Genomic DNA, 264,501 nt, shown 5'->3' with positions numbered 1-264,501 from the left:
TTTCACTCGACAGCCCATACGATCGTACTCTCGACAAGACCCGTAGGTGTGATAAAGTGTCGGTTGCTTTTCAGCAATCAAGAACCACTACATTTACTGGTTGCCTTGATCCAAAGCTTTCAGTATGTCGTGAGAGAAGTGCGAGTTGAGTTTCACATGATTGATGCATTGGAATTCCATGCTGGTTGTCATTGAGCAGGTCATTCTGTTCAAGATATGTAATTATGTTTGAGCTCAGAATATGTTCCAAGATTCTACAACAAATTGATGACAAGGATATTGGGCAGTAGTTTTGCGAATCGCTCCCACTACCCTTCTTGTAGACAGGTATGACCTGTGCTTTTTCCAGGAATTGGGCACTGTTTTTTGTTTGTGGGATCTGTGATAGATTATAGTTAGAAGAGGAGCTAACTCAGCCACTAATTCATTACAGACTATGACAGGAATTCCATCGGGGCCTGGAGCTTTGTTCAGTTTTAATGATTTCAGCTTTTTCTCAATGTCACTGACCTTTATATTTATTTCATTCATCTTTTCAGTGGTACAAGTACTAAATTGGGGCAATTCTCCAGGGTTTTCCCTTGTAAAAGAACATTTGACAACAGAGTTAAGCATTTCAGCTTTTTCTTTGGCACCCTCAGTTTCAGTTGCTGTGTCATTTGCTAGGGACTGGACACTAACTTTGATGCCACTGACTGCCTTTATATATGACTAGAATTCCTTTGGGTTCTGCAGATCACTTGACAATATTCTGCTACGGTAGTCATTGAAGGAATCACGCATTGCTCTCTTGACAGCCAAACACATTTCATTCAGCATCTCTCTCTATCTATAGTCCTACACTTTGTTTTACATCTATTTTGCAGCAAACTCTGTTTCTTTAGAAGTTTCTTTACAGTGACTGTATACCATGAGGGTCCCTCCCATTATGAACTGTTCTGGGTACTTATTTATTTAGTGGGCGGTCACCTATTCTTTTAAACTTAAGCCAGAGTTCCTGTACATGCTCCTGACCTGGAATGTTGCCACAACCATGTCATGGGCACTGATGCCAGTTTTGATGTGGACGTCCTCAATTGTCAGTTTTGTTTGTTGCCATTAGATCCAATATATTTACTTAATGAGTGGGGTTCCTAACTATCTGTTCTAGGTAGTTTTCAGAGAAGACATTTAGTGAAGTTTCATGGGATGTCTTATGATGCCCACCACTAACAAAACTGTAATTTTCCCAGTTAATTGTAGGATGATTAAAGTTTCTATTGACGATTACAGTATGATTGGGGAACTTACATAAGAGAGTGGTTTGACAAGTTCTTGGAATGGAATAGAAAAAAAGTACTTCATCATTGACACTTTTTTTTGTTTTTCAATGTAGTCTCCTTGTAGATTAATGCACTTGGTCCAACAATCAATTTCTAGTGCCTTGATCCCATCTCAAAAATGAGTTTCCACCAGGCCTGCAAAATAGTTCAGGGCGTATAGGATCCGGGAAAAACCGGGAATTTTTTAGAATTCCGGGAATTTTTCATTGTTTTAGGTTTCTGTTAAATTTTTGTAATTTTGACTGGTAAGAACTCATACTGTAACAAAGATGTTACTGTATCCCACTACTGCAGAATAATACTTCAACAATAAAACATAAACGAGAGGAAAAAAAACTAAAATAACTTAAACTGTAAAGGAATATACAAAAACGGCACACAGTGCTCATGCAAGCGCCTTGCAACAGCAAACTGTGTCAAAGGTTTTAGGAAGACTATGCAATGCTTCATATCAACAAATTGCCTCCGATGAGCGTGAAGTCACATTAGATTGGTTTTAGCACTTACGAATGGGCTCAAGCGCATGCTCAGTTGAGTCGTGTTTGAGTAGCAGGGGAGAGTGGGGCACTCTGAACCATGGGGCACAGTGAATCAGGTTGCATAATTTCAGTATAAGGTGGTAAATTATTTTTTCCTCTGTACATATGTTGTCAGTCCTGCTCTACGGACTGCCATTTGTTTTCTGCAGGAACTAGTTCCTGCCATTAGTGTCGTGCTGGTGATATGTTAGTTTCGCGACAGTGAAGCAATTTTTGGAGACGTAGATAGATTGAATTTTGTTCAGTCCTTTGTCACCAAATTTTAGAGAAAGTAAGTCATTGTAACAATATCAATACTGTATTTTAATGATATAGATCTTCAAATATTAACAATGTTCATACATAACCTCACATGAGCTTTGTTTGAAATATGTACTGTTGGGACACATTGAACCAAGTTCTCCCAGGGCACAATGAGCCATGGTTCATTGTGCCCCAGGGTGGTCCATTGAGCCCCAGGAATCTTTTAATTGTTCAATACAAGCACTCTGTACTTTGTTTCCTTAGCATGGGTAAAAACATATGTGTAGGTATTTAAGGCTTTTAAGTTACAGTCGTTCAGCAGTCCTGTTTTATATTATCAGGTTTGAAGATCGTTCATTCATACCACAGGAAGACGGACAGAGGTGAAACTGACCATGATGTTATGCAAGAATCTGTACAGAATGTTCTTAATAAGGGCATGGCAGTTCGCCAAGCAGCTAAATCTCGTTCAGTACCTTACCCTACTCTTTGGCAATATGCTGAAAACATTAAATGTGGTTCCAGTGAAAGATTAACACCAAACTATGACAGTCGTAAGGTATTTTCTGTGGAGCAGGAGAAAGAATTGTGAAGTATTTGTTGCATTCTTCTAAGATATGCTTTGGTGTCAACACTAAAACATTCAGGAACTTAGCAAGTGAGATGGCTTTGAAAAATGTTCTGAGAACTGGACGGAGGGAATGGCTATTGTAGACTGGTTCTATGGGTTCATGAAACTAAATCCCAGTTTAAGTACCCAAACCCCAGAGGGCTGCAGCTTATCCAGAGCAACATCCTTTAATCAGCATACTGTTTCGAATTTCTTCAAAAACTTGAAAGACCTTTACCGGAGATATCCTACTTTTGCTGATGGTACAAGGGTTTTCAATCTGGATGAAAGCAGTACCTCAACCGTACCAGATAGGCTTCCAAAGGTAGTGGCACAAAAGGGAAGTGAACAGATTTCTCAAGCTACTAGTGGAGAATGTGGTGTCTTAGTGACCCCCTGTTGCATAATCAGTGCAAGTGGTACTTTCCTGCTCCCAGCAATGATATTTTCTTCAGTACATTTTGAACAACATATGATAAGAAGTGCACCAGCAGGCACCCTGGGGTTATCAACAAAGACTGGCTGGATGAATAGCAAACTTTTTGTGGATGTCATGAAACTTTTCATCCACAAATCCAGTAATAGCAAAGACAATCCTGCGCTTCTAATTTTAGACAATCATGAAAGCCATCTGTCAATTGAGGTAATAGATGTAACTAACTATACCCCTACATACCTCAAACAAATTGCAGCCTCTAGAGATAGGAGTGTTCTCTTCATTCAGGGGAACTTATTACTCAGCATTAAATTCAAAACTCCTACTCAGGAAAGGCACTCCTCTCAGTATGTATGGTGTAGCTGCATGTGTCAAAATTGCTCATGACAGATCAATGACACCCACTAACATATGTTTGGCTTTCAAGAAATTTTGAACATTTCCTTTTGTTGAAGAAATCTTCACTGACAAAGACTTTATAGTCAGCAAAGTAACAGACAGGGTCATGGAGGCGAACGGAACAACTTCAGATGTTAATTCTCCATCGTATCAAGGATGCACAACCTGCAGGACAAGCCTCAGTACATGACGGCTAGTCACAAGATCTGCAGCAAGCAGGCCCATCTGTAGTGCTTAACACCCAAACAGCTTTTCCTAATGGAGTTCCTCCTGAAATAATTCGAGGATATCCAAAATCAGAGAACAGAAAGAAGAGCAATAAATGTAAGAGAGGACGAAAGCCACAATACATCCCAATAAAAAGCTCAACTGGAAGCTTTATGAGCAGGAATCAGATGACGACATTAGTGAGGTGCATTATGAAGAGAGCGATGCCAACGTGGATGTGTCTTGTGAATCTGAGAACAACTTTTAAGACTTGAGCAAATTACCAGAAACAGATGATTTCGTTTTGACCAAATTTGAACTGAAAAACAAAACACCAATTTACTATGTGGGGAAGATTTTGAAACCAAAGGATGACGCAGGAGACTATCAGGTATTATTTTCGAGAAAAAGTGAAAAAATGGGAGGGAAGTTTTATTTTCCCCAGGTAAAGGATGAAGCTTTTGTTGCAGCTAGCAACATACTTTACGTGCTCTCACGACATGCTACTGATGGTGTAACAAAGAGACAAAAACTATATTTCAAAATTTGTCATCAGCTTAGAGTCCATTGATGTTCGGTAATTCCAAAATAAGTTACATGATTGTGTGCCTACAGATTTAATTATATGATTCACACGTGGAATATATGTAAACATTATGTTTAAAGTACATTTACACTTACTGTGTATGCTAAATAGGTTCTTTCAATGAACCTGTTTAAAGTGGTTATTTGTGCCCCACATGTGGGGCACAATAAACCACTTATCAAATTTTCTTCAAAGGCGTGCAGCTAAAAAACAATTATTGACAATGTAATCATATAAGGCCATTTGAACCTGAATGATTAAACTGTAACGTAAATCCCAACTATGTAATAAAATTATTGGATGAGTAACACGGAAATATATTATTTATGGTTCAATGTGTCCCACCCTCCCCTAGATTCTCCCACTTCTGGCTACCGGAATGTGGCTGGTTGGCTGTGCAAGCAGTCACAGCAAGCAGCTAGATGCTACCGGAAAAGGGGGCGCCAAATTCATATTTTTGAGGGAAAAAAACTTGTTTCACATAGTGCCTAGCATCCAGCGCACGATTATTCATATGATTTTGAAACGCAGCCTGTTGGTTTTTGAACACATTTTAAGTTGATTTCTGAATGAGTCATAAGTTAATTTCTGAATGCGTGCATAGTGTATGTGATGTCTCTGTCGGGAGAATCCTTGTCGCAAAAGGGGACGGGGCGATACAAGCTGAGCGGATTAAAGGCGAACGGATGAACGTCAATCGCTGTCTGATTATGTGGTTGACTGGGTTTGCAAATGTTTAGCATTGTTATAATTACTAGCGAAATCCATAGATTCAGACTACAAGAGTGGAAATAAATGACTAACAGGGATTACAGATGAGAAAGATTACATATTATCTTCTCGGTGTATCCAAGAAAATGAAATTTTTACAGAAAATTTTTGACCAGATAGCTACACTAGTAAGGACCAGTTGTACAGTCCCCGGCTAGCAGCCGCTTAAGTTCTAGTCTGGAAGTAACGCGGGAAACGTGTTGTACAACCATGTAACAACGCCTAACTGGAGAATAAACTCGGGACAACTAAACCTGTGATTCTGGCGGGGTTAGTGAAGTTAATCGGCGAACAAATTTTGACAACCGCAGGAGTAGCTGCATAATTGGTGATGACAAGATCGTTTGTTAGAACGAGGAAGGAGGAGAAACGGGGACATCACACAAATTATGGAAGAATAAGACGATTCCAAATTTATATAAAAATTTCGTAATACTACTTTTCGATCTCACACTTGAGAAACTGGTGCGTATGAATGAAATGTGAAACTATTTCCTAGCATAAAGCTTTTTGCTTGTAGTAGGCCTAATAGGTATTTGATATTGGTACTTCGTGAATTATATTATATCCTGTTATAAAAATGACCATATGTGCCAAAACTGTCTCGTTTATTTGGTGTGTGTTACAAAATTGCTGCATCATTAGAAAGGCCTATTTTGTTTTACCAAGCAGACTGTGACAAAATAGACGCAATCAGATCGAGAAACTACACCAGTCGTGGGTATTATTTGTATTAACAGCTTTTTCAGTATTAGATAACGACATTTCGATTTTTCATGTAGCAAAACATTTGAATAACTTTGATGAGGTAATAGATTCTTTCGCCAAAAGAAAAGCACGCCATGTAAAGCTGTAGCAAGATTACAGAGAAAAAAAAAGCTAGGAGCTAAGGATTGAAAAAATGTGTACTTTCTTGCTTGTCTCTTGTCCTTATTGGTTTTATGTATCCTATATTTAATTTTATGTCACACAAAACAACAAGTTATTAGCTAATAGGCAATGAAGGGTGCAAATTTCGTGACGAGCTCTTGTTCTCCCGATTACAAATAATTCCATCCGCTATTAATTGCGAGATTATTTTATCTTTTTCTTTTTTTTAAAAAAAAGAAAGAAAGAAAAAGAGGGGCAGGCTATCAAACCGGCCGACTGGGAGCAGGAGAGGCACCACAGGACTTTTCAATTTCCGTTGTCCTGGATATAGTTTGATGGCATCCGTTACACAATATACACGCTCCAATTCCACAGAGCGAAGTACAGTGACGTGCGATAGAAGAATACTGTATGAAGAGGCGTGGCACTGCACTTTAGCACTCTCAAGACCAAATAACATGTCTTAAATTTCCTCGAACACATATGTTTTATGTTTCCGACTTTTCAGAAAGATGTCCGCGACAAGATGAACATATTTTTGAAAATTCGATTTTTTTTTTATTTTTGACCTTGGTAGCAAATGTAGATTCGGTGCTGATGTGCAGAGCAGTCTGTGAGTTAAAGTGGGTAGTCTCCACGTGGCCCGTCTTTACATTTAGTGAGTTTGCTGTTTCCCCTTCGTTTACTCTCACGTCAAATGAAAACAAAACGGATATCTGTGGCCGGGAGCTATCAAGTGAATTAAAGTACATTCACATAATTACAGAAGGCTCAAATATGTTATTAGTTGGTGGTGTTGAGTGAGAATAATCCTGGCATGCTTTACTAATTTGCTTTGCAGGGCAGCCTATGTGTCAGGACAAGGAACATTTTCCAACCCCCAATTTATAGCTGCCCTTGAGGTATGTTGTGAGAGTAGTATCGATGGCTTTATCAACCTGTTTGGACAAAGCACGGAGAAGGTCAAGGTGGGTAAAGAAGGGAATCAATAGGAAAAGAGGAGTTAGTGGCAGCAGGGGATCAGTAGGGAGAGTGGGGTGCGGGGGGGGGGGGGGGCAGATAGAAAGGGAGGAGCTGATGGAAAGAGGGAGGGGGAGGAGGTGATGGACAGAGGGATGGGGAGGAGGATATGGATAGAGAGAGGAAGAAGAGATGGACACAGAGAGAGAGCAAAGGAGAAAAGAGAAGAGAAGGGGGGGGGAGGAGGAGATGGACAAAAAGATAGAAAGGGAGAAAGAGATGAACAGAGAGGGGGAGGGCAGGAGTTGCTGGCACAGAGAGGGGGAGCACAAGCAGACAGACATAAAGAGAGGGGAAAAGGAGGTGCGCATAGAAGGGGGGAAGATGGGGTTAGCAGAGAGAGGGATGATGACGACATTGGCAGAGTGTGGGCTGAGGAGGAAATGGGCACAGAGGGGAATGAGGAAGAGGTGGGTAGAGAGGGGAAGGAGATGGATACAGAGTGGGGGCAAGGAGGAGACAGACAGAGAGTAGGTGAGGGATGGTCAGAGAGAGAAAGGAGAGGAGGAGGAGGAGGAGATGCATACACACAGAGAGGGGGCAGGAAGAAATAGACAGAAAGAGGGGAGGAGGAGATAGGCAGAGAGAGGGGGATGGGGAGACGAACAGAGATAAATGACAGGAGGGAGAGGTGTAGGAGACATGGAAGATGGAGAGGGGTAGTCATCAGGACAATAGGAAGAGGGTATGAGAATTCAGATGGAAGACAGAGAAGTTGTGAGGGGAGGCATGTGGAAGAGGTAATAAATAAACACCGGGGCAAAGTGGTAATGTTCCAACTAGTTTTAGAATATTTCTTGGACTCTTTTGTGAACAGTTTCAGCTCCAAAATTAACAAGCATTACATCACTGTATTTCCAAGGTTTTTGGTTGCCATTAAAGAAAATATATCATTCTATTTAAAAAAAAAAATTGGAGAGCAGAGAGCAGCATGTATGTACATATGCCTGGAATCTCCTCCCAAAGTCCTGGATTAATTCTGACCAAGTTTGGCACACAAACAGCAAACTTCATGAGGATCAGCACTGCTTCAATACCAAAGAGAAGTATGTGCCCCTTGAAGTACTATCATTTGCTGAAAACCTCATTTCAGTATCTGGAACTGTTTACAAAATGAAAGATGTGTTGCATCTTATGTGGCTCTCCTTGTATTTTTGTAAAACTATACAACTAATTTTAAAATAAAACCAATAAAATATTTTAAACCAAGATTTACATATTCATAACTCTAGAAGAGATGGAGGTTATCTCTAGACAATACGAGACATGAAAGCTAAAGACAACTCCTATCAGAATGGGATCAAACTGTTGAAACAGACTTCCAAAGTATTTAAAAAGTTTAAGGAAGATATCTTTGAAGAGTCATCTTACTAATAACTGTATTAACAAATACCCCATGCCAAAGGAGATTGTCATTCATCATTCACAGAATGTGTTCCAGAAATCCCATCATGAAACAAGTAAAATTATATGTTAGCAGACAGAAGCAATCACTGCTGGCTACTTCTATTGTGAATATTAAAAATAAATTGTGCTTATCAACTCATAATTAGTTGTAGACGACTTTGTATATTAGGAGAAAAATAGCTACTTTGAGAAAAACCATTGCTCCTCTCCTTACCACCCAACTGTGATTTTTATGCGAGAGCATTTGAGAGTCTTTACACAGACCCCTATATATATATATACTACCGCAACCCTGCCACTTCCTGGCACCAGGCTGTGGTGTGAGAATGCTGAGGTTGCATTGTGATCCGGAGGTTGAGTGTAGAGTGAGGGTGATTGGTTCAGTGCATGCCTGGAGGGGCCAGTGATACAGCAATATCTGTAGTAATATTTTTTCGTTGAGTGCAGTTTGCAAAAATATAATTGTCTTTAGAGGTGCAGCTGATGGTTGGGCATAAATGCATCTGGCATGAAGGAATGCTGACACCTCCTTAGTGACTTCTGATGTCACTGTAACAGATCAGTGCCATGGTCATGTGCTACACTGATGCTGGTGGTGGGGTGAGGATTGTGCTGTCTGTACAGGTGTTTTGTAGTGACCCATTAACGCTACCACCTATAGCATTGCCTCCAGTAGAAAAAAAATTACAGATGCTTAAGAATGGAGAGGTGTTATCTGCACTATCAGAATTACAAATATTATTATCTGTGTTCTTTTGTAGGGGAAGAATGAGTGTTTTTTGTTTCATTGTCTCATCGATTCTGAATTAAATGTTGCCCTGACCATTTTTGTGTAGGCTCATTATTGCGATGCCATTAATGACAAAAATTATGTAAGTTCTTCCAACAGTCATATAATGTCATTCTCAATGGAGAGAAGTCTTCCGAAGTAAGAGTGATTTCAGGTATGCCACAGGGGAGTGTCGTAGGACCATTCCTATTCACGATATACATAAATGACCTTGTGGATAACATCAGAAGTTCACTGAGGCTTTTTGCGAAAGATGCTGTAGCATATCGAGAGGTTGTAACAATGGAAAATTGTACTGAAATGCAGGAGGATCTGCAACAAATTGACACATGGTGCAGGGAATGGCAATTGAATCTCAATGTAGACAAGTGTAATGTGCTGCAAATACATAGAAAGAAAGATCCTTTATCATTTAGCTACAATATAGCAGGTCAGCAACTGGAAGCAGTTAATTTTGTGAATTATCTGGGAGTAGGTATTAAGAGCGATTTAAAATGGAATGATCATATAAAGTTGATCGTCGGTAAAGCGAATGCCAGACTGAGATTCATTGGAAGAATCCTAAGGAAATGCAATCCAAAAACAAAGGAAGTAGGTTACAGTACACTTGTTCGCCCACTGCTTGAATATTGCTCACCAGTGTGGGATCCGTACCAGATAGGGTTGATAGAAGAGATAGAGAAGATCCAATGGGGAGCAGCGTGCTTCATTACAGGATCATTTAGTAATCGCAAAAGCACTACGGAGATGATAGATAAACTCCAGTGGAAGGCTCTGCAGGAGAGATGCTCAGTAGCTCGGTACGGGCTTTTGTTGAAGTTTCAAGAACATACCTTCACCGAGGAGTAAAGCAGTATATTGCTCCCTCCTACGTATATCTCGCGAAGAGACCATGAGGATAAACTCAGAGAGATTAGAGCCTACACAGAGGCATACCGACAATCCTTCTTTCCACGAACAATACGAGACTGGAATTGAAGAGAGAACCAATAGAGGTACTCAAAGTACCCTCCACCACACACCGTCAGGTGGCTTGCGGAGTATGGATGTAGATGTAGATCTTAGAAAATAGATTAAGGAAAGGCAAACCTACGTTTCTAGCATTTGTAGACTTAGAGAAAGCTTATGGAAATGTTGACTGGAACACTCTCTTTCAAATTCTGAAGGTGATAGGGATAAAATACAGGGAGCGAAAGGCTATTTACAATTTGTACAGAAACCAGATAGCAGTTATAAGAATCGAGGGACATGAAACGGAAGCAGTGGTTGGGAAGGGAGTGAGACAGGGTTGTAGCCTATCCCCGATGTTATTCAATCTGTATATTGTGCAAGCAGTAAAGGAAACAAAAGAAAAATTCGGAGTAGGAGTTAAAATCCACGGAGAAGATATTAAAACTTTGAGGTTTGCCGATGAAATTGTAATTCTGTCAGAGACAGCAAAGGACCTAGAAGAGCAGCTGAACGGAACGGACATTGTCTTGAAAGGAGGATATAAGATGAACATAAACAAAAGCAAAACGAGGATGATGGAATGTAGTTGAATTAAATCTGGTGATGCTGCAGGAATTAGACTAGGAAATGAGACACTTAAAGTAGTAAAGGTGTTTTGTTATTTGGGCAGCAAAATAACTGATGATGGTTGAAGTAGAGAGGCTATAAAATGTAGACTTGCGATGGCAAGGAAAGAGAAATTTGTTAACATAGTTTAGGTGAGAAGAGAATAGAAGCTTTCGTAATGTGGTGCTGCAGAAGAATGCTGAAGATTAGATGGGTAGATCACATAACTAATGAGAAGGTATTGAATAGAATTGGGGAGGAGTTTGTGGCACAACTTGACAAGAAGAAGGGACCTATTGGTAGGGCATGTTCTGAGGCATCAAGGGACCACAAATTTAGCATTGGAGGGCAGCGTGGAGGGTAAAAATCGTAGAGGGGGACCAAGAGATGAATACACTAAGCAGATTCAGATGGATGTAGGGAGAAACTGATGGCAGTAGGAACTCTTAATAGGAATAAGAGGGAGCTACCTCCAGAGTTTGCTTGCATGAGAGGTTGTGATTTAGAAAGCAGCCTTTTTGGGTTCAGAAAGGATAGTACCATAGTTTCCTATGTGCTAAAGAAAGGAAAAAACATCATCCTCCTTTCATCTTTGAAACATGACAATGTCATTGACACTGATATTGCCAGTGAGAAGAAACCAAAGCTTATAACAATGTACAATAAGACAAAAACAGGAGTAAACACCATAGGTGAAATATGTGCTACTTATTCAACATCAAGAAAAACTAGAGGCTGGCCACCTGCCCTGTTTTTCTGAATGAGTGACATTGCTGGCATTAAAGACTTCATCGTACATGCAGGTAACAACAAAGAGAGGATTTCCCAAAGAATGTTGTTACGTGGAGTGGGAAGTAGACTTGTATGACCAAATTGGGACATGGAACCCTGAAAGAGTGTTTCAGTGAGGGGTGAAGTGGACTGCAGCAGTCGTCGTGGGGTTGAGGACCTCTGTGGCCGTGGTGGGGATGGGGCCTCTCCATCGTTTCTAGGCCTCTGGTTAACACACAATACATACAATAAAAGTAAGTATGTAAGTAACATTAGTTAGTTTTAATTTTTTAATATCACTAGAATAATGCATGTTTCTTTTTATATTCCTTATGTATTCCATTACATTTCATACATTCACCATTAAGAAGTAGTTGGTGGTTTATAATGTTATAGTCTTATCCATATCAAAACTAAGTGGTAGTCTCAGGTAGTATTAAAGGGAATCCTCTACACCTTTTCTGATCTGTCTATTAGTAGCGCTTCATAACGACATTATACTATAGATAATATATTTCAAAGTTACACATTAGGTTCTGTTTTGATTTCATGTTCATTGGAATACTATGTAGTGCAAGGGTAACCATACTTCACTCTGATGTTACTGTGCTCAAATATTACTTTGTTAAAACATTACTTTCTTCAATTGCTACTTTGTTCAGACATGACTTGTTCTTTTATTAACATTGTCAGGGTTTTGGACATGTACTAGTGTCAATATGTTAACGTTGACCAAGATACCTTGTTGGATTTGTGAGAAATGGAAGCGAGTGCTAGCATCTGTGTGCTGGTTGAGGAACATGCAGGGACAGAGGAGAAGCCACCTCTCAAGCAGATTATGGAGGGAAGAGATAGTGGAGGTAGTTACCTGGGCAACTGATAGGTATGCTTGGCCTGAAGGGGCCAGGTTGAACTATGCCGGGTTCATCACAACTCTTGCTTTCAAGACCCACCAGTTCACATACACTTGGTGGGTCATACTAGCTGGCACTGTGCCTTGCCAAGCCAGGTGGGGCACACAAGTGCAACCACATTCATGGCCTTTTCTAGGGGAAGTGGATGAAAGGGGTTGTTGCACCACACCCTTGCAGAAGCAGCCTGCAGCAAGCCACAAGCCTCACCCTTAACATATGGGATTACATATGCCAACAAATGAACTACGTGTGGTTTGACATGAAACTGGTACACAAATTTTTTATGCAGTCAAGCTTCAGCATAAACACATCAGCGTTTGCCATCAGAACATTATGTAGTTCCTCTCTTTGTTTTGCCTCTATTCTCTGAGCAGATTCTACTTTCTCTCTGATTATGTTTCCTATCTGTTCATTGTGGGTCTTTTCTTCAACACAAATATCCTTAAGACCACTAGCTGGCCAGTTATTTCTGTCTCCACTATTCTGTTTATAACAGAGATTTAGACTGCTGGCAGTTGTTGCTGTGATCGCCTGCTCATTGAACCTAATGATGATCTCGCTCCCCTTGATTAGCATGAACAGGCCTCTTTCTAGTTCGAGTATTGTGTGGTGATCTTTCAAGAACTTCATGCTGATGACGATTGGTATTGAAGATTTGGCAACAATAGAAAATTTGATACCAGGTGGTTCCCTTGGCACATGAATTCCAGCATAGTTTGCAGACTGACTTTGATGCTAGTCACTATGATCAGACCTTTTATCTTTGTCTTGTGCGTGGCAAGAGTCAGCCGACTTCTATCTGCCGCACATCTTCAGAACACCTGTTCTGAGATGGCTGTATGTGGCTGCTGCTGTCCGTAATGGCAAGTATCTCTACCTTTCCCACCTTAACTGAATTTACAGGATGGAGGTCCTCTCTGCTTATCTCCTCCTTTTCTTTCAAGAGTAATTCTTGTCTGTAATCATATCCTATTAGCTGTATCCAGCTATTTCCAAATCTATCAGCTGAGTCATTACAAACTGGCTTGACTCATCTCAGACATCAGTTATTATTTGTACCATGATTTTGTGGACCATTAGATAGGTTTAGTCCCCTGACTTGCACTACCTCGCCATTGTTTTGAATGTACCATTGGCCATACCATCCATTGCCCACCTGCTGGCCATGTACTTGTTCATGCCAGTTGCTATTGAACCTACAGGTACTGTCCTCTCCATAATGTTGGTGTTCAGGACTTACCCATTCATGCTGTCCCATTCTTTCCTGTGGCACATGTCTGTTATTTCCCTGAGTCTGGTAGTTATTCCTTTTTTTGTTACATGTGTTTTGCTATTCAAGAACTAATTCAAGTTTTCTCATAACTCCTATGTCCTCACCACGTTTTCCAACTAAAGGTTGTTGATAGCTGGATTGTTGTTTGGTATAGCAAAAGCAGATGATTTCTGCAGTCCTGTAAGGTGCATCTAAAAATTGATTTTTTTGGAATCAATGCATCAAACATTTTTATTGGGCTCTTATAGCATGATGCCTTGAGATCAGGCCACAACATCATACACTTAATCCTATTCCATGTCTCCCTTGACCAGTAAGGCATGAGGAAAGCATCTTGGAACTGGTCACATGTACTACAACATACTGCAACATTGCACATTTTTTCTGCCTCAGCGGCCTTTAGGTGTGTACAAGTCCAGCTTTGCACTGACTGGCCATGAAGGTACAACCGATGTTGTAAACTGCACAATCCAAGCCTCATGGTGTAGTGAACACCTCCCCCTCCACCCTCCCCCTCCCCCCCCCCCCCCCTACCTTAAAGGTTTGGAATTTTAAAATACTTAGGAAATGTTTGTAGTTGAATGCAGGTTCTTTTTTCGTGCTTGATATGTGAGAACTCTGTGACGTGTATGTTCTCAACTTGATGGGCCACATTCTGTCTCCTATTACTACCACAATGTACTGAAGTCTTGCTAAATCTTTCCAGCATTGCTTTACGGTCTGGCCACAGTGTGGCAGTGAGGGTGCACTTGTTGTAGATCTACCACAAATTTGTACTCCGTAGACATTGGTATTGATTGCTCCATTAGGGTATGGTACTTCGAACACAGTTCTGGCTGACTCTTCTGGCCATACCTGTTCTAAATGCTTGTTCAAGATCAGATACCAGATCATCTATATTTGAAATCTTACTCAAAGCCTGCTGGACCATTTCCTGACCCTGTTTCCATCCAGTACCGTGTGCCTTTGTAATTTTGTTCACCATCAGGATTGCGCTTTTCACTCAGTTGTTCGTGATAAGGGCAACCTTCTCTGCTCCTGTTGTCTCCACCCTAGTCAAACATGAATCCCTTTTTGCATCTAGGGCAGTCTGTTGTGCCTCCACACGCTTTTTGACAAATTGTACCATTTTGTCCCTGATTTCACTTATCTGATTGAAAATGCATTTCTGGTGCTTTTTTGAATTCATGCCTTGCTCTTTCTCTATTGTTTCCCTTCTTTCTTTGGGTTTCTCTTATTTTCTGTCCATTTCTTTGAGGAGAATGATTATGGAGTCTTGTGACGGTTTGCAGTCGCTATACTTTATCGGGGATGTTACTCTGAGCTGTGGTGCTCTATTATATTGACACCTATTGACTGATGTATTCTCCATTGTGTAACACCCCAAATATGGAACCACTAATGAAAGCCCTTTGGTAGCAAAAGAAATAAAAAAATTAGTTATCCTGACAGTGACAGGAGCTACTGACAACGAAATTAACACTATTGCTAGTTTGACTAACAGGAATACTATGTAACTAATAACATTTATTATAAAGAAAGGACTAAATTAAAGACTATCAGATGGTAAGAAGCCTGAACCTTTAAATAAATAATTCAAAATATATTCTTTATGAAGGTTAAAGCCCAGACCATAAATAGATCAGAGATAACATTTATCCAAGAAGAGAGTTTTTGCCGCATTGAGCTGTAAGTTCGCTGCGACTACAATGTAACACAGCAGTGGAGATGTTAATTCAGTCTCTCTTGTAGATGTTGCGATAGTAGTAAGACTATTGAATGCTACTAGATTGTTTCAAACCTTTCTGAAGTTTTAAAAGTTTTCCATTATCGACTTGACATACTAGTCAAAATTTCGAACTGAAGTAAAATAACATTTACAGTTGAGCCAGACAACAGAGCAATTATATGTGAAAGAAAAGTAAATCATGTGATACCTGATTAATTCTGGGACTTAGCCTTCATGATCTGTGATTGTCACAAACAACAAAAGGACACAGCAATATACCAACCGCCGACATAAACTCTATTATTAGCCTTGAGTAGGAAACAGCTCTGGTGTGCTGCTCCATTGACACACTGATATCAGTCTAAGGGAGATAGTGTTTGAAACTAATCAGCCAAGTGAGAAGTTTGTTTTTAACAGTTAACGATCGGAGTCATCGTGATCAACGCACGCTGTTCCATGTCAACCAGACTGGGACAACCATCAACATCAAGCCGACACAAATAAAATGCCACAATTGATAACAGGTTTTGAATCATTATGATCATCTCTACAAATTCTCTATGTCCTGTTCTTCAATATGCCCATCACTGCACTTTGACTGTGCTCCGCGTCACTTGATGAACATTTCAGAATAGAAATCAACAGCATGTGGTCCTGACTGTTCCTTATTTGTGAATTCCATATCATTCCCCAAAAAAGTCCTCACTCTGGCAGCCAAATTTCTCCACTGTATAACTAAATCCTTCTCAGTTCTCCCTTTTAAAAAGTGTGCATTGCTCCTCATTAGCATTCAGGAATTGCTAACTTCACCTGAACTTTGGCTATGTAAGGTAATTGCTAGATGGTAAAGAAGACATAATGATTATTAAATTCATGCCTGCAAGGCTATAGCTGACATGGGATTAAAAAGAAAACAAAGTTTTCCATTGATTGCTGGGGGAAAGAAAAACTTTATGTATAATTCAAAGATTTTGATGGGTCCTTTCCTAAGGCGAAGGGTCACCAATTATGGAAACTAGCCAAAGGTTTGTCTCAAGGAGGACCTATAAGGAATGCAAATGATGGAAGCATGATGCTCCAATGCAAGTTCCACCCAGAAGATTCCACATTAATTAGCACAAGGCAATCTTGAACCTTAATTTGATCCTGATGTGAGACCTGCATGGGGGGCTAGCTTCAAATAATAATCTAACAGACTGAAAAAAAAATCCCCTCTAAAAATAGTGATTGGTAGGAATTAAGGTAGCACTATGTGATGAAATGATAAATGAAATCCTCCCATCACATTATTACATTTATTGTCTTTAAACATATAGTGGTTCAGAATAATATTTTATCAGAATAATGATTATCATGACAAAAGTACATAATCTGCAAACAGAGAATAAGTGAATGACCAGTCAGCAAATCACTCTGCCTATTAATACTGCACAAAAGCCACAAAGACTCCTCTGGTGCAAACAAGGGAGGCAAAAAGACGCTAATTAAATGTGAACTGAGTTAAGAAAGTGTAAATTGGATACAGGGTACCCCACTACTACATATCTAGGTGAAGTGGTATGTTGAATGCAACATGTAAAAACCCTAAGCTCCTATTTTCGGAGCTCTAACAACAGATCAGAACATCACGAGCCAGAGCTGTGTATGTTACTGACCAAGTATTTTGCATGAGGATGCCTCAATAATAACAGCTACTCGATGAAGTCGCCTGAATTCCACACAGGTAGCCTCTGGACTGGAGACCAATAGATGTGCATCCATTAACATTATTAGTATTGCCTGGATAGCCAAACAAGCAAACTTCTATCAGAAATTCTCTGCAGTGGAAGCAGCAGGGTGCCACAACTGTCTGGCACAACAGTAAAAAACAAGTCCCAAAGAACTCCTCTTCCAAGGTGAGTTTCTGCTTCACTGTGTGAGAAGCTGACCAATGGTGACCATTCAACAATTAAAGCACCAATCCTAGCACTTTGACAGGTGCTCTAAGCTTCCCAATACCATTCTCCATTAATTTTCCTGCCAATGAGTGACCTTCCCTCCAATTCTTCTGGAGGCAGGAATCTGTAGCTGACATCACTGTCGTCTATCCAATCCCAGCTACTGTGAGAAGCTTACGTTTGAAGCTTCTTAATGTTTATGGTGCTAACAGAACCTGTTAGGAGTGTTGTGTGTGTGCAGCACTACATTGCTGGTTCACCTGGAGTTTCATGGCTGTTTCTGTGAATTGTTATTGAAAAGGCCCACGGCTTGTGGTATTAAGCCATGGCCTTTTGTTCACAACACAAGTCTCTCGCCCAAAAGCACCTTTCTGCCATCAGACAACTGTGAGAGTTCATTGGCCCATTCTCTGAATCTCAAGATTAAGGAGAGTGCCACTGGCAGCAGGTGAGCACAAAGACTCCCTGGTCAGTGGTCAGTTTTGTCAGTCCATAAGCCCCCATCCTATTGGACACATGCTGACTTCTATTGTGTGCAGCAGGTGAACTCTGCATCCATGACATGGCCACCTGGAGGGATCTTCTGCAAACACAGGAAAGCTTAAAACTTACTCCATTCCTTCCCATACAATATTACTTCTCTTGGTACTTTGCACCTGATTACAGATTATATATGTTAGCTTGATGATGTTCCCCGATTGTTCATATCAAGAAATGTATCACATAACTGCAAATATCAAAAATGAAAGATATGCAGAGTTCGGCCCTGCACCTATGTGGAAGGGCGAAATGGCCTACTATCTTGCAGTTTCAAAATGTCAGCAGTATTATCTATACAAAACATTACAGGCCCCTAAGCATACTCTAAACTGTGGAAAACCTCTCTTTGATATCTGACAACGTTCATGAAATAAAAGGAGTGTTACATCTTATGTGACTCATCCTGTCTACTGACAGGATTTTAAGTAAGTTCTTGCTCCTCGCCATTCCTGTATATGGCTCATTACAACTGAGATTACATTGAATCCTAAATGCCTCTTTCAAAATAAATAAATAGATGACAGTATAACTAACTATATGCTTGAGTGCAGCACACCCACTTCTTAATTTTGGATACACTGATGCATGATACACCTTACCTATTTTCTCATAATTCTGAACCTGTCACATTGTTCTCACTGCATAAACTGATTTCTTTATTTTTGGCATGAAGGGGCAAGGAGCAATGTAATGACCTCAAGGCAGATGTCTGTGTAAAGCTACTGCAAGGAAGGCACCCAATTCTATTTTTGTTTTGTTGTCACCCATAAGGATGCAGCCAGTGAGGAGCAAGGGAGGACATTTAAGTTCACCCTAAACACTGCTGGACTAACTTGTGTAAACCTTAAATGAACTGTCATTTCTTGTTACTGATAGCATAGGGTTGGATTGCACACTCATTCGTACCTCCCCTTACCAGTAGATAAATTTATTTTGCAAATTAATTAATTGGTTTATGGGATCTGTTTACAAATAACAGCCTAAAACATTTAAGTGCAGCTGGAACAGTGTGAATAGCTTGACTGAATAATGTAATTTATTCATTAATTGTTCAGTGGCAAACAGTGTTACTGATGTCACTTGTTTGCATGTCCTAAAGTAGTAGTTCGGTTACACAGTGTCTAGTTCCAATTACAGAATCATTTGATCCAGAGTTTAGGGTGTAATACTATACAAGTTCATGTGCAGTATACCGACACATAATAAGCCATGTTAATACCAACCGCAAAGTAATCTTGACACTACAAAGTAGTCTTGACACTGACCTCTATCTCTAATGTTGACAGTTGTAGAATTTTGGAACACGTATTATTTCTGAGTATAATGACTTTTCTGGAGACTAGAAATCTACTCTGTAGGAATCAGCATAGATTTAGAAAAAGACGATCGTGTGAGACCCAGCTCGCGCTATTTGTCCACGAGACGGTTCCCAGGTAGATTCCGTGTTTCTTGACTTCCGCAAGGTGTTCGATACAGTTACCACCAGTCGTTTAATGAAAAAAGTAAGAGCATATGGACTATCAGATTAATTGTGTGATTGGATTGAAGAGTTCCTAGATAACAGAACGTAGCATGTCATTCTCAATGGAGAGAAGTCTTCTGAAGTAAGAGTGATTTCAGGTGAGCCACAGGGGAGTGTTGTAGGACCATTGCTATTCACAATATATATAAATGACCTTGTGGATAACATCAGAAGTTCACTGAGGCTTTTTGCGGATGATGCTGTAGTATATCGAGAGGTTGTAACAATGAAAAATTGTACTGAAATGCAGGAGGATCTGCAACGAATTGATGCATGGTGCAGGGAATGGCAATTGAATCTCAATGTAGACAAGTGTAATGTGCTGCGAATACATAGAAAGAAAGATCCTCTATCATTTAGCTGCAATTAGTAGGTCAGCAACTGGAAGCAGCTAATTCCATAAATTATCTGGGAGTAGGCATTAGGAGTGATCTAAAATGGAATGATCATATACAGTTGATCATCGGTAAAGCAGGTGCCAGACTGAGATTCATTGGAAGAATCCTAAGGAAATTCAATCCGAAAACAAAGGAAGTAGGTTACAGTACACTTGTTCGCCCACTGCTTGAATATTGCTCACCAGTGTGGGATCCGTATCAGGTGGGGTTGATAGAGGAGATAGAGAAGATCCAACGGAGAGCAGCACGCTTCATTATAGGATCATTCAGTAATCGTGAAAGCGTTATGGAGATGATAGATAAACTCCAGTGGAAGACTCTGCAGGAGAGACGCTCAGTAGCTCGGTACAGGCTTTTGTTGAAGTTTCGAGAACAGACCTTCACCGAGGAGTCAAGCAGTATATTACTCCCTCCTACATACATCTCGCGAAGAGACCATGAGGATAAAATCAGAGAGATTAGAGCCTACACAGAGGCGTACCGACAATCTTTCTTTCCACGAACAATCGAGACTGGAATAGAAGGGAGAACCGATAGAGGTACTCAAAGTACCCTCCGCCACACACCGTCAGGTGGCTTGTGGAGTATGGATGTGGATGTAGATGTAGAAGATGTTGAAGTATTGCAAGAAACTTAAGTTTCATTCAACATCTCTTTCTGAAAATATGGCCAAGTCCAAACCTCTCCTTCAGAGAAGACAATCCTGTACAGTGGTGGAGACTATGAAGCCCACCTCATGAAAATTTCAGAGTCCTGGATTCACATTTGGTCCTCTGAGTTTTACTACAACACAGAAATTTTCTAATTTAAACTCCACTATAGTCCACTCAGAAATAGTTCTACTGCTTGTCTTAGACTGCAGTTTTACCAGTTCCAAAGGCTGAATGCCTAGGGCCACAGACACTGCATGTACTGCACCAAGTGCAACAACATTTAGCCCTGAGCTGTGGAATGCAGTGCATTAAATGTTGTCTGTTCCTCCCCAATACTAATTTGTTCCAACCAACAAGAATAAAATTTAGAGAAAGACCATTTATTTAAATTCAGACAATTAGTACATTAAGTGTGCAACAACAGTTTCTTTATACTTCAACAAAAGTCATTTGTGACCTTATATCTGTCAATTTTCTTTGAATCACAAATTATATATATATGAAGTGGCTTTTTATGTGCTTTCCTTTGGTGCTATTAAACTTCCTATTTTTTGCTCCTCTTTTGGGTACTAATTTTACCGTAAAATCAATCTTGAACCTACAAAATTTATGCATAGGAAGGTAGGTAATGTGTATGTTAATGTTGTGCTGTCATCTTATTATGAATATGTCTGAATTAGTGTTCTAGTTGAATTTGCATTTTATTAATTCCTTCCCCATGAACCATGGACCTTGCTGTTGGTGGGGAGGCTTGCGTGCCTCAGCGATACAGATGGCCGTACCGTAGGTGCAACCGCGACGGAGGGGTATCAGTTGAGAGGCGAGACAAACGTGTGGTTCCTGAAAAGGGGCAGCAGCCTTTTCAGTAGTTGCAGGGGCAACAGTCTCGATGATTGACTGACCTGGCCTTGCAACATTAACCAAAACAGCCTTGCTGTGCTGGTACTGCGAACGGCTGAAAGCAAGGGGAAACTACAGCCATAATTTTTCCCGATGGCATGCAGCTTTACTGTATGGATAAATGATGATGGCGTCCCCTTGGGTAAAATATTCCGGAGGTAAAATAGTCCCCCCATTCGGATCTCCGGGCGGGGACTACTCAAGAGGACGTCGTTATCAGGAGAAAGAAAACTGGCGTTCTACAGATCGGAGCGTGGATGTCAGATCCCTTAATCGGGCAGGTAGGTTAGAAAATTTAAAAAGGGAAATGGATAGGTTGAAGTTAGATATAGTGGGAATTAGTGAAGTTCGGTGGCAGGAGGAACAAGACTTTTGGTCAGGTGATTGCAGGGTTATAAATACAAAATCAAATTGGGGTAATGCAGGAGTAGGTTTAATAATGAATAAAAAATATAGGAGTGCGGGTAAGCTACTAAAACAGCATAGTGAATGCATTATTGTGGCCAAGATAGATACGAAGCCCACGCCTACCACAGTAGTACAAGTTTATATGCCGACTAGCTCTGAAGATGACGAAGAAATTGAAGAAACGTATGATGAAATTAAAGAAATTATTCAGATAGTGAAGGGAGACGGAAATTTAAAAGTCATGGCTGACTGGAATTCGTCAGTAGGAAAAGGGAGAGAAGGAAACATAGTAGGTGATTATGGATTGGGGGGAAGAAATGAAAGAGGAAGCCGCCTTGTAGAATTTTGCACAGAGCATAACTTAATCATAGCTAACACTTCGTTCAAGAATCATAAAAGAAGGTTGTATACCTGGAAGAATCCTGGAGATACTAAAAGGTATCAGATAGATTATATAATGGTAAGACAGAGATTTAGGAACCAGGTTTTAAATTGTAAGACATTTCCAGGGCAGATGTGGATTCTGACCACAATCTATTGGTTATGAACTGCAGATTGAAACTGAAGAAACTGCAAAAAGGTGGGAATTTAAGGAGATGGGACCTGGAAAAACTGAAAGAACCAGAGGTTGTACAGAGTTTCAGGGAGACCATAAGGGAACAATTGACAGGAATGGGGGAAAGAAATACAGTAGAAGAAGAATGGGTAGCTCTGAGGAATGAAGTAGTGAAGGCAGCAGAGGATCAAGTAGGTAAAAAGACGAGGGCTAGTAGAACTCCTTGGGTAACAGAAGAAATATTGAACTTAATTGACGAAAGGAGAAAATATAAGAATGCAGTAAATGAAGCAGGCAAAAAGGAATACAGACGTCTCAAAAATGAGATCGACAGGAACTGCAAAATGGCTAAGCAGGGATGGCTAGAGGACAAATGTAAGGATGTAGAGGCTTATCTCACTAGGGGTAAGATAGATACTGCCTACAGGAAAATTAAAGAGACCTTTGGAGAGAAGAGAACCACTTGTATGAATATCAAGAGCTCAGATGGCAACCCAGTTCTAAGCAAAGAAGGGAAGGCAGAAAGGTGGAAGGAGTATATAGAGGGTTTATACAAGGGCGATGTACTTGAGGACAATATTATGGAAATGGAAGAGGATGTAGATGAAGACGAAATGGGAGATAAGATACTGCGTGAAGAATTTGACAGAGCACTGAAAGACCTGAGTCGAAACAAGGCCCCGGGAATAGACAACATTCCATTAGAACTACTGATGGCCTTGGGAGAGCCAGTCATGACAAAACTCTACCATCTGGTGAGCAAGATATATGAGACAGGCGAAATACCCTCAGACTGCAAGAAGAATATAATAATTCCAATCCCAAAGAAAGCAGGTGTTGACAGATGTGAAAATTACCGAACTATCAGTTTAATAAGTCACAGCTGCAAAATACTAACGCGAATTCTTTACAGACGAATGGAAAAACTGGTAGAAGCGGACCTCGGGGAAGATCAGTTTGGATTCCGTAGAACTGTTGGAACACGTGAGGCAATACTAACCTTACGACTTATCTTAGAAGAAAGATTAAGAAAAGGCAAACCTACGTTTCTAGCATTTGTAGACTTAGAGAAAGCTTTTGACAATGTTAACTGGAATACTCTCTTTCAAATTCTGAAGGTGGCAGGGGTAAAATACAGGGAGCGAAAGGCTATTTACAATTTGTACAGAAACCAGATGGCAGTTATAAGAGTCGAGGGGCATGAAAGGGAAGCAGTGGTTGGGAAAGGAGTGAGACAGGGTTGTAGCCTGTCCCCGATGTTATTCAACCTGTATATTGAGCAAGCAGTAAAGGAAACAAAAGAAAAATTCGGAGTAGGTATTAAAATTCATGGAGAAGAAGTAAAAATTTTGAGGTTCACCGATGACATTGTAATTCTGTCAGAGACAGCAAAGGACTTGGAAGAGCAGTTGAATGGAATGAACAGTGTCTTGAAAGGAGGATATAAGATGAACATCAACAAAAGCAAAACAAGGATAATGGAATGTAGTCAAATTAAATCGGGTGATGTTGAGGGAATTAGATTAGGAAATGAGACACTTAAAGTAGTAAAGGAATTTTGCTATTTGGGGAGTAAAATAACTGATGACGGTAGAAGTAGAGAGGATATAAAATGTAGACTGGCAATGGCAAAGAAATCGTTTCTGAAGAAGAGAAATTTGTTAACATCGAGTATAGATTTAAGTGTCAGGAAGTCATTTCTGAAAGTATTTGTATGGAGTGTAGCCATGTATGGAAGTGAAACATGGACGATAAATAGTTTGGACAAGAAGAGAATAGAAGCTTTCGAAATGTGGTGCTACAGAAGAATGCTGAAAATAAGGTGGGTAGATCACGTAACTAATGAGGAGGTATTGAATAGGATTGGGGAGAAGAGAAGTTTGTGGCACAACTTGACTAGAAGAAGGGATCGGTTGGTAGGACATGTTTTGAGGCATCAAGGGATCACAAATTTAGCATTGGAGGGCAGCGTGGAGGGTAAAAATCGTAGAGGGAGACCAAGAGATGAATACACTAAGCAGATTCAGAAGGATGTAGGTTGCAGTAGGTACTGGGAGATGAAGAAGCTTGCACAGGATAGAGTAGCATGGAGAGCTGCATCACACCAGTCTCAGGACAGAAGACCACAACAACAACAACAACAACAATAGTGCGAATTAGTGAAGTTTGGTGGCAGGAGGAACAAGACTTTTGGTCAGGTGAATACAGGGTTATAAATACAAAATCAAATTGGGGTAATGCAGGAGTAGGTTTAATAATGAATAAAAAATATAGGAGTGCGGGTAAGCTACTACAAACAGCATAGTGAACGCATTATTGTGGCCAAGATAGACACAAAGCCCATGCCTACTACAGTAGTACAAGTTTATATGCTAACTAGCTCTGCAGATGATGAAGAAATTGATGAAATGTATGACGAGATAAAAGAAATTATTCAGGTAGTGAAGGGAGACGAAAATTTAATAGTCATGGGTGACTGGAATTCGAGAGTAGGAAAAGGGAGAGAAAGAAACATAGTAGGTGAATATGGATTGGGGCTAAGAAATGAAAGAGGAAGCCGCCTGGTACAGTTTTGCACAGAGCATAACTTAATCATAGCTAACACTTGGTTCAAGAATTATCAAAGAAGGTTGTATACATGGAAGAATCCTGGAGATACTAGAAGGTATTAGATAGATTATATAATGGTAGACAGAGATTTAGGAACCAGGTTTTAAATTGTAAGACATTTCCAGGGGCAGATTTGGACTCTGACCACAATCTATTGGTTATAAACTATAGATTAAAACTGAAGAAACTGCAAAAAGGTGGGAATTTAAGGAGATGGGACCTGGGTAAACTGAAAGAACCAGAGGTTGTACAAAGTTTCAGGGAGAGCATAAGGGAACAATTAACAGGAATGGGGGAAAGAAGTACAGTAGAAGAAGAATGGGTAGCTCTGAAGGATGAAGTAGTGAAGGCAGCAGAGGATCAAGTAGATAAAAAGACGAGGGCTAGTAGAACTCCTTGGGTAACAGAAGAAATATTGAACTTAATTGACGAAAGGAGAAAATATAAGAATGCAGTAAATGAAGCAGGCAAAAAGGAATACAGACGTCTCAAAAATGAGATCGACAGGAACTGCAAAATGGCTAAGCAGGGATGGCTAGAGGACAAATGTAAGGATGTAGAGGCTTATCTCACTAGGGGTAAGATAGATACTGCCTACAGGAAAATTAAATAGACCTTTGGAGAAAAGAGAACCACTTGTATGAATATCAAGAGCTCAGATGGAAACCCAGTTCTAGGCAAAGAAGGGAAAGCAGAAAGGTGGAAGGAGTATATAGAGGGTCTATACAAGGGCGATGTACTTGAGGACAGTATTATAGAAATGGAAGAGGATGTAGATGAAGATGAAATGGGAGATACGATACTGCGGAAGAGTTTGACAGAGCACTGAAAGAGCTGAGTCGAAACAAGGCCCCAGGAGTAGACAACATTCCATTAGAACTACCGATGGCCTTGGGAGAGCCAGTCCCGACAAAACTCTACCATCTGGTGAGCAAGATGTATGAGACAGGCTTCAAGAAGAATATAATAATTCCAATCCCAAAGAAAGCAGGTGTTGACAGATGCGAAAATTACCAAACTATCAGTTTAATAAGTCACAGCTGCAAAATACTAACGCGAATTCTTTACAGACGAATGGAAAAACTAGTAGAAGCCGACCTCGGGGAAGATCAGTTTGGATTCCATAGAAATATTGGAACACCTGAGGCAATACTGACTTTACGACTTATCTTAGAAGAAAGATTAAGGAAAGGCAAACATACGTTTCTAGCATTTGTAGACTTAGAGAAAGCTTTTGATAATGCTGACTGGAATACTCTCTTTCAAATTCTAAAGGTGGCAGGGGTAAAATACAGGGAGTGAAAGGCTATTTACAATTTATACAGAAACCAGATGGCAGTTATAAGAGTCGAGGGGCATGAAAGGGAAGCAGTGGTTGGGAATGGAGTGAGACAGGGCTGTAGCCTGTCCCCGATGTTATTCAATCTGTATGTTATGTTATTCAATCTGTATGTTGAGCAAGCAGTAAAGGAAACAAAAGAAAAATTTGGAGTAGGCATTAAAATCCATGGTGAAGAAATAAAACCTTTGAGGTTCACCGATGACATTGTAATTGTATCAGAGACTGCAAAGGACTTGGAAGAGCAGTTGAACGGAATGGACAGTGTCTTGAAAGGGGGATATAAGATGAACATCAACAAAAGCAAAATGAGGATAATGGAATGTAGTCGAATTTAGTTGGGTGATGCTGAGGGAATTAGATTGGGAAATGAGGCACTTAAAGGAGTAAAGGAGTTTTGCTATTTGGGGAGCAAAATAACTGATGATGGTCAAAGTAGAGAAGATATAAAATGTAGACTGGCAATGGCAAGGGAAGCGTTTCTGAAGAAGAGAAATTTGTTATCATTGAGTATAGATTTAAGTGCCAGGAAGTCGTTTCTGAAAGTATATGTATGGAGTATAGCCATGTATGGAAGTGAAACATGGACAATAAATAGTTTGGACAAGAAGAGAATAGAAGCTTTTGAAATGTGGTGCTACAGAAGAATGCTGAAGATTAGATGGGTAGATCACATAACTAATGATGAAGTATTGAATATAATTGGGGAGAAGAGGAATATGTGGCACAACTGGACTAGAAGAAGGGACCGGTTAGTAGGACATGTTCGGAGGCATCAAGGGATCACAGATTTAGCATTTAGGGCAGCATGGAGGGTAAAAATTGTAGAGGGAGAACAAGAGATGAATACATTAAGCAGATTCAGAAGGATGTGGGTTGCAGTAAGTACTGGGAGATGATGAAGCTTGCACTGGATAGGGTAGCATGGAGAGCTGCATCAAACCAGTCTCAGGACTGAAGACCACAACAACAACAACAACAATTGCATTTTAATAGAACATTATAGTTGTTTCTCACATGGCAACAAACAGACCTGACCTCTTTGAGGAAGTCCACGTCGAAACTGGTCTCAGTGATTTTGATGTGGTGGTGGCAACAACAATTACCAAAGTACAAAGTACAACTAAAACAAGCAGAAAGATGTATATGTTCAGTAAAATAGATTTTAAAAAAACCAGTAGTGTCATATCTCAGTGAGGAGCTCGATACTTTCAGCAGAGGGCAGGAGCATGCAGAGGAACTATGGTTCAAGTTTAAATGAATAGTTGACAAATCACTGGATAGATATGTAACTAGTAGAACAGTTCATAATGGGACGGATTCTCCATAGTATATAGTCACTGTAAAGAAACTTCTAAAGAAACAGGGACAACTGGATAATAGGTGCAAAGCAAAGAATAGGACTATAGATAGAAAGATGCTGAATGAAACACATTTTGATGTCAAGAGAGCAATGCAGGAAGCCTTCAGTTACTACCATAGCACAGTATTGTCAAACAATCTTTCACAAAACCCAAAAAAATTCTGGTCATATGTCCCTAGTGAATGAGACACAAACTGAAACTGAGTGTATCAATGCAAAAACTGAGATGCCTAACTTTTGTTTCAAAATGTTCCTTTATAAACAAAAACCCAGGAGAATTGTCCCAATTTAACCCTCATACCAACTGAAATGATGGCTAAAATCAGTATTAGTGTCAGTGGTGTTGAGGAACAACTAAAATCATTGAAACTGGACAAAATTCCAGGGTCCCATGAAATCCCTGTCAGATTCTATACTGAATTTGTGGCTGAGTTAGGCCATTTTCTAACTATAATCTATTGTAGATCCTTCAAACAAAAAACCATGCCCAGTAGCTGGAAGAAAGCACTGGTCACACTTGTTTACAAGAAGGGTAGTAGAAGTGATCCGTAAAACTACCATACAATATGTTGAGGAACAGCTGAAATCATTAAAATTGAACAAAACTCCAGGGCCCAATGAAATCCCTGGCAGATTCTACACCGAATTTGCAGCTGTTAGCCCCTTTTCTAACTATAACCTATCATAGATCCCTCGAACAAAAAACTGTGCCCAGCAGTTGGAAGAAAGCACTGGTCACACTCATCTACAAAAGGGCTAGTAGAAGTGATCCAATATCCTTGACATCAATTTGTTGTAGAATCTTAGAACATATTCTAAGCTCAAACATAATGAAGTACCTTAAACAAAATAACCCTGATTGCCAACCAGCTCAGATTCCAAAATCTTCGAACATTTGGAAGCCAGCTTGCACTTTTCTCACATGAGATTCTGTAAGTTTTGGATCAAGGCAGTAAGGTAGAGGCAGTATTCTCTGATTTCGAAAAAGTATTTGATTCAGTACCCCACCTTCAATTATTATCAAAATTTTGATGATATGAGGTATCAAGTAAATTTGTGACTGGACTGAGGACTTTGTGATAGTGATGACACAGCATCTTATCTTGGATGGAGACTGATTGTCAGATGTAGACGTAATAATTTCAGGTGTGCCCCAGGGAAGCACATTGGGACCCTTGCTGTCCATGCTGTTTATTAATGACCTTGTGGACAATATTAATAGTAACCTCATACTGAAGTACTGTATAAAGACACAAACTTAAGGAGATAGGCTCTCCAGAAGCTGAAGGAACCAGAGGTTGTTGAGAGTTTCAAATGGAGCATTTGGTTATGATTGACTGAAACAGGGAAAGGAATACAATAGAAGACATCAATATTCAGTCAGATCTCGATAAGATTTCAACATGGCGAAAAGGTTGGCAACTTGTTCTAAATGTTCAGAAAAGTGAAACTGTCACTTCACAAAATTAAAAAAAAAAACATGGAATCCTATGACTATAGTATCAACAAGTTACAGTTGGAATCAGCCAGTTCATACAAATACCTCTGTGTAACACTGTGTAATGATATGAAATGGAATGATCACATAAGCTTAGTTGTTGGCAAAGCAGATGGTAGGTACTGTATTAGTGTCTACTTTCCTTGCAAACTGAATGAACACTGGGACAGGTGAGAGGAACTAATCTCTGAAATTTTGGATCAGGCTTCTATCTGACAACTTGCAGCCCATGAAACTTCAGATGACCGAACTATATTTAATACTACTGTAAGCTTGGGATTTTCACACTGTAGAGCTCACTCTAAAACTTCTCTATCAAGGGCAAAAAGTATGATATCATGAACCATTTGATTTGCATAGGATTTATACTAACACTTTAACTATTGTATTTTATAAGTATGGGTGGATATGATTATGGAATTATGAATATTTATGCTTCAGCTAGCATAAATTGTAATGGATGTAAAATAAGCTTAAGTATATTCATATATTTGAAATAATCCAGTAATTGAATAAATATTTCAAACTAATTATGTCTCTAAATAGCAGATTGACGAAATCTCAAGTTCTTATCATAATTCGGACATATTAGCATTTTGTGATTATGAAGCAGAATTTCTTCAACTTAATGTATCCCAATTATTCTTGATTTTTTTTTTTTTTTTTTTAATATGAGCGTGAGGTTGGTTATTTTTATCACTTAAATTCACACACAACTATTAGTATGTGGATTAATTAGAGGTATCACTTCTTATAATTACCTAAAGTAAATGAATTAAGTATTTCACACATGTTACTCTTCAGTTTTTAGAACAAAAATTATTTTATCAGAAGCATTTAATTTGTGTTTTTGTAAACTCAAGGAAATTTCTAACTAGCTTCTCACCTCGTGAGAGATTCAGAATGATTTAATTTAATCTTGTGAGTATTGCGTTGACATCGTAAGAAAAAAATGTAGTAAACAAATCGATAACATCTATAAATTGGGAATTTGTGATTGCTACTATGAAATGAAAATAGAAATGTTAAATTAAACAATTATTATTGAACAAAATAAGTTTTTTGTACTGAAATCTAACATTTTGTGAATAAGTCTCACAGTTTTGAACATAACAAAGAATAGTGCCATATTTCGGCAAAATACTTGAAAATTACAATAATCTTAGCTCAACTCTGGAGTGAAAGGATAAAGTATTCATGATAAGATCCTATCAGTAGTCACAGTTGGCAATAATAAAGGAATGATTAAATAAATTTCTAACAGGAATACAAGTTTAGTTCATTTGAACAAAATGGAAGAAAATAGGAGCCTGAAAGTGTAAGATGCTGTTGGAAAGGCGCGCAATTAAAGAAGAAGAACAGAAAGAAATGACAGGTGCACATTCTTACATAGAACAAAAAACAATTAATAATGATACGCCGCTTACATTATTCTGAGCATACACATTCACTGACTTCCAGCGCATTGCATTGACTTAGTGCTTAAATTATATCATTAAATCTTAATTCTTTGATAGAAAAAGAAAATAGTATGTTATTATATCACTGGCAGGGCACAATATTATAGATTCCTTATAAACAATAGTCAAAAAACTACAATGCTGGGTAAGTCAATGTAGTACTGCTGCCCATGCCCTCTATGCCTATTTTGGCTGCTTTCAACACTGGTAAACTCCACACAAGCTGGGATAACATGAGTAAATTTACGGTGACAGGTAGAAAGCAACTCACACATCTGATTGAAAGAAAAACTTGAAGATTTTTGTAAGAGGGCGGACTAACACAACAACTGATAGATGCAAGGTGAGCTCCATGACAAAAAAAGGGACCTTGCACAAGTTTATGTCTGTTACCTTAAATACCTGGAAATGTTGCAGCAGGCATTTTTTGTAAACATCTCAGTTTTCTGCTGCATCATAATATGCAGGGAACAGTGGTGGATATGTTGTTGGCGGGGCACAGGTTGTGCCAGTGTATTCGTTAAATTGGAAACAGCAACTGTCAGCACCTGCTTCTGTTTGAGAAGAGATTTAAGCACTGCGTCCATGGAAATTAAACTCAAAGAACCAATGACTGAAGTGGAACACTTGGAGTCAAAAACCTTACTCGTCATCAAAAAGTGTTCTAACCCAAGAACAAGGTAATTTATTGTTGAACAATATACACACACACATGGAAGACAAGGTTTAATACCATTAGCAATATTCAAGTGGGTAGTGGAGCCTTGTGCTCTGCCCTATATAGTAAACAGTTCTAACAGGGAACACAACTGGCAGTCTGCACAAGCAACTGCTGTTATACAAGTATCAGCAGCCTTTGTGGCCTCTAGTGGCCAAATGAAAGTATAAACCTCAAGCATGAACTATGAAGTAGTACACACACAACACTGGTAGTTACAGCAGTAGGCTTCAGTTTATTGGTGCATTCTGGGGAAGAGCAATCAGTCTACAAAGGAGATTGCTTACATATTACTCATGTGACCCAACTAGAATATTGCTCAAGTGTGTGGGACCTGTACCAAATGGGACTAACAGGAGATGTTGAATATAGACAGAGAAAGGCAGCACAAATGGTCACAGCTTTGTTTGAGCCATGGAAGAGTGTTACAGTGATGCTGAAGCAACTGAACTGGCAGACTCTTGAAGATAGATGTAAACTATCCCAAGAAAGTCTACTAACAAAGTTTCAATAACTTGCTTTAAATGATAACCAGGAATATACTACAACCCCCTATAGAGATCATGAGGACGAGATTAGAATAATTACAGCATGCACAGAGGCATTCAAAGAATCTTTCATCCCACACTCCATACATGAATGGAATAGGCAAAAACCTAATAACTGGTACAATGGGATGTACCATCCACCACACACTTCATGGTGTGCAGATGTGGATGTAAATATAGATCCTAGCTTCCAAAGTCTCATATCTGTCCAATCTCCTAATTGCAAATTCCTTTCTGAAGTAGTTCTTCTGCCTCTCCCTATGTTGTTTTCAGGTGTCCTCTTCTTTTGCTCTTTGGAATCCATTCCATCATTTACTTAGGCCATCTGTCCTCTCCCTAACAGGATACATGTGCATACCATCTCTATCATTTTGCTTCAGTTGTATCCGTTACAGGGCTGCCCAGATTCATTCTCTTACATATGTCTTAATTTTTAATTTTATTCCATAGAGTCAGCCTATTGCAATACCTCCAATATCCCATCTCCATTGACAGTATGTTCCTCTTAATTCTTTCATATATTTCTCATGTTTCTGCTCCATACATTGCTATGCTTTCTGCAGTAGTTTTGAATATGCTTATCTTTGTTTCTGATTTAATACGTATGCTCCATAAAACTCCATTTCATTGTTTTGTTTCTTGTCTACCTCGGTCAATGCAGTTCTAATTTCGCTTGTACTTGTTAATAATGACTCCCAGACATTTATATGAGCCCATAAACCTGACTCAAAATCTAATGTCAGGTGTTGACTCACTCCTCCAGTAAATAAATATTCTGTTTTCTCCAAGTGATGGCTAAATTCCCACATCTCATGTTCTCTGTACAGCTTCCTAACCACGTAATTTGTTTCATTCTCATCCTCAGCAAAACTGTCTTTGTCATCACTGTCGTAGTGGCCCCTTATCAATTAGAGGGCCCGCACAACAGACAAGCAAGGTGGGCTGCCAACCTCCCTTCAAGAGCTTGCCAGTGGATGTAATCATCAACAGACTTTCCATATAAACATAGCACTACTTCACAAAAGCCATGTGACTGAGATCCACCAATTGGAACTAATGTGACTACATATAGCACTCTGCCGAATCGGTGTTATAAACATGCCAGCAGAGTCAGACCAGCAGCGTGTACCTAAAATTAGAATAGCTCCGGCCAATACCAACACCGGCTCTAGCATAGTAGACACTCACTGTAGCCTTCAGTAGAAAGTTGTATCTTGTTAGGTGTAATGCCGCTTCGTAATTGTGTAGCATAGTACTTTGGTTATTATTTCTTTTCATTGTCTTATACTCTTATCTGGCTTTTGCTACCACAAGAATTGTTGGGTTTCTTGTTGGTCTTGCATTTGGAAATTAGTGCACACCAAGAAGGCATTTTAGTTAAATAAAGTGTGTTCAAACATGATCATTAGTTCTTTCCTGCTAACCACAGGACACAACAGTTATTGATGATGAGGATAAAACTTTTATTTTCAAATGATATGGCCTCCTTAGAGGAATTTCTTCAGTCCTTGATGGAAACTCTACAGCAGATTCAGGCAGCGTTCACAAGATCAGAACATCGCCCTCACTCCCCAGTGTTGCAAGAGGTAGCTCATAGTGTTGATTCCATTGGGTAAATTGAACACTTTGCATGTGGCTCCACTGACGTTTCTGGCTTTCGACATGTCTGTCGAACACGGACAAATTATGTCAAACAGTTGGAACAACATTTACTGGCACCTGAGATCTACAACGAAAATTGAAGTCAGGCTTTTTTTAAAGCAACAGTCAGTCCACAGGTGTATCATTTAATTCAACAATTGAACCCTGAGCAGTCCCCTTGAGTACTCTGATTTACCCATACTAAGAGCTGCCTTTTTGAGTACTGTGATGCACAAATACATGACACCTCCACCCATCAGACTTTCTTTTCTTGTTGAAAGTCCCTAAGTCAGACTTATCAGGAACAGATTACGATGCTCTAGGGCCTCTCCCACAATTGCAAGTTCCGGTGCGCCGACATTGCCTGCAAGCAGTCTTATGCCTCTTCATTGATTCGCGATATGGTGATGTTTCACACACCAGATGAGGATCTTCAGGTTGATATTTTGAAGTTACAGAACCTGTCTCTCAACACCTGGCTGCTGATCATTCATGTGCTTGAACAGTCTCATCAGCTACAACTACTGTATCTTGATCCAGCTGTTTTCCCAGCTCGCTAGTTGCCTAGTTCCAAGCAGGAGTCTCATCGGTCCAATGGGAACATCCAATGATAGAAAGTCTTTTGCCCATTTTCCATCATGTCCAAATTGTTTCTGGACTCACCAATGGTCAGAGTGCCCCCATCATCAAGCAAAGTGCATGGCTTGCAGCCGAATGGGCCATATCACCATTGTGTGTCAGGCTTTGCAGAGACATCACATAGATGCCACACTTCCTTTGGATGCACAGGCTCATCACAAATCATCACTGCAGCACCTGGAAGCCTCGCATTCCATTCATGGTGTCCGCAGCTCGTGGTCTCACGGTCACATCCTCACTTCCCGAGCACAGGGTCCCGGGTTCGATTTTCGGCGGGGTCAGGGATTTTCACCTACCTCGAGATGACTGGGTGTTTGTGCTGTCCTCATCATTTCATCACCATTTATGAAAGAGGCCAGATTGGACTGAGTAAAGGTTGGGAAATTGTACGAGCACTGATAACCTCGCAGTTGAGTGTCCCACAAACCAAACATCATCATCATCCATTCATGGACAAGTATTCTCCATCATTCCCCAGTCGACAGCTCATTTCCTTCTTACCTTGGAGATCATGCATATTCCTGTGGTCTTCCAAATTGACAAGACATCTTCCATTTCTATTGTGGATGGTGCCACATACCAATGCTTGGGCTCACCAGCTTTGTCTCCATACACTCGCGCCTTTTGTAGTTTCAGCAGTTACCATGTATCAGTCGATGGTGTTTTTTCAACACAAATCACCTACAATGGTCATTTCTTCACCACGCAGTTATTGGTGGTTGATCCACCTGGCATTCTGGGTTGTCTGGATCTGTCAGTGCAGGACAAGGTACAGGCAGTTTTGATATGCTCCTCAGATACCCTCCTTGCCCCATTGTTCAGCAAATACGAATTGTTGTTTTCATCCTCCACACCAGGAGTGAAGGGTTTCACAGCACATGTTCAGTTTCCTCCCTCTGTTGTTCCTCATTTTTTTAAGATGGCCGCCCAGTCCCCTTTGCTCTCTGAGACAGGCTCCAGGTGGAACTTCGCCGCTTACAAGATGAAGGCATCCTTTCTCCCATCACTCACAGTTGCTGGGTGACGCCTATCATGTTAGTCAAGAAGCAGAACAGTGCTTTACGCCTCTGTGACGATTTTAAGGTCACGTTCAATTCTCAGTCTGTCAACAATGCATATCCTGTCCCATGGGTGGATAACGTACTCACACGTCTTGAGGGCTCAACCGTTTTCGCCAAAATTGATTTGCACGATGCTAATTTGCAGCTGCCGTTGGATGAGGAATCACAGCAGATCCTAATCATCACTACCCCATGTGGCCTTTTCCAGTACAACCACCTCCCGTTTGGCATTGCCAGCACCCCCGCCATTTTCCAGTGTTATTTGGAGCATCTCACAAGTCAGGTGCCCGGTGCGGTAAATTATCTGGACAACGTCATCATTGGTGGCTCGCCCATGGCAGACCTTGCAGACAAGCTGGATAGGCTATTTCAGGTTTTTTCCAAGGCTAACCTGCATTGCTGGAAAGAAAAGTGTAATTTTTTGCACGCAAGGTCAGTTATCTCATTTTCATGATTGATGCCCACGGATGTGATTCAAAACCTCTCTCCTCCCACCAATATGAAGCAACTGCAAACTGTCCTTGGTGAAATTAACTATTATTGGCATTTTATACACCGTTCTGCAGAGATTTTGGCGCTCCTGACCAGGTTGTTGCTCAAGGGTGTGCAATGGATTTGGGACGTGGCGTGTGAGCAGTCTTTCACAAGTCTCAAGTTGGCTCTTTCCTGCCCTCCTTGTCTGGCCACTTACGACCCTTCCCTGCCCCCCATCCTCACCATCGATGCATTAAACTATGGCCTGCAGTCCTCTCGCATGTGGTCTATGGGTTTGAGAGGCCAGTGGCTTTCACATTCTAAAAAATTGACCAACGCGCTCAAATCAAATATAGTCAAATTGAAAAGGAAGCTTTGGTGCTGGTTTTTGCCCTGGTGAAATTCTACGATTTCGTGTATGGCCATCATTTCACTCTGCAGACTGACCACAAATCTTTGGTTTCTTTGTTTCATCCAGGTGCCACAGTGTCTACCCAGACAGAATGCTGTCTCCAGCATTGGCCACTCTTCCTGGCGATGTTTGACTTTGATATTATGTATCGCACCTCTGAACGGCATGCAAACGCTGATTTCCTTTGACGGCTGCCTGTCAGAGTGGTCCACGAGTTTGATGCCCCCCTCTTGGTTTGTTTCCATGTGGAACCAAACGTGGATTCAGCTCTGGATGTGCTTCCATTGGGTGCTGATGTGGTCTGGCAGGCCAGCACCCAGGATAAGCTCTCCATTGCCAAATCGCTGCAGGTTGGCTGACGATCCATCATAGCATCCACGATGCAGAAGTCCAGCATTTTTGGATCATCGGCACAGTCTCTTTTTCCACAGTGGATTCATCCTTTTGCATAGTGATTTGGACATTCCGTAGGTGGTCATACTGCATGCATTGTGCTGCTGTGTCCTCAACCTCCTCCATGCTGGCCTGGACCGCTGACATCTTTATTGGTGTGGATTGGATAAAGACATTGCCTCCCTTGAGTCAGCCTGCACCACGTGCCAGACACGTCAGGCAGCACCCCAACACCACCATTGTTCGTGGCCAGATGCAGCTGCTCTGTAAGAACGTCTCCACTTCGATTTTGCAGGGCCGTTTCATGGTTCCCAGTGGCTCATCCTGATTGACACCAGGTTGGAATACCTTTACATATCTTGCATGATGAACACCACTTCTGCTGAGAGTATCAAAATTCTCTGGCACCTCTTTGCTGTTGAGGGACTCCCCAAAACGATCATTAAGGATAACAGTCCACAGTTTACTTTGACCAAGTTTAAGCAATTCTGTGCTGCCAATGGGATTTCCCTTGTCCACACTGCCCCATTTCACCCTGCATCAAATGGCCAGGCACAGAACATTTTGTGTGGACGTTCAAGATCCAGCTTGATAAGCTGCTGAGCCATCACCTGCTGGAGGAAGTCGTGCTTCTTTTTTTGGCTACATGCTGCACCCCCCCCCCCCCCCATGCCAGTAAAATTCCAGTGGAAATACTTCACGGCCAACCATTCTGCTCTCCCTTATCTGTCCTTGTTCCCAAGACTTCTCACCCTCTCTCCTGCACTCTGGCACACTCCTTCCACATCGGGCAGGAGGTCTGAGCATGGATCTTGTTTTACCCACAGGCGAGCTGCGCACCTGCTGTCATCACCAAGCTCTGCGGCCGGGCAATGGTGTCTCGCCAGTGCCACCTGCCAGCACATCAACTAGCTCCACACATGTCTGATGGACCACAACGCCCTGAGGGAACTGCCAGTGCCTGTCACCGGCTGCACTGTGACGGAATCTCTGCACCCAACTCCACCTCAGCCACTGCCAGCTGTCCCTACTGCGTCACCACCTCAAACCCCTGCTGGCCATGAACCTATGGACATCTATCAAAATGCCCCTATTCCTATGGATGTTTGTGTACTATGCACTCTTTTTTTCCAGGGGGAGAAATGTTGTAGTGGCCCCTTATCAGTTAGAGGGCCTGCACAACAGACAAGCAAGGTGGGCTGTCGAATTTCCTTCAAGAGCTCACCAGTGGATGTAAACATCAAAAGACTTTCCACATAAATACAGCACTACTTCACAAAAAGCCATGTGACAGAGATCCACAAGTTGCAACTAATGTGACTACGTGTAGCACTCTGCCAAATCAGTGTTATAAGCATGCCACCAGAATCAGACCGGCAGTGTGTACCTACAGTTAGGACAGCTCTGGCCAATACCTATGCTGGCTCTAGCCTAGTAGACACTCATCGTAGCCCTCAGTAGAAAGTTGTAGCTTGTTGCGTGTAATGTCACTTTGTAATTGTGTAGTGTAGTATTTTGGTTATTATTTCTTTTCAGTGTCTTGTACTCTTGTCTGGCTTTTGCCACCACAAGAATTGTTGAGTTTCTTGTTTTTCTTGCATTTGGAAATTAGCGCATGCCAAGAAGGCATTTTAGTTAAATAACGTGTGTTCAGACCTGATCCATAACCTTAAGACAAAAATGAAGAATATATTAAATAATGTCAGTGCTATCGTATATCTTTGCCATAATCATTTGATCACTGGAATCTCTCCAAATATTTTTGTGCCTACTTTATTTCTACAAGTTTCGCCATTCTGTAAAGCTCTAATAGCTTGAATATATAAATTACTCACGCTTTCTCTAACACTGCAGTTTACAGTTTACGGATGGAAATGCCATCACAGACTTTCTTAAAAGCCTTCTTTCCACGAGCTGTTTTAGGCCAAAGATATTGTCTGTGCATGATCTTCTGGCATGGAATACATTATGTTCTTCTTTTAACTCAATCTATAATTCAGTTCTTGCCTTTATAATTTCCCAAATAATCTAGAAACTGAATTTGTCACATTTACTATCCTATAGTTTGAGTATTTTTGCTGTCACCCCTTTTATATATAATGGATGTGTATGATGTACTCGATTTCTCTGGTACTTGTTCCCCTTAGGGAACTTCTGAATCTCCAAAATATTGTGGTCAGATGTAACTGTTAACAGTGTCTATTGCTTGACTTAGTGTATGTCTCTGTAGCTATGTGGATGTAACAGTAATTAAAATTCTGTTGATTATTGTAATGGTGTATTTTTTCCATATGCCGTATCTTTGTCAGTTTTCCTTGTACATTGTCTATAGGCCTCAGAAACAAGGAGGAAACATCAATGACAATGAAAACTGATACATACCTGGAAGTGGGCTCAGCTAGCTTAATGGTTAAAGCAATTGCTTGAGAAAAATAAGAAATCTGTGTTCAACTTTTGGTCTGACACTAGTTTATCAGAAAATTTTCGTTTCTGGAAATGTTTTTCTCTATGAAATATAGTAATCTTATCATGTATTAGAATGGAAGGGGCATTATGTTAGCTTGGACATCACCTTACTGGAAGGGCATGTATGCCCACATTGTACCATGCTATTGGTCGACATCAGAGCCAACACCTTTCTACATCTGTAACCTTCCCATCATCCATGTACTGCTTCCTGTGGAGTGCATCCATCATTGGGGCAAACAGATGGAAGTCTGAAGGTGTGAGGCTGTAAGAGCAGTTCAATGAAGTTTTGGGAACACTACCATAAGAGATATCCAGCTGAATAGTGAGGTGTTTGATTGTGATCTACTGATCACCTCAAATGAGAGTGTCTGCGTGTCTCAACACTGCAGGAGTCACAGCTGTGTGCATCCATCTGCCAGGCTGGAGATTGTACAGGTCTGCATAACTGTGTTGTGATGATGACATGCCTTGCCCAATGACTCACTATGCATTTGTTCACTGCCAAGTCTATGTAGACATTCTGCAAGTGCCTAGAAATATTTGTGATGTTCTGGTTTTCAGCCAACAGAAACTCAACAGCTCTCTGCTTGGAATAGACCTCCATTACAGGTGCCATTTTAAAGGTTGCTAATAGCACTGCCACCTATTGGAACCTCATGAAACTATAGAGGCTGAAGGAGGAATATTCCATAACATTCCACAATTTTTCAAACAAAACTGGCCAAGAAAATATGTGTCGCATTACTTACTGAATGTTCCTAGTCCTCATATCAGATGAGTCCTTCTCATCTTAAGGTCGGAATTACCTGCCTCTCCTTTCTAACTTTTTACTACTTATCCTCCTTTTCTCCCTGAGAAAGGAACTAATAGTTCCAAAAACTAAGGTACTTTTTGTGCTTTCATATGTTTTACTCAACAGTACTTAGAATTTCACCTCCTGAAGGTAAGTCATGGCCAGCCATTTTGTCTCCTTGCAAATTTTCAACTGGTCCAGTCATAAAACATATTACTTAGTTTAGTGCCAGTTAAGTCTATGTGGATTTCCCTAGTACAGTAGGTGGCCAAGTGCTCATATTTATGTGACTTATACCTTAAAACAATAGTTTCAACAAACAAAGTGGTTTTCAATGGATTGTTTTACTTTGATATTGCTACTGGTATCATTATTATTGTTTTTGAGAAGCTGCAACACTGGCAAGATGCATCATTTGTCAATTATGTGGTGTTTCTTCTCAACTGATTATTGTTCATTAAAGTTGTGGTTCACTGTATTGTTGGTTTAATATAGTCTATTTGCTTTCCTAGTTTTTGTACACAAAGTAATCAAAACGTAAGTACTGATACTTATTACAATACTTTTTCTATGTTTTACCTATGGTTTTATATTTTTGATAGCCACAAATTTGATCCTTTTAGAATGGGCAATGCTTTGGACACTTTCCCAAGAAATTGTAGAGAAACAGAAACATCCTTCCTGCATTCCACAAATTCTCAGAGAGCTATAGCAACTATTGGAGGGGTTTCAAAGTCTATCATAACTGAATTAAAATTAAAATTTAAAATAAAAGACCTCTCAAAAAAGATTGTTCAGGAAAATGTGGCAGGAAAAGGATCACCACTCCTCATACCGGTCAGGAAATCAGGATATCTGCCTCAAAAATCGTAAAATGAGTGTTGCCCATTTGACCACAAAGATGAATGATGAGGGTATCAAAGTTTTAGAAAGGACAGTCTGGAGATCATTGGTTGAAGAGAATTTGATGGGTTGTCAGTCTACCAAACAACCCTGCCTCACTGACACTATGAAGAAGAAGCAACTGCAATGGGCTAGACAACAACGAACTATGACTGTTGTAGAATGGAGTCAAGTAAGTATAACTTTTTGAATAGAGCAGTTTATCATTAACGATTTCCTACTGCTAATTCTAATATTTTACAGACAAGTTTCTCTGAAGAATGAACATCCCAAATTTTGGTTGACAAAAGTTCTTTTGTCAGACAATGCTCTCGAGATCTATTCCATCCAGATTGCCAAGTGAAGAGGGTTAAACACCTGGTTAGTGCCATGGTGTGGTCTGTCATCTCAGCCAGAGGCACCGTAGAATGGACAATGAAATGAGATCAGTACAAGCGAGTACTAGAAACCTGGTTACTTCCACAGCTCAATGAATGGTTTCCTGATGACGACACCTACATTTTTATGCATGACTTGGCACCATGTCACAAAGCCAGAAATGTTACTGCTCATTTGCCTTGGCTAGGGAATTTGCCTGACAGGAACCTCATAGAAAATGTGGGAGCTAACTAAACAGTCAATTGTGAAGGAACTGAACACCACCAGGAACCAGTTGCTTGAAACCCTCATCAGAGAATGGCATCACAACTTTGAATGACAGAAAATTGCAAAGGCATGTACAGAAAGCATTCCCCAACGCAAAGATGTTCTTATAGTAGCAAAGGGTGGCATCACTAAACATTGAAATTATTTTATTAGATCTTGGTCAATGCTAATATTACTTCTACAAAAGATAAAAAATAATTTTGTCTACATGTTTTGTTGTTTTTGTGATCCCAATAGGATACAGATACAAATAAAAAATACATAAGAGACCTACAACCAATCATTTGTTAGACAAATCCAGTTAAACTAGAAAATAAAAAAACCTGAGACTGTCCCTAACAATATGGTCATCTACTCTATGTGTGTGTGTGTGTGTGTGTGTGTGTGTGTGTGTGTGTGTGTGTGTATGTGCGATGGAAATTCCCAAGAATTCCATTAACAAATTCAACATCAGAATCAGAAACTATATCATCAGCCTGTGATATTATTTGGATCAAATAAATTTTATTCTGGGCAATGTGCCTTATGCTAAGGATCAGTCTTTTTCATTCAGACCATTAATTTCATTTGGCTATACCACCATTTACCATGGCCTGAAGAAGTTCTACTGTATCAGACATAAAAGTTGTGGTATTGTCATCAAAGAGAAATGTTTTGCCTGTGAGTAAATTCAAAGGAAGATCATTTATATATAGCAAAACCAACAGTAATCTCATTTATTTCAATAAAATGGTTTCAGTTTGTGATATTGTTTTGCTCAGGCCCCAGCTCTCTGCTGATACACATCTACAGAGTGACAAGTTAAGTGTTTAATCTTTTCCTGTGTTTCCCTTTTAGTATATTTCTTAAATTTTGTGCATGTTTTTCTGTTTGAGAGGTTTAATCTCACGTTTTTTAATTGTAAATTCATTCAGTTGCTAGTGCAGTAGTTGCTCATGTGTTTTGTTTTGAAGATAAATGTCTATTCATTTAGTAAGCCAGTCAGTTGGGTCCAGCTCTCAGTTGACATACATCTTCAGAGCAGAAAGTTCAGTGTTTGTCTTTTCCTGTGTTTTCCTCATAGTATATTTCTTAAAGTTCATGCATGTTTTTCTGTTTAGCAAGTTTAATCTCACATTTTGTAAGTGGAAATTCATTCAGTCTGTAGCACAGTTTTCATTTCTTCTGAACTGCCAGCTACATAGCTCATCTGCATCCATTGGTGACACATCAGGAGGGTAGGGTAGCAAGGTGTATATCTATGATTCTGTCTTCTTTTACAATTTACTTCTTCAGTTAGACTTGCTATAATGGGTAGAAAGTGTGCATGCTGTGTGTGAATGCAGAAGGAGCTGGCTACAGTTCATGAACAGCTGAATGCACTTTTGACTACGGTCAGTCACCTTCAGACTGCTGCCTCAGGGTGTAGCAGTGACAGGGACTCTAAAACTGGCGCATTGCATGGGACACTTCAGGAGTTACTTGTTTTGCCTAAGGGCTCTGCTGCCTCCTTGTGTACCCAATGTGGTGGATCTGCCCTCACAGCAATGTGAGTGGCGAGTGGTAATGTGTTTGCATTGCTCAAGGCCCAGAGCCGAGGTGGAGACTGGCCATCTGGTCTTGCCCATTCATCTTGTGAGTGGACATGTGGCCGCTGATTCAGCAGGGTCCGAGCAGACACATTGGGGAAGGGGTTTACTAGTCATTGGGAGCTCCAATGTTATGTATGTTGATTCGCTTAGACAGATAGCATTCAAGGCTGGAAAGAAAGCCAATGTGTACTCAGTACACAGGGGACAGGGACATCATCGGAGCTGTGGAGACGGACCTGCCTGCAGTTATCAAGCATGCTGGGTGCAATCACCTGCAAACCTGCAAGTTGTGGCTCATGTCAGTACCAACATCTGTCGCACGGACTCTGAGGTCATCCTCAGTTCATACAGGTGACTAGTGGAGATGGCAAAGGCTCCTGGCCTTGTGTGTGAGGTGCAAGCAGAGCTCACAATTTGCAGAATTGTTCCCAGAGTTGATCAGGGTCATTTGGTTTGGAGCCAAGTGGAGGCTCTCAACCAAAGGCTTCATTGACTCTGTGATGGACTTGGATGCAGATTTTTGGGCCAGGTGGGGATATGTAGGACTCCTCTTGACAGGTAAGGGGTGAACTACACAAAGGAAGCAGCTACTTGAGAAGCAGAGTACTTGTGGAGTGCACATGAGGTTTTTTAGGCTATGTGGCAGTTTTAGGTACTCTGATATACACTTGCCAGTTGTTACACAGCAGGGGATGTCAGACCATGTTCAGAGTAAAGACCCTTTGACCATCAAAATTTTATCTTTAAATTTCAAAGTACTTGTAATGAAGATCTTGAACTTACTGCACTGTAGGAAAGTTCTCAAGCTCAAATTATTCTTGGGACCAAGAGCTGGCTGAACCCAAAGTGAAAAGCTCTGAGATATTTAGTAAGGCATGGAATATATATTGGAAAGACAGATCAGAGGCTATAGGAGCATAGGAGAGGGAGTGTTCATTGCAGTTGACAAAAATATTGTCTCTATTGAGATCAGTTAGTCTGACAGACAAGTTACATGGTTGCGTATGTTAGGTGTAGGTGAAACCAGGTTAATTGTTGGATGTTTTTACCACCCACCCAAATCCACTGTGACAGTTCTAGTCATTCAAAGAAAATCTATGGTCAGTAGCGCATGCATACCCAGATCATGCAATACTAGTTGAATGCGATCATAAACTACTGAGTATAAACTGGGTATGACTGGTCCTATGTAAAATCGTTAAGTGGATGTAAGGCTTCCATCCAGTCACTTGTTGTCCACTTTGGTGTGGCAGTGAAGATAGCAAAATAGAAGCCAAAGTTCTACATTTCATGTTCAAGAAATCATTCATGTAGGAGAATAATACAAACATAACATTGTTTGACCATCAAACAGGCTCCCATATGGACAACAATGTAAATAAAAGATAGATTGCTACTTACTGTACAGATGACATGATAAGTTGCAGACAAGAATGACTAAAAAACACTTACAACCTTCCAGCCACAGCCTTCAGCAGAAAAGGAAACAGGAAAGGAACCACACATCCATTCACACAGGCAAGCACACCTCATGTACACATTACCACCCCCTCTGGCAGCTCGGACCAGAATGCAACTGTCTGTAGAATGGAAGCAGCAATCTGGAGGAAGTGAGGAAGGGGATGGGATAGCAGTGTATGGGTGGGGAGAGAGTAGAGCACTGTCTGACGAAGTTTCAGGGACTAGATTGTCAACAGGCACAGTGTTGGGGGACTGTGGGAAAGGGGAAAACAGGGAGAGAAAAAGGAGTGGAGTGGGGAAAGTTGGGTAGGTGTGTTGGCAGAAGGCAGCACACGAAGAGGTTTGGAGATGAGAGTAGGGAGGTGGTTGAATGGAGGGTGTGGGGACAGTAGGATTACTATAGGTTCAGACCAGGATAATTTCAGCAGTGGAGAATGTGTTGTAAGGACCGTTACTATCTGCACTGTTCAGAAAAGCTAATAGTGGAGGAGACGATCCAGACGACTCGGGCAGTGAGGCAGTGCACTGAAATCAAGCATGTTACGTTCAGCTGCATGGTGTGCCACAGGGAGATCTACTTTGCTCTTGGCCACAGTCTGGAGGTTCCCATTCATCCTGGTGGACTGCTGTTGGTGGTCATACCAATACAAAACGCTGTGCAACGACTGCAGGAGAGCTGGTATATGACATGGCTGCTTTCACAGGTGACCCAGTCTGAAGGGGTAGGATAAACCTGTGACAGGACTGGAATAGAAGTGCTGGGTGGCTGAATTTGGCAGGTCTTGCACCTGGGTCTTCCACAGGAATATGATCCTTGTGGCAAGGGGTTGGGATTGGGAGTGGCATAGAGATGGTCTAGGATGTTGTGGAGATTGAGTGGGTGATTGAACATCACTTTACAAAGGGAGGGAAGGACCTTGGGTAGGATGTTCTTCATTTCAGGGCATGGTGATAGATAATCAAAGCTCTGAGGAAGGATCAGGTTCAGTTGTTCCAGTCCAGGGTGGCATTGGGTGATGAAGGGACACTCCTCTGTAGCTGGTTCTTGTGGATGGTGGGAGGATTGGGGGTGTGTGGGGAAATGGTATGAGTGATCTATTTGCGGACTAGGTCTGGGGGATAGAGCCTGTCTGCTAAGGCTTAGGTGAGACCCTCAGCATACTGGGCAAGGGAGTTGTTGATGACAGCTGTTGAAGTGCAGTTAGTGTTGGCGGTTGGTGGGTTTAATGTGGACAGAGATGTGGATGGATCCATCTGAGAGGAGGAAGTCAATGTCTAGGAAGGTGGCACACAGAGTTGAGGAAGACCAGGTGAAGTGGATGGGAGAGAATCTGTTGAGGTTGTGAAAGAATGAAGATAGCATGTCTTGACCACAAGTCCAGATCATGAAGATACCATCAATGAAACTGAACCGGACTAGGGGTTTGGCTTTTTTGGAGGCTAGGGAGGTCACCTCTAGATGGCTTGTACACAGGTAGGTGTAGAAGGGTGCCATACAGATGACCATGACTGTGCTGCAGATTTGTACCTTCCCTTCCAAGGAGAAGTACTTGTGAGTTAGAATCAAGTTGGTAAGGTGTATAAAGAATGAGGTTGTGAATTTGGAGTCTGAAGAATGTTGGGTCAGGTAGTGTTCAGTAGCAGTAAGACCATGGGCATGAGGTATGTTGGTGTATGGGGAGGTGGCATAAACAGTGACAAGTACAGATCCAAGAGGTAAAGGGGTGGGGATGTGGAGAGTCGGTGAAGGAAGTGGTTGGTGTCTTTGATGTGGGGGCAGGGGGGAGGGGGCTAGATTACAGGCAGTTGGTTAGAGGTGTTGGTCATTGAGGGCCAAAATTCCTTCAGTGGGGGGGTACAATAATGAAGCATCCAGGATTGTTGGGTTTATAGATTTTGGGGAGCACAAAGAAGGTGAGTGTCGGGGTGTCATAGAGGTTAGGAGAGAAATGGATTCAGGGGAGAAATTCTGGGAAGGGCCTAAGGCTTTAAGCAAGGACTGGAGTTTATCTCATACTTCTAGAATTTGTAGGTGGAGGAGTCAGATAATTGGCAGAGGCCTTCCGCCAGGCAGTCACTGCAATTCATAACAACAGTGGTGGAACCTTTGTCTGCAGGTAAGATGATTATGTCTGGATTCATTTTAAGGTTGTGTATGGTATTTTTGCTGACATGATGGCACCTGTGGTGATCTGTTTGTAGATTCTCCTGGTGACACATGTTACTTTAGTTTGTAAAGGAAAATGATAGTTGGAAATTCCAGTAGCAGAAAATGTTAAAGAAAGCTTCATATTTGCAATCCATAGTAGGAAACTTGTATGCATTCTGCATACGGTGTAGAAAGCAGTGTGGGGCTAATTGCTTTCATATAAGTTTCTACTTTGTATTTTATTTTTTCCTTTAATATTGCCTCCTCATTAAACTAATATACACTCCTGGAAATTGAAATAAGAACACCGTGAATTCATTGTCCCAGGAAGGGGAAACTTTATTGACACATTCCTGGGGTCAGATACATCACATGATCACACTGACAGAACCACAGGCACATAGACACAGGCAACAGAGCATGCACAATGTCGGCACTAGTACAGTGTATATCCACCTTTCGCAGCAATGCAGGCTGCTATTCTCCCATGGAGACGATCGTAGAGATGCTGGATGTAGTCCTGTGGAACGGCTTGCCATGCCATTTCCACCTGGCGCCTCAGTTGGACCAGCGTTCGTGCTGGACGTGCAGACCGCGTGAGACGACGCTTCATCCAGTCCCAAACATGCTCAATGGGGGACAGATCCGGAGATCTTGCTGGCCAGGGTAGTTGACTTACACCTTCTAGAGCACGTTGGGTGGCACGGGATACATGCGGACGTGCATTGTCCTGTTGGAACAGCAAGTTCCCTTGCCGGTCTAGGAATGGTAGAACGATGGGTTCGATGACGGTTTGGATGTACCGTGCACTATTCAGTGTCCCCTCGACGATCACCAGTGGTGTACGGCCAGTGTAGGAGATCGCTCCCCACACCATGATGCCGGGTGTTGGCCCTGTGTGCCTCGGTCGTATGCAGTCCTGATTGTGGCGCTCACCTGCACGGCGCCAAACACGCATACGACCATCATTGGCACCAAGGCAGAAGCGACTCTCATCGCTGAAGACGACACGTCTCCATTCGTCCCTCCATTCACACCTGTCGCGACACCACTGGAGGCGGGCTGCACGATGTTGGGGCGTGAGCGGAAGACGGCCTAACGGTGTGCGGGACCGTAGCCCAGCTTCATGGAGACGGTTGCGAATGGTCCTTGCCGATACCCCAGGAGCAACAGTGTCCCTAATTTGCTGGGAAGTGGCGGTGCGGTCCCCTACGGCACTGCGTAAGATCCTACGGTCTTGGCGTGCATCCGTGCGTCGCTGCGGTCCGGTCCCAGGTCGACGGGCACGTGCACCTTCCGCCGACCACTGGCGACAACATCGATGTACTGTGGAGACCTCACGCCCCACGTGTTGAGCAATTCGGCGGTACGTCCACCCGGCCTCCCGCATGCCCACTATACGCCCTCGCTCAAAGTCCGTCAACTGCACATACGGTTCACGTCCACACTGTCGCGGCATGCTACCAGTGTTAAAGACTGCGATGGAGCTCCGTATGCCACGGCAAACTGGCTGACACTGACGGCGGCGGTGCACAAATGCTGCGCAGCTAGCGCCATTCGACGGCCAACACCGCGGTTCCTGGTGTGTCCGCTGTGCCGTGCGTGTGATCATTGCTTGTACAGCCCTCTCGCAGTGTCCGGAGCAAGTATGGTGGGTCTGACACACCGGTGTCAATGTGTTCTTTTTTCCATTTCCAGGAGTGTATATAATTAATGCATTATTGTCGAAGAATGTTAAATTCACTGAACATATGGTGCAACCCATATTAGAAGTTACTCAATCAAGACAGTTGAATGTAGTTTGTTAGCTCATTTGGGGATTTAATCATCAAATCAAAGTTGTAACAATTTGTAACATTTTAAAGTGTAAATATCACTGTGTTCTGAGAGTAAATTTATGTTGCAGTCCTCAGAGACAAAAATTATAGATTTTATTTGTTGCCGGTATTTGTACTATTAAAGCCAAATTCATTTAAAGGGAGTTAATGTTATCAGACAAAGGTCTGTTAACTGGCATTACAAAATTCTTGCTGTCTGTGGCTTAGAAATTGAACAGCTCTAGGCTGTATCTTTTCCAGTGCTATGTCAGCTGTGTGTCCCTAGGGCTACAATTATAATATTATCTTTTGTAATTATGCAGATTCCTTCACACTTGATACTTTTTCTTGAAAAGTGATGTACCAAGTTGAAATGCATCAGACACAGTAGATGCACAGAGATATATAACATTTGTTCATCTGCTTGTTCACCATCACTGTTTGTCAAAGCTTCTGTTTCATTTGGCTCAATCTTAACCCCCATATGCTGTGAAAATAAATGTCTGTATAGGAATAATTTCTTATACAAATTAATGAACACTGATGAGAACTTTCTGACACTGTCTCATCTGCTAAATCTTAGTGGTGAAGTTTGTCAGGAGTATTCCACCAAGATACTACATTTTCCTTTTTTTTACAAGGGAGTAGTGAAAATATTTATTTTTGTTGTAATCAGTTTTGATTTAAAATTTATTCTTTCAGCTGCAGGTGGTTTAGTTGATGCTGTTACATCCTCTACCTATGACGATACTTTTTTGTGGTTCTGTTAAAGAGCAAAGAAGAGATGACAGCAGACCAGATATTTTGGAAGATCACTGATAACTTACGAGTAGCCACTGAAAAAGTCCAGTTCTGCCCTGTTAAATACCTACATAATACTGACTTCTCAATCATTTTCTTGAAAGAAAAACACCTGAATGCACTTTTTTTTTTTCCTTTCCCTGAGAGCGAGGAGGGGGGAGGGGGGGGGGGGTGCAGCCTCCTCCTTGCCCCGGGTATGGGTACCCTTGCAAAGCTCTAGGTTTTCAATATTTTTGAGCTTCATGCACAATTTCAAGAATAATAAACTGCAGCATTTCTTTTTCTATTTATAGTGGCAAACCATATCAGTGTGGAATATTTATTATCAGGGCATTTCAAATTCCCTGACACTCTTTGAATTTCCATTCTGAATACATAATTTGACCCTGCAAACAACACAGCAAAGCCATTGTGAAATGACATACTGATCTGGATGAGTGGATAAGTTTTCTCATTTTAGATAAATGCATGCCAGGCTTAATGCTGTTGCTTTTCAAGCTATTGTCCTATTAATATGAGAAATAATCCCACCTTCATGATAGCTAAACAGTACAAAAAAAATTCCCATTTTTGGCATTTTGGAATCTCTGGTTTGTGTGCTAATATAATGGTTTAAATCAAAATCATTTCTCTTTAAGAAATGGAGCATCTTTTCACAAGCTCCTTCTTATTTTGCTGACACTCAACATGTTTCACAGTAGCAGAGGTCATGTCCTGTTTGCTTTTTTCCCATTGCTGGTCACCAGATCTTGTTATCTTATATGAACCACTTCCAGAATTGGAGCTGATACACTGTTATGATGCCATTATTACACTTATCTTTCTATCACAGCGTGTTACACTTTCCTTTGCAAACTATGTGTATGTTGGACTATCACGGCTTTTCATATTTATCTCTACACCTGGATATATTCAAAGACAGTAATAATTTACCTTTGCTATCATTATTGAATTTATTTTTGCCCACAGACACATTTCTTTTGAATCTGTCTCAGAACAGCCAATGTGATACACTGTTTCATATTTCACACTCATGATTCCTTTGACAGTTCATTTTTTCTGGGGTACAAACAAGAGATTTAGAAATCATTGCTTGTATGAAACTGTGCTTAGTCCCTAAGCAATTTCAACACATTTTATGACAAAATCTACAAATTTTGTAGGTATATAAGAACATAATAGAGGCTTTACACTGAGTTAAAAGAAAAAAAAACACTTAAAACTGAACAAAGAAATTAACATACCAGAATCTGTCGTCATAGTTATGTGTCAAAAGAACTAGAATGAGACTTTGTTGCAAAGGAAGTAAAACATTATTAATAGAAAATTGACTCTAAATAAATCATAGTCTTAGGTTTGCTTTCCCCACAACATTATCTGTGTGATCAGTTAAATTTAAGTTATTCATAACTGTAATCCTTACATATTTGGTTGAGTTTACAGTCTTTAGATTTGTATGGTTTATTGTCTAACTGAAATTTAGCAGATTCCTTTCAGTGCTCATGTGGATGACTTCGCATTTTTTCATGATTTAGAGTCAATTGCCACTTTTTGTACCCTGCAGGCACCTTGTCTAAATTGTTTTGCTATTCGTCTTGATCATCTGATGACATTACATGATGGTAAATGACAGAATCACCTGCAAACAATCTATGAGGACTGCTCAGATTGTTTCCTAAATCAATTATGTAGATAAGGAACAACAGAAGGCCTCTAACACTTCCTTGGGGAATGACAGATATTACTTTTGTACTCTATGACTTTCTGTCAGTTATTATGAACTGTGACCCTTGTGATAGGAAATCACAAATCCATTCACACAGCTGAGACAATACTCCATAGGCACGCAATTTAATTGGAAGTCACTTATGAGGAACTGCTGTAACCTGCTACTAGTGTGTTGGAGTGTGAGTGCACCAAGTGTAGTGTCACTGTGTGCGTATTTGAATCGGCCGCTAACTGCATCAGCTTGGGCCAGTTGCTAGAGGTGCCTGTGGGAGGCTTCGGGGCAGCATGGTCTCCACTATGCTGTCTGCCAGTGACTTGCACTGACTGACCTCTCCATGTTATTCTAGTTTGTATCCCACACATCAGTTGTTCTGTGTCTTGTTGAGTCCCAAGAGGCTTTACCACTATTGGTCAGAGGTTATGAATAAAGCCCTACTTGTGTGACTTGGATTGGTTTTGTGTATTACTTGGTTACTACATAATTGGCAACAAGTTTGGAATGGTTTCTACATGCACAATCTTTAAATGTGACTTCATGAAGTTTATTCAGTATGGACGCCATGCTACTGGCCCTGAGTGAACAGCTTTCTTTGGCTGTGATCACTTTGTCGGCTTCCATTAACAGGTGGGATATCATTCCATGGGTCCATCTACCCACTTTTCCTCCATCTAATGATTCAGCTGAGGATTGGGAAGTTCACAAAGAAAAAAATTAAAAAAAACCCTCAGCATTCTTTGGCTTCCGGTGTGACAGACTAGAATTTGTGCAAAGCCATGTTCTTCTTGTGGATTCCACCTAAAGTGTGCCAATTACTGTGTCAGTTTGCCTCTTCACAAGAACTGGCAGCTCTTACTTTTCATAATATGCAGTTTATTGTCCAACTACTATCACAAATGAATACATGTCATAGCAGTGCAAGTTGAATTCTGCCAATGCTACAAGAAACCAAACCAGTCATACAGAGCCTCGGCAACTGAACTTCAAGCCTTAGACGGAAGTGTCAGTTCATTACTGATGCCCATAACGACTCTTTTGCAGACTCTATGGTGCATGATGCAATTACCTGTTTAGCTCTGGACAATGAAGTGTGCCAGCAGGCTTTACTCTGTAAACCCCCACCCCGTTGGCAGAAGTTTTGTTGCAAATAGCACAATCTTTTGAAGTTCCTCGGCCAGCAGATGACCAAATTGAAGCATGGGGCAATGGGGTGCTGTGGTAATAGTGTCACATGATGTGCCCACTAAGCTGCCAGACAGCTTAGATGAGGAAAGGGCAACGGTAAACATGCAGGCTCAACACTGAGCAGACCAAGGCCAGGACAAACAGCCGTGAGCGCCATTGTCTGCATTCTCTGTTTTGTCTGGTCCTTTCTGTTTTGTCCAGCACACACATTCGGCATGCCCTAAGTGTTGGGCTACTTGTACAGCTTCCTATGAGAATGGCTGCATTGCCTCCGTGTGTTATTTGTTGAAGGTTTCTCAGGATATGAACATGGATGTAAGCTGTGTGACTCCAATGCTTTCGACTTCTCCCAAGTTATTTATTGAGTTAACTGTTTTTCACCAAGTGCTCTGGCTACAGATTGACACAGGCGCTGTAGTGACATTATTGAATTCTCAAACCTATGTGAGTTTACGCTCGCCACCGTTGATATTGGTCTCGTGGAACCTGGTCGCATATAACAAACGGAAAATTGCGTTGTTGGGACAATTAACAGCATCTACCTCTTACAATTCAGCAGTTAATTCCATAATGTATTTGGTGGTTGCTCATGCCAGTGTTGAGAACTTGCTTGGAATGGGCACTTTTCAGGCATTTGGATTTTCTATCACCCATACAGTTCACCTTTTGTCTGATCAAATACCGTATTCTCAATTGAAAACACTGTGTGAGTAGTTTTCGGACTTGTTTTCAGGAGGTATAGGATGTGATACGAATTTTTCTGCTCATATTTCTTTGTAATCTGCCATTCAGCCTCATTTTTGTTATGAATGTCCCTTTTCTGTCACCCTGATAGATAAAGTGAAAGCAGAACTGGACAGATTTCAATCTCTAGGTGTGGTGCAACCTGTTATGGCTAGTGAATGGTCATCTCCACTGTTGTAGTTCACAACCTGTCAAGCATTCTTAGCCTCTGTGGCAACTTCAGTACTACTGTCAATGCAGAGTCAATTGTGGATACATATCCTCTCCCACGCTAGGATTAATTTTTGGTGAAAATATTGGGTGGCCAGTAGTCTTCTAAAATTGATTTGTCTGAAGCGTACCTGCAGGTTCCTGTGGATGAAGAATCTCAATGAGTTTGATGCCATTGTCAGGTGCTGCAGGCCCACCACCCTTTGGTGTGCCCGTGTCGCCATGTGTTCTGGCCCTATGGGCCCGCCAGGCACAGCACCCTACCCCTACATCGGTACCAGCTAACACTGCTCTGGAGCTGATGGATGTGTCTCTTGTCAGGCAGCTGGCGTCTTCTCTATCACCTGGACACCCACTTTGCATGCAGGTGTGGTGTACTGTATCATGCTACTAGTGCATGTGAGTTTGAGTGTGCCGGGTGTGGTGTCACCATGCACATTTGTTTGAATCAGCCACCAACTCTATCAGCACAGGCCAGCTAGCAGATGCCACCTGTGTGAGGTACACATCCAGAGCTGTCTCCGTCGTGCCATCTGCCAGTGACTTGCACATATATATATATATATGCTCGGAGCAGTGATGACTGACTTCTTTATGTTATTCTAGTTTGTACTGCACACATCAGTTGATCTGAGTCTTGTGGAGTCACAAGAGGCTTTTCCATTATCATTCAAAGGTTATGAATAAAGCCCTATTTGTGCAACTTGGATTGGTTTTGTGTATTACTTGGTTACTACAGGAGAGGTGTCAAAAGCCTTCTGGAAATCTAAAAATGTGGAATCAATTTCACATCACCTGTCAAAAGCATGTATTACTTCATGAGAATAAAGATCTTTTTGTGTTTCACAATAATGATATTTTCTGAATCCGTGTTAGTTATTTGTCAGTAAATTGTTTTCTTCAAGGTGATTCATAATGTTCGAGCACAGTGTATGTTCCAAAATCCTACTGCAAATCGATGTTAGTGATATGGGTCTGTAATTCAGCAGATTACTCCCATTTCCTTTCTTGGGTATTTGTGCGCACTTGTGCAATTTAACAGTCTCTGGGTACAGATCTTTCTATGAGCAGGGAGCTTTAAATGATTGTTGAGTATAGAGCTGTTGTATCAGCATACTCTGAAAGGAACGCGACTGGTATACAGTCTGGACTGGAAACCTTGCCTTTCTTAAGTGTTTTAAGCTGTTTTGCTACACCAAGGATATCTACTTTGGAGTTACTCATGTTGGCAGTTGTTCTTGATTTGAATTTTGGTGTATGTTCTTTGTTTTCTTTTGTTAAGGAATATCAGAAGGTAGGTCTTAGTAACTCTATTTTAGTGGCACTGTCCTCAATAACGTCACCATTGTTAATGCAATGAATTCCAATCAAGAACAACTGCCAAGATGAGAAACAAGAAGTAGATATCCTCGGTGTAACAAAGCAGCTTAAATCACTTAATAAAGGCAAGGCCTCCGGTCCAGATTGTATACCAGTCAGGTTCCTCTCAGAGTATGCTGATAAAATAGCTCCATATTTAGCAATTATATACAACCACTCGCTCACAGAAAGATCTGTACCTAAAGACTGTGAAATTGCTCAAGTCACACCAATACCCAAAATGAGAAGTAGGAGTAATCTGCTGATTTACAGGCGTACCTGCTGCGTAGTATAGGATTCTTTTGATTGCCTGACGAGCTCTAAGGATCCAAAATTCGGTTCGCAGTTCGGATAGTACAGAACGAACACCAAAGTGATGAAGGCGGATGTGTGTCTCTCGAATAACCAATTGTGTGAAGTGGTGGGAACCGTCAAGGAGTACAGGATGTTTTTGTTCCCTATTTAGGCTATCACTAACATCGATTTGCAGTAGGGTTTTAGAACATATACTGTATTCGAACATTATGAAGTACCTTGAAGGAAACGATTTATTGACATATAGTCAGCATGGATTCAGAAAATATTGTTCTCATGAAACACAACTAGCTCTTTATCCTCATGAAGTCATAAGTGCTATCGACAGGGGATGTCAAATTGATTCCATATTTTTAGATTTCCAGAAGGCTTTCGACACTGTTCCTCACAAGCGTCTTGTAACCAAACTGCGTGCCTAAGGAGTATTGCCTCAGTTGTGTGATTGGATTTATGATTTCCTATCAGAAAGGTCACAGTTCGTAGTAATAGATGGAAAGTCATCGAGTAAAACAGAAGTAATATCCGGTGTTCCCCAAGGAAGTGTTTTAGGCCCTCTATTGTTCCTGATCTATATTAATGACAAAGGAGACAATCTGAGTAGCCGTCTTAGATTGTTTGCAGATGATGCTGTCATTTACCATCTTGTAAAGTCATCAGATGATCAAAACGACTTGCAAAATGATTTAGATAAGATATCTGTATGGTGTGAAAAGTGGCAATAGACCCTGAATAAATAAAAGTGTAAAGTTATTCACATGAGTACTAAAAGAAATCAGCTAAGTTTCGATTACGCGATAAGTCACACAAATCTGAGGGCTGTAAATTTAACTAAATACTTAGGGATTACAATTACAAATAACCTAAATTGGAATGATCACATAGATAATACTGTGGGTAGAGCAAACCAAAGACTGTGATTCACTGGCAGAACACTTAGAAGGTGCAACAGGTCTACCAAAGAGACTGCTTACACTACACTTGTCCACCCTATTCTCGAGTACTGCTGTGCGGTGTGGGATCTGCATCAGGTGGGACTGATGCATGACATTGAAAAAGTACAAAGAAGGGCAGCTCATTTTGTATTCAGGGTGTATATGCGGACAAGGAAAAAAAATTCCCGGTATTTTCCCGAATCTCCCGGTTAACAATACATTTTCTTCCGGATGAAAATACACTTTTTCCGTGTTAAGTGACAGTATACTTTCCGTCTGAACTGTAAAACTTATCAATCCTTTGAATGGGTGTAGTTTTATACAGCGGCATAGAATTTCTCGACACTTTAGAAAACGAAACTCAGGGGGAAAAAACATGTTTTGGGAAGATCTTTGATATGCAGCAACATGTGCGCTGCATATTTCCGTATTACAAAAGTATAAATTCTAGTTCCACCAACAGGAAAAGTTAATGGTTTAAGTTACTATATATAGTGTTACTACAAGAAAAGAAAAGCTTTCGTATATAATATTTGTCTTAAAGATTAATAAGTTACAAGAGAAGCAGCTCTCACATAGAATGTTGATCTATTTAGCGGATGTTACACTTTAAGATACGTCACACAAACATGCCAGTAAAATTTTTAATACCAACATAAATCTCTGATCTTCTGGGCTCGAAATTCTTCTAAATGGCTCATCATCAAAGAGTTGATTTTTAAATGCGAGCAAACGCTCTGTGATTTAAGAAATTTGTTGTACATTCTTGAACATAGTTCATCTTGCGTAAAAGGAAATTTACTTTGAAAATAACTCTTTTCGAACCACAATTCGCAATATTTTCCCGCGACCTGTTAGAAAGAGATTCATTTCAGCAGTTGCCAGAGGGTGCCAGATAAGAGGCATCACCGCGCTTGCGCAGCTACGGTGCCTTAGGAAGCCCATATGTTCGTAAGTGTGAAACATTAAAAGATCTTACTTACATTATGTCATAAAAGAAACAAGACATCAGAGGATACTCCAAGAGCGTCGGAATTTCGTGAACCATACTAAACTGCATAGTTCGGCTTAAAGCGCACATTCGTATGTTCAGATTCCCAATGACATATGCCTCGACCTGATATTAAGCTTTTCGGTATGGTTTTCGGGACATAAATTTTCTTGGAGTACCAGTATCGTACTGTATTATCTCATGTTTCGTTCTTTATTATGGCATATTGCCATATGTGCTAGAAGATGAAAACATGTGCTTGAAATGCAGTAAACAGTTGAAACTAGCCAATAGTGTGGAATTAAACACTTTGTTTCAAATAAATTTACTGATTCAGCAGGAAAGCTTAATAAAAGCCAAATTTCTTTAGCAAACCGACAAAAATATCTTTATTGTTCAGCCAGGTGATTAATGCCACTGCTCTGATCACCAGAATGTCAAAAATTAAAAAAAAAAGACATTTCAAAAATAAGTTCATTTTGTAGCGCACATCTTTCTGAAGAGTCTGATACGTAAAACATATATCCTCAAGGAAATGTAAGACATGTTATTTTGTCTTTAGTGTGCCGAAGTGCAGTGCCACGCCTCTTCAACAACATTCTTACACCGCTCGTCACTGTATTTTGCTCTGTGGAACTCAAACGTGTATATTTTGTAATGGATGCCATCAAGCTATTTCAGAACAGTGGAAATTAAAATGTCATGTAGTGCCTCTCCTGCTCCCAGTCGGCCGGTTTGACATCCTGCCCTTCTAAAAAATAAAAATCGCAATTAATACTTGATGGGATTATTTGTAACTGGGAGAACAAGAACTCTTCACAAAATCTGGACTCTTTATTGCCTATTAGCTAATAACTTGCTCTTCTGTGTGACAAAATTAAATATAGGATACATAAAATCAGTACAGAAAGAGACAGGCAAGACAGTACACATTTCTTCAATCCTTAGGGCCTAGTGATTTTTCTCTCTAATCTTGCTGCAGTTTTACATGGCATGCTTTGCTTTCTGCGAAAGAATCTATTACCTCATCAAAGTTCGTCAAACTTTTTGCTACATGAAAAATCAAAATGTTGTCATTTAATACTGAAAAAGCTGTTAATACAAATAGCATCCAAGACTGGTGTGGTTTCTCGATCTGTTTACATCTATTTTATCACTGTATGCTGGATAAAACAAAAAAATGGTTCAAATGGCTCTGAGCACTATGGGACTTAACTGGTGAAGTCATCAGTCCCCTAAAACTTAGAACTACTTAAACCTAACTAACCTAAGGACATTACACACATCCATGCCGAGGCAGGATTCGAACCTGCGACCGTAACAGTCACGTGGTTCCAGACTGTAACACCTAGAACCACGCGGCCGGCCAATAAAACAACGTAGGCCTTTCCAATATTGCAGCAATTGTAACACACACCAAATAAGCGAGACTGTTTTGGCAATAATGATCATTTTTATAGTACGACAATATAATTCACAAAGTACCAATACGAAATACTTATTTGGCCTACTACAATCGAAAAGATTTGTTAGGAAATAGTTTCACATTTTGTTCATATGCTTCAGTTTCTCATGCAAGAGACGGGAAAGTAGTAGAAAGAAATTTCTGTATAAATTTGGAATCGTCATATTCTTCCATAATTTGTGTGATGTCCCCTTTTCTTCTCCTTCCTCGTTCTAACAATCAATCTTGTCGTCTCTAATTCTGTAACTATTCCTACCATTGTCAGAACTAATTCTCTGGTTAACTTTACTAGCCCTGCCACAATCACCGGTTTAGTTATCCAGCAATTATTCTCCAGTTAGGCGTTGTTACATGTTCGTACAATGCGTTTTCCATGCACTCCTGGAATGGAACTTAAGCGGCTGCTAGCCGGGGACTACAACTGGCCCTGTCTAGTGTAGCGATCTGGCCAAAAATTTTCTGTCAGAATTTCACTTTAACACCGAGAAGATAATACATAATTTTTCTTAACTGTTGTTCCTGTTAGTCGTTTATTTCCACTCTGGTAGTCTGAAGCTATGGATGTCGCTAGTAATTATAATAGCGTTGTACATTTGCAAACTGAATCAACCACATAAACAAGCAGCAGTTGCCATTCACCAATTTGGCTTTATTCCGCTCAGCTCATATAAAATGTTCAAATGTGTGCGAAATCTAATGGGACTTAAATGCTAAGGTCATCAGTCCCTAAGCTTACACACTACTTAACCTAAATTATCCTAAGGGCAACTGAAAACTAAAACAAAGAAAAATTCCCAGAATACTAAAAAATTCCTGGGTTTTTCCGTTTTCTCCCGGATGAAAAAATTCCCGGGTTTTTCCCGGATCTCCCGGGGCATATACACCCTGGTATTATTGCAAAATAGGGGAGATAGTGTAACAGATATGATATGTGAATTGGAGTGGCAATCATTAAAACAAAGGCATTTTTCGTTGCGACAGGATCTTCTCATGAAATTTCAGTCACCAGTTTTCTCCTCCGGTTGCGAAAACATTCTGTTGGCACCCACCTACATAGGGAGAAATGACCATCACTATAAAATAAGAGAAATTAGGGTTCACACAGAAAAATTTAAGTGCTCGTTTTTCCCGCGTGCCGTTCGAGTGTCGAACAGTAGAGAGACAGCATGAAGGTGGTTCATTGAACCCCCCCGCCAGCCACTTTATTGTGAATAGCAGCGTGATCATGTAGATGTAAATGTCCTGCCACTGATGTACTTAACATATGGTGAGAATCTCTTTGGCTTTTCTGCCAAATTTTGATACAGAGTTTTGTTGTGGAATCTATTAAAAGTACCTTGCACTGAAGTTTGTGCTAAATTTCTAGCTTCTGTAAAACCTCAATCTTGGGGATTTCATGTTCTTTTAAATTTAGCATGCTTTTTTCGTTGCTTCTTCAATACTATTCTGACCTGTTTTGAGCACCATGGGGGATCAGTACCATCTTTTATTAATGTATTTGGTACATATCTCTCAGTTCCCATTGATACTATTTCTTTGAACGTAAATGTCAGGTCTACGTGTACATAGTCAAGAGTGGAAGAATGGGAGACTATCTGAGGAAGGTGCCAAGCAAATTTTTATTTGATTTTTTAACTAGATGGATTTGGATGTTATAGTATTCAGTCTAGCTACAACCACATTGTGGTCACTAATCCCTGTACCTGTCATGATGCTCCTTATTTGGTCAGAATTATTTGTTGCTAAGATGTCAAGTATATGTTTTCGCAACCATTTATGCTGCGAGTGGGTACTGAATTAGTTTCTGAAAAGGCATTCAGTATCATTTTGCAAGATGTTTACGCCTACCATCAACCTTAAACATGTATTTTCACTGACATCTCAAGGGTAAGTTGAAGTCACCACCAACTGTAATTGTATGAGTGGGGTATCTATCTAAAATGACACTCAAGTTTTCTTTGAACTGTTCTCTAACTCACAGGAATTATCTACTTCAGTTTCACTACAAGGCTACCTACTTCTGATAGCAATAAACACTCCACCACCAACTGTATTTAATCTATCCTTTCTGAATATGGTTAGATCCTTCATAAAGATTTCGGCTGAATTTTTTTCCAGATTTCTGTACCTATTGCAATTAGAGATTCAGTGCTTTCTGTTAGTACTTGGAGCTCTGGCTCTTTTCCAACACAGCTACAACAGTTTACAACTACAGTAATGATTGTTCCTGTGTCCACCCTCTTCCTGTGTTCATCCTGCACTCTTTGAAATGCATGCCCTTTCTGCTTGTTCCCAAAACCCCCTAACCTAAAAATCACCCAGTCCCCTCAAAACAGCCCTCGCTACCTCTGCAGCCACTTCCTGCATATTAATGATATGACAGACAATATTAAAAGCAACCTCAGACTTTTAATGGATGTGTGCAGTTGACTATAATAAAGTACTGTCTGAAAGAAGCTGCACAAATAATCATTCAGACCTTGATAAGATTTCAAAGTGGTGCAAAGATACTGGCTACTTGCTTTATATGTTCAGAAATGTAAAACTGTGCATTTTACAAAACAAGAAAATGCAGTGTTCTATGACTAAAATATCAATGAATCAAAGTTGGAATTGGTAGACTCATACAAATACTTGGCACTAACCCTTTGTAGGAGTATGAAATGGAATGCTCACATCAGTTAACTTATAGGTAAAGCAGGTGTCAGACTCCAGTTTATTGGTGGAATACTCAGAAAGTGCAATCAGTCTACAAAGGAGATTACTAAATCGCACGTGACCCATTCTAGAATATTGCTCAAGTGTGTGGAATCCATACCAAATAAGACTAATAGGGGATACTGAATGGATGCAAAGAAGGACAGCACGAATGTTCAGAGGCTTGTTTAACATGCAGAGAAGTGTCACAGAGATGCAGAAGAAACTGAATTGGGAGACAAATGAAGATGGGTACAAACTTTCCTAAGAAAGCCTACTTACAGAGTTTCAAAAACCAGCTTAAATGACAATTCTGTGAATATAGAGCAATCACATAGTATCAGTCCGGTAAGTATTGAGGACAAGATTAGATTTGTTACAACACCCACAGAGGCATTTAAACAGTCATTCTTCCTGCACTCTGTACATGAATGGAATGGGAAGAAGTCCTAATAGCTGGTGCAATGGGACATACCCTTTGCCACACACTCAACAGTGGTTTTCAGAATATAGAAATAGATGTAAAAAACAGCACAGGATTATACAAGAGAGATGCTGAATGAAACACATTTGGCTGTCAAGAGCAATGAGTGAAGCTTTCAATGACTACCACAGCAGAATATGTCTCTGTATCTCCATCTTCTCAGAGATAGTTTTAGGATCACAGCTGTTCAGTACAGAATGTCAAATCAAACACATTTCAGCTGTCTAAATTTCCAAATTATTTCATTGGGCTACCAGTTTCGGCGATATGTTATACTGTCTTGTGGCCCTCTGATCAACACGTATGTGATGTTCGTTGACGTATGTTCCATCTCTGCAACTAATTGAAGGTAGTTTGTTCATTTCCATATACGTTTCACTTCTTCTATTTGTGAAGCATTTTCAGTGTTGATAACTCATGTGAGTGATCCCCACATTTGATTCAACACATTGCATATATCACTTGCGCTTTCCATTTTGTGATCAATGACAATGTAAGTGATGTATGAGTGATTGCTGTCTCAAAAATCTACAGATAACAGTCTTTGAATGCTGGCCTCTAATTTGACCAGAGCTGAGGTTGGAGTCTTCCTACATGTTGATCAGGAGGGTTGAAGGTGGTATAATATATCACCAAAACTGGTAGCCCAATAACAGTTTGAAACTTAAGGCAGCTGAAAGGTGTTTGATTTGACATTCTATAGCGGAATATTGTCAAATGGTTTTTCACAAAACCACAGAAATTCTCGTCATATGTTGAAGCTATTAGTGGCACCAGAGTTAGTGTCCAGTTCCTACTGAGTGAGACAGGAACTGAAACAGTGTGTAGCAAAGCAAAAGCTGAAATGCTTAACTCTTGCTTTCAAATGTTCCTTTACAAACAAAAACCCAGGAGAATTGCCCCAATTTAATCTCGTACCGTTGAAAAGATGAAAGAAATAAGAATTAGTGTCAATGGTGTTGAGAAACAGCTGATTAACATTTAACAAAGTTCCTGGGCCTGATGCAATCTGTACCTGTGTCCATACTAAACTTGCAACTGAGTTAACCCCTCTCATAACTACAGTCTATTGCAGACCTCTCAAACAAAAAACAGAGCCCAGTAGTTGGAAGAAAGAACACGTCAAACCCATCTACAAGAAGGATAGTAGAAGTGATCCACAGAAGAACCACCCAACATTCTTGTCATCAAATTGCTGTAGCATCTTAGAACATAATCTGAACTCAAACATAACGAGGTATGTCACATGGAATGACCTCCTACACCATGGATTCTGAAAACATCAATCATGTTGGAAGTGATTGCTGTCTCAAAAATCTACAGATACTAGTCTTTGAATGCTGGCCCCTATTTTCATCAGAACCAAGGTTGGAGTCTTCCTTCAAGTCAATCAGGAGGGCTGAAGGTGGTATAACATATCACCAAAACTGGTAGCCCAATAATTTTTCTGCCGACATACTGAGAACTTTGGATCAAGGCAGTCAGGTAGATGCAGTATTTTTTGATTTCCAAAAAGCAGTTGACTCAGCACCATATCTACGCTTGTTGTCAAAAGTAAGACCCAGTGGGGTATAAAGTGATATTTGTGATTAGATTGTGGACTTTTTGGTAGGGAGAGCCCAGCATTTTATCTTGGAAGGAGAGTCATCGTCGGATGTAGAAATAACTTTGGCTGTGCCCAAGGGAAATGTGTTGGGACCCTTTCTGTTCATGTTATATACTAATGTCCTTGTGGGCAATATTAATAGTAAACTCAGACTTTTTGGAACTGATGCAGTTATCTATAATGAAGTACTGTCTAAAAGGAGCTGCATAAAAATTAAGTCAGGTCTTGATAAGATTTCAACATTGGTAAATGATCAGGACTGTGAAACTGTGCACTTCACACACACACACACACACACACACACACACACACACACACACACACACACACACACACTAGAGTCCTGCATGACCGAGTAAGCGAGCACAAAATACGAGATGGGGCGAGCACACCCTAACTGGATAGGCTGCCCGCACTAGTTCTAGTGACCGAGCATACAAGCCGTGACCGAACACGTAGCACACAACTTCAATCACATTACACGTGTCATTATCCGTGTGAGACTACAGCCACTACGGGCTTCTCATTTGCGGTGTGTCTGTAATCATGCAGCGCGAAGAAACCAGTGCAGTAAGACGTAAGATTTAAACCAATGGTTACACATTGCAGAAATGCGAAGGTCTAAAAAGCCAAGTATGGAGTACATATCTGTTGGTTGTAGACGAAATCAGTGCATCTACTGGGTACGTATCGAAGCATAAACTGTTCCACATTCTTGTGTTTCCAGTCGGAAACCACTCATTTAAAGAAACACAGTTGCAAGGAACCCCACAAAGATACCGGCAGTAATAAAAAATAGAATTACAGCAAGGTGTGTTGCAATGTGTGCTAAAGATATGAGACCTTTTAATGCTGTTTCAGGTGAAGGTTTCAGAGAACTAGGCCAAGAATTAATACATCTAGGTGCGCATTATGGAGAAGTTAACGTGGCAGATGTCATGCCACATCCCTCTACTATAAGGAGACATGTCAAAGAACAAGCTGATGCAATATGAAGCAGCATAATGCCTTCTGTTTTAGCAGAAGTTATTAATAAAACATATGCTGCGACAGTTGATATGTGGACTGATTCGCATAATCAGGTGCTCTATTGGACGCTTACAACACATTACATTAACACAGATTGGTCTCTAGTGAACAATATTTTATTTATAACAAAATTCCCGGATGTTAAGAAGACGGGAGTAAATATTATGAAATAAATTGAAGAGCGGATGGCTGATTGGGACATTTCGCAGGACATGTTGCACAGTTTTGTTTTTGTCTCCGACCAGGGTGCCAATGTAGTAAACGCTTTGGAAAATCACGAAAGGATTCCTTGTGCTGCTCATTGCATAAACACAGCACTTACCCATACTTTCGATGAAGATAACTTCTTGTTAAATCATACCACGAACATCACATGAACAATAAATACTGTAAAATGATTGTAAAGTGCGTTAAGAAGAGTGGCGTCTGCTCGTCTTTGAAATCATTGTTGAAACAAGAGGTCTTCACATGCTGGAACAGCTTGTACACTATGCTGGAATCCTCACACATTCAGTATAACGAAGTTGCTACTTTCTGACGGAAAAGGACTCTGCTTACAGATTTCAAGGATATGATAATAAGCTTGCAGGAAAAACTACGGATTTTCTGAGACCATTTAAAGAGGCCACAGATGGATTAACATAATCGTTTTTGCATAGTTAGTGGATATTGTACTATAGAGAAACGAGAATGTTTTTATTCGTATAATATTTCATTAACGTAAAACACCTCGCTTTTACGGGAACGTTTCGATGATTTCCACATCAGTTCTGTATTACTTGTTTCTTTTGTTTATTATCATAGATCCTTCAAGTACTTTGTCATCACGAGCCAGAAAGAGATATCGTTTCAAGGAATGGAGGAACAACAGATCATACGCAGCAGATGAAGTAGAGCTCTACATTTTAATGCACCCCAGAGATGATGATGACATCTTAAAGTGGTGGAGCAGACATGAAACAGACCTGCCAGGCCTGTCTGCAGTTGCAAGACGTATTTTATGTATCCCAGCAACAAGTGCACCTAGTGGAAGATGCTTTAGTAAAGCCGGCATGTTACTAACAAATCGCCGCAGCCAATTAAATCCGGAACACATTAGTGATTTACTGCCATTCAACAATAACTAAAATTTTGTTTCTCTTCCAAACAAGTGAAAAGTACAAGCTACATCTGGAAATGTTTAATGTTCTTTGTATGCTTTCTTTATGAAGATGGTTGTCTTCTAGATGACAGGGACAGCACTTATTTAATGTTTCCTATTAATGAAAGGAAAAATATGTCTTCCGTTTGGAAATGAGACTCGTCTTCTATCCGCGATTGTATTGAAATATCATTTTACTTTCGAAGTGCTTTATAAATTTAGCTGTGTCACATACACGTTCTTGGAAACGTTACTTTTGTATTAAAAGAGAGGATACAGAGATAAATACATTGTGTGTGGTGTGTGTGTGTGTGTGTGTGTGTGTGTGTGTGTGCTTGTGTGTGTGTGTGAGAGAGAGAGAGAGAGAGAGAGAGAGAGAGAGAGAGAGAGAGAGAGAGGCGTTAGATTTGTACAGTATAGTGCAGCGAGCCGGGGCGAGGCGAGGTGAGACGTCAGCGGTGACCGGTCACGCTCGGTTATCCACGTGTCCGGAATCCGGACAACAGAGATGGGGCGAGTACGTGACCGAACCAAGTCGTGTGGGGCCGGACACGAGCGGCTCGGTCCCCACGTCAACAGGCGAGCAGTGACCGGTCAAACATTGAGCGCTGCAGCACTCTAACACACACACACACACACACACACACACACACACACACACACACACACACAAAAGTTTCCTGTGATTATAATATCATAAAGTCAAAGTTGGAATCAGCCAACTCATACCCATACCTGGGTGTAACACTTTCTAGGGATATGAAATGGAATGATGACATTGGCCCAGCTGGCAGACTTCAGTTTATTGGTAGAATACTGGGGAAGTGCGATCGGTCTACAAAGGTGATTGCTTAGCAATCACTCATGCAACTCATTCTAGAAATGTGCGTAAGTGGTGGAGGTCTATACCAAAGGTACACAGAGAAAGGCAGAACGTACGGTAACAAATTTGTTTGACCCATGGGAGAGTGTCACAGAGATGCTGAAGGATCTAAACGGGCAGTCTCTTTAAGATCAACATAAACTTTCCTGAGAGAATCTACAAACAAACTTTCAAGAATCAGATTTAAATGATGACTCTAGGCATATAGTGCAACACCCAACATACCGCTCACATTGGGATGACGACAAGATAAGAATAACTACAGCAAATACAGAGGCATTCAACCAATCATTCTTCCCACTTACCGTACACGAATTGAATGGGAAGAAACCCCAATAGCTGGTACAATAGGATGTACCCTCTGCTGTGCAACTCACATTGGTTTGCAGAGTACAGGCATAGATGCAGATACGGACACTATTGTAATGGATTTCGTTGTCAAAAATATAGTATAGTTTTCCTTGGCAAACAATGGAAAATCCGAGATGGAATGTACCAATATTGTGAGAAGGAAAGTTGCTACTCATCACATAACGGAGATGCTGAGTCGCAGGTAGGCACAACAAAAAGAATCACACAATTAAATCGTTTGGCCATTCAGGCCTTCGTCGACCCCCCCCCCCCCCCCCTCCCACACACACACACACACACACCATTCATTCATTCATTCATTTACACAAGCAAGCACATCTCACGAACACACGACCACAATCTCCGGCAGCTTGGATGGTATCATGTGGGTGAGGTGTGCTTGCTTGTGTACATGTATTTCTTGCGTCTGTATACATCTCAATGTGTCATCTTTATGGCGAATAGCAATGTATTCTTTTCGTTATACTACTGATGTTCCAACCTGGAGTTCCCATTGTTTAGGATACGTCATGATGATATACTGACACGTGACACCACTTTTTTGTAGTTTTTCGAGTTCTACTGAATCTAATGTCATCTTTACGATGAGCAGCAATGTATCCTTTTCGTTATATTGTTGACCCCTCCCCCCCCACCCCCCATGAACCATTGACCTTGCCGTTGGTGGGGAGGCTTGCGTGTCTCAGCGATACAGATAGCCGTACCGTAGGTGCAACCACAACGGAGGGGTATCTGTTGAGAGGCCAGAAAACATGTGGTTCCTGAAGAGGGGCAGCAGCCTTTTCAGTAGTTGCAGGGCCAACAGTCTCGATGATTGACTGATCTGGCCTTGTAACACTAACCAACACGGCCTTGCTGTGCTGGTACTGCGAATGACTGAAAGCAAGGGGAAACTACAGCCGTAATTTTTCCCAAGCGCATGCAGCGTTACTGTATGGTTAAATGACGATGGCGTCCTCTTGGGTAAAATATTCCAGAGGTAAAATAGTCCCCCATTCGGATCCCCGGGCGGGGACTACTCAAGAGGATGTCTTTATCAGGAGAAAGAAAACTGGCGTTCTACGGATCGGAACGTAGGTAGGTTAGAAAATTTAAAAAGGGAAGTGGATAGGTTAAAGTTAGATATAGTGGCAATTAGTGAATTTCGGTGGCAGAAGGAACAAGACTTCTGGTCAGGTGACTACAGGGTTATAAACACAAAATCAAATAGGGGTAATGCAGGAGTAGGTTTAATAATGAATAGGAAAATAGCAATGCGGGTAAGCTACTACAAACAGCATAGTGAATGCATTATTGTGGCCAAGATAGATACGAAGCCCACGCCTACCACAGTAGTACAAGTTTATATGCCGACTAGCTCTGAAGATGACGAAGAAATTGAAGAAACGTATGATGAAATTAAAGAAATTATTCAGATAGTGAAGGGAGACGAAAATTTAATAGTCATGGGTGACTGGAATTCGTCAGTAGGAAAAGGGAGAGAAGGAAACATAGTAGGTGATTATGGATTGGGGCTAAGAAATGAAAGAGGAAGCCACCTGGTAGAATTTAGCACAGAGCACAACTTAATCATAGCTAACACTTGGTTCAAGAATCATAAAAGAAGGTTGTACACATGGAAGAAGCCAGGAGATACTGACCGGCTTCAGATACATTATATAATGGTAAGACAGAGGTTTATGAACCAGGTTTTAAATTGTACGACATTTCCAGGGGCAGATGTGGAGTCTGACCACAATCTATTGCTTATGAACTGTAGATTAAAACTGAAGAAACTGCAAAAAGGTGGGAATTTAAGGAGATGGGACCTGGATAAACTGAAAGAACCAGAGGTTGTACAGAGTTTCAGGGAGAGCGTAAGGGAACAATTGACAGGAATGGGGGAAAGAAGTACAGTAGAAGAAGAATGGGTAGCTCTGAGGGATGAAGTAGTGAAGGCAGCAGAGGATCAAGTACGTAAAAAGACGAGGACTAGTAGAAATCCTTGGGTAACAGATGAAATATTGAAATTAATCGATGAAAGGAGAAAATATAAAAATGCAGTAAATGAAGCAGGCAAAAAGGAATACAAACGTCTCAAAAATGAGATCGACAGGAAGTGCAAAATGGCTAAGCAGGGATGGCTAGAGGAGAAATGTAAGGATGTAGAGGCTTATCTCACTAGGGGTAAGATAGATACTGCCTACAGGAAAATTACACTCCTGGAAATTGAAATAAGAACACCGTGAATTCATTGTCCCAGGAAGGGGAAACTTTATTGACACATTCCTGGGGTCAGATACATCACATGATCACACTGACAGAGCCACAGGCACACAGACACAGGCAACAGAGCAAGCACAATGTCAGCACTAGTACAGTGTATATCCACCTTTCGCAGCAATGCAGGCTGCTATTCTCCCATGGAGACGATCGTAGAGATGCTGGATGTAGTCCTGTGGAACGGCTTGCCATGCCATTTCCACCTGGCGCCTCAGTTGGACCAGCGTTCATGTTGGACGTGCAGACCGCGTGAGACGATGCTTCATCCAGTCCCAAACATGCTCAATGGGGGACAGATCCGGAGATCTTGCTGGCCAGGGTAGTTGACTTACACCTTCTAGAGCACGTTGTGTGGCACGGGATACATGCGGACGTGCATTGTCCTGTTGGAACAGCAAGTTCCCTTGCCGGTCTAGGAATGGTAGAACGATGGGTTCGATGACGGTTTGGATGTACCGTGCACTATTCAGTGTCCCCTCGACGATCACCAGTGGTGTACGGCCAGTGTAGGAGATCGCTCCCCACACCATGATGCCGGGTGTTGGCCCTGTGTGCCTCGGTCGTATGCAGTCCTGATTGTGGCGCTCACCTGCACGGCGCCAAACACGCATACGACCATCATTGGCACCAAGGCAGAAGCGACTCTCATCGCTGAAGACGACACGTCTCCATTCGTCCCTCCATTCACACCTGTCGCGACACCACTGGAGGCGGGCTGCACGATGTTGGGGCGTGAGCGGAAGACGGCCTAACGGTGTGCGGGACCGTAGCCCAGCTTCATGGAGATGGTTGCGAATGGTCCTCGCTGATACCCCAGGAGCAACAGTGTCCCTAATTTGCTGGGAAGTGGCGGTGCGGTCCCCTACGGCACTGCGTAGGATCCTACGGTCTTGGCGTGCATCCGTGCGTCGCTGCGGTCCGGTCCCAGGTCGACGGGCACGTGCACCTTCCGCCGACCACTGGCGACAACATCGATGTACTGTGGAGACCTGACGCCCCACGTGTTGAGCAATTCGGTGGTACGTCCACCCGGCCTCCCGCATGCCCACTATACGCCCTCGCTCAAAGTCCGTCAACTGCACATACGGTTCACGTCCACGCTGTCGCGGCATGCTACCAGTGTTAAAGACTGCGATGGAGCTCCGTATGCCACGGCAAACTGGCTGACACTGACGGCGGCGGTGCACAAATGCTGCGCAGCTAGCGCCATTCGACGGCCAACACCGCGGTTCCTGGTGTGTCCGCTGTGCCGTGCGTGTGATCATTGCTTGTACAGCCCTCTCGCAGGGTCCGGAGCAAGTATGGTGGGTCTGACACACCGGTGTCAATGTGTTCTTTTTTCCATTTCCAGGAGTGTATTTAGACCTTTGGAGAAAAGAGAATCACTTGTATGAATATCAAGAGCTCAGATGGAAACCCAGTTCTAGGCAAAGAAGGGAAAGCAGAAAGGTGGAAGGAGTATATAGAGGGTCTATACAAGGGCGATGTACTTGAGGACAATATTACGGAAATGGAAGAGGATGTAGATGAAGATGAAATGGGAGATATGATACTGCGTGAAGAGTTTGACAGAGCACTGAAAGACCTGAGTCGGAACAAGGCCCCGGGAGTAGACAACATTCCTTTAGAACTACTGACAGCCTTGGGAGAGCCACTCCTGACAAAACTCTACCATCTGGTGAGCAAGATGTATGAGACAGGCGAAATACCCTCAGACTTCTAGAAGAATATAATAATTCCAATCCCAAAGAAAGCAGGTGTCGACAGATGTGAAAATTACTATCAGTTTAATAAGTTATGGCTGCAAAATACTAACGCGAATTCTTTACAGACAAATGGAAAAACTAGTAGAAGCCAACCTCGGGGATGATCAGTTTGGATTCCATAGAAATATCGGTACACGTGAGGCAATACTGACCCTACGACTTATTTTAGAAGATAGATTAAAGAAAGGCAAACCTACATTTCTAGCATTTGTAGACTTAGAGAAAGCTTTTGACATTGTTGACTGGAGTACTCTCTTTCAAATTCTGAAGGTGGCAGGGGTAAAATACAGGGAGCGAAAGGCTATTTACAATTTGTACAGAAACCAGATGGCAGTTATAAGAGTCGAGGGACATCAAAGGGAAGCAGTGGTTGGGAAGGGAGTGAGACAGGGTTGTAGCCTATCTCTTATGTTATTCAATCTGTATATTGAGCAAGCAATGAAGGAATCAAAAGAAAAATTCGGAGTAGGTATTAAAATCCATGGAGAAGAAATAAAAACTTTTGAGGCTCACCAATGACATTGTAATTCTGTCAGAGACAGCAAAAGACTTGGAAGAGCAGTTGAACAGAATGGATAATGTCTTGAAAGGAGGATATAAGATGAACATCAACAAAAGCAAAACGAGGATAATGGAATGTAGTCGAATTAAGTTGGGTGATGCTGAGGGAATTAGATTAGGAAATGAGACACTTAAAGTAGTAAAGGAGTTTTGCTATTTGGGGAGCAAAAAAACTGATGATGATCTAAGTAGAGAGGATATAAAATGTAGACTGGCAATGGCAAGGAAAGCAGCTCTGAAGAGAAATTTGTTAACATCGAGTATAGATTTAAGTGTCAGGAAGTCGTTTCTGAAAGTATTTGTATGGAGTGTAGCCATGTATGGAAGTGAAACATGGACGATAAATAGTTTGGACAAGAAGAGAATAGAAGCTTTCGAAGTGTGGTGCTACAGAAGAATGCTGAAGATTAGATGGGTAGATCACATAATTAATGAGGAAGTACTGAATAGGATTGGGGAGAAGAGAAGTTTGTGGCACAACTTGACTGGAAGAAGGGATCGGTTGGTAGGACATGTTCTGAGGCATCAACGGATCACCAATTTGGTATTGGAGGGCAGCGTGGAGGGTAAAACTCGTAGAGGGAGACCGAGAGATGAATACACTAAACAGATACAGAAGGATGTAGGTTGCAGTAGGTACTGGGATATGAAGAAGCTTGCACAGGATAAAGTAGCATGGAGAGCCGCATCAAACCAGTCACAGGACTGAAGACCACAACAACAACAACAACAACAACACATATTGTTGACATTGCAGTCTGGAGTTTAAAATATGTCGTGATGACATATGACACCCCTTTTCCACAGATTTTCAGGTTGTTCTGAATCTACATCACTTGCAGCTAATCAAGACTTATGATATTATCCTCTCTGTAGTCTTCTAAACAATTGTAAAACATAATAAAAGATAAGAGAATTCAGTTGAGTACCAACACACACAACATGGGCACATTTTCACTATTCCTTCAGTTCATTGCTGCTTTCTAGGGTATTATACAAAGGGGTACCCAAAAAGAACTGAAACAACACTGGCGTGGACGGAGCTTGTGTAGTACACTTTTCTGCCACTAGGCGTGTACAGTGCAACCTACCGTCAGTACAGTGCTGCCTATCTTGTTGACCTGGCTTGTTCTGTTTATATGCAGTGACTTATTTGCTAGCGCTGTTTTTTATTGTGGCAAGTATAAGTGAACAACATGCAGCTGTGAATTTTTTTTTTCTATTCAATAAAAAGCTGAAACTCTTTTAATGTTGAAAACAGCTTATGAAGATGACGCTATGCGAAATCCTCAAGTGTACAAGTACTTTGCTTGATTTAAAAATGGCAACATGTCGATCGATGACAAACATTCTGGATGTCTATCAACTGCCCAAATCGACAAAAATATTGAAAAAATTCGAGAGCTTGTGCTCGCAGACCATTGGCAGACAATTGATGAACTGTTAGAGATTAGTGGGTTATCTTGGAGCTCGGTTCAGTGAATTTTACTGGAAGGTATGGGTATGAGAAGGGTTGCTGCCGAGTTTGTCCCTCAAATTCTGACTGACTTATGACTCGGAAACAAAGCAACAATGAAGCCAACGTCAAAACAATGCTAATTTGCTTCTTTGATGCCAAGGACTTAGTTCATTCAGTGTTTGTTTCACCAGGTCAGACCATCAATCAAGCCTTTTTTTTGGAAGTTTTAAGATTGTGCAACAAAGATGCGATTTGCGGCAGACAGGATACGGGTTCTTCCGCCACAACAATGCACCTGCACACACAGCCATCTCTATTAGACAGTTTTTGGCTAAAAATGGTAATGATCCTGCTTCCCCATGCACCTTACTCTCCCAACCCGGCTCTGTGCGACTTTTTCTTATTTCCGCGTGTGAAAAGATGTATGAAAGGACACTCATTCCACAACACTGAAGAATCAAGAAAAAAATTAGGGAAGATCGGTCAGCCATTTCTAAAGATGTACAAAAATGTTTCGAACAGTAGAAGCATTAGTGGGACAAATGTATTAGTTGTAATTGAGAGTTATTTTGAAGGGGATAAGGCTGTTTTGTAAACAATTTGAAAAATATATAGCTCTTAAAAAAAATTGTTTTTTTTTTTTTTACCCCTCGTACGTTCATTTTGCAAAACCCAACAAACTTGTTAGGTGTTTAAGAACTTGGTCTTTCTAATGAAAATGGTTAAAAGGTGCTTGGAAAATACTTTTTGTAAAAGTGGGCTAAAACATCTTTTTTATATATAAAAATTGTTGGCTTTGCCCTCAATTTGTGAACTACTGGAAAGCAAAAGGAGAATGAAATTTTCCGAGACCTTGTGTTGGTAAATTATTACATACACAGTTTCAGGCATATCATGTACTTACTCAGGAGTTATCAAAAGCTGAAGTTCAAATTTTTTTCAAGCAGATATTTTTTCAGCTGGTTTTCCAGGGGAAGGGAGAAGTGTTTATGTATGGGGACAGCCAGTTCCAGTGATTTATCAAATTTTGGACCATCAACAGGTAAAAAGTTATGAATGTTCAATCTCAATTCTCTGAATAAGTTTTCATGAGTGAACTTTGACACTCCTTGAACCAATTTTTCATTCACCCTTTTCTTACCTGCTTGCAACAAAATACAGCAACTATCACAACAGCAGCGTCTTTATAGTCCAATGGTCTGAACTACAATATTACTGAGTAATATAGTGAGAATTTCAACACTGCACAATATTGATTAGGAGGTTCTTTAGAGGTGCACTGTTGTTCCTGTGCTATCGAGTCAAAGAAATCTCTGCAACATTGAATAGGTGTTTGTAAAACTTTACCAACGTGTACTGGGAACATGTGAATGTTCCCAAAAAATTTCATCAAAATCCACAATGGATCCTCTAGACCATTTGGCATTGAATATCCACAAGCAAATCTATTGTGCCCTAATATTCCATGATTAAAATAAATGTATTCAAATAGACCACAAAATCCCCTAAAAGATACGCCTTTGTTATCACATTCTGTTAGTAAATAAAGTGACAGTATGTGCCAAGGACAGGCTAAGGAGCCATTGTGCTGGACTGACTGGTGGAGGGGGTTGAGAATGCCGAAAATAATGGCAGTGGGATGGTGCACAGCACCGAGCTATGACTGAATGGCAAAAGCGGCACTGTATGCAACCAAGTGGAAGGCAAGCAAATGCCTCTGCCCGAAACCACATTGGGTACCATTCCTTTTCCAGGGTTTTTAGAACAAAAATATACTAACCTTCCCCAAGTTTTCCAGAATGCAGGATACCCTGTTTTCTCACACAATATCCCTGCAAACCATGGATGAGGGGCAACAGGCAGATTACATATTCCTATAGGGCCAGAAAATATTTGAAACAATGCTCCACTGCAAATTATTAATGAAGGTACAAGCATACAGAATAGGTTCCAGATATGCGAGTGGCTCAAAGATTTCTTAAGTTATAGCAGCCAGTGTGTTGTCCTTGGCAAGTGTTCATCAAAGACTAGCGTATTGTAAGAAGTTCTCCAGGTAAGCGTGATAGGACTGCTCTTATTCTCTATATACATAAATGATCAGACAGACAGAGTGAGCAGCAATCTGTAGCTGTTTGCTGATGAGGCTATGATGCAAGGGAAGCAGTCACCATTGACTGTAGGAAGCTACAAGATGACTTAGAGAAAATTTCTACTTGGCATGATGAACGGCAGCTTGCTCTATGTGTAGAAAATTGTAAGTTAATGCAGGTGAGTTGGAAAAAGAATACAGTGTTAATAGTGTGCTGTTTGACACACATCAATTAAATATCCAGGCATAATGCTGGAAAGCAATACCAAATGGATGAACATGAAGGACAGTAGTAGATATGACAAATGGTCAACTTCCACCTATACAGGAGACCACGTATAGAACACTTGTGTGACCCATTCTTGAGCAATGCGTGAGGGAAGGGTTAAGCAAGACATCACGACAATTCAGAGATGAGCTGCTGAATTTGTTATCAGTAGGTCTGAACAACATACAAGTATTACAGAGATGCTTTGTGAACTCAAATGGGAATCTCTGGAGGGAAGACAATGTTCTTTTTGTAGAGAATTATTGAGAAAATTTAGAAGAACTGGCATTTGGAAGCCGGCTGTAGAACAATTCTACTGCCACCATTGTACATTTTGAATGAGGACTATGACGATAAGAGAAACTAGGACTTATATGGAGGCATATAGACAGTCGTTTTTTCCCATGCTCTATTTGTGAGTGAAATAGGAAAGGAAATGACTAGTAGTGGTACAAGGCAACCTCCACCACTCACTAAATAGTAACTTGGAGAATATATATACAGACGCTGGTCAACTGCAGCTACTATGATGGAGTTTGGCGAAGAACTCCAAGGAGAGGCAGACTGGCAAGCTCTTCTTTGGCAAGGAGCATGAAAAATGGAGTGGCGGACATCAGGGAACTGCTTAGAGGCTAGAAGTTGAGAGTCCGCAAGAACACAGGGAAAGGTAGACCAAGGAGTTCCGCCTCGACAAGGAATATCAAGAGTGGCACCAGAAGATGGTGAGCAGAAGAAAAGACCTGCTAGCAGTGTTCCACACTCCAACAAGGGGTGCAAAACAGAGGTTGGTCTACACTTGCAGCCAGCCAAATGAGTTGAGTCGGCATGCACATCGTGGAGAGCCGAACTTAGTTTCAGTGCAGCAGTGTCTTCAAAGTCCTGGATGAAGAAGAAGCTGCTACCACACCAGCAGCCACAGCAGATGATAATCTTGGCTCCAACACCTTTCACCCACAACCTGCCAAGAAGAAGTAGCCATGACCTCCACCTGTTGTTATACAAGTGAAAGATGACTAACAAAGATTCCTGCATGTCATCACACAGTAGCTCAAGTCTGACTTCACTGAGAAATCAGTACAGGAAGGACCTACTGGGAGTCAACCTGCGTATCTGTGATGACTGTAGAAGCACGAGAAAAATGGCAGCACACTGGTGACTGTTTTACACTTGCACCCCACATCCAAACAATGTAATCAATTCTGTTTATCACAGCTTCCCATGGTCCATGCAGCCTGATCACCTTAAAGAAAAAAACTGATGACTTAATGTTTGGAGAGTGCATGGTGCATACCTGAATACAGGTGAAGATGGGCAAGAGACAACTGTCACTGTGGATAATCTGCAGTCGAGGCTAGGGTAGCCTCAATGTTTCTGATATCAGTTCTATGGGTACGTAGCATGCCACAGCTTGATGCCTGATGTCTGTGTGATGGTGGCCTTCCAAGCCCTCTTCGAAGAGGAGACAAGCCAACATGCATTAACTGTGGCAGTGAATGCATGGGAAGTTATTGCAGCTGCACGAAATTCAAAGCTGCATTAGCTTGCCAATGTGTGCTACCCTATAGAGCATCAAAGAACTAGGAGACTGACTGCTTTCAGCACTGTCCGTGTGCAGCCTTTGCATTATGTCAACTACCTGGAGGAGCACTCTTTAATTAACTGACACACCACCTAGTGCTGGCTGGTTGGGCAATTTCACGGACATACAGCTGATGCAATTGCCTGCCTCTGATGCAGTAACCATGACCAAAATAATTCCCAATAGAATGCATGCACTTCTGAAAGCACACACTGCATGAGCAGGCAAGCAGCCCGCATGAGCTGGGACTGTGGTGTGGACTATGAGCTGTAGTACATGTGAAAAAGACCATTTCCAGTGCCACCAGCCAGAAGAAAACTAGGCAGGATGTCAGCTTTGCAGAAGGTGGCACTAGCAGCCACTGGCCACAACAACTCAGCACCCAACAAGAGCTATGTTGATGCACTGGGGAGGGGTGACATTGGCAGTCTTGTCAACATGCTCATGAAGATTGCTGCACAAACAGCTAAGCTTCCACCTGACCACAGATGAACAGTAGGCTGCTCAACCTGCCATTCTGGGTGCGACTGCGAGATGACCTACGTATTCTAACATTCCACCACACCCAGAGGCAGAAGGCGGCATCTGTTAATGACTTACATGCTAGCCCACAGCCGTTCTTCTTTTTACTCTGCCCTCCCCAACCTCACACCCTTTCTCACTTCATCCACTCCACTTGACACGACCTCTCACCCCAGGCAATCAGGAGACTGAGCAATGAAGATATGAGCATGTGTTTTGTATTAGTTAATTCTGAAGGATGACAGTGCAAAAAATATGAGCAAAATTTTCAATCTAGTTTATGTGTGTATCAACTACTCAATGCATCAGAAATTTAAATTTTGTTCCAGCTAATACGAGGGTTGGAACTTTTAACAGTGGCAACTATTTATTTACAGCTCGTACAAAATAGATACGTGTGTCAAAGTTTTACTGACCTTCAAAGTAGTCACCAGCATTGTGTATAACCCATTGCCAGCGATGTGGAAGTCGTAGGATACTCTTAGCAGTGTCAGTTGTGTTGACAGTTCAAGTGGCGCAGTCTATTGCCCGATGAATTTGTAGCAGTTCTGAAACGAATACCGTGAAGCGTTTCTTTCAATTTAGAAATCGTGTTGAAGTCATGAGGGCTTAAGTCAGGGGAGTGCAGTAGGTGGTATAGCACTTAGCAGCCCCATCAGTCAAACAAATCAGTAACAGCTTGCACCGTACATGCTTGAGCACTGTCCCGCAAAATGATGGTCAGGTCCTTCAGAAAGTGTCATCACTTCTGTCTCTATGCTGTTCATTTTTGGAACACAACCTACGACCAGCTTAGAGACAGAAGTGATGACACTTTCTGAAGGACCTGACCATCATTTTGCGGGACAATACTCAAGCATGTATGGTGCAAGCGGTTACTGATTTGTTTGACTGATGGGGCTGCTAAGTGCTATACCACCTACTGCACTGCCCTGAATTAAGCCATCATGAGTTCAACTAGATTTCTAAATTGAAGGAAACACTTCACAGTATTCGCTTCAGAACTGTTACAAATTCATCGGGCAATAGACGGCGCCGCTCGAACTGTCAACACAACTGGCACTGCTAAGAGTATCCTATGACTTCCACATCGCTGACAATGGGTTATACGGTTATACACAATCCTGGTGACTACTTTGAAGGTCAGTAAAACTTCGAAATACGTATCTATTTTGTACGAGCTGTTAATAAATAGTTGACACTATTAAAGTTCCAACCCTCATATGTAGATTTTGTGAGGCAGGTATACTGCCTCGATAACAGTGCTACAATTGCTGTTAAAAGGATGACACCAACTACTTCTCTGAAAACTTGGATGTGTTTAACAGCACCACAGAATAAGTTTTATGATTATAATTAAGGTGATGTAGAGGGACATTTGTTATTTATAAGTACAGAATGTATGACAGTATTCTTGTAAGCTCTCACAAATTTTGTATTATAATACATAATCTCCACAATGTCAGTTTAGATAAAGTGAAGTGTCTAATGTAGATATAACTTTGTACAGCTACCTGCTGAAGAATATGCACACTGTTATTTAAGTTATACAGTGAAAGCCCCCCCCCCCCCCCCCCCCCCCCCCCCCCCACACACACACACACAACTGTAAGTATTCAAAAGGACATAGTAAAAATTATATTCCTTTACTATCCCAAATTTTTTTCCCATTGTAGAACTGTTTTAAAACTATGTCTAACCAAGACTAGTAAATGATGCAGCATTGACAATAAAGGTGAAGTATCGTGAAAACTATTAAACACCACACGAGATGTGTCTCAGGTTTATAACAGGGAGTGTGCAGATGTAAACTCTGATGTATAACACAGCTAATTGTAATTACCACATTTTTGTGCAGGTATCTACTGTTCAGTGCTTATTTTGGGGGATAGTCATTTATCCTACAGATTCTTCATCTTTTATCCTGGATCTTCCATAATCTTAACGATTCTCACTAACTTCCAAAGTAATATGCATAGCTCAACATAAATATTTTGTACTACCACAAGTAAAGAAAAGGATGCTTCACATCACCCAGATACAAGGAAAAGTAATGAATTTGGTGGAAATTTCATAATTAGTGACCCGTTGAACTGCCACAACCTGAATGATTAAATCTACTCAGATAGAGAGGGAACTGCAACAAAATAATAAATGCAAAAATATCTACTAACCAACCAACAGTAAGAGATCGCTAGCTTTGTGATTCTAATGTTCAATGAAGTGGCAAAATAGAAGCAAGAAAGATAGAGAGTTTAATGACCCACTGAGAAAGACAGCATTAGGTTGAATTTGCAAGCTTGCATATAATAAAAATGGAGAGGAAACTGGTCATAGTTTTCACAAGGAACATCTTCATTATACCTGATGTCATTAAAGGAAAGAATGGGAAACCTGACTCAATGAAAAACTGTAAATTGCTGGGTGGAACACCAAAAATGAAAGGAGTAAAGGTAACAACTAACAATATAATCAAGGCACTGAACTGTGGAAAAGCAAATGCTGTAAATTAAAAGCTAGAATTCCAGTGCCCATAGGAACTATGAGACTAACAAAAACAAATGTATATGCATACAGCTACATTGCGCTGATGCTACAGCCCTTTAAGGTTTTGAAAGCCTAAATTTGGATGAAGGACAGTCATTTGAACCACTGACTCCTCACAAAATTACGGAGGGATCAAAGGAAACAGGACAACGGGCAGAATCAAGATAGTGAGTGTAATTAATGAATTAATTCTGCACAGCTACAGACAGTATGGAAAAGGAGATTAACCATTTGGTCAGAAACCCATAAACCCATTATCTATAAAGGGGCACTTTTTTTTTTTTTTTTTTTTGCTAAGCAGTTTACGCCAAAATATGAGTACTTTAATAAAAACTGTATTTTCATAAAATATCGTTTGTTATGTACAAGTAAAACAAAACATTGTTATTAACACATGAATGGAGAATTGCCACATTTGGCAGTCATATCTACAAGGAAGTATTAAAGTCACAACACAAAATAATTCTTCCTTACAGTTTAGACATTGTTTATCAAAGTATGCACCAAGATTCTGGATGTAATAAATAATAAAACATGTTTAATAAGTTAAAAATATTGTTCTCCATTTTCATAAATAAACAACAAAACTGTACATTAGAAAAAATAATAAAAAACAAGAATATTACACAATATAACAGCTGGGCTGGAAGGGTTATGTACACAATGTGAAAGTGAAATATTTCACAGATTTTTATACAAACTAAAAACAGCTTTTTAAAAAGCACTTCTAATTATGGAAAAACTTCTCTTGCATTCATAAAAAGAGTGTCACTCAAACAAGGTAACATTGGGAAAAAAGAAGTCAATGTGTGACAGTTCATGTCTAATGTGTTTTATACATGCCCCTAAGGTCTGTTCTTCTCCACCCCCCCCCCCCCTCCCCTCGGTCTCTCCTGACTTCAAAAATCAAAGAACAGGAGAAGTCCAAAGTTATGCAGTGAAATTTTGTGACCCAGAAAACAGCACAGAATATTCAATTATAATATCAATATTTTTGCAGTAGACACATTTATAAGACACAGATCAGTAAATGTATCCATATACAAATAAACTTTCAGTAAGTCATTACAATAAAACAAAAATACCCTGATGATGTGAAAAGCAATTTCTACAACTAATATGGTAGTTAACACAGCAATGGACGGTAGTGCTCAAATATACAAATGCAAAAACTGTTACATGGATGGATTTTAAAAGAGGAAATTCTAAGAAACTTTCACAGTCTCATCACAAAATGATCACTCAAAACTGCACTTACATTCAATACTATACTTTCAGTTAAATAGTTCCTTATAAGCAAGATGTCTCTGGAAAAGTAGTAGTTACAAAACATACTCCCTCATGTAACATTTTTGTTAAAAAGAATCCCATATCAATATTAATAATCAACTTTTACTTGGTCCAAGAAGGGCATTTGCAGAATTTCTTACTTGATGAAATAACCATAAGAGATGATACTATCAGTGGAGACGTAAAAATCAGTTCAAAGGATAAAATTTCCAAAACATATCTTACAGATTTTTCTTTTCAGTAGTCACATTTCATTTAATGGAGACACTTACCACTTACTAAAACATGTTTACATTCAAAAATAATAAATCAATAAGGCAGATGGTAAAATCTATCAAAATCTTTCAATATTCTGAATGTATACATTATAAAATAGTGGGTACACTGAAATTACTACTCCACATTCAACACAATCACATACACAGTATAAAAGGACTATTTACAAGTTGTAGCACACTTCCACATACAATGTTCACAGATTGGGAGCATTTTATGAAATTATACAAGAGTTGCGCCCTGTACAACTTGTTCGTGTTGAGTCAACTCCTGGTGGAGAGCCCATTGATGAGGAAGGAGAAGCTATTCCTGGAGAAGTGCCAACCACAAACTTTAGTTTTTTGTGATGGGATGAAATAACACCCTTGCTGCCTCCTAAGCTTCTGTGATTTAACAAGTATCGATGTTGCATTGATGTTGTTGTGTAAGTTGTCATAGCATAAGACTTCAGATGTGATTTGACAGATGTTGGAAGTGGGAGCTGATCAATGCTGTAGACAGTCGTTCGAGCCACTATAGCACGGCAGCATAGCTCCTGTAAGCTTAGAACTGAAAGACAAATATTTCATTCTTAGCATATGAATGTATTACAATTGAAAGTCGTAATATTAGTACAGAAAATGGAAAGTCTACTTACCAAATAACAAAGTAAAAATGATTGGACCTTGGCTCTTATGAGCACAAGTTTGAAAATGCTGTTAAGTCTTTCAATTTCAGAATTTTCTCTTTTGGCAGGGTAATTACGAGGAACATGAAAGGGACAGGATATATGCACCTACTCCAGTGGAAAGGTAAAATCTCTTCAAACAATGCATCAGGCAGAACAGGGTTCAGGAAATGAAGAGGAAGTAACAGCCAAGATTAAAATTAAAGTGTGCAAGTAATCATGAGTTGTATGTACTTCATAAATCAAAGATGAGAGTTAAACATGAAGGAAAAGCCTGTGGTGAATGTATAATGCATTAAAGTTCAAATTAAAGAAACGTGAATCAAAAATTGTTCTATGCAAAAGATAGATGGAAGGGAGCAAGAAAAAAGTTCAACATAAATAAATAAATAAAAGAGAAAAAATGGAAAGGGAATCAACCCTTTGCACTCAGTAACTCAGACACAGGGCATCTTATTTAAATCACCACCTCCTGGGTAGTTAGCACACCACACAGAATTGCTCGAGTCTCTTTGTGGAACAAATGAGGCAACTGACTAACAGTTACAGTATACATTAAAACAAAAAGTGCACTTTAATTAAAATCTATTAACATAAGCATTACAGTACAAAACTCTTCATTGTGTGACATTTTATGAAACTGTTCTGGCTTGTCTTTTTCCATAGTTGTTTAACTTGAACTGTTTACAAGTGAATCACTGTCATCAAAATCTTTGTCACTCTTGTTACCATTTAGACATTCCTCTAAAAGCTCTACAATCTCTCCCTCAGAAATGCGGTGTGGGTGAGGAACTAGCCATTTTGTGCCAGCTAACTTGAACATCATTACAACCTTTCTTGTCATACAGCTACTACATTTTGTCACTGATTTAACAAAGGCTTCCTTAGAGGGCAGTATTATGCACCATTGATGCCTTTTACAGTCAGGTTCGACAATGGAGCAAGTGAGTGCTATGAAAAATCATGTCGAATGAGGCTCACAGTCGGGGTGGAAAACAAAATACGCAATGCCGAGCACCACTCATATTTAGAGTGGAAAGGGTTAAAGGGCTACAGATAAACTAACTTCACTGGAAAAATCCCATATGATGTTGCTAAGTGTTTTGACAAATATAAATATGGTGGGAGTATATAGTCCTGTCCTTTCAGGCGTGTCTGATCATTCCCCGTAAGTGGTCCCCAGAAATCACAGGAAATTTAAATCAAAATGATCAGATGAGTATTCCAATCTGTACCCCCCACAAAACTGGTCTCTCTCTTAACCATCTCCTCTATCACTTCAGTTAAATGGCAACAATTTTAATGGTGATGCCGTTGGGCTGGTGAAAGCAAATTGCAACAAGTGATAGAATTGATGAGTCAGTCAAAACTACTGGCAGAAATAAAAAAAATATATTCTAAAGGGTGACAAATGCTTCAGTGCCACTGCATTCTTTACCTCTTCTCTGAAGAAGGTATGAATGTTTTAACACTTGTCAGCTTTAGCTTCCATTATTTATTTTTTATGATACTCTTTTGAGGGGAGGAGGGGGTGTGAGCCTTTGCATTGTCATTAATGAGATTTTCCCCTCCTCCTCATTTTACTTGCATTTGTTTATTGATGACAGCTGCAATTCTCTCTATCTATCTCTCTATCTCTCTCTCTCCCTCTCAACATTTTCATGTAATTACTGTTCTCAGATTTTGTAGGAAATAAGACCCCAGTTTTGAAACTTTTATTTCTTGTGGTTATTTTCGTGTTTGAGAATAGTAAGTCTTTTCACCTTTCTATCCTTTTTACCTGCCATTACAGTGGGAAAATAAATAAAGTAAAATGAGAACAAACAACAAACCAGGAAGAGAAGGGGCGAGGGCAAGGAAAGAAGAAAAAGAAATGGTAGTGATCTCACAGTAACATTATTTAGTAGGAAACAAGTAAAAAGTCCAAAACTTGGTATTCAGGTTGTACAGCCAAATACTGAAGCCAAATTCTATAGCAGAAAACACAATGAAACAACTAAATTACTATAATCCATTTTTAATTGATTACCAAAGCAGTAGCTCAAAGTTGTTTTCCAATTCCAATATTCACTCAAGTGTATATATTACATATGCAATTTAAATAATTTTCACAGAATTCAATTCATCTGCACCTACATAGTATACAACTCATTAAACAAAACTTATTGACTGGAAAATGATAAAATTATACAAATTAAAACTATACCTTTATTTGATCGCCACAGTCTCTCCATCCCATTACGGTGCAAAGCCATTCGAGAAAGCTCACTGAAACTTTCACGAATGTTGAAATCACAAAGTGGACTAACTTCAAAAAATGCCATTCGGTTTTTTGCTGCATAAGCTTCTGCATCCCTTGCATCCACTTGTCTTTTAAATTCCAGGTGAAGCCTGTTGCCAACAAGTACTTTTGGAACACCTGGAGCATGCTATCAACAAAAATAAATTAATGAATATCGACTGGTATGAAATATTTCTGCAACAAGATAACAAAAAATAAACAAAACAAAAGTAAGGGCCACTGATGGATATTAAATATCAATAAGTTGGGTGACAAATGGGAACATTGTAAGGGATTACCTATAGAGCGTTCAATCTAATTACATGTGACAGTATGCTGTACAGTCATTTAATGCTGTTGTTATCAAGTAGCATTTGTTGCATTGTGTCCATCTACAACCTAATACCGATTTCATAAACTTTAATAATTTTGAATATATTCCGCTTAGCTTGGTTCCAATACAGCTACGAAGGTACTCTGAAGTTTCTTAAAAACAATTCACTTTTGTAAAAAGCATGGGCTACATGTTCTACAGTTCTATTATGTATTTTAATCTTCCACAGAATGGTATGTCACATATTTTTGATGCTCACAACAATCCTGGAAACTCAAATGAGTCATAATCAATACACCTGAATATAGGGGTCACGAATTTTAAGAGTAGCACTCAATCCTGAGTCAATTCTCACTATTGAATAAAGATGCACCATTTCATGTGTATAACACAAGTAATGATTATAAGAGATTAATGGACACAAGAGAGGTAGTTACATCAATACCATTCATATCTGAGACAGACACCTCAAATTAGTGACACAATGAATTAAAATGTCTCTTATATGTTATAAAATTGTGGATCAGAGCATAAAACATCATTAGGATTGTTTGTTAACCAGTGAACATCGCTGTCAGCTTACTGGCTATTGTCTCTGGAATTATTTCCTTATTTTGTTTTCTTTGTGATGTTCCCCCTAACTCCAGATATCCTGTGCCACGATCTTAACATGGATGTCTCACACCTCTTCTGCATTGTGTTGCACTACCCATTCCACTGGATGATCACTACACAAAGTGGTTAAGGCACAGCATTGGGAGAGAACAATTATCCCCCCCCCCTCTCTCTCTCTCTCTCTCTCTCTCTCTCTCTCTCTCTCTCTCTCTCGTGTGCGGTGTATGAAAAGTTTTTTTTTTTCATAATAATTAGTCATTTTATATTCACTTATGGATACAAGCTTGCTCTACACTTTTTCTAGAGTTGTGGTCTTCAGCTAAACACATCCATGCTCCTCCCACATGTTTTCTAATGTCATCCACCCACTTTCAAACTAGTTGTGGTCATCCCTTCTTTAAAAAAAAAAAAAAAAAAAAAAAAATGCTGGGATTCCTGCATAAAACATCTGTTGTCCAAATACTATGAGCCTGGCTTCACGTCCCACCCATGTACATTTAATTTTCATGACAGTCAAAATTATATCATCAACTACAGATTAACACTATTTTCATATTAAAATTACTGTTATTTTTTGCAGAAATCTGAGGTGAAAAAACGTACAGTATGTGTGAAACTATGGTCCAATCTAACAGAAGGCCCTAATCTGATCTGGTGGAATAAATATTTTACTCTTAATTTTAAGGTCTATTTTCAAACCTTCTCTGTTAAGTTCTTTTACTCACAGTTGTAGTTTATTTGCACTAGAGGCAATCATCTACCTATATACCCCACAAGGAACCATATGGTGCAAGGTGGTGGGTACCTTGTGCCACTATTAATCATTCCCTTTCCTGTTTCACTCATAAATGGAGTGAGGGAAAAATGCTGTCTATATATTTCTCTATGAACTCTGATTTCTCTGGTCCGCCCCGGTAGCTGAGTGGTCAGCGTGACAGACTGTCAATCCTAAGGGCCCTGGTTCGATTCCCGGCTGGGTCGGAGATTTTCTCCGCTCAGGGACTGGGTGTTGTGTTGTCCTAATCATCATCATTTCATCCCCATCGACGCACAGGTCGCCGAAGTGGCGTCAAATCGAAAGACCTGCACCAGGCGAACGGTCTACCCGACGGGAGGCCCTAGCCACACGACATTTCCATTTCTCTTAGACTATCTTCACAATCCTTTCGCAAGATGTACACTGGTGGCACTAGGATTGCTCTCCAGTCTGTTTTAAATGCCAGTTTTCTAAATGTTTTCAATAGTATTTCACAAAAATAGTGACTTCTTAACTCCAGGAATTCCCAACTGAGTTTCTGAAGCATACCTGTAGTACTCGTTTGTTGAATGAACCTACCAGAAGCAAAACTAAAAACATGTCTCTGAATTGGTTCTAAGTCTTCCTCTAATCCATCCCGGTGGGGATCTCAAACAATGGAGCAGTACTCACGAATGAGTTGCACAAGTGTTCAGTATGCTGTCTCCTTTACACTGACTTGGTAAAAGTCATGGGATAGCTATATGCACATATACATATGGTGGTAGTATTGCGTACACAAGGTATAAATGGCCCGTGCATTGGCAGAGCTGTTATTTGTACTCAGATGATACATGTGAAAAGTTCTCTGATATGATTATGGCTGCACAATGGGAATAACAGACTTTGATGGAGCTAGAACATGGGACATTCCATTTCGGAATTTGTTAGAGAATTCAATATTCCACGATCCACGGTGTCAAGAGTGTACCGAGAATACCAAATTACCTCTCACCGTGGACAATACAGTGGCCAATGACCTTCACTTAACGACTGGGAGAGTAGTGTTTGCATAGAGCTGGCAATGCTAACAGAAACAAACAATGTGTGAAATAAATAAAGAAATTAATGTGCGATGTATGACAAACATATCTGTTTGGACGGTGTGGTGAAATCCGGCATTAATGGACTTTGGCAGCAGATGACTGATGCGACTGCCTTTACTAACAGCATGACATCGCCTGCAATGCCTCTCCTGGGTTTGTGACCTTATTGGTTGGACCTTAGTCAACTGGAAAATCATGGCTTGGTCATATGAGATCCAATTTCAGTTGGTAAGAACTGATGGTGGGGTTCGAGTGTGGCACAGACCCCATGAGGCCAAATTGTCAACAAGGCAATGTGCAAGCTGGTGGTGCAACTGGAAAATCATGGCTTGGTCATATGAGATCCAATTTCAGTTGGTAAGAACTGATGGTGGGGTTCGAGTGTGGCACAGACCCCATGAGGCCAAATTGTCAACAAGGCAATGTGCAAGCTGGTGGTGCAATGGCATGGGCTGTGTTTACACGGAATGGACTGGGTCCTCTGGTCCAACTAAACTGGTCATTGACTGGAAATGGTTATTTGCAGACATTTATGGACTTCATGTTCTGAAGCAATGATGGAATTTTTATACATGATAATGTGCCTTGTCAATGGGTCACCATTGTTTGAAAACATTCTGAACAATTTCAGCGAAGGAACTGGCTACCCAGATCGCAAGTCGTGAATCCCATCAAACACTTATGGGACATAATCAACAGGTTAGTTCATGCATGAACACCTGCATCCGTGACACTTTCGCAATTATGAATGACTATAGAGGCAGCATGGCTCAATATTTCTGCAGGGAACTTCCACCAACTTGTTGGAATCCATAGTTGAGATGGTGCACTATGCCAGACAAAGGAGGTCCAACACGATATTAGGAGGTATCCCATGACTTTTGTCACCTCAGTGTATAACTTGGCTACAATTTCCTAGAATTCTCCCAATAAACCAAAGTCAACCATTCACCTTCTCTACAATAGACCCTATGAGCTCATTCCATCTCGTGCTACTTTGCAACAACAAGACTGTGTCAAGCAACTCACCACTAGTACTGTATCACAACACTAAAGGATTATTTTTATGATTCACCTGCAGTAACTTATATTTCTTGATTACAACAAGCTGCCATTCACCACACCAAAAAGAAATTCTATTCAAGTCATCCTGTATCATCCTACACTCACTTAAAGACAACACTTTCCCCACAGACTACAGCACCACCAGCAGTCACAGACTGCTGCCCACCCTATCCATCAGATTGTTTATGTATATAGAGAACAAGAGCAGCCCTACCCTGGGGAACTACAGTTAACACCTCTGTCTCCAATGAACACTCGCCATCCATGATAACGTAATGGGTTCTCTTACTTAAAAAATCTTCAAGCCACTCACACCTAAAACTTACAAAGAGTTGAAAAATATATTCCATATTTTAAGAGGTAGTAGTATGGAGCAAAACAAGACAAAAAAGTTCAGTAAAAATGGGCTCTGGAATGCATGCCACAAGAGCTACGAGCTCTTGATCATCGTCACTACTGTGACACACATCTCTCCGATTGCAAGCTCTTTGATATTATGAATGAGGTACAGAATGTAGTAAACAAATGAGGGCACATTCCTCTATTACTGTTATTGAATATGGCATGCAGTAAACATCTGTTAGTGCTGTTACTGTAAATCTTACTCGCAGTTCTTGGTGCGTATAGCGCATGCAGTAGTTCTAATGAAACCAGTTTGTGTTTGATAAGTCTGGGAACTGCTGTTACATATTAGTTCCCATCAAATCACTTGCCTGTCCTGCTAGTTAGTGGAGGTACCGTTCCAACAATGGCACGGGATGTTGTTCATGCATGCTGGAGCACCAGCTCATTCTCCTGAAATGTCCAAGAACACCTCACACACGCAATTAATAGGCAATGGATTGGTCAGACAGATCCAGTACACTGACCACCTCATTTCCCTAATCTTAGTCCCTCAGATTTTTGGTTGTGGTGAAGCTTGCAATTTCTGGTGTATGCAAGGCCCACTGAAGAGGTATAAACACTACAGGAGCACATCTCAATGCCTCCCAGGGCATCTGTAACAAACCTGGTGTTTTCCAGGGAGTGCGCAATTCCCTACGATGCCTGAGAGGAGCACGCTTTGCTATGAATGGACACTATATTGAGCATCTCCTTTAACGATGCTTCGTAAGTGCAGGTCATATGTAATAGCACGCACATTACATTAAACACTCTGCTGCTTCACAGTAACAGAATAATGTGCTCTCATTTGTTTACTGCCTTCTGTAAATTGTTCATAATAGCAATGAGCTTGAGATATGTGTTTCACAACAATGAAGGTGAACACTTACTTGTAGTTCTTACAGTAAGCATTAAAGATTCCATGTTTACTGGACAGTTTTTCCTTGTTTTGGTACCCACTACAATCTCTGAAAATAGGGAACACTTTTTTTCAACGCCTTATATACAAAGGTGTTTCAGATGTGTTTCACTAACACACTTCTTCCTCTTTTCCCCACATTAACAATCTGGATTGCAGAGAATAAGTGTTATGGCGTTTTTTTCTTTTTCTTGACCACCTTTCCAATACTGAATTTCCCAATATCCTACTCAAGATTAATGTAAGTTGTAGCACTGAATTAAATGTCTTGTTTCTCGAAGTCTGTAAGTGATTACGAAAAATTGTGTAATGTCTGAAATAAATAATTCAGATGGTAAATTTAAATCTTACAGTCAATAATTATAAGACATACTAAGAAATCAGTTAAAAGAATGGGTATACTTTCTTATTAAAAGGAAACACTCAAATAATAAATGACAGTGAGATAGCCAACACAAATAATTTATTTCCTTGTCCAGAGCTATATTGAACAACAATGGTGACAATCCATCTCCCTGTTTAATACCAGTCTTGATCTCAAATGCTTCTGACAGTGCTCCTCTGAATCTCACCCTTACTTTTGTGTCTGTCAGAATTTCTTTTATGAGTTCTTGTGTAGTCCCATCACGTCCTCTCTTCTTCAGGATCCTAACAAGAGTCTGTCTGTCGATGGAGTCATATGCCGTTGTGAAGTCCACGAAGGTTATTACTGTCTTTTTGTTTTTTAAGGCCCTATGTTCTATCAGTTGCTTCAGGATAAATATCTGTTCTACACAACCTCTTCCCTTCCTGAATCCCACTTGCTAGTCACCAACTGTACTTTCTACCTGTTCTTCTACTCTGTTGAGCAATAGTTTTGACAGCACCTTGTACCCGATCTCTAGTGGCGATATTCCTCTGTAGTTGTTTGCATCTCTCTTGTCCCCCTTCTTGTGTATTGGTACTACAATTGCATTCTTCCATCCTTCTGGCAACTTCTTTGTTCTCCAGATCTGGTGAATTATGTTGGTCATGTTGTCTATTGCTTTGTTGCCTCCCCACTTTATCATCTCGGCTGCTATACCATCTTCTCCAGTTGCCTTATTATTCTTCAGATCGCTTATGGCATGTGCGACTTCATCCCTGGTTGGAGGGTGTGGCTCTCTCGCTTTTGTGTCAGTCCCCAGTTCCAGCTCTTCTTCAGGTGGTCCACAGTTCAGCAGGTCGTGAAAGTGCTCTGCAAAAATCCGACATTTCTCCTTCGCACTGACAGCCAGCTCCCCTTTCTTATCTCTTATGAACAGTTCTCTACCCTTGTATCCAAACAGACTCTTTTTGATTTTCCCGAAAAATTGTCTGCTGTTGATTTTCCTGAAGTTGGTCTCAATCTCGTCCAGTTCCTGCTTCATCTTCTGTCTTCTGGTCCATCTTATCGTTCGGGCTGCTTCCTTTCTTGCTTCTAAGAAAACTTCCCATTTTTCTGGGTCCTTCTTGCTGCTCCAGTCTCTCCAGGCTTTCCTGCGAGTCTCTACCGCTTCCTCACATTTCTTGTTCCACCACCAGTGCTTCCGTTTCTTTTCTTCCTTTCCCCATAGTTCAGCCTGTTTTGCTATATTTCGCTTCATATCGTCCCATTCACTGAATGATTCAATTCCTTCCTCATATTTGGATCGATTGTGTCTTAATTTGTCTCTGTCTACCTTTATGTTTTCTGTTCTTCTGTGGCAGTCTGTCCCTGTTTGGAATCCAAAGGCACTTAACTACTATAAGATAGTGATCCGATTCTATTCTTGTGTTCTTCCTGACCTTTGTGTTCATGATCTCTTTAGCATTTGTCCAGCTGATTGCTATGTGGTCAATTTGGAATTCCCCAAGGCGGGTGCATGGGTTTGCCCATGTCTTTTTCTCACACGGTTTGGCCCTGAAGTGTGTTGTCATCAATCTCATTTTGTGTTCTCGACACAGTTCAATTAGCCTTTCTCCATTTTTGTTTGTCCACTGGTGTGCAGGGTACTCGCCCATTACTCCTTTATGTTGCTTCTCTCTTCCAATCTGTGCATTATACTCTCCTACTAGTATATTTACATGTCTATATTGTATGTTTTTCGTGTATCATCTAGCCCTTCCCAAAAACTATCAGCAACTTTCTTGTCTTTCCTGTTCTTGTCATTTGTAGGTGCATGTCCATTTATTACTGTATACTTTTTGTTCCCTGCTTGAAAAGTCAGTGTTGATATCCTTTCTGACCTGCTCTTATTTCAGTTATGCCATCCTCGTATCTCTTGTCTACTATGAACCCTGTACCAAAGCATCTAGGTGCATGTCTTTCGTTTCCCACTTTAACTCCTGGTTTCCCCTTCAGTATTATGAAGCCTTCTGACTCCACTGTGTCTTCGTCAGTGTATCTTGTTTCTTGCATTGCTAATATTCCAGTGCTTCTCTCTTTCATCTCATCTATTACCTGTTGAAGTTTACCAGTCTTAATCATTGTCTGTACATTTATGGCTCCAATTATGAAAGTCTTTTTAGTTTTAATCTTCTTTGAGGTTCTTGGGAGCTCCGACTCTTCCCTTATGCACTTTTTGGCAGGTCCCCCAGAATCCGAATGCCTGCTTGCGTCGACCTTGGTCAACAGGGGATTGTCCCCCTGGGGTAATCTCGATTCCATAGTGCGATCCATTCCATGAGCTAAAATTTTTTTGATGGGACAGCTCATGTCCGTCCAGTTATACAACTGAAGTTGTTAGCCCCAGAAGATGTGTTCAGGCTGCCCCTGACATGGGGACACAGACGCCTTTGGTAGCAGCCCCTAACATGGAGTACCGCCGCTACCTGATATGTTTCAGTGGCTCTTCCCCTCTCTCTGCCGTTAGGAAGCGACGTTCCTCTTCCGCCTTTGAGACCGTTGGTCGGGCTTCACCTGTAACCCTAGGTAGGGGCCATAACCGGGTGCTACCATCCGAAGCCAGATGGACCCAGGTTGTTTTCTTTTTTTTTTTTTTCTTTTTTTTTTTTACAAGGTACAAGGTTGTTACTCCTCCCCCTCCTCTTACCCCATGACTTGTGAGATGGGGCCCCAGGGCTTGGGACCGGCAATGGGGGTAGTATGGACCAAAACAAGACAAAAAAGTTCAGTAAAAATGGGCTCTAGAATGCATGCCATAAGAGCCACGAGCTCTTGATCATCGTCACTACTGTGACACACATCTCTCTGATTGCAAGCTCTTTGATATTATGAATGAGGTACAGAATGTAGTAAACAAATGAGGGCACATTCCTCTATTACTGTTGTTGGATATGGCATGCAGTAAACATCTGTTAGTGCTGCTACTGTAAATCTTACTCGCAGTTCTGGGTGCGTATAGTGCATGCAGTAGTTCTAATGAAACCAGTTTGTGTTTGATAAGTCTGGGAAATGCTGTTACATATTAGTTCCCATCAAATGACTTGCCTGTCCTGCTAGAGGAGGCACCGTTCCAACAATGGCTCGGGATGTTGTTCATGCATGCTGGTGCACCAGCTCATTATCCTGAAATGTCCAAGAACACCTCACACATGCAATTAATACGCAATGGATTGGTCAGACAGATCCAGTACACTGACCACCTCATTTCCCTAATCTTAGTCCCTCAGATTTTTGGTTGTGGTGAAGCTTGCAATTTCTGGTGTATGCAAGGCCCACTGAAGAGGTATAAACACTACACCTGGTATTTTCCAGGGAATGTGCAATTTCCTACGATGCCTGAGAGGAGCACGCTTTGCTATGAATGGACACTATATTGAGCATCTCCTTTAACGATGCTTCATAAGTGCAGGTCATATGTAATAGCACGCACATTACATTAAACACTCTGCTGCTTCACAGTAACAGAATAATGTGCTCTCATTTGTTTACTGCCTTCTGTAAATTGTTCATAATAGCAATGAGCTTGAGATATGTGTTTCACAACAATGAAGGTGAACACTTACTTGTAGTTCTTACAGTAAGCATTAAAGATTCCATGTTTACTGGACAGTTTTTCCTTGTTTTGGTACCCAATACAATCTCTGAAAATAGGGAACACTTTTTTTCAACGCCTTATATACAAAGGTGTTTCAGATGTGTTTCATTAACACAATTCATCCTCTTTTCCCCACATTAACAATCTGGATTGCAGAGAATAAGTGTTATGGCGTTTTTTTCTTTTTCTTGACCACCTTTCCAATACTGAATTTCCCAATATCCTACTCAAGTTTAATGTAAGTTGTAGCACTGAATTAAATGTCTTGTTTCTCGAAGTCTGTAAGTGATTACAAAAAATTGTGTAATGTCTGAAATAAATAATTCAGATGGTAAATTTAAATCTTACAGTCAATAATTATAAGACGTACTAAGAAATCAGTTAAAAGAATGGGTATACTTTCTTATTAAAAGGAAACACTCAAATAGTAAATGACAGTGAGACAGCCAACACAAATAATTTACTTCCTTGTAGTAGGTTTAAAGAAGATTGGCATGGGCAGTTCAAGGGATACAATAACAGAACATATGCAAAAAGCCATGCTTCACACATAAAAGCAAATCGCAACTGCCCCTTGCTCTGCCAAAGAAATTAAAAACAATTAACCCCTCAAAAACAAAACTCCCATGGAATTAATAATATTTCAAGCACTAAAATTCTTTTTTTAAAAAATGTATGCAATGATTTCAGTCACATTTGCAACAAATCACTATTACACAGGATACTTTCAGATAAACGCGAATATTATTGTCAGACCGCTTTGCAATACAGGTAGTAAGACAGATATTGTTAATTACTAACCAGTCTCACTATTTATCTCCTCCCCAAAGGAGCTGGAAGAAATTAAGTAAGCAAAAACCATAATACACCTCCCTTAAAATCAGATCTGTAGTCTCAGTTTGGATTTGAAAAGGGTCTCTTCACAGAATATGGTAGTTTTCAATTCGCAAAACATCTAACACAAAATTTGAATGACAAAATATGAAACTAGTATCTTCTGTGACTTATCAAAAGTGTCTGATTATGCTGTTCACAATATTCTACTAGGGAACCTCAAATATAACTTGTAACCAGTTTTCTACCTATCTAACTAAAAGGATGCTGGATGATGCATTAAGAAAGTAATGTGCACATATGTGATTAAAAAAGAATTTAAAAAATAATAATTTTAGAATGGTAAATAATCACAACAGGTGAACGACAGGAATTAACAGTGTGTTTGCAGTGTTACTGTTGTAAATAAATGATCTTCCATTAGACATTCAAGAAACAGAATTAGTTCTCTTAGTTAATGGTGCAAGTACTAAATCAACTCTAATAGAGAACCTTCCTCATATGAAAATATAAATAATATTTTCTAGAAAATTAATATCTGGTTCTCCGCAAACTGACTGTCACTCATGCAAAGGTTTTCAGCAATAACTTTATTTGTCACAATTCCTGTGGTCCACATCTGCAATAAATAAAAATTTTACAATATATGCAATACTGTAATGCACAGGGGTTGATGACACCACTAGAAACAAGAGTAAATCAGTAAATGAAACAATACATTAAATACTAAGGTATTTATTCAATATGATCCTGAACCGGAAGTCATGTGTTAAAGACCTTAAACATCTAGCTGTTCCACTTTCGTGTTACAGATTACACCAGACTTTGGAGATGATAATGTCGAAAAATAGTTAATTTTATTCCCTGATGTATTGTGGCACCATATCCTGGAGTAACTCATCATTGGGAGGGGGGATATTTGTTGCGCAGAAATGTATCATTAGGATTGTGTGTGGCATCCACTTTAGATCCTCTTGTAGATCACTTTTTAAACAGTTGGGCGTAATGACAAAAACCACACAGTGCATTTACTCCCTTTTAACTCTCGTTGTCAACAACCAATTACAATCTGATAACAACAGTAAATTCATAAATATAATACTAGAAGGAGAAATGATTTACACTGACAACTCAGCCTTAGTGTCTTCGGCAATGTAGCTAGGAATGTAATGAATTTAATGAATAATAATATTAACTTCAAATGCAAACTGAAATCGTGTCTGCTTCACAACTCCTCTTACGCCACAAGGGAGTGTGTGTGTGTGTGTGTGTGTGTGTGTGTGTGGGTGCGCGCACACCCGCCCGTCAGGGAGGGAGGGAAGGAGGGAGGGGGAGGGGGGGAGGGGGGGGAGGGGGGGGGAGGGGGGGAGAGAGAGAGAGAGAGAGAGAGAGAGAGAGAGAATAAATGAATGGAGTTCAGCATAGACCACCACATGCATTAACTGTAACGAGTGTTGCTGTATTTCTGGCTGAGCAGATTTACTATAACTGCAAAAAAGACTTTTTCCGTATTCCAGACCCATGGAACATGCAAATAACTAAGTACAGATTTGTTGAAACTTTCTCATAACTTCTTCGATTATTTAATGTGCCATCTGCCACCTAAGTGCTGAAATGTTGTGTTTCTGTTTTGCCTTTTTCATTCTCTTAGTGTTTTCAACATTCCTCCCGCATTCATATCCTCTCTAAGGCACTTCTGTGTAGTTTTGTTTAATTACTTTCCTGTTACTATTTACTTGAAACTATCAACTATTTTTTATCACTACCTGACTAGGTACATTTTAGATTTGTTTTCTTCTGCTGTGTTCATACCCACACCTTACTTTACTCTTTTATAAGCACATCAGTCAAACTGTGAGAATTCAGAATTTACACCTCATTTGTTAAAGCATCTATTATGTTTCTACAATGTAAATTATGTAACTCCGATTATTTTTTACTTTGTTTAATAGGAGCACATGTTACAGTTTTATTTTATTAATGTGTGGGTAATGAACATATTCATTTGAATCATATAGTGCTTGTAAATTATTCTGCTAAAATAGTAACCGTTTTTTAATTTATGTCTGTGTAAACTTCAATCCCCAAGAGGCTGAACTTGTTGCTTAATTTTATATGCTCCCACATTGGGCACAAGGTTGGTAAGGAGTTCTTGTTGTAGAGTGTTTTGGTGCATGTGGACATGCAGCAATACATCTCTCCACTACATCCAAATGTGCTCGATGTTAAGTTGGCGTAACGGGCAGGCCAGTCCATTTGCCAAATATTCTCTCATTCCAAGAGCTCATCCACCTGTGTTATTTGCTGCAGTCACACACTGTCGTTCATAAAAATGGACTAAGTGCTGAATGCACCCATGAAAAGGTGCACATGTGGAAGGACTACATTATCACAATAATGGTGACAAGTGAGTGTATAGTGTTCAAAACTTTAGAGTTCAGTACACCCATGCAATACTACACCTCCCCACACCATAAAACATGGGGCATCAGAAACACCATGTTCGAAAGTATTCCTGGGTGCATCAAGTGTTCCCACTTCCCATCACATGGGGGTATGTTCAGAATCACTAATCAGACTGAGACTGCTCTCATCTGAGAAGAGCATGTGACCCTATTCCTCAGTGGCCCAAATCCTATGCTCTTGGCACAAGCACACGTGGAGCAACTGTTGATGGTGCCGCTGATGTGCGGGGCCCAACAGAACAAAATGTACTGGTCAGTGGTCACAGAAACCACCCCATGCAAGTTACCATGCCACTGTAGAGTGAGAGATTGCAGTCCTGTTAAATGTGGTTGCAATTGCACCTGCTGTTTGACATGGGCTCCTTCTTGCCCACTGCATAAATTAGCAGTCATCTGTTACTGTAATTGACGATGGTCCATTACCTCCTCTCCTTTGGGCAGCAGTGCCTGTGGTTCAAGATGCTAACCATGTACGTGAAACAATGCTATGAGCTATACCATCAAACTTGCCATGCTCATACATCCTCTGTTTCCTGATGATTCTCCCCTGTGTTAAGTCATCCAGATGTTATCTCCTGGCCATGTTGTAATGAAGAACAACATCACAGTGTGTAACGGCTCACTGATTGACACATACTGTCTTTTCCGTTTCTCCCACTGCCTTGTGTTGTGGAGCCAGCCTCATTTGGTGCTACAGTCATGCTGACCTCATGCCACGTGCACTTCCTGTGCATGACTGGGATAGCTCCAGCAACATGCTCTCACACTTTAATTTATTTCCACCTGGCAGTTAACACAAATGTCTAAGTTTTGCAGAGCAGTTTAAATATAATGTGGCAATGGATGGGTGACAGAGAGAAAGTAAACAGGTGCTCTAGTGATGAATACATCTGTAATGAACAAATCAATGTGGAAAAATGGCCACAGCTAATGGAAATTTCTTTAACAGAACAGGACGCAGACACTGAGAGACAGAAAACAGCAGTTTACAATATGAAACTTGAATGTTTCATTGGTAGTGTACTCCTGGGCACTGTTTCCACATCATCTGCTAGGACACAAATTTACTCTGGTGACAGTAAATCAGTATTGATCTTTCACTCAGCAGCTGCAGCTATGTTTTGGCACTTCCCCAGTAGGACAATGTCTAGTAATGCATAGACTGTCTGAAAAGAAAGTAAACACGCCAGGGAGACTGAGAAATGAAAGCTTTCAATGACGGAGATGATGTATTACAGGTATAACAGGATATGCAATTATGTATGACAACTTCCTTTTAAAAAGAATCCCAGAGGCTGAGAGCAGTCACAATGAGAAAAAGAACTGGTAAATGGAGTAAAAGTGATGAGTGAAAGGAGGGGTATTATTTAAGCATCTGTATACATCTCATCAATAAACACAAAAAATAAGAAATATCTGAGTACCCTAGAGACATCCGAGTCAGAGTGAACTTTTCAAGTGCACGCTATTTGTGAAAATTATATTACCTGGAAAAAATTCGAAAATGAGGCAGCTCACTGAAGTGGAACAAAAGCAGTAAAAAAGACTATGCTTATTAAAAGCAGAGCAGCAGATGGTAAATGTCTATACAGGGTGCAGTGCCATTATGTGTAATGTAGTAATGATTGCAGTGCTTGCTATGACATTTGGTGAGAACACAGAATGTACATCAGCAGCAGGTTGTAAGTATCCCACAAGAGAGCAGTGGTTAGACAACATGTTTCCCAGCAATGGGTGGAAGCACTTGGAGAAAATCCACACACCATCACTAAGACAAAATGCACATTGTATTTGGAATTTTGAGAAGAGGACTGGACAACAATCATAATCACAAGAGCTATCAGGATAAGCAACACCATAAAAAATATAGCTGTGGAACACGATACATCGCCAAAATGCCAATGCAAAGTAATGAGATACATCCCATGATCACTGTCTTCTGGGTAACCATCTGCATAGATTGATAAATGTAACCAAGATTCTTGTTACACCACATTCCCTGATTTTATCAACTCCCCATCAAACTGTCATCTTTCAATCTAATTTAGATTCAAGCTTTGCTATAAACCAAATAATAATGGTGAAGCAGTTGAAAAATCAGAGAAACTGTTAACAGCCTGTGGAGAATATCTAGTGGTTTAAATTTCAGAGCTCAGTCTGCACACCTCAAATTACTGACATAAAACTATCCTCCCAGTGGCTGTCTGCAAGTGACACTTTGCCAACCTTATAGGAATTACAGGAAAAGTGCCCTGACTGAAGACTTTGTATCCACAAAATGCCACAATGGACACTGGATTTCTTTTCATCTGTAACAATGCTACACTGAAATACATCATCACCCACAAGATGCAGATACCTTCAAGAAATACTGGCAGATTATTCAAGAAATATCAAATAAGGTTTCTCTTCCGCCTTGCATTCTATAAAGACAACCTAGGTCTAAGGAGACCAGGAATATATAAACTCCAGTGCCAGTGTGGGAAATCATACAATTGTTAGCTGTGTCGCACTGTTAAAGAAACATATGCAATGGAGATAGATGTCACACAAGATCAGCCAGAAAAATCTGCTGTTGCCGAACAGTCTTGACACGGAACACAGCGTGAAGTACAGAGGGACAAAGATCCCATAGTTCGCCTTGCTTAAAGAAGCAGTCGAAAAATGTATAACTAATGACCTGATTAACAGAGATGGGGGATTTCAACTTGCCAAAGCATGCAAACTAGCATTTGTGGTACTAAAGCATCAATGACCACAGACAAATGAATCCAACAAGTATGACGAATTACAGCGCCACCCCTTTGAACCTGCACTTTTCAAGCGAGAAAGAGTTTACACTGGTGAGTCACAACAGTAATATACCAGTAAGCATGTGAAGATGATGAGCAGCTGCATCATTAAAATTCTGTACAGCTTTCACAACTTCATCGACCATGACTTCTGTGAACTACTGAAACTGCAGTTACATACTTCGTAACAGATTTACGGAAGGCAACAGCAAATCCCACATCTGCACCATTACCATGCCCAGGAAGACAATGCGGGATTATTTGTCACGGCCACTTCCTTTTAGTTCCATCCCATATTACACTCGGCACCAAATTATTTTATAGGATCTCTCCCATTGTCTTTCTTTTCCTGTATGACTTTTCATTAATAATGCTTTTTCTACAGCCATATTATTATCTATGTTTCTTGTCAACATGTTTGGGGATCACTCAAATATGTATGCTCAGTTGATGTCTCATATCCATTTGAATATCAATAATTACTTACAATATGTATATTGTCTACTGCTGTTCTTCCTTTCATTTATTCATTCACCTCTCCTTACTCCATGTGAAGGCATTCTGGTTTGCTACTCTTTAGAAACAGTTTCTATAGGAAACTAATCAAATTACTGTTTTTGTCATTAACAGTCTGTTACACTTAATATCTGAGTAGCTTATTTAGGAACAGTATTCAAATTTTACATCAAAGCTTTTCAGGCCTGTGCACATCAGTGTCCAAACAGGTAAGTTTGAGTTTAGTTCTGGAGATTTCTTAGATAAATGAGTATTCTATAGTAGGTCAACATTTCATGGATTATGCACTACCACAGATATATTGCACCTACAGATACCATCTGTCTGATTAACACGGATGTCATAAAAATGGCGAACATGAACCAGTAATCAAAATCCAATATATGTGAAACTTAAGTGACATCAGGAATTACATCGAATCTCGTGGAATCACATTCATGGACTCTACCAATTCTGAAATCGAACTGGCAACTTTCAATCTAACCTATTCCTCAGGCTACGCTAAAGATCGGTATACCACTGCAACCTACAAAGCAACCACTCGTCTATAGCAGATTGACACGTAGAGTACAGTAGCATATAACAGAAAACAGCATTCATTCTAGCTTTTGAGCATTGTCCCCTTTTTCCAGCCATAATACACACAGTCACACATTTGGTTGTGTGTATGAATGGGTGCACTGCTACAAAAAGAGCTGTTGCTTGAAAGCTAGTGTGAAGCTGTTCTCTGTTACATGTTACTGCGCTCCATGCATTGGTCTGTTACAGGGCCAGTGGTTGCATTTCCCTTATTTTACATATTGCTCCATCCACGAATTTCCATTATTGTTATATGATGTGAAAAACTTTTTTAATCTCAACACAGCACTCAAGTCAAGCCTTTCAACAACCCAAAATTTACACAGTGCATAGGATTTTGGTTCCTAGCTTCCACTTACAAAGAGGTTACATGACACCCGATACAATCCCATCCCATGTCTATAATTAATTCTGCTAATAATGTACCTGAATTGGCTAATAATGTACCTGAATTGTCCAACTTTTCCAGAACAGTCTTTGAGTGTATGTTAGCTACATATAGGGTCAATCCAAATGAAGTGGTCCAATAAAAATTAAGTTGGTTGCTTGACCATTTTTAAGCATTTTAATTTTTTTATATGTGATTACCCCATAATTGAGAAGTTTAAAACAACTTTTTAAAAAATTTTACATTTCGTCTTTACTGAATGGTGGACATTTTTATTTGTAAGCACATGACCATGTTTCAGTTTAGAGACGTTAGCAAAAACATGAATATCCCTGCACTAGGTTAACTTACAATGTTGCAATTGACATGATCATTTTTAGAAAAGTGTCCTCTACAACATTGTCTATTACACAAAATACCCTAAATTCAAAAATAACCAGTCAAAATGACCTCCAAAGTTTGGTATCCAAATTTTCAAAAATCCACATTTTAGGCACAAAAATAACAAACAAGGAGTGATTTATGAGAGTCTATTTCTTTCCTATAGTTAGATATCATACACTACCAGCCTCATATACAGCAAGAACACTTACAAATGTTTCCTTAATTCTTTTATTAATTTTTGAAATTTGAAAATTTTCATTTTTTGTTAAGTTTGAGATTAATTATCTCAGGTGGGACTGAATATAAAAATACGATTTTTGCACAGTTTGTACACCTATATGATAGCAATGTACTGTAAAAATTTCAATATTGATATCTGACTGTGAACAAAGATTTGAATTTTTAAAAATGAGGACATAATTCACATTATTCTACAACTGATCTTATGGCTGTTGCCTATTCCTGTGTGATACTGGCGGGATATAATCAATTGTTATTGAAGCAAGGTACTGAATTATGCCTTGTTCCTTTTATTGCTATACATTTATCAAATCTGGTTTGAAGTGTCATTTTCATATGCAGAACAACTTCTTTCTTGATCAGAAAATAGGTAATGTCTTTAATATAATCCTTGCAAAAGATATACATGTCCTGTAGTGTGAGAATTTGGTCTGTGGTTGGTCTTTGTAGGCTGGCTTTACTTACTTCATGTTTTGTTGTACCTCCTACACCATCACATGCATTTTTACCATGGCAAGATGCAAAAAAGTGCCATTCAGCCTCCAACCCTAAGTCTACCTTGTGGTTGCACAGATTTGAAAAATTCTTTTTGTTCTTATACTGACCACCACTTCCAACTGAAAAGTATATCATCTTCTCAACCTTGGGAAATTTTTTTATGTAATTTATTACATACTTTTGAAACACGTGGACAGCCAAAATGTTGTGCTGCAAGTAGTCACTTAGAACGCAAATTGAAAAACTACAAACTACATCTTTCCCATTTTTAAAGTAGAGAATAAATGGATGCACTGTTGCCTGGTCATTGACCCAGTGGTGTCCTTGTATTGCATCCTGAATCACGTTGAGTTGAGTTGATTTGGAGGAAGAGACCAAACAGCGAGGTCATCGGTCTCATCGGATTAGGGAAGGATGAGGAAGGAAGTCGGCCATGCCCTTTCAAAGGAACCATCCCGGCATTTACCTGAAGCGCTTTAGGGAAATCACGGAAAACCTAAATCAGGATGGCCGGATGCGGGATTGAACCGTCGCCCTCCCAAATGCGAGTCCAGTGTGCTAACCACTGTGCCATCTCGCTCGATCCTGAACCACAAATGTAAAATTTTCTGCAAAATCAGCTAGCACTATGCATTCTGTTTCATGCAGTTGTGCCTTTTTGTCTTTCAAAAACTTAAGTTTGGATTTTAGAAACATAATGGTGACTTTTGAGTTTTTGTAAGTTATCAATTAACGATTCGAAGTACTCTTCCTGAGATTTAACCACTGTAATCATTTCTGTCCTGTTATTTGTGACCCACTGTTTGAAGGTAATACTGTTTGGCATTTCCTCATCATATTTGTGAAACAATTCAATAATGGTTTCCTTACCAGGGCATTTATTACACAAACTCATGATGCAGTCATAACCTTTAGTGTCACAGACCATTAAATCTAGTAACTCTTTGTAGTTAAGATCACCTGCATCATCAGTTTGACATTTTGATGATATAAACAAACACATACGGAGTGTGTCCCTGAGGATCCAGCCAAAATACACCACTCAGGGCAGAGATCACAAAATTTTGGCCTTCCAATTTTGCATTCTCCTTCTCCCCTCCCCCGACCATGAGTCAGGGAGCAAACTACAAAATGCTAACAGCTTCCTCATTATGAATATGAATGTCATTAACAAGGTTACATGATTCTGGTTCTGGATTCACAACAAATATTTTTGAGTAACAATTTGGGCACAGGGAATTTCCAGGAGTCACATTACATTTCACTTGGGAAGCTGTTTCACTCTCACATAACAAGGACAAATGTTCAAGTTTCATTTCCCTCGAACCTTTAGTAATAGGCTTTTTACGAACTTTTAAGTGGCTCACAGCACTTTCTTCCAAAAATGCGGTTGTACTTCAGAATATATTTCCTCTCATGATACACACACATTGATGTTACAGAAGAACATACTCGAAATTTAAACAAAGTTTGTCTAACTTCATCAAAGCCATTGACATTTTTCAAGTTCTTTTTAAACTAAACTGTAAACTGTTTCGTGACACACTTCACTTGCTATTTGTCCAACAGAGCACTGTTCATCCATGTTATTGCATTCCAGTTAATCTCTCAAAATTAATTACAAATTACACACAGAATGAAGCACATAACACATTCTACACTCTCGATGAAGTATGTACATCCACTCTAACAGAGGTTTCAGGACAGACTGACTACAACAATGCCACATCCAGCAATAATGTACTTCTTTATTGACAATAAACCAAAATGTAAATGGGCATTTTTATTACCACAGAGCAAAAGGGAAAGCACCTATTGTTTAATATTGCATTATTAAAAATAAATAAACTAAATGAATACTGAGTGATAGTGTTAACTAAATATATGTCACAATTAAATTTTATTACAATGAAACAATAAACCATTTAAATAGGCAACAGCCATAAGATCAGTTGTAGAGTAATGCGAATTATTTCCTCATTTTCATACCTTAGTTCACAGTAAGATATCAATGTTGAAATTTTTACAGTACATTGCTATCATATAGGTGTACAAACTGTGCAAAAATCACATTTTTATATTCAGTTCCACCTGAGATAAACCAACTCCACACTTTACAAAAAATGAAACTTTACAAATTTCAAAAATTCATGAATAATTAAGGAATTAAGTAAGTGTTCTTCCTCTATATGAGGCTAGTAGTGTCCGATATTTAACTATAGGAAAGAAATAGACACTCGTAAATCACTCCTGGTTTGTTATTTTTGGGCCTAAAAAGTGGATTTATGAAAATTTGGATACCAAATTTTGGAGGTCATTTTGACTGGTTATTTTTTAATTTAGGGTATTTTGTGTAATAGACAACGTTGTGGAGGACACTTTTCTAAAAACGATCATGTCAATTGTAATGTTGAAAGTTAACCCAGTGCAGAGATATTCACATTTTGCTAACGTCTCTAAACTGAAAAATCGTCATGCGCCTACAAATAAAAATGGTCACCATCCAGTAAATGTGCAAGATAAATTATTTAAAAAAACTGTTTTGAACTTCTCAAATATAGGACAATCACATATAAAAAAATTTAAATATTTAAAAATGGTCAAGCAACCATCACTCGACCACTTCATATGGATTGACCCTATATCCAATGATACATACATACAGAGCTCAGTTAAGTGGCGTGTAATCTTGGGGATTACGAAAGTGTCCAATTCCATCTATCTGCTTTCACTCATAACGTCATCAATATGGCGGAAATGGCTATTCTAAGCATCTCCAATATGACGCTAATGATGTCACTACATACACACAGCAACAAACACGAAAATCAGTATAAATATGACAATAACATCTCCCTCCTAAAATACAATCAAACTAATGGTACAACAGCTGGAAACTGGGGGTTTTAGGGATGGGACAAGCTAAATAAATAAATAAATATATAAAAAAACCACCACAATCCCAAAACACACAAAATGATGAACAAAATAAATAATTACAAAATCTACAGGACTCTGACACTCCCCTTGACCTATGTAGGTCAACCGCAGCTGACAATATCAAAACACCAACACCTAAAACAAAAATTATGGAAATTGGAATCAGACATTTATTTCCCTTGACAACAGCTGAGGATGCTGAAACACCAATACCTACACATAAAACTATGAAAATTAGAATCGGTCATCTCCCTTGACCTATTGATACTAAAAAAAAAAAAAAAACACCTACAACCACGAAAAACAAAACTACAAACACAACAAACTCATAAACTCCACGCCTTAATGACTTCACACACCATAACGCCTTGGGTCAAAGCAGACAGGTGGAATCGGACGCTTCCGTTGACCCTAATCTTGGTATGTGCAGAGCATATAGGAAATTGGTCATGAACAACAGATGGAGTGTTTCAGTTATCACTTTGTGTAACAATTAATAGTATATATTAATCACCCATGAATGGGATTACAAACAAGAAGAAGAAGAAGAAGAAGAAGAAGCAGAAGGAGAAGGGTTAGAGGTGGAAAGAGATGTAGTGAGACGGAGGCAGGAGGAAATAGAGAGGCAGTGGCAGAGGTGATGACAGTACTTCCATACATATTTAGCAATTGTGAAACATTGCCAGGGTTAATAGTACTCAAGAAGCAGCCCTGGGAATATTTTATGTACAGTATTTCCAAAATAAGATGTTGAGCTTCCAATTATACATTTCACTTATGGTTGTTATGAGAAAGTAACCAAGCTGCTACTCCCCACACCACAGAGCTCTTCTGTAACTATTGACTGGACATTTATTGCAAACAAATACTCCAGTTGCCAATTATATTTTAGTTTTACTGTCAACTAGTTTTGAATCAATTACAAATTCTTCATCCGAACTATGAGTGGTTATGACTAAGACATCATGGTAACATGCTAAAACATGTAGAATTGGGAAGTAAGTTATTATCCACCATGTAGTTTGATCGTGTGTCCTTCCTGTTCACAGTGTAACCACTTACATGATTTGTAACTGAGTCAAATCTGCATGTGTGGATAAAGCTGCAGTGTGACTGTCTACCAGAGCATTTGATTTCAATTAGTCTGGCTACACCTTATGTACAAACAAAAAAAGAAGAATGAGAAGAAGACTAGCAAGAAGAAGAAAACTTCCAGAAGTGACTCACATAATACATTTTATGGGTTATATGTCCATCAAACAATGCTTAATTACTGTTTCCGAAGTTGCTCAGGCAGGAATTGGGAGGAAGAATTACATACATAGTGTAAACACCCCCCCTCCTTGCATTTTTCATAGTTGGTGTACAACTTACGACTAACAGCACCAAAACAAACAAAGAAACGTCCAGTAAAACATGGTCTCTAAAAGGCATACCTTAAGAGCTATGAGCACTACATCTTCACTACTGGGAAACACATCTCTTCTATTGAACAAGTGCTCATACCTCTTTAAGGTATGCCTTTTAGAGACCATGTTTTACTGGACGTTTTTTTGTTTGTTTTGGTGCATACCACATCCTCCAAAGTCTGGGAAGGCAGGATCCTGCAGTTTAAGAGATTTGTTTCACAGTATCTCAGATGATGAAGTGCTCATAGTTCTTAAGGGACGCATTTTAGATCCCATGCTTACTAGACTTTCTTGCTTTGAATGACTGTTTTTGTCATATCCATGAATATTAACCATTTCTCTTCAAACACCCAGTATTTGCAAAATACGCCAGAAACTGCAGAAATCTCTTGATATTTTGGCAACATACCAGCATGACATGGCAGGCAGCGTCCATACTGTGGAATCTAGTGCTATTCTAATTTGATATGTCACTTGGTAACTAGGCCTACTTAGGTATATAGCAACACTATGAAAGTCTTGTACACCTATCACAAATGTGGAATTCCTTAGCTTTCAGCAACCACTTATGCAAGTGGCAAGTAATGGCACAGGATGCACGAGTTGTTCAATTTAACTGTAAGTATAAACATAGCAAAATGCATTCCTTATTACAGCTCGAAGATTTGTCAATGGGGTTGTCAATATGATTTTATTTCGATTTCTCAATTAAAGGTGGTAAAATTTTAAAACCGCTGTGTAACTCATTTTCACAATAAAAAGGGCTGGATGCATGAAACAATCTTAAAGCTATATGATAACTTACCTCCTCTACTTCCTTCAACCATCTGTCAATTCCATCAAATGACCACTTGTTCGTGATGTCATAGACTAGGAGTATACCCTGGGCACCTCTGGAATACGACCTGATGATAGTACAAAATCGGCCCTGTCCTGAAGTGTCCCATAGCTGTAGTTTAACTCTTTTTCCATCAAGGAGTATAGTGGTGGTCTTATATGCTGAAAGTTATACATATTTATTAACAGACATTCAGCGATGTCTTCGCGTTAAGTTATTAGTCGTAATGAAGTTACAAAGTATTACCACTTCCACTACAGAACGGCGATTCCGAGGATCCATCCTCTAGACCACTCAGTATTTCTTGTTTACCTACGTCACTGTCACCTACTAATAAAAATTTTAACAAATAATCATACTGCTTTTGTTGAGTAGCTGGTCTTGGCTCCACTGCCATAACACAATCCCTTGTTTTTCTCGCGCATAATAAATATATCTTTCAGCGTCCGCTTACTAAATCTGCTACTGTTATTTCCGTTTGCACTACAAAACACACTTCACTTATAATTCGTTGTCCATGGCGCAAAAATAAGACTGCATCTTGTCTCTTTCTCCCTATTTCATCCTCACATCACAGCACATTAGTCCTATCTCCATCTTCTTATGCGTTTCTCACTTTCGTCAATCACAACGCAATCCAGAGAGCAGCACTGGGTGACAAACAAAGAACTGAAGTAAGAAATGTTTCGCTTCACTGAGAATGTAAACAAAGAATTAGCTTTTGGGTGCTGAATCTGGAGCGTTGCCATCAACTTAAATGCTACGAGGCGAAAAACGGAGCGTCAGACACATGCAATTATTGTTGAGACCTTAGGGCATCTTGAACACAGCCATCGAATTGCCACTCTGCAAGAGAGAACAAATTTGCATAGTATTGGGATTTTCAACCACGAGATACGTAGGAATAAACAGTTTGAACTTCTTGCGTTTACAATGACTTCAGAAATTGTGGAGAAAATGTCATTTTCTGTTAATGTGAGAGTTCAGTTTTACCTCGCAACAGAATTGTGTACCAAATCTACATGTAAGATATTCTTCAAATGTTTTGCATTTTATTTACAGCTGCCTCTTTTGACGAGAGCAACATCGGACAGTGATGAACAAACTCCAGGATATATGTTCGCACAGATTGAAGGTATCCTTTAATGAGAGATTTTTTTTTACTACCAGCATAAACAATCGCATCACTTCAACTACTTAATGGTAAGACTGAAGACTAGATCCGGACCAATTAAAGGAAATTGACCCGGTTGTACTGTGGACGTAGGCAGGACTGCAGTTATTTTAGAGGGTTCTCTCAGACTTCCCATCACATTTTTTTCCATGTATAAAAACATTGTTTTGGCGAATGTAAACTTTCATGCATTCCTGTTCATTACACCTCCTGAAAGTAGATTTTATGGAAACTCGTGAACATTTGGCTTCTCTACGCGTCAATTCGTTACTACTACCAGATTTTCTGTTTTCACATTAGTTAGCATCACCAACTCCCAACCAAATTGTGACCTTCCAACCTAACCTAGACCCCTGACTGTGTACACAACAGATTGGTCTGTCACCATAACCAAGATTTCAGAGGGGACCAATACGTAACTTTAACACAGTATTTAAAACAGCGATTTTTACAATATATTTTTATTTTATGTATAACTAAAATAACACTCTACACTCTCACAGATTATCATCATAGATGTAAAATTACATATTCACAACATAACTGTGCGGAAAAACACATTTCAGTTAATGACCAATAATTGTATATGAAAGCAGCTTTAAGAGTGCCACTCAATTTTACTATGAAGGGAGAAACTGTGCCACATTTTAAAAGATGAAGTCCACAGAAAGGTACAAGTATTTAATCAATGCACTACTAACTATTTTCAATGAAAAATAGAAAGCTTTGTGAAATTGCTATTAACTGTTATATTTCCTTTTTTTCCCCCTCCCAGTCATCATCTGGGTTGTCAAATTGTAAAGCAGGTAATAAAACTCACTAACTCACTGGTCATGCCGGACTCGAGAGTCCATTACCACAGCAACGTATTTTCACCATCTGGCCCTGTCTTGGGCTATTTCCTTGCATTCACCTTCAATACCTAGGCTCCTCAAATCAGCCTTTACATTGTCCTCCCATCTACACCTCGGACTCTCCACAGGACGTTTTCCCTCTAAGTACCCTACCAGTACTCTGCGCGCTGCCCTGCCCTCATCCATTTGAGCTAGGGCCCATCGCAGCCTACGTGATTTAATAATACTGATTATGTCAGGGCTTGAATAAAGTTTGTGAACCTCTTTGTTGTGCAGTTTTCGCATCTCTCCACTAATGTCATCCCTTTTTGCTCCGAAAATTTTCCTCAAAATTTTGTTTTCATGTACTCGAAACGGCTTTTCATTTTGCACAGTGAGAGACGAAGCCTCTCACCCATACAGCACAACTGGTAGAATAATAGTTTTGTGTATTCTAATCTTTAAATTCCTAGACCATATCCGTGATGAAAGTAATCTATTCAGTGAGAAGTTGCACGCATTTCCCATCCGTAATCTCTTCTTCAGTTTGGATTCAATCTCATTTCTCGAACTGATGTCCAATCCTAGATACTTAAATGTGTTCTTTTTTTCAAACTGCATGTCTCCAACTCTTAACATTTCCTAATCTACTGCTGTTGGCATTCTAGTAGTAACCAGGTATTTAGTTTTGTCTTCACTTATCCTTAGACCTACATCTTCACTAGCCTTGATTAATGCATTTGCATCTGCTGTTACAGATTCTTTCCTATCGCTAATGATGTATAGATCATCTGCATACCCTAATACCTTAATATTTCGATTTAACTCCACACCCTCTGAATTATCTGCTGCCATTCGTACAATATATTCTAGGACTAAATTAAAAAGTAGCGGGGACAGGGCATCTCCATGCTTAAGTCAGTTCTTTATTACAAATTCTTCTGACTCCAATTTCCCCATGCGTACTCTACCTTTTGTGTTTTTCAAACTCGTTTCTATAAGTCTAACATACTTCTTTGGTATACCAAGTTCCAGAAGAATTCTGTACAATTTTGATTCAAATACTGAATCATATACTTTTGTAAAATCTGTGAAAATATTATGAACTGGTTTATTGTATTCCCATTTCTTTTCAAAAATTTGACACAGGGTGAATATTTGGTCTATGGTTGATCTGTTCCTCTGAAAGCCAGATTGGTAACTCCCCACAATTTTGTCTGCATATGGTGCAAGCCTGCTTAGCAGAATTTTGTTGTTGTTGTTGTTTTTGTTGTTGTTGTGGTCTTCAGTCCAGAGACTGATTTGATGCAGCTCTCCATGCTACTCTATCCTGTGCAAGCTTCATCATCTCCCAGTACCTACTGCAACCTACATCCTTCTGAATCTGTTTAGTGCATACATTTCATACATCTCTTGGTCTCCCTTTACGATTTTTACCCTCCATGCTGTCCTCCAATACTAAATTGGTGATGCCTTTATGCCTCAAAATATGCCCCACCAACCTATCCCTTCTTCTAATCAAGTTGTGCCACAAATTTCTCTTTTCTCCAATTATGTTCAATACCTCCTCATTAGTTATGAGATCTGCCCATCTAATCTTCAGCATTCTTCTGTAGCACCACATATCAAAAGCTTCTATTCTCTTCTTGTCCAAACTATTTATCATCCACATTTCACTTCCATACATGGCTACACTCGATACAAATACTTTCAGAAACGACTTCTTGACACTTAAATCTATACTCGATGTTAACAAATTTCTCTTCTTCAGAAACACTTCCCTTCCCATTGCCAGTCTACATTTTATATCCTCTCTACGTCGACCATCATCAGTTATTTTGCTCCCCAAATAGCAAAACTCCTTTACTACTTTAAATGTCTCATTTCCTAATCTAATTCCCACAGCATCACCCAATTTAATACGACTACATTCTGTTATCCTCGTTTTGCTTTTATTGATGTTCATCTTATATCCTCCTTTCAAGACACTGTCCATTCCATTCAGTTGCTCTTCCAGGTCCTTTGCTGTCTCTGACAGAATTACAATGTCATCGGCGAACCTCAAAAGTTTTTATTTCTTCTCCATGGATTTTAATTCCTACTCTGAATAATTTTTTTTTTACTGCTTGCTCAATATACAGATTGAGTAACATTGGGGAGAGGCTACAACCCTATCTCACTCCCTTCACAACCACTGTTTCCCTTTCATGCCCCTCGACTCTTATAACTGCCATCTGGTTCCTATAAAAATTGTTAATAGCTTTTCGCTCCCTGTATTTTACCCCTGCCACCTTCAGAATTTGAAAGAGAGTATTCCAGTCAACATTGTCAAAAGCTTTCTCTAAGTCTACAAATGCTAGAAACATAGATTTGCCTTTCCTTTATCTATTTTCTATGATAAGATGTAGGGTCAGTAGTGCTTCACGTGTTCCAACATTTCTAAGGAATCCAAACTGATCTTCCCCGAGGTCCGCTTCTACCAGTTTTTCCACTCGTCTGTAAAGAATTCGCGTTAGTATTTTGCAGCTGTGACTTATTAAACTGTTAGTTCGGTAATTTTCACATCTGTCAACACCTGCGTTCTTTGGGATTGGGATTATTATATTATTCTTGAAGTCTGAGGGAATTTTGCCTATCTCATACATCTTGCTCACCAGATGGTAGAGTTTTGTCGGGACTGGCTCTCCCAAGGCTGTCAGTAGTTCTAATGGAATGTTGTCTACTCCCGGGGCCTTGTTTTGACTTAGGTCTTTCAGTGCTCTGTCAAACTCTTCACGCAGTATTGTATCTCCCATTTCATCTTCATCTACCTCCTCTTCCATTTCCATAATATTGTCCTCAAGAACATCGACCCTGTATAAACCCTCCAGCTGAGCTCTTGATATTCATGCAAGTGGTTCTCTTTTCTCCAAAGGTCTCTTTAATTTTCCTGTAGTCAGTATCTATCTTACTCCTCATGAGATAAGCTTCTACATCCTTACATTTGTCCTCTAGCCATCCCTGCTTTGCCATTTTGCACTTCCTGTCGATCTCATTTTTGAGACGTTTGTATTCCTTTTTGCCTAATTCACTTGTTGCATTTTTGTATTTTCTCCTGTCATCAACTAAATTCAGTATCTCCCCTGTTACCCAAGGATTTCTACCAGCCCTTGTCATTTTACCTACTTGATCCACTGCTGCCTTCACTATTTCATTCCTCAAAGCTACCCATTCTTCTTCTACTGTATTTCTTTCCCTCATGCCTGTCAATTGTTCCCTTATGCTCTCCCTGAAACTCTGTACAACCAATGGTTCTTTCAGTCTACTCGTTCCCATCTCCTTAAATTCCCACCTTTTTGCAGTTTCTTCAGTTTTAATCTACAGTACATAACCAATAGATTGTGGTCAGAGTCCACATTTGCCCCTGGAATTGTCTTACAATTTAAAATCTGGTTCCTGAAACTCTGTCTTACCATTATATAATCTATCTGAAACCTTCTAGTATCTCCAGGGTTCTTCCATGTATACAACCTTCTCTCATGATTCTTGAACCAAAAATATTGCCAACTTCCCTTCATCTAGACATGCTCTTAAGTTTAGCCCTACTTATGTACAAATGAATTAAAAATATCACATAAAGCCATATAGACTGTGTAGAATAAGTACTGAGAGGCCAACTTTCTTTGTTACTGTATTGTGCTATTCAGCACAGAACAAAGATGTGTGATTTATCTCCAAAATTCATCTTCATTAATTGGAGTAGTATCTGTAATGTCATGAGGATCATTACATTTTTGTTTCTTTGTAGTTGCTTTTGCCTTAAACAGTGAAGTAAAGTGGTCACAGTTCGAAGTAATCACAAGAAACATTTTATTTTACTAGTGCATGCACATAATTTTCAAAACACAAATGTGAACAAGAATAAAGAACAAACATGGAAATGAATACCAAAGAACATATGTATCCATATAGACATAGATTTTCATTTATAACTCTAGAATCAGTGCCTAATTAAAAGAAACTTCGTGGTATCAGTCCGTAGCGCCAATTAACATATCAGCGAGTGTCTGATCCATCTAGATTTGTTCCACTATAACTTGAGCTGAGTCTGTCTTTTCTCCATTAAAATGAGTCTGATAGCAATATTTTTTGTTCTTCCACTGTGGCTACTTGTTTTGCTTAAGTCAACCACACCTTCATTATCTCAATATCGGGGCATGGAGATACTTCCCATTTTAATCTCTTTAGCCAGAGTGTCTCTTGTCAGGTTGAGGGCAAGGCCATGTATTCAGCTTCAGTAGATGATAAAGCAACTGTGGGTCAATTCTTGCTGCTCCAGGCAATTACAGCCTCTTGAGATTTAAACAGAAAACCAGCGACTGACTTCCTGTCCTCTGTTTCTCCTGTTCAGTTGGCATTACTATATTATGTCATGTTTTGGTTCTCTTTCCTGTACAATTGCAACCTGAAGTCCTTAGTCCCTTTTGTAACTGCCTGCCAGTGAGGCATGCCTGGATTATTGTTGAAGCAACTTGCAACTGTGATTGTGTGTATGAAGTCAGGTGTCCTTCCCAACGGTGCATGTATCACATTCCATATAGATTTTCTGTAGGGAATGTTTCACGTGGCTTTTCTCTTTTTGCCTGTCCTGGGGCTCAAACCATGTGGAAATATTTGATAGTTGTTCAGATGTGTTGACACTGGATTGCAATTTTTCATGTTGTATTTATTTAAGATTTGTTCTATATAGTGAGGTACATCCATCTGTAACAGTCCCCTTTTACAACCTCTTGTGATTCTGATGCCCAAGAAATTTGACACTTCTCATGACTCTCTTAATTTAAATTGCTCTTTGAGTTTTTTTAGGTTTCTTTGTCTTGTGAAAATTAATGTGTCATCAACATACAAACAATAGTTAAATGAAAACAAGACACATGGAAAAAAGTAAGTAAATTGTTCATTATTTCAGAATTAATCATCATGGCTGTGAAAACATTGACCCTACTGTGAGACAAGACAGCCAGTCAAGAATGAGATTTTCACTCTGCAGCGGAGTGTGCGCTGATATGAAGACAGCGAGTCTCTTTGTGGAAAAATGTTTGCAGACGTGCGCACCTTCACCCAAAGCATATCATCAGCCATGAATGGATTTCTTCAGGGCTCCAAAAGTATGGAAATTGCATGGGGACGTAATAGAGGATGTTTAAGGGCTTCCAGTGAAACTTCTGCACACACTTGAAGCTTGGCAACATGTCAGTGTTTTCATTTGACTGTCCCTTATTAAGTGATATTAGTAGCTGACCAAACAGAATCCTGTGGCCAGGATAATGGCTATGTGTGTGAGTTGTTCTCCTGTGAATGTGTGTGTGTTTTCTTCTTCAGAAGATGGCCTTTTGGTCAAAAGCTAAAATATATAGCAGTCTTTTTGTTGTGCGTGTCTGCAACTCAACATCTCTTCTGTATGATGAGTAGTAGCCTCTCTTTTTCATAATATTGTTGTTATTCCATCCTGGGCTTTCCAATGTTTGTTTTAGTTGCCTCTTTCATACCCTTTGCCACATTACTCTATAATTTTAATCTGTGGCAGAAAGCGACATTTAGAGTTTTTTGTATGTTTTTCCTTGGTAAATGTATGTTCAAACTATCTCTTGTTTCATCATTATATAAAGAACTGTTGGTGACATATTTGTTAACGTTTTTCCTGCTGTGCACAACAGATTAGGGATGAATTAATTTGGGAAGTAAGGATATCCAATTTTGGAAATATTTCCTCCTAATGAGCCAATCTAAAAAAATTTTATATTTTTATGGACCTTTTCTGACATTTGAAAATTATGTCCAAGTTTGTGCATTTGATGCAAGAGAAGTATCTTATAGGTAAGAACTGAGATGAATAGTATGTCACAACAAGGCATTGACCAATTTAGTTACTTACTTACTTACTTACTGATGGCAGGACCCTGAGGGTGCAACAGGGTAATGACATTCTTTTTGCTAGTGTCTTCATGTGTTTATTTCATGTCAATTGTCAGTATTTATTATAAAATTACAGGCTCTGTAGATTTACCCAGTGCTTGATTTGTAAAATCAGAGGTTCCAGTACTGTTACCTTCTGGGGGGGGGGGGGGGGGGGCTGTTATTGAAATTTAGACTTCTAAATACATAATTTTAATGCTTGTAAAAGTGTGAATACAACATTTGTGCTGTTAAAAAATTGGTACATACTGTAACAAATAGAGCAATGGGTTTATCATTTATGTTTGTGCGATGGGGTTGTTTTTCCCTCCTGAAATTAATGGAATATGTTTTCTTTGAGGTCATTGTTAATTTATTAAATACAATCCAGTTGTACACAGTTTGTGGGTTTCATTTGCCTTCTCAACTAGCAGTTCTAGTGTTTTATGAGTGACTATAATTTTGCTGTCTTTTGCAAAGAGAATTTTTCCTCCATGTCTAACATTGCCTGGAAAGACATTGATGTCAGTTAGACCGTCAGCAAGAGCACACCACTAGTTCCTGCTACTACTAAGGCGAGTACACCGTTTGCTTATTACATATTTTTACAAGCTTCAAGCAGGACTAGTGCAGTAATGGATAGGAACTGTGATTGTTGGGTACGGATACGAGCTGAGCTGGCAACCCTTCGCTCACAGCTTCAGGCTGCGTTGGCTTCCGTCACACAGCTTGAGGGTGCTGCCAAGGGGTGTCACTGTGGGGTATCAGACGCGGGGATGCGAGGGACGTCGAGCATGTCCCACGTGTCCTCCGATCGGTCCACTGCTGTGACCTGCCCGGGTACTGCCTGCATTGAGATTGACCCCTCACCCGTGGTTGAGTGGGAGATCATTCCAAAGTCTGGCAGGCAGCAAAAAACTTTCCGTGGGGCCAATAGTAGGGCCTCCCCGGTTTTTTTGACAAACAGGTTTCGGGCGTTGTCTGTGGCTAACAATGTTTCTGAGCCAGACGCAGTTGTCCACCCCATTCCAGAGGAAGCTTCTGGGCCCGCAAGGTCTGAGCATTCACAGAGGGTGGGTTTGCTGGTAGTTGGGAGCTCCAACGTTAGGAGCATGGCTGCCAAGGAGGAGAAGGAAGCCAGTGTGTACTCTGTGTGCGTTCCAGGGGGAGTCATTCTGGATGTTGAAAGGGTGCTTCCAGATGCTATGAAGAGTACAGGGTGCAGCCAACTGCAGGTGGTGGCTCATGTCGATACCAATGACATGTGTCGCTTTGGATTGGAGCAGATTCTGTTTGGTTTCGGGCAGCTAGCGGAAATGGTAAAGACTGCCAGTCTTGCTTCCGAGATTAAGGCGGAGCTCACCATGTGCAGCATCGTCGATAGAACTGACTATGCTCCTTTGGTGCAGAGCTGAGTGGAGGGTCTGAATCGGAGGCTCAGGCGGTTCTGTGACTGTGTAGGCTGCAGATTCCTTGACTTGCACCATCGGGTGGTGGGTTTCCGGGTTCTGCTTAATAATTCAGGAGTCCACTACACGCAGGACATGGCTACACAGGTAGCAGGGGCTGTGTGGAAGGGACTGGGCGGTTTTTAAAGTTAGAGGGTCTCAGGGAACCACAGAAGGGGCTTTCTGTCAGAAAGTGGGCAGGTAAAACACAGTATGGTAGTTGTAGAAACGATTGGCATTGTAGTTGTAAATTGTCGTAGCTGTGTTGGGAAAGAACCAGAGCTCCAAGCCCTAATAGAAAGCTCTGAAGCTCAAATAGTTGTAGGTACAGAGAGCTGGCTAAAGCCAGAAATAAGTTCAGCCGAAATGTTTTCAAACCATCTAACAGTGTTCAAAAAGGATAGATTAAATACAGTTGGTGGTGGAGTATTTATTACTGTCAGAAGTAGTTTGTCTTGTAGCGAAATTGAAGTAGATAGTTCATGTGAAATAGTATGGTTAGAGGTTATACCTGACAACCGGACTAAACTATTAATTGGATCGTTTTACCGACCCCCCCCCCCCCAACTCAGAAGACATAGTTGCTGAACAGTTCAAAGGAAACTTGAGTCTCATTTCAAATAAGTACCACGCTCATACAATTATAGTCAGTGGTGACTTCAATCTACCCTCGATATGCTGGAAAAATTATACATTTAAAGCTAGCGGCAGGCATAAAACATCATCCAAAATTGTACTGAATGCTTTCTCAGAAAATTATTTTGAACAATTAGTTCATGAGCCCAATCGAAGCGTAATGGTTGCGAAAGCATACTTGACCTTTTAGCAACAAATAATCCTGGACAAATAGTGAGTGTTGTGACGAATACAGGGATTAGCGACCACAAGACAGATGTTGCTAGGCTGAATACTGTAACACCTACAACCATCAAAAAGAAACGCAAAGTATATCTATTTAAAAAAAGCTGATAAAAATGCACTTAACGCCTTTTTAAGAGACAGTCTTCACTCCTTCCGATCTGATCATGTAAGTGTAGAAAAGTTTTGGAATGTTTTCAAAGAGATAGTATCAACAGCAATTGATAGATACAACATAAATTAATAAGTGATGGTACTGATCCCCCATGGTACACAAAACGGGTCAGATTGTTGTTGCAGAAGCAACGAAAAAAAACATGCCAAATTTAAAAGAACGCAAAATCCCCAAGATTGGCAAAGTTTTACAGAAGTTCGAAATATGGCACGTACTTCAGTGCGAGATGCCTTTAATAATTTCCACAACGAAATTCTGTCTCGAAATCTGGCAGAAAACCCAAAGAGATTCTGGTCATACATAAAGCACACCAGTGGCAAGACACAATCAATACCTTCACTGCGCGTTAACAACAGTGAAGTCACTGAGGACAGTGCCACTAAAGCAGAGTTATTAAACATGGTTTTCCGAAACTCCTTCAACAAAGAAGACAAAGTAAATATTTCTGACTTCCAGTCAAGAACAGCTGCCAAGATGAGAAACATAGAAGTAGATATCCTCGGTGTAACAAAGCAGCTTAAATCACTTAATAAAGGCAAGGCCTCCGATCCAGATTGTATACCAATCAGGTTCCTCTCATAGTATGCTGTTAATATAGCTCCATATTTAGCAATTATATACAACCACTCGCTCACAGAAAGATCTGTACCTAAAGACTGGAAAATTGCTCAAGTCACACCAATACCCGAAAAGGGAAGTAGGAGTAATCTGCTGAATTACAGGCCTATATCACTAACATCGGTTTGCAGTAGGGTTTTAGAACATATACTGTATTCGAACATTATGAAGTACCTCGAAGAAAACGATTTATTGACATATAGTAAGCATGGATTCAGAAAATATCGTTTTTGTGAAACACAACTAGCTCTTTATACTCATGAAGTATTAAGTGCTATCGACAGGAAATGTCAAATTGATTCCATATTTTTAGATTTCCAGAAGGCTTTTGACACCATTCCTCACAAGCGTCTTGTAACCAAAATGTGTGCCTACGGAGTATCGCCTCAGTTGTGCGACTGACTGGATTCGTGATTTCCTATCAGAAAGGTCACAGTTCATGGTAATAGATGGAAAGTCATCGAGTAAAACAGAAGTAATATCCGGCGTTCCCCAAGGAAGTGTTATAGGCCCTCTATTGTTCCTGATCTATATTAATGACATAGGAGACAATCTGAGTAGCTGTCTTAGATTGTTTGCAGATGATGCTGTCATTTACCGTCTTGTAAAGTCATCAGATGATCAAAATGACTTGCAAAATGATTTAGATAAGATATCTGTATGGTGCGAAAAGTGGCAATAGACCCTGAATAAAGAAAAGTGCAAAGTTATTCACATGAGCACTAAAAGAGATGGGCTAAATTTCGATTACGCGATAATTCACACAAATCTGAGGGCTGTAAATGCAATTAAATACTTAGGGATTACAATTACAAATAACCTAAATTGGGACGATCACATAGACAATATTGTGGGTAATCAGCAAACCAAAGACTGTAATTCATTGGCAGAACACTTAGAAGGTGCAACAGGTCTACCAAAGAGACTGCTTACACTACGCTTGTCCGCCCTATTCTGGAGTACTGCTGTGTGGTGTGGGATCCGCATCAGGTGGGACTGACGGATGACATCGAAAAAGTACAGAGAAGGGCAGCTCGTTTTGTATTAACGCAAAGTAGGGGAGATAGTGTAACAGACATGATACATGAATTGGAGTGGCAGTCATTAAAACAAAGGCGTTTTTCGTTGCGACGGGATCTTCTCATGAAATTTCAATTACCAGTTTTCTCCTCCGATCGTGAAAACATTCTGTTGGCACCCGGCTACATATGGAGAAATGATGAGCATCACGATAAAATAAGAGAAATCAGGGCCCGCACAGAAAAATTTGATTGCTCGTTTTTCCCGCGTGCCGCTCGAGAGTGGAATGGTAGAGAGACAGCATGAAGGTGGTTCATTGAACCCTCTGCCAGGCACTTTATTGTGAATAGCAGAGTAATCACGCAGATGTAGAGGATGTAATTTAAGAACAGAATTAGTCCTAATATACCCCCTGCAGAACTCCTACGTAAGTTAGTTTTGGATTTGATAATTGTTTCACTATAAATTTAACATAATCTGAAGTGTGGGCATCTCTACCGTTTACACTCTGTTTTTCAGGTATGATTGGAACCACTCATTAACAGTTCCTTTTGTGCCTAGTGCTTCTAGTTTGCTTAGCATTGTAGTATTTTATAGCCAACAGTGTCAAAAGCCATGGACAGGTCTGGATCTATACATGTAACATGCTCTTCCCTGTTGGGAACTTTCATTACTACTTTTCTGAACTCTGTTATGGATGATACTCTATGTCTGCTACCTCAAAATGTAAACAGTGCTTCTTGAGATTGGTTATATTTATTCAGTTTATGCATGAGGCTGTGCTTCATCATAGGAATACTGGCCTGTTGTTTTCAGTATTTTCTGTATCATGTTTCTTTAGTGGTAGCACAACTAGCAACTCTAGAAAAATGTCTGAACTAAAATACTTGTTCATTGTTTTTGTTAATGGAGTTTGTGTGCTATCCATGACTTCTCGCTCTATTATGGTATACAAAATAGTGCTGGCTGCATAATTTATTGGGGCAGTACACCTGTTTTAAGGAAATTTTGATGCAGCTGCTCTTTTTTTTATGACTTCTCGTACTACTTTGCTTTTATGCTTTGTATTATATATTATTTTGTCATTAAATTACCTTCCTAACCCATTTGGATAGCTAGAGCATATAAACATGCCACTTCCGTCATACAGGAAGAGGAGCCTGCTTCAGTTGAAATCCACCTCGCAAATGAGAGAGGAGGGCTGGTGAGCTGGATTTACTCTAGATGCAGAGAGAGGGGGTGTGTGAATTCCACCTCGGGGGCAGTGGTGGCGTCAGGAAGGGCATCTGGTCACCATCTACCATTAACAGTGCCACAACCAATACAACAGTGCTGACCCTGTCGAGCAATGGAAAAAGACAAAGAGGATGAGAAGATTAATTTAGCTTCCTGTGCCTCTTTTTGTAACTGGGATAATTAGTTAGGAATACTGGACTAACACAGGGTTTTTTTATAAAGAGCAGTGATGTTTCTGTTACCCACAATTTTCATTTGTTTTCCGTAGCTACTACTAATAAAGTGGCCACTTTTGGAAAGACTTCCTGACAATGACTTTGAACTATGCGCAGGATTTTTTTTCTGCATGCATTTCATCCCAGGTTTTGTTTTCAGTACCCCTGAAAAAGTATGTATTTTACATTTGGAGAAACATGAAAGCAACATTTCACTGAATGGTAAAAAATGGGTTTATTCATTTTTGTATGCTTGTTGACAACTCATCACTTTAACTGCTCAGTGAGTTGTTAAATTCGCACTTCTAACTGTTTATATACTGCCAGAAGTTTCCAAAGCAGTTTTTGAGAAGATTATTTTATAATTTTGTGGGGTTTTCTAAACCTAACATTAGCTTTGTTGTATGACAGTAATGGTCTGAGAGGCCAAGATCTTTTATATATATATGTTGCAGGCAACATTGCTGATATGTGATGGTAGTGGACTCCTCCTGCTCCTCCTCCTCCTCCTCCCAAAGTCATGGCTGTTGTAATAGACAGATCTGTAAATTAACTTAAGGTCTAGCTTAGGGCCGATAGTGATAATTTGGCTACAGAGTTGGTGAAGCTGGTAAATATCAGTGTGAAATAAAGATTGTGGCAGCAGGTTGATTTATAGCATAGCCTGAGTCTACATTCATGCCATATTTAATGCACTTATAAAAACTGAAACTGCCAAGTAAATTTAGGCAGCCTATATTTGATAATGGACAAGGCTTCAAGAAGTATTCTGATGAATATTGAGTGCATATTTCATACATAAATTACAACAAATGCTATATAGGGGATTCACTACACAACTTTTGTCGATATCTGTAAGAACATTGTCTAAGACCGATGCTGAATTTTTGATTACCCTTGCAGCAGTGTTTACCAGTTTCACGATGCCAAAATAATTCAGAATGTTTATGAATTTTATCCTTAACACTTGGGTTTATATTAAAAAGGAAAAAAAGAATCTTACTAATGTTCTGCAAATTTATATTTATCTGGTCATGAAGCAACTATCAGCTTCTTAGATAATATTCAGGTGATAACTGAATCTCGCAAACACAGGTAAATATGATGTGCAACTTACACAGATATTATGTGTGCAGAAGATACAAAAATGAAAAAGGGTGTTTACAAAGGAACGTTACATTTTTTGTCATGTAGAGATAATTACATTAACTAAAGAGGGGGAATGAAGTTTTTATGTGGAGATATATTTAACAACGTGTAATAGGATTCGTTTTCAGTTTCAATCTGGTATTTGTAATGAAAACTTAATTTAATGAAGGGGGAAAACGACACGGAGTTTGATCATTTAATATTAAGGTGGCTTTCTGTGCAATGTTTGTTGGTTTCCAGTAAGGTCGTATTGTAAAATGTGAATTTTCACGGCCAGAATTGTCACAATTAATAAAATAGCGAGTTGCAAACCAGGTTGGGAACCAGATGTTCATCAAAGCTATGATCCCCCTTGATAATTTCCTCTGCAGATGGGGACGAAATGTTGGGATTTGAAGTGAAATTCCTTAGACCACAGCATAATAGCCTAGAATATTTTATTTCCAGTAAGGCCACCTTCCTGCATTTCTTAACAGAATGTAAAAATTCACATTCTACATCTTAGTGGTGATTTTCTGTTAAAAGATAACCAGCAAAGGTTGAATCTTTTATCCTTGACCTCCATCTTTCTCAAGTTCAGATAGACTAGTTGTCACAAATCTGCCTGGCTAACCTGTTTATACTTTTTCACACTGCTTGCATTGATTTTATACACGCCACTCTGTGTCAAGAGTTGCAGTTTGTCCTTATTGTTAAATAAAAATAATTGTGCGCCTAACTTTTTTGCAAGATTGTCTGAAATGTTGCCAGTATATGGTATTTTACACCAGGCTTTGTAAGTACTGGCTGATTTTTTTATTTTTTTTATTTTTTTCACATAATATATTATTGATCAGGGAAGAGCTATAGCCATTGCTGAAAGAAATACGTTGGATGGTCCGTAGTTATGTTTGAAAGATTGATTCAGATAGTGGAACAAATATGAGGTGATGCACCATCAGATGGAAATCTACATGTTTGTGGCTGTGTGGATACTTGCAGGGATTATCATATCTGTAGCTGTGTTTTAAGATAAATGCTAAATAAGTGTTTAATTTTTTTATAGATATTTAGCTTTGTTGGTTCAGTGGCTGACATTTCAGAATGTCTGTCTACACTATCTGTTATCAGATCTCGTGTAGCTTTAAAATGTGCCCAATTTCTCATATAACTGACGAGACTCACCTGTTGCAGTACTTCTCCAACAGCAGCTTTTCCTTTCACATGGCAAAAGCACCACATGCTGTATTTCGCTCTCTCTACATCAGTGCTGTATTATGCTTACCACTGCACTGTTCAAAGACTGTAATACAACTTCAGGTTGTTGTATTTTATTTTCAATCTTATGCATTCTGATGATGAATTGCTAATTCTGTGTGCATTTGTGTGGTGTTTTCTTTATGATGTCTTTTTCTATCCTGTTACTGGTGAATGAGTCGTGGTGGAAAAGACAACAGACTCATGAGGTGACGTCAGTGATGGGGAAAAAATAAACATTAAGAAAAGTGTGAATATTGCATCAGTTAGTATGTTGACACCGTAGTTTGGTGGCATAGTTGGCAGACTGAAGAGCAGGAATAAAACTGAATATGACGTGTGATATATTTTTTGTTTTACTATATTAGTTTTTTTGATTTGTGCAAAACACATAATTAATAGAACGAACATTCTCGGCACTCGAAAGGACTCAGCCTGTAGTTTCTTTACCACTTAATAACTCATCCAAATGCCTTGTACTTCAGTGATAATCTACATCCGACAAGGAAGCCAGTCTAGCCACCTCCCCCCAGGGAGCTAGACTGCCATTGTGGTCATTAAGGGTTCATGGTGCGAGGTCAGGTTAGTCGTCTCATGTGGCCCATTCATTTCCACCCATACATTTTCATTGGGACTGAGTTGGGCAGAATGTCGCCAGTGCAAATCTCATTCTATTGCGCAACCCACTTGTATTGAAGACACTGTTGGGAACAGATTAATCCTACAGGATATAATTTTTGCATTGATGAGATCATAACATTACCTGCATTATGATGAGGGGGGGGGGGGGGGGGCAGCATCAAGTTGGCCACCTATGCTGTGAAGCATCCCAACTCCATGACTCCATGAGAACGAATCCGCCACAAACTGCCACATATGCGTGGCTACTGTGATGTGCCTTGCAAATATACTTGAGACTGAAACTGACGCCATGCAACCTTTGAACTCATACTGGACTGGCATACCCTGTGGGAAATACTGATTCATCAGAAAGTATTACATTGTGTGGATTACAGTAGATATTTTCCACAATAAACATTAATTGGTGGAGTTGTTATCATAATAGGCCAATTTTTAGTCCTCAGGAATCATGTACTGCACCCCAGCCTCCAACGCCATTAAATTCCCTTCATCCACAAAAGGAGTAATGCTGTCATGAGTAGCCTGTTGATGATGAGCCATAGCTAGTGAATAAACTTTCAACACTCAAAGCAAGGTGATTCAGGTACCATCTTAAATCGTGTAGTGTCATTGGCTATTAAAGAACGAGTGTTGTAATGACTGACATAATGCACTGCCAAATGCAATAATAACATCCATTGTGATAAGTTACTCCAGTATGATGTTCCGTATCTCATAATGTGACCTTGAAAAGCAGTTTTTAGTCTCTCTAAGTGTGTCCATACAAGGTTTGGGTCACTAGGCCTTAGTTTTAGGAACAAAATTGAGACCAACAGTCATCACACGAAACTATCTAGAGTATCTCCTGGTGTATCGATTGTTCAAGCAACTTATGAGAATATAGCAAGCTGATGTCTTTGACAACAGCTGATATTTCAGCTGATGAACACTCCATCATTTTCAAGGCAAAAATGCAATGAGACAACACTGTGAAAGGCAATCTAAACCCTTGTTCAGCTGGGCTACACCACTAAGAACCATAATATGCCATATGCATAAAAGACAACACACACAGTGAAAATAACTAGCATTGATGCACAATCCAAGATGAATGTCAGGTGTTATCAGTAGTGAATATTAATTACCAAAAGGTGAGGTAGCATTAATTCTGCTCCTCTGGCATATGTCCAAGGTGAGTGCAGGATTTAAGCAAACTCTTCCATATCGGTTCATAAGGTCACTTGCTAATTTAATCTCAACTGCTTCCTTAATAACACTATCCCAGTAGCTAGAAGTGCAGTCCAAAATACTTGTGTTGTTAAATTCCATACGATGACTGATACCACTGCAATGTTCTGCAATAGTGGATTTGCACAGCTGTTGTAAGCATTGTGACACTTACTATCTATACACTGTTCCTCCATGGTCCTGATGGCCTGACCAATAGATGACATCCACAACTACATAGGATAGAGTAAACACAAGTACTTCTAGATAAACTTCTATATCTGCAGGGTGTCCCAGAGGGAAATGTCAATATTCAGGCATATGATGGGAATGCTCATTTCAAGCAAAACTCTTCATATGGGCATATGCCCTGTTCAAAATGGTTTTCAAGTTAGAACAATGTTAATGCACATTTGTTTTTGGGGCAGTGGTACGCACATATGTGTCTTACCCACCCTACCTCTGCGACATTGTATTGTAGCCCAACCTGTCTCTTCTTAATCGGTAATATATTCATAGGTGCAGTTGTTTCAGAAGAGCAGATACTAGGGCAGAATTACTGGCCTTTTTTTCTTTTATAAACACCATCTGTGGAAACTCTGAGGTTGCTATTAATATCACTGTAGTGTGTCATATGAGAGAAGTGGGACTTGGATTTCACCTGATTGGTGTTTTGGTGTTCTTGCTTGTTAACTGGACAAATGAAATGAATGGAAGTTCACCCAGAGGACATCAGTTGAAATGAAGAATGCAGAGAAGAGGTCGCCAAAGATGTCAGAAAGCTCAAGGATGTAAAAAATATTATAAACACTTATAGTAAATACAGCAACAGTGAATTTCTTGGAGGCTTATAGAGGGAACTAACTCTGTATTCAAAAACCTCTTCTGTAAAATGGTTCCTGTGTAGAACTAATCCACAATATTTAACAACTTTTGCAATAGTGAGGCATTCCTAAGATCTATTCAGAAGTCTGTAGATAAGATTAGAGGAAGGACATACAATTTTTGTGATGAGAACAAAGTATGTAAGGTGTGTGCTTGGTATAGTCAGTTTGGTCTATAATCACTACTTTGTATATGCAGACCTCAATACTTCAGCTAACCATTCAGGCTTGTCAAGTATACTGAGCATCGCATCAGATGCAGTTGCAGAAATTGCATAATACTTCCCTGTGGAGGCTGCCAGTCATTGTCCTGTGATGTGATGTATCTGCAAAAGGTAACCCGAGAAGAACTTTATATACTGTGGCAGAAATAATCATGCAGATATGGAAATTTTAAAGGTCAGTTACCCTTTGTTGGCAAACTGGGACTGAGAGAGCATTGGGTTATTTGCTGTGTCTCCAAGCACAACATTGTGCACACAATTTCTTCTGGCTACACAGTCAACTTTGTTTTCCATTCATGCCCAGTAAGTTCTCATTGTCAAAAGTACTTTATCATATGCGTCGACAAGCTGGAGGAACTTTCATGTTGGGGTACTAGCTGAGCAGTGCATGAGATGTGGTGCAGGCCTCCCTCGGATTGGCACCTAGCAACAGATTCAATCTTTGTTGGATATTGCTTTTTTGATAGTAGACGGTGACCAATCAGGGCAATAGTGTCACGGGATAAACAGAGGTACCCATGCTGCATCATATTGCATGTCACCGGTAAACAACTGCCTCGTGGAAATGATGTAGCCTTTTTGCACCATCAACCAACATAAAGATGTCGGCAGAAGAAAGTGCTGACATCATTATGAGTTACACATTGATTAAATTCAAAGAGAAGAACATTCACAGTAGGATGAGACAATTTATATAATAGACAGCACTTTCTAGCAATATAAATGAAACTACTAACTACTTGTTACCAGAGAATGGTGGGGAAAAAATAAACTTTCTTCTGCTGACTCATTCATATGACACCACATTGACAAGTGCTATACTAAAAACATGTCAAAAAATTGTTTTCTTTAACGATCATCAAAGAAATCACTTTTCAGCCACCTCCTCACAGTGAATTGTTAGGGGAGTATTTGGCAAGGAAACTAGACAAACCCTCGTCATGTGTGAAACTTAAGGTAAGTGTAACTGGTAGGTTAGTGTATATCAATGAAAAAAATCAATTTTGAAAAATATAATTGGATAGATAAAAAATCTATTCACTGAGCGGCAGGAGGAGAAAACACATAAAAGTTAAGGAAATGTGCAAGCTTTTAGAGGCAGTGGTTCCTTTGCCTGGCAGAAGGGTTTGCAGGGGGAAAAGGGTGAAGGAAAACAACTGGTGAGGTTTAGGAAATGAAGAGAGTTATGGAAAAGTCACCCAGAACCCTGGGTCAGAGGAGATTCACCAGACTGAATGAGAAGTGAGTAGTTAAAATGGTGTAAATACCTGCAAATATCTTGGCTTCAGTGTCCCTGACGACTGCATACATGAGCTAAAATATGCTTGTTCAATAAATACAGGATGCCATAATGGATTTCACTACAGTGATGTAGACCACATCTGAAGTAAAGTAAGTATGTAAATTTATTCACTTCAGAACCTGTATCTTATGAGCTCATGATCAATCTTCATTGTAGTAAGCCTTGTTGTTACTACTACAGCTAACCGATGGTAGCACATACTACAATGGCGATATTAAATAGTCCAGATGCAGTAATTTGGTAGATATGCATGTGTGAGATCCATTGATTGTTCAACACTAATACTCAACAAAGTACAAATATAAAGTGACATATCATTCGGCCTTTTGCAATATTAAATCAAACTGTTTAACACACCACACTGTTGTAATATGCTGTTTTTGACAATGTCCAACACACGAGTTGCTTTGTTGTAAATCCAAGCCTGAATAATGCACCAAGAACTTACCTCAACTGTATGCACAGATCTGTCCTCTAGTGGGTCCAACACTCATGTGTCCTAACAGTACTCGAGGCCGAGTATTTATACTCTTCTACAATGTACTACTGGTTACAATAATGCAGAACATAATTTATAATATGAAATAGTTTAACAACATTATCGAACACATTATAATATTCCCTTCTTTGCTAGAACAAGTTTAAGACATTTTCAACACATAAAAATCACATTAATATCGAAATTGCAGAAATAAGCATTCTAACAATGCCAAATGATCAGTTACCTATTTTGTTAATTAGGTTTGAGATTGAGATGTATTTCCTACCATTTACAGACGTTGAGAACAAAATATATTATTCTTTTATCTAAACATTTTCCATATATTAATTTCTTGAATTTGATTTTGATTGTTTATGGTACAAAGGGTATTGTAACTACTATTGCTTGGCATTGCTATTATTCTTCTAAAAGCCTTTTTCCTATTATCGAAAAGTAATAGAATTTAATTATAGCTGGAGATATAAGAGTATTGATCTAGTAATACATAATGCAGGGGTGGTAACCATAAGCCTGGAATGTTACAACCTGAGGTGTTAAAGGTGGAAGATAGGATAGGGATAAGTGACAAAGTATTGTGCAAGAGTTGATAAAAGTGGGATGCTAAGTGTGTTAAACATAGTAGGTATTGGGGGAGGGGAGGCAAATAGAGAGGTCAAGAAAGAAAAGAGGGAGTGAAAAATGTTGAGAATGAAGAAATTAATGTAAATTAAGGCCATGTAGGTGGCAAGAACCAAGGACATGTTGTAATGGCAGTTTCCACCAGCAGAGTTCTGAGAAACTGTTGTCAGATGGAAGAATCCAGATGGGATGTGTGGTGAATCAGGCACCAGTGTCAGGTCTGTCATGTTGTAGAGCATGCCCTGAAACAGGATATTGCATGCCCTGAAACAGGAAATTGTGTGTTTGCCCGTATACACCCTCTGTCCATGCCCATTCATCCTAACTGATAATTTGGTGGTAGTCACACCAATGTAGAAGGCCAGACAGTGTTTACGTAACAGCTGGTACACATGTGTTATTTCACAAACTGTGGCTATCCATTTGATAGTATATGTTTTGCCAGTTCCAGAGCCAGTGTAGGTGGTGTTAGGAGGGTGCATTTACTCGTTCGTTTGAGGTGTTTATTATTTGAAAAATTGTAATGAGATAGACTTCTATCATCACAAGATAAATTTTATTGACAATTGCATCAAAGGAAATTTCATTTGGTTGTCTGGAATGTGTCAAAGCTGTACTCTCATACAGTTATGATTAAAATTCATTTATCAAGTAATAAACTGTCTTGATATCAAGATGATGTGACTCCATGAACATACCTCATCTCAATTTGTTTCTGAACTGAAGAGGCTGTATATTTTTTAAGGGAAAAAGTTTTATCATTTTAACAATACTCATTTTTTTGTGTGTTTCCATCAAATGTTTGACACCAGTCACTTTACTGTCAGCAAACAGTAATGTATTTCATTTGTTTGAGATTTTGTGCAAAACTGTTATTCAAATGACACTTATTAACAGTCATTGTCCTTAACAAAATTTCTTATTATCTCATAAAAATTAACTAAACCTATCATTGTAACCTTGTAGCACTCGTAAGTGTCATTTTCCACTATTCACAAACCGTTTCGTTCTCATATCCATGCTGACAGTACTCTTGGAAAGAGAATGGAGGTGTGCAATACAACAGTCACTCCCCGTTCAAAGGAAAGAAGATTAGGGTTTAATGGTATGCTGATGATGAGGTCTTGAGGCTGATTACATGCTCACATTAGGGAAGAGTGGGGAGGAAAATTACTGTGTTCTTTTCAAAGGAACCGTATTGACATTTGTCGTAAGTGATTTATGGAAACCATGGAAAACCTAAACCTGGCTGGTCAAATGGGGTCTTGTACCTCCGTCCTCACAAATATCAGTCCCGTTTGCCTCAGCATCACCTTGCTTGTTGAGATCCAGTTATTTACAACATTGCCCTTGGGTGGATTTTCAGCAAAGTGATAAATTTCTGCACACATTTGTTCAATCTGTGGGAAATTAATTTCTGACAGAAGTATTGTAGCATGTATAGTTGGGATGGCACAGCAATACAATTACTTTTATTTTGCAAAGTGCTATCGGTCCATGAACAACAGGTGCACTGTACCAGAATGTGCAAAACTGCAATTTTTTCAGGGGGTAATATCTCATGTTCTATTGATCATGGAGATAAGGGGGTCAAGCTTTTTGGATAGCCCTTGGCCTACCGACCATTTGTATGCCTAATGGAAGAACGGGTATACTTTAGCTATCCTGCAGTACAGAGTCAGAATTTAAATATTACATATTCCTCCAGTCCAGGCAAATTGAGCAGATGGTTGGTTCTTTTGCATACGGTGTAGTCTGGGGTGGATCTTAGGTAGCTCTTAAAAGCACTCATGGGCCGTTCTGAGAAAATCCCACGAAACCTTGATTTTTGGGCACCAAAAGTACCAGTTGTGGGGACGGTCACTTGTATAATTTAAGTTCATGGCAAATTGTAGAAATTTTTATCACATGTTCTTAAGATGACATTCTCAGGGAACCTTAAAACTTTTATAGGAATCGTTATCCATTACTGAGATCCAGACGTTCAAAGTTACACTACTTTTGTAAATAGTACCTGGTCTGAGGTGTAAATATAGTTTTAATTGACATAATGGACACATGGCAAGGGTTCTGGAGTCATCCCAAGAGTTCTGAGGTCACCAAACTATGTTTTTTTATCACCATTTTTTTCACCAATAAAACTTTGACGCGCTGCCTGTGTAATAGGCACTTCAAGCCTATTAAGCTGCCTTGACCTAGAAATTACCTGATGGTGCCACCTAGTGGCATAAACACCTTACAAAAAATTATTTTCTTGAACGAAATTCTTTGTACCTGCAAAACAAACCACTGCATTTTTTGGTGTACTGTAGGTGTAGCCTAAAAAGTTGCACATTTTTATGTAAAATAGTGTAAAGTGAACTTGAGTTGGATGGGAGATGATTTTGTGTTAACCTTATATTATGCATACTTATTTGTTGTTTATATGTGTCAAAATGTGTAAATGTGCTGAATTATATAAGTAAACTGCCGCCGGCTGCGGTGGCCGTGCGGTTCTAGGCGCTTCAGTCCGGAAGGAACCCCGCGACTGCTACGGTCCCAGGTTCGAATCCTGCCTCGGGCATGGATGTGTGTGATGTCCTTAGGTTAGTTAGGTTTAAGTAGTTCTAAGTTCTAGCAGACTGATGACCTCAGTTGTTAAGTCCCATAGTGCTCAGAGCCATTTGAACCATTTTGAAGTAAACTGCCAACAATTTACTGATCTATAGATATCATTTTATATGAGTAGCACACCTAGCTGTAGCAGGGAAAAGAAGGGAACCAGAGGAAAAATGCTCGTGTCAGAGCACAAAAAAGGTGAATATGTCCCTCTTCGAAAGATTCCGACAAAAAGGTGGGGAACTAGCTGCCTAAATTCTCATTCTGCCTTCCTCACCAAAAATTTTTGCATGTGAACATATTCACACTTTTTTGTGCTGAAAGGGAGCAGCAGAGACACAGCAATAGTGGAAGAGAAAGAAGACAGTGCCAGTGAGAAGGAAAGGGAGAGGAGAGTGATGATGGGAAGGAGAAAGTGGCAGTCAAAGAGAAAGAGAGGTGGACGGAAATACAAGCAGTGGGAGCAAAAGAGAGAGAGAGGAGTTACTGGAAATGGAAAATACAGATGAGTGGAGACCGTCCATAGACTTGGAGGGTGTAGACTCTCCCAGACCTCGGTGAGCTCACATTTTGGGATGAAATTTTAAGCACATGGGTATAGGGAAAAAATAAGTTTAACCAACCAAAATTTTTGAGCTGCCCAGATACCTGTGGTGGAGGCAGTGGCAGTGGAAAAGAAAGACAAAAGAAGTGAGATGGGAGACAGTGGCATTGAGATATTCTGTAAATCAATGGGAGAAAAAGGAGGCAGTGGGAGAGAAATGTATATAGACAGTGACAGTGAGAGGGAAATTATGAGTATGAAGTCTTAAGTACAGACAGAGACTGGGTAAGAGGATTTAGAATGTTCTGTGATAAAAGAATTTGAATACATTCATTTGCCAAAATTCTTGGTGAAGAAGGGGGAATGAGGATTGAGGTGCAGCTTCCCAACTTTTCTGTCAGCATCTTTTGAAGAGGAACATATTTGCCTTTTTGTGCTCCAACAGGAGCATTTTTCCAGTGGTATGATGTGTGTTCCAATATCACGCAGCCCTACTCAGCCCCCCTACATCACCACTCTTTCCTGTTCCATTCATGTACACTCAAAACATTGATGCATTGTGATTGAACTATCCAAATGCGTTGGAAATTGGTAGATGTGATGTGCATGTACAGACAAACAAATGATTACAATTTCAGAAAAAAATTGGAAGAGTTATTCAAGAGAAAGAGCTTCACAAGATGAAGAAGTCAGTCACACGTTGGCCTTTACGCAAGCACTGATTATAGAGTTGCTGGATGTTCTTTTGAGAAATACTGCGCCAAATTCTGTCCAATTGATATGTTAGATCATTGAAACCCCGAGCTGGTTTGAGGACCCTAGCCATAGTGCTCCAAACATTCTCAAGTGGGGAGAGATCCAACGACCATGTTGGCCAAGGTAGGGTTCGACAATCGCAAAGACAAGTAGTAGAAAATCTTGCCATGCGAGAAGGGCAACAAAACAGGATTTATAATAGCATCAATTTACTGCTGTGCTGTAAAAGTGCTTCAAATGACAGCCAAAGGGGTCCTGCTATGAAAAGAAATAGCGCCCCAGGTGATCACTTGTGTTGGCGGGTGATAGTCAGGGTGGTACCCCCGTTGTCTGGGACGTCACCAGACACATCTTCACACTGTTCGTTGGGGCTCAGTTCAAAGTGGAACTCATCACTAAAGACATTTAACTCCAGTCAATGAAATTCAGGCCGAAGATGTGTCTAGGGACTACCTGGACAGTGATGGGATACCAAGCTGACTATCACCTGCTATACAGCCCGACAGCCAGGAGTGATGGTCTTGGGTGCCATTTCTTTTAACAGTGGTTCCCCTTTGACTGACATCCGTGGCACCCTTACAGCACAGCAATATGTCAACAATATTCTATGCCCCATTCTGTTGCCCTTCATGACAAGCTATCCTATGCTTAAATTTCAGCAAGATTATGACTGCCTGCACACAGCATGAATGCTTGTCAAACCTTACTGTGGCCAGCAAGGTCATTGGATATCTGACCAATTGTGAATTTGTGGAGCATTATGGGCAGGGTCCCCCAACCATCTTGGGATTTCAAAGTTCTAACATGCCAGTTGGACAGAATTTGGGATGATATCTCTCAGTAGGAAACTCTGTCAATCAATTTCGAACTGAATAACTACTTGCATAAGGGCCAGACGTGAACCAGTGCAGTATTGACTTGCTCGATTTGTGAAGCTGTTTCTCTTTAATAAATCATCCAATTTTTCTGAAATTGTAATTATTTGTTTGCCTGTACATATACATCACACTTAACAACTTGCATAAGGGGTTTGGAACACCACATCAGCCGCTGTTAAGAAGTGAGCTGAGATGTTCATTTAACATAAGTGGTAGAGGAAATAAAAGTGTTTCTTAACAGCAGCCGTGGTGTGTTGTTCTACATACTCCATAAAGTATTAACAGCTATAGCATTACAATGCGGGACATGCATATAATTATAGAACGATTGTCAACATGCATCAAAATGTATCTAACCTGACGGAATAAAACATGTACTAGGCTGGGAGTTGAATGTAGGCCCTTAAACTGTTAGCAACAGAATTTTTGCTCATGTGTCATGGCCTGACTCAGAGATTCAGTCTGTGTCAGAACAGTGGCTCTCCTGCATACTTTGCATCCCTAGCACATTTTGGAAAGTAGGTATGACAGAACGACCTGGATGCAACCTGTAGGTTGTTTCAAGAATGAATGTGCCACTCTGCAGCGGAGAATGGCACTATAATTCAATAATGTAACAGAACTGTTGTAGTAGTATGTGACAAGTCAAAACTGTTCACTGGACTGGTACTCCAACCCAGTTCCCTGTTTTTGCAGTTAGCTCATTACCAATTACACCACCTGAATGTTTCTTATGAACCAAATCAAAGCTTCAGTACATCATGGGCTCCTTTCCTTTCCTTTCCTTCAAGATTGTGCAGAGGCTCTCAAATGGTGCTTTGAGCCTAGTATCCCTGAGGGGTGCAATATATAGAGAAGTTATACATATCACAGCTTCTCAGTAGTTACTGAGAATGAAATCTCTTACTCCATTACAGTACATCATCGTTGAAGAAACAGTAGCATATAACACACTTTCCGGATTTTGGCCAGTTGGCAAACTTGACTTAAAGCATGTACTGTTACAGCAGGGTTGGTGAATTTTCAGATCTTTACAATGAAAGTAAAAGTGAAAAAATATCACATAAGTTAAAAAATGTAAAAAGAAAGATTTAATTTACTCATGCTTAACTGTAGCATTGAAAGTAGCATAAAGCTGTTCAAGGACACTGATGTTGTCTATGGAAAGATTGCAACACTGGAAGTCGATAACAAAGTGCCCAGGAGAACTGCAGAGGTTCAACAATTGCAGTGGCAGCAGATGCTAATAATACTCAAAAAGAAAAATCCGTGTTCATGTGTTATTTCAAGTGCACAACAATTTATTTTTTATGAAATGCTGTCCATTGCCATTAACTGAAGCCTGGACTTGAGAACTACTTTCTAGCACAAGAGATACATAATAAACAACAACAGTGTGCTGTGACTGTGCACAGTTTTGCATTTAGACAGCAAATTGACATACAATCAGTTCTGTGGTATTGTTTCTTCAGTCATGATATGCTGTATTCATTGTATATGCTGAACTCAAGGCTGCAACTTCTCATTGGCTCCTGCTGAACAGATAAAGTTCAAAATGAAGAAGTACTAGAAACAATTGAAATGAAAGAAGTCTCTGGAAGACTCTTGACTTAAAAAGGGTTCAGGTTAGTGGGACATATGGTAAGACATCCAGGAATTGTTAATTTGGTACTGTCTGGAAAGCAGCAAAGGAGAGAAATTACAGGAGTGGACAAACACATGATTATGTAAAACAGTTTATTGAGGACAAGAGGTGGAGCTGAAAACAATAGCACACTATCAACTGAGGCAGATGTGATGTGAAATGAATTGGAAGACTGCTGACAGCAAAAAAGTGGGTATTGATTCAGTTGGCAATTGGATAAAAAAAACTGTTGCTGGTAAGTGTTGCACAGAACATGCTGCCTTCCCATTTTCCTAACCATATATATACTTGGGCAACGATTCATAAACGAAGAAGAGTTTATGTTTGTGTGTGTGTGTGTGTGTGTGTGTGTGTGTGTGTGTGTGAGAGAGAGAGAGAGAGAGAGAGAGAGAGAGAGAGAGTGTAAGTGAAATCTAATGCAGTTTACTGAGCTGTGTCATATACTTATGTTGTTCCTGTCAATCATCTTCAGCAAGAAATAACTAAGAAAATATGCTCATATTGCCATGATTAATTTAATTCAGGATTCATGTGGTTGGGTTGTTGTCCGTCTTTGTACTGGTTGTCAAATGCAGAATGGACAAGTTGTGCTGTGAGGCTGCTCAATACAAGAGGCATTCCGTCTACAAGGCAACATACTTTTTGTGTATCAACATGTCAAGGATGTAATTTCTATTCAGAGGCCTCCACAGTTAAGGTCAGCTGCTGTGGGCTTCATGATGTTGATGACAGGGATAGTGATTGTAACTGTTTGATTTAGTTATTTGTGTGTTCTGTGGATCATAATTGTGATCCTCACTATGGAAGATTTGGATTACTCAAAATGTTCAATATCACTTTGCCAACTCACAACCAAGCTTTCACCTTTCAAACTAATGTAGACCTCGAGCTACACTACAGATCAGTCTGTTGCAACCTACACTCTAAAAAATAAAACAGATACAAAAGAAATATTGTCAGTGTTGTTGTCTCTCTCTCTCTCTCATTGTACACATGTGATGTCACATGCCACATTGTGAAACTGACATCCAGGATTGGTAGATTCATTTGACATAAACACATTTTTCTCATTCATTGATTGATGATGCTCCACAGAACCCAACAAAAAGAAAAATATTCAGTGATTTAGAACAAGGGATGGGACACATTAGCAAAAGATTGGTAAATCATAAGAACTTAACCTGTGTAGTGTATTAACAATAAACTATTACTGCTTAATGCTATTCAAGCATCTGCCACATAAGTTTAGTCAAGTAAATTATAAAGAAAGCTATTACATCTACATCACATCTACATAGATACTCAGCAATCCATCATACAGTGCGTGGCAGAGGGTACCTCGTACCACTGCTTGTCAGTTTCTTTCCTATTCCACTTGCAAATAGAGTGAGGGAAAATGCCTGCACATAAGCCCTAATTTCACGTATCCCTAATTTCTCATAACTTATCTTCATATTCCTTGCAGGCATTGTATTTTGGAGGCAGTAGAATCATTCTGTAGTCAGCTTTTCTCACTAGTGTCCCTCAAAAATAATGTCGCCTTCCCTCCAGCGATTCCCATTTGAAGTCCTGAGGCACGTCCATAACACTTACATGCTGTTTCAACTAACCAGTAACAAATCCAACAGACCGCCTCTGAATTGCTTTGCTGTCTTGTCTCCCAAATACTCAAGCAGTACTCCAGAACAGTTCGCACCAGTGTCCTATATGCAGTCTCCTTTACAGACGAACTGCACTTTCCTAAAATTCTCCCAATAACCCAGAGTCGACCATTCGCCTTCCCTATCACAGTTCTCCCATGCTGTTCCATTTCGTATTGCTTTGCTATGTTACACCCAATACTTAAATGATGTGACTGTGTCAAGCACGACACTGATAATGCTTTCTAATATAACTTTATCCGAACATTATGAGGTGTTTTCCTACTTATCCACGTTAACTTACATTTTCCTACATTTAGAGCTAGCTGCCATTCATCGCATCAACTAGAAATTTTGTCAATGTCATCTTGTATCATCCTACAGTCACTCAAATTCGACGGTTTACGGTTCACCACAGCTTCATCAGCAAACAACCACAGATTGCTTCCCGCTGTGACCATCAAATCATTTATGCATATAGAGAATAATAGTGGTCCTATCATACACTATGTGATCAAAAGTATCCGGAAACCCCCAAAAACATACGTTTTAGGTGCATTAGACATTGTGAGAGAGCAGAATGGGGCGCTTCACGGATCTCATGGATTTTGAACGTGGTCAGGCGATTGGGTGTCACTTGTGTCATATGTCTGTACGCAAGATTTCCACACTCCTAAACATCACTATATCTGCTGTGATAGTGAAGTAGAAACTTGAAGGGACACGTACAGCAAAAAAAAGTATATGCCAACCTCCTCTGTTCACTGACAGAGACCACCGACAGTTGAACACGGTCATAATGTGTAATAGGCAGACATCTATTCAGACCATTACACAGGAATTCCAAACTGCATCAGGATCCACTGGAAGTACTATGACAGTTAGACGGAGGTGAGAAAACTTGGAATTCGTCATCGAGCGGTTGCTCGTAAGCCACACATCACACTGGCAAATGCCGAACGACGCCTCGTTTGGTGTAAGGAGCATAAACATTGGACAATTGAACAGTGGAAAAACGTTGTATGAAGTGACGAATCACGGTACACAATGTGGCAATCCGATGATGGGGTGTGAGTATGGCGAATGCCTGGTGAATGTTATCTGCCAGCGTGTGTAGTGCCAACAGTAAAGTTCAGAGGCGGTGGTGTTATGGTAATGACCATATTTTTCATGGAGGGGGCTTGCACCCATTGTTTTGCATGGCATTATCACAGCACAGGCGTACATTGATGTTTTAAGCATCTTCTTGCTTTCCACTGTTGAAGAGCAATTCTGGAATGGCGATTGCATCTTTCAACACGATCAAGCACCTGTTCATAATGCATGGCCTGTAGCAGAGTGGTTGCACGACAGTAACATCCCTATAATGGGGTAGCCAGCGCAGAGTCCTGACCTGAATCCTATAGAACACCTTAGGGATTTTTTGGAATGCTGACTTCGTGCCAGGCTTCAGCGATCAACATTGATACCTCTCCTCAGTGCAGCACTCCATGAAGAATGGGCTGCCATTTCCCAAGAAACCTTCCAGCACCTGATTGTATGCTTTCGAAAGTGGAAGCTGGCATCAAGGGTGGGCCAACACCGTATTGAATTCCAGCATTACTGATGGAGGGCACCAAGAACTTGTAAGTCATTTTCAGCCAGATGTATGGATACTTTTGATCACATAGTTTACTTCCTTGGGGTTTTCCTGATGATACCCTTGTCTCTGATGAACATTCGCTGTCGAGGACGACAAACTGGGTTCTGTAACTTAACAAGTCTTTGACCCACTTAGTTATCTCTAAACCTATTACATATGTTCGTACCTTCTATAACAGCCTGCAGTGGGGGACTGTATCAAATGGTTTCCAGAAATCTAGAAATATGAAATTTGCCCATTGCCCTTCATCCATAGTTCACAGTATATCATGTGAGAAAAGGGCGAGCTGAGTTTCACTTAAGCGGTGCATTCTAAAACCATGCTGATTCATGGACATAGATTCTCAGTCTCAAGAAATGTATTATATTTGAACTGAGAATGTGTTCAACGATTCTGCACCACACCAAAGTTACGGATATCGCTCTAATTTTGTGGGTCTGTTCTTTTGCCCTTCTTATATACAGGAGTCGCATGCACTTTTTTCCAGTATCACCATGAAAATAATTGCTGTTGCCTTACTTATACTAATGGCTAGTGTAGTAGGTAATGTGCTTTATCGCATCAGTATCTCCCAAAGAAAATATTGAGTTCTGTTTGCAGTACTTTACTTCTTGTCATGCAGCTTTACATCAAACACTGCCACTTGCCATGTAACTAAAGAACTTTCATTGAACTAAAGAACTTTCCTTGAATTTAGGTATTCAGAGAATTTGTAGAAAGAGTGGTTAGTGAGGTGTAATTTTACTTTTCTTTTGAACTGGTTCTGATACTCAGTATCTTGCTTTGTGCTGGATGGGAGCTTATTGAATAGCTTTCAACCAGAGTACTTAACTCCTCTCAGGACTCTAGACAAAAAGTCAAAATCTATATGAAAATTGTTACCTCTCAGGTTTTTTCAATGACTTTTGATTAGTGTACTTCAAGGTGTACAGCAGAGATACTGTGGTAAATCTATAAATGGAATGTTGAAACAAAGGCATTAGAATCCCCAGTGTTCAATCCAGTGTGTTTTTGTCTATATATGGATGGCACATTTGCTGTGTGGCAACATGGAACGAAAAAACTTGAAGTGTTCCTCTCTCTCTCTCTCTCTCTCTCTCTCTCTCTCTCTCTCTCTCTCTCTCTCTCTCATTTTCTCTGGCATTTGTCCTTTGTCACCACACCTCAAGCCACCAACCAGCAGTGCCACAAAGAAATTCTGTGCTAAAGACTCTGGTCCATAGAGCTTTAACACTTTCAGACAAAGAGAGCATTCCCAAAGAATTAAACCACCTACAAATAGTGTTTGAAGGAATAGATACTCAGATTGCCAAATTGAGCAATAAAAATCCAGAACACGTAAGAAAAAGGTTCAGACTGGGACTGAGAAAGAGAAACCAAGAATTGTTTATCTACCTTTTGCCAGCCCAGTATATGGAAAGGTCGGTAGACTCATACAGAAACATGGTGTAGTATCCACCCCTATACTTTATTCAGGATCATATTTGTGACAGCGTTGTGTGTGGAATGCAAATGAACATTCTTGTGTATTGATAAAAAGGACTTCATTGATAATAAAATAATAAATAATTTTTGTCAATGACATATGTAATAACTTCAAGTTGAACAAATATATTTCAAGGAAGACGCAATACATCAAAGTGACAGATCAAGTAAACAGAGTAAGATGTGTGTACACTTTAACAGTCAAATCATAACTGAGTCCAAGTCTAGCGGCCACTGGCTGGCTGGTTGCTTAGGTGGCTGCTGCATGGCTGGCAGACAGCGCCGCATGTATAGGATGCGTGTAACTGTGTGGCGGCACTTTGAAAGATCGGCGAGTCACAATACTTTTCCTCCCTTTGAATTTTTTGCACAGGTCTTGATGGAGGTGGCCTGTAGATTGCTAACATCCATAGGTGTTGTTTGACTGGCTCTAAAGTCTCGAGGAGGAGGCTTCCCATACAAACGGAAGTGTCCCCGATGATAACGGGTCGAGATGACAGGAGACGTGGGGGTCAAATCTGCTGGGGCCCCGTGCACCAATCTGCCCGTTGTGGGAAGTCCAGTCGTTATAACAGGAGACATGGGCGATGTGTCCACGTCCGTAGGAGAAGGAGGCGAGTAGAGTTGCTCCGACAGATGATGGTCATCTGGTTCCTGCATGGGCACGTCTCCTGGTGGCGTCAGTTCTTGTGCTGGCACCGATATGATGGTGAGAGGACTGCGTTGTGAGTAATGAGAGATTCCAGTATCCCGAGCGTCAGGTAGAGCCAAAGGTGGTGTAGCGGCATCTGGAACAGACGTTGCCGGCACACGAGGCCAAAGGTGGTCCGAATGACGCACTGCAACACCCGTGTCCATCTGGATTTCATACAGGCGTCGGCCACAGTGTCGTAAGATGCGGCCAGGTCTCCATTTTGGCCGCCTGCCATATCCCTGTACCCATACAAGGTCATCGGCGGTGAACCGGCCAAGCGAAGGCACCCGCAGCCGTGAGGTGGAAGGCCGCAGAAGATGAAGTAGCATGCGGGGTGTTGGCTATGTAAGAGCTCAGCCAGGCTGTGGTCGCCCATGGGGGTGAAACGGTAAGAAGCCAGAAATTGGAGAAGCGCATCATCAGCAGCAGAAGAAGTCAGGAGTTTCCTCATCTGAGCCTTAAATGTGTGGACCAGTCGTTCAGCCTCACCATTTGACTGTGGATGGAACGGAGGGGCCATGACATGCATGACGCCGTGACGGGCACAAAAATCCGCAAAATCGGAAGAGGCAAATTGCGGACCATTATGAGTAACATGAGTAGAGGGAAGGCCTTCCAAAAAGAAAATGCGAGCTACAGCATTGGTGGTTGCCGCGGTGGTAGGCGACGTGCAACAGACAATGAAAGGAAAGTTGGAGTAGGCGTCAATAATGAGAAGCCAATAAGTACCCAAAAAAGGTCCCTCAAAGTCAGCATGAATACGCTCCCAGGGCTTCTCAGGCGAAGGCCACGGTGACAAAGACGACTTCGGGGCAGCGGCCTGTGACGCACAAGGGCCGCAGGCAGTGACCATGTGTGCGATTTCAGAGCCGATGCCGGGCCAGTACACATGACAGTGCACCAGAGATTTTGTGTGAGAGACACCCCAGTGCCCTTGGTGAAGGACGCGCAAGACCTAAGCACACAAAGACGCAGGTACCACAACACGTGGCGAAGCATTGTTGGTGGAAAGGAGGATAACACCATCCCTAGCCGTGAGGTGGTAACGCAAAGCGTAATAGTTCCGCAACGGATCAGAAGTCTTAGCAGATGGATGATCTGGCCAACCCTTCTGAATACTGCGTAAAATCCGGGAGAGGGTCGGGTCAGAACCCGTAGCAGCCGCCAGCTAGTCCCCGGTGATGGGGAACCCGTCCACAACCCGCTGCTCGGCAACATCCAGGTGGAAACACAAAAGTTCGTACCCATCGAATGCCAGATCAGGACCCATGGGAAGGCGAGACAGTGCATCAGCATTCGCATGTTGAGCCGTCGGCCGGAAATGAATCTCATAATTGAAACGAGACAAGTAAAGAGCCCAACGCTGGAGGCAGTGTGCAGCCTTGTCGGGAAGTGATGTTGATGGATGAAACAAGGAAACAAGTGGTTTGTGATCCGTAACGAGATTAAATTTGGATCCATAGAGAAAAACACCAAACTTATGAAGAGCATAAATAATGGCCAAAGCTTCTTTTTCAATTTGAGAATACTTTTGTTGGGCATCCGTGAGCGTTTTGGAGGCATAAGCTTTGGGTTGTTCAGAACCGTCAGAAAAACAGTGTGCAAGGACTGCACCGACCCCTTATTGAGAGGCGTCCATGGCAAGAACAAGATGTTGGCCAGGTCGATAAGTAGCCAGGCACGGGGCCTGTTTCAGCATAGTCTTCAATTTCTGGAAAGCCGCATCGCATGATGCGGACCAGTGAAAAGGCACGTGTTTATGTAACAGGCAATGCAACGGCTGAACCACCGAAGCAGCAGACGGTAAAAACTTGTGATAGTATGCTATTTTCCCCAAGAAGGCCTGCAGTTCCTTAACAGATGTAGGGCGAGGAAGGGCATTGATCGCAGCAACAGTTTGCTGAAGCGGACGAATACCATCCCGAGAGAGTTGAAACCCCAAGTATGTGATAGATGCCTGAAAAAATTTTGATTTCTGAAGATTACACTTAAGACCAGCAGTCTGTAAGACATGAAAAAGTGTGCGGAGAGTTTGAAGATGTTTGTCGGTGGTGGATCCAGTGACAACAATGTCGTCCTGGTAATTTATACACCCAGGGACAGTGAGCAATAATTGTTCCAAGAATCGCTGAAAGAGAGCAGGGGCGCTGGCAACCCCGAATGGCAATCGTTGGTATTCATAGAGGCTGAAAGGCGTGTTAAGGACCATAAACTGCCTGGAAGCAGCGTCGAGAGGAAGTTGATGATAAGCTTCTGACAGGTCAAGTTTAGAAAAATACTGGCCTCCAGCAAGTTTAGTGAACAGTTCTTCAGGTCGAGACATAGAGTAAGTGTGGATAAGGCATTGAGCATTTACAGTGGCTTTGAAATCGCTACGGAGACGAATATCACCATTTGGCTTAGCAACGACAATGACAGGGGAGGATCACTCACTGGAAGTGACAAGGAGCAAGACCCCTGAAGCAGTGAGACGATCCAGCTCCCGTTTGACCTGATCACGAAGGGCCACAGGAGTGAGCCGAGCCCGAAAAAACTTAGGCCGAGCAGTGGGTTTGAGCGTGATATGAGCTTCAAAGTCATTTGCGTGGCCTAACCCAGGAGAAAAAATGGACGAAAATGTCATCGACAAGGAATCCAGTTGAGCATAAGGAATAGCACCAGAGGCGATATTGACAGAGTCATCTATGGAGGACCCAAAAACGCGAAAGGCATCGAAACCAAAAAGATTCTCCACGTTACTATGGTCGACCACAAATATGGGAACAGTGCAAACAACAGATTTGTTAGATACCTCAGCATCAAATTGTCCCAAGAGAGAAATCTTCTATTTATTGTGAGTCCATAACTGGGTAGTGACAGGTGACAGGATTGGAGAAACCAACTGAAGATACGTCTGAGAATTGATGATAGTGGCAGCAGAACCAGTATCCACCTGCATGCGAACATCTCGACCAAGTATTTGGACAGTGCGGAATAACTTCCCTGAAAGGGAAGAAGTACAATTGACAGACAACACAGAATCAGAATCAGCGTCATGTTCGTGAACATCATGTATGCGGTCGCATTTGCAAACGGATAACACATGACCCTTTTTTTTTTGTGTTTGTGACACACGGCCCAACGTTGTGGACAATCTTCTTGTGAATGCTTTGTAAAATCCCGCGGACATGAAAGAAGTTGCCGTGGGTTTTGCTGCAGTTTCTTAGAGGTTTGTTTACGGTTAGGCTGAGGCTGTGCTTGGGACCATACTGCGGCCACGTCGGCCGGCAGGAACACGCCACACGCTTCATCAACATCGCACGGGGATTGTATTTCCCTGACATCGCCCCATGCCTCTATTTGCGCTCCAGCGGCGCGAGAAATTTCAAAAGACTAAGTGATGGATAGGACTTCATCTAGAGTCTTATTTGCCAACTGAAGGGCACGTTGCCTAACTTCTTTGTCGGGCGCCGATCGGATAATAGCATCCCGTACCATGGAATCGACGTAGGATTCTTTGTGAACTTCAGTAACAAATTGACACTTTCTACTGAGGCCATGAAGTTCAGCATCCCAAGCGCGATAGGATTGATTCGGTTGTTTTTGACAACGATAAAAGGCAACACGAGAGGCTACCACATGCATTTGCTTTTGAAAGTAGATGGACAGAAGTGAGCACATTTCAGCAAAGGACAAAGATACAGGATCTTTCAAAGGAGCCAATTGCGACAACAACCGATACATTTGAGGTGAAATCCATGAAAGGAACAGAGCCTTACATGTTTGTTCGTCCGCGACATGAAATGCCAAGAAGTGCTGTCAAAGACATTTTTCCTAATCAGACCAGTCTTCCACCGTCTCGTCGTAAGGAGGAAAAGTAGATAGAGACAACGACGAGAGAGGCCGCGCATTTGATGCCGTGACAAAATCACAAATCGCATTTGTGAGAAGCGTTTGCTGTTCTATGATACCTTGCAATAGTTGCTCTAAAGTAGCCATGGAAAGATGTGGGTCAGCGATGGAAAAGAAAAATCACTACCTCGTTGCCAATTGTAATAACTTCAAGTTGAACAAATATATTTCAAGGAAGACGCAATACATGAAAGTCACAGATCAAGTAAACAGAGTAAGATGTGTGTACACTTTAACAGTCAAATCATAACTGAGTCCAAGTGTAGTGGCCGCTGGCTGACTGGTCGCTTAGGTGGCACTGCTGCTACATGGCTGGCAGACAGCGCCACTTGTAGAGGACACGCGTAACTGCGCGACGGCACTTTGAAAGATCGGCCAGTCACAACAACATAATTTAATATTCTGTAAGAAATGATATCTCAACAATACTCCTGGAAAAAGATAATGAAAATCTCAATCTTTTTGTTATCTATGGTTCTTCTAGAATAATCCTGCTCTTTTTTTGAACTGTCTTACTGATTGGACCTGATTGATGTATCGTAACACAGAGGTCTGTAACAAACTGTATTATGTTGTTAAGTAATATTTGAAAAATAGAGTTTCTGTGCCATTGAAATTAATCCACTTTGTTTGGACTTTTATTTCACTATGATTCTCATCCTATATAAATGTTAAGTTTTCTGATCAGCTACAATGGAGCGCAGCCATTACCGCTATTGATCTACAGCACGGTTTATTGGTAAATGCTAAATAATAAGTGATTAACAAAGAGAAATACTTTTAAATGTTAATGCATATAGTAAAGGTACAAAAAAAGATTTAATATACAATGTTTGTTAGTAATAAAACAGCACCTGAAGGAGAATCGATAAGAGACTGTCTTACGTTAGCCGCCATATTAGTGGAATGTTGCAGCGGCAGTTTTAAATTGAATTTTTGTACAGACTTAAATCTTGATGGTCATTATTGTGATAATAATTGTGTATTGGTGGCCCAGAATCCACTCAGACATAATAAATTCTGCTTAGATTGTGAATAATCTTTAAATATAGTGAACTTATGTCTATGCAAACAGTATCTTACGTGATAAAAATTGTTCTCTGCTGATGTATGAAGCTTAGTTATTTTGTAACAACTTTTATATACAACAATACAACATACAATATATAACAATACATTAGTGTTGTGTGTGTTTGGTATTGTGTGACAAAACTGTTCATTTTGCTTAAAGAAAAGTGTTGCCACCTTAATAACAGTAGCGGTAAATTCGATAGACGATCTGCAACTAGTAATAAGATTATTATGCAGCAGCACTGAAGATTTGCTAAAAATCATTACTCTTGTATAGTTGTGATTACTTATCCTGCATTTAGCTTGTTTTCTGCTTGTATATGATCATTTTTGTCCATGAACTTAGTGCCATTTACACAGCTTGACAGACAACATTGCTACATGTTCCCAGGTGGAGATTTCTTTAACAAAATAATGATCATTAGTTGGGAAAAGTAGTGATTAAATAAAACCTCATGTTATGTTAAGTTAATGGTTTTGTTCTTGTCTTGCTGAAATTGTGCAACACCGCTCTACCCCACACTACAATGGCATAAGCCATTACTTTCTACTTCTGTGCTAGCTGGTCATGTTTGTTTGTTTAAAATTGCTTAATATGAGTCTCTGTGAGTTTAATGCTTAAAATGTTAGCAGGTTTGGCATGTCCAGCTATCATTTGAGCTGTATATGTTGAGGATGCAGTAACCACTCACAGAAGGCAGTGCTAGCAGTGCAGGGTATATAAATCACGTCAGAGAGGAGGACTCGGAAAACAATGCAGTCCTTGGGGTAATTCAAAAATGGAGCAGCTTATCTGACATCTAAAAGGGCATGATTATTGTCTTTTGGGCCAAGTGTGGAAGCTTTTCCAAAACAGCTACATTTGTAAACTTTCTGTGTGTCACTCTGTTTAAAGTATTCCCTTGCATGGCTAAATGGCACTAGCCCAAACTGGCACCAAGGCAACGGTGGTACATCGCAAGTCATAGATGACAAGGCGAACAACAGCTGTGGAGGTGTGTGTGTGTGTGTGTGTGTGTGTGTGTGTGTGTGTGTGTGTGTGTGTGAATAAACGTGCAGCTGTTAAGCAACTGACCTCCCAGGTGAAGCAAGGGGCTACCAACAGTGTGTCCTCAATGACTGTTCAGCGAACATTGCTGCATGTGGGCCCCCACAGCAGGAGCCTAGTTCATGAACTCATGCTGACATCTACATCATACTCTGCAAGCCAGCTAATGGTGTGTGAGGGAGGATTTTTCTGGTACTGGTAACTGATCCCACCTTCCTTGTTCCACTTGTGAATGGTGCGTGGGAAGAATGATTGTCGGTAAGCCTCTTTATTATCTCTAATTTCTCCAACATGATCACCATTTCATGAGATGTATATCACATGAAGTAATGTGTTGTCCGACTCTTGCCGGAAATTTCTCTTTCGAAATTTCAGTAATAAACTTCTCCATGACTGCTTGTTATCGACAATAAAGGCTGGGATTTGCACACCAGTATGGCAATTAGATGTCCATTGAATGATGATAGATGTTCTTTGCACATGAATGATGTTGAATACTCCATTGGACATATGGCTGTCTGGAAGCAAACACTCTGCAACAATCATTGTAAGGATCCAGGCCAGAGGAGGGAGTAGTCTGGGGAATGTTTTTGTAACATTTTCTGGATGATCTCATCGTTCTAAATCACACTGGATCAACATAAGGATGTACTTATTCTTGGGACCATGTCTACCCCTATATGCAGTTTGTTCTTTCCTCGGCATGATGGCATATACCAGCAGAATAATACAGTGCATCACACAGTTCAGAGTGTCACGAGTGGTTCTAAGGGCACCAGGATTAGTTTACTGTACTCCCCTGGACACCAAACTCCCCGGGTTAAACCTTGTCGAAAGTCTTTGGGGTCACCTTGATTGAGCTGTTTGCACCGTGGATCATTAACTGAGGAAACTGGCACAGCTGGTCTCATCAACTGAGGAAACTGGCGCAGCTGGTCATGTCACTGGAGTCTGCATGGCTCCATATTCCTATTTGTACCCTCCAGAACCTCATTGACTCTCTTCCTGGGTGTCTTGCAGCGATCTGCACTCCAGAAGGTAGTTATTCAGGCTGTTGACAGATGTGTAATCTTTTGTGAGTTACAGCATGTAGATGGTCTTCTGCCTGCCTAATTTGCCCAGTTGCACTGAAATACTAACCATTTGCATATGCGAGCATGCAATGCAACTTTGATGTTTACTACATACCAGTTTCATAATGTTGCAGTTTTGTAACGAAATTGAAGTCTCCTTCTAGTCCATAGAAAATTCTGGATGTGTGTTTTTTAAGGGGAGGGCAGAGGGGGTTAAGAGAGGGAGGAAGGGAGGGAGGGACTGAACATAGTTAAGTATAGATCACTGAATGAATAAAGACGAGGAGGTAGCTTAAGACATTCCTGTAACAGATCAACATGATGCCATAATTTTCACTGAAGAAGTGAATTATGATTTAAAAAAGACTGACTCATTCCATGTCACCAAAAGATGCTGTAATTGTGCTCCATGAAACATACAGATAACTACGCTAAACTATGTAGCTAATTTCCATTTCATGAAACGATAATTTATGTTGAGACTACTAGTATTTTTCTTTCACTGTGTGGAGATGTGCCTGAGCGTGTATGGTGACACATAGACAATCATTCTTACTGTTGTTCTTTGTTGTAATTTGCATATAATTTTAAATTATAATTCATTTTAATTTAGTAATTTAAGTAAAAGCGTTTTAGACTAACTTGTGCACTTATGTACTTTGTGCAGTATTTGAGTATCATTATGATTGAAGCCTACTTTCACTGGAGGAGGGGGGGGGGGGCAGTGTCATATGTTGTATTTGTATTTATCATTTCAGGTTCTTAAGATAATGTCTCATTTAGTCAGAAATGGACATATTACTTTCCGGAAATATCTAAGGAATCACGACACTTCTATCAAGGAGGCTACGTCATATAGTGGACCACCCCACCCACTATTAGGAACTTCACCTTATGAAGCAGTGCGGAAAAATGCACAGGTTTGGAAACTTTGTTGAATTACTGTTTTAGTTATAATGTAATGACAGACGTCAGAAAACTAGTATATCATTAGAAATATGCACTTCTTGGTGTTCTTATAATTTTCCAACAGAAGTGATTGATGTGAATTTCATATTTAGTTTATTTATAGATGCATTCCCATTAGCCTTACAGCTACTTTTCCAAGAAAGCAATCAATTATGGAAACAGTAAGACATCAGAAAAGGTCTGGATTGCGAAATGAATCTCAGAGTATCAGGTCCAAGAACAAAGACATTGTGTGGGCAATAGTTGAAAGATGGAGTGGGAAATGAGTTAAGAAATGTGAATACTTTGTTATTAAAAGACAAAGGCAAATAATAAATGACAGCAGACAGAAAATCAAGATATTTAATAACCAGATGATGGGTGTGGGCAGTTCAAGGGATAAAGCAGTAGAATAAATGCAGGAAGCAATGCCAGCACTTCATTTACAGTCAAATCGCAACTACATCATGTTTTGCCAAATAAATTAAGAATCTCATTAACTCCATCAAAAACAAAAATTCTTGACGAGTTGATAATATTGCAAGTACATTTTTGAAATCCATTTTTTACATATAGAGAGTGGTCAGAAACAGTCTGAATAGCTTGTAAGGTATTTGCGGAGTGGTTGTACTGAGAAATAATTGTTAAGAATATAATTCAATATGTTGTGCCATTTCTGAATTAATTAGCATTGAAGTTAGCCTATCAGGCCATTGCACACGCAAATTCAAGCGGCCTGCCAGTTGTCCTCATAGCATAGATTATAATGCACAATACTACTCAGCCTTTGGCTCAGTTTGATCCTTACTACTGCCTCCTCTGTTAAGACAAAAAGCTCAGTTGAAAGGATATTCACAAATAATTAATAATCTCCAACTTCATCTATGAAGATATTAATGGCTTGACAACAAATCGACTTAATTCCAGACTGTAACTGGCCCAAGAGCTTGCTGATAGCAGCATCATCATTGACAGAAATAACTTGAAACCTGGACTGCAAATGTTCCATGTAAAGTACAATATCTTATTGACACTCTATGTGGGTCTGAGGGCTTTGAACTCATATGGCACAAGCAGAAGGATATAAATTCTGTCCCAATACATAATGAAGTTTGTCCATAAAACCTGCACAAATGGGGTGAACATTCCAGCCCAGCCTATGATTATGGAGCACCAAACCAGACCATACTGTACACATTGTTGAGTAGTATAAATTGAGAGCCTACCCAGGTGATCCAAACAACATGCTCATGGCTACACCATCAAGCCTTGACTGGATTAAAAGATAGGATATTAGCTTTTAACAGCTGTTAGTTTAATGTATGATTTGTATTTATGTCTCTTCATCTTGCATTTTTTATTGTATTCCTAGAGCTGTAAGCTAAGTAAATAATATCTTTTAATGACAGTACAATTGAGGTGTTTGAATCTGGTGGCTGTTATACATATCCAATAATTAATCTACTTCCTCCAGTTCTGCTTATTGTTTTCAATATTACTTTGCAGTTGGATTAATTTTGAAACTTGTTAGATTTAAAACTTTGTTCATCACTGTAGACATTCCTCCTTGTGGAGAATCTAATCCACCTATCCAATATACGATCCACATGTTTTTGATGATTTTTCTGTTCTCTGCTTCGGGTTTCAGCCCACTCTCTGTCACGAATATGATGTGGGGGGGCAACTGATTTCTGTGGAAGACATGAGCTCTGCGACATTACTGTAAATACTCCGGCAGTTGTCAGCTAATATTTTGAGCTTCTCATCTCTGGGTTTTCTGTTTACTCTGTTGAAATAATCGATGTATCTGATTATCTGATGCTGTTTTTCTACCAAGGATCTCTGAGTTTTTTCTACTACTACTACTACTACTACTACTACTACTAATCATAATAATAATAATAATAATAATAAGCCACAAACAGATCTTCTGTGCCATGAACACACATGCCTCTAATCCTCTGGCCATGCCTATGAACAAAATGTAAAGGAGCACCACTCTCATTATGTCCCTGTCACACCTGAGTGGAACAGCTTAACCAAATCTTTGTCAGGGCTTTGATTATTTATCATCACGCCCAGAAATAAGGAACAACCTACCCACAATCCTTGTCATCTCTTACAAAGTGGCATTCCACCACCCATCTAATATAGGAAATATCCTAGACCATCCTTATACTACATGCACTATGTGATCAAAAGTATCTGGACACCTGGCTGAAAATGGCTTACAAGTTTGTGGTGCCTTCCATCGATAATGCTGGAATTCAGTATTGTGTTGGCCCACCCTTAGCCTTGGTGACAGCTTCCACTCTTGCAGGCACACGTTCAGTTAGGTGCTGGAAGGTTTCTTTGGTAGTGGTAGCCCATTCCTCATGGAGTGCTGCACTGAGGAGAGGTATCGATGTCAGCCGGTGAGGTCTGGCATGAATTCAGCGTTCTAAAAGAATCCCGAAGGTGTTATATAGGGAGGTCAGGATTCTGTGCAGGCCAGTCCATTACAGGGATGTTATTGCTGTGTAACCACTCTGCTACAGGCTGTGCATTATGAACAGGTGCTTGATCATTTGAAAGGTGCAGTCGCCATCCCTGAATTGCTCTTCAACAGTGGGAAGCAAGAACGGCTTAAAACATCAGTGTAGGCATGTGCTGTGATAGTGCCAAGCAAAACAACAAGGGGTCCAAGCCCCCTCCATGAAAAACATGACCACACCATAACACCACTGCCTCCGAATTTTACTGTTGGCACAACACGCACTGGCAGATGACATTCACTGGGCATTCGCCATACCCACACCCTGCCATCGGATCACCACATTGTGTACCGTGATTCATCACTGCACACCACGTTTGTCCACTGTTCAGTCATCCAATGTTTATGCTCCTTACACCAAGCGAGGCATCGTTTGGCATTTACCAGCATGATGTGTGGCTTATGAGCAACCACTCGACCATGAATTCCAAGTTTTTTCGCCTCCGCCTAAGTGTCATAGTACTTGCAGTGGATCTCGACGCAATTTGGTATTTCTGTGTAATGGTCTGGATAGATGTCTTCCTATTACACATTACAACCTGTTCAACTTTTGGTGGTCTCTGTCAGTCAACAGATGAGGTCGATCTGTATGCTTTTGTGCGGTACATGTCCCCTCAAGTTTCCACTTAACTATCACATTGGAAACAGTGAACCTAGGGACGTTTAAGAGTGTGGAAATCTCACGTACAGATGTAGGACACAAGTGACACCCAATCACCTGACCACATTCGAAGTCTGTGAGTTCCGTGGAGCGCCCCATTCTGCTCTCTCACGATGTCTAATGACTACTGATGTCGCTGATATGGAGTACCTGGCAGCAGGTGTCAGCACAATTCACCTAATATGAAAAATATATGTTTTGAGGGTGTCCGGGTACTTTTGACCACATAGTGTATATTCCCAAGCTAGGCACTGTGCACTCATCCAACACTTTCTATTCCAGTCCCAGCACAAGCGTATCCTATCTCATCAGAGGCATTGCCAACTGTGACAGCAGTCATATTTTATACTATCTCCACTGCAGCTATTACACAGCTTTATATGTATGTGTGACCACCAATCAACTGTCCACCCGAACGAATGGCCACTGCCAAATTGTTGCCAAGAGTAAAGTTGATCACCCAGTGACAGAACGCTTCGCTGAGCATAACATGCTTATCTCAGAGGCTGCTTCACAATCTCTGCCACCTAGATCCCCCCTTCACATTATTAGCTTCTCTGAACTACATAAATGGGAATTGTGCTTACAGAATACCTTTCGATCCTGCAATCCTCCTGGCCTCAATCTCCTCTTGGCCCTGTCCCACACCCACCTTCACTCTGTCCCTATGCCTTGCCCCCCCTCTTCTCACTCATTCTACATCATCCTGTCTCTCTTCCTGTGTTTTATCCCACCCCTTGCCTGCTTGTCCAATTCTCCATGTCATTTTGCACCATACACATCTCCCATGCCTCTATCGGAGTTACCAAACTGGTTTTACATTCCTGTACCCATGCACGCTGCTTTTCTTTCCAACTGTCAGCCTACCTTCCCTACCCCTGCAGCTGTTTCTCCCCTCACCCATTTCACCTGATACCTGGTACAACTCTTCACTCAGTTGGCTGGGACAGTGTAGCTGCGTAAATATATGAACCATCTGTAGTTAACTCTCCAGAAGGATGTTGCCCAAAAGCACAGCAGTGTTTTAAATTTTGTTCATGTGCCTATCAACAACTCAGCTACTCGGTTGTATGGCGAGTTGTTACCTTTACTCCTTCCAGTATCTATGTTCTACCAAAGACCTTCCATTGCCATAATTTCTTAATCTTTGCATGAGGAAGTTGTCATTCATGCAATCAAATGCCTTAATTATGTTGAAAAATATTCCCAGTGGTCATAATTTCTGATTTTGTGAGTCTAGTACATCATGTCAAGGTAAGTATAACATGTTCAGTTGATAGTTCTTTTTGAAAGTGGGTGTTTGCAGCTGAGTATGTTGTTCTGTACTAAGAGTTTATAAAGTCTATTGTGTATAATTTTTATCAAATGTTAATGATAATGGAACAGTTTTCTGGATTTTTTCCCCTTGCCCATGGTTGAGATATAGAGCCATTGCTGGGATGCGGGGGCACAGCTGGAGAGGGGACCAGATTTACAATTTGCCAGTTTGGCATCAAGCCTTTATTCCACCTTAATTAGTAATTTTTTTGACAGTAGAGATTTAAATTTGATTTTGAGGATCCCTCTGTACTTTTTCATATTTGCCAGATATTCTTCATTTTTTTCACGTTTTGACAACTTGTAACAAGATTGTCTTCTATCCTCAACATGATTATTGTTATATTATAATTTAAACATAGTTACTGAACTTTTCATCTTTAGGAGCTTCTAGAGATTTTATTTGACGCTGACCGTATAAATGAGGATGAGGAGAAACATATGACTTCAACTTCCGATTCGACAAAGAAGAAACAGTTGACAGGACTTGGTTCTTCTGTTAACTCTAAGGGAAAATATGAAGGTTTTGGGTACACTGCCAAGGAAAAAGAAGGTGAATGAAAGCATCACATACTATTTATGCTGTGTATTGCACCCGATAATTTTGCTTATCTATTCTGATATATTGTTTCAGAGACAGTGAAGGACAAAGCTATGGACATTTTAATAAAACTAATACATCCAACTGATGACTCAAATGAAATGATAAAACAGGCATTGACCAGCAGTTCTGGAGAATACACACCAGTAAAAATTGATTCCTTGTCCAGCTCACAAAGTCAAGATGCACCACACAACACTGATGTTCAGAAGTTCAAAGTCAAATGTTAGTATTGAGACTGAACTTATTATTTCATCACACAGCTAGTTTGTAATCAGTTGTCTGAGTAGACTTATTTCTCACTTTTTAATGTTTCTTGTTTCCCCAATAAATGTACAGTGGAAATAATGACTGAGGTAAATTATGAGCAACAGATAAGTGCAGAAATAATATTGATTACTACTGGGCTTTTGAGCTTTCTTTCTTCTTTGAACCAGAAAGGGGATGCACACAGAATGACATACTTCACCAAATCACATTATTGTGAATGTCTGTTAGTATTCAAAATAAATGTTATTTCCAGTTTAAACATCTGGATCAACTGATATCTGATCGCAAGATGCTTGCAGTGCTTTCTACAGTTATTCAAAGAGTGTTGAGTGTTGAGATAGATCAACAGATGTTCAGTTGAGTTAAGATCCAGGTGATCTCGATATTAGGGACTTCGAAGTTTTAGTCTTGCTCTTCTGCCATGTTTCATACATTTCCAGCCACATAAAAGGTGAATTATAATACTAAAAAATTAAACAAACCTGAGAAACTGACATGTTTTGATAGAGGAAAGCATATCTACACAATAGCTGAAACAGATACATAGGTGGCAGTCACATCAAAAGTGAAAATAAAATTACTGCCATAATGATTGCGCTAGACTACAATTAAAAACCTCTTGAGAGCTGTTTTACGTTTGAAAGGTGATTCTTATGATTAATGGAAAATCTCATATAAAGATGTGAAACAAATACTAACAAAGAGATAGAGGGGCTTGCCAGTACTTACCTCAGCCCAGTACAGCAGATCTTTGGCTTCCCTCTGACAACCATGCCTCCATCCTTGCTACCCTCCCTGTTTTCCTTTCCCTATTGCTTCATAACCTGGGTTGAAAGTAACTGAATCCACTTTCCCTTCTTCCCTTTCTTTCCCCTCTCTCCTCCCTGATGAAGGAACAAAGTTCCGAAAGCTAGGAACGTAAATTTTCTATTCTGTTTTTTGTATCTATCGGCTGTACTGAGCTGAGGTAAGTACTGGCCAGCCCCTCTATCTCTTTGTTAGTAAAGGTGATTCTTAATATGTCAACATCACTGAATTCATAAATGACTTTCATTTTCCTCCATCACATCAGGATTTTAGACAAACCAAGAAAGAAATATTCACATATTTTCTTCAAAAAGCATTATGATTTGTGTAAGACTTACAAATGAACTTCAGAGGTTTTTATTAACAAATTTCACATTCCCATTCACTTCACAAATATCACATGGATGAAGTCTTGTTCAATTGGTATCAAATGTTTCTCTCTTAGATTCTTCCTTGTACTTTTCCACAGCGTCCAGCAGTAAGGTGCTATCACTGAAGTATTCCATCATCCTTGGTATCTCCTCTCCACTTCCGGAATATTCTGGTGGAAATTCTGTCCATGTTCCTCACTAACTGCCCCAGGCTGTCAGACAATACGCCCAAATGTGAAAACAGAAAGTTTCATTTGAAACTCATGTTGCAGTCCAATGTTTTCAACTTCTGTAGCATCTTGTTCACAATTTAGACATAATCTGGATGTTTATTGTTTCATAGAAAATTGTCCATAACTTTTTTAAATGCATTTCAAGCACTTTACTCTTTAAAAGTCATAGCAGCTTCAAATTTTCTTTCTCTAAAGAGCTCGGATTTGAGGACCCACAAAGTTTCCTTCTGTAATTTCGGATTTTCAGACAGAGCAGGAACTTTGTCACTCAGATGTTTAAAACTATCACCATCTGGATCAAGAGTTTTCGCATACTGTTTCATTACATCACGTTTTATTTGAAGAGGTGGCACAAGAATTTTCTTAGGATCCATTAGGCTACCCCATATTATGTTCTTATTACCTGGTTTTAAACTTTCTCTTTTGGGACATTGTCTTTGTTTCCAATTTTAGTCTCCTGTCTAGCTACCCCACTCACAAAAGTAACATGAATTTTTGTGAATCCCTGTTGTTGCCCAAATATCATACAGATTACTTTAAAATACCCACATTATGACCAATGATGTTCAACATACACTCCTGGAAATTGAAATAAGAACACCGTGAATTCATTGTCCCAGGAAGGGGAAACTTTATTGACACATTCCTGGGGGTCAGATACATCACATGATCACACTGACAGAACCACAGGCACATAGACACAGGCAACAGAGCATGCACAATGTCGGCACTAGTACAGTGTATATCCACCTTTCGCAGCAATGCAGGCTGCTATTCTCCCATGGAGACGATCGTAGAGATGCTGGATGTAGTCCTGTGGAACGGCTTGCCATGCCATTTCCACCTGGCGCCTCAGTTGGACCAGCGTTCGTGCTGGATGTGCAGACCGCGTGAGACGACGCTTCATCCAGTCCCAAACATGCTCAATGGGGGACAGATCCGGAGATCTTGCTGGCCAGGGTAGTTGACTTACACCTTCTAGAGCACGTTGGGTGGCACGGGATACATGCGGACGTGCATTGTCCTGCTGGAACAGCAAGTTCCCTTGCCGGTCTAGGAATGGTAGAACGATGGGTTCGATGACGGTTTGGATGTACCGTGCACTATTCAGTGTCCCCTCGACGATCACCAGTGGTGTACAGCCAGTGTAGGAGATCGCTCCCCACACCATGATGCCGGGTGTTGGCACTGTGTGCCTCGGTCGTATGCAGTCCTGATTGTGGCGCTCACCTGCACGGCGCCAAACACGCATACGACCATCATTGGCACCAAGGCAGAAGCGACTCTCATCGCTGAAGACGACACGTCTCCATTCGTCCCTCCATTCACGCCTGTCGCGACACCACTGGAGGCGGGCTGCACGATGTTGGGGCGTGAGCGGAAGACGGCCTAACGGTGGGCGGGACCGTAGCCCAGCTTCATGGAGACGGTTGCGAATGGTCCTCGCCGATACCCCAGGAGCAACAGTGTCCCTAATTTGCTGGGAAGTGGCGGTGCGGTCCCCTACGGCACTGCGTAGGATCCTACGGTCTTGGCGTGCATCCGTGCGTCGCTGCGGTCCGGTCCCAGGTCGACGGGCACGTGCACCTTCCGCCGACCACTGGCGACAACATCGATGTACTGTGGAGACCTCACGCCCCACGTGTTGAGCAATTCGGCGGTACGTCCACCCGGCCTCCCGCATGCCCACTATACGCCCTCGCTCAAAGTCCGTCAACTGCACATACGGTTCACGTCCACGCTGTCGCGGCATGCTACCAGTGTTAAAGACTGCGATGGAGCTCCGTATGCCACGGCCAACTGGCTGACACTGACGGTGGCGTGCACAAATGCTGCACAGCTAGCGCCATTCGACGGCCAACACCGCGGTTCCTGGTGTGTCCGCTGTGCCGTGCGTGTGATCATTGCTTGTACAGCCCTCTCGCAGTGTCCGGAGCAAGTATGGTGGGTCTGACACACCGGTGTCAATGTGTTCTTTTTTCCATTTCCAGGAGTGTATTTTTCTCCAAAACATACTTCAAACTTCAGGCGGTAGAGCACTTGCCTGCGAAAAGCAAAGATCCCGAGTTTGAGTCTCAGTCCAGCACACAGTTTTAATCTGGCAGCAAGTTTCATACCAGCACACACTCAGCTACAGAGTGAAAATCACATTCTGGAAACATCCCCCAGCCGTGTCTAAGCCATGTCTCCACAATATCCTTACTTGCAGGAGTGCTAGTTCTGCAATGTTCACAGAAGAGCTTCTGTGAAGTTTGGAAGGTAGGAGATGAGGTATTGGTAGAATTGAAGCTGTGAGGATGGGTTGTGAGTCATGCTTGGGTAGCTCAGTCAGTAGAGCACTTGCTCACAAAAGGCAAAGGTCCTGAGTTTGAGTCTCACTCCGGCACACAGTTTTAATCTGCCAGGATATTTCATATCAGCGCACACTCCGCTGCAGAGTGAAAAACTTATTCTAGAAAAGACATCAGTTTGCTTGACGATATTGTATCTGTACTGCTACAACTTTGCAAATGGGTAATCTCTTGCAAAACAAAGACTGTGATTTAATGTTCCAACAATGAGAAGGTCATTAAAGCCAGAATACATGGTCAAAATTGAAAATGATATAGATATAAATAGTCTGTGTCCTTATCAGGGGATGCATAACTGCATTTGCGTTAAGTGATTTAAAAAAATAAATAAAAAATAAAAAACCTAACTCTGCATGATCATCCTGAATGCGAGTCTAGTGGCTTTGAAGAATCAAGTTTTCTGCTACATGGGTTGGCTGGACATTAGGATAGTACAAACATAAGGCAACAGGGGACAATATTATTGTCTGGGGAATGGTTTCATGGCATTCTCTGGGACCTTTAGTCCATATGGAATGCATTCTTGACCTGCCTACTATGAACATAGTAGTCACATTATTTTCATATTATGGTAGCCGCGATCATAACAGCTAACGCTCGAACGTTTCCTCGCGCTGCAGCGGCTACCGGCCACCGGCCAGACGCCACCCGCCGCGCCGCCTGAAATCCGGCGCCACCCATGTGAACGCGGCGCCACGCTGTCAGTGCATGTATCAACTGTCATTTTCGAATTTGAAGTTTCACTTGTCATCTTGCAGTTAAGCATTGGGTTTTGCATACTTGAAAATCATGAACTACGGTTAAGCATTGTAAAATTGAGTCGCAAGTGGAAATAGGTGTAACATCTGCAACACAACGTTTACTTTTGGTATAACAGAGGGGTGAATGCAGAGGAGGCAGCTAGAAAGATTTGAATTGTGTGTGGAGCGAGTGCTTTTGGGAAAAAAACACTAGAAAAAGTTATTCTTGTTTCAACAAAGATCGTTCTGACATGAATGATTTTCCACATTAAGGAAGTCTCGACTACTGACATATGTGATAGATCACCATTTTACCATCATGCGACATTTGCATTCAACAGGCAAAGTTCAGAAGTCTGGTGTAGGAGTACTGCATGCTCTAATTCGAAACAACAAAAGTCAACGGAGTGACTATTATTGAACGTCATCAGGTCGCTTATTGAGCATTCATATGCAGTACTGTTACTGGTGACGTGTTATGATGCCTTTATCATTAACTTCCTAAGAAGAAATGAAAGGCTGAGCCCCTCCAAAAGACATAAACTCGAGCAAAGAGTTGTGTGAACATAATATTTTACATCTGATAGCTCCAAAAGTGTGTTTTGGGCTACAAATTCTGCCCCAAGGGCTGTGTGCAACACAGCTGGAATTTGTTGCCAACAACTGAGACACCTTTCGGTCTCAGCGTAAGAAAATCGAGCAACACAACTACATCACATGTGCTACTGCATGATAACGCACTTCTTGATTTGAGAAACAAAACTATCCAGGAGACTGAAATTAAAGTCGTCTCTCAGGCACTTGTATCGATAGAGAAGTCCTCTCTCAAGCACTTGTCACTCTCGTCATATATTCGTAAAGTTTTACCTTTTCCGCTCTTGATCGATCAACCGTCAACGCAGTTCATTTCTAGACGAAAATACTCTTAAAACTACTCTGGTATAATGATATCGTTGGAACCAGTAGGTTTCTACTGGCGTAGAATTTGTAAACAACTAAAGCATTGTCAGATCGTTTTAGACATCGTGAAAGAAAATTCTTTTGCTGATTAATTTCTCTTTGATGATTACTGTTGTGTTTAGTAAACTAATGGAAAATCCAATTAAAATATTCACTGTACTAATACAAATTAAATTCAGCATACTACAGAAACATCACGACGGCAGACTATCTTAATAAAGCATTAAGTATCTGTAAGACGATTGAGCCTATTTTAACACGAATTAGTAGGACATTACCGACTTATGACTTCGAAAAGATCTGTATTTACTTCATTACCTGTATCATTCGCAATTATTATGAAAATGTGGCATTTCATAGATATAATTATGTATTCACAACAACAAAAAATATGTCGTCATTATGAATTTGGCAGTACCGTAAGGTTTTCGCTCTGACACTAAGGGTTACTGAAAGTAGCAAGGCGCATTTTGCTAAGCGCTGTCTTACGATTCCCTTATTGCGTTTGTATCTGCCTGCTTGAAGCTAAGCTGCAAAAGAATTAAAAATCTGGCTTTCAGCGAGTCTCGAAAGGCAAACGAAAGCAGCTTGCACCTGGTGGCCAAACATCTTTCTTGGGAACAGGCTACTTCCTAAAGTGGGAAGACATTCTTTTGTGGTTGAATTGTTGGCAAATGTCAGTCAGACGTGTGCCATTGGTCTAAGCGTTTCGGTGTACTGAATTTGTACCAATGATTTTTCTACAGGTTTTTTTCTGTCCCAAATACAGAGTTGAAGTCTCCCATTAGTATTTTCACGTCATCTTGGTGAATTTTGCTCATAGTATTTTCAAGTGAATATCTTTTATAGGGGCTCTGAATGAGCATAGTCATAAGTCGATTGTTGATGGATGCGATTTCTTTGACAGAGTTGATGATAGATCGAGAAATGCAGTGCCGAAGATTGGTACGCCTTTCGCTACCTTTTGTTGTATTTTTCTCTTGAAGATGCAATGGTTTCCGTAATGCAAGTTTTAATTGTCAATTAATCGTGGTTCATGAAGAGCAAGGATGAGAATTTTTTGGCGGTCGTTTTCTTTTGTGGGATTATTGAGGTTTCTTGTTTGGATCAATGTATCGATGTTTAGTTTTTAAATGAATGTTTTCTGCTTGTAGGGAAATTTACCAGAGATCTTCGATATTCTTTGCCGCGCTAACCTGGACTCCCCAGAGTGCGAAAATCCAACTGCCGCCTGTCGGTGGCCAGGTTGTGTACCACCTGGGGTAAAGTTACCTTTGCTTGCATAGTTCATGTTTTCTTGTGTTTCATTGGTTTGGCCTGGGTGATACCGGGACCAGACAGGACCAGAGGGTGTTGAAGCCTTTGGAAGCAAATATTTTCAGCCAAGCTTATTGAGATAACAGACGGTGACCAGAGTAGCGGTGATTTTCAATCAGATGTGTCTGGATTTTGGGTTCAACGGATTGAGTAGCCGTCCAGGACTGTGTTAGTATTTGGTTCATCCCAAGTATTTGATTTCCTCGGTACCACCCATATGGGGGAGGGTTTTCCCTCTCGGCCACACTGGATTTTTATTGTTATTATTATTGTCATTATATCATCAGCAAATCTGATATGGAGTATCTTCCCACCACTGAAATAGATGTGTATTGTTCGATTCCATTTTTCCATCAGATGAATATAGGTTATAATTACGTTACATTGCTGCTAGTCGACATATTTCTCACTTTTTCTTAGACAGTTGCTAGCTGTTACTCCATCATAGGAATTTATGTGCGCAGCATTGTTGCAGTACAGACATTCAAATTATCAGATTTCGGTAATTTCATTTCGATACAAGATCGTCCTAATCGGATTCAGCCAGTCAGTCTTAATTTGGATATCCGACTACAACTCTCATGATATGATAGACTGGGTGAACCACATTCTTAATCGGACTGTTGAATCCAGATCACTTATCTATGACAGGGCCTGAATTCTTAAACACTGTGGAAAATAATAATCCAATGTGCTTATTACAAATACGTTATTTAAATAACAAGGTCATGGCCATATGTCCCTACAAATGCAAGCGACCTTTGGACGAATATAGAAAACGTATGGTGGGAAGTAAACCATCACGCTACACTGTCGACGACTTAATGAAATAAATTCCCCTACGCCCTCGAGAAATCTTACGTAATGATCGTGGGTGGGTTGGTTACTAAAAGTATACTCATCCACAAAACCCGTGTGGACAATTATCTGATAATCGGTCAAGCTTTGCTTTGTCGCAGCTCTTTAGCATACAACAAGTCCATTTACTTTCAGTCCCCTTCTTCCAATTCTTGCAATGTAATTTAATTGAACAATCTCACCCACTCAACGCCAACTGAGGAACTGACTGGTGCATGTGTTGTTCAACACACAGTACTTGTCACCCTCACTGGAATCAATGACTGTGTGTGTGTGTGTGTGTGTGTGTGTGTGTGTGTGTGTGTTTTCGTGTTAACGCACAATCTGAGTCAACACTATTAAAATTAGAGAGACAACCAACAATAAATATTGCACCAAATATGACTGTAAAGTATTTTAATGTGATGGGAAGTTACAAACTGAATTTTTACCCATCCCATATCCTGCGTATTACGTTAAGTAAGATGTATTAACTCCACAGTGTCGTTAGCAGAGACAGTGCGCTCTTGCTGTCGAGGCTCGCGACAAGTGCAGCGATTAGCAGTGCCCAATGCCGCCGCGATTTGTTTATGTTGGCTGAGCGTGGACACTGCAGCAGACGCTTCGCCCTAAACAGAAAGAAATCACCTTGGCTCTGACTGCAGTGAGCGGATATCACTGCCTGCGTGTTCTTATAGTAACCAACGTTAGACTCTACTCACAAATGCCATGGAGCAATTGCAACGGGTATCATGTCATTAGTCAACAGAATATTAACCAGTGATGAAATGTCCACTCTATTTGAATCCCAAGAAAATAGGAACCTTCCCACAAAGGAATGTGAGGTGATACCAAAATTTATCCGACATACAAAAATTAACTGCAGAGCTTTCATGTATGCAGTAATAGCACACAAGGAAATATTATGTCTTGGAAGCGTATATTTCATTTCCTCTTCTCTTATTAACGCCCTTGTTTTAATATGAAGTGAGAAAATAAACACGAAAAATTAAAGTTCCTGAGAAGCATATAAGTCATCTCATATCACAACTTTTGTTTTAGTATGAAGTAAAAAAAATAAACAGTTTAGAGTTCTGAAGCATAATATGACACCAGATTCTTATCGTAGGCGCTATCGGAAACACCAAAAGCAGGGAGCTGTCCATTCTTTTGTCCAACAGTCTGTTTCCTTTCATGTATTACTCCCGCTAGGAGATTCTTATTTAAGGACTTGTGGGCATCAAGTTCTTCAGCAGAACAAGCCTTATGTTATTGTGATAATTACGGTATGGAAAAAATGCAACAAAGACGAGTTCCGCTAGAGCAGTGAGGATATTTGCACATGTGTGTATTCAGCAATGACTGCCAGCTGCCACAACACTTCACAGAATCCTTGCGGCAGGCAACACAACTGTGCGTGCACTTCAGACCTCATTCAGTGAGACGTCAGGAGATGATGAAAACGTCAAATTAACGTCGCTTTCCGAGTCGTATTCAATCCAGAATGAGGTGTTATTAAGGTAGTTGAGCGTTCTAGCAATTACACTTTTATGATTCCCATATGAGTATCTCGATAGCCAAAAGAACCCGTTAGTGTGAAAGTATCGGAACTGCATTAATATCAGACTGCAAGAACTTGAGACAATACGTGGAATCTTCTCTTCGCTGGGTGGCCTATTACTGTTATTAAGCATTCTCTCCAAAACCTAACTAACCTAAGGACATCAGACACATCCATGCCTGAGACAGGATTCGAACCTGCGACCGTAGCGGTCGCGCGGTTCCAGACTGTAGCGCCTGGAACCGCTCGGCCACCCCGGCCTGCATACTTGTATACTGACCATTCGTTATTTGACTAAATATGAACTACAATCTAATTCGCATGTATATGACATTGGTTAGCGCCGGCACAAAGGTATGGTGCAAATGGCTCTGAGCACTGTGTGACTTAACTTCTGAGGTCATCAGTCGCCTAGAACTTTGAACTAATTAAACCTAACTAAACTAAGGACATCGCACACATCCATGCCCGAGGCAGGATTTGAACCTGGGACTGTAGCGGTCGCTCGGCTCCAGACCTCCAATGGCGTGCGTTCCTTGTAGAACATAACTTATAACAATGGAAAGGGTGACGTAAAAATACATAACAACCATTCATTCAGAAATATATTCACATTTTAATTTATTGTGCACTGGATGCATATGAGGTCTGTAAGGAAGCCATATATTTTTCAACAAATAAAAGAAATTTCGGATCCGGTGGGGTTTAGCCAAATTAGAACAGTTCTGATTTTAGATCCAACGTAAAAGAATATTCCAGGAATAAGAAAAGTGAAAGATTAGTATTCCTCTTCTAATGAATAAAACTGCCCACCTCTTTGTAGCCCACATAAAGCAGTAGATAAAAAATTTAAAACCATTCCTTATATTTGTAATTCTTCTTCAGCTTAAAATGTTCTACTGCAATATAGAACATGTACTCTACTAAGTTTTGTTTGTTATGACGTAAAACACAAACTGTCCCAGAAGCCACGAATAACTGTTATTCTTTGCGGACAGGTAACATTTCCAGTCGGGTTGTAAAGCTTCAGTTATCGGTATTTGACTTTCTGCGGTTCTATTGACAGTGCTAATTTCTTCCTAGTCCAGTTCCAAATTCTGATTCTATTTTCACATGAGAAGATGTGCACTACAGTTTCTACAAGCCGTCATTTGTCGCCGTATGGAGATGGTCTCAATTTGATTTTCCATAATCGTTCCGCTGTGGGTATGGTTTCGTTTACAAAGTCGCACCATACGGCACTTACTCTAGTTGGTATAATTTTATTGTTGATATTTTTCCAGACGTTCCTCCAGTTTTTTGTAGGTTAAGTTACCGGAATTGGTTTGTGAAGACGATGTCTGGTAATATAATGATAAACGGTTCTAGTGTTGGTTTGTGCCCGTGGAAGTCTTATACAGCTCCAATCGCCATAGTACTTTCGGACGTAATCTAGGCTGGCGTGCTACATTAACAGGAGCGTTCCTATCCCCAGGATCTAACGAGAGGAACAGAAGTTTCATGATGCCTGTCTTAGTGGCGTTTTGCCTCTGCAAAGTTGCCGTGTCGAAGGATACTTTGATGATATTTTGTTTCCACACATACCACGAGGCTACAGCTTATATTTTTATGTGCAGTGCCCTGCAGTATCGGTAAGACTGTTCCGACGTAATATATTTTTCTAAGTATGTATGTATTTATAATCTGAACTTTGTGCAGTCGGTCTAACGATCGCATGTCATGGTCCTTCAACAAGGTTCTGATGACATTAAGTTTCCGCTCCCAATTGTTCATGGCCATGCGCTTGGGATTCGCTCTTAACTACAATCCGAGTTGGAGTCTCTCTTCAGTTACATCTAACCAGTGCGCACCTATTGCACTGTTGTAAGAACCGAGATGCAGTATTTTGGTATTAAAATTTTGTAAATCCGGGTTCGAATCTGGTCAGGCACAAATTTTCATCTGACGCTGTTGTTCTATTTTAATGCCCATGACAGCCTGGACATCTGTCCTTCAATCTTTAATTGATTAAGAAGTCTGTCTATTTCGATTCGCAGTGTCTGTTCTTTCGGAAATGTCCTAAGAACAGACACACAGCCGGCCGCGGTGGTCTAGTGGTTCTAGGCGCGCAGTCCGGAACCGCGGGACTGCTACGGTCGCAGGTTCGAATCCTGCCTCGGGCATAGATGTGCGTGATGTCCTTAGGTTAGTTAGGTTTAAGTAGTTCTAAGTTCTAGGGGACTGATGACCACAGATGTTAAGTCCCATAGTGCTCGAGCCAACACACACACACACACACACACACACACACACACACACACATTTGTATCATAAGTGCTATTCGGAAAATGTTTGGCAACTCAGTGATGGTGCCGGACTGGAGCTGCATCAACCCACTCATTTCAGTAGATATAGTTGTAATTTTCTGAACAATTCCTGTTTAATAAGTGACAGCGACAGTGTCTACCATCGTTTACTTTGTCGGAAACCTGCTTCTCTCTGCCCTAGCCTATACTGTAGCAATGAGTGATTGCTCACATTCTTAATACCTCACTGGACGTGCTACTGCGGCTGTAGCCAAAGATTCAAATCCCGCTGGAAAAGTATGTTTCAAGTCAGATGGTTTTGCTCCTCCCCTACTGTCATTGAAAACGATCGCAACAAAATTAAGTATAGGTATTCTATGAAACCCTTGAGTTCATACTGCGGTGCTGTGAAGATGAAAAAGTAGATGACAGATGGAATTTGTCAGATTCCATTATTTATGATTGCATCATTAACTGTTGGTTCACAGGCGCTTTTCTGCCGCTTATTGTAACTGTTATTTGTATGTTAGAGCTGGAAGAATAGAAACATCAAATTTTCGCCATATGGAATGTTTGAATTCACCTTAAGTCTTCACGTTTCGAGCAAAGGCAGAATATCCGTCAGGAAAGCTGACAACAATAAGCCAGGCCATGTCTGTCTTCTGGTGGATGTGCCAATGACAGTGATCTCAATAACAATATTGTACAGCAAAGAGGCATTGCCAACTCAACCACTGGAGAAGCTCCAAAATTGTGAATCGCGTCTGGTGAATACGCTTTCAACGTTTCGATCCGATTAAGACAGTAAAACACAAATAATTGTCGCAGTTATTAATATATGACATTTAGTTTGCATTCAGTGCATTGATGTATTACAAGTAATTGCACTCTAGCCTCTAAACCTAGTTACAGAAATGCGAATAAGACTCATGGGCATATAATGAGGATCTTGCGGCCCCTGCCACCCGCAACTTTGAGATGAAGCTGAAGTCACTTCCGAGGTCACTCACACAACACATCAGCTGGTATCCTTCCTGGCACTATAACTGAAACTTGGCAACAGCGCAGAATATGTTTGGCAACTCTGTGACCGGCGAGTTACTTCCTTGATGGCACAGAACTATCCTGCTAAATTCACTTGATATTATCATGTCATTTCAATTGAATACTGCAAGTGATTTTCTCTTGAGACGTGACATAAGGATATCAGTTAATGCTTTTGAGTCAACGAAAGTGGTTCCACACGGGAAACACAACTACTCTCGTCTCTTATGTTGCGATTTATTTGCCATAGCGGCTACTGAGCCATTAAGTACGTGAAAGACCCGTACCTGTTCGCTAGCTCGTAGGTAACGTGCTTGCCTGTCAGGTGCACGCTGCCTTTGTTCGCCTTTCGAGACTCGCGGAAAGCAAGATTTTTAATTCTTTTGTAGCAGAACTACAAGCAGGCAGATACAAATTCAATGATGGAACGGTAAGACAACGCTGTAGCAAAATTCGTCTTGCTACTTTTAGTAATCCTTAGTGTCAAAGCGAAAAACCTTACGGTACTGCCAAATTCATAATGCCACTTTCATTTTCTGCCAACATACTTTTTTGTTTTTGTGAATACGTAATTTTATCTATGAACTGCCACATTTTCATAATACTTATGAAGCAAATCATGTGAGGTAACACTTCACCAACTTGTCGGGAAGGTGGAAAAAGCACAACCCTTTCTGGATGCTCTCTGTATCTTCCTGGATGTCGAGGGGGTTCTAGTAATACGACCTACGAGTAAATGATTAGAGATGAAGAACCTAGTGGTGAATGAACTCATAGATGAGCTGAATGCGGGAGACTACTCTTGAAATGAATAAGTAGACGATTTATTCACAATAAGACTTAGAAAATTTGATAATATTGTTAAACCTGTGTGCACTGAACATTGTGAAAAAGTATTTAAAGACAAGCTGCACGAAAATTGGTGTAGTATTATTTATGGGGAAGCATGTCCAGCACATATACTGAAAAATTATGCTTCTCGATGAAACTTTAGAGAGGGTTGTAGTGTATCTAGAGGTAGCCCTGGATGGAAAAGTATTATGAACACCTCACATAAAGAATATATTCCACTGCGAAAGATAATCTTATAAGCACTAGAAGCTGCTGTAGGGTAAACTGGGCTAAACCCAGTACGTACTGGATATACACCTCTGCAAAAATACCAATGATAATTTATTGTCATATAATATGAACACAGTCGAACAGAAGATGCTGTAGGGTAAACTGGGGTCTAAACCCAGTACGTACTGGATATACACCTCTGCAAAAATACCAATGATAATTTATTGTCATATAGTATGAACACAGTCGAACAGAAGGTGGCTGCTAGGGAGTCTGGCAAAGTGCAGAGACTGGCCTGCTTTCAAAAACAGACGGAATTAGCAGGACATCCACTCTTGGGATGGATATAGGCTAGACATGCCCGCCTTACACCTGTGGCTTAAAATGGAGGCCGCAGCAGGGACATAAAGGCTAAAAATTGTAAATAACTGGATATAGTTGGAATATACGGAATCCCAAATCAGTATGGCGACGGCTGGGGAAATGCTGACTAACTATACAACAACTTCTAGCTGTTTCAATAAACCTTGCCATGTAACAGTTGGAAGCAGGGAGCAGTGGAAGAACGAACCACTACACCGTTCAGGAGACATAATATAGTGGTATACTGACAGGTCGAAAACAGATGAAATCACCGGGTCTGGTGTACTGCCTAGAATCTCCTTAGGGAAGATGGCCACAGTATTACATAGTATCTTCTATTAGCATGTGCACGGAGGAGAATTAGAGTAGACCCTACAAAAATCGTAGCATCTACTTTTATTCAGACAGCCAAGCAGCTCTGAAATCTCTATCAGCCCGTACAACTAGATCGAAGGTCGTTGCAGAATGCCATGAAGCATTTTCTGTTGGACATGTCCGAAAGAACAGACACCACACATATATCCATATACAGAGTGTTTCAGGAGGAATATTAGATATTTTAGCAGGTGGTTGTACAGACGAATTGCATAAAAAAATTCCATATAAATGCGTCCACTTTTTATTGTGTACAGAGATACAGCTGTTAGTACGTAACCATAACAAACTCAAAGCAAAGGCAACAGGGACATTCAAAGATGATTTTCAAAAATTCCCCCACCAACTACAATGCGCATTTGACTTCTCTTGATAACACCACGTGTAGGTCGTCTTTGCGTTCTTTTATGAGGGCTGCACTATTCATAATCCGAACGATCAAATCGGCTCTTGGGTTTACTTTTTCTTTGTAGACTTCGCCTTTAACCATCCCCGCAGGCAAAAATCGAAAGAGATAAGGTCCGGGGACCTTGAAGGCCAAGAAATGTGCCCATATCTAATGATCCATCTTCCAGGAAATGTTAGATTTGGATAATGTGTCACCTGACGACTAGAATGTGGAGGAGCCCCGTCATGCTAGAGGAACATACGCATTATTTTAGCCAAATGAACCTCTTCCAATGACGCTGGAAGATCATTTTCAAGGAAGTGTAGACAACTGGGACCTGTAAGGACCAACATATGAAACGAAAATGCATTGAACCCAGCTATGTGTATGTTCAATAAAAATTGGACACATGTTATATGTCATTATTTCAACAAGTTTGTCTATACTACCATTTCCTAAAATATTTACTATACCTCCTGAAACATCCTGTATAATTATTTGGGTCTCCACGGGTCATCGAAAGTTTTCAGTGCTATACGCACGACATCGTCTGACCCTCGCGAGAATACAGTGTGGACGCAAGCTAGTGGAACAATGGCCGGGGGGTACCGCGCATGTGGTATGCAGCAAAAATGGGAATTCGCGTCTGACGAGAAGCGTGTGTCGATAGGTGCTGCTGAGAGGTTGACTGCTGTGTCATCATAGTGTCCACCGTCGGAGGTTCGAATCCTCCCTCCGGCATGGGTGTGTGTGTTGTCCATAGCGTAGGTTAGTTTAAGTTAGATTAAGTAATGTGTAAGCTTAGGGACCGATGACCTAAGCAGCTTGGTCTCATAAGTTCTTACCACAAAATTACAAAATTTTAATACCAAAATACTGCATCTCGGCTCTTAAAATAGTGCAATAGATGCGGACTGGTCAGATGTAACTGAAGAGTCTCCAACTCCGACTGTGGTTAAGAGCGAATCCCAAGCGCATGGCCACTAACAACTGGGAGCGGAATGTCATCCGAAACTTTTTGAAGGACCACGACAGGACCGGATCTTCGACACCTGCCCTCTTTGCATCAGCCTACCTGGTGCTGAAAGCCTTCTCAAAAGTTAAAAAAAAAATAGTGCAGTGATCAGAACGTCTGTCTAGTAAGCAGGAGGTCTGGGTTCGAAGCCCAGTCGGTCACAAATTTTCATCTGCCAAAGTTGCTGTATTTCAACGCGCTGTGACAGTGTGGTCGTCGGTCCTTCGATATTTAAGATGCAATTGTTTTTTGAGGCAATAGAGGTGATTTGCGACTATTTGTCTTGCCGTCAATGTAACAGGACTTCAATGGCATCCAACCCTTAGTCATACCTTTGTTTCCGGCCGGAGTGGCCGTGCGGTTCTGGGCGCTACAGTCTGGAGCCGAGCGACCGCTACGGTCCCAGGTTCAAATCCTGCCTCGGGCATGGATGTGTGCGACGTCCTTAGTTTAGTTAGGTTTAATTAGTTCAAAGTTCTAGGCGACTGATGACCTCAGAAGTTAAGTCACATAGTGCTCAGAGCCATTTGCACCATACCTTTGTGCCGGCGCTAACCAATGTCATATACATGCGAATTAGATTGTAGTTCATATTTAGTCAAATAACGAATGGTCAGTATACAAGTATGCAGGCCGGGGTGGCCGAGCGGTTCCAGGCGCTACAGTCTGGAACCGCGCGACCGCTACGGTCGCAGGTTCGAATCCTGTCTCAGGCATGGATGTGTCTGATGTCCTTAGGTTAGTTAGGTTTAAGTAGTTCTAAGTTCTAGTGGACTGATAACCTCAGAAGTTAACTCCCATAGTGCTCAGAGCCATTTGAACCATTTCTTAAGTATACGAGTATTTACGAACAGTAAAATGCAGGATTGGTCCCAAATGGATCTGAGCACTATGGGACTTAAAATCTGTGGTCATCAGTCCCCTAGAACTTAGAACTACTTAAACCTAACTAACCTAAGGGCATCACGTGTGTGATGCCCAAGGCAGGATTCGAACCTGCGACCGAAGCAGTCGCGCGGACAAGCAGGATTGCAGCGAACTGATCACTTAACCAAGTGCAACATGGAGTACTTGTGTAATGAGTCATTCCAGCTGCATAGCTGAGGGTAAGATTTGTTAAGCATTTCGTTGCAGAATTAATGTAATACCAGCACGATAATCTCTGCAGTCATACTGTATTAGGAGCCCGCGATTGGAGTACTATGTTCGTTGAATCGGATTACTCAAGCTGAGGCCAAATAAAGACAAGCGATGACGCCACATCACTATCTTTACTTAAGTAGGTAGTCAGCGCTAAGCCGGCCAGGGTGGCCGAGCTGTTCTAGGCGCTACAGTCTGGAACTGCACGACCGCTACGGTCGCAGGTTCGAATCCTGCCTCGGACATGGATGTGTGTGATGTCCTTAGGTTAGTTAGGTTTAATTAGTACTAAGTTCTATGGGACTGATGACCTTAGAAGTTAAGTCCCATAGTGCTCAGAGCCATTTGAACCATTTTGAGTCAGCGCTAAATTATGTGCGCCACCATTAACGTTACTGTATCCAGCTTGACAGCATAACACCACCACAACTACCGACAACCTGAACCATTATCATCACGCAGTTGTGACTCTCAGTGATTACAGGTTGCTGATGTTTGTCAAGAATAGCGGAAAGCGCCTCTGAAGTTCCATTTGCATTATGACCAAGACGGAGAGAATGCTTAATAACAGTAATAGGTCACCCAGCGAAGAGAAGATTCCACGTATTGTCTCAAGTTCTTGCAGTCTGATATTAATGCAGTTCCGATACTTTCACACTAACGGGTTCTTTTGGCTATCGAGATACTCATATGGGAATCATAAAAGTGTAATTGCTAGAACGCTCAACTACCTTAATAACACCTCATTCTGGATTGAATACGACTCGGAAAGCGACGTTAATTTGACGTTTTCATCATCTCCTGATGTCTCACTGAATGAGGTCTGAAGTGCACGCACAGTTGTGTTGCCTGCCGCAAGGATTCTGTGAAGTGTTGTGGCAGCTGGCAGTCATTGCTGAATACACACATGTGCAAATATCCTCACTGCTCTAGCGGAACTCGTCTTTGTTGCATTTTTTCCATACCGTAATTATCACAATAACATAAGGCTTGTTCTGCTGAAGAACTTGATGCCCACAAGTCCTTAAATAAGAATCTCCTAGCGGGAGTAATACATGAAAGGAAACAGACTGTTGGACAAAAGAATGGACAGCTCCCTGCTTTTGGTGTTTCCGATAGCGCCTACGATAAGAATCTGGTGTCATATTATGCTTCAGAACTCTAAACTGTTTATTTTTTTACTTCATACTAAAACAAAAGTTGTGATATGAGATGACTTATATGCTTCTCAGGAACTTTAATTTTTCGTGTTTATTTTCTCACTTCATATTAAAACAAGGGCGTTAATAAGAGAAGAGGAAATGAAATATACGCTTCCAAGACATAATATTTCCTTGTGTGCTATTACTGCATACATCAAAGCTCTGCAGTTAATTTTTGTATGTTGGATAAATTTTGATATCACCTCACATTCCTTTGTGGGAAGGTTCCTGTTTTCTTGGGATTCAAATAGAGTGGACATTTCATCACTGGTTAATATTCTGATGACTAATGACATGATACCCGTTGCAATTGCTCCATGGCACCTGTGGGTAGAGTCTCACGTTGGTTACTATAAGAACACGCAGGCAGTGATATCCGCTCACTGCAGTCAGAGCCAAGGTGATTTCTTTCTGTTTAGGGCGAAGCGTCTGCTGCAGTGTCCACGCTCAGCCAACATAAACAAATCGCGGCGGCATTGGGCACTGCTAATTGCTGCACTTGTCGCGAGCCTCGACAACAAGAGCGCACTGTCTCTGCTAACGACACTGTGGAGTTAATACATCTTACTTAACGTAATACGCAGGATATGGGATGGGTAAAAATTCAGTTTGTAACTTCCCATCGCATTAAAATACTTTACAGTCATATTTGGTGCAATATTTATTGTTGTTTGTCTCTCTAATTTTAATAGTATTGACTCAGATTGTGTGTTAACACGAAAACACACACACACACACAGTCATTGATTCCAGTGAGGGTGACAAGTACTGTGTGTTGAACACCACATGCACCAGTCAGTTCCTCAGTTGGCGTTGAGTGGGTGAGATTGTTCAATTAAATTACATTGCAAGAATTGGAAGAAGGGGACTGAAAATAAATGGACTTGTTGTATGCTAAAGAGCTGCGACAAAGCAAAGCTTGACTGATTATCAGATAATTGTCCACACGGGTTTTGTGGATGAGTATACTTTTAGTAACCAACCCACCCACGATCATTACGTAAGATTTCTCGAGGGCGTAGGGGAATTTATTTCATTAAGTCGTCGACAGTGTAGCGTGATGGTTTACTTCCCACCATACGTTTTCTATATTCGTCCAAAGGTCGCTTGCATTTGTAGGGACATATGGCCATGACCTTGTTATTTAAATAACGTATTTGTAATAAGCACATTGGATTATTATTTTCCACAGTGTTTAAGAATTCAGGCCCTGTCATAGATAAGTGATCTGGATTCAACAGTCCGATTAAGAGTGTGGTTCACCAGTCTATCATATCATGAGAGTTGTAGTCGGATATCCAAATTAAGACTGACTGGCTGAATCCGATTAGGACGATCTTGTATCGAAATGAAATTACCGAAATCTGATAATTTGAATGTCTGTATTGCAACAATGCTGCGCACATAAATTCCTATGATGGAGTAACAGCTAGCAACTGTCTAAGAAAAAGTGAGAAATATGTCGACTAGCAGCAATGTAACGTAATTATAACCTATATTCATCTGATGGAAAAATGGAATCGAACAATACACATCTATTTCAGTGGTGGGAATATACTCCATATCAGATTTGCTAATGATATAATGACAATAATAATAATAATAATAAAAATCCCGTGTGGCCGAGAGGGAAAACCCTCCCCCATATGGGTGGTACCGAGGAAATCAAATACTTGGGATGAACCAAATACTAACACAGTCCTGGACGGCTACTCAATCCGTTGAACCCAAAATCCAGACACATCTGATTGAAAATCACCGCTACTCTGGTCACCGTCTGTTATCTCAATAAGCTTGGCTGAAAATATTTGCTTCCAAAGGCTTCAACACCCTCTGGTCCTGTCTGGTCCCGGTATCACCCAGGCCAAACCAATGAAACACAAGAAAACATGAACTATGCAAGCAAAGGTAACTTTACCCCAGGTGGTACACAACCTGGGCACTGACAGGCGGCAATTGGATTTTCGCACTCTGGGGAGTCCAGGTTAGCGCGGCAAAGAATATCGAAGATCTCTGGTAAATTTCCCTACAAGCAGAAAACATTCATTTAAAAACTAAACATCGATACATTGATCCAAACAAGAAATCTCAATAATCTCACAAAAGAAAACGACCGCCAAAAAATTCTCATCCTTGCTCTTCAAGAACCACGATTAATTGACAATTAAAACTTGCATTACGGAAACCATTGCATCTTCAAGAGAAAAATACAACAAAAGGTAGCGAAAGGCGTACCAATCTTCGGCACTGCATTTCTTGATCTATCATCACCTCTGTCAAAGAAGTCGCATCCATCAACAATCGACTTATGACTATGCTCATTCAGAGCCCCTATAAAAGATATTCACTTGAAAATACTATGAGCAAAATTCACCAAGATGACGTGAAAATACTAATGGGAGACTTCAACTCTGTATTTGGGACAGAAAAAATCTGTAGAAAAATCATTGGTACAAATTCAGTACACCGAAACGCTTAGACCAACGGCACACGTCTGACTGACATTTGCCAACAATTCAACCACAAAAGAATGTCTTCCCACTTTTAGGAAGTAGCCTGTTCCCAAGAAACATGTTTGGCCACCAGGGGCAAGCTGTTTTCGTTCGCCTTTCGAGACTCGCTGAAAGCCAGATTTTTAATTCTTTTGTAGCTTAGCTTCAAGCAGGCAGATACAAACGCAACAAGGGAATCGTAAGACAGCGCTTAGCAAAATGCGCCTTGCTACTTTCAGTAACCTTTAGTGTCAGAGCGAAAACCTTACGGTACTGCCAAATTCATAATGACGACATATTTTTTGTTGTTGTGAATACGTAATTATATCTATGAAATGCCACATTTTCATAATAATTGCGAATGATACAGGAAATGGAGTAAATACAGATCTTTTCGAAGTCATAAGTCGGTAATGTCCTACTAATTCGTGTTAAAATAGGCTCAATCGTCTTACAGATACTTAATGCTTTATTAAGATAGTCTGCCGTCGTGATGTTTCTGTAGTATGCTGAATTTAATTTGTATTAGTACAGTGAATATTTTAATTGGATTTTCCATTAGTTTACTAAACGCAACAGTAATCATCAAAGAGAAATTAATCAGCAAAAGAATTTTCTTTCACGATGTCTAAAACGATCTGACAATGCTTTAGTTGTTTACAAATTCTACGCCAGTAGAAACCTACTGGTTCCAACGATATCATTATACCAGAGTAGTTTTAAGAGTATTTTCGTCTAGAAATGAATTGCGTTGACGTTTGATCGATCAAGAGCGGGAAAGGTAAAACTTTACGAATATATGACGAGAGGGACAAGTGCTTGAGAGAGGACTTCTCTATCGATACAAGTGCCTGAGAGATGACTTTAATTTCAGTCTCCTGGATAGTTTTGTTTCTCAAAACAAGAAGTGCGTTATCATGCAGTAGCACATGTGATGTAGTTGTGTTGCTCGATTTTCTTACGCTGAGACCGAAAGGTGTCTCAGTTGTTGGCAACAAATTCCAGCTGTGTTGCACACAGCCCTTGGGGCAGAATTCGTAGCCCAAAACACACTTTTGGAGCTATCAGATGTAAAATATTATGTTCACACTACTCTTTGCTCGAGTTTATGTCTTTTGGAGGGGCTCAGCCTTTCATTTCTTCTTAGGAAGTTAACGATAAAGGCATCATAACACGTCACCAGTAACAGTACTGCATACGAATGCTCAATAAGCGACCTGATGACGTTCAATAATAGTCACTCCGTTGACTTTTGTTGTTTCGAATTAGAGCATGCAGTACTCCTACACCAGACTGCTGAACTTTGCCTGTTGAATGCAAATGTCGCATGATGGTAAAATGGTGATCTATCACATATGTCAGTAGTCGAGACTTCCTTAATGTGGAAAATCATTCATGTCAGAACGATCTTTGTTGAAACAAGAATATCTTTTTCTAGTGTTTTTTTCCCAAAAGCACTCGCTCCACGCACAATTCAAATCTTTCTAGCTGCCTCCTCTGCATTCACCCCTCTGTTATACCAAAAGTAAAGTTGTGTTGCAGATGTTACACCTATTTCCACTTGCGACTCAATTTTACAATGCTTAACCGTAGTTCATGATTTTCAAGTATGCAAAATCCAATGCTTAACTGGAAGATGACGAGTGAAACTTCAAATTCGAAAATGACAGTTGATACATGCACTGACAGCGTGGCGCCGCGTTCACATGGGCGGCGCCGGATTTCAGTCGTCGCGGCGGGTGGCGTCTGGCCGGTGGCCGGTAGCCGCTGCAGCACGAGGAAACGTTCGAGCGTTATCTGTTATGATCGCGGCGTAGCCACGAGCTGTCCTGCGGAATTGTTTCTGGAATACTTCTTATTGCTGGTGGGTAGAATGTGAAGCGAATTATCTTCGATGTTCACTCAGACTCATAACTTTAGACCGACTGTGGCAATTAAAAAAAAAAAAAAAAAAAATTTACAGTTGGACACGAACAGGCGACTATAAGCTCAGAACTCACGACGCTTGCCACTAGACCACGGGCTCACATAGTCCGACAACGTCTCGGAAGTAGACAACACTTCCTCCTAACACTTCCGCATCTTACAGTGTTGCCAGATTGTGCGGATGGCCGGACTTAGAGTTGTCAGGGGCGGTCAGTTTTATTGGCCACCTTAAGTGAATGACTCGGACTTAGTCTCCATGGCGGCCGGTCGGCGGTCAGTTTTATTGTCTAAGACTGTACATAACAGAGATTGCTCTGGCGAAGGACGTAGCCAGTGGGGGAGGGTCCGGACCCCATTCCTATCACCTAAATGAAATTACACATGACCAAGTTCCCATGTAGTGAAACTGATTGAGGTGGCACAGTCGTTAGCATACTGGACCCAAATTTGAGAGGATCTGTTCAAACCCGCATCTGGCCATCCAGATTTAGGTTTTCCGTCATTTCTGTAAATCACTCCAAGCAAATGGTTCCTTTGAAAGGGCATGGCCAATTTCCTTCCACATCCTTGACACAATCTGAGCTTGTGCTCTGTCTCTAATGATCTTGATGTCAACGGGACATTAAACCCAATCTTCCTTCCTTCCGTGTAGTGAAATCGAAAGATATTTTGATTTTCACACATGCAACAAAAAAGGAATATGCACTGTTGATAGTCAAAAAGACCATCAATAAATTGAAACTATATCTATAACACTGTATCTAAATTTAAACTATATCTGTAACACTGTTGACTTTTGCCCATCCCTACTGTAGCCAAGACCAACTACCGTACAATGTTGGCCTTAATTGAGGTCAGTTGTTTTGCTAATCTTTTCAGTTCTTGTTTGCAGTTGAATTTAACGTTAGTGCTGCCATTTATTGATTTTGTGTTGTGTACTGGTATGATAGTATCTAATTATGGATAAGTCAGTAACAAGAAAGAAGAGGAAAACTGATTTAGATTTGTCCTCTAGTATTATGGTAAGTTAAATACGTGTACGCAGTGCTATAATAGCCTAATTACCTATTTATAACCTGTAATGTTAGCACTGGATGTGTTATTTTGGAGACTGGTAGAACTTTAGGGATTGCAGTATTTCAAAAGACAGCACATCATTACAAATATATTAAATTAAAATCAGTGCATAAAAATACACTTGGATTTGCGTGTGTCAGCCAAAAATCGTGTTGATCAACAAAAATATCACCTGAAAAGTGACGCTTTCATGTCTTTAAAAAAAGTGATCAAAATTCTGTTGTTAGTAGTCCAAATGGCAAGATATTGCCCAATCTGGTCACCTGAGCAGTACTCAGTTATGAAAACCAGTTCCGATAGGATCAATAAGGAGGGGTCAGTGGACAGCAGAGGGGCGGGGGGGGGGGGGGGGGGTGATGACAGCACATTCTATATTTCATTCATGCCTAAAAGAAAATAAATTTCATATAAACAAAAAAGGATGTTGTACATCATAGATGTGTTATCATCATCAAAGTTGGTATAACCATATTATCATAGAAAATACAAACTCATTTATGAGGTTTTATACTTTAGAGGTCAATTTGAAATTAATGCATGAATCTTGTTAAGATGCCAAAAGTGCAGCTCCTAGTATTTGTATATTCCTTTTTGTTTTATGCATAAATTTGGTAGCTATAGTTTCAAGTTGACTATTAAACAATAATTTTTAAAAGTGTTCTTGGTCGGGTAGAAAATTGAAGAATTCTAATCAGATGAGAGATACTTTAATAAAATTTTTAATTGAATTGAGGAACTTCGGATGCTTTGATGTGCTGATGGAATTCTAACTTGGTTTCAGATAAGTTTTAAATTTAAATACAAGATTGTGGTAGGGGAAAGATAGCTGTTGTCAAAAGAGATTTGAATCCATGTAGCATTACAAGTTATTCACGCAACATTAAGAATCTTCTGTTCTGCAATAGTGAATCTTTGCTTGGCAGTAGGAAGACCTCCTGAACACAGATTATGTACATAAAATTAAAAATAAATAAATGTGTTTTCAGAATAAATGAGAAACATGAGCCTTTTTAAGGTCCATTTACTTGGAAACACTCCCTCTTTTGACAAAATCCTGGCTGTGCCCTTGTCTGGGTGGTTGTTTGCTATTGAATATGATGTTATCCCACTGTTATCAACAAGATGAGTTCCACTTGTCAATCTGGGTGCTCAGTTAAACTGTGAAGCTTTTGTCAATTGCAAAAAGCCACTCAGATTCACGAAGGAACTGCATACCAGTAACGATCATAAGCATTGCAAGTGGTCACGGAGAATTTTGTATCACTTATTGTCACTGCTTCACCCTGCTACTGGTGAATGTGAGTGTGTGTGTGTGTGCGCTGAGTGTAGTATCACTGTGCCTGCGTACTTAAATCAACCACCAACTGTATCAGCGGGGGCCAGCCTCTGGACGCTGCCTGTAGGAGGCTTGCACATGGCATGGTTTCTGCTGCACTGTCTACCAAAGACTCACTCCTGTATAGACGCAGAGCAGCTCTGACTCATCCTTGCTATGTCCTGCTATGTACTGCTCTCATCAGCTGTTCTGTGCGTGGCTTATGTCGCACCTTCTGTATGATTCTTTTGTCTTAGTACAAGTGGAGTCATGAGAGATTTATTTCATCCATTAGTCAGAGGTTTAGAGTAAAACCATATTTGTTTTACTTGGCTTAATTTCATGTATTACTTGATTACTACAAGATCAGCAATGAGTTTGAAACGGTTTCTGCACATCCAGTCTTTAAGTGCGGTTTCATCAGATTTAGTCATTATGGATATAATGCTACTGGGCCTGACTGAACTTTGGCAGTGACCACTTTGTCAGCCTCAATTAACAGACAGAGCATTGTTCCACTAGTCTGTCTACCGACTTTTCCTCTGCATGATGATTCAGATGAGGATTGGGAATCTTACAAAAAAGACCCAGACAACATTTTTTGGCTTTCAGTGTAGCAGACTAGAATTTGTGTGAAGCCTTCTTCCTCTTTTTTTATTCCACCTTAGGTGTATCAAGAACTGTGTTAGCTTGCCTCTTTACAAGATCTGGCTGCTCTTACTTTTGATCCCATGTGCTGTTTATTGTCCAGCTACCATCGCAAACGAATGCATGTCGTAGCAGCGTGAGTTGAATGTATGACCAAACCAATCATGCAGAGCCAGGGCAGTTGAACTTCACGGCCTTAGCCATAAGTGTCATTCATTACTAATGCTCATAATGACTTCTATGCAGACCTTGCGTGCGTGACACAATTATCTGTGTAACTCCAGATGAGGAACTGCACCAGAAGGCTGTACTCTGTGCCCTTCGGCAGAAGTTTTGCGAGTGGCACAATCTTTTGAAGCATGGGGTGATGTGGCAGTCATGTCACAAGATGTGCCCACTAGGACAACAGATAGCTTGCATGAGGAAGTGGCATTGGCAGTGGTAAACATGCGGACACAGCACCAAGCAGACCAAGGCTGGCTCAAGTTCCGTGACTGCCACAGCACCAGCATCACTGTTCTCTATTTCTGTCTTGTCCTTTTTGCTTTGTCCAGCATGAACAATCGGCGGGCTACACATATTGATTCTCAGAAGAAAGTCCACATCATCTTTGTGTGTCATTTACTGAAGGTTGCTGATGATATGGACATGGATGTAAACTGTGTTAATTCCGATGCTTATGACTTTTCCCTAGTTGTTTATCGAGTTATGTTTTTTTCACCAAGTGCTCTGGCTACAGTTCGACACAGGTGCTGCCGTGACATTATTGAATTCTCAAAACCATGTGAGTTTAGACTTGTCACTGTTGACGCTGGTCACCCGGAAGGTGGCCTTTGTAACAAGCAGAACCTTGCGCTGTTGGGACAATATATGGCATCTTCCTTGTACAAGTCAGTGGTTCGTTACATTACATTTTTGATGGTTGCTGATGCTAGTGTTGAGAACTTGTTTTGGATGGGTGTATTTCACCCATTTGGGTTTTCTGTCACTGACACAGTTCACCTTTTGTCCAGATATATGGTGTGTTACTAATTTTTCCTTTGAAATTCATGGCTCAGCCTCGTTTTTCTCATGCGTGCCCTGTTCCTGTCACACTGAAACATCAAGTGACAGCAGAATTAGACATACTTCAATGTCTAGGGGTGGTGCAAACTGTTATGGCTAGTGAATGGTCATCTCCAGTGGTTTTAGTTTGGGAGGCATCGAGGAAACTTCACCTCTTTGGCACCTTCAGTACTACTGTCAACGACGACAGTTCAATCCCGCGTCCAGCCATCCTGATTTAGGTTTTCCGTGGTTTCCCTAAATCACTTCAGTCAAATGCTGGGATGGTTCCTTTGAAAGGGCACGGCCGACTTCCTTCCCCATCCTTTCCTAATCCGATGAGACCGAGGACCTCACTGTTTGGTCTCTTCCCTCAAACAACCCAACCCAACTACTGTCAACACGCAGTTGATCATGGATACATATCCTCTCTGCCACCAGGAGGAACTGTTGGCGAAAATATCGGGTGACCAGTATTTTTCTAAAATTGATTTGTTGAAGCATATCTGCAGATTCCTGTAGATGAAGTGTCGCACTGAATTCTTGTTTTGAATACTCCTGTTGCTCTCCTTTCTTTTAGTGTGGCTAGTGCCCCTGCTATTTTCCAATGATTTTTAGAGCAATTGACTAGGTCTGATCTGGGTTGCATTAATTATCTGTATGATATTGTTGTCATGGGCTCCTCCATAGTCAGGCACTTGAAAAATTTCCACACTTTGTTTTATGTCTTACAGTCTACAGGCTTCTGGTGTAACCTCACAAAATCTCAGTTTTTTCAACCTTCTATTGTTTATTTGGGGTTCGAGATCTCATGGGGTGGGGGTTCCCCTCTGACGGACCACATCTCCACTGTTAAAATTATGTCTCATTCCTCATCCACGAACGAGCTTCAGGCCTTCCTAAGGAAGACAGCCTACTACCATTAAATTCCTGCTGGGGGTGGCTACGTTGGCCCATCCATTGCATCCCTTGTTTGCTGGAGCCCAGATTGCAAACACACTTTTCAAATGTTGAAATCCAAACTACTCTCGGCCCCTTGTTTAGCTACCTTCTCTCGGGACCAGCACATAGTTTGGCAACTCATACCACACAGTATGGCCTCGACATGGTCCTAGCGCCCTGATATGCCGATGACTCTGAATTACCTGTTGCTTTCGCCTCTAAATCTGTTACTCCAGCTCAGCAGCATTACTCCAGATGGAAAAAAAGGCTCTTGCCATAGCCTATGCTCTTTACAATATTCATGTTTTGTATGGCTCCAAGTTTCACTTTATTACTGACTATAAAGCCTTTGTTTCCTTGTTTAATTCTCACACTTCCTTGCTTGACAAGGCAGGACATCACTTACAATGCTGCACTCTGTTCTTGTCTTGTTATTATTATGAAATCTGGTTTTGACCCATGTCTAAACATGCCAAAGTGAACACCTTGTCCCACCTTCCTGTGGGTCTTGATCCAGACTTTGATCCAGACTTTGCTTCCATCTTGAAATTGAAGCAGAAACCATAGTTGAGGGTTTCCCAAATATGAGCTCACACAAGGGAGCTGCCATTGAGACTGACCCGATTCTCTGCCAGATGCTATGGTTCGTTCAACAGGGCTGGCCAGTAAACTGCCAGGTCAGGCTTCAGACTCCCTGTGCAACTATTTTTTGTTACAATATCACTTCTCCGTTTTTGATGGGGTTTCATTGTTGTCCTCGGAAGACCTCTTCCAGAGTAGTCACTCCTGCCGCATTATACGCAAGATTCTATGCCTTCTCCACCAAGGCCATTGGGGAGTTTCATGCACTAAACTGTTAGCTAGGAGGCACAATTTTTGGCCAGGAATTGATGACAAAATTATCTGTTTTGTCACAGCTTGTGAGCAGTGTGCCTGAGAACTGGCAGCTCCCACAGTGTCTCTGTCCCCCTGACTCCCTCCACACCACCCAAGGGAACACTTTCATGTAGACTTTGTGGGTCCATTCTTGAATTCCTATTGCCTCTTGATTGTGGATGCATTTTCCCAGTTTTCTTACATTCTCTAGCGTGCATTGACATTACCTAAGTTCACCGTTCATGAGCTTTTGAGGGATTTTTGAGGGGTTGCCTTGTACCTTAGTTTGCGATAATGGACCCCAGTTCATTTCTCACATACTTAAATTGTCTTATTCCCACCACAGCATTGGTCATGTTATGGCTCCCCATTCCACTCTCAGTCAAATGGCAAGTTGGAACAGCTAGTGTGTACATTCAAATCCCAAATGAAAAAGTTTATTGTGGATTCTTTACTGGACGACGCCCTTCTCTGTTTTCTGAGCACCTGTTGCTTCATGCCTATGGGGGAGCAGAGTTTGGCTAAGCTCCATGGCCAACAGCCACACATGGTTGTCCACCTTATGCAACAGCCTCCGATGCACCTGCCATGGTTGGGTTCGTCCAGCCACTTCACGCCAGGATCGCTGGTATAGACGGAAGGGTTAGGTTGCCAGCCCATGTGGATATCAGCCTGTGTTGTCCACTGTTGGTGACGCTGTCTTTGTGACGTCCATACAGCTGACGGGCTGGTTGTATGCCACTTTGATCAGGTGCCCCCCCCCCCCCCCCCCTCTGCCGGAAGTTACCGGTTCAGGGCTCCTGTCACCACAGCCCAACCGTCCTGCCTTGACCCCGTTGTCGCCTGCTGTGGAGGCGCATCCATCCCATTGATCCCATTGGCTGCCTCCTCCACATGTGGCGCCCTGGGGTTACAGCTTCAAGGTGCCAGGTGTTGGTCTGTCTCTGGTCTCCATTCTGTTGCCACAGCCTGCTGTTCCAGTCAAGCCACCTCTACCAGCCCCTTTACCATCATCGCCGGTGGGTCCAGCACCATCTCCTTTCCACAGGACCTGCCCGAGATGGGGATGCAGGGATAGCAATGGCACCCTCCTCCCTGTTGCTGTCGTTATGCATAGCAACGTACCACTGTCATCGAGCATGCGTGTCTCTCCATGCATTCTGACCCTATGCACTGGTGTCTGCCCAGTACATCGTCCTGCCTTCGCCATTGGCACCGGCTGGTGCCACTCTGGACTTGATGAATGTTTCTCTCATCAGGCAACCACCATCTCCTCAATCACCAGGGTGCCCTCCTTTCATGAGGGAGAAGTGTGCTGTATCCTGCTACTAGTGCATGTGAATATGAGTGCTCTGAATGTAATGTGCCACGTGTATGTACTTAAATCAACTGCCAACTATATCAGCGCTGGCTCAGCCACTATAGCCGCCTGTAGGAAGCATGTACACGGCACGGTCTCCATCACATTGTCTACCGGTGACTCGCACTTGTATACGTGCGGAGCAGTGCTGACTCACTCTCACTATGTTCTTTTAGTTTGTACCACTGGCATCAGTTGTTGTGTATATCACTATTGTCACACCTTCTGTATGATTCTTTTATCTTGTTTTGTGTGGAGTCACAAGAGGTGTATTTTTGTTATTGCTCAGAGATTTATGGGCAAAGCCATATTTGTGCTATGTGGATCAGCTTTGTATATTAGAGATTCATTGGAAGAATCCTAAGGAAATGCAATCCGAAAACAAAGGAAGTAGGTTACAGTATGCTTGTTCGCCCACTGCTTGAATACTGCTCAGCAGTGTGGGATCCGTACCAGATAGGGTGGATAGAAGAGATAGGAAAGATCCAACAGAGAGCAGTGCACTTCGTTACAGGATCATTTAGTACTCGCGAAAGCGTTACGGAGATGATAGATAAACTCCAGTGGAAGACTCTGCAGTAGAGACACTCAGTAGCTTGGTACGGGCTTTTGTTGAAGTTTCGAGAACATACCTTCACCAAGGAGTCAAGCAGTATATTGCTCCCTCCTATGTATATTTCATGAAGTGGCCATGAGGATAAAATCAGAGAGATTAGAGCCCACACAGAGGCATACCGACAATCCTTTCCACGAACTATACGAGACTGGAATAGAAGGGAGAACCGATAGAGGTACTCAAGGTATCCTCCGCCACACACCGTCAGGTGGCGTGCGGAGTATGGATGTAGATGTAGATGTTATTTGGTTACTACAGTCACAAGCGGCCATAAAAGCTATGTGCATAGTAACAGCCTTACCAATTCAGGATAGATGCACTCAATTCCACTGATGAAGAATCATGTTCTGCTACATCTATGGGTAAGTGTAGGAAGTTACTGTCAAATTGCCAATTTCACTTTTCAAAGGTATTTGAAGAACATCCAAATTGTCTGACAACTGGATAAAGTATCATCAGGCTGCAAGCCTCCATCAAAAAACGAAAAAGTGCCTCTTCAGTGCCCAAGAGATGAAAATCTTGGGGCACATAGCTAATAGCGATGGATTCCATCCCAACCCAGAGAAAATAAGATAAGTCACAGATTTTCAACTCCTTGGCAAATTTGTGTTTTGAGAAGTTTTGGTGGAATGTGCTTGTACTGCTAGCAGTTCATGAAGGACTTATGCATCAAGGCACAGGCCAAATTTTCCTGGAATGAGGTGCAAGGAAGAACTATCCTTGTTGTGAATGATGTGCTAAAATCATCTCTAGTCCTAACATTGTATGATGAGAATGCACTGATGGAACTTCAGACTGACAGTAGAAGTTATGGGGTAGATCCAGTTCTAGTGCAAATTTAGGAAAGTGCTGAAAAGGTGATAGCTTATACTTCCAGAGTCTAGATGAACTGTTGTCCAATCTGGAAAGAATGCTTTATTTGAGGCATCAAAAAAGTGTGGCTGTATTTTTTTGGTGAACCGTTCACTGTTGTGATGGGCTACTGTTCTTTATTCTGGCTAACTAGCCTGTAGGATCCATCAGGTCGACTAGTGAGATGGGCACTAAGACTTCAGGAGTACCACATCACAGTGGTATAGAAAAGCAGGTGCATACACGAGGATGCTGACTGTCTTCCAAGGAATTTTTGCGAGAACACACCAGTGGATGAAATCTCGTCATTGCTTTGTTAAACGGCTTTGCTGCTGAACAGACAGAAGATCCAGCACTGATGAAAACTGTAGAAGTCTTGAAGGATGTCGAACCAACCAAAGGAAAATTGCAGTTATAAAAACAGAACATTTTCTGAGAGGGACTATGATATAATGGTTGCTCATCATCCCAGCTCATCTACGGCCAGCTGTCCTGAAGTATTTGCATGATATTCCAACATCTGGTCACCTGGGATTTGTTAAGACTCTAGACTGAACCTTAATATAGGTTTCTCAGGCTAGGTCTCTATCAATCCGTTAGACACTATGTCAGCTACTGCAAGGAAAGCGAGTGATGGAAGTGTGTGCACAATCACCCTTGGGGCATATGATACCAAAATTCTGCCTGCAGCATACCAGTCCACTGAATTGGAATTGACCTCTTGGGCAGATTCCGGGAATCATCAAATGGGAATCGATGGATAGTAGTCTTCTGTCTGCCCACATTGTTGTCACCAAAGCTGTGCTAACTGCCATAGCTGTGGGAATTGGAAGGTTTCTTGTAGAAGACAACATTTTAATGAATAGAGCACCCAGCGCCTGGTACCAGTAAGAAGGTCACCAATTTGAAGAAGTTTTCCATTAGAGACTAGTATCGGAGGTTATTTCGCATTGCAGCAGGATAACAGTTGCCTACCACCCACATTTATGAGCAGGGAGATTGGGATACAATACTGCCTGTTGTGACATTCACATACAACACGGAAAAGCAGGACACTACAGGCTTCACAACATTCTTTTCATTCCACAGTTGTGAGGCTGAAATGACAATGGATACACATCTCTTGTTTCAATCGAACAATATAGAGTATCCAGAATAAATTTTTACTCTGCAGCTTAGTGTGCACTGATTTAAAATTCCTGCCAAATTGAAACTATGTACCAGACTAGGACTTGAAACTTGAAATGAGCGCACACTATGCTGCAGAGTGAAAATTCATTCTGAAACCGTCCCCCCAGGCTGTGAGACTCCACAATATCCTTTCTTTATGGTATATGGTAGTCAGCAAAGTCAGCAACCCCCCCCCCCCCCCCTCCAATCCCACAATGATTCAGTTGCAATGAGACTCCCCTAAATTGAATGTTTTTTATGCCATATCCCAGTGGAAAGTTTATGGGCCTTTCTTTTTTGTTGAAGCAGCTATAACTAGTTTTGCTTATCTTAATGCACTAGAATGATGGTTCTTTCCATAATTGGAAGAAGCTGAACCACAGAACTTCATTTTGCAGCAATATGATGCACACCTCACTGGCATCACTCAGTACGCGATTGGTTAAATGACATTTACCCAACCACTGGGAACAACTGGCCTGTTGACTTGATGTGTGTTGTGTGATGAACGGTGCTCATATTGAGCACTGGTAAGAAAAATTGTTTTAGCTGATGTTTCATTTGATGTTTTAGTTATAATTTTAAGTCTGCTATAAATGTAGGTTTGCCTTTTCTTGAACTGTCTTCTAAGAGAAGTTGTAGGGTCAGTGTTGCCTCGCACGTTCTACATTTCTCCAGAATCCAAACTGATCTTCCCAGAGATTGGCTTCTACAAGTTTTTCCAGTCTTCTGTAAAGAATTTGTGTTAGTATTTTGCAACCACAATTTGTTAAACTGATAGTTCGGAAATATTCACACCTATCAGCAAATGCTTTTTTTGGAGTTGCAATTATTATATTCTTCTTGAAGGCTGAAGGTATTACACTTGTTTCATACAACTTACTCACCAGATGCAAGAGTTCTGTCATGGCCAGTTCTCCCGAGACTATCAGTAGTTGCAACAGAATCTCATCTACTTACAGGGCCTTGTTTTGACTTTGACCTTTCAGTGTTCTGTCAAATTCTTCTCGCAGCATCATATGTCCCATCTCATCTTCATCTACATCCTCTTCCATTTCTATAATATTGCCCACAAGTACAACCTCTTGCATCGATCCCTATATTCTGAGGGTATGAGATTTTCCAGATATTTTTCAGCTGAAGTTTGGAAATAAATAAATGCGTTGAGTAGAAGTGAAATCTCATACTAATTTTGAAAATAAAGGAAGAAGCTTTGTTGATAGAAGTATGTGCATTTTTTGTTATCCAGAATTATCATTCAAAATATAAAGTTTATGTAAGAAGAATTATTAGGGGACAATTCCTGTTTTGTGTATCTTATTATTTGCATGAGGTATTCCTCATGGTCACCGTGGTGTTCCAAGAGAGATGAAAATGTGCTTGGAGTCTTGATGGGTAAAGTTGTCAAAGCCAGCAAAGAGTCTTCTGCATCAGCCATGCTGTCAAGGATTACCAATCACCAGAAGTTTATATCAATAATGTATATATGTATGTGTTGAAAAACTGCTTGTTATTTATTGCCCAGAAGGTCTCCTGTAACAAGATACTTATTAACTATAAGTGCTGTATTTAAAGGCACAATAAAAGTCTTAAAAGATAGAAGTTGCCAAGTCCTGGTTTTCAGTAAAAATTAAGCTATTCTACAGATAAGAGTATTTAACAAGTTGGGTGGGTTCACAGACTACTATGAGCTGAAGATCACAACAAGGTAACTTAAAATATAAATGAACCCTCGCAGTTTACTCCTTCTACCTTTCAGCTTTACCTTCTTTGCTTAGGACTGGTTTTCCACCTGAGTTTTTGATATTCATACAGGTGGTTCTCTTTTCTCCAGAGGCTGCTTCAGTTTTCTTGTAGGTGGCATCTGTTTTTCCCCTAGTGATATGGGCTTTTAAATACTTACATTTGTCCTCTAGTCATTCCAGCATAGCCATTTTGCACTTCCTGTCAATGTTGTTTTGTAGACATTCATATCCCCTTTCACCTGCTTCATTTACTGCTTTTTTATATTTTCTCCATTCATCAATTCAATTCAATATCTCTTGGGTTACCTGAGGCTTTCTATTAGGCCTCGTTTTTTTTTTTTTTTTTACCTATTTGATTCTCTGCTGCCTTCACTAATTCATCTCTTAAAGCTACCCATTATTCTTCTACTGTATTCCTTTCCTCTGTTCTTGTCAATTGTTCCCTAATGCTACCACAGAAACTCACCACAACCTCTTGTTCTTTCAGTTTATTCAGGTCACATCTTAATTTCCTACCATTTTGCCGTTTATTCACTTTTCTTCTGCAGTTTATAATCAATTAACTGTGGTCAGAGTCCTCATCTGTCCCTGCAAATGTCTTACAATGTAAAATCTGGTCCCAAAATCTCCATCTTAACGTTATACAATGAATTTGAAACCTTCTGGTGTCTCCAGATCTCTTCCACATATACAACTTTCCTTCGGGATGCTCTGTGCAAGAGTCTACCAGGTGGCTGCCTCTTTTATTCCTTTCTTCCAGTCCATAATCACCCACTATATTTCCTTCTCTTCATTTTCATACTGTTGAATTCAAATCTCTCATGACTGTTAAATTTTCATTTCTCTTAACTATCTGAATAACTTCTTTCATCTTATCATAAATTTCTTCAGTCTCTTAATCATCTGTTGAGCTAGTTAGCATATAAACTTTTACTACTGTGATGGACATGGGCTTCATGTCTATCTTGGCTACAATAATGTGTTCACTATGCTGCTCATAATAGCTTACCTGCGTTCCAATTTTCTTATTGTTTATCAAATCTGCTTCTGCATTGCCCCTGTTTGACTTGTATTTATAACTCTTTATTCACCTCACCAGAAGTGCTGTTCCTAATTCCCACTGTATCTAACTTTAACATATTCATTTCCCTTTTCAAATTTTCTAACCTACCTGCTCAATTAAGGGATCTGACATTACACACTCTGATCCAAGGAATGTCAGTTTTCTTTCTGCTGATAACAACATCTTCCTGAGTAGTCCCCACCCAGAGATCTGAAAGGGGGACTATTTTACCTCCAGAATACTGTATCCAAGAGGATGCCACCAACATTTAACCGTACAGTAGAGCTGCACGCCACTGGGAAAAATTACAGTGGTAGCTTCCCCATTCTTAGTACCAGAACAGCAAGGCTGTTTTTAGGTTGATGTTACAAGGCCAGATCACTCAGTCACCCAGACTGTTGCCCTGCATCTACTGTAAAGGCTGCTGCCCCCCTTCAGTAACAACACATTTGCCTGGCCTCTCAACAGACACCACTCCATTGTGGTTGCACCTACAGTATGGCCATCTGAATCGCTGAGGCACGGAAGTCTCTCCACCAATGGCAAGATTTCTGGTTCGTGGGAGGAGAGGGGGAGGGGATGCTACTGCTCATGATGTATATAATGACTGGTAGGTAATCCCAAAGTAGTGTAGATAAGAAGAGAATAGAAGCTTTTGTAATGTGGTGCTACAGAAGAATGCTGAATAGTAGATGGGTAGATTGTGTAGCGAATGAGGAAGTACTGAACAGAATTGGGGAAAAAAGAAATGTGTTGCACAACCTGACTAGAAGAAAGGATCGTTTAATAGGACATATTCTGAGACATCAAGGGATCATCAATTTACTACTGAAGGGAAGTGTGGGAGGTAAAAATCGTAGAGGGAGCCCAAGGGAGGAAGACAGTACACAGATTTAGGATGTAGATTGCAGTAGTTATTCGGAGACTAAGAGGCTTGCACAGGATAAAGTAGCATGGAGAGCAGCATCAAACCAATCTTTGGACTGAAGACCACAACATCAATAACAATGAGCAGTAGCAATCTGAGGGATACACATGAAGCAAGTTTCTCCCTGTTGAGAATGGCACACTGACATTTCTTGAAAATAGATTGAGCTGTACATTTTTCAAATTTATTTAAGTACTTTGTTCCTTCAATAATCTACAATATATTGCTGCTAGAAGGTGATAAATTTCAGGTAATCTATAAACAATCGAATCGTTATCTCATCTTGTCCTAGTGACCTTACATCTGAAGAGTATTTTTGGTGAATTTTCAAACCCGCAGTCACTTATCTATGTGTCTGTCATTTCAGAATACATGCAGCGATCAAAAGGAGAATATTAATATGATTTCATTCAGGGAAAGAATTCCAGAAGCAAGTTTTAAATATTTTAGCCTTCTCATACAGCCCACTGAAAGTGTGTGTCAGCATTCCCATTCTGATGATAGCTATTCATTCTGCAACTGATAACTGCTTAAGTGGATGTCAGCTTTATTCGAACCGTACCACTACAGCACTGAACAGTTTACATAGTTCTTCCAGCTGTAATATCTGTGACTGATTTTAATAATATTAATTTTATTCCCAGTAAATATGTTTCTGATCTGCTAACCAGGGTGAAGCTACACACCTCAGTTTGTACATTTCCGTATAAATATTTCTTTTTGTACCTATCAGTAACACTGCTATAATTAGCAAATACTGGTACTGTGTTCTTTTTCCTTTCATTTCAGGAGCTTTGTAAGCTTTGTAGTCTGCCCAGTGTAATATTGACATGCTTGTGACTTGATGTATAGGATTGGTTTCATAATTTTACATTCAGATTGATATCTTTAGTAATCCGTTTCTGCATACATTTTAAATCCAGTTTTACTTTGCCTTGCTTAATGAGTTAGTTGTTTTAGTTTCATCTACAACTTTGAATACATGTTACTGTATAGCCTTATGTATCTCTGTCATTTGCAAGCTCATGTACCTGGACGTGCTGGAGGTGGCTGGGAATCAGATGAAGATGAGAAGTCATTGCCACATCCACAGTTGCAGTCTGTAAACAGTGACAGTAATTTATCAAGTGACTCCTTGGAAAGGTATGTTGCTGTTTAGTTGGTATTTGTACATCAAATTTTGATTCCATCTGCAGAAACTGTAACATTACAGTGTCTTCTACATTAGTTTTAAAATATCTTTCCACCAGTTGCATTTCATTTTCCAGTACATTGTAATGTTGCAGTTCATTATAATAAAACCTGTTATGTTTTAGTGAGTAGACTGCGGCCACATTAAATATGCTACCATAACTGAACATCATAAAAACAGAAAGTCATTACTAATGTCATAAAAAATTTACAGCATCTGGCGTACTTAATTGGATCAAATGTTTCTGCATCCTAACACATGAATTGAAACTGTATATAATGTGCTTGCTTTAGACATACCATACCAGCTTTTTCTTGAAAGCATTGCAATCAATTTTTCAGCAGTAAAATCTATTTTAGGCAAACCTGTGAGGGTGAACTAAATGTTGACCTTTACATAGCCTTGATGCTGTGTTAAATTTAAAATGGTAGAACGATAAAATTTCAGATGAGACCATAGTACACAGTTAGTACCATTGAAAACTGAATATGTTTTGTTTGAAAATGTCTTCTGGATTTTTGTCAGATTCGATGATGTCTTCAGAAACTCTTCCTTGCATTGTGCCACACCAGTTAAACTGAAGCAAATGGAAACTGATTTGCCGTTAGTCATGTCCAACAGAAGTCTAGTCATGTCCAACAGAAGTCTTTCAGCAGAACACTGTACAAGTTTTTTATGTTTTTTGTTAATGGGTTTTTGTTATTTGTACAGTAATGATGTATTCTAATGAAGGCACATTATACTTACGGTAGTCTGAGAATAGCACCAGAATTACCAACAAGTTGAGTGGGTTTATGAAAAGAAATGTCAGGATCATCCCTGCCTCTCATGGCAGTTTTTTTAATGATTGAGGACACAGTTTTGCAATAATGACTCAGTGAAAACGGCTCACAATCATTGCAAGTAAAGCAGAATACATATGAGAGAGCGCCAAAATGCAGCGTTTCATGCTGTAAGAAACATTGACTCAAATTTTTCCACAACAAAAAGAAAATGTCATTTTGGAGTGAGCGGGAGGACTGTATGGAGAATTGTAGATTAATAACACTATGTAAACATCACAGTCTGCAGCTGGTTTGTACATTGAAATGTGAATTTAAAAAAAAAAAAAAAAAAAGGTTGTCACCTACTTTTGTGCTAAAAGGGATACTCAGCTAATCACAGTTTAGATATCAAAATGGCCACACTACTCATACAACTATTTACACTGAAGAGCCAAAGAAGCGGGTACACCTGCCTAATCTCGTGTAGGGTCCCTGCGAGCACACAGAAGTGCCGCAACATTACCTGGAATGGACTCGACTAATGTCAGAAGTAGTGCTGGAGGGAACTGACACCATGAATCATGCAGGGCTGGCCATAAATCTCTAAAAATACTAGGTGGTGGAGATCTCTTCTGAACAGCACTTTGCAAGGCATCACAGATATGCTCAATAATATTCGTGTTTGGGGAGTTTTGTGGCCAGTGTAAGTGTTTAAACTCAGAAGAGCATTCCTGGAGCCACTCTCCAGCAATTTGAGATGTGTGGGTTGGCACATTGTCCTGCTGGAATTGCCCAAGTCCGCAGAATGCACAATGGACAGTATTGGTTGCTGGTGATCAGAAAGGATGCTTATGTGTGTGTCACCTGTCAGAGTCTTATCTAGACGTATCAGGGGTCTCATATCACTCCCAACTGCACACGTCCCACACCATTACAGAGCCTCCACCAGCTTGAACAGTCCCCTGCCGACAAGCAGGGTCCATGGATTCATGAGGTTGTCTCCATACCTGTACACATCCATCTGCTCGATACAATTTGAAATGAGACTCGTCCGACCAGGCAACATGTTTCCAGTTATCAACAGGCCATTTACAGTGTTGACGGGCCCAGGTGAGGCGTAGAGCTTTGTGTCATGCATTTATCAAGGGTACATGAGTGGACCTTCGACTCTGAAAGCCCATATTGATGATGTTTCATTGAATGGTTCAGACAGTGACACTTGTCAACAGCCCAGCATTGAAATCTGCAGCAACTTATGGAAGGGTTGCACTTCTGTCACGCTGAATGATTCTCTTCAGTCGTTGTTGGTCCCGTTCTTGCAGGATCTTCTTCCAGCTGCAGCGATGTCAGAAATTTGATGTTTTGCTGGATTCCTAATATTAGCAATACACTCATGAAATGGTGTTTAGAGAAAATCCCCACTTCTTCGCTACCTTGGAGATGCTGTGTTCTATCACTCATGCACCAACTATAACACCATGTTCAAACTCACTTAAATCTGATAACCTGCCGTTGTAGCAGCACTAGCCGATCTGACAACTGCGCCAGATGCTTGTTGTCTTATATAGGCATTGCCAACTGCAGCACCGTATTCTGCCTGTTTACATATTTCTGTATTTGAATATGCATGCCTATACCAGTTTCCTTGGCACTTTAGTGTGTATATTGACTGAGCACATAATAAAATCCTTAAATGAAATGTCACCAGTTATGATCTTTGACTTGCTGAAGGCATTTCATTGTGTCACTTGTAATATTCTTTATTTAAGTTTTTATGCAATATGTAATTGAGAACATGCCCGGTTTAGTTATTATTTCAGAAACAGAATGCAGAAAGCTGCCCTGTGCTGTTTGAGTAATACAAAGAGGGACACCATATAAAAATAAAGAGGGGAGGGGGGGATACAGTGGGAGTCACAGAGGCTTTGATCATTGGCCCACTTCTGTTCTTCCTTTATGTTAATGAGCTACCATTTTATTTGAATCAGGAGGTTGAATTAGTCTTACTTGCAGATGATATAAGCATTACTGTGAAGCTGGACAAAGAAACATCAATGGAGAAAATAGTAAATTATGTTTTATGTGAAAGTTACTAACTGGTTTTGCACAAATGTGATAGATTTAAACTTTGAAAAAACTCAGCTTATTCAGTTTTGTACTGTTGAAAATATCCTACCTCCTATTAATCTACTGTAGAGTTGGCAAAAGAATGTCCCTGACAGTTGCAGTGGGCTTGCTGTGGCTACTTCATACATCTACCTCAGCCATTTGTGTAACACAGTTCCGTGTACCACAAAGAAATAATAAACATGGTGTAAAGTTCTAATTTCCTCAGTGTATATTTTTATGAAAACTGAAACCAGAAAAGCCATGTAATAGACCACTAAAACATTTAGGTTTGGAAACATGAATTTAAAAAAGCATTCAGTCACAAATTTTTGTGTTTTGTTAAGTACACAATGCGTTTCAGACCCTTTGGTTCCATCATCAGGTATAACTTGTCTTAATACATTATTTATTTTTGCTCTTGAATGAAGTGAAATGCATATTCCTGTCCTGAAAACATTTGATGTTAGGTTATGAATCTCATAAATCGAATGCGGAAAATATGTGTGAAATAGTGGAAAAAATGAACAGTGTAAACTTGCCTCATAATCCAAGAAAAGCGTTTTTAACACCATTATACATTCTTTTCATTCATATCACTTCACTCAAAAGACATATTTGCATACACATGTTAGTAAACGCATCACAGATGTTGTTGTACATAGTATGATCAAAAATGAATTTATTTTTAGTGACAGAGATGTAATTAGTAAACAGTTTACATATGCAGGGAATAACTTTAGAATAGGTATTTAAAATTACTGAAGTAACTATGGCTTGCGAAATCTGGTTGTACACTTAACATAGATTGTGGTTTTTTGATTTTATGGAGGTTTATCTCCAGTTGTTCCAACAGATTTACGGTCTTCCCATTGGCTTCAGAATGTAGTACTACCAAATTGTTTTCTAGACTGTTGATGATATGTTTTGTTTCCAACATATGTTGTACAATAATTGATTTTTCGAAGTGGTTGAGCCTGACAGCATTTATATGTTCTTGAAAGCGGGTTTTGAAGTTTCTGCGTTTTCCCCATGTAGTAGGCAGAACAACTGGAGCATATTGCTCCACTGTTGTTGAATTTTTGTGTATTTGATTTTATGGTATGGACAAGTGAGTTTCCTGGCTTATTAGTAGTTGAGAATGCAAATATTACATTTGTTTTTTTTTTTTTTGAAAAGGTTTGCAATTTTTTTGTGATAAGGTCCCCAGGTATGGGGTACTGGCAAATGTTTCGCTTCTTTCACAGTGTGGCCATTTGTTGTCTTACGTTTGTGTATTTGTCTGTCTAAATTGTCAATTATTTTGGCTGTGTAACCATTGTTTATGGCAATGCTTTATATTGTATCTAGCTAATTCCTGAGGCTGTTTTCTTCTAAATCAAGAGAGTGTACTCTGTGTAGCATGGACTTAAATGCAACGTGTCTGTGTGGTGGGATGGCATGGTGAGTTGTCCATTGTTATGTCTGTGTATGTGTGATTCTGTGTATGATGAACTTATGTTTTTGTTGGTGATAAGTGATTTTTAGATCCAAGAAATTTATGCTTTTGCTGTCCTCATGTTATGTTGTGAATTTTATGTGTTTATGTAAAGAATTGAATATTGCAATTAGTTCTTCAATCTCCTCCTTTGTTCCATCGAATAGCAGCATATCTCCAGTAATATGAGGTTAGATCAAATGAAACATGGTTAGTTTGTCTACCTTTGCCTTGTACGTAAGATGGCACCACATAACTGCGGGTATGGTGGCACCATCTATTGCTAAAGAGCACTGTTTGATGTTGCATAGCACCAGTGTGGTTTCATGCCGAAGAGAAGGTGATCACACAAGTTATCGTCCACTACTGAACGTGCAGGCGACTAAGCAGGAGCAACGAGGAGTGATACAATTTTTGGCGGCAGAGGGAGTTAGAGGCCGTGAAATGTATCAATGGATGAAGGCTGTGTACGGTGAGTACAGTCTGAGTCATTCAAGTGTTGTGGAATGGGGCAAACAATTCCTTGAGGGGTGTGAGTTACTGGAAGACAATGCTCAGACTGGACAGGCTCATTGTGTCATCACACCGGAAATGGTCGCAGAAGTGAATGCTTTAGTCTTGGACAACAGCAGAATCACTGTGGACAAGATCCATTGTTTACTGGGTATTAGTGTGGGCGCAGAAAAATCTGTGTGGAATGGGTTCCCCACCAACTGACCACCGAACAGTGCAATACTTGAATGGTACTGTCTTTGAGTCATCTGCAACATTATCATTAGGAGGAATATGGCTTTCTGTCGTGTTTTGTCACAGGTGATGAAACATGGTGTCACCATTTTGAAACAGAAAGCAAGTGTCAGGGCAAGCAATGGCAACGTGTGACTTCACCACCTCCAAAGAAACCAAAGGCCATCCACACCATTTCTGGTACGTTCATGATAACCTTCTTTTTTTACCACAAGGGTGCACTGCTTATCAAGTTCCTAGAATGGGGAACTTCCATCAATGCCTAGCGGCGCTATCAAGCCAATTTACAGAACTTTAGACGAGCCAAAAAGTCGAAACACTGAGGCACGTTGTCCAATGGCATAATCCTCCTGCATGATAATGCCCGCGTACACAAGGCAAATGTGGTGAAAACAACATTGCAGCAGTTTTGGTGGGAAATGCTGGAACATCCACTATACAGTCTCGACCTTTCACCGTGTGACTTTCATGTGTTTGGATCTCTAAAACAAGCTATTCGCAGACAGCAATTCACAATGGACGAGTGTGTGACTGCGTCCAGGCCTGGATCCAACAGCAGCCAACTAGCTTCTTCAAGGATGGAATCGACCGACTTGTGTCACAATGGGATAAATATGCCAACAGTTTCGGCGTATTTTTGAGTATGTGTACTGTCTGTAACTAAATTTTTGAGGTAATAAAATCATTACCGTTACTTTACAAAAGTGACCAGGTTTCATTTGAATGCCCCTTATATATTATTTCACTTTTGAGTCTATTGTTTCCTTTACAGAACTTACTGTCCAGGTGATTGAGAGATATCTCTGCCAGCAAACTTGTTATGCTACTGCCTACGGCAAGACTTCCTTCTGTTGGTAAACTTTCCCATTAAATGTAAAGTAATTGTGTGAGAATATTAGCTGCAACATGTCCTTGACTCCTGATATTTCTGAATTTGACATTTTCTTATGTTTTACTAAGTTTTCCAAGATTATATCTATTGTTTCTTCAGTCAGTACATTTGTAAGTAGGTTAGTTACATCAAAAGAGGCAAATCTGATACCTGAAGGAACTTCTATACCTTTAATTTCAGATGTTGCTATGTTTTGTTGTGGTCCTCAGTCCAGAGACTGGTTTGATGCAGCTCTCCATGCTACTCTATCCTGTGGAGGCTTCTTCATCTCTGAGTAACTACTGCAACATACATCCTTCTGAATCTGCTTAGTGTATTCATCCCTTAGTCTCTCTCTACAATTTTTACCCTCCACGCTTCCCTCAAGTACTAAATGGGTGATCCCTTGCTGCCTCAGAATGTGTCCTACTAACCGATCCCTGCTTCTAGTCAAGTTCTGCGACAAATTCCTCTTCTCTTCTCCACAATTCTATTCAGTACCCCCACATTAGTTATGTGATCAACCCATCTAATCTTCAGCATTCTTCTGTAGCACCACATTTTGAAAGCTTCTATTCTCTTCTTGTCTAAACTATATATCATCCATGTTTCACTTCCATACATGGCTACACTGTATACAGATACTTTCAGAAAAGACTTCCTGTCATGTAAATCTATACTCAGGGTTAACAAATTTCTCTTCTTCAGAAACTCTTAACTTGCCATTGCCAGTCTGTATTTTATATCGTCTCTACTTCGACCATCATCAGTTATTTTGCTCCCCAAATAGTAAAAATCATTTACTACATTAAATGTCTCATTTTCTAATCTATGAGTAATTCCCTCTGCATCATCTGATTTAATTCGACCACATTCCACTATCCTCATTTTGCTTTGTTTGATGTTCATCTTATATCCTCCTTTGAGGACACTGTCAATTCCCGTCCAACTGCTGTTTCAGGTCCTTTGCTGTATCTGACAGAATTACAGTGTCATCGGCACACCTCAAAGTTTTCATTTCTTAACCATGGGTTTTAATTCCTGCTCCAAATTTTTCTTTTGTTTCTTTTGCTGCTTGCTCAATAGACAGGTTGAATAACATCGTGGATAGGCTACAACCAAGTCTCACTCCCTTCCCAACCACTGCTTCCCTTTCATGCCCCTCGACTCTTATAACAGCCATCTGGTTTCTGTACAAATTGGAAATAGCCTTTAGCTCCCTGTATTTGACACCGGCCACCTTCAGAATTTGAAAGAGAGTATTCCACTCAACAATGTCAAAAGCTTTCTCTATGTCTACAAATGCTAGAAATGTAGGTTTTCCTTTCCTTAAGCTATCTTTGAAGATAAGTTGTAGGGTCAATAGAGCCTCATGTGTTCCACCATTTCTACAGAATCCAAACTGATCTTCCCCGAGGTCTGCTTCCATCAGTTTTTCCATTTGTCTGTAAAGGATTCGTGTTAGTATTTTGCAGCTGTGACTTATTAAACTGACAGGTCGGTGATTTTCACACCTGTCAATACCTGCTATCTTTGGGATTGGAATTATTATATTCTTCTTTAAGTCTGAGGGTATTTCACCTGTCTCATACATCTTGCTCACCACATGGTAGAGTTTTGTCATGTTTGGCTCTCCCAAGGGTATCAGTAGTTCTTAAGGAATTTGTCTGCTCTCGGGGCCCTGTTTCAACTTAGGTCTTTCAGTGCTCTGTCAAATTCTTCCTGCAGTATCATATCTCCCATTTCATCTTCATCTACATCCTCTACCATTTCCATAATATTGCTCTCAAGAACATTGCCCTTGTAGATCCTCTATATACTCCTTCCACCTTTCTGGTTTTCCTTCTTTGCTTAGAACTGGTTTTCCATCTGAGCTCTTGATATTCATACAGGTGGTTTCCTTTTCTCCAAAGGTCTCTTTAATTTTGCTGTACGCAACATCTATCTTACCCTTAGTGAAATATGCCTCTACATGCTTACATTTGTCCTCTAGCCATCCTTGCTTAGCCATTTTGCACTTCCTGTCAATCTCATTTTTGAGACGTTTGTATTCTTTTTGTCCGCTTCATTTACTGCCTCTCCTTTCATCAATTAAATTCAATATCTCTTCTGTTACCCAAGGATTTCTACCAGCCCTCATCTTTTTACCTACTTGATCCTCTGATGGCTTCATTATTTCATCTCTCAAAGGTACCCATTCTTCTTCTACTGTATTTCTTTCCCCCATTCTTGTCAATTATTCCCTAATGCTCTCTCTGAAACTCTCTACAACCTCTGGTTCTGTTAGTTTATTCAGATCCCATCTCCTTAAATTCCCACCTTTTTGCAGTTTCTTCAGTTTTAATCTACAGTTCACAACCAACATATTGTGGACAGGGTCCACATCTGCCCCTGGAAATGTCTTACAATTTAAAATTTGATTCCTAAATCTCTTTCTTACCATTATATAATCTATCTGAAACCTTCCAGTGTCTCCAGGCCTCTTCCGTGTATACAACCTTCTTCCATGATTCTTAAACCAAGTGTTAGCTGTGATTAAGTTATGCTCAGTGCAAAATTCTATCAGATGACTTCCCCTTTCATTGCTTACCTCCCATTCCATATTCACCTACTACTTTTGCTTCTCTTCCTTTCCCTACTATAGAATTCCAGTCCCCCATGACTATTTAATTTCATCTGTCTTCACTATCCAAATAATTTCTTTCATAGCATCATACATTTCTTCAATCTCTTCATTGTCTGTGGAGCTATTTGGCCTATAAACTTGTATTACTGTGGTAGGTATGGGCTTTGTGGCTGTCTTGGCTACAATAATGCGTTCACTATGCATAGTAACTTACCTGCACTCTCTTTTTTTTTTCATTATTAAACCTACTCCTGCATTACCCCTATTTGATTCTGTATTTATAACCCTGTATACACCTGACCAGAAGTCTTGTTCCTCCTGCCACCAAACTTCACTAATTCCCACCATATCTAAATTAAACCAATCCATTTCCATTTTTAATTTTCTAACCTACTCACCTGACTAAGGGACATTCCACACTCCAATGCGTAGAACACCAGTTTTGTTTCTCATGATAACGAAGTCGTCCTGAGTAGTCCCCGTCTGGAGATCCAAATGGGGGACTATTTTACCTCTGGAATATTTTACTCAAGAGGACACCATCATCATTTAACCATACAGTAAAGCTGCATGCCCTCGGGAAAAATTACAGCTGTAGTTTCCCCATGCTTTCAGCCATTCACAGTACCAGCACAGCAAGGCCAATGACGTGATCACAGCTAGACAGAGAATAAATCAGCAGCACAAATGGCTAGCAGCAAACTTCAAGAATCAGAAATTGGTGCGAGGATGGGCCCACCAACCATTTCAAGACTGGTCATGTGACTATGGCCGTTTTGGCCCCACAACCCAGCATTATGGTTTGCACAGGTGGAAGCGAGTTTCCTCTGCGACAGTGTGACTGCCGACTCCACTAAGTTTGTACTGGTGGTCAGTCAGCTGGACCACAGCTACACAGCTGAGGTTCAACATATTACAACTTCACTTCCAGACACAGAATTATACAAGAAATTAAAGACTGGATTAATAGGAAGAGTGTGTGCTTTGCAGGGAGAATGGGTGCTGCAGGTTCTCATCACACCAGAGGATGTTGGTGACAGAAAACCATATCAGTACCTCCATCATTTAAGAAGCAAGGTTGACACGTGCATGGTACCTGATACATTACTATGCACATTGTGGAGCAGCCGTCTGCCAGCACAAGTGAAGGCTATTATAGCATCGCAAATGGACATGTTGCTAGATGCTGTTGCAGACCTGGTGGATTGAATTCAAGACATCATCGTTGAGCCATGCTGCGGCTCGTGTTGGTGCTGTTGGTAGGCTTCTGCCCTCTATTGGAGGCCAGACCGTATTGTTTAGTTGGCATAGTTGCGGTTATTTTGTCTTCTTCTCTTGTTGACTGGTGGCACTCGTTTCACAAGCATTGCCTGTCCGCTAGTGGCAGCAGCAGCGGCTATCGATATGTAGTAACTGTTGCCCTATCTTTGGGGCGACGTGGTTGTTTGTCTGTGTTGTGTGATGTGAGTGTGGCAGTTTGGTTGGGGACTCAGGTCCGCTGGCGGCACGCATGGGCTGCTGTATGGAAGGATTGTGGTCACAAGGGTGCATGACCTCGTGGTAAACTGGATCCAGCAAGCTTTAAGATGAGTGCATTTCAAACCAAGAACAGAAACCTTCACTATTGTGATGTCTCGCAATTCTCCAGTGACTTGGGTTCGTGTTGCTGATCGTACTATCGCCGAGGCGAAGTGCAGCAAGTGGAGTGCTTTTGGCGTATTGTTCTATCATTTCATTTGGTTTCTCGGACATCAGGTAGCCTCAGTAAGATTATCATTAGTCATTCGTAGACTGCCACTGGTCTGAGTTTCCATCTTGTGAAGTGAGTGCAACTCTTGGCTGCCTATCTCATCCCTCGCGAAAAAGTTTGTTGCCGAATCCTCTCAGAGGTCGATTCCTGGAGCACTGTCTGTGGCCCCTTGGTTCTTGTGTTTTACTATCTTATTCTCCCTGTGGCGGTCAGTTGCTTGTTTTTTTTAATTAACCTTGCTATTTCATTGCCTGGTTTACAGCAGATTTTTTTTAATATTATTGCCATTCCTGGCATGTGGTGAACAGTTGCTTGTCTTTTTAAATTAATCTTTGCTATTGTATTGGCGGTTTTACAGCAGGTTTTTAAAAAAATTTTTATATATTGCCGTTCCTGGCGTGTAGGGCCTTCAGCCGTGATTGTGGTCATTTGCTTAAAAAATAATAATAATTTGGTGTTTGTATTTTAGCAGTGAGCCTTAAAACCATATTTACTGCCATTCCTGGCCTCTGACACTTTCTGCTGTATTTGTGACCACTTACCTTTTAATATTTCAATACCTGTAAGTTGTAAATTGCAGCGAGTTCTCAAACATTCTTAATTTATTGCCATTCTTGTCGTGTAAGGCCTTCAGCCATGATCACAATGCCTTGTTTTTTTAAAACATTATTTATATCTTTATTTTATGGTAATTCACTAAATTGTAATGCACTGAAAACACAATTATTTACACAGTTATTTTAATAACGTGTGGTATTTTTTATTTATTGTCAAGTCTGGAATTACTGTTTTAAAAATAAATGTGTGGAACTGTAAAAGGTAACAAATAGTAATTGATTATGGCCCCATCCACAATCGTAACCGAATCCTGCTTTCCTTAACTACCAGGTTTCAATCGTACCAACCTACTACCCTGAAATTACAATGGTGTGTAATAGTACCTCGGTGGTAAAGCGGGCGGATTACCACAGTCTCGTGAGCAAGGTTGACACGCTGAGTGAGCAGATGGGTGAACTACTGTCTGACAGGTACACTAGAGGATGATTCTACAGAAGATCTAGATGACGTTCCTCAGCGAACTCTGCCATAGCCGAAGGTTCAACCCAGATAGACATGTGTTGGTGCCACAGGAAATTCGGAGATGAGGCACACAAGTGCACTTTGCCATGTACCTTTCTCATTTGTAAGTGACAGGCAGAAGTAATTGCTCCAGACTGTCGGTCACCATCCTTGCGTCTCTTTATGACAGATCGCAAGACAGGGCACAAGTATTTGGTGGACAAGGGTTCTGACTTAAGTATTTTGCCATGGACCCTGTTACACAAGTATCAGCCAGCCACCTCGTTTTGCCTTCCCATATCTAATAATTCAACTATCACGATGTATGGAATGCAGCACATTGAGGTGGACGTGGGATTACATTGTACCTTGAAGTGTAATTTCACCGTGGCAGGCATAACCGAGCCTATAAGCAGAGCTGATTTCTTAATGCATTATTGACTGCTGCCGGACGTCGCCAATGCCCGCATAATAGACAATGTCAAGGGACTATCTAACGATGGATTCCGATGTAGCATGGCATATATGACACGAAATCGATCCACTTGAAGAGTGATGAGTATACCGTACTTCTGGACCTATTCCCGGCTAACATAAGGCCTCCTGGGGCCCCACAAAAGATATGGCACCACACTGTACATTATATCAATACTACCGCAGGCCCTCCAATTTCGCATAGATCAAAGTGTCTTGCTCCTGACCTAAAGGCTGTTGCCAAGGAGGAATTTAATACAATGTTGAAGGAAGGCCTCATTCATCCATCTAGTGGGCCTTTGTCGTCACCCCTCCATTTAGTGCCAAAAAAGTACGATGCATGGCGTCCTTGTGGTGATTACTGAGCCTTGAATGTTAAGACAATACCGGATCAGTACCCTGTTCGCATCTTGAAACATTATAATTACGCATTATGTGGAAAAAAGTTGTTTAGCATATTAGATTGTGCAAAGGCATATATACAGATTCCTGTTGCTGAAAGAAATATTCCGAAAATGGTCATTATAATGCCGTTTTGTCTGTTTATGCCTTTCAGATTGAAAAATGCTGCCAAAATGTGGCAAAGACTCATAGATTCCATTTTGCAAGGCTTTCAGTGTTGTTTTGCATATATTGATGATATACTCATCTTTTCAGTGACCCCAGAAGAACACAAACAGCACCTGATTGAGGTATTTAAATGCCTTGACAAATACAGAGTAGTGTTGAACACCTCAGTGTGTGTTTTTGGCCAGACAGAGGTTACGTTTTTAGACCACCGGAGAAAGTAGAGGCTTTATTGAGTATTCCATAGCCAGAAACTGCTAAAGAACTGCAACGACTCTTGAGAGTCCTTAATTTCTGCTGAGATCACCTACGCATGCAACAGAACACCAAGAGCCTCTTACCACAGCTTTAGCTGCTCCTAAGTTTAAAGACAAAACCCCAGTATTGTGGATAGAGTGGGTGAAAAATGTGTTTGAAGCGGCCATGAAAAATATAGCAGACGCAGCCCTTCTTGCGCATCTGGCTTTGGAAGCACCTCTCCCGTTTCTAGTAGACACTAGCCAGATGACAATCAGTTCTGCCTTGCAACAGTATATAGATGGAGCCTGGCAGCCTCTCGCATTCTTATCATGAAAGCTGTCTCCTGCACAGCAACAGTGGAGTGCATACAACTGTGAATTGTCGGCAATTAATGAGTCCATTAAACAGTTCTGTGAACAATTGGAGGCTAGAGTTTTTGTCATTTTTACAGACCATAGATCCCTCACCTATGCCTTTTGGCAAAATAATGACAAATGTTCTCCGAGACAATATAATCAACTGGAGTTCATCGCACAATTCACTACTGATGTATGGCATTTATTGGGAATTGACAATGTCATTGCAGACTGTCTATCACGGCTGAGAAGTATCACGAAGACTATAGATTTCACACAGCTAGCCCAAGCACAGGAGTCTGACCTGGAACTTCGAGATTGTTTGCAAGATGCCACATCTGGCCTTCAACTTCAGCCAGTGTTCCAGCTACAAACGCAAAGCTATATTGTGAGGTTTGTACTGGGAAAACTTGTCCTACGGCGCTATGCAAGCAAGCCTTCGAAAGTCTACATTTATGTCACCCCAGTGTGACGGCAACAATTAAACTAATAGTTGGCTGTTTTGTGTGGCCTGGAATAAAAAAAACACTGTTGCGCATGGGCTCGCTGCAGGGCCAGTGCACCAAGATTTCTGTGCCAGTGGGCAAATTTCCAGACACGACAGCACGTTTTTGCCATATTCATATTGATGTAGTAGGTCCGCTGCCCCCTTCAGAAGGGCAACGCTACCTACTGGCAGTAATAGACCAATTCACGAGCTGGCCAGAGGCCATTCTGATAGATAACATTTTTACTGAGACACTAGCCACTACATTTGTGTCACACTGGTGCGCCCATTTTGGTTGTCTGCTTCATATAACTGCGAACAGAGGACAGCAGTTTGAATCTGACCTATTTGACTAACTAAGTAAATTTTGCAGTGCATTACATCACACAACAACTGCCTGTAACGGTGTGATTAAACGCTGGCACCGATCACTTAAAGCTGCCTTAGTGTGTCATGAATCACAATGGACCTCTGCCTTACCATTGGTTTTGCTCAGCCTACGTAACATGTATACAACGGATCTAGACGCCTCACCTGCAAAAGTCCTCCGGCCTCCTGGTGAGTTCGTGGACCCACAAACAATTTCATTGGATGATGTTAATGCACCAGTATTTGTCACCCACCTCAGAGAAAGGCTGATGCAGATCTGACTGTGACAAGCATTGCGCCATGATACATCGCAAACTTTCGTGCCCTGAGAGTTATGATCCTGTACACACGTAATGTTGCGAGTAGAGGACGTCAAACCACCACTCGCACTGCCCTATACCGGTCCGCTTTGTGTCGTCATTAGAAGTGACAAAACATTTGATATCATAGTCAACGGCAAGATGAATACTGTTTCTATTGATAGAGTGAAACCAGCATTCGTCCTACTAGACTCTCCACATTCACCTCTGCAGCGCAATTAGGCGTAACCTCCACATGCCACTCAGTGACCTCCACCAGCAACATCACCAGCTCCAATTGAATGGCAAACATGTTCCAGACAACGGGTACACTTCCCAGCACACTTCAGGGGCGTCACTTCTGGCTTAATCCAAGGACAGTGCTCTGCTTTCCCGAGGGGGCCCTGGTGTAGCGACATCGGGTGTCAGCCAAAACAGATGTCAGTTAATCGGCTGATGGGCTGGCGCATGTCAACATAGTTCTCGCACTGACCACCAGGAGCGTTGTGAGACGCTTTCTCCATGCTCCATGAATTTAATAATTCACTTTGACTTTTTTAGTACTGCTGTTACTGTTTAGTATTCCTGTTACTGTTTTCCTCACTTAGTTACAAAAAAAAAACTGGTAATATTCATTGCACTGAAAATGTTGATAATGTTTTTCCTGCTGTTATGTGATCTTAAAATAAACTTCTCGTCTAAGTAAAGTGTTGAACAGAATTACACGTCGCATGTATCTTATTCTCGCTGCGGGCAAGAACGCAATAATGAGATCGCAAGTGTATTTTTAGAATTAACAGTAGGCCTCAATGGAATATGAGGTTTATGGGTCTTAGGTTGAGTTCTCAGTCTTGAGGCTGTGGGATTCATTAAAATGCATGTTTTTGCTTGTTTTTCTGTGAAGTGGAAACTGCATCTGTTAACCATTTTTCTGATTTTGTTCTGCAATGACAAATACACAAAAGTAAGACAGCAAATGGCTACACTGTGAAAGAAGAGAAAATATTTGGCAGTATCTCATACCTGGAGCCCATTTCACAAAAATCGCTAACCTTTCCAAAAAAACAAATGTAATATTTGCATTCTTAACTACTAATAAGTTACGAAACTTAGCTGTCCATAACATAAAATCAAATACACAAAAATTCAACAACAGTAGAGTGTACTTTGCTGCAGTTGTTCTGTGTACTACGTAGGGAAAACACGCAGAAACTTCAAAACCCGCTTTCAACAACATATAAATGCTTTCAGGCTCAACTACTTCAAAAAAATCAGTTATTGCACAACATATGTTGGAAACAAAACATATCATCAACAGTCAAGAAAACAATTTGATAGTACTACATAATGAAGCCAATGGTAACACCCTAAATCTGTTAGAACAACTGGAGATACACCTCCATAAAATAAAAAAAACCACAATCTGTGTTAAGTGTACAACCAGATTTCGCAAGCCATAGTTACTTCAGTAATTTTAAAGACCTATTCTAAAGTTATTCCCTGCATTGTTTAATAATTAGATCTCTGGCACTAAAAATAAATTCAGTTTTGATAACACCATGTACAACAACATCTGTGATGTATTTACTAACATGTGTATGCAATATGTCTTTTGAGTGAAGTGATATGAATGAAAAGAATGTATAATGGTGTTAAAAACACTTTTCTTGGATTATGTGGCAAGTTTACACTGTTCATTATTTCCACTATTTCACACGTGTTTTCCGCATTTGACTTACGAAATTTGTAACCTAACAACAAACCTTTTCATGACAGAAATAAGCAATTCACCTCATTCAAGAGCAATAATAAATCATATATTAAGACAAGTTACACCTGATGATGGAATCACAAGTTCTGAAAAGCATTGTGTATTTAACAAAACACGAAAATTTGTGACTGAAGTCGTTTTGTAATTCATACTTCCAGTGTGCTGAATACAATCACATTTGAAATTGCAATATGTAGATACTTTTAGATACAGAAGTCAGTTAATTAACACATTTTGCATATTTTCATTCACCGATGTTATATGGGATAATATTTTGGGGTAACTCATCATTTTGACAAAAAATATTTTCTTTGCATAAAAGACAGTAATTGGAATTTTTGGGGTTCACACATGTACACCTTGCAGCTGTCTCTTTAAGAAGCTGGAAATGATAACTGCAGCCTCTCAGTACATTTTTCAGCAATCCACTTGAGTTTGACAGTAAAAAGAGACATTCTCAAGTACAACACCAAAAGGAAAAATAATTGTGTTCACTGTTAAACGATTCTAACTTTGGCACAGAAATGGGTAAAATGCAGCTATAAATCACATTAACAGACGAACCATAGAAATAAAGTGTCTGCCAGATGGCAGAAGTGTACCAAATGTATATTTAAGATATTAACAACTCCTTGTATGGAAATTCGTGACTAGAAATTAAGTAGTCATATATACAGAAAGAAGCTTGTAAATAGTCAGAATGTGCTGTATTTAAAAATAAATATATTTGCTACATTTTTGTTCAGTCAACATCATCTACATAACATTTAATGTGAATATGATTTGTGGAACATGTAATCAATATATATAATTTTTATATTATAAAAGTACACTCCTGGAAATTGAAATAAGAACACCGTGAATTCATTGTCCCAGGAAGGGGAAACTTTATTGACACATTCCTGGGGTCAGATACATCACATGATCACACTGACAGAACCACAGGCACATAGACACAGGCAACAGAGCATGCACAATGTCGGCACTAGTACAGTGTATATCCACCTTTCGCAGCAATGCAGGCTGCTATTCTCCCATGGAGACGATCGTAGAGATGCTGGATGTAGTCCTGTGGAACGGCTTGCCATGCCATTTCCACCTGGCGCCTCAGTTGGACCAGCGTTCGTGCTGGACGTGCAGACCGCGTGAGACGACGCTTCATCCAGTCCCAAACATGCTCAATGGGGGACAGATCCGGAGATCTTGCTGGCCAGGGTAGTTGACTTACACCTTCTAGAGCACGTTGGGTGGCACGGGATACATGCGGACGTGCATTGTCCTGTTGGAACATCAAGTTCTCTTGCCGGTCTAGGAATGGTAGAACAATGGGTTCGATGACGGTTTGGATGTACCGTGCACTATTCAGTGTCCCCTCGATGATCACCAGTGGTGTACGGCCAGTGTAGGAGATCGCTCCCCACACCACGATGCCGGGTGTTGGCCCTGTGTGCCTCGGTCGTATGCAGTCCTGATTGTGGCGCTCACCTGCACGGCGCCAAACACGCATACTACCATCATTAGCACCAAGGCAGAAGCGACTCTCATCGCTGAAGACGACACGTCTCCATTCGTCCCTCCATTCACGCCTGTCGCGACACCACTGGAGGCGGGCTGCACGATGTTGGGGCGTGAGCGGAAGACGGCCTAACGGTGTGCAGGACCGCCTGGTGTGTCCGCTGTGCCGTGCGTGTGATCATTGCTTGTACAGCCCTCTCGCAGTGTCCGGAGCAAGTATGGTGGGTCTGACACACCGGTGTCAATGTGTTCTTTTTTCCATTTCCAGGAGTGTAAGTGTACAGTTTGCATGCCACTAAAACTCAGAAACGAGTCCTGGTATGATCAGTGGAGCTACATGGTGTGGTAGCCCTCTATCCCCTATCCATGAACAAGGTTCCTGTTTTTACCTGAATAGCGTGCTGTTGAAGACATAAGAGCAGGCAAGTTTCGCCCTCTAGAAATTTCTAGAACATTCCAGAACATTTGAGAATATTCAAGAACATTTGAAAGTATTCCACAATATTCCAGAATGTTCCACACTGACCTGGGATGTTCTGGAACATTCGGGAATAGTAGGGAACATTTGAGAAGATCCAGAATGTTCGGGAACATTCCAGATCATTGTGGAACATTGCAGAACAATCTCAAAGGTTGTGGAATGTTCTGGAATATTGTGGATCATTCAAAGCCTTTTTGGTATGTTCTGGAATTCACCACTGGTGGAGCTACCCATTGGTATTTGGTATTGGGGTATATAAAGCAAGACCCATCGTGGGTTCAAACCACAGTTTCTTATCAGTGACGAAAGGAGTAACCGAAAAACTAGTGCAGTGAGTGAATAAAAATGAACAGTGAAGTGTGAGTAGTCAAATTGATATAATTACTGAATATGGATCGAAAATAAAGTGTGCAAAGTGTACTTAGTGTATTTGTTAGTAAAAAGTTGATTTGATTTACATTTTAGACAGTGCCCAAGCATAAAAGAGAAGGAGATCTTGCCAGTTCTGAAGCAAAATGGCGAAAACAAAAAGAACAGCGAAAAAACTAAACAGGCGAAGAGCACGAAGCACATTTAAGTTCCCAACAAATAAGAATGAGCACTGTGAGAAGCAGATAAACCAAAGAGCAATGAAATGAATGGATTGAAGAGTCAAGAATTGCGACGCAATCTTATAATAAAAGACTGTGAACTCAAGCCAGCCATGAAAATATCGCCCTACTAGAAGCACTGAAGAGGACAAGTAAACATGAGAACCTAACAACTGAAGCAGTGTAATAAACACAAACACGTCGTAATTGAAAAATGGATAATATCTGCCAATTTTGCAACAGGAAAAAATTCTGTAGAGAAACATCAGGATTCTGTTCTTTAATTACCACCACTGGAAGCACCTCCGCAGGAGTTGTTACATTACATGAACAGGAAAACCCATGAATCAAAACACTTTTTACAAAATTTAAAAGCGTACAACACCTGCTTCCAAATGACTTCTTTAAGTGTCACTGTTATAGACGCTAATAGACATGAAATTGATTATGTTTTTTTTTTTCCAAACAATGACATATCTATCACAATATGGCATCTTTACTACCACTACTCAATGAAGACCATAAATTTCTGCAGGCATATTTCATCGGAAACAAAGAAACAGAAATTGATCAACAATGCACATATATCAGTGAATTGAGATGAGTAGTAGTTTCTAGATGTACAGGGGATCGTACACAAATATCATACAATCAACTGATTCAAAACAGCACTAGACCAAATGATTTCTGACGACTATAAAGTTATAATTCGAGCCAACAAAAGATCACCTAGAGAAGATGAATGTCGATTTAATGCACCTCAGATAGACGAAGTTGCCATCATAATTGTGGACTATGAAAACAAAGCCATGACATAATTGTACAATGAAGAACAGGTGCCCTTCAATACCCATTAATATTTCTACATGAAGAAGATGGATATCATTTTAATGTGAAACAAATCCAACCTGAAATTGGCATAGAAACAAAGATAAAAAAATCACTTCCAAGGAGTTCTTGCTTAACTCTTAATGATCAGAGACAGTGAAACATATAATCACATTCTTAACACTCATCATTCGTTCCAACACTTCCTGTTGGACATGTATACAAAAATATAAGTGGAACAGGTGCTTTACATAAGACTGAATCAGAAATGACAGAAAAATTTATGCTACTGGAACAATGACAATCTTACGCTCATCATACATTGGAAGTCTGAACACATGCATGAATACACTCAAGATGCCATGACCTACATAAGAAAATATGGATGACCTGACCTCTCCATAACATTCACATGCAACTCATCATGGCCATAAATCAAAGAACAACTAAGATACAGACAAGCAGCCATGCATCAACAGTATATAATAGCCTGAGTTTTCTGACAAAAACAAATGAGATTTTTTGAAGTCGTCACAAAACACCACATCTTTGGAACCATTAGGTGCTGGATGTACACAATTGAATGGCAAAAACAAGGAGTGCCTCACTCACACAATTTCATATGGCTTCATGACAGAATTCATCCCATGGATATCGACAAAATCATCCAGGTTGAATTTCCCAATCCACAAGAAGCTCCGGAATTGGACAAAATAGTAGTGATAAACATAAGTCACGGACCAAGAAAGCCATTAAACCCCAATTTGCCATGTTTAAGTGAAGGAAAATGTACAAAAAAGTAACCAAAACCACACTTGGACGACACACAAACTGGAGTTGACAGCTATCCCAAATACAGAAGATGATCACCCAAAAATGGTGGCTTCATAGCAAAATTATGAATATGAGGCTGTGAGAAACTGGAAATAGATAATCAACGGGTAGTACCATGTAACACACTACTTGCCAAAATATTCCAAGCACATGTAAACCCAGAATACTGCAATTTGGTGAAATCCATCAAATATGTCTGTAAGTATGTGAACAAAGGCAGTGACATGGCAGTATTTCAAATAGTCAAAGACAGTGAGTAACAAAACAGAAATGACAAGCTCCTCATGTAGCAAATGGAAAGATACATCAGCATTTTCGTTTTCTCATATAGAAATACAAACCAGCTGCGTACTGTCTAGCAGTACATTTGGAGACTGGACAGAGAGTTTATGCCGCAAAAGACACTGCCAGAGAAATTGCAAGCAAACCACCTCAGAATGCAACATTAACAGCTTTTTACCAACTGTGCCAAGTGGATCCATTCACAAAACATTACCATATGTCAGCGTCCCTACTTGTTATACATGGAACACAAGAAGAAAAATCTTTCAATTATGAAAGCAAGGAATTCCAGTAGAAGTATACCCAGGAATCATAAAAACTGGTGCACTAGGCTGACTATACACTGTAGATGAACAATGCTGAATGTTTCTATCACCGGATGTTGCCACATGAAATATGGAGACCAACAAGTTTCACAGATCCCAAGACTGTTGACTGTTACATATGCCAGACATACAGAGAAGTATGCCGATGCTTAGGAGTATAGGAAAATGACAATCACTGAGAACTAAAACTACAAGAAGCCTCACTCACAGACTCAGCTGAAAAATGAGAGACTTATTCGCTGTAATTCTGACAACATGTAACCCATCGAATCCAACACAGCTATGGGACTCCTTCAAAGAGTGTATGAGTGACAACATACTGTATCAAATATGACAAGCTTATCCTGACCTGACTATTGAAATCAATAACGACATCTTCAGTGAAACACTCAGTCACCCAGAAGACAAATGTTTAGCAATAAACAACCAGACCTTTGTACAACTTGGGATGCAAGCACCATGAAATGATGCTGTCAGTGTGCTAATCTTCGAAATTACCAAGGAAAATAACTCCATCATCAACGAACTGCTTCAATACATTTCTCACAACAATCAAAAGGAAATTTATGACATTATGATGGACCGGATCAACAACAACACTAGTGGAATTATGTACTTGGATGCACTAGGTGACACCAGGAAAATGTTTCTAATAAATCTATTGCTGGCAGAAATACATGTTAAACAATACTGACATTATCCGGCATTGCAACCACACTTATAGAAGGACGACGAACTGCCCGCTGCACCTGACAATTACCATTGAAATAGCTAAAGAACAATTTGCAATATGTAAAAGCTCTAGGGAATCTGTATGGGGTGAACTTCTAAACAAGGCTAAAATTATCTTCTGGGATGAATGCACAATGGCACATAAAAAATTGCTCAAAGCCATTGATAGAACATTACAAGACTTACGAAGAAACTCTGAAGTGATGGGAGGAGCTCTACTCATGTTGTCAGGAGATTTTTGATTAACACAGTTATCCCCAAGTCAACACCAGCAGACGAGATCAATGCATGCTTAAAAAATAGCATCCCTGGCCACACATACAAATACTGCCAGTACAGCAAGTCTCATACTTGCGTTTCTTATTTGTTTTGTACAGAACTTCCATTCCAGTTTTTCCCCCTCACAATATCTCATCCAGTAATTCCTAGCATCCATTTCAAAAGACTCTTGCAAACTGTTACAATGTTATCTTTCCACTTTCACCCTTTTATCCATTTATATTAATTTTTCACTGAAGTAATATTTTTTTAGAATGGAAATACTTTTTTTTACAGAATTATTACTTATTTACAGGATAGAGTCACAAGAAAATAATGAATTTACTGTAGAAAAGCAGCTTGTAACAGAATATTGTAACGAATTAGGATCGTTATATTCAGTGCGCAAACTCAATGACTTATGCAAGAGGTAAGTCATTTTTCTTTATCTATTAGAGTAATCACCATGTGTTTAAGTTTTACAATAACAGCAGTATTAGAGTAATCACCGTGCGTTTAAGTTTTACAATAACAGCAGCAATAATATGGACAAAAATTTAAATCATATTTTTGACTGTTTTGCATGTATTTATTGTCAGTCATCCACTGTTATGAATGATTGATTGAAACATAAAATAAATACAAAATCATGTACAGGGTGACATTTATTGAACTATATGAAAAAAAACATTAATTAGTTACAAACTAAAGCATGCACACGCTTTATTCAACATGTAAGTGTTGCTAGAGGTATTTGGATTTACGTTATGCTTGCCATCATTGGCGATGATGTGGTGCAGACAAATAGTACAATTCTGCATGACCCACTGAAGTGTTGGAACATCAGTGCTGTCTATGACATTCTGAGTGGTTGTTTCCAGCTCAGCAATGGTTTTGGGGTTATTGCTGTGTACCTTGTCTTTAATATAGTCCCAAAAAACAGAATCACATGTGTTCAGATCCGGAGAATACAGCGGCCAATCAAGGCACGTGCCAGTGACCTCTTTGTACTCCAGAGCCATATGTTGTACCAAAAGTGCTCCTCCAGGACATCAAACTCTCTCCTGCTTTGATGGAGTCTAGCTCCATCTTGCGTGAACCACATCTTGTCAAAATCAGGATAATTGGGATGAAATCATCTTCCAAAACCTTCACACACCATTCTGTAGTTGCCGTGACATCAACGAATATTGTATCGTTTATTCTGTGACTGGGAATTGCACACCACACAGGCACCAGTAGAGGGTGAAGAAGACCTCTCAATTGAGGAATGCGGATTCTCAGTCCCCCCAAATATGCCAATTTTGCTTATTGATGAACCCGTCCGAATGAAAGTGGGCTTCATCACTAAACCAAGTCAAACCAAATGATACTAATTCCCATCCTGCCCCACGGCCAACCATGCAGTTTGAACGTCCTAACTCAAACTGTTCAGACGTTATGACGATTTTATTTCATATAGTTCAATAATTGTCACCCTGTATTATGTGGCAGATTTATTTTTTAAAAAGAACTTACAATTTTGTCATTATTAAAGATAACTAAAATGAGATCAGTAAGTTGGAGCATGTGGAAGTTCTCACAGAACAGCATACTTTTAATAGCAGCCACTAAGCTGTAAAACATTGCATAATGTGAATATAATAGCCCATGGAGCCTCTAGCCACTGTGTTAAATGGTGCAAAACAATTGATAATGTTTTCACTGTGAATATTTTAAATTAACTTCAGAGTGAAACCAATCGATAGAAGGGCTACTGTGCAACAATTGGTGCTGGACAACAGGAACATCTGGTGAAGGTTGAAGAATCTTACCATCCATATCACCTCAAAATGGGATACAGAACTCACTATCCCCACACATGTGCTCACTGCCAGTGTCAGGACATGGAGATTAGTGTGCGTGCAGGAACACCACAATTGGTTGCAGTACATGTAGATGCAGGCCGGTGATAGCTATGAGTATGTAGCCAAGAGAGCATTATCAGGCAGGTAGTGGAGGTGTCCTCATCTGGGAGATGTTTATATGGGATGAAATGGGACTCCTGATACATCTGCCAGCATCTCTCACATGCAAACAATACAGGAACATGTTTTATGCTTATACGCATCTAATTTGATATTCAAGACTGCTATAAATGGGTTAGTATGTATTCAAAATACTAGCCTTTTCCCTGCATCTTTGCCCAAACATGCATATCTCATGTATATTACATGCAGTTTCTCCTCCACCCCCTCTCAGTTCACCATCTCCTCCCCCCACTTCCTTTGTCCTTGTGTCCTCCCTACTCTCTGTCCTCCTGTACCCCTCTTTCTCTGCCCATCTCCCCTCTCACAGTCTATCTCCTCTTCCTCTCATATCTGTCCATATCCTCCTCCCTCTCTCTGTCTGGCCTGGCCTCCTCTCCCTCCCCTTCCCCCCCCCCCCCCCCCCCGCCCTTTTTTCTCTGTGAAGCCTTTTTTTCTTCACCCCAGTGTGATGCAAATTTTTGCATGTCAGTGGTTTGTGTACATTGTCACCTGTGCCTGGCAGTACAAAAATGTGTGCAATGTGTACAGCTTTAGGTGTGAATGACATTTGTATTGTTACAGTGATGTTGTATTGGTACAGTGATGATGGTGGCTGTAATTTTGATTTTATAGTTGAGAGTGCCTCACAGTTAAAAGCTGTCTGAAGTGTTCCCAACTGTGAGGACTTCCCTTACACTGTATTCATTAGTAGGCTGTCTATCTGTCCACCTCCTCCTCCTCCCCCCCCCTCCTCCTCTATCTGCTCACCTCCTCCTCCTCCCCCCCCCTCCTCCTCTATCTGCTCACCTCCTCCACCCCCTCTTCTCTCTCTATCCATCTCCTTCTGCCACCCTCTTTGCCTGCCCAGCTCTCCGTCCCTCTCTCCACCTCCACCTCATCCTCATCCTCCAACCTCTGTCCATCCATTTCACCTCCCCCCCCCCCTCTCTCTCTCTCTCTCTCTCTCTCTCTCTCTCTCTCTCTCTCTCTCTCCATCTCTCATCTCCATTTCCCTATTCCTGCCCATCTCATCCACCCAGTCTCTATGTCTGTCTCATCCTCACCTCTCTCTGTCCATCTCCTCACCTCCTCCTCCTCCTCCTCCTCCTCCTCCTCCTCCTCCTTCCCCCCATCCACCCTCTCACAGTCAATCTTCTCTCCCCTCTCACTATCCATCTTCTCCTCCTCCCCTCTCTTTGCTTAGTCATGCCCACTTGCAAATGTAGCCCCAGCAATGCATGCCATACTACCTGCACAACACACCTGTAATGCAGGGCAGTCACATGACAGTGGATCGAAAAACTTTTCTCCCATATCTTCCCAGTCTGTTAGTACCTTACTGTGAGAATGATAAATTGTTACTCAATGATGAAGGTAAGATTGATACAGCATTTTGGCATTATTATCTTTAGTGTCTAAATAACTCCTTCTGCTTTGTATACAGTGGTTATTAGAGAGAGGAAGCTAATGTGGAGGGGTAGGAAAACAATGTATCATAAAAAAGAGGAGATGGTTATGGTTCAGATAGCGATCTATAAGGAAGGAGATAGGCTACTAATGGCTTGTACAGGAACTCAGAGGAGAGAAGAAATAAGACTAAGGGGCACGAACTGTAAACTGATTAATGAAAGAAAGAAAATAAATAGAATGTTAACTACAAGGTGTGTGAGAGAGGAGCTAAAAGAGGTCAACAGCAGTCATTAGGTTACTAAAGAGGTTTCGTGTAAAGAAGACAGTGTTCGTATACACAGTCTTGCATGACTTTTTATGAAGGAGTCAGTAATATTTGTGTGTTGTATCACTGTTTACAATTCCTGCACATTTGTTGCTGGATTTACTGGAAGTACTTTTGTTTTATGGAAATAGTTTCTCTATTTTGTGTTTATAGTTTATAGTAAGTTTACTTTCAGGACATTTCTTTGATGAAAATGCATGAATAGCAGAAAATATGTGTGTGGGCCCAACATTGTAAGCCATTTAACAAATTTATGAACAGTGCAGATTGTTCACCATTATCACTTAACACTGATCATTGAGAAGGAGCAAACTAAAAATATGGATACAATTTTTTCAGGTTTAAATGTTGAGATGAGCCTGCAGTCAACACCCACTAGTCACCTCTAAACATTAGAAATTGAATTTCCATCATCCCCGTCGACACATTTCCCAAGTTCATTTATATTATCATACACTTATTCACCTACCCCGTGAAACATGGACCTTGCCGTTGGTGGGGAGGCTTGCGTGCCTCAGCGATACAGATGGCCGTACCGTAGGTGCAACCACAACGGAGGGGTATCTGTTGAGAGGCCAGACAAACATGTGGTTCCTGAAGAGGGGCAGTAGCCTTTTCAGTAGTTGCAGGGGCAACGGTCTGGATGATTGACTGATCTGGCCTTGTAACATTAACCAAAACGGCCTTGCTGTGCTGGTACTGCGAACGGCTGAAAGCTAGGGAAAACTACAGCCGTAATTTTTCCCGAGGACATGCAGCTTTACTGTATGATTAAATGATGATGGCGTCCTCTCAGGTAAAATATTCCGGAGGTAAAATAGTCCCCCATTCGGATCTCCGGGCGGGGACTACTCAAGAGGACGTCGTTATCAGGAGAAAGAAAACTGGCGTTCTACGGATCGGAGCACGGAATGTCAGATCCCTTAATCGGGCAGGTAGGTTAGAAAATTTAAAAAGGGAAATGGATAGGTTAAAGTTAGACATAGTGGGAATTAGTGAAGTTCGGTGGCAGGAGGAACAAGACTTTTGGTCAGGTGATTACAGGGTTATAAATACAAAATCAAATAGAGGTAATGCAGGGGTAGGTTTAATAATGAATAAAAAAATAGGAGTGCGGGTTAGCTACTACAAACAGCATAGTGAACGCATTATTGTGGCCAAGATAGACACAAAGCCCATGTCTACTACAGTAGTACAAGTTTATATGCCAACTAGCTCTGCAGATGATGAGGAAATTGATGAAATGTGTGACGAGATAAAAGAAATTATTCAGGTAGTGAAGGGAGACGAAAATTTAATAGTCATGGGTGACTGGAATTCGTCAGTAGGAAAAGGGAGAGAAGGAAACATAGTAGGTGAATATGGATTGGGGGGAAGAAATGAAAGAGGAAGCCGCCTTGTAGAATTTTGCACAGAGCATAACTTAATCATAGCTAACACTTGGTTCAAGAATCATAAAAGAAGGTTGTATACCTGGAAGAATCCTGGAGATACTAAAAGGTATCAGATAGATTATATAATGGTAAGACAGAGATTTAGGAACCAGGTTTTAAATTGTAAGACATTTCCAGGGGCAGATGTTGACTCTCACCACAATCTATTGGTTATGAACTGTACATTAAAACTGAAGAAACTGCAAAACGGTGGTAAATTGAGGAGATGGGACCTGGATAAACTGAAAGAACCGGAGGTTGTAGAGAGCTTCAGGGAGAGCGTAAGGGAGCAATTGACAGGAATGGGGGAAAGAAATACAGTAGAAGAAGAATGGGTAGCTCTGAGGGATGAAGTAGTGAAGGCAGCAGACGATCAAGTAGGTAAAAAGACGAGGGCTAATAGAAATCCTTGGGTAACAGAAGAAATATTGAATTTAATTGATGAAAGGAGAAAATATAAAAATGCAGTGAATGAAGCAGGCAAAAAGGAATACAAACGTCTCAAAAATGAGATCGACAGGAAGTGCAAAATGGCTAAGCAGGGATGGCTAGAGGACAAATGTAAGGATGTAGAGGCTTATCTCACTAGGGGTAAGATAGATACTGCCTACAGGAAAATTAAAGAGACCTTTGGAGAGAAGAGAACCACTTGTATGAATATCAAGAGCTCAGATGGCAACCCAGTTCTAAGCAAAGAAGGGAAGGCAGAAAGGTGGAAGGAGTATATAGAGGGTTTATACAAGGGCGATGTACTTGAGGACAATATTATGGAAATGGAAGAGGATGTAGATGAAGATGAAATGGGAGATATGATACTGCGTGAAGAGTTTGACAGAGCACTGAAAGACCTGAGTCGAAACAAGGCCCCGGGAGTAGACAACATTCCATTAGAACTACTGGTGGCCTTGGGAGAGCCAGTCATGACAAATCTCTACCATCTGGTGAGCAAGATGTATGAGACAGGCAAAATACCCTCAGACTTCAAGAAGAATATAATAATTCCAATCCCAAAGAAAGCAGGTGTTGACAGATGTGAAAATTACCGAACTATCAGTTTAATAAGTCACAGCTGCAAAATACTAACGCGAATTCTTTACAGACGAATGGAAAAACTGGTAGAAGCGGACCTCAGGGAAGATCAGTTTGGATTCCGTAGAAATGTTGGAACACATGAGGCAATACTAACCTTACGACTTATCTTAGAAGAAAGATTAAGAAAAGGCAAACGTACGTTTCTAGCATTTGTAGACTTAGAGAAAGCTTTTGACAATGTTAACTGGAATACTCTCTTTCAAATTCTGAAGGTGGCAGGGGTAAAATACAGGGAGCGAAAGGCTATTTACAATTTGTACAGAAACCAGATGGCAGTAATAAGAGTCGAGGGGCATGAAAGGGAAGCAGTGGTTGGGAAAGGAGTGAGACAGGGTTGTAGCCTCTCCTCGATGTTATTCAATCTGTATATTGAGCAAGCAGTAAAGGAAACAAAAGAAAAATTCGGGGTAGGTATTAAAATTCATGGAGAAGAAATAAAAACTTTGAGGTTCACCGATGACATTGTAATTCTGTCAGAGACAGCAAAGGACTTGGAAGAACAGTTGAACGGAATGGACAGTGTCTTGAAAGGAGGATATAAGATGAACATCAACAAAAGCAAAACAAGGATTATGGAATGTAATCAAATTAAATCGGGTGATGCTGAGGGAATTAGATTAGGAAATGAGACACTTAAAGTAGTAAAGGAGTTTTGCTATTTAGGGAGTAAAATAACTGATGATGGTCGAAGTAGAGAGGATATAAAATGTAGACTGGCAATGGCAAGGAAATCGTTTCTGGTGAAGAGAAATTTGTTAACATCGAGTATAGATTTATGTGTCAGGAAGTCGTTTCTGAAAGTATTTGTATGGAGTGTAGCCATGTATGGAAGTGAAACATGGACGATAACTAGTTTGGACAAGAAGAGAATAGAAGCTTTCGAAATGTGGTGCTACAGAAGAATGCTGAAGATAAGGTGGGTAGATCACGTAACTAATGAGGAGGTATTGAATAGGATTGGGGAGAAGAGAAGTTTGTGGCACAACTTGACTAGAAGAAGGGATCGGTTGGTAGGACATGTTTTGAGGCATCAAGGGATCACAAATTTAGTATTGGAGGGCAGTGTGGAGGGTAAAAGTCGTAGAGGGAGACCAAGAGATGAACACACTAAGCAGATTCAGAAGGATGTAGGTTGCAGTAGGTACTGGGAGATGAAGAAGCTTGCACAGGACAGAGTAGCATGGAGAGCTGCATCAAACCAGTCTCAGGACTGAAGACCACAACAACAACAACAACAACAACAACACTTATTCAGCTGTGCATCATCTGCATTTGTGGTCGATGTGTATAATTGCAATATCTGCTAGTTGTCCATTCAATTTCAGTCATTGTTATTTCAGTTCCCTCACAGATAACCATTTACACTATTGAACAAGAAAGTAAAATCTCTTTACAAGAAAGGTCAATATCTACTGGATATCCATTTAGTTTCACAGTCAATGTTTTTTCAGTTCCCCACAGATACTCATTTGCTCTATCGAGCAGTAGACAGCACACACACACACACACACACACACACACACACACATGACTGCTGTATCTGTGGTCGCTCAGTCCAGCGAAAGATAGCAGTGGTGCATAAAGTGGGCTTGCTTCTGTGAAAGGGTGTGTGTGTATGTGTGTGTGTGTGTGTGTGTGTGTGTGTGTGTGTGTGTGTGTGTGTTTCTCTTTTCTGACAAAGGCTTTGACCAGAGACTTAATGTTTATAGTCTTTTTGTTGTGCCTGTCTGCAACTCAAAATGTCATCTTTATGTTTACTCAGTTGCATATTCCCCATTCCTGCTCTACCATTTTCTGGTCCAGTATGAAAAACCTATGATCTCCACTCCAAAAATCATTCTCTTCTGTCCATCACATATCAGTGATTCCTAAAATATCTATTTACACCCATTCCACTTCCACCTGTATATTTTCTAATTTTCCAGATTTACTTACAGACCAGTTCACAGTAATGCAGCCATTAAATGTATCCTGTTCATGCATGCAGGTAGTATCACAGTTGTCATTCCAATCTCTTTGATTTCCACCAAATGTAATTACTGGAGGAATTGTTCCTTTTGTTCAGCTTGAAACTTATCTGCATATGAGCCCCAAAAGAGTGTGCCGCTGCTGCTTCCTCTGTTGAGTTGCATTGGTGATTTCCTAGGCCCATTTGCCTCTCTGTTGCAGTCAGCACGGTAAATCTGCCAAGAGGTCCTTATAAAGTACTGGTACTACCAACTAGGTCAACTGAACAAAGTTTTTAAGGTAGTGTTACTTCTAGTAACCTCATTCACCTGATATCGAGCCTTTGGTAGCTGCACTGGCATATGGTGTTGATGATCTTGCTGTTGTGAATGTATCTTGCAGAATTATGTGACATGAAATATGCCACAATGTAGTAATGAATTTTAAATTTTTTCACTTTTACTTATAATCAATATTCATGGTCTGATGATCAGATTTGTCACAATTAATAGTCTTTAAGTGTACATACCAGGTTGTCAGTTACTGTAATGGACACTATGTTAAACATTTATCTTCTGGCAGATTAGCACAATAATTGTTACTATTCAGTCCTGTAATATATAGATTGATGACCCAGTACAGAATGTTTTACATATGTAGTCTCATACAGTAACTGCACAGTTTACTGGCACAGTAGTCTTCTTGGCTTTTATCAAAAAAGGAATGGTAAGTTCCAAATAAATGATAACAACACAGTGGTGTTGATAGTATAGATATTGGGCATTAACTCACATCTTATGTAGACATGTTTGAGATTAAAAAAGAAAATTTGTTGTCGCATTTTAAATATTAACATAAAATTGAAGAGCACACAATTACAATAGGAGGAACAGCAAATCTGTTTTAACTGTGAGCTATATAACTAGTGAAAAGGCAAATTTATAGGCATCATTTTATGAAAATGATTTCTATTTACTCAACATTTCCCAGAGTGTACTAAAAAGTTTCTAGAACATTAAATTTTCCAAATTAACCAATCAACAAACTAACAAGATATTCTAATGAAAGTTGGCAATTATGGAATCAGAAGAATGTGGGCCACAATACTGTGGTACTGAATTTTGGAAATAATCAGTATTTAAGATTGGAGCTTTCTGGCACATTTCAGATAGGAAGCTTTTGCAAAAAGTAAAATGTTTGTGGAGAGGAGTAGGATGACAGATTTCAAATGAACTGTTTCAATTTAGAAACAAAAAGCTATTTGCTCTCTGAAAATTTCACATCCACTTATTTTGTGTGAATCGAAATCCTGGATATTTCTTTAGGAAGAATATTTCCAAGTGAAATGACTAATATTATCATCAGTAATTGAGAAACTGTACAGTGAATAATAAAGTTCAATGAAATAAAGCGTGAATAAGAAATTAGCTATTTTGTGTGAATTGTATGTGTGCTGTTAACAAAACTATCAAGTAAAGGAAAAAAATTACATTGATGTCAGGAGTGGTATATCACAACAAGTAGGATAGTCCCACCTGCTATGTTACGTACTCCATCACACACCCTTTATCCTGGTATGTGGCCTGGTTTCCAAAGAGAGAGAGCACAGGTTGGCTGCATCTCAGGAAATCTTTACTGTGATAATGAAAGTGCAGTTCTTTGATCCAAAAAACAGAAAATTATCAGACTTAAATATCCTACATTCTCAAAAGACTTGATATTGATAGTTAAATTATTGAAGCATACTTTAAAAAATTATTCAGCATTTCTTCTGGTCCTCACTTCTCTAATTTTTCCCTGTATTTTGGCTTGCTTTCATTTTGTACTAAGATTTCTGCCTTGCCTTGTACTGCTGCATCTGATGTAATACTAGAACCTGAATGAGCTTTCTCTTTAGATGTTCGATAGTCACCTTTCCAACAACTTTTCCCCTGTTCTGCATGGAACAATCTCCTGTTTGCAAAAAGCAAGCATCTATTGTCACCTTTGTCTATGCCTGCCTCCACTACGATGTGGTTAATATTCATGAGGGTGGTAAAAATCATGAGACACAATACACACATATACAGATGGCAGTAGTATCACATAAGAAAGGTATAAAAGTGTAGTCCATTGGCAGAGCTGTCGTTTCTACTCAGGTGGTCACATGAAAAGGTTTCTGAAGTGATTATGGCTGCATGTAGGGAATTAACAGACTTTGAATGTGGAATAGTTGGAACTACTCAATATTCCACAATCCACAGTGTTAAGAGTGTGCCGAGAATACCACATTTCAGATTCCACCAATCCTTAGCCCTCACTAACATAGTCCTGCAAAACCATATAAACCAAGCCCAAACCTCCTTGAAATACCTTCTCTCCATCCGTAAAATTCTCTTGCTGTGCAATCCTAAATTCCCGGAACCCATAACACACTTTGAAAATCTTGCCTTCCAGTAACTAGAGCAACATATGCAATGCCACCTCAAAAAACTCCCCACCCTGCTCACTTCCTACTCCCACTTTGGCGTACCATTGTTCACCACCTTTACAACAACCTCCAAATCTCCCCTATGTCCCCTCATATCTGACAAACCCTGTCTCGCAGACATACCACGTTTACCCCACCCTCCAACACTCCCTCCCACCACCACACAGAATCCAGAACCTAAACAGACCCGAAACACAGTCATGAACCTTTCCTCCAGAAGCCTTAGCCCCACAGAAATATCGGTCCTTTCCAAAGGCCTCACCTTCTGCCCTACTCCCAAATTTAATCATGTTGGAGTTGTTAAAGACCTTCTGTCCTTCTCCTGGTCACCACAGTGGAAACTCTTTTCAACACCAACTCTACCAGTCAGACTCAACCAAAGACCAATGTTGAACCCTACCTGACTCAGTTTACTTCTCCACCCAACTGTGATCCACTCCCATTGCCCCCAAATCACTCCCTGTTAACTTTCCAGAATTTCTTAACCTGGAATCTTGCCTCACCATCACTCCCCAAATCCCTCAACATGCAAACTAACCTTACATCTGCAAAAAGAACCACAGTCCATCATCTAGAAACTTACCCCAACCTTATGATCCTATCTACGGAAAAGGCTCTACTACTGTTGTTTTGAACCACAAGAATTACCTGGTAGAAGGACTCCACCAGCTGTCAGATACTTCAACCTACAACCTTTGTCTCAGTGACCCCATTCCAGCAATCCAGCAGGATCTCCAGATTCTCCTCATAGCCTTAGGCCTATCCCAGAACCTCTCCCCTGAGCCCATCTCTCTGTCACCCCTACCACTCCGTGCACTCCTACCTTTTACATGCTTCCTAAAGTCCATAAACCCGACCACCCAGGACGCCCCATTGTGGCTGGTTACTGTGTCCCCACTAAGAGAATCTCTGCTCTCATAGACCAACACCTTCAGCCTATTACCTGGAACCTATCCTCCTATATAAAAGATACCAACCATTTCCTCCCACCGATCATCCACAGTTCATGACGCTTTACCATATGGTGCCATGCTCGTCACTGTAGATGTCACCTCCCTGTACACTAACATCCCTAATGCCCATGGCGTTACCACTGTTGAACACTACCTTTCCCAGCACCCGACGGATTCCCAACCAGTAATCCCCTTCCTAGTCGCCATGACCAACTATAGCTTCACCCACAATTACTTCTCCTTTGGAGGCATGACCTACAAACAAATATGGGGTATGGCTATGGGCACTCGCATGGCACCATCCTACGCCAGCCTATTCATGGGCCATCAGTATCCTAAACCACTCTCCTGGTTCAGATTCATTGATAACATCTTTGCGATCTGGATCGAGGGTGAGGACATCCTGTCCTCATTCCTCCAGAACTTCAACAGCTTCATCTCCATTTACTTTACCTGGACCAACTCAGCCCAACAAATCAATTTCCTAGATGTTGTCCTCTACCTTAAAATGGCTATGTCAGTACCTCTGTCCATATCAAACCTAGTAACCACATGCAATACCTCCATTTCGACAGATGCCACACATTCCATACTAAGAAGTCCCTTCCATACATCCTAGCTACCTGTGGTCGTCACATCTGCAATGACAAGCAGTACCTCTCCAAATATACCAAGGGTCTCACTGACCTTAATTATTCTCCCAACATTGTACAAAAACAAATCTCCCATGCCTTATCTTTCCAGCCTCCCACAACCTCCCAAAGTCTCACCGTCTGGCCACAGAGGAGCATTACCCTCACAGCTCAGAACCACCCAGGACTGAAGCAACCGAATCGCATTCTCCGCCAGGGTTTCAACTACCTCTCGTCATGCCCTGCAATGAGAAATATCCTGCCCACTATCCTTCACACCCCTCCCACATTGGTATTCTGCTGTCTACCAAACCTACACAATATACTCGTCCATCCCTACACAACCCCTGCTCTCAATCCCTTACCTCATGGCTCATATGCCTGTAACAGACCAAGATGCAAGATCCTCCCACCCACTCCAGTCCGGTCACAAACATCACCCATCCCATCAAAGGCAGGACAACTACTGTGTTGCATCTTATGTGGGCTCAACAACCAATAAGCTGTCTGTCCACGTGAATGGCCACTGACAAACTGTGCCCAAGAAACAAGTGGACCACCCTGTTGCTGAGCACATTGCCCAACACATCATCTTTCATTTCAATGACTGCTTCACAGGCTGTGCAATATGGATCCTTCCCACCAACACCAGCTTTCCTGAATTGTGCAGGTGGGAATTCTCCCTGCAACACATCCTACTATGTTCCCATGACCCCTCCTGGCTTCAACTGTCATTAGTCATTTTCTCACCCATCCAGCCCCTTCCCTGTTCCCATTCCAGCACTACACAGCTCTCATTCCACCTACACACCTTGTCTTTTTACTTCTCTACTTTTCCACTAACCCCCCACCCCCCACCCCCAACCTCTCCCCTGCCTTCTGTCTAACCTCCTGACTGCACCTAGCTGCCCCACCCCACCCCGCTATCCCTCCCCCTCCCCATCCCAGCCTCCTCCTTACCCTTGCACAGTTGCCACTCCCATCATGCACTGCTGCTGTTGCTCGCAGTGTAGCTTCAGCTGTCAGAGGCTACAGTCACATTTGTGAGAGTTGTGTGTGTGTGTGTTGTCTATTTTTGACAAAGGTCTTGTTGGTGAAAGCTTATGTTGTGACAGTCTTTTTGTTATGCCTATCTGCAACTCAGCATCTCTGCTGTATAGTGAGTAGCAACTTTCCTTTTCATAAGCTGTATAAATGGTACTTAGATCAGAGGTGGTTGCATTAAAGGAAAAGATCCACATGTTTCTGATAGCTGCCGACGTCCTTCGCCTTTAGCCATTATGTACCAATGGATGAGTGTTGCAATATAGGACTTATTAATAAAACAATGGGAAATCCAGGATGGAGTAATGACAGTTTTGTGAAACGAATAGATTGCTACTCACCATATAGTGGAGACATTGAGTCGCAGACAGGCACAACCGAAAGACTACCGAACACATAAGCTTTCGGTCGGGAGGCCTTCTTCTAAAATGAACAACATGCACACCTGAAACTGTGTGTGTAGCTGTCTATTCATCTTGCATTAGTCATTATTCTGATGGTTAACTTTTGCTGTCTGAAGATTTTAATTGCATCACCCAGTTAACTTCATATTCTTATGCCATAGCATTGAAATATGAGAAATGTGATTACTTTAAGAAGTCAATCAACTGAGATTAGTTCTTCATGTCCAGGACCAAACTAAAGTAAGCTGTGACAGAGAAAAAGATAAGCAATTGGTGAAGTAGCTGGAAGGAGTGTGTGACAAAATACCAGTCTCCTATAGTGTTGAAATTTTGTGTTGGCAATCTTTTAGTTTGCCCTTGCTGTAAGAAAATCAAATTATGGTGGTGACTGGGGCTAAATTGTTCAAGAATCTGGTACACTAACATGAAAGAAGATTTCTGTTTTGCTTTTTGAAGTCCAAGGAGATATCGTGTATGGAAATTCATTTGGTGATTCGTGTTAGAATGAAATGAAGACTAGGAGTCCAGAATTGTGCCGTGTCACTGCTTATTGATTACTTGTCACAGCAGGTGCATTCATGCCAGACGTAAAGGAGAAGAGTAGCCTCCTCCTCCTCCCCCCTTTTTTCTTTCTTTTTTAGTAGTTGTAATAATGATGGATTTCAGAATGAAGACTGAATTTTATGTTTATGAAGATTCTTCAAGCTTTGGAGAAAATACATGTGGCTTTAATGAAATACACTAACAGCCCTTGAGAAACAGGGAATTGATTCAACAGATGGTAGCATACTGGAGAATATATATATGTCAGTGTTTCCATTAGACTTCCCCAGGGCTGAGAGAAATTCAGAATTCAAATAGGAGCCAGATAAGGAGGGTGAATACCACCACATCTATTCTCAGTCATGGAGGATCTCTATACAGCGATACCAAAGAAGGAATATGTGTTAAATAACCGCCTTCATTTTGCTTATGACATTATACTGTCCAACATGTTATAGAAGACATTAAAATGGCAAGTTTGAAAAGAAAAAGGCCTGGAAAGAACTATAATAAGATTAAAGTAATGTACAATGAACACATTGACAAGTAAATTATACATGTAAATAGCGAATTCATAGAACTAATTCATGAGTTTTGTACTTAGGGTAGTTGAAGACAATGACCAGATGGACAGCGAAAGAAATATGCAAAAGAACGTACAGAAAGATAGTCTGGTATGCATGTGATAAACTGAATAGGGTTTTTAAAATTAAGCTTTCAGTGAGTCTGAAAAGAAAAGCTTACAATCAATGTATATTACCATTTCTGACTTGTGGCAGTGAGGCACAGGCTTTTAACTGAAATCCTTCCAAAAACTAAGGGTTTTTCAGCAAGCAATGGAGAGATGCATGTGGAGATTACTAGGAGAGACAGAAAAACCAAAAATGAGTAAGAGAACAGACTGTTGTAGAAAACGTAATTATGACTGTAATGAAAATGAGGTGGAGGTGGGAAGGATATGTATATGGACTAATGCATAGTTTGATACGTTATGAAGCAAGTTAGTGTGGATGGAAAACTGATGATTTATCAGAAATACATCAACTCTCAGTGGCTGCTTGACATCAGAATGTGAGATTACTCTTTTCACCTTTTGGGCTGCTGACATTCCAGTATTTTCTGTTTCACCAAAAAGCTGGAAAGAAGAGTTGGGTATTTTTTGATGGCACGTGAAAAGTCCAGACTGATTTGTTACATTAGTGGCAAACATCACTTTTTCATATCGGTAATCCATAAGCTCTACTTAACAGCCATTTTGAAATCCCACTCTGTCTTGTGACTGTGTATCCAGTACATTCAACCTAGATTCCAATAGTCTGCAACTTTAAATGCTCTGTAAATAATTTAGGAATAAAGGAGACAACTTACCAAATAGTGGAACTGTTGAATGAAAACAAAAATGAATTCTGCTCTTTCCAGATGCTGTGCATTGAACTGTGTGGACGTAATAAGAGCAGCAAGAGATGTCCTGGAAACTTCATTATCTGTCCATAACTACAGTGAAAAGCAAATATTGCCTGCTCTTCTGATTGTCGAATGGTTTTTGAGAACAGATATAGTGCCAATATCGTACTTCACACAGCTGATTTCACCGAAACTTAGTGATATATTGAAGACAGAACCAAAGACTGAGTCAGTAATTAAAAATAAAGCAAAAAAATTAAAGCTAATTATTGAAAAGTTACAGTCAATATAACTATAAAATTATTTGAAGGGAACATATTTTTGTGATTCTGCATGGACAGTTCTATTTTTTTGTACCTGAAATGTCAGTGAAATAAATAGCATAGTGGTGGCAAATGTGATACAAATTCTGCAGTGCATCCTTTTCATTTCTCTAGTAATAAATTCACTCACTTTGTTTAACGCTTTCATGCACAGGGGTATGAGACAAATTTTGACCCTTTTGCACAAGACTTTTATTTGTTGAACAAATTTATAAAAATTTAGTTAAAAGTTATATAATTACATTAGAATAAAAACATTAGTAGACATTATGATGTATTTCAAAAGAGTCTTTCGAAAACAATGGTGGTACATTATGTGTACCACCACTCTTGAAGCAACATTGCAGTATTGGATGCAGGATCAGTTTTTGCAGAAATAGAGGAGCTTTCCACTTGTAACACTTCAAGCAGTTTGGTAGTCATCGAAGCCAGACTTGTTTTTTCCTAAGTAGAGAGACACCTGGCACACACAAACATCAATTCAGTTCTTACCTGCTTTTCCTTAGTGCTGCAATTTTTACATCTTTGTCATGTAGTTCTTTGTGGCTGGTGTGCTGAACTTTCTGTTCTCACAGTTTTGGGCACTTGAGGTTTCTTTTTGCTAATCTCTACTGGATTGCACAGGTGCCTGACTCTCTTCCTTGAAGCAACCAGGGTGCTGCTCACTAGACTTCTAGACACTTCCCACTGAAAGTTCTAAATCGTCATTGTTTCAAACTTCAGTTCCTTGTGAAGCACAAAGGCATTCAACACACTTTCATCAGTAAAGTATCAAAAGATACAAGGCCATCATTTCATACTCTTCCTATCAATTTCATATGTTGATTTCCTTTGATAAAATTTATCCACACAGTTCATATTTTCATTGTAAACAATTACCAGTAGAGGGAAAGGCAGCTTTGTCACAGTCCCATCCTTCTCTTTCCGCAGTACTTCTTCATTGTTCTTGGGTCATCAAAGCTTGACAGCAAATACACTGTTCTTTTGTCCTCCCATTTTACAATACACACCCCAGTTGTATTCACCACATTTCAATTCTTTGTCTTGATTCAGCTTAGGCAGATTCTTTCATGATATATTGACAGTCCCACATGCATGTATTTGTTTCCTTTCGAGATCCTCCATCAGTTGTACACTGGTTAAATAACTGTCAAAGAAAACTCTATGATTTTTTCCTTCGAGACCTGTCAGCAGCTCTTTTACTACCCTCTCTCCAAGGCATTTTTCCATTGTGTTGCCTATTTTACCTGTATAAATGTCAAATTTTTGTGCATAACCAGACTTATCTGCTAACATCCACACATTGTAGCCTCATTTGATTGGTGTTTTTTTTTTTTTTTTTTTAAAAAAAAATAGATAAGATGACCTGCCTTTGAATTTGATGATCGACTCATCTACACCTACATATTCACTTGGATGATAGACACTTCTGAAATCGTCACCCACCATGGGCAAAAATAGTTGTAAGTTGTTCAGCTTGTTATAACCCTCCTCGCCCTGCTTTGGCATGCAGCTGATGTCAGTTAGATGCAAATGATTAACAGGCATCACTGAACTAATGTAGGTATCATCAGCTCCAGTAATCCCTGTAACTTGCCTGTCATTTTATGCCCAGGAGAATGTTCAAGCCAAGAACAGTTTCCATCTCCCCACATGTTGTGTGTTAGTAAGGTTTCCCATTTTTCTGATTCTCCTGTTCAGCATAAAAATAGTCTGCATCCTCTGAATTACATCATAAGATATGAACAATTTGAACAAATTATAGGGAGTGGAATCCTCCAAGTCTCTCACATGCACAGCAGGACCAGTTTCTGAGGAAAAGGTAGAGGTTGTCAGGGTCTTTCTGTTTTCCCGCACTGGGGAGGCTGTTTACATGATGTTACGTCCATGGAAGTTACACTTTCGTCACGTGCATTCTGTGCTATACTTGCTGTGGATCAGCAGTTGAACTGGATACAGTTCCACCAGAACAAGCCCCTTGTTTGATTGTGTATTTTCTCAAGTGAATAACTTTCATCTGAAGAGCTTGTTTCAGAAATAAGAATTCCTGTATGTGGTACACAGTAATGTGGGTCGTCACCCCTAAAATCTGCATTTTCGTCCGACGAACTCTGACCTGAAGATATTTCAGCATGGAGTATCTTTCAGTACTTCCATAAAGTGATCCATTATAAACTGATATGGAAGATAATGCCTCAAATTATTTGTATGAACTTCATTTACACTCCTATGCAACTTGATTGCACAAACAATGCATGAAATGTCTAACACTACTCGATATTCAAAGCAGTAACTCACCTAGTGGAGGAACATTGATGCATGGCGGTACATATTTTGGATTCTGAATTATTCACAAAATACTCGTCTTGTATAGAATATATAAGAACTGTGGCTTCTACAGTGATTCTGAATGTATAACAATCATTATCGTACCTGTAATAAACAGCTGAATCAACACTGTATCGCATAAAGGCGGAAACAATTACACACTCGATTGTACTGGGCAAAAACCAGCAACTCCACGCATGCTGCAGGAAACAACAATTGCCACAGGCAAACTGCATGGAGCAATGCTACTTCTGACGTCTCTCTGTCATAGTGGGAACTACCAAATTACATACAGTGGGTGGTTCAGAAAACATACCTTCATGCTGGACGAGTCAAGACTTTACAATTAAGTGGTACAATTTTTGTACCACCATGCATTAAAGCAAGGACGAATAGTGGTACACACATTGTACCACCTACCGGTATCCTGAAAGAGGTAACTGCCTTTTGTAGCTGATATTTGCAACTTCTTTTTAACACCGTACATGTCTTCCTATTTTATTTTGAGTAGCATGTCATCTTTTAATTTCCAAGACAGCATTTTGCTTTATATTTTCAAAAGCCTTTTCAGTTGTGTGAAAATAAAATATAATCCAAAGCACCTCAGTCTGGCAAGGATAGTCGAACTGCGAACAGAGAGTCTGTGTCTGTGTGCGTTTTCTTGTCACTCCCCTAATTTATGTATGTCTGCAGCTATTTTCAGACATAGCTGATTGATAATGTTTACCTGGTCATTAACTACAATTTTCTTGCCACAATTGCATTTTGGTGATGGTAATCTTACAGTGGAGATGCTAGACCCTGTGATCCCCTAATTCCTGTTTTGTGAATAAAATTTGTTGAGTTTAAAGTCACTAATTTCCCATTAAAAATCTAGGTCAAAAATTATAATTGAGGATCCATTTTGTACCAGATGGAATCATTAACCACTTTGAAAATAAAGAAATTTTATTGGTATGTATTAGGATTGCAAACTAATATTTTCTGATAAATTGAAGACTTTGTGATTTTGATCCACTGCAGATATACTTAAAGAGGAAAGTCTTGAATAACAACAGAAATTCCTGGACGAAGTAGTACATAAACTGAAGGAAAAGCAGCCATTCACGTCCAGATGAGTGCATAGAACACACAACAGAAAACATTATTTACACTAGTTTTCGAGCTCTTGCTCTTTCTCTCACAGAAATACACACACTCACAAACACAAACACATATACTCCCAAATGAACAAATCCATGGTCAAGGTGAGGCTGACAGTTGATTATTGATAATAGTAGTTGCTTAGGTAGATGGAGTTGAGGAGGGGGTATCGGGATAGTTTGTAGTGTGAGACAGGTCTTGACTCAGCAGCTAAACAATAAGACGAAAGCAGTTCAGAGGCAAGAGCAAGTGACAGGCAGAGAGAGGCAGAGGGCACAAAGGGAAAGGAAGGTGAAGATAAGGAGGGAGGCAGACCACATTGTAAGGGGAGGAGGGAGGGGGGGAGTGGTGAGAGAAGGTAGTATACACTCTAGACGGGAAAGGGAAAGGTGTGGTGTCTACAGAACAGAGAAGGGGAAAGGTAAGGTGAAGCAATGTGAAACAGGTTAGCAGAAATTTAGGCCAAGAGAATTGCAAGAGTGCAGAATACAATGTAGAGACAGTTTTCATCTATGTAGTTCACCGAAACTAGTGCTGGAAGGAATTATAAATATGGCTCACTTTTTAAAGTAGCTGTTGAAGTCATTTGTGTTGTGGTGCACAGCATATTCGCCAATTGGATGCTCAAGTCTGTAATTTTCCACAGTTTGGCAGTTTGGCAGTGGCCATTCATGTGTGTAGACAGTTGGTTACTTATACTGACATGGAATGCTCTGTTTTCACACGTGGAAGTAAAAAATACCTGTGCCTGGACTGTGATAGGAGGCTGTGGATGAATGTATGAGACCAGTCTTGCCACCTGGGCAGACCACAAGGAATTTCCCCATAGGGTGCAGGACTGAGAGCAGATTGCTATCAGGATGGACAAGGGTATTCTGTAAGTTGGATGGGCCACGGATCACAACTTTGGATGACATGGGTAGGATATCCCTCACATCAGGACACAATAATAAATAGTTGAAGCCCTAGTGAAGGATGTGGTTGAGTTTTCCAAGGCCAGGGTAATACTAACTGGAGGAAATGGCATGGAAGATCTGTTAATGGATGAGCTGTACAGGATACTGTCATGTCAATAAAGGCTCTGGCAAGATTATCAGTATATTTAGACAACTGCTTTTTGCTGCAGATGTGGCATCTACAGGTGGCGAGGCTATAAGGAGGAGACCTTCTGACATGGAAATGGCGACAGCAGTCAAAATAGAGGTAGTGTTGTTGGTTGGTGCATTTTATATGAACTGGCGTATTTATGAAGTCATCTGAGAGGTGAGTATCAACATCTAGAAAGGTAGCTTGTGGAGTTGAGAAGAATCAGATGAAGGCTATTTGGGAGTACGTTTTGAGGTCATGGAGGAAAGGGCAAAGGCTGTCCCTGCCATCAGTCCAGATCGTGAAAATGTAATCATTGTATCTGAACAAGGGCCCATAAATAAGTTGGCATTGGATGGTGCCAGGCGAGTACTCATGGCAGTACTATGGACTTGTTTATAGTTTTGGCTTTCGAAAGCAAAATAATTTAGGGTCAGAATGTGGTTGACTAGAAGGATTAGGAAAGTAATGTTGGGTTTGGTATCATGAGATAGTCTTCCACAGCAGCAAGGCTTTGGGCACGCGAGATGTTGGTGTATAAGGACGTCGCATCCACAGGGACCAACAAGGAGTCTGGTGGTAATCGCACAAGAACTGTGGAAATGTGCGAAGGAAGTGACAGTGTAATGCCAGGTGTACTTGCATGGCACCAACTTATTTATGGGCCATCTGGAGGCATGCTTCCTATCCAGTCACCACATGAAACACCATGTCTGATTGAGATTCACTGATGACATTTTCATGCTCTGGACTCACGGCAAAACTTCAGTACTTGCTCCCAAATCTGTTTCACCTTGTCCTTCTCAACTTAACATGCCACCTTCCTAGATGTGGATCTCCACCTCTTCATAAATAAGTCTGTTCATATCAAGCATGCCAACCACCAACAGTACCTTCACTTTGACAACTGTCACAAGTTCCATGTCAGAAAGTCTCTTCCTTACAGCCTCGCTACCCATGGATGCCACATCTGCAGTGTAAAACAAGATTTGTTGAAATACACCAATAACTTTATTAGAGCCTCTGTTGACAGACAGTATCCTAACCAGCTCGTCCGTAAATAGATCTTCCATGCCATCTTCTCCTCTGACACCAGTAAACCTGCTAACCAGCCACTGACCGGCAGCTAGTATCAGCCTGGCTTTAAAAGCTCAACTACATGCTTATCAGGGCTTCCACTACCTCTTGTCATGCCTTGAGATGAGGGATATCCTATCGAAAAGCCTCCCCAAATTTCCCAAAATAATGATCTAGCACCAATCCAATCTATAGAATATCTTTGTCCATCCGTATTCCAATCCTGCTCTCAATGGATCACTCTCTTAGGGTCAACCAATGTGCAAAATTGACCAAATCAGTTAACCACCTCTTACTGAAGTCCAGTCGCAGGCATTTCCTACACTATAAAGACAGGACCCATGTGAAAGCAGCCATGTTATATACCGGCTGTGATGTAATTGCAGACAACATCATAGATGGGGCAACCAGAGCTATGAATATTCATCTTGGGTATTAATAATCACTTGAGCTGTATTTGGTCCTTTATTACTGTACTACTACTGGTTTTGTAGCATTAAAAAATTAGAGTGGAAAAGCTTGGAATCTTTTTCAACATTAGTTGTCTGTCAAAACAAAACACTGATTAAAAACTGCCAGATTCCAATATAGTGGATGGGTCCAAAACAAATTGTATGAGGGTTGAATGAAAAGTAATGCCTCCACCTTCGTTCATTGGGTTTGGATGGGAATATTTTAATATTTCAAACGCGGAAATAATCCTTAGAATGTGATCTTTAATTACCAATATCCACTTTTCCACATACGTATCCCCTTTTGGATACATTTCTGCCAACGATGAACAAGTTTTCTGAAACCGTCACGGAAGAAGTCAACACACTATTTCCGCAACCAGTCTCACAGTTCTCTCAATGTCTTCATCAGAAGCAGAATGATGTCCCTGCAGATCGTTTTTCATTACCAGGAACAGATGGAAGTCAGACGGTGCTAAATATGGACAGTTTGGAGGATGCCGTACGTCTGTGCGCTTTCATTTCAGGAGTCAAAGAATTCAATGACTGCACAGTGCTTGAATCGTATTGACCTACCGTCTGCGCAGGGTTCCATACTTTACACTGTAACAACACAACTGTTCAGTGGTAAAGCTTTCCACCAGCGGGAGCTGTAGAAAAGAGGCTACGGAACAAGCCAGTTTCTGCCGCATACCAATGCTGCCAACTGTTGAAGATCTATGAAGGTGGAGGCATTACTTTTCAGTCAACCCTCGTATCATAGTGATCGTTCCTCCTATCTATATGGAACCGCATCTCCTGTATATGGTTCATATAGATCGGAGGAACAATCACTATGATATGATTTGTTTTGGACCTATCCACTATATAGGAATCTGGCATTTTTAATCCAGGACATACCGTCTTTTAACAGTATTTTGTTTTGGTGGACAACAAATGTTAGGAAAAAAGATTCCAAGCTTTTCCGTTCTAATGTTTTAATCTTATGTCACTTGGTGATATGGCTTTTACCGCCACGAGTCCGGTAGTGGTACAGTAATGAATACAGCTGGAGTGGTTATTAATACTCAATATAATGTAATTATTGTGCAGTACTTTATACGGTCATTACAAGTAATCAACTGTTTCCTCACATGAATGACTGTCGCTAAACTGTGGCAAATCATAGATTTCACCATCCAGTTGCACGAACATGTTTTCTAGCACATCACAGATGACTTCAGCAGCTGTTTCATCACTCAAGCCTCCAGCACACCCTGTGCTGTTGGCATTCCCTCTGGCCTACATCTCCACTAACCTGTTTTCCACTGCCTTGTGTTACCTTTTCTCCGCTCTCTTCTGTTCACACTATTCCTTCTCCTCCAGATCATGTACTGCCTTCTCCTCCTCCCTCCCCCCCTCCCCCATCCAGATCATGTACTGCCTTCTCCTCCTCCCTCCCCCCCTCCCCCATCCAGATCATGTACTGCCTTCTCCTCCTCCCTCCCCCCCTCCCCCATCCAGATCATGTACTGCCTTCTCCTCCTCCCTCCCCCCCTCCCACCCCTCATGCAGGCATTCTCTCTCTCTCTCTCTCTCTCTCTCTCTCTCTCTCTCTCTCTCTCTCTCTCATATGGTCTTCCCTCTGAATTCATGCAGCCAGTGAGTCATCTGTTGAAAAATCAGCCTCACACTACAGAATATCCCCCTGCCCCCACCCCCCTTCCCCCACCTCATGCACTCTTCCGTACTCCCTTCCCATCCGTCTGCCAAGGCAACTACTATTATTGATAATAACCAGTCTGTCTTGTCACGGCCATGGGTTTGTTCATTTGGTGGGGTATCTATGTTTCTGAATGTGTGTATTTCTATTACAGAAAGAGCAAAAGCTTGAAAGCTAGTGTGAATAATGTTTTTCAGAATAAAATTCAGTCATTAGCTGCACAGATACTTTTATTTCACTTTACCAGTTTCAGCAGATTAAGATGTGATTTTTCAGAAGCTTAGTATTGGTTTATCAGATAATAGCTTCTTCACAGAAGCCTAATGCCGCGATATCTCCAAACTCTACATATTCTATGTGCTTGGTATAATCACTGGCAAAGCGAAATGAAAATATCTGTGTAACTGACAATCACATTTTATTCTGAAATATATACTACAGTTGCTGAAAAATAGTAGCTATGAATAAAACACTTTCTTCTTTTGTGTATTTCTATGTGCCACACATCAGTCAGCTGTAGGTGAGTGGTTGCCTTTTCTTTATTTTACATAAAGTCTTTGTTAGGTGTGATGTTGGCATGGTGGTAAATCCCTGTGTTCAGATAACAATTCACTTCCATGCACATGGATTCAAATAACAGTTCTTGCAATATTTTTTTTACTGTTCACCAACAGAATGAAAGTTTTTGTAAAATTTACATGTTGCTATTGTAAACAGTTAAACAAATCAGAGTACTTGCCTACAAACTCTATGTTTTCATTGTTTTTTCCTCACATACTATATTATGCTTTTTTATACAATTATTTCATCTGTGTGTCATATATTCGAGGTCATGTTATTGTGTGGACATGCCAGAAAATTCAGAGCAGATTTAAAAACAATGAATAACACCACATCAGAAGATAGAATCTAGGCTAAATGTCTGAACTATTCCATAATTCAATCTTGTATTGGAAAAAAGAAATCAGGACCTGGGTATATAAGTTAAAGGAATAACTATTAGCAGATTGAGTAAAAACAGAATTCATTTGTGGTGTTTGGCTTCCACAGACAACCTAACAATTCTCTCCAACAATGCAAAAGAAATGATATACTTTCTGAAAGAATGTCATGAAATAGCAGCTAAAACTGGACTGCTGATCTCATACATAAAAACTCAGTCCATGGAAGAAACACCTCGGAACGTAGATGGACATCCTATAGTAGCTCAATTTGACAAAATATTTCAGGCACCTAAACTCAGATACCTAGGTGAAATAATCTAACTTTCAGGATTAAATCATGAAGCAAACAAACAGAGAATCTCTGAATTACAAAAAGTCGAAATGTTATCCTGTAATGCAAAATTAAGATACTACATCTACATCTACGTGATTACTCTTCTATTCACAATAAAGTGGCTGGCAGCGGGTTCAATGAACCACCTTGAAGCTGTCTCTCTACCGTTCCACTCTCGAATGGCACGCAGGAAAAACAGGCACTTAAATTTTTTTGTGAGAGCCCTAATTCCTCTTGTTTTATCATGATGCTCATTTCTCCCTATGTAGTTGGGTGCCAACAGAATGTTTTCGCAAGTGGAGGAGAAAACTTGTGATTGCAATTTCATGAGAAGATAGCGTCACAATAAACAACCATTTTGTTTTAATGATTGCCACTCCAATTCACATATCATGTCTGTGGCACTATCTCCCCTGTTTAACGATAGTACATAATGAGCTGCCCTCCTTTGAACTTTTTCAATGTCATATGTCAGTCCCATCTGATGCAGATCCCACACCACACAGCAATACTCCAGAATATGTCAGACAAGCGTGATGTAAGCAGTCTCTTTAGTAGACTTGTTGCACCTTTTAAGTGTTCTGCCAATGAATCACAGTCTTTGGTTTGCCCTACCCACAACACTATCTATGTGGTCATTCCAGTTTAGGTTATTTGTAATTGTAATCCCTAAGTATTTAGTTGAATTTACAGCTTTCAGTTTTGTGTGAGTTATCATGTAATCGAAATTTAGCGGATAACTGTCAGTACTCATGTGAATAACTTCACACTAAGCTTTATTCAGGGTCAATTGCCACTGTTCGCACCATACAGATATCGTATCTAAATCATTTTGCAATTCATTTTGGTCATCTGATGACTTTACAAGATGGTTAATGACAGCATCATCTACAAACAATTAATATAGATCATGAACAATAGAGGGCCTACGTATACCACTTCCTTGAGGAACACCCGATATTACTTCTGTTTTACTTGATGACTTTCCATCTCATATTACAAACTGTGACCTTTCTGGTAGGAAATCATGAATCCAGTCGCACAACTGAGGCGATATTCCATAGGCACGCATTTGGTTGGAAGACACTTGTGAGGAACGGTGTCGAAAGCCTTCCGGAAATCTAAAAATATGGAATTAATTTGATATCTCCTGTCGATAGCACTAATTAATTCATGAGTATAAAGAGCAAGTTGTGTTTCAAAAGAACGATATTTTGTGAATCCATGCTGACAATGTGTCAATAAGTTTTCTTCTTCAAGGTAATTCATAATATGTTCCAAAACTCTACTGCAAATCGATGTTAGTGATATGGGCCTGTAATTCAGCAGATTACTTCTACTTCCCTTTTTTGGTATTGGTGTGACTTAAGCAATTTTCCAGTCTTTAGATGCGGATCTTTCTGTGAGCGAGCAGTTGTATATAATTACTAAGTATGGAGCTATTGTATTAGCATACTCTGAAAGGAACCTGACTGGTATACAGTCTGCACCGGAGGCTGTGCCTTTATTAAGTGATTTAAGCTGCTTTGCTACACTGAGGATATCCACTTCTATGTTTCTCATCTTGGCAGTTGTTCTTGATTGGAATTCAGGAATATTTGCTTCATCTTCTTTGGTGAAGGAGTTCCGGGAAACCATGTTTAGTAACTCTGCTTTTGTGGCACTGTCATCAATGACTTCAGCATTGTTATTGCGCAGTGAAGGTATTGATTGCATCTTGCCACTGGTGTGCTTTACATATGACCAGACTCTCTTTGGGTTTTCTGCCAGATTCCAAGACAGAGTTTGATTGTGGAAATTATAATAAGCATCTCACATTGAAGTATGTGTTATCTTTCAAACTTTGCCAATCTTGGGGATGTTGTGTTCTTTCAAAGTTGGCATGCTTTTTTCGTTGCTTCTGCAATAGCAATCTGACCCATTTTGTGTACCATGGGGGATCAGTACCAACACTTATTAATTAATGTGGTATATATCTCTCAATTGCTGTCGATACTATCTCTTTGAAACCATTCCACATCTTTTCTACACTTACATGATCAGAATGGAAGGAGTGGAGACTGTCTCTTAAAAAGGCATTAAGAGCATTTTTATCAGCTTTTTTAAATAGATGTTACTTTGCATTTCTTTTTGATGGTTGTGGGTGTTAACGGTATTTAGCCTAGCAGCAACTGCCTTGTGGTTGCTGTAACCGTCATGACACTCCATATTTGTCCAGGATTATTTATCTTCGAGTGGGATCTTGTACTAATGCTTCAAAATAATTTTCTGAGAAAGCAGTAATCAAACTGCAAGTGCTATACACATGATAAACCTTAATAATTAGAGGGAGATAACTAGTTCATGATATACAAAAGCCAAAAAGAAAAATCATAAGAAAAATTTTTGGCCCATTCTGCAGAGATGGAACGTGGATGAAAAGGAAATCTCAGGAATCGTATCAGCACACTGAAAAGATCTGACACTTTCAAGGAAAAACAGTTACTGGTCATATTCTTAGAATGAAAGATGACATCTTACAATCTCATTGGCAGTTAAGAACAATTGGATGCTTAAAACTGAAAGAAATCTTCAGGAAATTGGTCACAGATCAGATGGTACAAGATATAGATGCATTCAGAACACTAAATGAGATAAATATTTTTTTTTTTTAATTATATTTGCTCTTCGATTAAATCAGCCCACGATTTGTCTTTGTCTAAAACTTTGTCCTCAAAATCATAAATTTTGAGTGAAATAAACACAAAGATCAACAGAGCAGCAGACCAATAAAATAAGTGATATCAGAACATAAGTGTTTCAGCTTTTAATGAAAATATCATCATTTTTCCTACATCACATACATTATTTAGTTAAGTGATTTCCCTTACATTTCTACCTCTACACCTATCATATACAGACATGCAGCCCAAACATGTTTAATAATTCCAACCATGAAATATGGAAGTGAGTTAGTGCTTGTTTTAGGCACATAGTATGTTGGCCTGGAATCAGAAACTAGCATCTCATTTAAATAATAATGTGCAATGTGACATACTGATATGATGAAGGCAAACATGTGTGAGTGTGAAAAAAACTAGGTTTGGACTGAAAGCGGTGGTATATAGAATACCTTTTGCCTCACACAGTATTGTAGACTGTGACATATAGATTTAGATGAAAACAATCTATCTTCCAACATGCGGTGTTACTAAGCATACAGCTACAAATCCTAAACAGTTGAAGACACCCCCGGTCTCCCAATTTACTGTAATTATGTAGAAAATTTGTGGTACAACTTAGAATCCTGCACTAAAAGCAGTCATATTGCAAAGAAAAGCAGTATGATGAAGCCACGCCCACAAGCATGGGACAAAATGTCAGCAACGATACATCAAAACTGACTGAATCAACTAATAAATGCTTCCAAAGAGTACTGACACAGAAGAAACAAGACATCTGTCTATGGTGGAATAATGTAAGATATCTGTCTGTTTTCTATGTGTATTTTCTAAATAAAAGTCACTGCTTTGAATTTTCAGACTCCTTTATATGTTGATACTGTTGCAGCAATTCAATCTTCAACATCAAATTGCCTTTGCACCAGAATATTGTTTCTAAATTTTGTGATACATTCAGTTTACTTTAACATGAGGATTTGAACAAGAACTGTTAAAGGAACCTTAGCATCAGAATAATTGTTATTAGTCTGAAGTTATTTTATGCAATGTTTTATTTTGAATTATTTTGTGTACTTCATGTATAAAATACACACATCATCATCTAAAATCAGTGGCACGCTTTATTCTTAACACAGTGAACTATTTCCTAAACAAGCTCCAATCCAGAAATATTTAGGTGCTCAAATACATTTTACACTTTGTGAAGACAGAGCAGAGGTAGGTAAACAAGGAAGTAATTACAAAAGTCCACTACAAAGAAAGTAAATACTGTCACATTGAAACCACAATCAAGTCTAAATCTGAAGACATGGGTGTTAATGAAGTACAACACTTAGCACTGAAAGCATGGCTATTACCAACTAAGTTACAGCCAGAACAGGGCTAATCTCCTGGATGGAGAGTGTATATATTTCTAGAAACATCAAATTTTTCCAGAATGCCAGTATTTACACAATTGTAGAGTCGTCTAGAGATACAAAAATAACGTATTTCAAGGACATAAACATGTTTAACAAATATAACCATCTGTCCTATCTCCATAGGCTACCTGTCCTATCCTCTAAAAGCGTGTTATATTTTGGCCCATTGATGGCATTGTATTACCTGGACAAATCCTATATCACTGTGATATGGCCCTTGCATGAATAAACAAATAAATAATTGCTGCTGGCCAGGTCTGAACTGGAAACCTGCAAGATGCCAACCAGCTATGCTAACCACTACACCACACTGTATGCACCATGGCTTGCAGCGTTGGTCACTCTCCTGAGCAACGACAACCTGCTGTTTCATCAGTGGTCTTCTGTATGGCAGAGCTGGTGGATCCTTGTATTCTGGTGGTGTTGTCACATCCTCTTCATTGTGATAAGTATTGTAAGTAGCCTCCCTCTTGTCGAAGCTTCACAGCAGTGGTCTTCTGTATGGCAGAGCTGGTGGATCCTTGTATTCTGGTGGTGTTGTCACATCCTCTTCATTGTGATAAGTATTGTAAGTAGCCTCCCTCTTGTCGAAGCTTCACAGTTGTTGAATGGGTCTTCAGTTTCCTTGAATCTCCCATCATTGATTTGTGCCTCTGGTGTGTACTAGGGATTCCTCTGGAGGACATGGACAACATCTCTGCATTTTTGTCTTTTGGATGAAGGATCATAATTCTCAACTTTGTATGAGACATGTCATAAGCAATGAAAGATATACGATATGGCCCAGAGTAGGCTCTTTGACAACTTTGCTGATGGTCCTACTTTCCGTACAGGTTTAAAAATCCAAGCTAGTTCTCCTGGACTGTGTCTCACTGGTCAGTGCTTGGACTGTAGTCCAGGTCTGTACATGAGCCAGATGTTGTGCTTCTTCAGTCTTGGTAATGTGATGTTTCACATAGTTCTTATGAGTATTGTCTGGATAAAATAGGGGCAGTGCAGCAGAAAGAACTGTGTGAGGCCAGTGTCTTGTTCTCTGTGTTGTTCGTGAATGTCACCACGCAGAGTGGCCATGCAGTTTGAGGCACCATGCCACGGATTGCACAGCCCCTCCCACCGGAGGTTCAAGTCCTCCCTTGGGTTGGGTGTGTGTGTGTTGTTCTTAGTATAAGTTAGTTCAAGTAGTGAGTAAGTCTAGGGACCGATGACCTCAGCAGTTTGGTCACTTAGGAATTCACACACATTTGAACATTTTGACAAAGGACAGTATTGCATCCTAGTTTCTGTGTTTGACATCTACCAGTGTCTCATATCCATCAATTCCCATTTGTCGACTTCAGGAACTACCCCAATTCCATTTTGATGGAAGGGTGCTGCTCCAGGTGGGATTGGTGTCACATGCCTCAAAAGTAATTGCAGTACATGCTTCTGTCATTGGCATTCCGTACAGTGCCCTATGTAGTGTTTAGCGGATTGGTAAAGATATAGCCAGTGATACCTGCATCAGATTCAGTCTAGAGTCTTCAAGAATCTCATATGAGCAGATGCTGGAGCGTCATGGGAATACTTCAGGATGGCAATACCTTTCTTCTGTTCAGCAGCAATGTCATTTAATGCAGTAATCCACATTGACATGGTCCACCAAAGGATTCATTAAAAGGCAGTTGGTGTCCTTATGTTTGCATCCACTTTTCTGTACCACTGTGATGATGTACTGCTGAAGCCTCAATGACCATCTTGCCACTTGACCCGAGTGATCCTTCAGACTAGACAGCCAACATAGAGAATGGTGGTCCATCACAGAGATGAATGGTATGCCAAAAAAAATATGGGCAGAACTCGCTTGTAGAGTTCATCTCAGACTTGGTGAGTACTCTGGAACTGTAAGTTATCACCCTCTCTATACCTTTCTGAATCTGTACTAGAACTTCCCCTATTCCAAAATCCCAAGCATCAGTGTGAAGCTCTGTCTTGGCATTCTAATCATCAGTGCTAGAAATGGAGATGATGTCAGCACCCCCTTAAGGACAAGGATAGATCTTTCTTGCACATCATTCCCAGAAAATTTGGTGTCTCCTTGCAGTACTTCTTACAAGGGATGTGCTGTGGTACAGAAGATCCTGGTAGTACGAGCACATTCTGGGAAAACATCTCACTTCATGAAGGGGCCGAGGAGTCAGAAAATCTGTGACTGTTCTCATTTTCTCTGGATCGGGACAGACTCCATTACCATTCATCAGGTGCCCCAAGATTTTTCTTTCTTGGGCACTGAAGAGGCACTTTTTTCAGATTCAAGTAGAGACATGCAGTCGGAACACACACTTCATCACAGTTGTCAGGTGGTTGAGTTCTTCAAATGTTTTTGAAAAGATGATAATATCACCCAGATAGCAAAGACACATCATCCACTTAAGATGCCTAAGCAGATTGTCCATTATATGTTCAAAGTTAGCTGGAGCATTACATAGTCCAAACATGATAACTTTGAATTCTGACGCAATCGGGAGTTATGAAGACAATCGTTTCCCAAACAGCCTCGTCAGCCTTGGTTCACTAGAAGCATGTCTGAATGTCCACAGCTGAGAAATGCTTTGCTCTATTCAGGGTGTTACAATGTGTGGCTATCTTTCTTCGTGGTTTTGTTGAGTCATTAGCAGGCGACACAGAAACCCCATATGCTGTGCTGCTGCTTCACGCGGACTACTGGAGAGGACCAAGGACTTTCTGAAGGTTCATTGATGACATCTTGCAGCATTTTCTCCACCTCCTTGTGGATTATTCATTCTTCAGCCAGCAAAACTCTAAATGAGCATTGGCTAATTGGTGGATGATCCTTAGTGTTGATACAGTGTTTTATCATGGGCTGCTTGGTCTGTATTTTATCTACTCAGGTTTTGAAAACAACTAAAAACTGACGCAAAATGGCTATTATTTGCTGACATCATTCTTAGGTCAGACCAGATCCTATTGGCAGTTTGACATATTAGCTGCCTCTGATGCATAGTCTGCAGTGGTACAGGAGCACAATTCTTCAGTGACACTAAGATGCCCTTCCTGTTATGGTTCACCAGGAATGAGTTATGGCTGCTCATGACAATTAATGATCCAAAGTTCTCCTTAACCACCCACAATTCTTACGACCATCACTGGCATGTAGATTTCTTTTGTAAGCCTGGGTAGCTTTTTGCAACTGACAGATACTTCACAGTTTAACTGTGCATCTTGACTGGTGACTGGAATTCATCTCAGATAATGATGGTAACAATGCCTTCAAAGGCAAAAAACCACCCAGAGCAATCTTCATTGTGTGCTTATTGGAATAGCTTTGTCAGTCTGTCCACACACTATGATTTCTTTGATGCCTGCAAGAAGTCCCATCTGAGAATGTTGTCATGATTACATTCTGTTAAAATGTCAAATTTGAAACACTGTGTTCTGTTATTGATAATTATTCTTGCAATACATGTTCCTGTTGGCTGGAATTATTTCCCATTTGTGATCTTCAGCACAACCACTTTTGTATGCCCTGACTAGATTTTCTGTCATCTTGGCAACTGTTGTCCATGGTGGTTGCCTCACTTAGTTTTCCTTGATTTGGCAGCTGGCAAGTGGAATGGTATTTGTTTATGGCAACAGGGAATGACTATGGGATGTTGAGTAAGGCAATGAATTTCTGCCTACAGTCAACTATGATGCCTGCAGTTGACTGCTGTGAATAGGACTGTTAAGGTAGTTGATGCCTTGTGGCATAATACACTCCTGGAAATGGAAAAAAGAACACATTGACACCGGTGTGTCAGACACACCATACTTGCTCCGGACACTGCGAGAGGGCTGTACAAGCAATGATCACACACACGGCACAGCGGACACACCAGGAACCGCGGTGTTGGCCGTCGAATGGCGCTAGCTGCGCAGCATTTGTGCACCGCCGCCGTCAGTGTCAGCCATTTTGCCGTGGCATACGGAGCTCCATCGCAGTGTTTAACACTGGTAGCATGCTGCGACAGCGTGGACGTGAACCGTATGTGCAGTTGACGGACTTTGAGCGAGGGTGTATAGTGGGCATGCGGGAGGCCTGGTGGACGTACCGCCGAATTGCTCAACACGTGGGGCGTGAGGTCTCCACAGTACATCGATGTTGTCGCCAGTGGTCGGCGGAAGGTGCACGTTCCCGTCGACCTGGGACCGGACCGCAGCGACGCACGGATGCACGCCAAGACCGTAGGATCCTACGCAGTGCCGTAGGGGACCGCACCGCCACTTCCCAGCAAATTAGGGACACTGTTGCTCCTGGGGTATCGGCGAGGACCATTCGCAACCGTCTCCATGAAGCTGGGCTACGGTCCCGCACACCATTAGGCCGTCTTCCGCTCACGCCCCGACATCGTGCAGCCCGCCTCCAGTTGTGTCGCGACAGGCGTGAATGGAGGGACAAATGGAGACGTGTCGTCTTCAGCGATGAGAGTCGCTTCTGCCTTGGTGCCAATGATGGTCGTATGCGTGTTTGGCGCCGTGCAGGTGAGCGCCACAATCAGGACTGCATACGACCGAGGCACACAGGGCCAACACCCGGCATCATGGTGTGGGGAGCGATCTCTTACACTGGCCGTACACCACTGGTGATCGTCGAGGGGACACTGAATAGTGCACGGTACATCCAAACCGTCATCGAACCCATCGTTCTACCATTCCTAGACCGGCAAGGGAACTTGCTGTTCCAACAGGACAATGCACGTCTGCATGTATCCCGTGCCACCCAACGTGCTCTAGAAGGTGTAAGTCAACTACCCTGGCCAGCAAGATCTCCGGATCTGTCCCCCATTGAGCATGTTTGGGACTGGATGAAGCGTCGTCTCACGCGGTCTGCACGTCTAGCACGAACGCTGGTCCAACTGAGGTGCCAGGTGGAAACAGCATGGCAAGCCGTTCCACAGGACTACATCCAGCATCTCTACGATCGTCTCCATGGGAGAATAGCAGCCTGCATTGCTGCGAAAGGTGGATATACACTGTACTAGTGCCGACATTGTTCATGCTCTGTTGCCTGTGTCTATGTGGCTGTGGTTCTGTCAGTGTGATCATGTGATGTATCTGACCCCAGGAATGTGTCAATAAAGTTTCCCCTTCCTGGGACAATGTATTCACGGTGTTCTTATTTCAAATTCCAGGAGTGTAGTTGTTGAACACTCGTCTTATTTCTGTACAATAGTGTACAACATCCAGAGTGTCCACAACGGAAAGGGCCAAAACGCTCTGTACTTATGCCTGTGTCATTTTGCCATGGCCTCGAGCCCTGTTTTTCAATTGTTGTTCTGCTACACAAACCAGCTGTTGATTGTCATCAAATGTTTTCTTCAGCTCAAGTTTATTTGTCCCAGCTACTGAGCTGCTCTGCATTGTTCTCAAACCGTTGCTGGGCTGTGCCATCCAAGTGAAAGTATACATTTGCTAAACACATCATGTCATCCCATGTGTTGTATCTGTCAATTCAGTTGAATCTTTTCAGCCATTTTGCTGGGTCCCGAACAACAACTCCAGAAAATACCGATGGATGCGTGCTGTGCAGCTGACTTGCTGCTCTTTTGGAATCCATCTGTTTCCTGCATATATGGACCTTATTATTGATATACTGCTTGTATTCTGGCTATTGTCCATGTAGGTGACCACTTTTACATTGCCTAATAGGAGCATGATGATCCAGATGTTTCGAAGTACCTGATGTCTCCACCAAACAATGCCATGTCGAAACCACAATGAAGTCCAAATCTGGAGGAAGAATTGTCAGTGTGTTACAACACTTGGAACTGAAATCATATTTATTACTGACATCAGCTTACAGCCAGAACAGAACTGATCTGAACAGTGTGTGCAGTTGTTTATAAAAAGAAACATCAAGTGTTCCAGAATGTTAGCATTTATACAACCATCAATATTCCATAGATACAAACATTACAAACAACAGATATTTACAGAACCTCCCAGAATTGAAAAAATACAAAATAACAAATTACTGATGGTTGGGTTTGAACCAGCAGCCTGCAGCAAGCCAGCCAGAGACTCTAACCACAACAACACACTGCATACACCAGAGCTCATGGCAATGTAATGTATACCATACTTATGGTGAAACATCATGATAATCAGCTATGATTTGTCACTCTTCTGCATTTTGTGCTGACCTTATAATTTTTTGATAAGTTCAACAGCTTGTTTCTTTTAATAGATCTTCCACTATTTTCTTTCTTGGCCACCTCTTGGTTTTCTTTTCCAAATTTTTACCTTCCAGTGTGTGTGTGTGTGTGTGTGTTTTAAAACCTTATTGTCTAAATAAATGTTCACACAGCCTTATTTTTTTCTGTAGGATATATGCTGCAAGATTTCTTTTGTCAGTGATATCTTTCGAAACATCTAATTCAGTTTGTTTCCTGTCCAGCTATTCTTCATTAGTCTTCTCCAAAGTTACATTCTCATCGCTTCTAAGTGTTTCCTGTCAACGAGTGCCCAGTTTTCATGGTCTTTCAGGAGCACAACCCAGATGAATGCCCTAACAAACTGGGTTTTTTCTTCAGTACTTAACAACTTGTTTACCAATAGTTGTCTTCTTTCTTTGAAAGCACATTTAGTAGTTGTGTTTTTTTTTCTTGTTTACATACTGTGTATATTGTCTTTTGTAATTTAAGTGCCTAGATAATAAAATTTATCAAGTATCCCAGTTTATTTCTGTTAGTTTAGGTGCCAGGTGTCATTTTTATTTGCTTACTATCATAATTATCAGAGTTTTACTATTAGTTTTACATTCAAACTTTTTCGTGGTTGCTGAAAATTTAGGAAGTATATTCTGCAAATATTTTTCACTATCATCTATTACAGTAAAATCATCTGCAAATCTATACAGTGAATTTGAATTACAGTTCACTGTAACTCCATGTGGTTTTTTCTTCGTATAGTCTCATAGCTTTGTGATGAAAAGATTAAAACAATAACATGATACTGAATGTCCTTTTACTCTTTTTCTGATTTTGACTTTACATTGCTCTCCCACTGGTTTTTGTATATATCTGATAATGTTCTATCTTTTCAGTGTATCTTTCAGGATCTTCAAGTGTGTCTTCCTGCTAATTCTGTCAAATGCTCATTCTATACCAGTAAAGGTCATGTCAGTATCACTAATTCCAATGTTTTCTTTAGCAGCTCTTGAGTGGTTAGAAGGCTTCTCTTGTTCCTGATTTTTGTCTAAAACCAAAGTGATCCTCTTCAAGTTCTATTCTGCATTTTGTGCTATGTTTTATGTTGAATTTATTTTTGCTGCATATGAAATTGGGCTTGGTGTTCTGTAAATAGAGCAGTCTTTGCTTATGAATGAATATTGCTTTACTTCCTGCAAAGCCATCTGGAAGAGACCGATAACCATAATAGTTTACAACTTTGTTTCATTTTTGACCATAATTCTGTCAGAGCTGAGCTGGCAGGTCATCTGGAACTAGAGCTTTCTTTGCTCTCATTTCTATTTTTATAATTAAAAGAACTCATCTGCTAACACTACTTCTCCTTCTTCCATGATGATGTCTTTTTCCTTTATAAAACCACAAAACTTCTCATTGTCTTGAATTGTAATATCTCAATCTTCCTGTAGACTTTATTACTCATTTCATCCCCTGCACATATCATTAAACCAATGTTCCTGAATCTACCTGCATTATTGTGTAATTTTTCTTGATCTACCATGTGTTTTCCAGTATTTACGGTATTCCTTTCCTGGACTAAGTCTATTATGATGTCTGTCATCCACAGTTTTCTATGTCCCATTTTTTCCTCAGTGCTTCATATGTCATTTTTGTTAATTTATTTCGTTCCCTGATTTTATATGAGTATTATTTAATTTCACATCACATCAACTATTACATATTCAGAAATTCTTCCATAGAGTAGGAGGAGCTGTGAAGCAGGTATGATTTCAGTTTGCATTTATTTAATTGTACTATCTATTAAAGTCTGTACATCAGTAGGTAGGTGGTTGATTTTTGTGGCTGAAAACGTCATCCTCTCTTCTTTGCAAAACTAAGACTGAGTGATGGATAGTGCAAGCTATTTCTCTCTCAAGTATTATATTTATGAATATTACTGTCATTTTAAGACTATGATTGACTGTTGACAACAAACTTCATAAGGAAGAAAGTATACAGTGGGGCTGTTGTCAGTATGCCAAACTGTTTAAAGAACTATCTCTAAGATGTTCTAGAATCTACTCTACATATCTTTGGTGCAGGGTCAAAGGGGCTCAAGTCAAAACTATTACTTTTTTAGGAGAGCCACAATAAAGTTCACAATCCTCTTTTAAATCCAAATATGTATGTATTTAAGCTATAACACATTATTACATAGTAAATATTCCCCATTTTATGGCCCAAATTTTCTTGAGCTCTTAAGTTTATTTTTCCCCCCTTTTCATCCCGTAAATGTAGATATGTGCTCCAGCCCATTTGCATGATAATTTTATGACCTTAATGAGTGTGACATGAAACAACTTTATTTGCAAATAATTATCACATTCGGACAACATTATATGAGTAGCACTAAATATTAAACAAGAAAGTACATACTGTGTGAAAATTTCTATAACATGTTATGGATGTTATGAACAAGAACAATATTGTAGATTCAGTTATTCCAGAAATCAACCTGATGTTATAAATAAATCAAACGCGATACAACAAGAATGCTACTCCAACTCAATTTCATTTAGATCTGGATCTTGTGCAATTGCATCAGGATCTGTAGGAAGACTCTATAAAAGTCATGAAACACTGGTGGTATAAGAGGTGGCAGGTGAAGTAAATCCTCCTCCTTTTCGTTGGATATAGGCACGAGTGATTTGTATGTCCTTTCTACTTGGTCCATTTATGGCCTGCCCCTTCTTCTGAAACTCAATATCTTGAAAGATTCGTCACCCAAGGAATTCTTGTAGTTGACCATTCCTTCATTGTTAGTATACTGCAGCCATTGACCAACATGCCATGAGTAATGTTCTCCATCTGTTTTTCCTTCTAGAAATAAAACTAGTTTTGAGCAGTCCAGCGAAGTCATAAAACTGATCCTTGTTTAATTCAACAACGTTGAATTGTTTTTTGCCAGTGCTCCTCCCCAACTGGTACTAATCATGAGGATAGTAAACTGGTGCCTTGCATTTTTTCCTCCGTTTCTCTGTCATGGAATGGTCGATGTCGCATTCCATGTGCTTGTGTCCAGCAACTAGGAATTTATGATTGATGACCCTGATGTGAGGGAAGTCTTTCAAAGCATCAATGAACATTGCTGCAATATGGGATTTTTTTTATTTTGACCCCCACATGTGTCAGAATAAAAGATTATTTCTGAAATATTTATGGGCATATTAGACAAATGCATGTATAAGTACGAAGCTATTTTGTTTGCTCCCCTACCAGCTAAAGCTTCACGCCACATATAGTTGGTGGATTGTCCTGCACCACTACGTGTACTGTCAAATTACGTGTCCCCAGCTGACGTTTGCAGAAAGCTACGGAAGAACCAAGGCATGGTGTAGGAAGGCATTGCTGCAGATCAAAGCTGAAACATTTTTTAGAATCATCTTGCTTACACATATCTTTGTCTTTTGCTTTTGATGAGTAAGCAAAGTCAGCTGCCTCTTGATGTAGGTTTTGTTTGGCTGAGTAATTTAGTAAATCTGCTGTATTACCAGTTTCTTTTGCAACTTGTATTTTCATACGTAAGACATCACATTTGTGGCATGTATCTATTCTGGGTTTTTTGAAGGAGAGTTTCAAGGTATGAAATTCCCTTTCTTAGATAAATCTGGATACAGGTTTTGATTTGTTCTCTGTGTATAACTGGTACATAATTTGCAAATTCAGACGAGAAGGGAGATACCTCTTGCCATTGCTCCTCCTGGTGTAATGACTTTCATACAGGGGGAAAGACAATAAATGAGCTCTTACGTCATTCAATTCTTTCTCACTCTTCTTATGTTTCATTGTATGTTTTCCACGCCTGTCACTGGGGCGGGTGTTCCAGTAGTACTTCGTCTTATTTTTAATGGCGTGTCTAACAAATTTCTCATCCTTGTCTAGTGTGCTGAGGAAACTGTTTGCATACAGGTTTCCTTTGATCGTTGATTTCAAAACAGTATTCATGGGTTTCACTCCTGTTTCTAGAACATGTTTCCTTTCTGGGTCTCCTGGTTGCCACATGTTTAGTAGTGACATGCTTTGTTATAAACACAACTCTTTCATCATGTGTACCGAGTCCCCAGTACTGCGAAAAAATAGTTTTGTGAATATGATTATCCAGAATCAGAAAACATTTCTTTTTGCACTGTGTAAGAGCTTTCATCTTTCTAGCACATACTTCCTTCCCACTAACATTAATGTACAACTGTCCAGTATGCAAAAGAATAGTTCGTTCCTTGCGCAGTGCTCTAGCCCAACAATGTTGAATAGCCGTACCTTCACCATTGCCACTGCTTGTAGAAGGCTGCTCAATTCCATCTATTGAAAGAGATGTCTCCACCATAAGGTCTGCAGGAACATTTTACGCAATGTATTCTTCCTGCTGATCTGAATCAAGAGGGACTTTTAGTTTTTTAGTAACATGACTTTTTCTTCTCATTATTATTTCATCATCGAGGCTGCCTTCACTTTCTGAATTGGTACATATGTCTTGTCTTGATCACTGTCATCATCATAATCCAAACTATTGGACAGTGAAGATGCTAGTTTGTTCATTGATGGTTTGTCAGGGGCTCCCTCCAGTACACCCCGTACTTTATCTTGTTTGGATAGCTGTGAAGACAATATTAAATTGTTATCACTGCATTCATCTAAAAATAAACAATAAAATGTTTTGTAGAAATTAATCGTGTTTAATATTCAGTATCCTTAATTATTGTCTCTGTAGTTTTACAAGAAGTGCAATTTCACACAACTTTTATGAAGAGGCCTATATGACTACAGTTTATTTAGTCTTATAAAATGAAAGCTACTATACTGGTTTAGAAATCCACTTACTTGTGTTAATGCCAGCCTGTTTCTGCAGTGAATGAACCATTTCCTTCCCACGGGTAGACATTTTCAAACACGCTGAATAGTCAGTGAATGTTAATCTTCCCTCTTTCACAATGCAACAACAATGCACATATTTATAGCACAATCTTCCGCAATAATAAAGTATTGCCAACCCCCGGGAAAGATTACGGAATAACAAATATAAATTAAAAAGTTGAGTGTTACTAAGGATTGGATTGGATTGCTAGTGGGAAGAGACCAAACAATGAGGTCATTGGTCTCATCGGATTAGGGAAAGACAGGGAAGAAGTTCGGCCATGCCCTTTCAAAGGAACCATCCCGGCATTTGCCTGGAGTGATTTGGGGAATCACGGAAAACCCAAATCAGGATAGCCGAACGCGGGATTGAACCATCGTCCTCCCGAATGCGAGTCCAGTGTGCTAACCAGTGCGCCACTTCGCTCGGTTGAGTGTTACTAAGGGCATATGCCAACATAAAACTTATTCAGTTTATGTCATACTGCTGATACAAAGGGTATAAGTTGACATAAGCCCTTAATACTAAACAAATGTTAGCAAATATGGCTTAAGGCACAATGACAGTTTGAGTCAGTATGTCTTGTATTGCACCCTGACATAAGCCCTTTATATCACACTAAAGCTTGTGTTTTCCTTGTCAATGTCATTTAACAAACCGAAAAGTGATTTGCGCCCTTATGACCCTGCACTAAAGATATTTGCCTTCACACTTCTGTGTAATAAACATTTTTTTCCTAAATGAGTTCCTTGGAATATAATGCCTTAAGGCATTAGTGAATGAAAATAAAAAGGTAATCTTTTTGCTGTGCTAGTATTAGTCTTAGTCATACGAAAGGGGAATTTTGTTAAAATTCAGTAAAGGCACAGTTGGGCGATGAAGTCTGGGGCCGCTGGCAGTGTGTGGTAACAGTCGGCAGCCAGTAGGCCAGGCAGGGTAAACATGAAGTGGAGCAACAGCAAGACAGGGAAATGCAGTGTTGCTTTAAGTTACTGCAATGTATGAGGCGAGGCAGAAGGCCAGAGCTGGGAGTGGCCATGTGTAAGTGGATGACGTATGGGAATTTATCCCTGCCATAGTTTCTGTCTCTCTCTGACACTGCGTCAGAAGTGAGGGGAAAAGCAGTACAGGGCTATTACAAATGATTGAAGCGATTTCATAAATTCACTGTAGCTCCTTTCATTGACATATGGTCACGACACACTACAGATACGTAGAAAAACTCATAAAGTTTTGTTCGGCTGAAGCCGCACTTCAGGTTTCTAACGCCAGAGCGCTCGAGAGTGCAGTGAGACAAAATGGCGACAGGAGCCGAGAAAGCGTATGTCGTGCTTGAAATGCACTCACATCAGTCAGACATAACAGTGCAACGACACTTCAGGACGAAGTTCAACAAAGATCCACCAACTGCTAACTCCATTCAGCGATGGTATGCGCAGTTTAAATCTTCTGGATGCCTCTGTAAGGGGAAATCAACGGGTCGACCTGCAGTGAGCGAAGAAATGGTTGAATGCGTGCGGGCAAGTTTCATGCGTAGCCCGCGGAAGTCGACGAATAAAGCAAGCAGGGAGCTAAACGTTCCACAGCCAACGGTTTGGAAAATCTTACGGAAAAGGCTAAAGCAGAAGCCTTATCGTTTACAATTGCTACAAGACCTGACACCCGATGACAAAGTCAAACGCTTTGAATTTTCGGTGCGGTTGCAACAGCTCATGGAAGAGGATGCGTTCAATGCGAAACTTGTTTTCAGTGATGAAGCAACATTTTTCTTAATGGTGAAGTGAACAGACACAATGTGCGAATCTGGGCAGTAGAGAATCCTCACGCATTCGTGCAGCAAATTTGCAATTCACCAAAAGTTAACGTGTTTTGTGCAATCTCATGGTTTAAAGTTTACGGCCCCTTTTTCTTCTGCGAAAAAAACGTTACAGGACACGTGTATCTGGACATGCTGGAAAATTGGCTCATGCCACAACTGGAGACCGACAGCGCCGACTTCATCTTTCAACAGGATGGTGCTCCACCGCACTTCCATTATGATGTTCGGCATTTCTTAAACAGGAGATTGGAAAACCGATGGATCGGTCGTGGTGGAGATCAAGATCAGCAATTCATGTCATGGCCTCCACGCTCTCCCGACTTAACCCCATGCGATTTCTTTCTGTGGGGTTATGTGAAAGATTCAGTGTTTAAACCACCTCTACCAAGAAACATGCCAGAACTGCGAGCTCGCATCAACGATGCTTTCGAACTCATTGATGGGGACATGCTGCGCCGAGTGTGGGAGGAACTTGATTATTGGCTTGAACGTCTGCCGAATCACTAAAGGGGCACATATCGAACATTTGTGAATGCCTAAAAAAACTTTGAGTTTTTGTATGTGTGTGCAAAGCATTGTGAAAATATCTCAAATAATAAAGTTATTGTAGAGCTGTGAAATCGCTTCAATCATTTGTAATAACCCTGTATAAATAGTCAGGCACTTTTAGCTTGAGAGGGTGTGTTCCTGAGTCGGGTCGGACCTGTGCTGGTCTACGCTTGTAGGGGCCAGTCTGACAATTTTGTAAATATTCCATGTAAACCTGTACTTTGTTTCTCTGTACTTTTTTGGGCTGTATTCCGCCTCCGTGGACACAACACCAGGGCGGGATGGAACAGCAGCCAGGTACTTTGAGATTCCACAGTCTGCCTGAAGGAGGGCAGTGACAGCGGTCTGTAGCCAGTCCAGGACAGGCCGTGTTTGCTTCCCATCTAGCATACTGGGGTCCAAGTGAGGCGTATGCTGCAGGAGATGCAGCAGTGCTGAAACAGCGTTAGGGATGGTGGCGGGTGTTGCCATCCAGTGAGCACCACTAGGGGCAAGTTGCGGCATGGCGTCCAGGAGGGCACAGGTTCGAGTCCGGTCCTGTCCTGGGAGCAGCAGTGGTTATATGATTGACAGATAATTTATGTCCCATGGTTGGACAGAGCTGGCCAAACGGGGCGGAGCGCGACAGGGACCAGGGACCGTAACAGTTCCCGGAACCACAGGCAGTAGAGCAGCGCCAGTTGCTATGCCTCAGCAGGCGGCAACTGGGCGAGCACGGCTGACTTCCATCGTCAGGCAGCCTTGATGACCGCAGCAGCAGTGTCGGCAGTCCAGGAGTGCTGAGGCAGCCAGACTCGTGGGCGGTGCGCTGACTACGCTTCTGTAAACTAGCTGAATAAAGGAATACTTCTGAATGCCGCTGTATCACACTGCACTGCCCCTTGATGCTATTGAACGTGCTCGGCCTCCTGACGAGAAACGGCGCGGTGGGGCCTGGTTTCAGCTCTGCCAACTGGAGTCCCGGGTTTGACCATAGACGGTCCACAACATTTTTGACATTTTCATCTCCACAATCTGATACCTGTGCCAAAGAAGTCATGGAGCTCAGTGGTTTAAGATCTGTAATGTTTGACATCATGTTATTATTAATAAAAGTGTCTAAGAATTTAGCATATTCTGTTTCATTTATTGATGTAACCTAATTTTTTTAATGGTGCGGTCATGCCTTGTGCAGTGCAGAATTCCAAGTATTGTGTTTTATTTAAGATTATTGAAAGTCTGCAGATAAACAGATATTAATTTTCTAGAAATTATTGTTTTCTCCATTAGATTTGATTACAATTCTGGCATCATAAGGAAAGAGAACTTCTACTGCTTCTTGGGTATATGATTGACAGAATTTATGTATAACGAGAATCAGATGAAATATTGTTCCGTGTGGTACAACTGAATGGTTATTCCTGATTCTGAAGATGCTGTTTCATTGTGTACACTCACTAAACTTCTTAATGTAACACACTACATTCTTTTACTTATATAGGATGAAAACCAGTTTAGTATTTTCAACATCTCTGTGACCATTTGCACTGCCCTTCTTTGTATACATCCAATATCCCCTTTTTCCTACATGGTATGAGTCCCATGAGTGTTTTGTGATGGAAATCCTCTACAGAGTGATTGCATTTTCCCATTCTATCAATGAACCAGAGCCTAGTCAACTGCTTTGTCAAAATATCTAGAATATTTTAAGTTGATTGATCTGACGTGATCATACAAACCACTATAATCAAACAATGAAAACACCAGGTAAGAATACCAACAACGTAGGAAAAGATAGATTGAGCTACTCACCATAAAGACGACACACACACACACACACACACACACACACACACACACGGAGGCACACCTCACGCACACACGACCTCCAAATGCTGGAGTTGACATTTGTGTGTGTGTGTGTGTGTGTGTGTGTGTGTGTGTGTGTGTGTGTGCGTGTGTGTGTGCGACTTGATGTGTATTTGACTTACAGTAAGTAGCAATTTATCTTTTCCTACATTGTTAATAAACCACTATGTACCACTTCCACGGGGATCGCAAGCCCAAGATTTTTATTTACCGTATTTACTCGAATCTAAGCCGCACTTTTTCCGGTTTTTGTGATCCAAAAACTGCCTGCGGCTTAGAATGGAGTGCAAAGCAAACGGAAGTTCTGAAAAATGTTGGTAGGTGCCGCCACAAGTAACTTCTGCCGCCAAATATATGTACCGCTACACAGGCATGCTTTGCAAAGATAAATACTGGCGCGAAAACCTCTGCGTCAGTAAATAAATTAAAAAAAAAGGTGGAAGACGAGCTTTTTTTTCTCCGCCCCGAGTTTCGACCACTGCATTTTCATACATTATCCAACGAAGTAAATACGAATTCCGTATTGTTCATCTTCGAATGTAGCAGAATTTCTATGTACTACGAAAATCCGACTGGCAAGACTGGGATGTTTGTCAGTATGGCCAACTCTACGTTCTGAATTTTTTTCCACCTGTGAGAAGAGATGGTTGCTAATAGGAACCTGATGAAATGGAATCACATGCAGTATTCTCTTCACCATAAGAATAATACGAATATAAACATTTTGCCATGTATTCTTTCGTGTTTGCTGCTATCTCATTTAAACCCTGTCTGCCTAATAAACTCGTTCAGAACATGTTGTATCATACGCAGTCTATTATTTGGTTCTTGTGATCATTATCAAAGAAAGCAGCAGTGTAAGTAACAACAAATAGCAGTCTCTTGCCATTGTTTCGCTGAGACGATTCCTCTCCTCTTTTTTTTTTTTTATTGTAAGCGGCGGTAGCACGCACAAAAGCAAGCCATGCCGCGAGCGGCGACAGGCCGTAAACACGCTCTATCAGAATGTGACAAACAAGGCATGACACAGTACAGTAATGCATTTTAGCTTAGAGTGACGTAAGATCAAAGAAAAATAAGCAATCGATTCAAACCAGACGAAGCACGTCAAAAAGGAAGGGTACCCGTATAAATACGAACGGAGCGCCTGACGCATAGCAATGGCTACCTGGTAAAGCATAACTGCTAAGCTTACGACTCGAACCAAACTACTGTAGCTGTATCGTCTTTCATTCGACCTAAATTGTGTCTCATATTACAATGGACCAACTTTGTTTCGATTTGAAGGTGCGGCCTAAAACTTTTCTCTCCCCTTGAATTTCGAGTCTCAAATTTCAGGTGCGGCTTAGATTCGGAATTTTTTTTTTTCCTTTATTTCGAGTCTCATTTTTCAGGTGCGGCTTAGATTTGAGTAAATACGGTATTAATTACAGTGTGCACACAGGCATCTGCACAATCATTCTTCCCATGCTTTGTACATGAATGGAAAGAAGCAGTGATAATAATTGGCACAATGGGAAGTACCCTCTGCCATGTGCTTCACAGTGGTTTGCTGAGTAGGTTATGTTGATGTAGATTCCATTTCTCTCTCTCTCTCTCTCTCTCTCACACACACACACACACACACACACACACACACACACACATTCAGTATGTTGTTTCTTATTTGCATTTTGAACAGATAGAAACAAGATAAACTGGCACTAAAATTTTTGTAGAAGGCCATAGCTCCAATTCAGTTAATCACAGCGAAAGTAAAATGGGGGGGGGGGGCCTTAAAAGCACTGTAAGTTTCTTTGACAGTGTACAAGTTTCTGTGCAAGAACAGGACAAGTCTCTTAACTTTTAAATCAAGTGCAGACTACCACAGGCACCTTGCTCATTTTTAGGATTTGGATCAGTCAGAGACTTGTCTCATTTCTGCACTGAAGTAACTGATGGCACACACATAATGATAAATAAGCTGGATGTAGCAAGCAATCACAGAAATAAGTGTGTTTGATTAGTGGTAAACGTACGTGCATTAAAAGTGATTTATCACAAAAAGTAATCAAGAATAGAAAGGTAAAGTAAAGATCCTTCCTATATTACTTATTTTGAAATTATTAAAAGTTGATGGCATTACATGAGGGATAATCACTTTGGTAGCAATGTTTATTAATAAAGGTTTCACACATATTTTTAATTATGTATTTAACTTGCAGATGGCTTCAGTGTCCGGTGGTCTTCATTCCATAGCATAAAGGTATTTCAATAGTTCCTGGGATTCATAAATGACGTGCTTGAAGAATAACTACTTGCTTGAAGAATGTGATGTTTTATATGTCATACCAGCTCACTGCCATGCTGTTCAGAAAGTTATAAACCTCTTCTTTCACCTCGTAGTCGGAGCTGGGACTACAATTAAGGCTGACATGTACTGTGAGACTCTGAAAAAACTTAAACGGGCAATTCAGAACCAGAGAAGAGGAAGGTTGAGCAGGGGCGTACACATTCTCCATGACAATGCTCGTCCACACATCGCTCGGCAAACCGTTGCTCTTGCAACAGTTTCAGTGGAACATAATCACCCACCCACCCCATAGTCCTGACTTTGCACCCAGTGAGTATCACCTGTTCCCTAGGTTAAAAGAACATTTGGCCAGAAAGTGATTCAGCTCTGATGACGAGGTGAAAGAAGAAGTTCATAACTTTCTGAACAGCATGGCGGCAAGTTGGTATGACATGGGCATACAAAAACTGCCACAGACAGCGTCTACAAAAATGCACCGACAGAAATGGTGAATATGTCGAAAAATAGCTAAATGTTCAAGCTGTAAACTGATGTAAACCATTGTAGAAATAAACAGGTCTATGTACTTATAAAAAAATAGGAGACCTTACTTTTTGGATTACCCTCGTAAATTTGATCTGATATCAATTGTTAAACTGATGAAAATACAAATAGCAACAAGCTTCTTGAACAACATCAAAATAACTTTGCACAATATGAGTAAGTGATAATATCTTGATTTACATGCATTTACTATTATTTATTGTCCAACTAATTTTCATGGTATAATACTGTAGCATAAGTAACTATTGATATAAATGAAAAATATGTATGTCATAAAGCTTCGTCCAAGTAATACAAAACTTTATAGCTGTCCAGAATCATGAATTAAATACTTTATAAATAAAAAGGAGTTCAAACATGACAAAAAAAAAAGTGGTATTGTAGATTTCGGTTGGGAGGAGAAATTCCAACATGGCTACATTTATTACAGTATGCAACAAGTCAGATGGGCTAGAGAGACTGTAGTCAGCCATATGGAAATGGAAATGCCTTGTGCTAGGGCTTTCCGGCACGTAGACCGTTCACCTGGTGCAAGTGTGGCTAGGGCCTCCCGTCGGGTAGTCCGTTTGCCTAGTGCAAGTCTTTCATGTTGACACCACTTACTTGCGTGTCAATGGGGATGAAATGATGATGATAAGAACAACACAACACCAAGTCCCTGAGCGGAGAAAATCTCTGACTCAGCCGTGAATCGAACCTGGACCGTTAGGCACGACATTCTGTCGCACTGACCATTCAGCTACCAGGAGCAGACAGTCAGCCATAGAACAGGAAAGAACCATGTGGATAAGTACAAGCAAACTGACTTAAGAAAGGATTGCACCCTAAACGTGGACACAGTTCACGAATGGGTATGGCCATCTTTTCGTTACACTAAAAGGCTCAATATAATATTAACACCTAAGTTTTAATCTTTTCAGATACAAAATAATGTTTTGAAAGACTAAATGAAGAAGATTCCATGTATGCAGTTACAACCAAGAACTTGTTCACTAATTAAAATTAACAGGATATTCACTTTCAAAAACTAACAGATCTTTGACAAATAAAATCAAGACAACCAAGGCCAGAGATTGAGAAAGTATTTGCTAGTCTATACAGTACAAGGAGGAAGCAAATTGAGCAACTGGGTAATTTGCTCTAACAGGCAGAACTCTTCAAAGACAGAAGGGTGGTTGAATGAAGAGTGGATACCATACAAGAGGAAAATGCAGGAACATATTCAGTTTTTCTCAGCTAAAGATACACACTATTGCATCAAAACAGTAAAGTGTTAGATGCTTTTCTCTATAGGGGAAAAAAAACTGTAATGCAAAATACTCTAATATTGGTAGTGATGAGAACTATGGGTTTTATCTAAATTAATACTGTGAACATTTTCCTGTGCACTTTGGCTGGCCATAAGTGAATGTGTGAGCTGGGGGTTAAAATTTAAAAAAGTTGAAATTTGTGTAAATCTTCCAGGAAAGCAGCTGTTGGAAAACTTATGATTTATAAATGTTGCCATAATTAATTTTATTAAAAAAATGAAAGATCTGCAGGAAAACTGTGAAGAACGAGGTGATATACTTTGAATATATTTTAATTTCATACAGATTCTTCCTTTGCTGAATATACTAGTGCAAGAAAAATGTTATTATAGGCAACTATGGGTGGACCATATTTTGTAATCATAATTTCAAAGACAATAAGGCACATTTCTGTTCACATCTATAAGGCACTGGCCGCAAAATTTCCAAATGAGGTATGTTAAGTTCTGCTTCATTATGTTCAGAATAGGTAGTATCCTCTAAACAGTGAAAGAACTGCATATTTTTTACAACTACTTTGGGGGTAAAAATAAAAATTCGTAGAGTCATTTGACATGGGATGGTTTCGAAGATTGCTTGCTATTTCTCACAACCAGGTCATTCATTTCTTCCATCAACCTTGGCTTCAATGCCATGAGATAAGATCAAACAGGGTGTACATGCCAGAACAGTATAAAGCCTTTGTCATCCACCCAAATGTAAACAATAAATCAGATGTAAAAGCAGTCACTTCTAATTATGTTCATAAGTTTAAAGACTGGTTGCCAGAAGTTTACAAGAGAACCTACTGCTCAATAGTCACAATTGGGATCAAAATATAAAGAGAAAATAATGTTTTCTCCAGCACAATTTGGTGAATTTGTTTACTCAAATGGTACACATGTATTTGTAAGTGCTAATGTTTACAAAGGCAATGACATTACTTGGCCTATATTTTCTTTGTGAAAACGTGCACTGTATAGGTAGCATTGCCCTCACCTAAAGCATTAGCTGAGAAAATTCCCATTAATAGAAAAAAACCTCCAAGACAATCACAGAGTGAAACAGTACATTTCAACAGAACATTTCAACAGAACATTTCAACAGAACACAGTTCCTCCTCTGAAGAATATTGAATTGGCTGTCTTGTGGTAAGAAATGTACTGACCATTATGTTCAAGAAGATAACACTGCACATATCCAATATTCCAACTAACTGTGGCTATTCGCTTTGAAATATTTGCAAATAAGACTCAAATAACTATTAAGATGTAAAAATGGTTAGTTGAAGTCTGACTTGTTCTTTAACATTAAACTATTTCATCTTGTACTACTCTTAACTGTTTATTGATTTACATAAATAAATACTTCATCTAATGTTCCAATTATTATTATTATTATTATTAATTGAAGAACAGTAACATAGAATCTACTGCATCTAATGTTCCTATTATTATATTAGAGAAGGATAGTTTCCACTCACCATATAGCAGGTCAACAATAGACACACACACACACACACACACACGTGTGTGTGTGTGTGTGTGTGTGTGTGTGTGTGTGTGTGTGGTTGGTTTTTTTTTTTTTTTTTTTTTTTTTTTTTTTTTTTTTTTTAAATTGGAGAACAATAAAATAGATTCTATTTCGTATGCAGTACCATAATGTTCTTTTTACAGGAGAAAATAAACTGAAAAGTAGTGTGAAATTTAGGTTATGCCACTTGTATACTTTCTATTTTTTTTTAAATTAGCCATTTTCATTTTCAATTATACTTGCTAAAAACACATATTTCGAAACATTCTTAAGACATTATCTGTCACTTCCTTGCACAAATTGAGTAAGTCAAGGTTTGATAAAATAATGTTCTGGAAACATGGTTTGTTGCACACTTAAGCTTCTTGAACACTAAACTTAGCCTGAGAAATGGGGCTACAAATATTACTTAATTATTGGAAGAATAAACACATTTTCCTTCAGTGTCTCAAAAGCTGAATTCCTTTCCTCGCCTTATCTCCATTCTGCAATGACTGATTCATTTGTCACTCAGCCTATTGGCCCACTCCACAATATCCTGTTGTTGTTCTCATTCTTCAGAGTGCAAAGGAATCGTGTCAGAAGTGTGGTTACATTCCTTAGCCTCATGAGTTATCCTTTACTAAAAATGCATTGGGAAGTTCTTGAATCTCTTCATGTGCTGCCATTTTATAGTCCCTACTACAACGGTGGCTGCTCATTTTGGTGTTACCAAATCAGCAAAAAATTTTAATACTCACAAGGAGTGGTCCACAGGTAAAACAATCTATAAGTTACAGTTGCAGGTCTCAAAACCTGAAGCAATTCATCAGAGTGGGCCCTCATTTGCAAATAATAATTATTATGTGATCTATAGTAGCTCAGCAGAGTGACTAAGATACATTCATGGCACATAGAAAGTTGTGGGTTTGAACCTCATCAGATGCTTTCAATTTTTTAATATTAAATTTTTATTGAAATGACTTTAATTATCATTTTTATTCAAATAATTGGTATAAAGCATTTTTTTAAATTTTTAGTCATCTGCTGCACCATTATGTAAACTTTTTTTATTTGCTCTAAATTTTTTCTTTGCTATCATTCTCTTTTCATTTGGAGTCATCGTGCACGTGATTTTAATTATTTTTGTTTACCTATGATAATTTTTAAACATTTGTAAATGCAGATCTATTGGTTAAAAAATGAAAGATGAGATAATCTATTTACACTGTTTGTTCAAAGCGATTAAAATGTGTTTTTCATTACAAGATATACATTTTTTTGGATAGTAACTGTCATACAAACATTTCAAACATAAATTGTAGCTGCACTTTGGCCAACACAGATGAAAATTTAATTGGAAAAAGAGATTAGATTAGATTAGATTAATACTTGTTCCATAGATCACGAATACGACACTTCGTAATGATGTGGAATGTGTCAGGTTAATAAAAGATGTCTGTACAAGATATTACATTACACAAAATATTGCATGACACTAATGTTTAAGTTGGTTTTTTTCCCCCTCCCTTAATTTATATCTAAAAATTCAGCCAATGAGTAGGAGTAGTTGTCATGTAGAAATTCTTTTAATTTATTTTTAAATGTTGGTTGGCTATCTGTCAGGCTTTTGATGCTGTTTGGTAGGTGACCAAAGACTTTTGTGGCAGCACAATTTACCCCTTTCTGTGCCAAAGTCAGATTTAACCCTGCATAGTGAAGATCATCCTTTCTCCTGGTTATAGCTATGCACATTGCTATTACTTTTGAACTGGGTTGGATTATTAACAACAAATTTCACATGTGAATATATATACAGTGAGGATCCCTAGATCCTTAAATAGATGTCTGCAGGATGACCGTGGGTGGGCACCAGCAATTATTCTGATTACACGTTTTTGAGCAATGA

General features: G+C 40.4%; 2 protein-coding genes across 4 annotated transcripts; one reads left to right on the top strand and one right to left on the bottom strand.

Annotated features, from left to right (window-relative positions):
- Positions 1 to 79,673: 79,673 nt before the first annotated feature.
- LOC124774670 (ras-related protein Rab-40C) lies at positions 79,674 to 107,502 on the bottom strand. Its single transcript, XM_047249499.1, has 4 exons — positions 107,098 to 107,502; positions 106,819 to 107,012; positions 83,755 to 83,977; positions 79,674 to 81,430 (listed from the first exon to the last, which is right to left on the bottom strand). Exons 1-4 carry the CDS (start codon positions 107,246 to 107,248, stop codon positions 81,096 to 81,098), a joined length of 903 nt encoding a protein of 300 aa, XP_047105455.1. The 5' UTR covers positions 107,249 to 107,502; the 3' UTR covers positions 79,674 to 81,095.
- Positions 107,488 to 259,685, top strand: LOC124774633 (AP-4 complex accessory subunit Tepsin-like). 3 transcript variants are annotated; one of them, XM_047249497.1, is made up of 9 exons: positions 107,488 to 107,826; positions 107,914 to 107,986; positions 126,569 to 126,660; positions 147,850 to 148,011; positions 152,935 to 153,103; positions 153,185 to 153,376; positions 190,549 to 190,669; positions 212,844 to 212,957; positions 259,160 to 259,685. In XM_047249497.1, the coding sequence occupies exons 1-9, from the start codon at positions 107,785 to 107,787 to the stop codon at positions 259,191 to 259,193; spliced, it is 999 nt and encodes a 332-aa protein (XP_047105453.1). In that variant the 5' UTR covers positions 107,488 to 107,784; the 3' UTR covers positions 259,194 to 259,685. The 3 variants fall into 3 exon arrangements, with proteins under 3 accessions (XP_047105453.1, XP_047105452.1, XP_047105454.1); XM_047249498.1 differs by lacking the exon at positions 259,160 to 259,685 and adding an exon at positions 228,209 to 228,584 and having other exon boundaries at positions 107,595 to 107,826; XM_047249496.1 differs by lacking the exons at positions 126,569 to 126,660; positions 259,160 to 259,685 and adding an exon at positions 228,209 to 228,581.
- The last annotated feature ends 4,816 nt before the right edge of the window (positions 259,686 to 264,501 follow it).

The sequence above is a fragment of the Schistocerca piceifrons genome, chromosome 2 (genome assembly GCF_021461385.2).
Source record: "Schistocerca piceifrons isolate TAMUIC-IGC-003096 chromosome 2, iqSchPice1.1, whole genome shotgun sequence".
Taxonomy (NCBI): domain Eukaryota; kingdom Metazoa; phylum Arthropoda; class Insecta; order Orthoptera; family Acrididae; genus Schistocerca; species Schistocerca piceifrons.
Note: the sequence above shows the minus strand (reverse complement) of the source record. Positions and strands in the feature narration are given on the sequence as shown.

What these genes read in the sequence shown, in the direction of transcription:
- LOC124774670 (XM_047249499.1), bottom strand. Translation starts at nt 107,248, where the DNA reads ATGGCAGTGGAGCCAAGACCAGCTACTCAACAAAAGCAGTATGATTAT. An exon ending in GCCGTTCTGTAGTGGAAGTG is followed by an intron (nt 107,013 to 107,097) that starts GTAATACTTTGT and finishes TATAACTTTCAG; the next exon opens with CATATAAGACCACCACTATA. An exon ending in GGTTGAAGGAAGTAGAGGAG is followed by an intron (nt 83,978 to 106,818) that starts GTAAGTTATCAT and finishes TTTTGTTGATAG; the next exon opens with CATGCTCCAGGTGTTCCAAA.
- LOC124774633 (XM_047249498.1), top strand. Translation starts at nt 107,785, where the DNA reads ATGACTTCAGAAATTGTGGAGAAAATGTCATTTTCTGTTAAT. An exon ending in TATGTTCGCACAGATTGAAG is followed by an intron (nt 107,987 to 126,568) that starts GTATCCTTTAAT and finishes CGATCATCAAAG; the next exon opens with AAATCACTTTTCAGCCACCT. An exon ending in TCAGAAGTTCAAAGTCAAAT is followed by an intron (nt 153,377 to 190,548) that starts GTTAGTATTGAG and finishes GTCATTTGCAAG; the next exon opens with CTCATGTACCTGGACGTGCT.